The sequence below is a fragment of the Phaseolus vulgaris genome, chromosome 11 (assembly GCF_051622355.1).
Source record: "Phaseolus vulgaris cultivar YP4 chromosome 11, ASM5162235v1, whole genome shotgun sequence".
In the NCBI taxonomy this organism is placed as follows: domain Eukaryota; kingdom Viridiplantae; phylum Streptophyta; class Magnoliopsida; order Fabales; family Fabaceae; genus Phaseolus; species Phaseolus vulgaris.
Window position 1 is genome coordinate 50,172,010 of NC_143508.1, and position 254,080 is coordinate 50,426,089.

A 254,080-nucleotide genomic window follows, 5' to 3' on the forward strand; every position below is an offset into this window, starting at 1 on the left:
GGAAGCATAAAATAGAACTTAAAATCCAACTATTAGAAGACTCAATTTTAACCTACTATAATAAAGTACAATAAGGGTATAAAGAAAGTGAAGAGTATGAAATTTTTTAGACACTTTTACGAGTTAGGAAAAAAATTCACTATATGCACAACCACTTTTACCTAACTATAAGTACTAGACTCTAATGTAGGTATGGTCCAAGAGTTTAATTGTATAGTTGCTATTTTAAAAGTTTTTCTTAACTTATAAATTGAACCTGCACTCAACACATTTTTAAAATTTAAAAAATATCCTTTATTTCGGATATGAAAATCCAGAACTAAAAATAATACATTCCGAAAAAGTAGATCCGAATTTTTTTGTTCTGATATAAAAATCCAGAAAAAAAAATCAAAAATCCATTTCATATAAAATCATCCGTAATACAAAAAATAATACATTAAAGACATTTTCATCTTTTCCATTAGAATTGGGTGGTGTAGGAAGTAATTGCCTAAGTGAGAAACCTTTGAACTACAGTAACATAGTTGTGGCACACAGATTGTTCCATTGATAACCTAATCAAAGATTTCATAACTCTAATCAGAAAATTAAAATTCAAAAGACTTTAACACAACAGCTAGAGAATCTAGTACTTCAAATTGTACCTGCATTATATATATATATATATATATATATATATATATTATATTAATTTGCATGTTCCATTAGTCTCAGTTAGTTCTCTTTTGTTCTTTTATTTATTGACAATATATATGCTGATCACGTGTTGTCTCATTCAAGAATGTCTATTTCATAATTTGGGACCATATATATGAACTATAATTGAGGCCTTTTTATTCTGTGGCTAAAAGCTGTTTTAAAATATGAACATTAAGGCAAAACATAGGAAAAAAAATATAGGGAAATTATTTAAATATATTATTCTCCAACTATTTTATCACTTCTAAAAGACATACAATTACTTAACTTAAATAAGTTTTTGATTTTCAATAAACTTCAAGACTTCTTTTATTTTTTAATAAAAAAAAATTCTGACTTATATAAATTTTTTATTTCTATTTTGATATCATTATTTATTGTTATTTTTCAAAATGAACTGATAATTTATTATTTAGTGGGTGTCAAAAGTATTTTTTTTATTAAAAACTAAAAATAAATTACGTGATTTATTTATTAGATATAAAAACATATTTAAATCGAATAGAAGTATAGTAAAATTATTTTATGGCTTAAATAAATTTGGAATCCTTATAAAATTTGAGAATAGTATCTTATCTAATAAAAAGTTAATGCTTTGAATATTTATAACTTTTTTTAAAGTTTTTTTAATCTTTCCCTTAATGTGTTGATGTGTCTATTACATTGCTTAATCAATGTTACTAATATATTGGTGTCATGTCATGTTAACATGCTAATTACCAAGTCAAAATGTTAATAAAAAAATAGTTAGACAAAAACCTTGGATATAAAAATGATTGACTACTTAAAAGTATGAAATTTTTCATTGGGTACTCATTTCAAATAACTTTTTTTAAATAATTTTTTTTATATATTAAGCATCACTATATTAAAAAAAATAAAAAAAATGGAAAAATTTATATGTTCAGAAAAATGATACATAATAAACTATATTTATTCATAAAAAATTCTAAAAATAAAATAGATGGTAATATTATACCAATAAAAAAATTCTTTTATAAATCCTCATTTCAAATAATTTTTGTTGCTTAAACTTGTTTATGTCTTCTTTTACTGTATAAACATTGCTGAAACATGTAGGTTACATCATATTTTGACAAATGACAACTTTATATTCCAACTTAGAATTGTGATTAAATAATGAATGGGATGACATCATGAATGAAATACCTTTTCTTATTTTATTGTTATTTTTGCGTGTATGATGGTATGATGATGGATGAAAACAGTGATTGGAAAATAGTAAACTAGGAGTTAAGACAGTGCCACACACCAACCACACACTTGGCATATAATATGATAATTGATTTATAACATGCTGAAACATATGCCACTGTTACTGTTAATATGTTCTAGGTTTCTGTTAATCTGCATAGCATGATCCGGATGGGAAGGAAAACCAGACACAACTTGTCTCAACTTGGGTCACTGTCGATGCCATCTGTTAACTAGGTAGTTCTTTTTTACAATACTAACTGTGTATTTGATAAATTTACTAAGTATATATGAACTCTCATGATTATGGAAAAAATACTAATGTTTAAGATTTTTCTCACCAAATAACAATGAATTTTTGGTTACTATTTTAAACAATCTTATTCTTCATGAATGAATCACTGGTAACTATTTGGTGATTGATGATGATGGTCAAAAACTTGATACACACATTATACTAGAATCATTAGATGGATATATTGGATAAATTTAAAACAAAAGTTTTAAGCCTTGTTTGAAATTTAAAACATTAGCGAATGTTAAATTTGGTTTTGAACCTAAAGAGTTGTAAGTTTAGAACAATGAAGTGAAAAATTAGACTATAAGAATCAACTATAACACTTTTAATTCATAACAATGATTTTTTATGGGTAAAAATTTCTAAAAGGTGTACACATAAATTGAGGTTGAATTATATTTTTAATTACTTAATTCAAGTGATATGTATTTATTAACTTTATCGATACTTAGGATTGTTATTTGACAATGTGATGGTACTAAGAGTCCAATGTCATATGGATTTAACTTTAATTTCATTAAGAATAATTGAGAGAGCATGAAGTTAGACATTATATGGACAGTGGAGTATTTTCGGCGGTTAGGGAAAATACTTAGGGATTGTAATGATTTCTTCATTTCTTTGGTACTTAAATATTTGATTCAATAAAGTTATAACAATATATAAATCTCTCTCTTTATTTGGGGCAATATACAAGATTTAGGATTTAGGATCTAGTCAATAGAGTCAAGATAGTTCTCCCTGCTATCATAAATGAATGCCAATCGACTTTTTTAAAAAGGAAGGGACATCTAGTGTTTTAGTGACCATTGAAGTGGTAGAAGAGTTAAGGAGGCAAAGGAAGAGAAGGGTAATTTTAAAGGTGGATTATGAGAAGACATATGACTTAGTGAGATGAAAATTCTTGTATCATATGATGTATAGAATGAGCTTTACTGATAAGTGGATAGGTTGGGTGAAATGTTGTATGGAATCAACCTCTCTGTCTATACTTGTTAATGGAAGTCCAACTAAGGAGTTTAGACCAAACAGGAGGTTGAGACAAGGAGAACCTATGACACCTTCCTTTTTTTCTTATAGTGGCGGAGGATTTAGTAGGATTAGTAAGACAAACTGTAAAAGCAAAACTATTACAAGAAATGAGAATAAGAAAAGATGAGGTTGAAGTCAATATTCTACAATTTGCAGATGATACCTTAATTATGTGTGAGCCTAGCCAACACAATATCTTTTCTATCAAATCAATTTTTAGGTGTTTTGATTTTGCATCAGGCCTAAATATGAACTTCCACAAATCAAAGATTGGAGTCATATGTGTTCTTAGGAGAATTGGATATTTTCTCTAGTATGCTTAAGTGTAGTAAAATGATCTTACAATTTTTACTTAGGATTCCTTATAGGAGGAAACCCTAAGAATAAACACTTATAGAATCCTATCCTCGATAAAAGTAGGAAAAAACTCACAATTTGGGAAAGAAGATACCTAACTTTGGGAAAGAAGATACTCACAAAATTTCAACAAATTCTTTGAGACTAAATTATCCTTTGACTAAACATCCATTGAAATATGATATAACATCCATTAGGACCTAATATGCATAACTAACTAAGCATCTAATGACCCCAATTCTTTTTATTATTGATGTATGCCAAAACATATAGTATATATCTATTTTTTTTTCCTATTAGATACACTACTAGCAAAAGTACACCATGCCATCTCACAATATTCCTAATGTTGTGGTCAACTTGTACATAGAGATTCTCAAACTAACTACTAAGATCTCATTTTCAATCAAGAATCTCCATTTGGTATAATAAACTAGCGGGTCTTTGATATTTCATTTAATAAACATAATATTATTATTGTTTAAACAATGAATTAATACACAAACACACAAAATTATTATTTGAAAACGAACCTTGCATGAAGTATTTAATAGTTCCAAAGGGGTTTGGTAACAAGAGAAGAGTGAAAAACTCTTTGTGACGATTAGGGAAGATGGTTGCAAGTACTCAAATAGTGGTAATGATGACATTATCCATGGTGACAAATTTGCAAGGACAAGAGTTGCAGTGATTCATTCCACTTTTAAAGGTGTTCTATGTAAACCCTCCAACAGTTATAGGTAAGAAAATTTCTATATCAATTATTATATAATCATTACAAATTTTAAATAATTACAGCCTTACAATCATATTTTTTTTATTAATTAATCATTATATAATTGTGAATTATATTACTTCTAATGGTATCAATCTAACATATTTTATAAGGTCTCATCTTCTAATAACATTTTTTTTTCTACTCTTTAGAGATTCAAATCCTGTTTTACTCGTGTCAATGTATATTATGTTATGTTTACTTATTTAAAATGATAATGTGTGTGGTTTGTGTTGTCCATATAATAAATATTTTTTTTTAAGTTAAATCTTGTGAAGAATTCTGACATTATAAGATACAGGTGGTTAAGGGGATATTCCTCACTGTGATATTTCATAAAATAATGTTTTAATTTTTTAATCTATATTATAAAAAAGTGAGTTTTGAATTTTTGTATGGTAGATCTCTTTATTTTATTTTTGTCACTTTAAAATTAAAAATCAATTTTGATCGTTAGCATATATGGCATTGGTTTATTTACATATGTATTGAATAAAAAGTCAAATGAAAATTTCAAATAACACATATATAATAATATTGTGATATAATGAACATTAAATACTTAAATAAAATCTTAAAATACATAAAAATAAATGTTATTTATCTAGTTTAGAAGGAATAATGAACTAGAAACAATGATTTGAATAAAAAATATTTTTTTTTACAAAAACTAAAACCAAAACACATTTGATAAGAATTTCAATCAATAATTTCATATTTTATAGGGATAAAAGAAAAAAATTACAGGAATAAAAATCATAACTCATTAATATTTTAGTCCCATATATATTTGTATTTCATTTTTTTTTCTTTTTCAATAATATATTTTTGTATGGAGACAAATAATTATTGTTACTTAGAAGAATCAAACAAGTTTCATAATGATGTTTAACATGAAAGTTTTTATAAAAAAAAACTAAAAACACATTTAATCTATAAAAAATACTATAGAGTCGAAATTGATTTTTTTTAAATCATTCATTAATAAGCTCACAAGTTTTTATTTTCTTTTCTTCATCTGTAAACTTAGAGTATATTATATATCTGCATAAAGTAAAACTATATTTTAAATTTTCAGCTATACCAGTAATTTATCAGTTCCTACCATGTAAAACAACAGTAGAATAGACAAAATTCCAACTCATGCATTCTTACACAGACAAAAACACATTATTATTCAGTACTACATATGTGAAAAAACATTGAAAAGCAACAACAATGTTGATAAGACATTAGTTAGCCTTGTAAAGCAATCGAAACAAGAAAAGATGAAAGTGTGATCTGAAGAGGATGATCTTGATTGTCCTCACATGTCCTTAGAAACATGGTGAAGATGGGTTGAGCATGAAAAGAGGAATAGGAAGGAGTGTGTCTGTGAAATGGTGGCGAAGTGGGACCAGTGTGCCAGTTGAAAAGCAGAAGGTGAGGCTGTTTTTCGGGGAGAATGATGTGGTGTTTGAATGAAGAGAAGTGCCGCCATGTTGGTGTTATTTTAAGGTGGTTTGGTGTCTTTGCAGAGTGGCCTAGTACCACAAAAGTGAGAGACACTTTGGTAAAAGAGCATGCATGGATGAATAGTTTATATATCATCACCACAATCATCTTTGGGGACCATACTATACTCTATATATCTCTCACCACCTTTATAACTACCCTTAGTTTTCACTTTTTTTTCTCTCTCTCTCTTCCTAATGAATAATAATATACTTTATCACTATATATCACAATGTCTTTTCTAAGTCATTTTTTAGTATTATTACAACATGACTTCTTGTGATCACCATTACAACCATAAGAATTAATATATTACTAATGAAAACAACCATCATAAAAGTTTATATTTTCTTAAAATTATTTCATTCTATTTATTCATTTTCTACAAGAGAATCTTTAAAAAAAAATTAATTATTAAAAAAGTAATTAATTGATGTATTAACTAAATTAGATTTTATTTTAGAAACTAAAAATTGGTATCTAAATTAGTTTCTATTATTAATAAATAGTTTTTAAATTGATATTTAATTAGTTATCAAGATTTTAGCTACCAACTATTTGACTATCAATTAATTTAAATTTCAATAATTATTTTAGTCTAATATTTAATTTTATCAATATAATAATTAATTATTTTTATCTCTAAAATTAATTTTTATTTTATAATTTTTTAGTAATGCATGGTTAAAAAAAGACTTTAATTTTGTTAGTTTAAATTAAACCGTCATATTTGAAGTAACTAAGCGTATTTAGCAATTATCACGTATTTTTATTAAAGAAAGAAAAAAAATTAACATTCATATACAATTTTTTTTTTTACTTTATAAATTTACAATATTTATTTACAATATCTATTGTTGATAGATAATCGTATCTCTTAATCATATAATCAGAAGTTGATCTTAATTTTTTTTTTGTGTGAAAAGAGATTAATTTCTTAAATGATATTTTGAGAGATTAATTATTAATCTCTCTATGTATATATATAATTTGAATTTATAGAAAAGATGGTATCATGGTTGATAAGCGACAACATTGATTTGGCTACTTTGAAAGTGGTCCCATGTGGAGACCAGTTTGACCTTGACTGTTGTTGAGTCACCCATTTCTAGGGTTTTGAGCTTTCTTCAACATTTTTCTCAACATTCATGGACTTAGATTTTAGGACCACTTTTCCACTCTTTGTCTTTCTACCTTCTTTATTTCTCAATGGACCATTTCCATTTTTTCCTTTCTACGCTATCTGCTTATCAATTCACCATTTCCAACCTCATGTTCTTCTCCTCAAAATTGGTGAAACTATGTCTTTATAATAATAAATCAAATTCAAAAAAATGTGCCATAGTTTTTCCTCCATATGTTTCATTATAGTACACTGTTTTTATCAAAATATTCTTCGTTTTTTAGTTCATACATGGTAATTATTAAAAGTCAAGAATGGTCTCATTCTTTCTTCATTTAAGGATAATTTTGAAAACATTACAATTACAGAAAAAAACTAATATGATTAAGTATATTAATTATTTTTCTTAATATATATATAAGTTAGGTATTGATATCTTGTCTTAGACATAATCCAAAGCAATCTTTTTCTTAAATATTCCAAATCACATCACAATCCATGCATGATGTTGCTCTTGATTATTTTCTTAGGAACCATGATTACTTTTACAAAGTTTGTCATGAAAGTTTTCTAAAAATTAACCATTTCTCTTCCTTGAAGACTAATGCATTTTTCTATTCTCATGATTGTTGAGAGTTAAAAGAATGCATAAAAGGGTGCTTCAGGCAAATTCTAGATATTACGTAAACTTAATTACTTTTATCTTTTCTCCCTTATACTCTTCAACATCTGTCACCAAGCACAAATAAGGCAAAAAGAATGAAATAACATTACATTACTCTACAAAAGCTAATTGTACGTACCAACTTGATTAACAAAAAATAAAACTAAAAAAGGGCTATAATACTCACTAAGATATGTTTATAGAAAATACCAAAAAAAATCGTGAAGTTATTTAAATTTAAATCTTGATCTATTAAAGTTATATTGTACTTTTTCATTTTCTGAAACATGTATTATGATTTTGAATATTTTTTAAAAATTATATTATTTTTATCTAGAAAGGTCTAAACCCGTATACAAGAGAAACAAGAGAAAAACCCCCAATCCACATGATCCCTAACCACACTACCACATACTACGTGATTTAGCCTATAAACCCCAAAATCAACCCCTCAGTTTACATATCAACCTTCAAACATTCAAAAATTTTAAGTATACATAAGTCGAGATACCAACATTCCAATTAATCTATCAAAACTAAAGTTATAATCACCAGAGAAAAATAAGTCAATATGCATATTCCATAATCATCACCCATTGTCCTTCCCCTACATTGCAAATTAAACTAGCTCCTTGACCAAAATCTATAAAGAAAAGTTAGTAATGTCAAACTATCGATCACTTGTAACTGTAAGGTCTTTTGGTGGAAAATTATTATTTTTTTCATAGATTTCAGACAAACTATATGATTCATACATCACTCAGAATATGTAAAATCTATTAAATATTCCTTACATGTAATCCATTACCAAGCATTTAATTGTGTCTTCTTGTAAATCTCTAAGTGGTCTACTCTACCATTCTTAAAAATAATTTTATTTCTTTGTTTTCAAATCTTCCCTATTACAACAACCCACACACCACACTCTATTTCCATATGTTGATAAGTTTGACAATCTAAAGTGGAGAAAGTGTGATTTTGCATAACCGTGATTAACTGAAACCTCACCAATCCATAAATAACACGTATTACATACTAACCAAGCCATCCTATAGGTAAAAAATAAATGATTAGTTGTCTCCTCTTCCTCACAATATATTACACATAAAGTACTCTCCATAACCATCCCTCGCCTAAGAAAATTATCTTTTGTTGCCACTTTATTTTGTAGCACCCTCCAAGATACTACTCGTGGTGAAGGTAAAGCCTCGATCTTCCAAAAAAATTCACACATTGTCCTATGTTCACCACATAACACTTTTCTTAATATTATATATATATATATATATATATATATGGATTTAATAATGTAGGCTGAAGTTTGTTCTTCCTTCCATAACCATTTATCTTCTCTTTTCTTAATCAATCGCTTACCCTCCAACATTGCAACAATTGGGATATTTGATTCATTTCCCAATCAAACAAAATTATCCTCCAATTTAGATTCCAACTCCATACATTATTGCTCAAACTTCCAGCTTGGTTTAACTTAGCGCCTTTGAAAGTTGTTAAGGAAAATAATCTTGGGAACTTAACTTTAAATTCTTCATTATCTACCCACTTGTCTTCCCAAAATCTTATATCTTTCCCATCTCCAATATCCCAAATAATGTTATCTTCAAATGTATTCCCCCACTCCTCTAGCTCCAATTTTTTTTTTTCAAATCCCTCCACCAAAGAGAGGTCTTGTTGTTTTTTATTTGATTCTTTAAATCGTTTCACGCCATTCTAAGAGTCTAGTATTTCTTTCCATAGACCATCTTTTACTCATTTTAGCCACCATTCCCATTTACCTATTAATGCAATGTTAAATAAGTATTACCCGTAACCCACCTTCCTCTTTAGATTCACAGGCCTTTTCCCAAGGTATTCATGTTATTTTCCTTCTACCCGTTTCCCATCCCCACGAAAGTTGTCTTTGAATCTTCTTAATTGTTTTCATCACTGAAACATGCATTTCAAAGAAGCATAAATAGAATAACAGTAGTGATGTAATCACTTTTGTTTCCCCTTTCTTGTCCTTCCATTCGCCTATATATAATTTATAATATGTAAATATGAAATGAAGGGTATTTTGACTGATCCTTTGGACATAAAAGGATGGAAAAATGGATCAAAGAATAACAAGGTACTCATTCATCTTTTTCCTTTGATTTTGATCAACTGCAATATGGGTAATCATTTGATTCTTGATCTCCTTTTGTTCTTGGTGGTCTTGGTGCGTGGTTGATGACAATGTTGGAGGAGAACGAAAGAGAAGGGAAAGTGTTGTGGAAGGATTGATCTATAATGCATGGTTTAGGCAAGGAGTGTGAGTTTCATTGGTCTTTGATATCTTGCGAAGATAAAGGAGAATAATCCAAATTTACATGCTAAGTTTGGTCTATGTTGTTGTTGATGATTTCCATACAGATTTTTGTTTTCTACTTCTTATAAATTGTTTTCTACTAATGAGTAGAAATGAAAGGAGACACCACTCTATTTGTTGAAGAGGAGAAAACTTAGATGAGGAGAAAAGCAGAGGGATATACGGAAGGTGAAAGACAAATAATTAGATGATGACGATCTGAAGAGTTTTAGGAAATAAGAGAATTGATGAATGGACTACATTATCAATTGTCACATCAACAAGTTATTGTGGCATATCATCATTGTCTAAATATTGTTAACACCAATTTAATATAAGAGACTACATTGATTATTTTCTTTAAGAAAATTGGACCAAATTGAGACATTATAGTGAGACTAAATTGAGAATATATAACAAATAAAGGAGCAAAAAGGCTATTAAACCTACAAAATAAGAGAAAAAAATTGGTTTTAATTTTTTTTAACACTTTGTGGGATGCTTCTAGGTCTTAAAGAATTCTCTTCTTGTAAACTATAGTCATTGGATAGACACTAGAGATATATTGTACAAGTCTCCCAAAACTTTTTTTGAAATCCTATATTAAGAGAGAAAAAAAAAACTATGATTGTGGATTCAATATCATTTAACAAATTGATCTCTTAATAAAATAAAATAACATTTTTATCTTGTTGGTGTTAATATTGAATTCTATTATGCATGTGTAATGCAACTTGTTACAATATCTTTCTTTAATGTCTTTTACTTTTACATTTATAACATGTCTTTTGATAGTAATTTAACAAAATTTGTATTTAATTTAAGCAGAAATCCTAACGTGTTTGTTGAACCTGTGAAAATATAGAAAAGAGAAATAACACATCATCTTAAGGAGGATAACTCAAAACATAACAAAAGATGTTCTTGTTAAAAAATTACTTTCTTAGTTTCCTTATTTTATATTTCTTGGACTCATAAATATTAAGGCTTGTCATTTTTTTTAGTAAAACTAGGTGCAAATAGTAATTTTAGGGTAGGTTGAATTTGGGCCTATCAAGCCCAAAAGGAAGAGGTGCAAAGAAAGGAGTGCAAGGAAGCAACATGAGGCAATCATCTAAGCACAATAAGAGCTTATGTTATACTTGGTCAGTCTAGGCAAAGACAAAGACAATGTGAGTCTAACATAGAAAGTGTGACACAAGCATGGAGATAATCCTATCCATTAATCTAGATCTAGAATTTAAATTTGAATTTTATTTTTACATCTTTCTTATTTCTTTGTACATTCATTGACCAAACTTAGCCTTGAGTGCCTATATATAGTCATTCCCTCTCTTTGTAAATTTGTTTGAAGATGTATGATAATTGGAGAGTTTATGTGATGTGATTCCACTAGCCATATAGAGAAAGGTTCTTGACCTTCTTAGGAATCACCTTGAGTTGGACAATATAGAGGCACTTTTCTTAGAGTTGGATCATTTGTTCTAAGACAAGAACTCACCAAAAACTAGTACCTAATCCCAAACTCATTTGGATGAACCAATTTTAGTCAAATTGAACCAAAAAAGAGGAGAAACTAAAAGGAACCAAACAGAATTGAAATTAAAAGGCAAGAACAGAACATAGGTGCTGGAAAAACAGAAAAACAGAACCAAAAAACTCAAGAACACAAGACAACATGAACAATTGAAAGAGAAGAAAGGAAGGAGAAGAGAGTGCTCATGAAGATGGAAGAATGTTGGATGATCTTGCCACTAGAAGTGTGGAATGCTCCTAGATGAGAGTGATGCCGCCACTTGAGGACTCCAATGATCCATCAAGATAAGACTAGAGAAGAAGGCTCCAAAAGCTCTCCAAAGTTCACTCAAAATTTGAGTAGAGTTTTCTTAGATTAATTCCAATCTGAATTTTACAAAGGAAGCACCTCTATTTATAGCCTAAGGTGCTGAAAAATAGGTGGGAAATTTCAAATAAACTCATTTGAAATTCCCACAAAAAACAAGTCACATGGGAGGTGTGACCTTTTTCTACTATGACACCTCCCAAAAACTACACCTACACCTATCTACTAATACACCCCCCCTCCTAAAGCTCCTAACTAAAGCCTAAAAGATGCTAAAACAAAAGAGGTTTCTAATATTTCCCTCTAAGCACCTTCAACTAAAGAAATTACAAAAAGAGAAAATAAATGTCCTCTAGCTCCCAAAGCTTTGAACATGCTTATTGTAATCCTTTGAGGTGGACTTTGACCTCCATGGGCGTCCTCCATTTGTGCCTCCACCTCTTCTTGATCTTGTTGATTGGCCTCCATGTCCTCTTGAGCTTGATCTCCATCATACTCCCCGAGTTGGAGAGAATTCGACCACGAATTCTGGAGACCTACAGAAAAGGGAGTTAGATCGCTGATATTAAAAGTATGACTACCTAAGAATGTATCAGGCATATCTAACTTATAAGCATTGTCATTAATCCTCTTGAGGACTTGGAAAGGTCCATCCCCTCGAGGCATTAGTTTGGACTTCCTTTGAGTAGGAAAACGATCCTTCCTCAAGTGAAGCCAAACCCAATCGCCCTCATCAAACAACAATGCTTTTCTCCTTTTATTGGCAAGTTCAGCATACTTGCCAACCTTCTTCTCAATTCTCTTCTTGATGTCTTTATGCAAAGTTTTCACAAAAGAAGCCTTTTCATCCCCATCTTTGCACAAGACATCTCCAAGAAGGGGAATAGGAAGAAGATCAAGAGGTGTTAGGGGATTAAACCCATAGACCACCTCAAAAGGAGAATGGGAGGTGGTAGAATTTACTACTCGGTTATATGCAAACTCAACATGGGGTAGTAAATTCTCCCACACTCTAGGATTCCCCGAAATAAAGCATCTCAATAGTTGTCCCAAAGTTCTATTCACCACCTCGGTTTGACCATCAATTTGTGGGTGACAAGTGGTAGAAAATAAAAGCTTAGTTCCAAGCTTGCCCCACAAGGTCTTCCAAAAGTGACTCAAGAACTTAGGATCTCTATCAGACACTATAGACCTAGGAATCCCATGCAAGCGAACCACTTCTTGAAAGAAGAGGTTTGCAGTGTGGCATGCATCATCCACTTTGTGGCAAGGAATAAAGTGAGCCATCTTTGAAAAACGATCCACTACCACAAAAATGGAGTCCTTTCCCTTTGATGTCTTGGGTAAGCCTAAGATGAAATCCATAGATATATCTACCCAAGGCATTGAAGGGATAGGAAGAGGAGTATAAAGACCATGGGGATGCATTTTAGACTTAGCTTTGCGGCAAGCTATGCATTTATCACACAAACTATGAACATGTTTATGCATATGTGGCCAAAAGAAATGTTCATGCAACACATCCAAAGTTTTAGCAACCCCAAAATGTCCCATTAAACCCCCCTCATGAGCTTCTCTAACAAGAGATAATCTAATAGAGCTTTGGGGAACACAAAGACGTTTTCCTTTAAAAAGAAAGCCATCTTGAATAAAAAAGTCTTTGTGTCCTCCTTTAAGACACTCTTGATAGATGGGAGAAAAATCAAGGTCATCATGATAAAGTTCCTTAATGTGATCAAAACCAAGATATTGAGAGGTTAAAAGATTTAGCAAGGTGTATCTTCTAGAAAGAGCATCCGCCACAATATTTATTTTGCCTTGCTTGTGTTTGATCACATAAGGAAATTGCTCAATGAATTCCACCCACTTAGCATGCCTCTTGTTAAGTTTGTTTTGGCTTTTCAAATATTTAAGAGATTCATGATCACTATGTATCACAAACTCTTTGGGAAAAAGATAGTGTTGCCAAGTAAACAAAGCCCTAACAAGTGCATATAATTCCTTATCATAGGTGGAATAGTTGAGATGACTTCCCTTCAATTTCTCACTAAAATAGGCTATGGGGTGGCCCTCTTGAAGGAGAACAGCCCCAATACCTATACTTGAAGCATCACACTCAATCTCAAATGTCTTAGTGAAATTAGGAAGGGCCAAGATGGGAGCATTAGTCAATTTTTCTTTCAAAGTATCAAAAGCATTTTGTTGTGCTTCTCCCCAATGAAAGACCACATCCTTTTTCACTATGTCATTGAGTGGTGCGGCAATGGTACCAAAGTTTGGGACAAATCTTCTATAGAAAGAAGCTAGTCCATGAAAACTTCGGACCTCATTCAAAGATTTCGGTGTAGGCCAATTTTGAATGGCCACCACCTTTGTTTTGTCCACATGGACCCCTTTACAACTCACAACAAACCCTAGGAATTCTATATGATCAAGAGCAAACATACATTTAGCAAGGTTAGCATACAAATGTTCCTTCCTAAGGGTTTCTAAAACTTGCCTAACATGCAACCTATGGTCATTCAAAGATAAGCTATAAATGAGAATGTCATCAAAGTAAACCACAACAAACTTACCAATGAAAGGTCTAAGAACATGATGCATGAGGCGCATGAAGGTACTTGGTGCATTAGTTAAACCAAAAGGCATAACTAACCACTCATATAAACCAAAGTTGGTCTTAAAAGCCGTCTTCCATTCATCACCCGGTTTGATACGGATTTGATTGTAGCCGCTTTTAAGATCAATCTTTGAAAAGATTTTTGAACCATGTAATTCATCCAACAAATCATCTAGTCTAGGTATGGGATGCCTATACTTAATAGTTATGTTATTGATGGCCCTACAATCCGAACACATTCGCCATGTGCCATCCTTTTTTGGCACTAAGATGATAGGCATAGCACAAGGGCTCATGCTATCTTGCACCCACCCTTTCTCAATCAAAGCCTCAACTTGTTGGCGAATTTCCTTGGTTTCCCTTGGATTGGTCCTATATGCTGGACGATTTGGTAAAGAAGAGCCCGGTATCAAATTAATTTGGTGCTCAATCCCTCTCAAAGGTGGAAATCCATTTGGAGGATCTTGAAACACATCTTTGAACTCTTCTACCAAATTTTCCAAGCAATGAGAACTATCAACAAGTGATTCTACTCTAAGAGTTCTAGGGATGGCTAAAAAAAGAGGATGATGAGCCACTATTTCCCTTTCAATTTCACGCCTAGACACAAGGAGTGTAGGCTTAGAACTCTTATCTTTTTTATCTTTTTCACTCTCCCTCTTTTTCTTCATGATAACTTGGTCCTCATGGACTTCTCTTGGAGAGAGAGATTTTAAAGTAACCTTGTGACCATGGAATTCAAAAGATAGTTTGTTGGTAAAGCCATCATGTAAAACTTTTCTATCAAATTGCCAAGACCTTCCCAAAAGAACATGAGTGGCTTCCATGGGCACAACATCACATAATACCTCATCTTTGTATTTTCCAATGGAGAAATGGATGAGGACTTGTTTATTAACAATTATTTCTCCTACTTCACTAAGCCATTGTAATTTGTAGGGCTTTGTATGAGAGATAGTAGGCAATCCAAGCTTATCTACTACTCTTGTACTAGCCACATTTGCACAACTACCTCCATCCACTATCAAGGAACAAATGTTGTTTTGAATAAGACATCTTGTATGGAAAATATTTTCCCTTTGACTTTCATCAAAAGGTTGTGAAACTTGTCCAAGAAGTCTTCTCACAACTAACAAGTCCCCTTCAAGTGGACATTCACTCTCTTCCTCACTAGATGCATGAGAATGCAATGAATGCTTAGGAGAATCCGAATCATGCTCACTAACTACAATGCCCTCATGCATGTACATACTTCGTTTCGAAGGACAATTTGCAGCAATATGACCATAACCCATACATTTAAAGCATTTAGTGTTAGATGTTCTAGTGGGAGACTTAGGTCTAGAAGTAGATGGCTTAGATTCCTTGGGTTTGAAAGAAGAATCTTTGGAAGGATGTTTAGAAAAAGAAGTTTTGTTTCTCCAAGACTTGGAGTAGTATCCATCATTGGAAGCATTTTTAAAAGAGTTTTTCTTAGCAAGTTGGGCTTCCACCTTCATTGCAAGATGAACTAAAGAACCCAATGATGAACACTCTTGTAACTCAACAATGTCTTGAATATCCTTCCTAAGACCACTCACAAACCTAGCAACCATGGCTTCTTCACTTTCTTCTAATTCAATTTTAAGCACAAGCGTCTCAAGCTCCTTATAATATTCATCCACATTTAGCGTGCCTTGTTGAAACCGTTGGAGTCTCAACATGAGGTCTTTCCTAAAATGTGGGGGCACAAACCTAGCGCGCATGTGATCCTTTAAAGAGTTCCAAGAGTCCACGGGAGGACCCTTGTGATAGATAATGTCCTTTACAATTCCATGCCACCATTTCATGGCATAATCACTAAACTCTAGGGTGGCTAGCTTGAGCTTATGCTCATCTTGGATCTCATGGATCTCAAAAATTTGTTCACACTTAGCCTCCCAATCTAAATATACATTTGGATCACTAGAACCATTAAAACAAGGTAACTTGACCGAAGGAAGCTTGGACTTTGCATCATGATAGAAGCCATTGCCGTAGTGAATTCTTTCCCCTTGGTGATGATGTCTTTGTCCATGGACTTGGGGTGGAGGTCTCCTTCTCCTATGCTCATCTTCACGGCCAACATCATTTGAAGAAGCTCTTGAAGATGGTCTATGAGAATGATGTCCATCATGGATAGAAGGAGATGGTCTAGATTGTTGGACCTCCATCTTTTGCATTTTCTCCTCCAACCGTCTAATTGTTCTTTGAGCTTCTTGTAATTCACCAAGAATGGAAGCTTTGGAAGGAGAATTCTGCTTGTAGGATGCATCACTTGAAAATCCAGCCATTTGTAATTAAAAAACAGCAAACACACAAAACAGCAAACAAGTTAAAAATTAGCAAAAACAGTGAGCTTTTGGCAATGAAACTGCCGAAGTGAACTAAGGCTGAAAAAGATATCACTCTCAAAGAAATAATGGTCTTGCACCAATCTGATCTTGAGGCCTTGGAATCCTCAAATGAAATATGTCAAAGCAAGCACACCAATCTTAAGAGCAATCCACCACAAAACCAAAGAAACAATAAAGACAAACAAGAAAAGGTATAAGCAAGGAAAGGTAATTGCAAAAGGAAAACTATATGTAAGACAAACTCAAAGAGTAAGAATGAAAGACAATCAAGAAAATAAAGAACTCAATGAGAAAAGTAGGCACACAAAAGAATACCTAAGGAAAAGCACTAGAGTAGATGAAGAAAACAAAAATTTAGCTACTGGAAAATTTTTTAAATGCAAACTGTGCGTGATATTCTCTGATTTAACTGGAACGTTGTAGAGCGAACTGGATTATCAAATTTATACCACAGAAACTTCAAGATGTTAACTCAAAAATGGCACTAGAATCAATTAAAAACAGTAAGCCAATTGAGAGAAATGTGATTCCACTAGCCATATAGAGAAAGGTTCTTGACCTTCTTAGGAATCACCTTGAGTTGGACAATATAGAGGCACTTTTCTTAGAGTTGGATCATTTGTTCTAAGACAAGAACTCACCAAAAACTAGTACCTAATCCCAAACTCATTTGGATGAACCAATTTTAGTCAAATTGAACCAAAAAAGAGGAGAAACTAAAAGGAACCAAACAGAATTGAAATTAAAAGGCAAGAACAGAACATAGGTGCTGGAAAAACAGAAAAACAGAACCAAAAAACTCAAGAACACAAGACAACATGAACAATTGAAAGAGAAGAAAGGAAGGAGAAGAGAGTGCTCATGAAGATGGAAGAATGTTGGATGATCTTGCCACTAGAAGTGTGGAATGCTCCTAGATGAGAGTGATGCCGCCACTTGAGGACTCCAATGATCCATCAAGATAAGACTAGAGAAGAAGGCTCCAAAAGCTCTCCAAAGTTCACTCAAAATTTGAGTAGAGTTTTCTTAGATTAATTCCAATCTGAATTTTACAAAGGAAGCACCTCTATTTATAGCCTAAGGTGCTGAAAAATAGGTGGGAAATTTCAAATAAACTCATTTGAAATTCCCACAAAAAACAAGTCACATGGGAGGTGTGACCTTTTTCTACTATGACACCTCCCAAAAACTACACCTACACCTATCTACTAATACACCCCCCCTCCTAAAGCTCCTAACTAAAGCCTAAAAGATGCTAAAACAAAAGAGGTTTCTAATGTTTTCCTCTAAGCACCTTCAACTAAAGAAATTACAAAAAGAGAAAATAAATGTCCTCTAGCTCCCAAAGCTTTGAACATGCTTCTTGTAATCCTTTGAGGTGGACTTTGACCTCCATGGGCGTCCTCCATTTGTGCCTCCACCTCTTCTTGATCTTGTTGATTGGCCTCCATGTCCTCTTGAGCTTGATCTCCATCATTATGTAAATGCTCTTGTGAGAGTGATCACTATTCTAGAGTCTTATCTTGGTTCTTAGGAGTCAAGTGGTAATCTATTCTATGATGCTCATCCTGGGGAGGAACATGAAGTTTTCTCGAGTGACACATCACTTCTTCTCATCTCCTAAGTCTTTTATCCACTTTCTCTTTACTTGTAGTTCTTGTTATTATTTTACTTTGCTTGTTTAGTTCAATCTTCTTATGACAATTCCATTCCTAGTGTTGTTATGTTGTTTGTCCATGTTTCATTTCCTAACAATAAGAAGATTAAACTCTTAGTTGATTTATGTTTCACATTTAAACATTTGTAATCATCTTTATTCTAACAATGTGATTGACTTGTAGTAATGTTGAATGTGATTGACTTGTAATAGTGTCGAGATGGGTAACATCCTAAAAAATGAGTAAAGTCAAACACATAATAAATAGTGTTCATTTGTGAAGATAGTTGTTGATTGAAAAGACAAGTACACGTTACAAACATTACATATAATCTAAAATATTCTAATATTGTTAGATAATTAATTTATAAACAAGAATAAAAATATGTGTTTTTTATTTTTATTTTACAAAAATATTTAGAAATTAACTCTTTATAAACTAATTGTTATAACTTTTTTACTAGTTTGGTTAGAGAGAAAACATTATGTTAATCTTTTTGTTAGTTAAATTTTTAGGTGGGGAGAGAAATGAAAAAAAAGAAAAATCTCACCTTCCCTAATTTTGCCTTCCTTCTTGTATTAAGAGACTTACAAGGAAAAGAAGGTGAATATTATTTGATTTAAGTAGTTTGACTAAAACATCTTTATTATTACTTTGAAATAAAAAATTATCCTAATTTTGTTTTAGGTATATTAATTGTTTCTTCTTTTTCTTCATTTTTCCTTTCGCGCAATCCATGTCTGTTGTTGCCAACCTACTAGAACTTTAATCAAGAAGTTACCCTAACTTTTGCCCTCTTTCTCTTCAGCATTGTCAATGTCTAAATATTCTCTATCGATTTGCTTTTGTAGTAAGGTAAGTTTTTATACTTAACTACATCGTATCTTCCATTATTGTGCATCTATTTTATAGTTGTATATTGGTATTCTTAGGTAGAAGGTGTTTGTAATTATTATGTTCATACAAAGTTGTCTCTCTTTTTCTCTTGTGTAATAAACATGTATAGGATTATTTTCCCTTTCTTTCTTGTATTTACTTATTAAAATTCCTTCATAGACGAAGACATAAAAGAAGAAGAAGTATCCTCTCTTTTGAAAAATGAATGTTCTGTATTTGTTTATATTGTTCTTACTTTCATTGTATTCCTTTTTACTTATACTATTAATCTTTATTGTTTTTGTAATGTCATTCTGTTTTTTTTTATGAATAAGTTTATAGATGTTTAACTTTGAGTATATGAGCATTAACATTTTTTTTAAAGATGTTTATGGGATTTTTGAAAAAGTATAAAAACATAAGGAAAACATTGAAATACATTGTCAAGTATTGCAATAATACAAAGAACTTATTCTAGAATTTCTAAGAAAAGTATTTGAATACTTGAGAGATATTCAAATACTCTATTTATAGTATTCAAACATTTAAATAAATATTTAACTTTGTGTTCACATAAACATTAAAAATAACTATCAATTAAGTTGATTGAAGACTATATGCAACTCTCAAAGTAGTAGACGGTCAACCCATATAAATATTTTTCACTCTTCTAAATATTCATCCGTCTTTAATTCTTTAGTTAACAATTGAGGTAATCATTGTAGGTAATTGAATTGCTCAAGATTGTATTCAATTGGATTGAATTTTTGTATAAGTCAATACTTTTTTTTTTATGTTTTAGTTATATATTATACCAAACTTATTTGAGTTTATAATTCTATAGCATTATGTTGCATTTAGGAGGGACATAAACAATCCTTGGCCAAACCTTGGTTACCTTTTGACCAAACTAGACTAGTTTTGGTGAAACCTTTGAAAATTGGTGGACCATCACTATTTATTATTGAAATTGGACATAATCATGCATTACTTGAAAACTATATGTAGAAGGGGTTTCTCATAGCATCATCTTTAGGATTTGAGTTTGTTAAGAATGTTTCTGAATTTTCTTTTGAAAGAATTTTTCAATCAAGCTCAAGCTCATGAAATAAGCTTGTGATAAAAGCTTTTCAAATACTCAAGTAATGTCATCGACCCATTTTATTTTATTCCAAATTCCTTCTTCCCCTTGCATCCCTTTTATAATTATCTATTGAACCAAACAACCATATATATGCACAAATATCTAATTCATCTAAAATTCAGTCAAAATGATATGTAAAGAAATCCATAAAATGAATATGGAATATTTGAATCTTCATGATCAAGAATAAAGAACAAACTAGTAATGAAAGATTTCTCTCCTTAGATTGTGTTATATTAATCAATTGGTGGGATTCAACTAATTATCATAAAAGTTAAGGTTTCTATGAATGGAAACTCAAGCTCACCTCTAATCCATAAAATGTTCAACAATACAATTAATAGAATTTAATATCTAAAAAAGTTAATAATTGAAAAAATAACAAAAAATATTCTTCAAATATATCTTGATGTATCCTCTATAACAATTATTTTTTTATATATAGATATTAACTATAAAATAGAACCATAAGAAAAAAAATAAAAAAAAGTAATTTTCTTATAATCAATCTTAGAATAACTTTATCCTTCTCATTTCTTTCTTATAAATCTGATAGGATAATTATTAATTGCTGTATTTGTCATAATGAAACATGAATGATGATGATTTTCTGAAAACTTAATATGAAAAAAAACTTGCAATTTTGTATTTCTAATGTGATACAAAATCCATGGAAATGGGTAAAAGGCATTCCTTAGCACAAGGCAGAAGGTACCTTTTGGTGTCACATTCATAGGAAACATGGCACAACCAACTATTGTGATTTTATTTGCAGGCACACACGTGGGGTTGGTTACTTTCTCTCTCCATGGACTAAGATCACACAAGAAAAGTAACTTCTTTTCTATCTACCCTTAACGTTCAAACTAGTACAAAGGACGAGGTTCAAACTTCGAAGACAATTCTCAGCATTGAAGCTAAAAAAAATGCTTTTTTTCGTTGGCTCTTGAAAAGAACCTCTTTTGGGTTTTCCAATGGAGTAAAACAATGAACAAACTGACGAATCATAGCCTTTGCCACACACCTCAAAAAATAATAATATATCTGAATGAAGGGGCACATGAGATTCTATTCCATTCTCCCTTTTGACTGTTTCCCTTTTATCTCTTTTCTATTTATTGTTTCTGAATTTTTCATTCCAATTTCTTGAGTAGGGAGAGGACCCTACTCCCTATTTTCACCTATTCCTATTTCTTTGTCCCCTCTTCTATCCTTTTGGAAACCATCAAATGTTTGTTTGGTATATATGTCAAGTTTTAGGCTTCTTTGGAAGAGAAACTTAGGACCCTTTTGTTGCAGACAACAGTAAGAGTTCTCAGTTCTACAAGGATTATTCAGGTTCCTTTTTTTTTCTCTTTCTTTTCCCAGTTCATATTCCTTCTCTGGGAATACCCTGTAGGACAATTGATGCTTGAAGGGCATTGCACTAGAAGTTGACTTTTGTAAGAAACACATTTGGAATTTATACCCCTTTTCATGGGGTGGCAATGTTTTCTTTAAATGGCTGAGATTTTCTTCTTTAGTGAATGCCATTTTTGTGTGACACTGTTCTGATTTGTTGGATTTGGGTTCATGGTTAAGAATTGATACTTGTTGCATTCTTTTGCACTTGTTAACATTTCTGGGCATCTGTGAATTCATTCTCTTCCAATTTGGGTCATACCCCATGTGTTTCAATAATCTGAGCATGCCAGTTTTGGTTGGTGTGAATGCTTTGAGATGCCTATTTTCTTGTAAATGGTTTCCGGGAAATAATCATGCAAATGGGTGTTGATTAATTTCTTGTGATCTTATTCTCTGAGTGCACTAATTTACGTGTCTTCACTGGGAATTTAGATGGACAACGAATTTGAGGATAGACAAGAAGAAACAGTTTCAGATATCATACCAAGCAATCAGCAGAGGAAAAAGCAGGTTTCTTTCTTTCTTTCTTTCTTTCTTTCTTTCTCTGTTTCTTTTCTTGAAAATATTGTTTAGTTTGTCTTCAGTTTAATTGCAAACATTTTTTTTCTGTTGCGTTTGTTTTGTCTATTATTCACTGCCATGAAGATATTCAATGGATGACACTCTGGAATCTCTGGAGTCATGTGACTGACTATGTATTGGTTATGCAGTGTTTATGTTTATTTCAATAACTTGATTAAATGTTTACTCTTTCTTCTTTTGGCAACAATTGATTCTGTGAATGTGATTTTTCAGTCGTTTCTGTGGAAAGTTTTGGCCATGAGAGAGAGAAACGGAAGGACAATGGAGAGAGGTTCAAATTATTCCCTTGGTGAGTTCTTTTCAAATTCACTCTGTTTTAACTGATAGAGGTTGGCAGCATTACACAACATTCTGGTCATGTATACGAAGATGTGAAAAACATAGAATAATGTTTTTGAATTATGGGTGATTTGACATAGACATTGTTAATTTTTTTTGGTTATGTTGGAGATATCAATCAGCATTTCAATATGCTGTCTTCCCTGAAAAGGTGGAATCACTACTATCCCATTAAAGAGAATATTTATTGGAATCACTACTTTTGTGTTGAAGAGAATATATATTACTTCTTTATTTCCCTTTGACTTAACCTTTGCTTCTTCCATCTTTTGTATAAGCACAATGTTTATAAAATCCCATCTTAGTTGTAAAGATTAGGAGATGAGCTGGCCTAACTGATAACTGAAAGTTCAGAGTGGTAAGGGGGAACATCCTAAGTGTTTTTTAATGTAAAATCACAAGAATGTGTTCATACTTGTGTTTCATATGGCGAAATGAATGAAGCAAGTTGAATGGATTCATTTTTTTTTTCACTATTTCATCTTGGCACAAAATATTCTCTTACTGTTGAGAGATAATAAGTGGTTATTGAGAAAGGCATATATTCCTTTCTTGCTTAGTAATATGTTCCAATGTATTACAGTGGTTGTGAGAACTTATCTTTCCATGACAAGGATATTATCCATAATATCTTTATCTTAACTTTTACTGTATGTACATTCCCTACTAGAAGATGATGTTAAGAGCAATCTTCACATGTTTCAGAAACACCATTCTAGAGGTTCATCTTGGCATGATCACTTAGATCAATCTCTAATTTTCCTTGCAGATGCACTTTCTGATCCATCCATTGAAAATCGAGGCTCAGAACCTTCTATGTCTTCTACCGAAGCAGTTCAAAATCTCAGGTAGATTTATATGAAGAATTGATTTTTTTTTTCTTGTATAAAAATGGTACAAAATATTTGGTGACAGATTAATGATCGTAGTTATTTGCATATCAGAGTTTTTGCAGCAACATGGAATGTGGGAGGGCAATGCCCCACTATGAACCTTGATCTGAGTGAATTTCTTCAGGTTCGAAATGACCCAGATATGTATGTTTTGGGGTATGCTCTCTCCCTCTCTCATACTTCTGATTTTAATCAATGAATAAGATTTTAGTCAACAAATTGCCCCTTGTTTCAAGGGAGTTAACCAACTACCCTTTTTTCTTCACTTTGTCAAAAAGAAGGTCATTTATCACTTTAGATTTGAAGTTTTGACCTTTCAGACTTGTCATGAAATGAATTTATTTGCACCGTTTGCCATATGCCAACATAGTTTGGTGCATGTGGTGTTGTCTGCTTGAGCAATAAAAATGCTTTGAATATTGGGAAGCGCTTTGTTAGGCAGAAAAGTAGTCTAATCGGAGATTTCTGCTTTACAAGTTTGCTGAACTAAAAAGGGGAAAAAAGTGTTGTTTAGATTGTATAAACTAATCTCTTCAAAAGAATCTAAAAGCTTGTATTAATAATGTGAACATTTTTCAAAAGTGGTTTTATATTAGCATAAAGAAAGTGATTCGTTTAAGAAAGCAAGTCTTAAACAAACTCACTCTAATTCACAATATTATATATCTTCAATTTTTCAGCTTTCAGGAGATTGTCCCTTTAAATGCTGGAAATGTGCTGGTATTAGAGGATAATGAGCCTGCTGCAAAATGGCTCGCTTTAATCAATCAATCACTCAATGGTCCTTCAGATTTGGCTCCCAACGGACTAAAACAGACTGCATCTTTTGGTGGACCATTGTTCTTCCAAAAGCCTTCTTTGAAGAAGATTAAGAAAACTTTCAAAAAATTAAATGGAAAGAGGCTAAAAAGTTGTAACTGTGTTCTTGAAATGGAAAGGAAGGCTGCAAAGGATTTCTGTTTTCGCTGTCAAGAATCAAACTTCAATTCAGATGATTCTTCCACCGAAGAAGAGGATGATAATTTCCCAATTCCTGTTTCCTTGGCTACTACTCAGATGAAATACAGCCTTGTTACATGCAAGCAAATGGTTGGAATTTTTGTTAGTGTCTGGATGAAGAGGGAACTTGTTCAGTATGTAGGCCATCTCAGAATATGTTGCACTAGCCGCGGGATCATGGGTTGCCTTGGAAACAAGGTAGTCTTAAGAAGCTTTATTCTGTTTCATTCAACTAAAGTTCATACAAAGTGTAAATAGAAAACAATTTCTGAACACAAAGTTGTAGTTACTATCTACATTACCATGCTTGTTTCTGTGGCTGCAGGGGTGTATATCAGTGAGCATGTCTTTTTATCAGACAAGTTTTTGCTTTATCTGTAGTCATTTGGCATCTGGAGAGAAAGAGGGTGACGAGCTTCGCAGGAATCTTGATGTCATAGAGATTCTGAAGAACACTCAGTTTCCAAGGATTTGCAAGACACCAAATAGTAGGATGCCTGATAGAATCTTAGATCATGAGTGAGCATCTTTTGAAACTAATTACCAAGAGTTTTAATGCAAAAAAAATTAAGTGCTTAATGACATTGAGTAATTTCCATATCATTGGTTCCAAACAAATTCTGATTATGTGGGAAATGTTTTCTCCAGCCGAATCATATGGTTTGGGGACTTGAATTACAGAATTTCTTTGAGCCATGATGATGCAAAAAGGCTTGTGGAAAAGAGGGATTGGCCTTCTCTTTTTAACAAGGATCAGGTAGTTTCTTTTTTCTAAGAATGTTGTGCTGATTTGACTATCATACATATATATGTTGCCATTTTGTTGTTTGAAAAGTTCATTCATGTATAGTGCTTACCTCATTTAGGTGATGAGTTTTTATGGTTTTCATTTATATGAACCATGAAATGGAAGATATTCATATTGATATACTCATAATCTTCTGAAAATTTAAGTGGGGTTCCATTTGGGTGCATCTCTTTTTCTTGGTGACTTCTAGTTACATTTCTGATTATGATGCATTGTACAATCTTTTCTTTTCACAGCTTAAAATGGAAAGGGAAGCAGGTCGTGTATTCAAGGGGTGGAAAGAGGGGAAAATCTACTTTGCACCTACATACAAATATGCCTTTAACTCAGACACTTACTATGTTGAAGGTGTAATAAAAGTTTCAAAGCACAAAAGGAGAACCCCAGCTTGGTATGTATCAGTTTGAAGAAATCAAGATATTTTCTTCTAATAAATATTAAACTTGGTCCTTCAACAATGTTACTTCCATCTAATTCCAATTTGTCTTTGAAATTGTCAACTAGCTAACAACCTCACCCTACCAAAATTGTTATAACTTGCTCATAAGTTCACTTCTATGATTTTATATATGATATTACGAATTTTGTAAAAAAAAAGTTATCAGCAAATAATAAAATGAATAAATGGAAATATTTAAGGGATACTTCAAACTTTTTTACAAAAACTCCTTTACTTAGCCCCTCAGATAAAGGACTATTACATGAGGGTCTCCCAAACCAGAATCCATAACATCATGGACCTTCTCACAACCTCTATCAAAAACTATACCTTGTACTAGTTTCTGACGAATTTTACAAATGATTACCTATTAGGATTATAGCCTGTATAGAGATGATTTAACATTCTTGTTTTCATTCAAACAAAGTTCACTTCTTGAAAACCTGTCTGTTTAAGAAACTGAGAGTGTTTAACTAATGACACTGTCAACCAATCAAACATCACTGTCTGTATGACTTTTCGAGCTAGTATTATGAAAGTCAATGAACTTGTTATACATAATGAGTATCATCATTTGGGATCCAAATCATGGATTCACTCTCTTTCTTTCAAATCTGAACAATGGAGAATGTTGCAGGTGCGACAGAATCTTGTGGCATGGAAGGGGAATCCATCAACTTTCGTACGTCCGCAAGGAATTTAAGTTCTCAGACCATCGACCTGTTTGTTCAACATTTAATGTAGAAGTTGAGGTTATGTTCAGGGGACAGAAGAAGAAAGTTTCAACTTATAACTTTCAGAACATTGATGATGATCTTGTATCCACAAGAAGTTCATATTATTCTTGAAAATTCGTAAGTCACCAGCCAAATTTTATTATGATATCATAACAAAACAAGAATGACTCTTGACACTGATGCATGGTGTTGCAAGAGAAAGAATCTGACCACTGTAAAGTGCATTTTTGCAGTTTAGAGAGTAAAATTGCTCTTAGAAATTCAGTTTCCGAACATTGTAGTGGCATAGCATTGGATCATTATTCATAAACTAAGACAAATGTACATTAATTATTAATTTAAGAGTTTGTTTTTCATACACAATCATCCATTCAGATACTATGTTATATATGATTTTTAAAGCAGTTCTTATAATATTCAACAAATGAATGATGTGATGTTATTGGATGACAGTGTAAAAACTGTTAATACATATTTTTTTTTTATCTAAAAATACTCTTAAATCAGCTTCTAATTTCATCTGTTCATAGATTTTGTAGTCTTGTGCAAATCAATGCAAGTATATAAGAACAAGCTAGTGAGAATATTGAAGTGTTCCTTTACTGTGTAAACAGGTACATTGGTGCACTAACAGCAATGATTGCAAAAGTGAACAATAAATATCAAAATTTTGCTTGCAGTTGACAGTGATGAAAAGTTTGAAGGTTTTGGAATGCATCAAGAAACTTGTTGCATCCAGAAAGAAGCTATGAAAATGTAATAAAAATGTTCTTTAGAATTAACTTCTTTTTTTTCTATGAAAAAGGAAAAACAAGTTCCTAGTAGTATGTACTAAGAACTAGGCATTTGGTAGATTAAGGGAGCCATCATCATGTAAAATTGAAGAGCAGGTTATATGAAATGAGTATAATATATATATATATATATATATATATATATATATATATATATATATATATATATATATAAGTTGTAGTGCATTTAATGCTAACAAAGAGTATATTAATCAAAGTATTTTTTCCTGGACATAAATATTGTACTAATTATCCAAATATTCAACAAAATATTATGGAATGCTTTATTAGATTATATTTATTCAAATGCTTGAAGATAGATTATTTAATATTCATAACCACTAAGTTTCAAAGGATTGTGATTAGATGTGGATGTTTGATCTTGAGTTTTAATGTTGTAATCTTTATGTTTATGCTTTTATAAATGATTCTATGGTAATTTAAAATGCTTTTTTAGGTTGTTGGAAAAGCAAGACTAACTTTTTAATCAATTGAAATCAAGTTTTAATTAGTTAATTTCACACAAGACCATTTGAACTTTTTCAAAGATTTGCATTTAATTAATTAAAATTACTTGAAGATATTTTATTTAGTGATTTTAATTAATTAAAAACGTGAAGTAATCCACTAAAATTCTCTTCTTACTTGCTAGAAACATTTTAATGGATTAAATTTAGTTTTAATGTACTAGTACTATCAAATTTATATAATCTACTAAAATGACACCACTTTTTCAAACAATGAAGAACAAGTCAATCTTTGTCTTATAGCTTAAATTCATACATCAAACAAACAATGTATGCTTGAAAACCAAATAGTCTTTTTGGAATCTAAATAGTGTTTGTTCAAAACATGAGTAAAAATAAATTTATCAAACATATGGTAATAATAATAAATTTATAAAATAAGAAATGAATTATCTATTCTAGATGGATCTACTATTAATTAATTACGAGATGGTATTTTGTATTTATTTATCTTAGTCGTGATTGTAATGTATGATCTTGTGTACATTTTTTGTTTTTACAAAAACATGGATTAGAATCCATTAAAATTGGTTCAATCTATATTGATTGAATGCTTGATTTTGATTTAAAAAATTTAATTCGTTATTTTTTGTACTTTAATAATGCATTAGTATCACTTTAGTTAACTTTGTAATGATTTTAATAGATAAAAGTTAAATTAATCTATTAAAATGTTAACACACTCACCAAGTTATGCACTTTACTATAATCAACAGAGAGCCTATACGAATCATATAGTTTTTTAAAATATAACTACACATACACAAATATTCATAATATGATAAAAAAAATCTGAATTTTATTTCAGATGTTGCTCCTACACTTATTTATATATATATATATTTCGGTACATAGTATAGTCGTAGATCTCAATATAAACAACACGTACAAAAGTAAGATGTTGAAATTAATTTTCAACGTAAGAAAAATGTATATAAAATGATGTATTTTGATTAACAATCCACAATAATTCAATTTCAATAAAATATCAACATATAAAAATCATACATCTCAATCCAAGAGACTAACATTTAATTCAATCCAAGACTTAGATAAACAAGCAAATTCAAGAATAATGGATCAAGGTAAGTTTATTACAACACGAGTCATACATCTACAATCTCAAGTTCAAAGTATCCAAACATAACCAAAGTCCAGTATAAGTTTAATCAAGTTGAGGGGATCAACTAACCTCACAAAGATTGATGACAAATCCAAAAGAAAAGAAAGAAAATAAATAATCTTATGAGTAAACAAAAACTTACTCTATTTGAAAATATGATCGGTTGAAAATAATCCTTAACTCCTTAGATATTGCGATGTGTAATCAAATTATGAAAGAGATGAGGTTTGGAGGAAAGAAATTAGAGAGAAGGCATTGGGGAAATTTTTTTTAGAAAGAGAGAAGAAGAAAACTTGAGAAAGGGGTGGGGCTTTACATCTTATTTGGAATGAGAAGTACTTTAATAAATTAAATTCAGTTTTAATTAATCAACTATATATGAGTTTTCTTAGAATATTTTCGTTGAATAAACTTAAGAAAGTTTCAAAATATATCAAAGACATAAGAAGAGCTCCATAAATCTGAAGAAAAAAATCTTTCTTTGTTTATTTACAAGTTCAAAAGCATGAATATCATTGACTAAAGGATCATTTTGAATATCACATTTGATTTTTTTTTTGCCATTTATCTTTTGAAGATTTTTTTTCCATGTGATTCCTTTTTATTCCTTTCTTTGCATGTGTAAGTATTTGGCCAAGTGGTAATGTGGTTATGGTGAAAAGGGATTCACAAAAAGTTATAAAAAATATCTTGAAGTTCAAGATCTTAGTACTAATGCAAAATAGTAGTTTAACGACGGTTAAAAAGATCATATAAAGACTTTGGAAATTGTCATTATTCCGGTGTTGTTGTAAATCAGCTGTTAATAACGAAGATTCTAGGACCGTCGTTATAAAATCACATTAACGATGATTCTAGAACTGTCTTTATTCTGCCTAACAGACAATACAAAAATTTTAAAAAAAATATTTTTAAAGACGGTTCCAAGCTAGAACCGTCATTATAAATGCTTTATAAAGATGGTTCCCAGGTGGAACCGTGGTTATAAATGTATTTTTTTTTAAAAATGTTTTATTATTATATATGTACTCTAATTCTGCATAAAATATCAAATTTGCAGAATAAGAATGCAATATGAAAGTTTACATACAATACATTAGTACATATAACCTTCTATAAAAAGTTCTATAAATCTATGAATTTTTTTATGTCATTCTAATAATTTATTTATCCTAAAGTGTTATACATGATTACCTTAAGGTGTATCCAAGTGAGTTTCTTTGCATTTGCACTTCCCCTCCCACTCAACATGTTATATCCAGAATAAATACTAAAATAATAAGAATTTAATGTTAGAACACATAACATTATGTAATGTATGAGTAATAATTTGTGAATGTAATATAATCATAATGGTTTGATAAATATCTAATATATATTAGGAAACATGATGCAAAATTTTAGAATTTTTTGACAAGTGAAAGTATGAGAACTAAAACCTTATAATACTTGAAAAAAATCCTAAATAATACTTAAAAATAAAAAAAATAATAGTAAACGGTGGATTTTTGAAATTTTGCTCAACCCTAATCCCCTTTGGGATTGGCCACGTGATTTGTTATCTCGTTTCGAGCACCTTTCATTTTTTATGCGTCTCCATCTCACTTCTCTGTCAAAAGTTATGTCCGTTTCAAATTTTTTCATGCTAATTTTTGCCAACTCCAAATCTATCACTTTTCTCTTCAATGTCATGACTCCTCCATCAAATATACACTACATCAAGTTCCCCCACAAACCCTAAACTATTAACTAATCAACACATACATACATGCAAATATTAATATTTATAAAATTAATTAAAATAATCTAAAACCCTAAACCCTAAAAATACTAACCCTCTAGGGTGCAGCCAAGTCATCCAAATCCGCAGAAGGTGTTGCCGACGTCCGGTGTTGTCGGCATGAAGGGTTGGCAGTGAAGGATGTTTGCACGCACAAAGGAGAGGTTGGGGCGCGAAGGGGGGAGGTTCGAAGGCGTGGAGCTACGGTGGCTGCGATGATGAGGTGGCTGTGTCTAACGGTGAGTAAGGAGGGAGACGTCTTGCAGTGATGGCGATGCAAGGTGGAGAAGAAGAAGTGAGGGCACGAAGGAGTAGAGTGAAGAAATGAGGCTACGACGCGAAGCCTTTCATGGAGAAGAAGAAATGAGCATGGGGCTGGAGAAGAAGAGTGAGTATGAGAGCGCGCGCTGGCAAATTTTTCGTTTTTAATCACCTTTATAACGACGCTTAAGTGGGTAACCGTTGTTGTTTTTCCCAAAAATTATTTATAACGTCGATTAGGTGGGTAAATCGTCGTTATTTCTCCCTCTTTCCATTATTAACAACCGTCCGTCGTTATGAAGAACCGAATATTAAAATTATATAAATCGCGCTTTTTGCTAAGACGGGTTCCTATCAACTGTTATTATTTGTAGTCATGGTTAAACGTTTTCACTGCCAGCGGTGAAAGGAAGGCTCGTTTGTGTGTGAAACTGTTTGATTTTTTCCTAGGTGAATACTCATCCGTTTGACCTGAAAGTTGTCGCGTTTTGTCCCAAATTCAGTAGAGATTCTTACGTGGAATTTAAAAAAAAAACTATTTCAGGAGAATTTTTCATAAATTTTGTGCAATAGACACAATGACGAATGTCTAGTAAAAGTTTCAGAAAAAGATACCCAAGGAGTAAGGCGTAGTAAGTCACAAACCGAGAGTGAACAAAACTGGTTTTCTAAAAACAAAATGTCCTTGGTATTCTTCCCCATATCTTCTTTTTGTGATTTGTTTATGGATGTACCTCCTTACCTAGGTGCAAATAACATATGAAAGTGTTTGTGTGAATTTTTTCAACGCAGAACGGACCCTGGATAAAATTGCAGAAAGTAGGCCGAAATTTCACAAGTTTTGGTAAATGATAGCGTTGGTTTGCACAAAATTTATAAAAAATTCTCCCGAAATAATTTTTTCCTCAAATTCCACGTAAGAATCTCGACTGAATTTGGCAAAAAAAGAGACAAATTTAAGGTCAAACAGATGAGTATTCACGTAGGTAAAAAATCAAACAGTTTCACACACAAATGAGTCTTCCTTTCACCGCTGGCAGTGATGAATAAAAAAATTATTGCAAATCTAGTGGGACGAATTTGGGGCTCAAATCTCTGCCAAATGACGAATGTCTGGTAAAAGTTTCAGACCAAGATACCCAAGGAGTAAGGCGTAGTAAGTCCCACACGGAGAGTGAACAAAATTGGTTTTTCGAAAAAAAACATCCTAACTTTTCTTCCCCGTATCTTCTTTTTGTGATTTGTTTATGGACGCGCCTCCTTACCTGGGTGCAAACAACATATGAAAGTGCTTGTGTGAATTTTTTCAACGCACTACAGACCCAAAATATAATTGTAGAAAATAGGGCAAAATTTCACAAGTTTTTATCGAGGATAGTCTTAGTTTGCATAAAATTTATGAAAAATTCTCCCAAAATATTTTATTCCTGAAATTCCATGTAAGAATCTCGATTGAATTTGGGACAAAACACGTATTCACCTAGGAAAAAAATCAAACAGTTTCACACACAAACGAGCCTTCCTTTCACTACTGGCAGTGATGAATAAAAAATTTATTGCAAATCTTGTGGGACAAATTTGGGGCTCAAATCTCTGCTAAAACTCAATAGAAACAATGTCATATGTCTGGTAAAAAATTCAGACCAAGATACACAATCAGTAAGGCATAGTAAGTCCCAGATCGAGAGTGAACAAAACTGGTTTTCCGAAAGCAAAACATCCTGGCTTTTCTTCCCTGTATCTTCTTTTTCTGATTTGTTTATGGACATGCCTCCTTACCCGATTGCAAAAAAACATATGAAAGTGCTTGTGTGAATCATTTCAATGTCCTACGGACGAAGGATAAAATTGTACAAAGAAGAGTGAAATTTCACGAGTTTTGGTAGAGGATAGCCTTAGTTTGCCTAAAATTTAAGAAAAATTCTCCCAAAATAATTTTTTCCTAAAATTCCACGTAAGAATCTCAACGGAATTTGGGACAAAATGCGACAAAATTCAAGTCAAACGGATGAGTATTCACCTAGGAGAAAATCAAACAGTTTTACACACAATCGAGTCTTCCTTTCACCACTAGCAATGCTGCATAAAAAAATTATTGCAAATCTTGTGGAATGAATTTGGGGCTCAAATCTCTGTCAAAACTCAATAGATACAATGACCAATGTTTGGTAAATGTTTCAGACCAAGATACCCAAGGAGTAAGGCGCATTCAGGCCCAGACCGAGAGTGAACAAAACTTGTTTTCTGAAAACAAAACGTCCTGGATTTTCTTCCCCGTATCGTCTTTTTGTTGTTTGTTTATAGATGTGCCATCTTTCTTGGGTTCAAACAATATATGATAGTGCTTGTGTGAATTTTTTCAACGCACTACGAACCCAGGATAAAATAGGAGAAAGTAGAGAGAAATTTCACAACTTTTTTGCACAAAATTTATGAAAAATTCTCCCGAAATAGTCTTTTCCTGAAATTCCACGTAAGAATCTCGACTGAATTTGGGACAAAACGCGACAAATTTGAGGTCAAACGGAGGAGTACTCACCTAGGAAAAAAATCAAGCAGTTTCACACACAAACGAGCCTTTCTTTACCGCTGGCAGTGATGAATACAAAATTTATTGCAAATCATGTGGGAAGAATTTCTGGCTCAAATCTCTGCCAAAACTCAATAGAAACAATGACGAATGTCTGGAAAAAGTTTTAGACAAAGATACCCAATCAAGAAGGCATAGTAAGTCCAAGATCGAGAGTGAAAAAAGCTGGATTTCCGAAAGCAAAACATCCTTGCTTTTCTTCCCCGTATCTTCTTTTTCTGATTTGTTTATGGATGTGCCTCCTTACCCGAATGCAAAAAAACATATGAAAGTGTTTGTGTGAATCTTTTCAATGTCCTACGGACGAACGATAAAATTGTACAAAGTAGGGTGAAATTTCACGAGTTTTGGTAGAGGATAGCCTTAGTTTGCCCAAAATTTATGAAAAATTCTCCCAAAATAGTTTTTTCCTAAAATTCTACGTTAGAATCTCAACGGAATTTGGGACAAAATGCGACAAAATTCAGGTCAAACGGATGAGTATTCACCTAGGAAAATATCAAACAGTTTCACACACAAACGAGTCTTCCGTTCACCACTGACAATGCTGCATAAAATATTTATTGAAAATCTTGTGGGATGAATTTTGGGCTCAAGTCTATGCCAAAACTCAATAGATACAAGGACCAATGTTTGGTAAATGTTTCAGACCAAGATACCCAAGGAGTAAGGCGTAGTCAGTCCCAGTCCAGGGTGAACAAAACTGGCTTTCCGAAAACAAAACGTCCTGGATTTTCTTCCCCGTATCGTCTTTTTGTTGTTTGTTTATAGACGTGCCTTCTTTATTGGGTTCAAACAATATATGATAGTGCTTGTGTGAATTTTTTCAACACACTACGAACCCAGGATAAAATTGGAGAAACTAGAAAGCAAATTCACAGGTTTTTTTTAAAGGATAGCCTTGGTTTGCACAAAATTTATGAAAAATTCTCCCAAAATATTTTTTTTCCTGAAATTCCCCGTAGGAATCTCGACTGAATTTGTGACAAAACGCGACAAATTTGAGGTCAAACAAATGAGTATTCACCTAGGGAAAAAAATCAAACAGTTTCACACACAAACGAGCCTTTCTTTCACCACTGGCAGTGATGAATAAAATTTTTATTGCAAATCATGTGGGAAGAATTTGGGACTCAAATCTCAGCCAAAACTCAATAGAAACAAGACGATTGTCTGGTAAAAGTTTCAGACCAAGATACCCAATCACTAAGGCATAGTAAGTCCCAGACCGAGAGTGAACAAAACTGGTTTTCCGAAAGCAAAACGTCCTGGCTTTTCTTCCCAATATCTTCTTTTTCTGATTTGTTTATGGACGTGCCTTCTTTCTTGGGTTCAAACAATATATGGTAGTGTTTGTGTGAATTTTTTCTACGCACTACGAACCCAGGATGAAATTAGAGAAAGTAGAGAGAAATTTCACAAGTTTTTTTTGTAGAAACTGGTTTTCTGAAACAAAACGTCCAGACTTTTCTTCCCCGTATCTTCTTTTTGTAATTTGTTTATGGACGTGCTTCCTTACCTGGGTGCAAACACCATATGAAAGTACTTGTGTGAATTTTTTCAGCGCAATACGGACCCAGAATAAAATTGCAGAAAGTAGGGAGAAATTTCACAAGTTTTGGTAGAGATAGCCTTGTTTTGCACAAATTTTCTGAAAAATTGTCCCGAAATATTTTTTTCCTGAAATTCCACGTAAGAATCTCCACTAAATTTGGGACAAAACACAAAAATTTCAGGTCAAATAGATGAGTATTCACCCACGAAAAAAATCAAACAGTTTCGCACACAAACGAACCTTCCTTTCAGCCCTGGCAGTGATGAATAAAAAACTTATTGCCAATCTTGTGGGACGAATCTGTTAGAATATATGGCCTTAAACGAGAGGGGGTGGGTGAATTGTTTAAGAGGGATTTTCGCAAACTTTGATGGTATAATGAAAATCAATGCTGAATTACAGAGAAAGAAATCAAAGAAACAAAGAACCAAAACTGTTTCAAGATGATATCAGAAAAACAATCGGTTGTTTCTTCGAAACAATCAGTTGTTTTTATCAGCAGTTTATAAAAACAACTTAAAAACAAAATTTAAAGAGTTAAGAGTAAGAGATAAGCACGCAAGCAATTTATACTGGTTCACTCTTACACCAAGAGCTACATCCAGTCCCCATAAACCACTGGGTATTCCACTATGCAATCAAAACCAGATTACAAACACCACACACCAAAGTAGTGACCTTGAACCCCTCAAGAAACACACTACCTTTGGCAAACCACACCAAGAATGTTGATCTTGAACCCCTCAAGAACACACAACACTCCTTGGCAACACAACTACAGAAATACAAATACAGTAATAAAGGAAGAAGGGAATAAAATACACCTGGGTATTACAAAGCTTAAAGTTCAGAATTACAACCCAATCCTATTCCACACACTTAAGAATGATTCAAAGCTCTTTCAAATCTTGGAAAATATGTTTTGATAAACTCTTTATGTTTCTTCAAGATTAAGAGCGTAAAACCACCTTTATATAGACCAACCAAGTAGTCAAAAGCATTTAATAAAGGAGCCAAGTTAGTTAGGATCATTTAAAACATATTAAAACCGCTTAACAAAATTCTGTTAAGGTTTGCAGGAAAACAATCGGTTGTTTTGTCGAAACAATCGATTGTTTTGGTTTGACAGCAAAGTCAACCAAGTTTTTCAAAAACAACTAAGGTAAAACAACCTGTTGAATTTTTGACAGCTTTTTAGAAAACACATCTTTTCAAAAGGTTAAAGATTCAAATGAACTTGGATCAACTTAAGGAGTGAATTAACAAGTTTCAAACAACTAGACAACACACACACCCAACAGCAAGGTCTTCAAGCTTTCCTCTTGGATTTGGAGACATCAAAACATTTTGTTCAACAAAATCTGGGGCACAAATCTCAGCCAAAACTCAACAGACACAGTGACGAACGTCTGGTAAAAATTTCAGAGCAAAATACCAAAGGAGTAAGGTGTGGTAAGTCAAAGACCGAGAGTGAACAAAACTGGTTTTCCGAAAACAAAACGTCCAGGCTTTTCTTCCCCGTATCTTCTTTTTGTGATTGGTAGAGGATAGCCTTGGTTTGCAGAAATTTTTTGAAAAATTGTCCCGAAATACTTTTTTCCTGAAAATCCACGTAATAATATCCACTGCATTTGGGACAAAACACGACAAATTTCAGGTCAAACGGATGACTATTCACCCACGAAAAAAATCAAACAGTTTCGCACACAAACGAACCTTCCTTTCAGCCTTGACAGTGATGAATAAAAAATTTATTGCCAATCTTAAGGAACGAATCTGGGGCTCAAATCTTAGCACAAAGTCAACAGACACAGTGACGAACGTCTGGTAAAAATTTCAGACCAAAATACCCAAGGAGTAAGGCGTGGAAAGTCCCAGACCAAGAGTGAACAAAACTGGTTTTCCGAAAACAAAACGTCCTGGCTTTTCTTCATCGTATCTTGTTTTTGTGATTTTTTTATGGACGTGCCTTCTTACCCGGGTGCAAACAACATATGAAAGTACTTGTGTGAATTTTTTCAGCGCAATATGGACCCGAAATAAAATTGCAGAAAGTAGGGAGAAATTTCACAAGTTTTGGTAGAGGATAGCCTTGGTTTGCACAAAATTTCTGAAAAATTTTCACGAAATTTTTTTTTTTCTGAAAATCTACTTAAGAATCTCCACTGAATTTGGGACAAAACGCGACAAATTTCAGGTAAAACGAATGAGTATTCACCCACGAATCAAATCAAACAGTTTCGCACACAAACGAACCTTCCTTTCAGCCCTGACATTGATGAATAAAAAATTTATTGCCAATCTTGTGGGACGAATCTGGGGCTCAAAACTCAGCCAAAACTCAACAGAGACAGTGACGAACGTCTGGTAAAAATTTCAGACCAAAATACCCAAGGAGTAAGGCGAGGTAAGTCCCACACCGAGAGTGAACAAAATGTGTTTTCCGAAAACAAATCGTCTTGGTTTTTCTTCCCCGTATCTTATTTTTGTGATTTATTTATGGATGTGGCTCCTTACTTGGCTTCAAACAACATATGAAAGAACTTGTGTTAATTTTTTCAATGCAATACGGACTCAGATTAAAATTGTAAAAAGTAGGGCGAAATTTCACAAGTTTTGGTAGAGGATAGCCTTGGTTTGCACAAAATTTCTGAAAAATTGTACCGAAATAGTTTTTTCTTAGAAATCCACATAAGAATCTCCACTGAATTTGGGACTAAACGCGACAAAATTCTGGTCAAACGGATGAGTATTCACTCACGATTAAAATCAAACAGTTCCGCACACAAACGAACCTTTCTTTCAGCCCTGGCAGTGATGAATAAAAAACTTATTGCCAATCTTGTGGGACGAATCTGGGGCTCAAATCTCAGCCAAAACTCAACAGACACAGTGACCTACGTTTGGTAAAAATTTCAGACCAAAATACCCCAGGAGTAAAGCGTGGTAAGTCCCAGACCGAGAGTCAACAAAACTCGTTTGCCGAAAACAAAACGTCCTGAATTTTCTTCCCCGTATCTTCTTTTTGTGGTTTGTTTATGGAAGTGCCTCCTGACCTGGGTCCAAACAACATATAACTGTACTTGTGTGAATTTTTTCAGCGCAATACGGACCAAGAATAAAATTGCAGAAGGTAGGGCGAAATTTCACAAGTTTTGGTAGAGGATAGCCTTGGTGTAAACAAAATTTCTGAAAAAATGTTTCGCAATAGTTTTTTCTTGAAAATCGACGTAAGAATCTCCACTAAATTTGGGACAAAACGAGAGAAACTTCAGGTCAAACAGATGAGTATTCACTCACGAAAAAAATTAAACAGTTTCGCACAGAAACGAACCTTCCTTTCAGCCCTGGCAGTGATGAATAAAAAATCTATTGCCAATGTTGTGGGACGAATCTGGGGCTCAAATCTTAGCCAAAACTCAACAGACATAGTGACGAACGTCTGGTAAAAATTTCATACCAAAATACCCAAGGAGTAAGACGTGGTAGGTCCCAGACCGAGAGTGAACAAAACAGGTTTTTCGAAAACAAAACGTCCAGGTTTTTCTTCCCCGTATCTTCTTTTTGTGATTTGTTTATGGACGTGCCCCCTTACCTAGGTGCAAAAAACATATAAAAGTACTTGAGTGAATTTTTTCAGCGCAATACGGACTCAGAATAAAATTGTAGAAAGTAGGGCGAAATTTCACTAGTTTTGGTAGAGGATAGCCTTAGTATGCACAAAATTTCTGAAAAGTTGTCCCGAAATAGTTTATTCCTGAATATCCACGTAAGAATCTCCACTGAATTTGGGACTAAACGCGACAAATATCAGGTCAAACAGATGAGTATTCACCCACGAAAAAAATCAAACAGTTTCGCACACAAACGAACCTTCCTTTCAGCCCTGGCAGTGATAAATAAAATGTTTATTGACAATCTTGTGGGACGAATCTGGGGCTCAAATCTCAGCCAAAACTAAACAGACACAGTGACGAATGAATGGTAAAAATTTCAGACCAAAATACCCAAGGAGTAAGGCGTGGTACGTCCCAGACCGAGAGTGAACAAAACTGGTTTTCTGAAAACAAAACGTCGTAGCTTTTCTTCCCCGTATCTTCTTTTTGTGATTTGTTTATGGACGTGCCTCCTTACCTGGGTGCAAACAACATATGAAAGTACTTGTGTGAATTTTTTCAGCGCAATACGGACAATGAACAAAATTGCAGAATGTAGGGAAAAATTTCACAAGTTTTGGTAGAGGATAGATTGCACAAAATTTATAAAAAATTGTCCCGAATATTTTTTTCCTAAAAATCCACGAAGGAATCTCCAGTGAATTTGGGACAAAACGCGACAAATTTCAAGTCAAGAAGATGAGTATTCACCCATGAAAAAAATCAAACAGTTTCGCACACAAACAACCTTCCGTTCAGCCCTGGCAGTGATGAATAAAAAATTTATTGCCAATCTTGTGGGACGAATTTGGGCCAGAAATCTCATCCAAAACACAACAGACACAGTGACGAACGTATGGTAACAATTTCATACCAAAATACCCATGGAGTAAGGCGCGGTAAGTCCCAAACCAAGACCGAACAAAACTTGTTTTCCGAAAACAAAACGTCTTGGCTTTTCTTCCCCGTATCTTCTTTTTGTGATTTCTTTATGGACGTGCCTCGTTACCTGGGTGCAAACAACATATGAAAGTACTTGTGTGAATTTTTTCAGAATAATACGGACCCGGAATAAAATTGCAGAAAGTAGGGCGAAATTTCACAAGTTTTGGTAGAGGATAGCCTTGGTTTGCACAAAATTTCTGAAAAATTGTGCCGAAATAGTTTTTTTTCCTGAAAATCCACGTAAGAATCTCCACTGAATTTCGGACAAAACGCGACAAATTTCAGGTCAAACAGATGAGTATTCACCCACGAAAAAAAACAAACAGTTTCGCTCACAAACAAACCTTCCTTTCATCCCTTACAGTGATGAATAAAAAATTTATTGCCAATTTTTTGGGACGAATCTGGTGCTCAAATCTCAGCCAAAACTCAACAAACACAGTGAAGAACATAAGGTAAAAATTTCAGACCAAAATACCAAAGGAGTAAGGCGTGGTAAGTCCAAGACCAAGAGTGAACAAAACTGGTTTTCCGAAAACAAACGTCCTGGCTTTTCCTCCCCGTATCTTCTTTTTGTGATTTGTTTATGGACATGCCGCCTTACCTGGGTGCAAACAACATATGAAAGTACTTGTCTAAATTTCTTCAGCATAGTACGGACCCAGAATAAAATTGCAGAAAGTAGGGCGAAATTTCACAAGTTTTGGTAGAGGATAGGTTTGGTTTGCACAAAATTTCTGAAAAATTATCCCGAAATAGTTTTTTCCTGAAAATCCACGTAAGAATCTCCACTGAATTTGGGACAAAACGTGACAAATTTTAGGTCAAACAAATGCGTATTCTCCCATGAAAAATATCAAACAGTTTCGCACACAAACGAACCTTCCGTTCAGCTCTGGCAGTGATGAATAAAAAATTTATTGACAATGTTGTGGGACATCTGAGCTCAAATTTAAGCCAAAACAAAACAGGCACAGTGATGAACGTATGATAAAAATTTCAGATCAAAATACCCACGGAGTAAGGCGTGGTAAGTCCCAGACTGAGAGTGAACGAAACTTGTTTTCCGAAACAAAAACGTCCAGGCTTTTATTCCCCGTATCTTCATTTTGTGATTTGTTTATGGACGTGCCTGCTTACCTGGGTGCAAACAACATATGAAAGTACTTGTGTGAATTTTTTAAGCGCAATATGGACCCGGTATAAAATTGCAGAAAGTAGGGCGAAATTTCACAAGTTCTGGTAGAGGATGCCTTGGTTTGCCCAAAATTCTTAAAAATTGTCCCGAAAAAGTTTTTTCCTCAAAATTCACGTAAGAATCTCCACCGAATTTGGGACCAAACGCGATAAATTTTAGGTCAAACAGATGAGTATTCACCCACGAAAAAATTCAAACAGTTTCGCACACAAACGAACTTTCCATTCAGCCCTGGCAGGGATGAATAAAAGATTTATTGCCAATCTAGTGGGACGAATCTGGGGCTCAAATCTCAGCCAAAACTCAACAGACACAGTGACGAACGTATGGTAAAAATTTCATACCAAAATACCCAAGGAGTAAGGCGTGGTAAGTCCCAGACCGAGACTGAACAAAACTGGTTTTCCGAAAACAAAACGTCCTGGCTTTTCTTCTCTGTATCTTCTTTTTTTTATTTCTTTATGGACGTGCTGCTTAGCTGGGTGCAAACAACATATGAAAGTACTTGTGTGAATTTCTTCAGCATAATACGGACCCAGAATAAAATAGCAGAAAGTAGGCCGAAATTTCACAAGTTTTGGTAGAGGATAGGCTTGGTTTGCACAAAATTTCTGAAAAATTGTCCCGAAATATTTTTTCCTGCAATTTCACGTAAGAATCTCCACTGAGTTTGGGACAAAATGCAACAAATTTCAGGTCAAACAGATGAGTATTCACCCACGAAAAAAATCAAACAGTTTCGCACACAAACGAACCTTCCATTCAGCCCTGGCAGTGATGAATAAAAAATTTATTGCCAATCTGGTGGGTCAAATCTGGGGCTCAAATTTCAGCCAAAACTCAATAGACACAGTGATGAACGTATGGTAAAAATTTCAGACCAAAATACCCATGGACTAAGGTGTGGTAAGTCCAAGACAGAGAGTGAACAAAACTGGTTTTCCGAAAATAAAACGTCTTGGCTTCTCTTCCCCGTATCTTCTTTTTGTGATTTGTTTATGGACGTGCCTCCTTACCTAGGTGAAAACAACATATGAAAGTACTTGTGTGAATTTTTCAGCGCAATACGGGCTTGGAATAAAATTGCAGAAAGTAGGGCGAAATTTCACAAGTTTTGGTTGAGGATAGCCTTGGTTTGCACAAAATTTATGAAAAATTCTCCCGAAATAGTTTTTTCCTGAAAATCCACGTAAGAATCTCCACTGAATTTGGGACAAAACGCGACAAATTTCAGGTCAAACAGATGAGTATTCACCCACGAAAAAAATCAAACAGTTTCACACACAAACGAACCTTCCTTTCAGCCCTGGCAGTGATGAATAAAAAATTTATTGCAAATCTTGTGGGACGAATCAAGGACTCAAATCTCAGCCAAAACTGAACAGACACTGTCATGAACGTATGGTAAAAATTTCAAACCAAAATACCAAAGGAGTAAGGCGTGGTAAGTCCCAGACCGAGAGTGAACAAAACTGGTTTTCCGAAAACAAAACGTCCTGGCTTTTCTTCCCTGTATCTTCTTTTTGTGATTTTTTTATGGACGTGCTTCCTTACCAGGGTGCAAAAAACATATGAAAGTACTTGTGTGAATTTTTTCAGCGCAATACGGACCCTGATTAAAATTGCAGAGAGTAAGGCGAAATTTCACAAGTTGTGGTAGAGGATAGCCTTGGTTTCCAAATAATTTCTGAAAAATAGTCCCGAAATATTTTTTTTTCCTTAAAATCCACGTATGAATCTCCACTTAATTTGGGACAAAATGCAACAAATTTCAGGTCAAACAGATGAGTATTCACCAACGAAAAAATAAAACAGTTTCGCACACAAACGCACCTTCCTTTCAGCCATGACAGTGATGAATAAAAAATATATTACCAATCTTGTGGGACGAATCTGGGGCACAAATCTCAGCCAAAACTCAACAGACACAGTGACGAACATATGGTAAACATTTCAAACCAAAATACCCAAGGAGTACGGCGTGGTAAGTCCTAGACCGAGAGTGAACATAATTGCTTTTCCGAAAACTAAACGTATTGGCTTTTTTCCCCGTATCTTCTTTTTGTGATTTGTTTATAGACGTGCCTCCTTACCTAGGTGCAAACAACATATGAAAGTACTTGTGTGAATTTTTTCAGCGCAATACGGACCCGGAATAAAATTGCAAAAAGTATGGCGAAATTTCACAAGTTTTGGTAGAGGATATTTTTGGTTTGCACAAAATTTCTGAAATATTGTCCCGAAATAGTTTTTTTCCTACAAATCCACGTGAGAATCTCCACTGAATTCGGGACAAAATGCTACAAAAATCAGTTCAAACAGATGAGTATTCACTCACGAAAAAAATCAAACAGTTTCGCTCATAAACGAACTTTCCTTTCAGCCCTGGCAGTGATAAATAAAAAATTTATTGCCAATCTTATGGGTCGAATCTGGGGCTCAAATCTCAGCCAAAACTCAACAGACACAGTGACGAATGTATGGTAAAAATTTCAGACCAAAATACACAAGGACTATTGCTTGGTAAGTCCGAGACCGAGAGTGAACAAAAGGTGTTTTTCGAAAACAAAACGTCTTGGCTTTTCTTCCCCGTATCTTCCTTTTGTGATTTGTTTATGGACGTGCCTCTTTACCTGGGTGCAAACAACATATGAAAGTACTTGTGTGACTTTTTTAGCACAATACGAACCTGGAATAAAATTGTAGAATGTAGGGTTAAGTTTAACAAGTTTTGGTAGATGATAGCCTTGGTTTGCAAAAAATTTCTGAAAAATTGTCTAGAAATAGTTTTTTCCTGCAATAAGAATCTCCATTGTATTTGGGAAAAAAAGCAACAAATTTCAGGTCAAACATATGAGTATTCACACACGAAAAAAATCAAACAGTTTCGCACACAAACGAACCTTCCTTTCAGCCCTGACAGTGATGAATAAAAATTTTATTGCCAATCTTGTGGGACGAATATGGGGCTAAAATATATGCCAAAACTCAACAGACACAGTGACGAACGTATGGTAAAAATTTCAGACCAAAATACCCAAGGACTAAGGCGTGGTAAGCCCCTGACCGAGAGTGAACAAAACTGGTTTTTCAAAAACAAAACATCCTGGCTTTTCTTCCCCGTATCTTCCTTTTGTGATTTGTTTATGGACATGTCTCCTTACCTGGGTGCAAACAACATATGAAAGTACATGTGTGAATTTTTTCAGCGCAATACGGACCCGGAATAAAATTGCAGAAAGTAGGGCGAAATTTCACATGTTTTGGTATCGCCTTGGTTTGAACAAAATTTCTGAAAAATTGCCCCGAAATAGTTTTTTCCTGAAAATCTACGTAAGAATCTGCAATGAATTTGGGACAAAACGCGAAAAATTTCAGGTCTAACAGATGAGTATTCACCAACGAAAAAAATCAAACAGTTTCGCACACAAATTAACCTTCCATTAAACCCTAGCAGTGATGAATAAAAAATTTATTGCCAATCTTGTGGGACAAATCTGGAGCTCAAATCTCAGCTAAAACTCAACAGACACAGTGACGAACGTATGGTTAAAATTTTAGACCAAAATACCCAAGGAGTAAAGCGTGGTAAGTCCCAGACCGAGAGTGAACAAAACTGGTTTTCCGAAAACAAAACGTCCTGGCTTTTCTTCCCCGTACCTTCTTTTTGTGATTTGTTTATGGACGTGCCTCCTTACCTGGGTGCAAACAACATATGAAAGTATTTGTGTGAAGTTTTTCAGCGCAATACAGACCCGGAATAAAATTCCAGAAAGTGTGGCGAAATTTCACAAGTTTTGGTAGAGGATATAGCCTTGGTTTGCACAAAATTTCTGAAAAATTGTCCCGAAATAGTTTTTTCCTGAAAATCCACGTAAGAATCTCCACTGAATTTGGGACAAAATGCGATTAATTTCAGGTCAAACAGATGACTATTCACCCACGAAAAAAATCAAACAGTTTTGCACACAAACGAACCTTCCTTTCAGCCTTGGCAACGATGAATAAAAAATTTATTGTCAATCTTGTGGGACGATTCTGGGGCTCAAATCTCAGGCAAAACTTAACATATACAGTGACGAACGTATGGTAAAAATTTCATACCAAAATACCCAAGGAGTAAGGCGTGGTAAGTCACAGACCGAGAGTGAACAAAACTGGTTTTTCGAAAACAAAACGTCCTGACTTTTCTTCCCCGTACCTTCTTTTTGTGATTTGTTTATGGACGTGCCTCCTTACATGGGTGCAAAGAACATATGAAAGGACTTGTGTGAATTTTTTCAAAGCAATACGGACCCGGAATAAAATTGCACAATGTATGGCTAAATTTCACAAGTTTGGTAGAGGATGATAGCCTTGGTTTGCACAAAATTTTTTTAAATTTTTCTCGAAATAGTTTTTTCCTAAAAATCCACGTAAGAATCTCCACTGAATTTGGGACAAAACGCGACAAATTTCAGGTTAAACAGATGAGTATTCACCCACGAAAAAAATGAAACAGTTTCGCACACAAACGAACCTACCTTTCAGTCGTGGCAGTGATGAATAAAAAATTTATTGTCAATCTTGTAGGATGAATCTGGGGCTCAAATTTCAGCCAAAACTCAACAGACACAGTGACGAACGTATGGTAAAATTTTCAAACAAAATACCCAAGGAGTAAGGTGTGGTAAGTCCCGGACCGAGAGTGAACAAAACTGGTTTTCCGAAAACAAAACGTCCTGACTTTTAATCCCGTACCTTCTTTTTGTGATTTGTTTATGGACGTGCCTCCTTACCTGGGTGCAAAAAACATATGAAAGTAATTGTGTGAATTTTTTCAGCGCAATACGGACCCGGAATAAAATTGCAGAAAGTAGAGCGAAATTTCACAAATTTTGGTAGAGGATATCCTTGGTTTGCACAAAATTTATGAAAAATTATACCGAAATAGTTTTTTCCCTGAAATTCCACCTAAGAATCTCAACTTAATTTAGTACAAAACGCGACAAATTTCAGGGCAAACAGATGAGTATTCACCGACGAAAAAAATCAAACAGTTTTGCACACAAACGAACCTTCCTTTCAGCCCTGGCAGTGATGAATAAAAAGTTTATTATCAATCTTGTGGGACGAATTTGGGGCTCAAATCTCAGCTAAAACTCAACAGATACAGTGACGAACATATGGTAAAAATTACAGACCAAAATACCCAAGGAGTACGGCGTGGTATGTCCCAGACCGATAGTGAACAAAACTGGTTTTCCGAAAACAAAACGTCCTGACTTTTAATCCCGTACCTTCTTTTTGTGATTTGTTTATGGACGTGCCTCCTTACCCTGGTGCAAAAAACATATGAAAGTAATTGTGTGAATTTTTTCAGCGCAATACGGACCCGAAATAAAATTGCAGAAAGTAGGGCGAAATTTCACAAGTTTTGGTAGAGGATAGTCTTGGTTTGCACAAAATTTCTGAAAAATTGTGCCGAAATAGTTTTTCCCTAAAAATCCAAGTAAGAATCTCCAATGAATTTCGGACAAAATGCGACAAATTTCAGGTCAAACAGATGAGTATTCACTCACGAAAAAAATCAAACAGTTTCACACACAAACGAACCTTCCTTTCAGCCCTGACAGTGATGAATAAAAAATTTACTGCCAATCTTGTGGGACGAATCTGGGGCTCAAATCCCAGCTAAAACTTAACAGACAAAGTGACGAACGTATGGTAAAAATTTCATATTAAAATACCCAAGGAGTAAGGCGTGGTAAGTCACAGACCGAGAGTGAACAAAACTAGTTTTCCGAAAACAAAACGTCCTGACTTTTCTTCCCCGTACCTTGTTTTTGTGATTTTTTTATAGATGTGCCTCCTTACATGGGTGCAAACAACATATGAAAGGACTTGTGTGATTTTTTCAGCGTAATACGGACCCAGAATAAAATTGCAGAATTTATGGCGAAATTTCACAAGTTTATAAGAGGATGTTAGCCTTGGTTTGCACAAAATTTATTAAAAATTGTCCCGAAATAGTTTTTCCCTAAAAATCTACGTAAGAATCTCCACTGAATTTGGAACAAAACGCGACAAATTTCAGTTCAAACAGATGAGTATTCACCCACGAAAAAAATCAAACAGTTTCTGACACAAATGAACCTTCCTTTCAGCCTTGGTAGTGATGAATAAAAAATTTATTTTCCATCTGGTGGGACGAATCTAAGGCTTAAATCTCAGCCAAAACTCAACAGACACAGTGAGGAACGTATGGTAAAAATTTCAGAGCAAAATACCCAAGGAGTAAGGCGTGGTAAGTCCTAGACCGAGAGTGAACAAAATTGGTTTTCCGAAAACAAAACGTCCTGACTTTTCTTCCCCGTACCTTCTTTTTGTGATTTGTTTATGGACGTGCCTCCTTACATGGGTGCAAACAACATATGAAAGTACTTGTGTGTATTTTTTCAGCGCAATACGGATCCGAAATTTCACAAGTTTTGGTAGAGAATAGCCTTGGTTTGCACAAAATTTAAGAAAAATTCTCCCAAAATTGTTTTTTCTGAAATTCCACCTAAGAATCTCAACTTAATTTCGGACAAAACGCGATAAACTTGATGTCAAACAGATGAGTATTCACCTAGGAAAAAAATAAAACAGTTTCACACACAAACGAGCCTTCCTGCCACTGCTGGCAATGATGAATTAAAATTTTATTGCAAATCTTGTAGGAAGAATTTGGGGCTCAAACTCTACCAAAACTCAATAGATACAATAACTAATCTCTGGTACATGTTTCAAACCTAGATACCCAAGGAGTAAGGCTTAGTAAGTCCCAGACCGAGAGTGAACAAAACTAGTTTTCCGGAAACAAAACGTTTTGGATTTTCTTCACCGTATCGTCTCTTTGTCGTTTGTTTATAGACGTGCCTTCTTTCTTGGGTTCAAACATAATATGATAGTGCTTATGTGAATTTTTTCAATGCACTACGAACCCAGGATAAAATTGGAGAAAGTTGAGAGATATTTCACAAGTTTTTTGGAGAGGATAGCCTTGGTTTGCACAAAATTTATGAAAAATTATCCCGAAATTGTTTTTTCTGAAATTCTACGTAAGAATCTTGACTGAATTTGGGACAAAACGCGACAAATTTGAGGTCAAACGGATATGTATTCACCTAGGAAAAAAATCAAACAGTTTCAGGAACAAACGAGTTTTTCTTTCACTGCTGGCAATGATGAATTAAAAATTTATTGCAAATCTTGTGAGATGAATTTGGGGCTCAAATCTCTCCCAAAACTCAATAGATACAATGACCAATGTTTGGTAAATTTTTCAGACCGAGATACCCAAGGAGTAAGGCGTAGTCAGTCCCAGACCGAGAGTGAACAAAACTGGTGTTCCGAAAACAAAACGTTCTGGATTTTCTTCCCCGTATCGTCTTTTTGTCGTTTGTTTATAGACGTGCCTTCTTTCTTGGGTTCAAACAATATATGATAGTGCTTTTGTGAATTTTTTCAACGCACTATGAACCCAGGATAAAATTGGAGAAAGTAGAGAGAAATTTCATAAGTTTTTTTGTAGAGGATAGCCTTGGTTTGCACAAAATTTATGAAAAATTATCCCGAAATAGTTTTTTCCTGAAATTGCACGTAACAATCTTGACTGAATTTGGGACAAAACGCGACAAATTTGAGGTCAAACAGATGAGTATTCACCTAGGGAAAAAATCAAACACTTTCACACACAAACGAGCCTTCCTTTCATTGTTGGCATTGATGAATTAAAAATTTATTGCAAATCTTGTGGGATGAATTTGGGGATCAAATCTCTGCCAAAACTCAATAGATACAATGACCAATGTATGGTAAATTTTTCAGACCAAGATACCCAAGGAGTAAGGTGTAGTCAGTCCCAGACCGAGAGTGAACAAAACTGGTTTTCCGAAAACAAAACGTCCTGGATTTTCTTCCCCGTATCGTCTTTTTGTCATTTTTTTATAGACGTGCTTTTTTTCTTGGGTGCAAAAAATATATGAAAGTGTTTGTGTGAATCTTTTCAACGCAATACAGACCCAGAATAAAATTGCAAAAAGTAGGACGAAATTTCATGAGTTTTGGTAGAGGATAGCCTTGATTTGCAAAAAATTTATTAAAAATTCTCCCGACATAGTTTTTTCCTGAAATTCCACATAAGAGTCTCGACTGAATATGGGACCAAATGTGACAAATTTCAGGTCAAACAGAAGAGTATTTACCTAGGTTAAAAATCAAACAATCTCACACACAAACGAGCCTTTCTTTAGCCGCTAACAGTGATAAATAAAAAATTTATGCAAATCTTGTGGGACGAAGTTGGGGCTCAAATCTGTGTCAAAACTCAATAGACACAATGACGAATGTCTTGTAAAAGCTTTAGACCAAGATACCCAAGGAGTAAGGCGTAGTAATTTCCAGACCGAGAGTGGACAAAACGTCCTGACTTTTCTTCCCCATATATTCTTTTTGTAATTTGTTTATGGATGTGCCTCCTTACCCGGGTGCAAAAAACATATGATGGTGCATGTGTGAAATTTTCTAACGCAATACGGACCCAGAATAAAATTGCAAAAAGTAGGGCAAAATTTTACTAGTTTTTGTAAAGGATAACCTTGGTTTGCACAAAATTTATAAAAAATTATGCCAAAATAGTTTTTTCCTAAAATTCCACGTAAGAATCTCGACTGAATTTGGGACTAAACGCGACAAATTTAAGGTCAAACGGATGAGTATTCACCTAGGAAAAAAATCAGACAGTTTCACACACAAACGAGCCTTCCTTTAACCATTGGTAGTGGTGCATAAAAAAATTATTGCAAATCTTCTGGGATGAATTTGGGGCTCAAATCTTTGCCAAAACTCAATAGATACAATGACCAATGTTTGGTAAAACTTTCAGACCAAGATACCCAAGGAGTAAGGCGCAGTAAGTCCCAAACCAAGAGTGAACAAAATTGGTTTTCCGAAAACAAAACGTCCTGGATTTTCTTCACCGTATCGTCTTTTTGTCGTTTGTTTATAGACGTGCCTTTTTTCTTGGGTGCAAAAAATATATGAAAGTGCTTGTGTGAATTTTTTCAACGCACTACGGACCCAAGATAAAGTTGCAAAAAGTAGGGAGAAATTTCACATATTTTTTTGTAGAGGAAAGCCTTGGTTTGCACAAAATTTATGAAAAATTCTCCCGAAATAGTTTTTTTCTGAAATTACACGTACGAATCTTGACTGAATTTGGGACAAAACTCGACAAATTTCAGGTCAAACGGATGAGTATTCACCTAGGAAAAAAATCAAACAGTTTCACACACAAACGAGCCTTCCTTTCACTACTGGCAGTGATGAATAAAACATTTATTGTAAATCTTGTGGGAAGAATTTGGGGCTCAAATGTCTGCCAAAACTTAATAGATACAATGACCAATGTCTGGTAAAAGTTTCAGACCAAGATACCCAAAGAGTAAGGCGTAGTAAGTCCCAGACCGAGAGTGAACAAAAATGGTTTTCCAAAAATAAAATGTCCTGGATTTTGTTCCCCGTATCAACTTTTTGTGATTTGTTTATGGATGTGCCTCCTTACCTGGATGCAAAGAACAAATGAAAGTTCTTGTGTGAATCTTTTCAACGCAATACAGACCCAGGATAAAATTGCAAAAGGTAGGGCAAAATTTCACAAGTTTTGGTAGAGGATAACCCTTGTTTGCAAAAAATATATGAAAAATTCTCCCAAAATAGTTTTTTCCTGAAATTCCATGTAAGAATTTAGACTGAATATGGGACAAAACGCGACAAATTTCATGTCAAACAGAAGAGTATTTACCTAGGAAAAAAATCAAACAGTTTCACACACAAATGAGTCTTTATTTCACCGCTGGCAGTGATGAATAAAAAATTTATGTCAAATCTTGTGGGACGAATTTGTGGCTCAAATCTCTGTCAAAACTCAATAGACACAATGACGAATGTCTGGTAAAAGCTTTAGACCAAGATACCGAAGGAGTAAGGCGTAGTAAGTTCCAAACTGAGAGTGAACAAAACGTTCTGTCTTTTCTTCCCCGTTTATTCTTTTTGTGATTTTTTTATGGACGTGCCTCCATACCCTAGTGCAAACAATATATGAAAGTTTTTGTGTTTATTTTTTCAACGCACTACGGACCCAGGATAAAATTGCAAAAAGTAGGGAGATATTTCACATGTTTTTTTTGTAGAGGATAGCCTTGGTTTGCACAAAATTTATGAAAAATTCTCCCGAAATAGTTTTTTCCTGAAATTTCACGTAAGAATATCGACTGAATTTGGGACAAAACGTGACAAATTTTAGGTCAAACGGATAAGTATTCACCTAGGAAAAAAAATCAAACAGTTTAACACACAAACGAACCTTCCTTTCACCGCTTGCAGTGATGAATAAAAATTTATTGCAAATCTTGTGGGAAGAATTTGGGGCTCAAATCTCTTCCAAAACTCATTATATACAATGACCAATGTCTGGAAAAAGTTTTAGACCAAGATACCCAAGGAGTAAGGCGTAGTAAGTCCCAGACCGAGAGTGAACAAAACTGGTTTTTCGAAAACAAAACGTCCTAAGTTTTCTTCCCCGTATCTTCTTTTTGTGATTTTTTTTTTGGACGTGCCTCCTTACCTGGGTGCAAACAACATATGAAAGTGCTTGTGTGAATTTTTTTAACGGAATACTGACCCAGGATAAAAGTGTAGAAAGTAGGGCGAAATTTCACAAGTTTTGATAGAGGATAGTCTTGGTTTGCACAAAATTTATGAAAAATTCTCCCAAAATAGTTTTTTCCTTAAATTCCACGTAAAAATCTCAACTGAAACAGATGAATATTCACCTTGGAAAAATATGAAACAGTTTCACACACAAACGAACTTTTCTTCACCGCTGGCAATGATGAATAAAATTTTTATTGCAAATCTTGTAGGACAAATTTGGGGCTCAAATCTCTGCCAAAACTCAATAGACACAATGAAGAATGTCTAGTAAAAGCTTCAGACCAAGATACCCAAGGTGTAAGGCGTAGTAAGTCCCAAACTGAAAGTGAAAAAAATTGGTTTTCCAAAAACAAAACGTCCTGCCTTTTATTCCCCGTATCTTCTTTTTGTGATTTGTTTATGGACGTGCCTCCTTACCTGGGTGCAAACAACATATGAAAGTGCTTGTGTGACTTTTTTTCAACACAATACGGACCCAGGATAAAATTGGAGAAAGTAAGCCGAAGTTTCAGAAGTTTTGGTAGAGGATAGCCTTGGTGTGCAAAAACCTTGATTGCTAATTAGACTCCAATTTAGAAACCATTTAACAATAATAGAAACTAATTTAGAATCCAAAAATTTTGTAGTCTCTAAAATGGTTTCTAATTTAGTCACTATAGTAATTTATTATTTTTTTAAAAAAAATTGGTTTGTACATCATGATTTTCTTGTAGTGATAATTTAACATTTTGTGTTGTATAACTTTTATTTAATATGTTTAATGTAAGTAGTAGTAGTAATAATAATATTAGTGTTGTACTTTATATACCCTTTATTATTTTGCATATTAAAATTTGTGTTTGCACATGAGATTAAACAAGACTTCTTTTCTTCATTTTCAAAACTCAAAATAATATGGCTTACTTTTTTATAATTTATACAATTACTTTTCACTTCATTTTTTACTAGTTTATAAATATTTGTTATGATATAAAATCAAAATAGTAACTTGAAAAGTTTCTCATGATTAGGGCAGAAAACTCCAAGGAAGACCAAGAGTGGTTTAACCATGTTCTTCTAGAGACAACTTTTAGGACTGCATAGAAAGTGTAGTATTTTCTGATGAGTTCATTTCACGAGGCACAATTTTATAAGGTTTTCACTCAGTCTTTTTAAACCAAAGCCATTTGCTTCACCTTGGTTTGAGCAACATTGATCAGTTCTGAAACAGTAGAATCCAAAGCTGCCAACCCACCAACTGTAAATAAAGCACGTTCGACATCACGTGACATGCACCCCACAAAGATAAAATCAACGTTCAACCTAATCTCATGCTGATTTAGCTTTGGGACTTGTAAGCTAAATTAGTCAAAGATTTGTCACATGACACCCCTCACCCTTTCCCATTTTCAAACTTCTTATATAAAGAATGAGGGTTAATATATCTTCACAATCATCCATCATATTATAATTGAAAAAAAATTAATTATTTTGAATTTCATGGTTTAGTTAAAAGTTTGATTTTTAATCATTTCTACAATTTTTAGATTTTTTATTTAGTTTTATTGGTGTCTTAATCTCTTAGTTTGTATCTATTCGATTAAATATAAGTGATTTATTTAAATTGGTTAGACTTTTTTTGACTTTGCGTGGGAGGTTTGTTTTAGTTAACTGTTTGAGATACTAGTGATTTTCAATCTTTAAAGAATTGATTTCTAGTGATTGTTGTAGTAAGAAGTTAATGATAATTTTTAGAAACCAAAATAATTAGTTGCAATAGTAACTAAATTAGAGACCATTTTAGAAACTAAAAAAAATGGTTTCTAAATTAGTTTATATTATTGTTAAATAGTTTCTAAATTAGTATCTAATTAGCAACTGAGGTTTTAACTACCAATTATCTAGTTTCTAAATTTGTTAGCAAAAATTTTGGTTGCTAATTAGATACCTATTTACAAACTATTTAACAATAATATAAACTAATTTAGAAACCAAAAGTTTTTTTAGTTTCTAAAATGGTCTCTAATTTAGTTATTGTTACAATTAATTATTTTGATCTCTAAAAATTGGTTTTTATTTCATGATTTTCGTGTAGTGATAGATTAGATCAATTATTATTTATTTTTTATTACTGATAAAAAATATTTAAAAAAATAATAACAAGAGTCATCTTGAAATTGTATATATTAACTTAAATGTATGGTTATGAAAATAACATTTTCCTTAATCAATATAACAAGAATATTGCATACAAGTAATCAAAACTTTGTTTTATATATATACAGTCATGTCCACATCTTATCATTGCAAGAAGCATATAGGGCAAGTGAAAGACATCCTCCAAGTCAGAGAAGACCATGAATTCCTTATGCAGTGCAATGATTGCTGCTATCTTTGCCATCACATTCATCCTTTCATATGGGGTTATCATGTCCCAAGCTAGGGTTCTCCCTTCTTCATCCTTTCCTTCAAAACTGTCACAAACTTCCCATTCTCTTTCACATTCACATTTTCAAAGATTGGAGCAAAAATCAACTCAGAAGAAGCCTGTGGTAGCCGCTAGCCTTAGAAGAATACCAACTACTAAACCAAATCCAACTGTGCCTGAGGTAGCTGCTAACCTTAGAAGGATACCACCCAGCAGACCAAATCCTACACAGAACAAGTAACATTCCCCTTTTTCCTCACAAGTAGTGTATGTTCATTGTGGTTTTTCAGAGGTATTTCAACCTTCTGTGGTTTCGTAATGCCTAGAAATTTGATATACAAAGGGTGCATGTGTAGCAGGTTAAAGCCTAGGATAAGAGGATAAGCAGAGGAACTGATGGCATGGATTGAAGCTATATATGAAGATTCAAAGCAGTGAGATGAACTCTGATGGTCTAGTTTTTGTTTTTCACTTTCTTTTTAGTGTTTTAATGTTTCCCAGATTCAAATTCTTAGGTTTATCAGAGAGAGAGAGTGGTATAGTTCATATCATGAATTCAGATTTTTCTTTGTTTTTATCTGGTTTAGATTGTAGAGAATATAGCAGCTTATGAATGTAAAGGAGAAAAATAACAGCAATCAAATTATTGGCACCACTAGATTCAAAACTGTTTCATTTCTTTTGGTTTTCAAAGTTTTTAGAAAAGAGATTAGTTTGCATTAGCAGTTGTAAACTTGTAAGTAGCTATAATATTTTGAATTTGATTCTTCTATTTTTCCTTCAAACTTGTTAGATAAATAATATTTTCTATATATGGTTTTGATGATCCTAGTGCAGCTGTTTAGTAGTAATTGTTTATAATTTTCTATTGTCTAGTAGGATCAATCTGCCATATTAAAATTTAAAACCTTAGAAGATAAGCACATGGGACTGACATATGCTACAAATTTCTTTAATTAATTAATGATCATAAATTAAATTTACTTATTTAACTCTTATACTTAATAAATAAATTTTAAATTTACTCATATGCTACATATTTTACTTATTTAAACCCTTTATATATATATTTATACATATAAGTTTTTTTTATGAATTTAGATGGAAGAGATTAAAAAGTATATATATATACAAAAAAAAATATTGAAATTAATATACATGAATAAAATATATTATTTTAACAAGAACTATAGGAAAAAAATCATAATTATAAAGATTAAATAAATAATTAAAGCTTAAATTTGGATATGTCACTCACTTACATGATATATATATATATATATATATATATATATATATAAGCCTTACATTAAAATAAAAAAATATATTTTTAATAAATATTATATATTATCATTTAAGTTATTATATAATGTTAGGTTTATTGAAAATAAGTTTTAGAAATTTATTTTTCTTCAATGAAATTATTTTTTTTATCAATATATATAATAATATTTAGAACATCAAAACGCTTTTATTAATTATTATAATTTATTATATTAAATTTCTCGATCCAATATTTTTAAAATATATTATGATATAATATATCCCCTATTTCTTGCTTGTTAGACTCATTTTCTCTACTTTTTTTTGTAATTTTTATAATTAGTATGTTCTTATTCTTTTCTGTCTATGTTAATTTATGTTTAGAGTTTATGATTTATTTCCTTATGGAAGGGCTTAAAGTAATAAAGGTGTTGAAATTAACTTGACGATATTATTTTAGTACATAGTAATCCTTTAATTAATTTTATACTTAAAAATAGAAATCAACATCATATCAAAAGGTTACTTTAATGTTTTCAAATATATCATTACTTATACAATGTTGGTGTTAGTACGTAATATTTTCATTACTTAGTCAAAGAAGTTCTTCAAACTATTTTTAAAATGTTGTTTAAGATATTTTATATTATAAGTTTTTGAATTTATTAATCATATTATTTTCAAAACAAAATTCTGCAATTGTAGGATTATAATTGTTTATGAATAATATATAATTAAAAGTACAAAAAAATAATAAATTATATTAGATGCCCGAGAGATTAAAGAAATAAAAATAACAAAAACTATAAAATAGAGAAAAACCAAATTTTTGGAATATAAAAGATCAAACACAACAATAAATTTGTTCAAAAGTCTCAAGTTTTGGACCCAATAGTTAAAATGTGTATAAAGTATAATAGAGAATTTGGTTGTTGTAGTGTTTTTTTGAGAGAAAAACATAATAAATAGTTTTCTTTTATAAACAGAAAATATTATAAAAAAAATATCAATAAAAAATTAATTAAATAAAATTAAATAGAGTCTTTTTGAGGAATACTCCAACTCCTAAGAAAATATTATAAATTAAAATTTGCTCAAACCCTTTGGTTTTAACCTCTTTTACATGTTCATAAGCATATGATTAACTAAACAAATATGGGTCAATTCTTAATGAAAAACCTCTTAAAAGAGAACTTTGTCTATGTATAATAGGCTTTCATCTAGTTTATTCTTAGAATTCTTTATTAATAGGTATAGTCTACTTATGTATCGTTTTTGTTAACATGAGTTTTTGTCTAATCCTCCAATTTTTGTATTTTCTTTTTTTTTCTTTTTTTCCTATGATGACAAATGATTGTTGTTACTTGAGGTATCAAGTAAGATAATTATGCCTAACATCAAAGTTTTATATAAAAAAAAAGTCATTGTAAGGCATATGTAAAGTATTATCTACAAACATTAGGACACTTCAAAACAGTTAAAAACAGGAATATTAATCATGTAATAGGGCACATCACCAAACAGGGTGTAACATATTATACTTCCACAACCAACTGCAAGAAAACTAAGCCTTTTTGTTGAGCCAGATGATGATGGGCAATGCTTAGAACACAGACCCCACTAATCCCATATATGCAAGCTATTCTTATTTTCATCAACACAATCATTTAGTACCAAATAAGAATGCAAGTGTACTAGGTTGATCAATAAAAGAGTGTAGATAGCATAGTTTCAGATAATCTGCAGCATCAGAGGAAATATAAGAAACTACTACCAACAGCTTCTGATAATAGCATATTATAAAAAACCAGATTGTAGCAAGCCAAAAAAACCAAACCAGCAAACACAGCATAGATCAGGGGCATGTAAAAAATTATCCACTGTCATTACTAGACTTCAATACCAACACTACGCAAAATAAATTTTGATGCATATAATTGGCCATATCACCAAACAGAGTGTAAAATTAAACTCATACAAACAGCTGCATAATTTACATATTCTTTTGTTGAACCAAATGATGATTGCAAGGCTTAAGGCTCAGATCCCACTAGTCCAATATATGCAAAATGTTTTGTGTGTATTTCTCTGGTTTTGGATGACTATGTTCTACTCCCTATTCTGCACCAAGATTGCAAGATTCTTATTGGTCAGTTCTTATTGCAAGATTTTCTCATTAGAGTTCTCTACCCTGTGTTTTGACATGTAAGAACTGATCTTAATGATGTAAGAACTAAAAAAAGACAAATAAATCATTTACATGTAGATATAAAAGAGAACCACTTTTCCTTAAAACTTGAACTGCATACAACTATTTTAGAAGGAACCAACAAGGGTAGTAACTTGTCTTTACATTACAACTTATGATACCTCTTTATTTTGACAAATGAAAAGTCCCAATAACACTTGTGCCACACAATTCAAAGCCACATAGCACTTTCAAGAATGCATTTTAAATGATAAACCTGACCCACTTAACTTTTCTTCAATGATTTTGGACAATTTTTCCACCATAGAAGGGGAAAAATGATTTACCCAATCCCCTATTTCTGCTTTTCTGAAAAACAGCTTATTCTCAAACCTTTTGATTTCAAAATTTATTGTTCCAGATTTGTTGACTTCCAGATCCTTCATCCCTTCAAAGCTACACAGCTTGGCTATGCTTTCAATCACTCCATCACTTTCTTCCTCTTGAGTGAAAGAACAACCCAAAAAGTCTGCAACTTTTTTCACGTGAAAATCGACATCTTCCTTAAGATCCTCGTACTTCAAGAACAGAACAGTGTTTGGTCTGGCCACACTTTCCTTCCAGTAACCCAACATGTGACTCCACCATGGACCAAACTCAATTACCCCATTGCAGAACATTTCAAAAGCTTCCTCCTTTGTCAATGTAGATAAAGACTCCACCTTAATTTTGTTGAAGAAAGCCCATGCAGAAACAAAAGTGTCAAAAGGGTTCCTACAAATGTAGATTATTCTACAATTGAGCTCTATGATTGACTTGGGTAATGAAGGAAATGGAATGTGAGTGCCAAAAACTCTTGGTTCAGCCATGTTGGATAATTGAAGAATCTGGTCATGGATATTGCCACGAAATGTGTAAAGGGGAGGCACAAGTTGATGGGGATTGGAAGTGAGTAATGGATGATTCTCTGTGGAGGAAAATTTTGTGTGGTTGACAATGGCAAAAGTAAGGGCTTTCAACCATGTAGTGCCAGATTTTGGAAAGCTTGCAACAAGAACATCACTTTGTTTTGCATGAAAGTGCTTTTGAAAAATATTTCTCTCTCTAATGAGAGATGATGGACACCAAAATTGTTCAAAGAGATAGACATGGGAAAATGACCAACCCCTCTCTTTAGGGAGAGAGGATATGAGCTCGTCTTCTTCATTTTCTTGTTGCCCTCCCATTGAAGCCATTGGAGTAGATAGAAGGTGATGATTTCTAATTGATACTACTTGAAATTGTGTGGATTTGAGTCACTTGGTGATAGTTTTTATAGCACCAACTAGTGGTTAAACTTGAAGAAAAAATAATTGAATATATGTGGGGAATGAGCACAGTTACTCTTTAGACTATAGATTTTTTTTATTTTTTATTTTTATGCAGAAAATATAAAAAAGATTTGAAATAGAAAATAAAAAAGCGGTTGATCAAATTCTTCCACCATTAAATTCTTCACGTCCTCTAAAAGATTAATCTTTTCTCGATTCTCCAACAGAGCTAAACCAGATTGAACATGCACCGATCTGATTCAACAGAAACTCACCAGTAAAATATGCGTCTACTAGTTTAATCAATACCCACTTTGTTTAGACCAAAAATGTTTTATTCTTACATGTATTTATATATATGGAAAATATGTATTTATATATATGGAAAATGTTATGTGGTGCATATTTATTAAAGAAAAAAAATGTAATTTTTTTTACCTTGATAAAATATTTATAAAAAATTATATTTTTATTTTTATAATATATAAATATATATAACAAAATAAATAATTAATATTTTGAAATGGTAATCAAATAAGAACAAAATTCTTTCAATGCCACCTTAAGAAAACAGTAAAATAATGAATATAATTTATAAATTAAATTAAATTTAATGTGTGTGTATGTATATCATTGAATTATACAATACATATTAATTTAAAGTTTAATGATTTAACATTAATTTTTTTTCAAAAATATTAATGTCATTTAATGAGATTTAATACATTGAATTAACTTCCTTTGTTTCAGTAGCTCTTTTATAGAAAATACTTAATTCTTCTATATTTTTAATGTAAATTAAAATAAGTTATTTATTTATTATATCCTTTAAGTTTTATTTATTAAAAAAATTTATAATAAATAATAAAAATAAAAATATAATTGAAAAGAAATTATATTATCTTAAAATTCAAAAATTAGTATATAAAAATAAACAAATTCTTCTTAAGAAAGTGATTCTTATATAAGAAAAGAGAAAACCCATTTAGTTTTTTTACAGTTAAATTATTGAATTATTCCTATTTATTTGTTATTTATAAAGTTTAAGATCACATTAATTTTTTTTATCAATTATATATTTATGTGCTTTTCAATATTGAAATATCTTTCATATATATATATATATATATATATTGTGGGGAATAAAGAAGGAATAAAATATTTATTGCTATTTTATAAAAATTAAGAAAAATTATTATTCTCTTTATTGACTGTTTCAACAAATTCACATTTTTAATAAAATTAATCGAAAACAATGAATTTATAAGTAATTTATATTATTATTTAAAATATGTGCCTTTGTAATTATAAAGTAGTTGAGTTAAACTGTGATTTCTTTGAGAATTGACGCATATCAGATTAAGAAAAAAAATATGTTATTAATTTCAAGTGTTTAATAATTTTTTTAAAACATATAAATTAATTAAATATATTTTAGAAAAAAATTAATACATCATTCAACTACAAGAGAGTCTTATAATTAAAAAGTGAACTTTTTTTTAAAAAAAATACTAATAAATAAGTAAAGAAGAAGTATGTTTCAAGATTACTAAAAAAACAACCATAAAAAGAGATGTGAAAAACAAGTAAATAATGAATTGATATATTAGTTGTTATCCAACAATGATCATGTTATTATTATTATTATTGAAAATTTGTCAAATTATTTTAATGACATTGAATGAGATTTGATACATTATTTTAAAATTTAAGAGTTTCACATTAATTGTTAATTATGGTGAACCATCTAATTTCAATAATTGTTATCGAAATATGGTCAATTATTCAATATCATTTAATGAAATTTGATATATCAACTACAAACTATTTATATGATGATTTTAATTCTTATCATAAAATATTTTATTACCAAGTTTATCTTCCTTTTCTAGTATTTATTTTATCTACACACTATAAAAAATATTAAATAATTAAATATTATTTTACATACAAAATAATTATTAATATGTAAAGTAGTTTTTATTATTAATAAAAAATTATAAACTTTATAATTAGTATCTAACTAGCTACTAAAATTTTAGCTACCAACTATTTTATATTCTAAAATTAGTAGCTAAAAAATTGGTATCTAATTATATACAAATTAACAAATTAAATGTCAATTTAGAAACTATTTTTAAATTTTTATTAATTATAAAAGTAAATTTAAATACCAATAATATTTTAGTATCTAAAATAATGTATTGAGAAGAACTTTAAGAATAAGAAATTATAACAACTTAAAACAAATTTGAAAGATTAAAATAAATCTAAAGTAAACCTTATATAATACCAATTTACGGTCTTGGCTCACATCTAAGTTTCTCTCAGTTTGTTTTTCTTTCTCTAATTGGTGTCTGGATCATCTGGTATCACTACAAGAAAACATGAAATAGAAACAAAAAAATAATTAGTTGTTATAATAACTAAATTATATATCATTTTAAAAACTTAAAAAAAATGGTTTCTAAATTAGTTTCTATTATTGTTAAATAATTTCTAAATTAGTATCTAATTAGTTACCAAGGTTTTAACTACCAATTATTTAGTTTCTAAATTTAGTAGCAAAAACTTTGGTTGCTAATTAGATACCAATTTAGAAACCATTTAACAATAATAGATACTAATTTAGAAATCAAAAGTTTTTTAGTCTCTAAAATGGTCTCTAATTTAGTCACTATTGTAATTAATTATTTTTTGTCTCTAAAAATTGGTTTCTATTTCATGATTTTCTTGTAGTGTATGTCTTTACTCGCTTTAGTTTGGAGTTGAAGTTCGTTTTTTTAAGGATTAGTGTTTTTAATAGCTGTTTGAAATGTATTATGTGATTGAATCACCTTGAAGTGATTCATTTGTATATAATTTTTATTGTTTATAAAAAAAATTCATCAACATATATACCATTTAAATAATGTGTAAAATGGCAAGAATGGAATTACAAAACAAAAATCAACTGCATTATACTATTGAACTAAACAATTTCATAAGCAACCATGAAACTGAAAGTTGGAAAACATAGTATAATCAACATTTTGGTGAGTTACTTAATTATTATTATGCATGTGTGTGCTACATGCACATGGGTTTACACGCTAAGCTTCTTCCCACTTTACAACTTAACCATGAAAAAATAGATTTAGCATATGGTTTATAGTTGGCATACGCGTTGTGTGAATTGGAATTTGTGCTATACAAAGTAATACTATGATTACAAATAGTTACGTTAAACCTCTGACATTTGGAATATATGCAAAGTCAAATATTTGTATGAACCTTCTTTCTAATTCACACCTTTGGAACATTATAGTATTATATATTGGTCACTGTTCCATATTATAGATTTCAAGTTCTGAATTACTCTATGTTATTAATGGCGATCACTTATGTAATCTATATAATATATAAGAAACACAAATGGAAACTTTTTACGTAAAATCTGTTGAAAATTTTGAAAAATCAAAAAATCAAAACTTTACAAAAAAAGGTATTTTAGCACCTATAGCTATGTGGCAAAACCAAAACATGTGTTACCATTCTGCTTCTCAAAAACATCATAATCCGTGTTTTGCAAAATCTATGCTATTAATTTCTCAAATTTTTCTCCTCCTCAGAAATTCTATATTAGTGTTCTTCTTCTACACTTTTGTCAAATTTTTATGTAACAAATCTTTTTTGACATGACTTTGTTATTAGTGATTGTGTCACATTTCTTAAATGTTTATTTGTTTCTCACAAATCATGTACTTCTTCTGAAGTTTTTAATGGTTTGTTAAATTCATGCTAAAAATCCTATGTATAATCTTTCTCGATCTTAGTAAAGTCACAATATTATATTAACAGTAAAATCATGTAAAATTTGAATTTTAAATAGTAAATAGGGATTCTTTTCTACTATTAGAGGTTGCTTAAGGTTTCAACTACAATTTCAGTATGATTTTTTTTTATGATTTTACATTTATGATTAAATTTTTTTAGAAAGATTACACTATTCATATCAAGATTTACAATTTCCTTGCTAAAGCTTATTAGACATTAGACACAGTTAGCTAATTAATTATTTCTTTAACAATATATGTTTCGTGATAGATTCTACGATTAATATTTTTGTGATGAACTTTTTTTTTATGATTTTCTTTTATCATAAATGAATGAATTATATAAAGAGAACACTTTAGAGGTGTCCGAACCCTTATACAAAATCCAACTTTAAACAAATAGAGCAAACAAATTACAAATAATATTTATTTGTTTTCATAACAAGCACTCAAACTAAATCATATATGACTCTGCTCATCCTTATTTTGTTCCATAGAAATTTTTGTAGAACCACCTACCCCATTCCTATACAATTAGAAATTAGTTAAGTATGATGCCCTCTAGAATCTATGAATGCTATTATTCTTCCAAAACCTGCAAATACTCCACTTGATAGAGAGCTGAAAACAACTTCTATTTTAGTTGTATTAACATCCTTGTCATATAGTTTGTGAGATTATTGCATTCTCTTTATCATTCAGTCTCAGAATCACCACCATTGCAATCAGGGTTCGACTAAGAAGAATATCGACCACCTGGGGCATTCGTCCCTTCTGCATAACCCTTGATGTTGTAAGTCCATGGCTCATTCAAAGTTATCCACTTCTTCACTCTATCTCCAAGTTCCTTGCAACATAGTTCTGCATAGTCCTTTTGACAATCGCTCATTGATATTCAATTCTTTCTTGGTTTATTATACCACTTCGTTTTCCACTCAAAAGTATTCTTATCCAAGGTATGAAAAATCTATAACCATCCACATTCATATCCTCCATAATCTGAACATCTTCATTTCACTTCATGTTCTCATCCTTTCGATCCTTCACAACCTGCACATATGAATACCTTTCCTAGCCTTTAGCTAAGGTAGTGTCACATTGTTACGACTAAAAGAACACATCATAGATAACATCACACATAACAGATGCATCACTAGCGTTTGTTCATCCCAGAACAACCTTATATAATACTCCCATCCTAGTCTTAATCAATGACTTTAAATCATTTTTTACACTTAAGACAACATACACATTTTCCCCTTATATATGTTCTTAGTTGTCCCTACCCCCACAAAATTAAACCCACCCAACTGCATCCTACTCTATTACTCACCCCTGCACCCATTCTTTTTTAAGAACAATTTTGATGCACAAATTTGGGTTGATAATCAAATCTGAGAGGGAACAGATAAAGGAGCTCTTGTTGTATTATGATTAATTATCATTTCAAAATAAAACTTCTTTAGTTGTGACAACTTTTTTACAAAACCTCCAAACTAGGTAGACCACATGTTAAATGCTTGCATAATCATGTTGGAACAAAAACCTTTTTTCTTTCTATATATAACGAGTTTGAATATGTTAACAATCACTAGATTATAACTAAAAAAATAATATTTTATTTGTAAACTTATATCTTTCACTCTACAATTGTCAAAGTAACATTTTTATAACTCTAATACTACCTAACAACAAAGATTCATGCAATAGAGTGAAGAGAAAGGAACCACACAGCAAAGAGATTTGCCCTATATTCAGAATAATTAAATTAAGTTGAAGAAAGAGTGGCAACAGTAAAAGGTAAAAGATTATATTCTTAAAAAGCATATTAAAACAAGTTGAGAAAGAGTTTACAAGTGATAATAATTAATGTTAACAATTACTAATAACATGCCTTCCACAAGATAAATTATAGAATAAGAAAGGAAAAGTCAAAGAATTTTTAAATTTTACTTTTCGTAATTTAAAAATAAGATAAGAAGTTGACATCGCAACATAACATTATTTTCATGGGAGTCTTTTTATCTTTATACATTTTTTTAATGCATATACTTCTCTGGTAACCTTTTATAATTAGTTTCCTAAGCAATTTGATAATATGTAGAAAGGTGATTGTCAGAAACTGTGTACAACAAGATTATATTATATATACAAGTTGTGATAGTCTGAAGCAGATGCTAAGATTCAAACAATATTTCGATTTGGATTCCATCACTACAATTTAGCACAAAGTAGGTCAAAAGTCAGCTAAATTTTATAATTTCCCAATAAACATTATTTTAAGGGTAAAAACTATTTGTTTTTATTTTTGTCTATTTTACAAAAGAAGTATTGCTAATAATATATAAAAATGAAATTATCCTAAAAAAAGTTGGAAACGTGAAGAACTAGGTTAAAAGGAATAAAATTTTGAAGGCAAAACGAACACTACAAGAAAAATCATAAAATAGAAACCAATTTTTAGTGACCAAAATAATTAGTTGCAATAGTAACTAAATTAGAGACCATTTTGGAAACTAAAACAAAAATTGGTTTCTAAATTAGTTTATATTATTTTCTATTATTGTTAAATAGTTTCTAAATTGGTCTCTAATTAACAACCAAGGTTTTAGAGACTAAATTTAGAAACTAAATAATTGGTAGATAAAACATTGGTTGTTAATTAGATACCAATTTAGAAACTATTTAACAATAATAGAAAATAATATAAACTAATTTAGAAACCAATTTTTGTTTTAGTTTCTAAAATGGTCTCCAATTTAGTTACTATTGTATCTAATTATTTTGGTTTCTAAAAATTTGTTTCTATTTGATGATTTTCTTGTAGTGAAATAAAAATAAATGTATAAATATATGTGATTAATATAAGTAATAATGAACATGATTTTGGAATTGTAAAATTTGAAAAATTAAATATTCGAAGAGTAATAATAATAATAATAATATTGGAATTGGAAATAAGTTTCCAGCAAAAGTCAGAAAAAAAAATATTAGAAAGGTAATTAATGATGTTGAAATTGTAAATTTTGAAAATATGAAAAATTAAATATTTGAATAATAATAATAATAATAATAATAATAATAATAATAATAATAATAATAATATTGGAATTGAAAATAAGTGTACAAGTCAGAAAAAAAAAGATATGAATTAAAAAGGTAATTAATGATCTTGAAATTGTAAATTTTGAAAATATGAAAGAATAAATAATAATAATAAATATTAAAAATAATAATAATAAAATGAAAGGTAATAATACACAAAGACAATTACCTCTAAAACCTTTTCAAACTTGAATCAAAAGCACAAAATTGGATACCTGTAGATGAAAAGATTGCAAAAAGTATGAGATCAACAGAAGAAAACGAAAGCGAAATATTTGCATAAACAAAGAAAAAAAACCAAAAGCAGAACAAAACCAAAAGCGAAGAAAACCATAGAAAACCTAATTTTTCCAGCAAATGCAGAAGAAGATGAATAGATTGTCATTCACATAGCAGTTGAAAACCAAACCCAGCGAGCAAAAAAGAAAACCAAAAGCCAAAAAACCCATAGAAACCATAAAATCCTTTTTTTTCCAGCAAATGCAGAAGAAGAAGATGGTTCACATAGCAGTCGAAAACGAAACACAATACCGAGCAAAAAAGAACACAAAAAATGAAGAAAACCTATTTTTTCCAGCAAATGCAGAAGAAGAAGATGAATAGGTTGTGGCTCATTGATAGTTGTCGTTTTGTTGTCAAATTAATATGATTATAGCGTAAAATTGTCTAACACTAAAGAGATGATAGTATAATTGTGGTTAGATGACCCCAAGTCGTCTCCCAACGAATCTAATAGTAAAATCAATAAATCAGTGTTTAGAAGCTATCTGCAAACAATAAAAGTTAACAATAACAATAATAATAAAAAGGGGTTAAGATAGTTATGCAGAAAATATAAAAGAGATTTGAAACAAAAAAATAAAAAGCGGTTGATCTCAAGTTCTTCCACCATTGAATTCTTCACAGGTTCTCTAAAGATTAATCTTTTCTCAATCCTCCAACAGAGTTAAACCAGATCGAACATGCGCCAATCTAATTAAACTGAAACTCACCAGTAAAACATGCGTCTACTGGTTTAATCAATACCCACTTTGTTCCATGCGTATACTCCATGGGAATGCTTACCTCCTCTCCCTTAAATCATGCGCCCAAGAAATTAATTAGAACAATGTGAACTAACTAAGAAACCAAAGTTTAAGATAAGGAAGACTCTCAATCATGCGTTCAAGTACAACCTCTCAATCATGCGTTCAAGTACAACCTCTCACAAAAACTAGTTTTCCAGGAGATTAGACTATTAAAATAATTGTTATAGAGAATTAAAAATTGAAACTTTTATTGAAAAAAACCTCATAACTTAATGGGGAATTACAAAAGAATCAACCAAAAAGGTTTAGCCTTCCATACGGAGGCAAAACAAAAGAATTACTAAGAATAAATAAACTAAGAAAACTCTATGAAGCTCTCCCTTTTCTCCTTGATGCTTGTGCCCTTTTATAGACTTTTCTGCTCTCCAAGGATCTTGGGAAAATATTGCAGTTTAGATTTTGTAAACCGTTTCCACTTTCCATAATTCTTTTTATTTTGCAGAATTTGCTTCCAATTTTGTTTTTGGGATCTTGTAGCTTTTATTTTCTCTTTCTTCTCCTCAGAATTTGTTTTCTGTTTTGATTCAAAGAAGCAACTTGGACTTTTGCATATTTAGCCCATTCACAAAGGTAAATGCTTCCTCCGGATAATTTACTCTAAAAACACAAAATTAACAATAATAATAGTTAAGGCCCAAATAAACCCAATTATAAGAATATTAATTAAAACAATAAATTTATTTATTATTATAGTCCAATAATCTATGAATAAGGCTGGTGAATATGAATAAATATATGTTCATCACTCATATAGCAGTTGAAAACGAAACCCATCGAGAAAAAAAGAAAACCAAAAACGAAGAAAAACATAGAAACCATAAAACCCTAATTTTTCCAGCAAATGCAGAAGAAAAAGATTAATACATTGCGATTCAAATAGAAATTGAAAACGACACCCAGAACCAAAAAAAAAAAACGAAATGCGGTTCACATAGCAGTTGAAAACAAAACCCAAAGCGAAGAAAACCATAAAAAGTGGAAAAACACACATCTTTAACAAATATCCATTAAAAACGTATAAAACAACAAAAAACCAATAATGAAAATAACCATGTGGACAAAAGAAGGAGAATATTTCACCTTGGTGCTTGAACATACAATGGATTCAAGTTCGTCAAACATGAATATGAAGGAAAACCTATTCCACTACCGATTGCTGCACAGAATAAAGAAAGCCCAAGTGAATGAGAGAAAATCGTAGAGCAAATGAATGAGAAGAAGAAGAAATCCAACAAAATGAATGAGAGAAACCAAAAGACAATGAAATAAAAGAAAGAGAAACACGGAGGTCGAGAAAATAAAAGAGAGAGAAACGTTGAATGAAAGTAAATGAGAGAGAGAGAAATGTGAGTGTTGGTTTTTAAAATGAAAGTTTGGTAACACCTATAAGTTCTAGAGCGTGTCACTTATTACTTCCATAATCAATTTGAGATTACTATTTTGAGATAAAATTTAAAATTTGTTCATTTTGATTTTTTTTTTAAGTTATCCTGAGAGTTCTTCTATTCGTATTATATATTGATTTGATACGCTGTTACCTCTTTCATATCTTCTAGTTGTAAAAATGGTTTTACTTTGCACATGCTTTTTCTTTAAAGAATCTCAAAAGAGTGGTTTGACCTCACTTACTATAACTTGTATACAACTATGACAATTCAAAGTCACGCACTAGTGTGAATACAAATTACTTATCATAATCTATTCCAAATACCAATCATCAATATCCTCCATGCCATGCATATAAGTACTCCCTTAGAATTTGACTCAAAGCCACGTTCCCACCGTCTACAATGCATTATTTTTCGCCCTTTTTGCATGCTCAAACCGACACCCCCACCCTCTCATTCTCTTCCCTAATTATTATTTCTCACACCCCTTTATGCTTCCTAGTAACTTCATCTCCATCACCCTATAAATCCCCATTCTTCCAACACCATAACACACCATCCAATTAACACATCACATCCTCAAACAACCAAAACCTTAACCCTTCAACATGTCATCCTCACCAATGTCCTTTCTCTTCCTCTTTTTTCTCTCCCTCTTTCTTCCATTACTCTTAGCTCAAACTCCATCACCATCTCCAATACATACCCCTTCTCCACAACAATCTCCAACACATGCTCCTTCTCCATCACCATCTCTAGCTCATCATGCTCCTTCTCCTTCTCCATCACCATCTCTATCTCATGCTCCTTCTCCTTCTCCTTCTCCTTCTCCATCACCGTCTCCAACTCATGCTCCTCCTCCCCCTCTTGCACCTACTTCACCCTCTTCAGCATGCAAGGCCACACTATATCCAAAACTATGCCGTTCCATTCTCTCATCCATTCAATCCTCACCTTCTGATCCTTACAAATTTGGCAAATTCTCAGTCAAACAAAGCCTAAAACAAGCCAAAAGACTGGCCAAAGCCTTCACTGATTTCCTCAAAAAGAAGAAATCTTCTTCTCTGAGCAGTGCAGAGATTGCAGCCCTAGAAGACTGCAGTGAGCTGAGCCAGCTGAGTGTTGGGTACTTGGAGTCAGTTTCAGAAGAGCTGAAATCTGCAGACCCCTCCAACACAGAGTTGGTTGATAAGATTGAGACATATCTCAGTGCTGTGGCCACTAACCAGTACACTTGCTATGATGAGTTGGTGGTGATCAAGAGCAACATTGTCAATGCTCTTGCTGTGCCTCTCAACAATGTCACACAACTCTACAGTGTGTCACTTGGGTTGGTCGCGCAGGCTCTGAAGAAGAATCTCAAGAAGCATAAGACCCGCAAACATGGTCTTCCCACCCAGAATTTCAAGGTCAGACAGCCATTGAAAAAGCTCATTAAGGTAACTATTCTTTACCTTGGACTTTTTTTATCAACAAACAAAGAATAATCAAATTAAAAGATAACATTTTAGATTATCTCAACCTATGAGATGAAATTTATGAAAGAATTAAAATGACATGCATCATTCTATCATAAAATACGTTATTATCACTTACATAACATACCCACTAGCTTTCTGAAAACACATAAAAACATAATTTTACTTATTATTATAAAGGAGATTTTAAGTCTAACTCAACCTCATAAAATCCTTTAATCTTTAGTACATGTGAGATCTCTAACACACTCTCTCATGCCGAAAATGACGGCCCGTACATGCGATAACATATTATGGATGGTTCGATAACGGTTGATAGCGAATGACCTGATAAGTCCAACAAACATTCACTAAGATATATAGACTCGAAAATGACTCTAATATCATATTAAGAAGTGAATTTCAAACCTAACTCAATCTCATAAGCCATTTTTTGAGGTTGAATTAGACTTGAAATTTTTATTTTTATTTTTTGAAATTTACTTCTTAATATTAGTTTTTTTTTTGGTTTCTATGCTTCTCTCATTTTTCAATTATTCAGAAAGGTATTTTATTTTTGTCTCAAACTTAATTTTTTAATAATTTATTTTAACTAAGAATTAGTCTTTCAACTTTTAAACAACATGTGAAATAAATATTTTTATATTTAGATGTAATATTCAGTAACATTTTCGTGGTAAAAAAAATAGAAAAAAAATACTAAACTTTTAATTTTTTTGAAATTTAAACACTAGTTTTTCCAATCTATAGACACCAAAATTAAATTTAACGAAAAAATCAAAGACTAAAACCACTTTCTTTTTCTTTTTAATTTTACTTATAGTCTAGGATGGTTGTGTCTACAATTTACATTTGTACGATGCAGTTTGATAAATAATTTAATTAAACACTTACTTTATAAAAAGATTATCATATGAGAATGTGTTTATAAAATTAATTGTGAAATAGTTTTAAAAAAAAAATCACAACAAATTAAAATAGAGCTCTTTCAGTCACCTCCCATTTGAATTTGGATAATTTACATAAAATTCTACCCATAATTTTCTTATATATATAAATATATATATATATATAATATTTTCTCATGCACATAGATTTTAATAAAACAACATTCCTTGTGCCCTCATGGCTGTGTCGAAATCTAGTCACACAATAAATTAGAACTTGTGAGTCTCGTCCTCTAAGTATAGGTTTGATTCTACTATTTCAACATCATATTTTTACAACATTTTTAGAACAAGAGTAAATATAAAAGATGAAGACTATGATGGAAAATAATAATGAGAAAAAATATTATAAAATTAATTCGTTCACGTTATTAATTACGGTATCTAGTTTATAGATATCTTTTGAAAAGTCAACAGATCCAAGGATTGGTTAGTTCAGGTCAACCTAGGTTGGTTTTAAAGTTTAAACTATGAGTAGTAACCTGGTGATTTTGCCACGTGGGTTCTTTGCATGTTTTACGAATAAACAACAAAACCATGCACGTGCAACTCGCAAGCATCTTCTCATGCACCACATGCTATTTTATATACATTTGTAGTTTTTTTTTATCGGTAACAAAAAAATAAATAAATAAGAACCACTTCAGGGTGGTTTAACCCTTATGCACGATATCCGACTATCAATTCCTGCCTAAAACCTTTCAAACTAACTAAAACTTACCTTGTCCTTGCTACATCTAACACAATCAAGTGATTAACCTCATACACAACATAGGTTCTAAACACCAATCTGAAAAGGAAAATGAAGTTGACCTGAAATTTAAAGAGATCCAAGAACAAACCTTTATTTGCACCAAAGAAAATACTTCAGACGCATTCGTCACTCTTCTTTTGAAAAAAATGTTATTCCTATGATGTCATATCTCGCTAACCACCCCGACCCAGATTGTGGTCCATACACTATTAACCGTCTCTAAAGCAAGACTCATCGTAAAATGATCAAAGTTATTCTTCGGCTCAAAGTGTGACACGACCAGAACCCCAAGCCATCTATAGCAAAAACACCAGACTTGCCAAGCAAAGCTGCAATCGAAGAACCACCCCTATTTTATATACCTTTATAGTAGTAATGTAGTATGGAAGTCATTGGTTGTCTCTTATTGGTGAAAAGTGTTTGATCTAATTGAAGTCAGTTTCTTTAGCTTTGATATATATGATTTTAAATCTCTCAAATTATTATTGAAATAAGTCTTTCTATTGTAAAATTATACTTTGGGCAGCTTCTTCACACAAAGTATAGTTGCGCAGCATCATCCAATTGCAGCACTAGAAGTGAAAGGATTCTTAAAGAAACTGAGAGCAAAGGGATCCTACTTAAAGAGTTTGTGATTGTGAGCCTTAGTGGCACAGACAACTTCACCTCCATTGGAGAAGCTATTGCTGCTGCACCAGACAATTTAAGGCCAGAAGATGGCTATTTCCTTATCTATGCAAAAGAAGGATCCTATGAGGAATATGTCACTGTTCCCTTTCAAAAGAAGAATATCTTGCTTATTGGCGATGGTATCAACAAGACTTGCATCACAGGAAACCATAGTGTGGTAGATGGTTGGACCACTTTCAATTCTTCAACCTTTGGTAAGTAAATTAATATTTTGGAACCTCAATATAGTGCTAAAAGGTCATAGAGAACACATTTTTAGTAGTTCAATGATAGAGGAACAAAGTTATGTCATACATACCTTCACATAAATAGAAATCATAGGCTGAGAAATTTTTGATGAACTATTCATAAGACTGATATATTTTCTTAAACCAGGTTTTATTATATGAGATTTATTGTGTACATGTTTTTCAATCCTCTATTATTTACTATGGATTATACATATTAATCATACAGTAAAGATTAAAAATGGTATGTATACAAAGTAGGAGAGAGTATAAAAATAATAAAGTAAAGTTTTAAGTAATAATTCATTAAACCTTAATAAAATAACTCAAGGAGCTAATTTTACCTATATGTTAGTGACTTTTTTTTATCTTTTCAAATTAATGATCATGATCAGTACTTCTTCTGCAATGAGTTTGATGAGATGCAACGTTTTATATGATCAATGCAGCGGTCTCTGGAGAAAGATTCGTTGCTGTGGATGTTACATTCAGAAACACTGCTGGCCCTGAGAAGCACCAAGCAGTGGCTCTGAGGAACAATGCAGACCTCTCTACATTCTACCATTGCAGTTTTGAAGGGTATCAAGACACTCTCTATGTCCACTCTCTCAGGCAGTTCTATAGGGAATGTGACATTTATGGCACTGTGGATTTCATTTTTGGAAATGCTGCAGTGGTGTTCCAGAGCTGTAACATCTATGCCAGAAAACCATTGCCAAACCAGAAGAATGCTGTCACAGCACAAGGCAGAACTGACCCCAATCAAAGCACTGGAATTTCAATACAGAATTGCAGGATTGATGCTGCACCTGACTTGGCTGCAGACTTGAAATCAACTAAGAATTACTTGGGAAGGCCATGGAAATTGTACTCAAGAACAGTATACATGCAGTCATACATTGGAGAACTAATTCAATCTGTTGGATGGTTAGAGTGGAATGGCACAGATGGATTAGACACCCTCTTTTATGGTGAGTTCAATAACTTTGGACCTGGTTCTGATACAAGCAAGAGGGTACAATGGAATGGTTACAATATACTGAGCCCTACACAAGCTTGGAACTTTACTGTGTATAATTTTACCTTGGGGAATACATGGCTTCCAGATACAGATATACCCTACTCTGAAGGACTTTAGATTAGGTAACTGAATTCAATTGTATGGAGTAAGAAACAATAAATTTCATTCACTATTGGTTAAGTAGAATGTGATGTAACTGGATCATCATTTTTTATGTGTTGAAAGAGCTTACAAAAGGGATGAGGGTCATGTGCTGAATGTTTGGATCAAATTCAAAAAAAAAATTATCTTGGGATAGAGTTACCATTGTTTATTATTCAGAGGAATTTGAATTTTTGGTTAATTTGAATTTGTCATATTAGATTAGTTAATAATCTGACATGAATACCATTAACATGGAACAGCACAGTGATAGACCCTTTTGCCTCATTTTATTTTCATATGAAGCTTCAAGTCAAAGTTGTTTTCTCCAACTCAATCAAATATCATATATATATATATATATATATATATATATATATATATATATATATATATATATATATATATATATATATATATATATATATATATGTTTGCATCTGTATACAGCCATTTCAATGCCTGAGTAGTTGCAAGAATGTTGAAGAAAAAGAGGCTTAATACAAAGAAAAATAGATTGATGCAAACATAGTATCAAATGAGTACTCATAAGAGGTGTAATGCCTCTAGTAGGTTCCAAGAACTTCAAAAGAAGCCTCAAATTAGATTAATCTGTATATAGAATCAAATTAATAATAAAAAGCAAAAAAAAAGGGAAATTTGAAAATATTACAGACAGATTTTGCATCATACATTGCATTATGTGTATCAAAGTGATCACATAGAAGATTTAAAGGTGGCACCAGAAGCTGGAATCCATTTCTCCCCTGAAATAAAAGATTTGACAGTAAACTTGCTGGCTTGTTTAAGTGTAATGGTTTTCAAACCCTTCCACTGCACCCTATTTTTTGTTGAAGCTCCAGGTCCAACATTCTGAAATTCTGCATAAAATATGGTATCTGGTGCTGAGTTCCCTACCCATGGTAACCATCCATTTGGGTTAATCAAACTCCCCAATGTGGATTGCATAAACACTGTGGTTGAGTAGTTCTTCCAGGGTCTTCCAAGGTATGTCTGCACAGAACTTAAGTCCCCAAAGGGTGAAATGCTGCAATTTTGAATTGAAATTCCTGTGTTCATGTTGGGGTCAGTTTTTCCCTGTGCTGTTATGGTGTTCTGCTGACCCTTCATAGGCACCTTTGGCAAAATGTTGCAGTTTTGGAGCACAACTGCTGAATTACCAAAAATGAAATCAACAGTGCCATAAATGTTGCATTCCCTGTAGAATTGGCGATTTGAATGAGCATAGAGACTGTCCTGAAATGCATCAATTTGACACCTATAGAAAACTGCTTGATCAGCACTGGTCATCAGTGCCACTGCCTGGTGCTTCTGTGGACCAGCTGTGTTACGAAATCCCATGTCCCTAGCAATGAAATTCTTCCCAAACACAGCTAAATTGCACCAAAGAAAAGAAATAAACCATGTTACCACATACAAAAGTGTTTAAAATCAGTATACACTACAATCAGAAGTCTTAGATTTACCTCTCTTCCCCAAAAAATGTAAAAGTTTTGTTATCTTTAAATTTCATTCACTTTTAAACAGTGTCTACTTAATAAAAAGTGTTACATACCAAATGTTGCTGATGAAAATGTTGGGGTGCCATCCACAAAGTTAAGGCTTCCAGAAACAATGGTGGTGTTCATACCATCACCAATGATCATGACATTCCATTTGGTCTTCTCCACCCTCACATTTTCATCGTAAATCCCCTTCTTCACATAGATCACAGTCCTCTTGTCACTCTTTTCAGGGACATGTTCGAGTGCAGCAGTGATTGTTTTATATTTTCCGCTGCCATCTTTTGCTACAACAATATTGGCTTTCTTCTTCAAATTATCAGCTTCAAGCATCTTACGATCTTTAGAATGAAGCCACTTTGGTTCTTCATCTTGGTGTGACGAAGTACTCAACAAGCGCCTTAGTTTCAAAGAGCTTGCAGCCTTGTCAAGCCATGTCACGATGGCAAGACTGTTACTGGTAAACTCTGTTGAGTTTTTCAGATTGTTGTATACACTGCTCTTCAATGATTCTTCTGCCTCTCCAATGCCATCAATGCAAGTTTGATGGTAAGTGCCTGTTTCAGCAGTAGCACACGGATAAGCAATGATCTTCAAATATTCAGTAATACTTTTTCTTTAGAAGTTTTGGTGAATTAATTTAGGAGGGAAGAATAAATGTATATCGATCCTATTATCCTTTTGATGCTCAAATTCCAATAACAATATAAGAAAGAAAATGAGAAGCATCAAGCATTGGTCTGATGGAGTTCTTATAAAATGATAAAAACTTGAAAGCCATCAAAGGTATAGGACATTTTTACATAAAAATGAGAATAGTAAATTTAGATCATTCAATAATATTTAGATGGTTACTATTTAGTATAATATAACTATGCAAAAAAAACCTATACAACAGTTTTCTCAAAGAAATTAAACAGGCAAAGGGGGTTAAATATAGTTAATCACATAAAAAAAATTTCTATTAACAATTATATCCTATTATCCTTTTTGATGCTCAAATTTCAATAACAATTATATAGTATATGAAATGTTTTTATTTCTAGTTAATGTTAGATCTTTAAGATACTCCTCTCACGCTAAGACCTGTCAACTCATGCATGTGATTATATAATGGATAATTCGATAACGATTGGATAATGGGTGACCTAAATCCAACAAACTCTCGCTAAAATATATTTTATATGACTCTAATATCATATTAAGATAAAAAAAAAATAAGATAAATCCCTTATATATATCGAATACATAAAGAAAATGTAGATTAAATACATTACATAAATAAAAATATTTAACAATATCTAATAAGAAACAACAGTTTTTATAAAATGATAAAAACTTGAATAGGACATGTCCATGGGCATTTTTACATAAAATGAGAATAGTGAATTTAGATAATTATGGTTAAGATTTATTATAATATATCTATGTTAAAAACCTATACGACTTTTAAGAGATTCATTGCTTAATTTTTCTAATTAAACATGCAAAAAAAACAACAATTTTCTCAAAGAAATTAAACAGGAAAAAGGGGTTAAATACAAGAGTTAATCACATACAAACAAACAAACAAAAAAACAAATTTCTAGAGAATCAAAATAGAAGTTATATAGTCATGACTGAAGATGACATGCAAATTTAAACAAGCATATACCAAAGCTTATATACCTGCAGCACTCAACCAAGTTCTGAGATCCTCCAACACATCAACCAAGGAAAACTTCCCCCCAGAAGCCAACGAGCTATTCAAATGATCAACCGCAAGGCCCAGAAGATCCTTGCAGTTCTTAAAATCTTCCATGGTCTTTTCATCAACATTCAAGCCACTGAACCCTCCCTTCTCAGAGAAGTACTCAAGAGCCTTAGAAGCCTCACCTAAGGCCACTTTAATAGACAACAGGAACAAGTCCTGAGGTTGAAGCTGACCCGAGTGTGCAACAGAACCAAGGCTGCTGTAGCAGGAATTCTTGTAGAGTGTCACATCACAAACAGCCTTCACTGAGCTGGAAACAGAAGGAGCATCATTCGAGTTGCTGTTCTTGTTGTTATGAGCAACTGTTCCAAACACTGCAGCACACACGACTCCAATGAGGACTACTGTGGACAAGGCTATGATGGTGATTCTCTTTCTGCTTTTGCTGCGAACTTCGAGCATGGCGTGCTCTGATTCATCAACTTTGCCGTAAGATTTGAAGGAAGACATGGTTAATGCTATAGCTAGTTTGTGCTGATAATAGTAACTGGTTTGTGAAAGTGTATATATATATATATACATACATGAGTTGAAGTTTCTTGTAAATTGTATTAATATATATGTATTTTTTGGAGTATATGACTCGTGCAATATATATGTAATATATATATGCATGAGTTGAAGTTAGGTTGAGCTTAACGCGGTTTACGTGCAAGGCACTAACCTCATTGTTGCATGTTGAAGATGAAGTTGAATGGAGTGGCTGCCATGTTACACAAAATATATGTTAATGTTATCATAGAAAAAGGTATTTTTTGGTCAAACTTTATTTGGATCTTTATATTTTTAAGTCGTTGACTTTAGTTCTCTAATTTTTAAAAGTAAATGGATTTAGTTTCTCTTGTCATTGTGTGATGGTTAAAATCTGCAGCTAAAGTGTGACGAAAATAGTTTATATATACTACGGAATTATATCCTGAAATTATAGTTATAGGTTAATTTAGTCTTCGTTTTCAGAAACTAACGATTAAATTATTTATGAATTAAAATTGGTATCACCAGTTAATTTAATTTTTATTTAATTCTTGTTATTAGTTAATTTAATTTTTAATAAAATGTTTTTTATACAATATCACACACACAAAATTCAACGAGAATAAATAATAAAGTATACCAAAGTAGATGATTTATAAAAAATAATTTATATTCCCGGTACTAATTAATGTCACTAATTAGATTACTTTTTGTCTACATGAAAATTAAACACAGATTCTTCATTGCATAAATTGTCCTCCTATAGCACTACAAGAAAATAATAATAAAATATAAACCAATTTCTAGAAACCAAAATAATTAGTTGCAATAGTAACTAAAATAGAGACCATTTTAGAAACTAAAAAGAAATTTGGTTTCTAAATTAGTTTCTATTATTTTCTATTATTGTTAAATAGTTTCTGAATTGGTATCTAATTAGCAACCAAGGTTTTAGAGACTAAATTTAGAAACTAAATAATTGGTATGTAAAACCTTAGTTGCTAATTAGATACCAATTTAGAAACTATTTAACAATAATAGAAAATAATAGAAACTAATTTAGAAACCAATTTTTTTTTTAGTTTCTAAAATGGTCTCTATTTTAGTTTTTATTGTAACTAATTATTTTTGTCTTTAAAAATTGGTTTCTATTTCATGATTTTCTTGTAGTGTAGATATATAGATAAATAACGTATAGTGTCTAAATTATCATATTAAAAATCTAATATAATTGACCATTAATGTAATATTGTTCACTTAATTAGGGATTATGGGTATTAGTAATGGATGACCACAAAATTATGTATGACGGTGACGTAATTATGTTTTCTTAATTAGTATGTCTTGTAAATGTAAAATTTAATGATGATGATGAATTCGGGTGTTTCTTTATAAGCTAGAACATGAACCTGTTTTGTAAGCTTAAACATTTTTTTTTTCACTTTCAATAATGGCTTGGGCAGAATCTTCATACGAAGGAAATCTTTTATTTGCAATATGGAATTTCTATAATCTTAAGACACTTTGGTGCAGCTGAAGCGGAGGTGACGTCCTCTGATTAAGACAGAGAGTCCTAAATGGAAGAAGACATTTGCAACTAGTGAACCTTTGTCTTTTTTGGATGCTAAACCTCTCTTATGGAAGTGTTCTTTGCTGTTCAACCATGCTTTTTTAGAATGTTTTTTTTTATGTACATGAAGTTGAAGCTAATGTTCTGAAATTTTTTTAAATATTTTAGAATAGGTAAAGGAAGGGATGAAATTTTTTGGGTAGAGACTTCTAGCCTATTCTTTTTGTCTTATAAGGTTTGGCATCTCTCAAAATACTCATTTTTATTTAATTTATTTTTGTTGATAAAATAAATATACATTGAAGAATTTTTAAAAAATAACTCATTTTTATAAAAAAAATAATTTTTATAAGAACCATGGAGAAACCCATTTGTTTGTATTAGTTTCAAAGTAAAAACAAGAACAAGTAAAAAAAAATGAAAGTGCAAAGGAACTAAGGAAAGAGTAAGAACACATTACTTTTAATCCAAGAAATAAAGAATAAGTGTAAGGAGATTCACCACTTGAGAATTTTTTTTTAAGATAAGAACCAAAACAAGAGTACAGAACTCTCAAAAAATCAAAGAACAGTCGAGAATTCCAAGCCACTCATTCATACTCTATCAGAGTCCAATTTTCTAGCAGAAGAAAGTCAAAAGGGAAGTTATGCCTCTTCTCCTTTCAATCGAGCAACTGCATTTTTTCGTCGTAGGCCTTTTACAAGGTGTATTTCCTTTAAAGTAAGAGAATTTAGGGGATTCTCGTCAGATGGAACAAGGCGCTTCGAACCAATCATCAAGGAGTGTATGTATACAAACAAAGGAGACTCCTTTATATAGAGAGATTTCATCCTAAGGAGCGTAATGGATGAGAAAAAGGAACTAACTCACGTAATTAAGTTAGGAAAATGTTAATCCCTTGAAAATAGGGATTGTACATGAGTAGTTCTTTGAATGTAATGGTTACATGTGAAAAGTGATGATGACTTGAGGGAAAAGCACATGGGTGACGCCTGAAGAGTTCTAATAGACATAAGAAGACTCTTCAAAGCTTGAAGGATCAAGTGGAAGAGTCAAATTAACTATAAAAGTTAAATGAGATAGTTTAGAAGCTCCAGAGACACCTCTAACTTTCTAAAATTTTATTCATGGTTCCCTAGTGATACAAACCAACTCGACAAACAGATGACTAAGGACACCACAAACTCTTCACAACTGGGTCAGTCATCTCAACATGCAAGACAAGACTCCACCAAATCTCAGAAGAGCCTCAGCAGAGGGAGAATCGAACATGAACTAGAATATCAGTCGTTCTTCCTTCTAGTCTTCTTACAAGACAAGTTAAGTAAATAAGTTGGGCTCACTTTGAGTTTCAATTGGAAAAATAAGCTAGAAAAGGGTGTACTTAGTAAATTGGGTCTGTGCCGAAGCCCACCTTAACCTAACTTCTAGAAACTCACCCATGTGCTCACCTTTGACCTAGATTCTAGAAGACTCCCCCATGTGCTCACATTTGACCTAGTTTCTAGAAGCTTGTAGTCATTTACACCCCTACCCTTCCTCTTTTCCTCTCCAAGGCACTCATATCTATAAATAGAGTATCTCCCCTCTTGTAAATCAGACATTGTTTTTTTAATAGAAAAGAAACTTTGTTAGAGTGTTTAGTGAGTCGAGTATCTTATTATCTTGGATCTTATCTTGAGTGCTCTACACTCGAAGTGACGACTCTACACCAATCATCTTGGAGTATCCCGTCCTCCAAGTAGCGTGACTCCTTACTCCATTTTTCCATAAGTTTTCTTCGTATTTTCACCTTTTCCTTTCCTTCTTTGCGCCACTCTTCTTCCATTTTTTATGTTCTTCATTTTCTTCATTTACAATTTGGTTCATCTATTGTAATTGCTTCCTTTTTTTTTTGTTCTTAATTCAGCACCTCATCATCATCACACCTTATATTGTGTTTTTCACTTTGCCCTCTATAAGTGAACATTCACACTTACTTAACCATTTTGGTTAAATTCGTGTCCAGTGTGAATTTTCTTTGGGCTTCTCACTATATTCTGCTTAAAACAAAAACTCATAAACAAAGTGCAACCCATAAAATGTGCAATCTTAAAATCAACTCACATCACCTAAGGTGTTAACCATCAAGTTCTATATCCTCTCAAATTCCTCTAAAAAAAGTACTCATGAACAATTTTTCTAATCTCATCCTCGAAAGCTTTGAGCCTTCCTCCAATTATTCATCTTTGAAATCTTCATAGAATCCTTATGGAATTTTCTTCTTTATTTCTTTTTTTCATGTTTTTTGTATTTATTTTTATTTTCTTTCTTCAACAAGCTCTTTTCTCATCCTTATTATCGAAGTAGTGTTTTAAACTAATGAGTACAAGATCCATAGTATAAATTTTTTTTTGTAAACTCTTGTATTCCGAATTGCTCATCCCAAAATTTGAATATTTTTGGTGAGAGAATTTTCTTTTTATTTTTTATTAGAACATTTAGGTTCCTTATCTTAATTTTCAATTCAAAGTAACAAACCTTCCCTTACTCACAATCTCTCTCAATTATTATGTCAAGTAGATTGAAGTTTCTTCATTCTCTAATCTCTTTCAAAAACAATCTTTGGATGAAAATTCTTAAAATGATTCTACACAAAGTTAATATTTCATCATTTGGAATCCAAAGTTAGATCAGACATTTTCATAATAGATTTGGACTTTCGTAACAATTTTGAAATTTTTTGGTGACTATTAACGTTAACATTCTTGCATTAGTAAAAACATCCCATGTGATTATCATTTAATTCTCACTCATACCTAATCCGCTTATCAACATCTCATTCAAAAACGTTATCGTTTTTTATAAGATTAACTCAAATAAACCATTTTAATAAAAATTAGAGACAAAATTAAGGCATGCAATAACTTTTTCCTAGAAAAACGAAACAATAACATGGTACATAACTTAATAAAAAAAAACAGTTGTTCCAAAAGAGTTAAATTTGTGAGAGCAGTAACACTGTTATGTTTTTAATTATTTGGCCAATTATTCTGAACCACAAGCTAAAAAATCTGAATACATTGATGTCGTATGCAATCATAAAAGGATGACTTTGGGTGCAGAACTTGTCTGCCATTGATGACATTTGTCCAAAAGCTTATAATTTCTTCAACCTGCATGTTACTACAGTAACAAAGTTCTGTGCTCACTGCATGTACAATTATCTTCACTGGTCAACAAATTTATAATTTCTTCAACTTATATTGCTATAAAAGGTATCTCCCAGAAACCAAATTCTCATCCAATACTTCCAATTATGAGCACATTCTAGCCAGCTATACTTATCAGAACTTTTGCAAATTTTGTAGGGTTTTCCCTCTTGAATCTTTTGAGTGGCAATGGAAGGGCAACAAGCAAATGAAGAAGACAAATTCATTCTCTCTCTTCCCAGAGAGAGGGGTTGGGGAATCCCTGATCTTTATCTATTCCAAGAATTTTGGTGCCCTTCAATTCTCATAAAAGAGGTAAACCTTTTTCAAAAGGACTTTGAAGCAAAAGATAGTGATATTATTGTTGCTAGTTTTCCAAAATCAGGAACAACTTGGTTGAAAGCCCTAACTTTTGCCATTGTTAATCGCCAATGCTTCTCCTCCTTTGAGAACCATCCATTGCTTAGTTCCAATCCTCATGAACTTGTGCCTGCTGTTGAATTCATATATCGTGGTGATGTTCAATTCCCAACGATTGAACCAAGACTTTTTGGAACTCACACTCCTTTCCCTTCCTTGTCCAAATCAATCATGGAGTCTAATTGTAAGATCATTTATATTTCTAGGAACCCTTTTGACACTTTTGTTTCAGCAATGTCTTTCTTTGGTAAAATTAAGCTAGAGCCTTTATCCACATTAAAAATGGAGGATGCTTTTGAAATGTATTGCAATGGGATAATTGAGTTTGGTCCATGGTGGAGTCACATGCTAGGTTATTGGAAGGAGAGCATAGCCAAACCAAATAGGGTTTTGTTTTTAAAGTATGAAGATCTTAAAGAGGATGCTAATTTTCAGGTGAAAAAAATTGCAGAGTTTTTGGGTTTTCCTTTCACTCAAGAGGAAGAAAACAACAATGTGATCGAAAGCATAGTCAAGCTATGTAGTTTTGAGAAGATGAAGAACTTGGAAGTGAATAAATCTGGAATAATATACCAATTTCTTGAGAAAAAGTACTTTTTTAGGAAAGCTGAAACGAGAGATTGGGAAAATTATTTTTCTCCTTCTATGAGAGAAAAACTATCTAAAATTATCAAAGAAAAATTAGATGGATCAGGTCTTTCATTTATGATTTAAAATAATGTATTGTTTTTAAAATTCCTAAGTAAATAAGTGGCTACACAAAAAATAGTATGTGGTGTATTGCGGTACATAAATGTTATTGTTACTTTTTCTTTGTTCTTGAAATAAAGAGGTTTCATATGTTCTGAAATCGTGTGACTAACATTGTTGTTATCTTACATGTGAATGAAAAAAAGTGTGCTAAATTAAGTAAAGACTTTTATCCTTCATGTGTCTTTGTTGATTTAAATTTATTTATGAGTTGTTTACTTTCATGTTTCAAATCTTCATTCATTCATTCAGTACTTTTAATTGAGTTTTTATTAAAAATTATTTTTTATTATTGGACAAAGATAAAAAAAAATAAAAAGAAAAGAAAAATAAAAATCTAAATATAATATTGGGAGACTACGAAACAAGTTGTACAACGACAAAATAATGGTTATATCAAATGTAAGCAAGTTAGTTGTAAGTTTTTTATTCTCCACAACCCTTACGCACAACTTCAACCCATATGTTTTTCGCAGCCTTCCAACATTGTATTTAAGTTTTTATTTTGATTTTCTCTTCGTTCGTGTTTATCCTCATCCAACATGTTTTTCCTTTCACTTCCTTTTCAATCTTATCCAAACAAATTTAAACTTGTTTTGAACCAAAAATTCATCTGGTATTGGATGTTTTGACACTCATTTTTATATGGTCTTCACTACCTTCATGCACAACTTCAACTCCATGCTTATTCAGTTGTTCAACCACATTGTGTTTCGTCTCAAAACTGTATTTAAATTTTCATTTTTCTTTCATTTTTATTTTTGTTTACCCTCATCTAAGTCACTTATATATGTTAACAGCAACCATATTGTTTAATATTAATTAACACAAAATAACATGTCGAGACATGTAAGCATGTGACAAGACAAGATAACAATCATGTACTCAATTAACACAAAACTTAAATACTTAAATGGCATGTATCGAAACATATAGGAATTTTTAGTATTAATAGACGAAAAAAATTTAATAGGACCCTAATTAAGCCTTTTAATTATTTTCATTGATAGGCACATCATAAATTATCTCAAATAAATGTCACGCTACCCTATACACAAATCATTAGATAAAAATTAATTTTAGAGACTAAAATAATTAATTACTATTTGACTAAATTAAAGACCATTTTATAAATTAAAAAAAAATATTGGTATTTAATGTAGTTTCTATTATTAATAAAAGTTTATAAAATAGTTTCTAAATTAGTATCTAACCATTAGTTACCAAACTTTGGTAGTTAATTTAGATAGCAATTTAACATTTTATAAAATTTTATTAATAATATAAATCACTTTAGATACAAATGATTTTTTTAGTCTATAATTTAGTCAATATAGTGACTAATTATTTTTTGTCTCTATATTTACTTGTTATTTAATGATTTTCTTGTAGTACCAAGAGTAATTTGTAATTAAATAATATTTTATACGGTTAAAATACTACTTTAAAACGAGTTGCTAAATAAATAACATCTAACTTTAACTATACATAAAGTAGTTATTAGTGCACAAAAATATTATTTTACACTAAAAAAATAAATTAATAATACGACATTTATCAAAACATTTCAATACTTCAATTTTGTTAAAAAAGTTAAATTTTATAGCTTTTATGTGCAAGGCAACACTTATAAGTTTTGCCTTAGGACAATACTTACATATGTTGCCTAAAAGTAAAAAATACAACATTTTCATAAGTGTGTGGCTTAGAGACAACTATAGACCATTTTTAAAAAAAAATTATAGATGATTAAGTCACAGTTTTGATATATTGTCTTTAAAAATAAATTTATTAATGTATCTTAATAAGCATTATAAGCCATGTGTAATAAACTGTGAATTCTTTAAGTTACAATTTTCAAAGTTTGCCCATAATTTTTCAATACACAACCCGCATAAAAGTGTGGAAAAGTGTGGGCTAAAAAAGTATAAGTTAAAATTAATATGCACACCCACAATTTAGTTTCACTCCAATCAGATCATCATGTAGAAATATATTTTATGTACATCAATTTTTGCATGCATAAAATTGAAATAATAGTTCACCAGTTAGTAATCAGTTTTGTACCAAAACAACACATAAACCTCTATATAAAAACAAATTAAATCAAAAAATTAGTTATTTGGTAATTTTTATGTATGATACAAAGAAAAGTTGCATTTGAAATTACCTAGATAACTGTAATTACCTAGATAATTGTCTATACAAAACTATAGGGATATAATTGGTCTGTAAAAACCAAATTTACTCAAGCAACGTTCTAATATTAAATTGATTATGGAAGTTAAGTTTATTTCTGCATAATATTGAGAACTTTGGTACATGATATTAGGAAATATAGAACACATAAATTAAAAAGTTGAACACAATGTCGTTACCTTACAACAAAAAGGGAAAAATTCTTGCAAGAAATTGAAAGTAAAAGACTACTATTTGGGGAGAGTAGATTTTGTGGGCAAATATTTAGGGTCTCTTATAATGAACACGTATCATTAATACTTTAAAAACATCTCCAGAGATTATTCAGTATAAAATTATTTTATTCCAATAATTCTATCTTAATTATTGTTATCATCCAATTTTGTCGGATATTTAAATTTTTGTTACTAATAAAAAAGATAATAAAAAATAAAAAAAATATATATCTTCAATTTTGTTTTCTTGAAAAATCATAAAAAATTCAGAAAGATTATTTAGTGTTGAAAAAGAAAAAAAAGGAAAGAAAGAATAAAATTCCCCTGCTCTTTTTGCACCGCTCTGTTTTTCTCGACACACCCCTCCTGGTCGAGCAGTTTCTTACTGGCGACAACCCCTTTTTTATCTTCCCGCACCCCTTATACCCAGAAGTTTTTTACTCTTCACACACACTTGTTTATCCTCGCGCATCCATAGTCCATCTCGCTCATTACTCTTCACACACCCTTGTTTATCTTCACGCACCTCCTAGCCCATTTCACTCATTATTCTTCATACCTTCCTTTCTTTCTTTTTTCTTCTTTCTCTCACCCCTCTTTCTCTCACCCACTCCCTCTCTTTTCTCCCATTATCTTTCCCCCTTTTCTCATGGCAACAACTATCATATTCTCCCTCCTTTCATTCACATCCTTATTTATACCCATCACCCACACTCCACAAAAACACAAATTCTCTACACTCTCACCTTCATTTTCCCTCACATTCTTCTTTTTTTATTCACTCATCATCACCCCACTCTCCAATTAACACACACTCCTTTTATTTTTTCCAACACGGATCACCACAACACCCCACTCCTCCACTCCTGCACCGCCTACCACCACCCCAGTTGTTGATGCATAGTCACCGCCACTGGAAACGTCAACAACCACCCAACATACCACCGTACACCACACACTCACCCAGCCACTGCGCTCCATCGTTTGCATTTCCTGTTAGCATTAAACTCAAAGTTGTCATCAGTTTTATTTTAAAATTTGAATAGTCAATAATTATTAGCTTTAATTCTAGTTTTGAATGTCATTTATACTATGATTTTAAATGTAATTTATAGTATAATTAAATTTTATGAGAGATAATGTAGAATTTGAGAAATGTATTGTGAGACTATTTAGAGATATTGTATTCTCATTTGAAAAGTAGCAGTGAAATAAAAGTTATATTCTTTGTTCACAAATTGGTATCAGAGTTATGGTCAGCATAACCAATCATTTGTCTCTGTCTCGACTAACAACAATGGCCAATTATGACAATTGGAGCATCCAAATGAAAGCCTTTCTGGGATCCCAAGATTTTTGCGAGGTGGATCAAGAAGGTTTTGAAGAACCAAAAAAATATCACTAGTTACTCAACGACCCAAAAACAAAGTGTTGAAAGAGACACGATCGAAGGATAAGGCAGCTTTGTACATGTTGTATCAAGTTGTTGATGAGGCAATTTTTGACAAGATTGTTGGTGCCTCCACTTCAAAGGAAGCATAGGACATCTTGGAAAAGTTGTTCAAGGGTGTAGTCTAATTTAAACAAATGCGTCTTCAAACTCTACCTACAAGGTGAGTTGGAGGCAATGAAGATGAAGGATTCAGAAGATATATGTAGTTACATCACTCGTGTGCAAACAATAGTCAATCAACTAAAACGCAATGGAGAAACTCTCACTGATACAAGGGTTGTGGAGAAAATTCTTCAATCATTGACCGATGACTTTGAAAATGTTGTATGTGCAATTGAGGAGTCAAGAAACTAGGGAAAGATGACCATTTATGATCTCACGGGTTCTCTTGAAGCACATGAACAACGAAAGTAAAAAAAAGAAACAAAAATTCTTGGAGGAAGAGGTGATGTACGTGCAACATAACCAAGGAAGAGGGCATGGACGCGGAGGTCGCGGTTTTGATCACAACGGAGGTCGTGGACATGGAAACAACAATGAAGCTAGGGGACAGATGAACTAGCAAAATTGGCATGGACGAGGTCATGATCGAGGTGGTCATTCAAATTGTCCTAACATTGAATGTTACAATTGAGGCAAATATGGAAATTATGCAAAGGAGTGTTATGCTGAGAAGAAAGTGGAAGAAAATACAAATTTAGTGGAGGAAGATGAGACAAAAGAGGAAGGAATTCTCATGATGGCCAATGAATGCGTCATTCTAGATAGTGACATGCTATGGTATCTAGACACTGGAATTAGTAGTCATATGTGTGAGCACAAACATCTCTTTCTTGATATACAAGAGATAGAAGAGGAACATGTGTCTTTTGGAGACTCAACAAAGGTTCCCATCAAAGGCCGTGGAAAAATATGTTTTTCTCAAAAGGATGGAAAACAAGGTACTATGGAGGACATTTATTATGTACCTGACTTGAAGAGTAATATTCTTAGTATGGGACAATTATTCGAGAAAGGTTATTCGATTTTCATGAAAGACCGATTTTTTTACTTGAAGGACAAAAATGGACGAGTGCTTGCAAACATGGAGATGGCGAAGAACCAGATGTTCAAACTCAACTTAAAGAGTACATTACCAAAGAAGTCCCTTGTGATGAAAAAATTGAGCTTGAAGGTTTAACAGAAAAATCAAGTAACTTGGAAGAATTGTGCAATTTCTTGACTAATTAAAAGCATAATCTTCTAAATGAAAGGAGTGTTCGGTATCTCAATTGTAGAGTGTTGAAGCAAAAATTGGTAACCAGGAGAGAAGGTTTACAAAATTGGAAGAAAAATGAAACACTTGACAATATCAATCCTTAATATGAAGCTTGGGAGGCTGATATCTATTGTTTCGTATCAATCTTATTGTATTTTATTAATCCAGCCACGCAACAATATATTCCTTAGGATGACTCATATAAGACATCAAATACATGGATAAACCCTAATAATAAGTTTGAATATAACACTCAACCTAGTGCAATGTTGATGAAGTCCACCTCTCAAGGAAACACTAATACATCATGGATACCAAATTCTATAGCAAGTTTCCATGTTATTGGTGAATCTTAGAACATAAAGCAACTTCAACATTTTGATGGTCTTGACCAGATTTTCATAGGCAACAATGGAAGTTTGAGTATTTGTGGTGTTAATGTCTTTTCGGTTGTCTCATCTTATGTTTCACATGTCATTCTAAACCTAAACAATTTGTTACATGTTCCTTATATCACCAAAAATCTATTAAGTGTTAATTAATTTGTCAAAGATGATTTTGTTTTCTTTGAGTTTCATCTACACACACTACAAGAAAATCATGAAATAGAAACCAATTTTGGAGACAAAAAATAATTAATTGCTATAATGACTAAATTAGAGACCATTTTAGAGACTAAAAAAAATTTGGTTTCTAAATTAGTTTCTATTATTGTTAAATAGTTTCTAAATTGGTATTTAATTAGCTACAAACCAAGGTTTTAACTACCAATTATTTAGATTCTAAAAAATATATCATCAATCAAAGTTAATTCATTAATTAAAATAATACCAAATATAAATAATAAAGAATCACACTATATTATAAATATATATATATAGACTCATTTAAAACATACTATTAAAAACATTCAAAATATAAATACTCTCACTTTAATAATATAATAATAAATATTATAATTTAAATTTTATATTAAAAACTAAATTAATGTTTTGTCTTTTAGTGATCACAAATAAATGTATTTGTCGTTTTCAGTGGTGTCTAAGAATATTTATTTTTATCAACAAAGAATAAATGAATTAAAAGGGATGCTTTAGAAATATCTCAATCCTTACACAAAGTTTATTTAAAGTTCATTTAGGAGTATTTCAACCCTTATACAATGTTGATCCTTAAATCAGAAAGCAAGTAAGCTAAAGAAGGTTGTAGAAGCTATAGAAAAGGACCAGCTGATGGCACAAACCTCAAACCTTAAGCTCTCTACCTTGCCCATACAAGCAGCAAAACTCCAGCATCAAACCTGCAGGATCATTCAGCTTATGCGTCTGAAGTTGGAAAGAACAATTTCCTTTGTGCTTACTATGGATGGCAATAATATAGATGTCTACGAAGGTCTCTAAGAATATATATATGTCTAAGAAGGTGGAAAGCATCAGAAGGTGTCTAAGAATATATAGATGAGAATAAAAAAAATTATTAAACCTAAAAAAAGACTATATGTTCTCACCGGAGAACACTGTTCAATCAATGCCGAAATGATCACTACCACTTCATCTCAAATTGAATATCAAGTGTTTGACAAAAGAACGATGTGGCAAAAAGTACAAATACAATTCAAAGTCAATTATTCATTGCATCAACAGTTCAAAGACAATTTCTCTATTATTAACATTGAACGCACTCCCTTACATCATATAGGACTTTGTTCCATGCACCTAACATCTATAAATACACAACTCAATCTCAATTACCACAATCAAAGTGAAGGAGAACAAAAGGGCAACTACACAAAAATCAATTCCAAAGGAAGAACACAACTAAGTTTTACACAAAAATGGGTGAAAGTAATGATCTCATCCCTCTTCTTACACCTTACAAAATGGGCAACTTCAATATTTCCCACAGGTACTTTCTCTTGCTTGTTTACTTTTCTTCTCATTTTATCTATTTATCAAACATGCAAATAAACATTTAACTTAGTTAAACTTCAATTCATTAGCTAAATAAGCCATTTTAAGATGAACTGTGTTCTTATATACATATTTGTCTGTGTCAATCATTAGGTTCTTTAATTTTCATTTCTTTTAATTCACTTATGCTTCTTTTATGTATTTTCAGAATCGTTTTGGCACCATTATTTAGAGCAAGATCTTACAATAATGTTCCTCAGCCCCATGCTGTTCTCTATTACTCTCAAAGAGCTACCAAGGGAGGACTTCTCATTGCTGAAGCTAACAGTATTTCACCCACTTCTAAATAGTACGTCATTTGAAATTTAATTAACTATACGTATCAAATTTAATCTCTCACATTACATATATTCACATTACATATATGTATATACTCACATATATTGCAATATACCTTGATAATTAACAATTGATTGCTTAAAAATATGACTTTTTTAGCGTTTATCTGACTTATATGTGTGTTTAAATTTTGACTGTTTATGATAGGTCTGATATTCAACATATATCTTTATTATTTTCATTTGTATAAAAACTTCATCTAATTTGATGATACTTGTTATGTCTATATAGTCACCCAAACGCACCTAGCATATGGTCAAGAGAGCAAATCGAAGGATGGAAACCCGTTGTGGATGCTGTTCATGCCAAAGGTGGAATATTCTTCTGTCAGCTTTTTCATGTTGGAAGGGCTTCAGAGCAAGGTATATAACTAACCTCATCACACTTTTCAGTACAATATATATGCTTTAAATTACAGTTTCTTAGTCAATTTTATAGAATGTAATCGATCAGATTTTCATTAATTTTCCATACAGATTATGATCCAAATGGGGAAGCTCCAATTTCATCAACCAACAAACCATTAAAGTCTGGTAATGGCATGGAACCAAGGTCGTTACAGACAGATGAAATTCCTTCTATAATCAATGACTTCAGAATTGCTGCAAGGAATGCTATGGAAGCAGGTATATAAATGAGTTATATGAATTCATACTCTATATATAAATATCACATCAATTTTCAATTTCTAACCACAATTACTGGTATAGGGTTTGATGGAGTTGAGATTCATGGAGCACATGGTTTTCTGATAGATCAGTTTTTGAAAGATCAAGTTAACGACAGAAGAGACAAGTATGGTGGATCATTGGAGAATCGTTGTCGCTTTGCATTAGAAGTTGTTGAAGCTGTTGTTGAAGAAATAGGAGCAGATAGAGTTGGAATAAGACTATCACCTTTTTCAGATTACAATGAATGTAGTGATTCCAACCCTCTAGCATTGGGTCTCTACATGGCCCAATCTCTCAACAAACATGGTGTGCTCTACTTGCACATGATTGAGCCAAGATGGAACATTTCTGGGGAGACTATGGAAAGCCCTTACACTCTTGCACCAATGAAGAAGGCCTTTAATGGCACTTTCATTGTTGCAGGGGGCTATGACAGAATAGATGGGAACAAAGCTGTGGCTGAGAACAACACAGATCTTGTTGCCTATGGCCGTTTGTTTTTGGCTAATCCAGATTTGCCTAGAAGATTTGAGGTTGATGCACCACTCAACAAGTACAATAGGGACACCTTTTACACTCATGATCCAGTTGTTGGTTACACTGACTACCCTTTTCTTGAAGCCACTGCTTGAGGATCACATGAAATTTAAGTTAGGGTTTATTTTATATTCTTTAATATTTGATGTTTCAAATTTGTTTAATCTGTATTTTCATTTTTTGAACCTATAATATAATGCAACAGAAACAGTATAATATTTTACATGTAATAACATCAACTTTATTGATGTGATGCTTTGATATTGAAAAAGGAAAAAGTAATTTAAAAAACATTAAATGTGTTTCATAAGAAGAGGACTGCAACAACAATAACAAAAATACTCTTTCTAAGGTCTGCTCAAAACGGCTCAAAAAAAAATTATCAAGAGAAATAATTATGAGCAATTCCATTAAAGTTATGGAATGGACTTAGAATTAAACTCTCAAACAAACTTAGAATAAAAGAGTTCTCTAATTTTTTTTCTTATTTGTCAATACGTGAGTTTTTAAAAAAAAAAGTATATCTCTTATTTATCAAAGTTACTTTTAGAGTACAAGAGAGTTGATCCAATGTGTAAAAGAAAAAAGGTTTTGGATGTCCATATTTAAGAAGAGGGTTGGATCAAATAGGTTTAAATTATTAATGAAATAGTGATTAGTTCATATCTTAACTTTGAAATAGTTAAAATAATTAATAAAGTACATCACAAATTCATGCTTGCGATGCTTCTAATTTTATTGCTCAATACATTCATTCTTTTGTTAGATAGGATGAGAATGGTTTTCGGATCAAGGTGCTTGATGAAGTTGAATTTAATAGAGTTGTTTTCAATCTAAATCCTGATCGTGCCCATGAACCAGATGGCTTTGTGGGAGCTTTTTTTTCATGGTTGTTGGAATATTATTAGTAGTGAGGTGTGTGCTGCTCTTAAGCATTTTTTTCTCTCTTTCTGGGATGAATAATGCTAATTTGATTGCTTTGATTCCTAAGTTTCTCAGGATAGAGGATATTAAAGATTTCAGACCTATTATTGATGTAGCAAATTTCAAGTTTCAAGTTAAAGATTATTTCCAAAATTCTTAGTGACACAATTGCAAAAGGTTTGCAGTAGAATTGTTTATCATAACCAAAATGGCTTTATTAAGGGAGGAATATAAAAGATTGCATATGCATGATCTCTTAAGCTATTAACTTGATATCTAAAAGACTCAAGGGAGGTAAAGGGAGGTAAAGGGAGGTAAAGTAGCTTTTAAAATTGATGTTACTAAAGCTTTTGATACTTTGAATTGCAATTTTTTGTTACAGGTTCTACTACAACTTCTTTTTTACCCTAAATTTATCAAATGGATACATTGTATACTAGAGTCAGTTTTTCCTTCCAATCAGGATAAACGGTAGTTCATTTGTTATTTCTCTTGTAGTTGTGGGTTTAGGCAAGGGGATTCCTTATCTCCTTTTCTCTTTTTTTCTTGCAGAGAAGGTTTTTTGTAAAGATCTTTCATAGTTAATTCTTGATCAACAAATTCTCCCTATGGCGTGTCCTAAAAGAAGTATTTTCCATTCTCATATGCTAACGACATAACTGTCTTCTGCAGGGCCAACAAAAAATCTTTAACTACTCTTATGGACTTTCTTCATGTATATGGTGTTTTCTCTGGTAAGTGGATTAATAGTTCTAAAAGTTTGTTTTTTACTGTGCAGGACACTCCTTCTTTTTATGATCGCATTAAAAACATCTTAGGCAGCAATAGGGGTTCCATTCCTTTTAACTATCTTGGTCTTCCTATTTTTTTGAGTGCTCCTAAGACCTGTTACTTTCAACTTTTGGCTGATAAAAGTAAGTTAGCTTCTTGGAAAGGTAAAATCTTAAGCATGATGGGGAGGCTTCAGCTTGTTAATTCCATCCCTATCTGGTATTATGGCTTATAGCTTTCAAATCTATAGATGACCTCATTCTCCTTTAAAACATGTTAATAAATGGGTCAAAAAAAGTTATTTGGACGAGGAATGTTAATAAAAAAAAGGTCTAGTCCTAAGGAGTGTAGAGGTTTGCAGGTTCTCAATTTGTAGGTTGAAAATAAGGCATGCCTTCTTCAACAAGCTTGGGAGTTTGCTTACATCATGCCTTGGGCCAGATTTATGAAGTCTAAATATGTTAAATTTTCAACTTTTCATTCTTTCTTTATTTGTCAAGGGATAAAAGGCTATAATTATGACATTGTGCTTGAAAATACTTCTAGATTTGGGAAGGGTGATAGGATTAACTTTTGGATTGATTTGTGGTGTTCTCAAAGGTGTATTTCTTTTTTTTTTTGCTCGGGTTTTGTATGAGAAACACTAGTACAGAAAATGGAATCTACGACCCCGTATAAAGACAGTTCATAAAGAACAGTAGTAATAAAAGAGGTGATGGTAACTTTGTAATTTTTTTCCCATTTTTAACGACGGTTCTCACCTGAACCATCGTTATATGTACATTCATGTGCAAATAACAACGGTTCCCTCCTGAACCGTCGTTATAAAGTTGCCTGAACTTATTCGTTCGCATGGGCTCTTCCTTGACACTCTCACTCTGACTCTTAACTTACTTCATCTCCTCTCACTCCACTTCATCTTCTTCCATTCTCCCAAGCGTCGCCCCTGCGCCTCCCTCTACCACCCTTGCAAACTCAAATGGTCTCTCCTGCGCACTAAACCTCGTCACTCTCTCTCCGCGAGCACCGCACACTCTCCATCAACGCGTTCTCCATTAATGCACCAACACCGCGCGCTCCAACCTTTACGGTGTGCCGCCTCCGGCCTACCCTCTCAAGCTCTCTTCCCGTGCCCCAAGCTCTCTTCCTTGCCTCTCTCTCCCTCTCCACCACAGTCAACGCCTATCTCCTTCGTGCCCCAACCCTCCGCACCTCCAGCCACTCCATACCTTCTCCACGTGGTGCGTATCTGTCCGTGTGCACAACCCTTCACACCGACAACACCTCCGGCGCCAACCCTTCACACTGGCTGCATTTCCACACGCTACCAGGACGTCCAGCACCCTAAACCCTAAGCCTCCTTCTTACCTCACCACCACATACGGACTCGGCTGCACACGCACATAAAAGGTTAGTATTTTTAATTAATTTTATAATAAATAAATATTTGCATGTATATGTTGATTAGTTAGTAGTTTAGGGTTTGTAGGAACTTCATTTAGTGGATATTTGATGGAGAAGAGTGATAGATTTAGGGTTTAGGATTTCATGCCAAAAATTAGCACGAAAAAACTTCAAACAATCATAACTTTTGACAAAGAAGTCGGATGGAGATGCTTAAAAATGAAAGTAGCTCGAAACGAGGTAATAAATCACGTGGCCAATTCCTGAAGGGGATTAGGGTCCACCAAAATTCCAAAAATCCACCATTTACTATTATTTTTTTATTTTTAAGTATTATTTAGGTATTTTTCAAGTATTTTAAGGTTTTAGTTCTCATACTTTCACTTGTCAGAAAATTATGAAATTTTGCATCATGTTTCCTACTGTAAATTAGAGATTTATCAAACCATTGTGATTATATTACATTCACAAATTTATTACTCATACATTACATAATGTTATATGCTCTAACATGAAATCTTATTATTTCAATGCTTATAATATGCTGAGTGGGAGGGAAAGTGCAAATGCAAAAAAAACCCACTTGGATGCACCTTAAGGTATTTAAAGTTTATTTGTTCACTCATTTTGATGTGTCCAATTCACTTATTTTAACTTGGCAATGCAATAAGCAATTTGGATGTCAACTATGTTCAGCTGAAATTTAGAGGTTGGGATTAGGTAATACCTATATACAAAAACACTTGTACAGATGAATTATTAGAATGACATAGAACTTTTTTATATATTTGTAGAACTTTTTGTAGAATGTTATATGTACTAATTTATTGTATGTAGACTTTCATATTTAAATTATGATATTACATGCATTATTGTTATGAAAATTTAATATTTTATGCAAGATTAAAGTGAGTATATAATAAAAAACCATTTAAAAAAAATACATTTATAACGATGGTTTCAGTGGGAAGCATCTTTAAAAGCCTGCCAGAAGCACTTATAATGATGGTTTCCAAATTGGAATCGTCGTTATAAGTGTTTTTTTTTTCATTTTTTGTGTCGTTAATGTGTATAAATAGATGATTTATAACAACACCCGTAGTAACAACGGTTTTAGGACCGTCTTTATATGACCTTTTTAACTATCGTTAAAGGGCTTTTATGTAGTAGTGAAAAGAATAAAGCTCTCTACTATAGTTGCAAGTGGTTGGATTGGCAGTGAATGGATTATATCTTGTGATCTTTGGTTACATCCTGAGCTTATATCTTTGAATAATCTGATTGTATATGGTTTATCTGATGTTCTTAATGTAGTTTGGAAGACAGTGGGCTTTTGTTCCAAATAACTGCCAGGAATTTCTTTGTTTCTAACTCTCCTTATGATTGGGATAAATTAGTTTGTTTCGTTTCTTTACCCCCCTCAGAGTCTCTTGTTTTTTGGAAAATTCTTGATATACACCTCCCTAAATATTGAGGCTCATAAAAAGGGTGTTGATTTATGCGTTATGTGTTCTTTGTGTAGGGTGAAAGAGGAAAGTATTGATCATTTAATTTTTTAATTGTTCTATTATAGAGTATTGGCTTGATAATGTTTTTCCATACATAATTAACATTTAGGCATGAACTTGGTTGCTTTCCTTAAGTCCTCTAATATTCCTATTATTCAGCATCTTAGACCTATCGTTATTACGTTCACTTTATGGATGATTTGGCGCATGAGAAATCATGTAAGTGCATCAATATGGATTATCCTCTCCACATGATTAAGGATCACATTTGTATCTCTTTCAAGTTGTCTAAGAAGAATATGTCTAATAATATTCATGATTTCTCTACTTCTTTGATGTTTGTACTAGATCCGGGAAAGTTATGACTCTTATTCAAGTCTTATGGCAGTTTCCGGAGGTGTGGTGGATCAAAGTTAACATGGATGGTGCTACTTGTGGGAGTCCTAGTTTAATTGCTTGTGGAGGCATTTTTAGAGGTAGTCTTGGTGAGTACATTTATGGATTATCTACCTTTTTGGGGATTCATACTTCCGTATATGTTGAAATTATAGGTGTCATTGTTGCTATTGAGCATTCGTGTATTATTTCTTTTCATTTATTACATCTTACATTTTTAGGCAAATGATTGGTGAATTTCAAGGTGTCAGCGTAGATGAGATTCGAATATTCATAGTAATGTCTAACATGTAGTTTTTTATATAAAAAATAATAATTATTGTCTGGAGAAAGGATTACCATAAAGAGAAAGTGTTTTTCAATAACCAGAGTCATACGTCAATCCAAGATAATAGAAAGTTGAAATGGTTATGGTCTAACCTGTATGTACAACAATGTCAATCTCACATAATTGTTCTTTTAATAAACTATTTCACAACATATTGGCAATACTACAATATGGAGATTGAAAAAATGTTATAGAAATAAGCTACCATCGTCCAACTAGAATTGTCAATAAAAAACTTGTATACGACACAATACAAATACAAAATGATGTTGATGCCTAACAAATGATTAATCATTGGAAAAGTACTCAACTTCTTAACCGAAGTGTGCAACGTAAAGATTTCATTTCTCTCTATTTTTCTTATATATATTTATAATTAAATATTATTACACAATATTTATTATTATACTTTATAATTACTCATTATTTATTTACATCATCTTCCATTTTAATTACAATTTATTTCTCATTTTAAATTTTAATATTATAATTTATACACTTTATTTTTTTTAAACACAATGATACACTTATTCACTTTATTTATAATTTTTTAAACCATTCAATTATTTTTTTTTATAAAATATTCCAGCAATATTATTTAAATTTTGCTATTACGTTTTTATATCTTTTTTTTAAAAAAATACCATCATTTTATAATTTATTATAATTTATTATAATTTTATTTATTATAATTTTTCAACCAAATTGAATTTTATTATAAAAATATATCTACAAATTTATTACAATTTATTTTTCACAATTCAATTTTATTATAATTAAAAATAAAATAAAAAACAATTTTTCATTTATTTTTTTCGTAATACCTATAAAATATTTTATTTCATTCTCTTGATATAAATATTATCCTTTATAAATTTTAATATTTTTATTTTTAATTGTCAAATTTTATAATTCCTTCTATTTCAATTTTATAAATATTTAAATTTATTAACAAAATTTAATAATTTAACCTTACATAATTTAATAATCATTTAAAATTCACTCTCCCCATTTTCAAAAAAGGTGATCTTACGTTGATTTGCCACTCCCATCACCGTACTCCAACGTTGAACACCCCTTCAAAGTTTTTAATAATTTAAATTTTTTAATGGAGTAGTGGACAAAAATGCCCTTAGACACATTGCCACGTCATAGTCGTATGTTGTGTGGTGGCGCATTGGGTTGTGAAGAAAGTACTTTCCAATTGAAAGAGAACGTGAGCCCTTGCGTCATATCGTGGGACAGTTATAAATTTTAATAATAATATATTGATTATCTTTTTTTTAATATTTTTTTATATTATTTAATTACAAATTTATTTTTTATTATTATATTATATCTAAATTAATTATATCAAAAAATGAACGCCTCAAAGAAAAATTCTTTAGTAACATTTAATATTAACATTGAACGCACTCCCTTACATCATATCATTGGACTTTGATCCATGCACCTAACATCTATAAATACACAACTCAATCTGAATTAACACAATCAAAGTGAAGGAGAACAAAAGGGCAACTACACAAAAATCAATTTCAAAGGAAGAAGACAACTAAGTTTTACACAAAAATGGGTGAAAGTAATGATCTCATTCCTCTTCTTACACCTCACAAAATGGGCAACTTCAATATTTCCCACAGGTACTTTCTCTTGCTTCTTTACTTTTTCTTCTCATTTTATCTATCTGTCAAACATGCAAATAACATTTAACTTAGTTAAACATCAATTCATTAGCTAATAAGCCATTTTAAGATGAACTGTGTTCTTATATACACATGTGTCTGTGTCAATCAATAGGTTCTTTAATTTTCATTTCTCTTAATTCACTTGAGATAAAATTGAAGGGTTTTTGTTCTGTCATGCACCTACTTTCGTGGTCTAAAGTTTATATAATTATGCTTCTTTTTTGCATTTTCAGAATCGTTTTGGCACCATTATTTAGAGCAAGATCTTACAATAATGTTCCTCAACCCCATGCTATCCTCTATTACTCCCAAAGAGCTACCAAGGGAGGTCTTCTCATTGCTGAAGCTACTAGTATTTCACCCTCTTCTAAATAGTAAGTTATTTGCATTTTAATTAACTACCTATCCCTATCATATTTAACCTCTCACACCATATATCTCTCATATTCAACATATATTTATTATATAGCCACTCAACCGCACCTAGTATATGGTCAAGAGAGCAAATCCAAGCATGGAAACCCGTCGTGGATGCTGTTCATGCCAAAGGTGGAATATTCTTCTGTCAGCTTGTTCATGTTGGAAGGGCTTCAGAGCAAGGTATGTAACTAACCTCATCACACTTTTCAGTACAATGTCTACTTTAAATTACAGTTTCTTAGTCAATTTTATAGAATGTAATCGATCAGATTTTCATTTATTTTCCATACAGATGATGACCCAAATGGGGAACCTCTGATTTCATCAACCAACAAACCATTAAAATCTGGTAATGGCATGGAACCAAGGTCGTTACAGACAGATGAAATTCCTTCTATAATCAATGACTTCAGAATTGCGGCAAGGAATGCTATGGAAGCAGGTATATAAATGAGTTATATGAATTCATACTCTATATATAAATATCACATCAATTTTCAATTTCTAACCACAATTACTGGTATAGGGTTTGATGGAGTTGAGATTCATGGAGCACATGGTTTTCTGATAGAACAGTTTTTGAAAGACCAAGTTAACGACAGAAGAGACAAGTATGGTGGATCATTGGAGAATCGTTGTCGCTTTGCATTAGAAGTTGTTGAAGCTGTTGTTGAAGAAATAGGAGCAGATAGAGTTGGAATGAGACTATCACCTTTTTCAGATTACAATGAATGTAGTGATTCCAACCCTCTGGCATTGGGTCTCTACATGGCCCAATCTCTCAACAAACATGGTATTCTCTACTTGCACATGGTTGAGCCAAGATGGAACGTTGCTGGGGAGAATATGGAAAGCCCTTACACTCTTGCACCAATGAAGAAGACCTTTAATGGCACCTTCATTGTTGCAGGGGGCTATGACAGAAAAGATGGGAACAAAGCTGTGGCTGAGAACAACACAGATCTTGTTGCTTATGGTCGTTTGTTTTTGGCTAATCCAGATTTGCCTAGGAGATTTGAGGTTGATGCACCACTCAACAAGTACAATAGGGACACCTTTTACACTCATGATCCAGTTGTTGGTTACACTGACTACCCTTTTCTTGAAGCCACTGCTTGAGGATCGCATGAATTTTAAGTTAGGGTTTGTTTTATATTCTTGAAGATTTGATGTTTCAAAATTGTTTAATTTGCTTTTTTGAACCAATAATATAATGTAACCGATATAGCATAATATTTTGAATAACAAAATGTGGTTGTCTCATTTGTTAGTTTAGGGTTAACATCTCCTATATTTTTAATAATTGGTGTAGTGTAAAATATTTATGAAGGGTAAAATATCATTTTAAATATTATGGGATGTATTTAAAAATTATGGAGGTGCAAGACAAAAAACGCCCATATGATTATGAGGATGGTACACGGGGTTCTTCCGATCATTATTGTTAGATGAACTCGTATTTTAAGACTCTTTCTTCCTACACCTTCATACCTCCTTGTGTCACCTTATACTAAATCTGAAAATATCGTTTTATTCCTTTTTTGTCACCCCGTTGAATTTGAAATAATAAGCTTATGGATTACATATATTTTGAATTATATAATCCAGAAGTCAATCTCATATTTAAAAAAGACTTCCAGATTATATAATCCGAAAACTAATCACTCATCTTAAAAAAGACTTCTGGATTACATAATCAATAAGCTAATCTTATGTATAGAAAAGACTTCTCGATTATGTAATTCCGAAGCTAATCACAAAAGGCTTCTAGATTACATAATGCAGAAGCTAATTTTGGATCTAGAAAATGACTTCCAGATTATGTAATCTAGAATATTAAAAAGAGTATTTTTGGAATACAAAAAATTTATGGGGGTGGCGCAAAAAGGTACGGAGGTGCGTGAAGAAGCAGCTGTGTTTTAAACGGGTTAGATAAATTAGGCCTACAAAATAAGTAGATTTTTGTTTCAAGTTTCTATTTGGTTTACAAAGTTTTCTAATAAGATAAAGGATTTTGCTTCCTGCATTTCCGTAATTACTAATTGCACCCTCATAATTTTATAAAATAGTCATTCTCTTTTATGGTTTATTTCATTCAATCAGACATAACTCAATCTAGAACATCTTTTTCGAATTCGTAATGTAGAAAAATATGGATTAACAATCTGGAAAAGTGTCCTGGAATATCTATTTTGGAAACTTTCTAGAACAAGCCTTTTGGAACATTTGTATCCTAGACTTTTCCTTAACACCCAATCCGAAACATGTTTGAGATTAGGCAAACCATAAAAGTGTTTTGAAATGACCAATCCAAAAATATTACAAAATCATACACCTCTCATTTTCTTCGAATTGTTTAATTTCAAAATGTCATAGATGAAGTAATCTAGGAAATTTCTGAATTATAAAATTCAAAATATTTAAAGAAACAAAATTACTTGTAATGATGGTTTAGTAGTTTGGAAGGGAAGACTAAAAGGAAGAAGAGAGAAGAAGTAGAATGGAGATAATGAAATATTAGACTTGGATATTAAATTTTAGACTTTTTTGTAGTAATCATAGAAATGTAAGAAGAAAAACCTAAAATAAAAAGACTAGTTGGCGACTCCATCAAACCTTTTACAGAAAGAAACATATATATTTTATAAAATTACATTACTTTTTCTCTTTTATTCTGTTAGACCAAAATTTATATAAAAAAACAAAACATACCCACATTAAAATTGTTTAAATATTAAAATTATCAATATTTAAAAAGTTTGTCCCAACATTTAGAAATATTTGAATTATTATTTAATATAGTTTGTATTTTTATTTTAGCATTAAAAAAATAAATAAAAATTATGTTAATCGAATGAGAGATTAGCTCTAGATAAAATCCATTACTGGAAACTGAAGGGGTTCTGCTTATTCATGAGTGAGGGTGTCAAGCTGAAATTGAAGGTGCTAAAATTTCCTAAATTACATTAAATAATGAATAATTAAGTACTTAATCATATAAGTTTCGTATAAATGGTCGTTTTCTGACAAAATGAAGGTAAAAAAAAACTACAAATTTATATTCTCACTTTCCCTGTCTCAGAATGTGACAAACTGTTTGAAAAGGTGTAAAATAGAAGACTTAACATATTCCCTAACAAGCACTGAATTTGTTAGTATAGAGACCTATTTGAAAATTCTCAAGTGATATAACCTTGTCTTTAATAACCTAACAACAATCTAGTGGGAAAAAATAGCATGTTCATAGCCTTCTAGTATAGTTATATTTACAGTATCTGCACAATTGCATACAAAACCAGTAAAATCAGGAGGAAAACCTTTTTGGAGTCTCTTTCCCTTTTTTCTTCCCCTCTTCTACTCTCTCCTCAATCCAAACAAGTAAGTTGTTCATCAGTACATACCCTTCTCTCCTCAAGTGCAAGTCTCTTGTGTAGCAGTTCTTGGTGACTAATAAATTCCATAAACAAGTCCCTCATATCACTAGCTCTCTTGAATTCTTGAGTTCCTGAGTGCAGAACCTTCAAATTGTTGCTTGTTTCACCCTTTCCTTCTTGTGGTAAACTCTGCGAAGATAAAATCTTTAAGACAACAAGTGATGCAGCATGTGGAGAATCTTCCATACATTCCCTCATGTTAAGGATTGAATTCAACATCTTGAATATGAAAATATATATTTATAGGTAACATGATATTGAATGACATTATATACCCTACAAATCTTATTAGTACAAACCCTAATACTCTTTTAAAAAGTGGATATATATTTAACTTAATTTTACAAAACACAATTTTTTAAGATGAAATTTGCTGCTAGTATAATATAGTTACATTTATAATTAATGTAGAATCTCTAACAAATATGATCCCATTATTCCTCACTATAGACGTTTTCTCTATTGAACTAGGTGACCTACTAGTTTATCATAAATTTAAAGTATTCCTGGTGTCCAAATTTGACGGAAATCATATGGTCTTGAACAATTTCCATGCTCATGACTACTAATCCTGGAAATGTTCGCAAAAGAGGAGTCAAGAAATTTGTGTAGGAAAGATACCGTTGATATAAGCCCCAATGTTCCTATTGATGATTTAATTTTTTCCAGCCCCACTAGCTTTTCAAGTATCACCCATGGCCTGGAAAAAGATAGTGAAGAGATTAATTCTAAATTAGTAAAAATAAATATAAAATATTAACATATTCAGATTTTTGTAGGCATTGTAGTTAAATTATTAAAATAATTACTTCAAAAAGAATTAACAAGTCCTGTTTCATCATTAAGTCGATTGACACAGACGTTTACTTTTCACAATTGAACCAACAATGAAAGTAATTGTTTATAACTGCAGACATCATATTTAAGAAGTGTACATGCAGAATACCTGCCAGTTGAAGACGTTATGATGCAGTTGGGATCATTCAAAAAGCTACACATCTTTTGGAACTCTTTTTCAGAATCCAATATAATGGCTCCCCTGGTATGTACCTCCGATGACAAATTTGGAAAAATTAAGACTCTAGCTGATACTGAAGTATGCCTATGCAAGAACTGTGTAACTGTAGATGGACATAATTCTCTACCGATATTTGCAATCAATATCATACACACATTTTTTGTTCCTTCAAGAACCCAATCTTTCATGTCATCACAGCTGACTATAAACCAAATTAAAGAAATCAGAAACTAAAAGGAAATCTGAGGAAAAATTAAAAGATATATATTATAGAACATCATCCTAAAATATATAAGAACAACCACACTAAATAAAAGTCAAGCCTGATGCATGTTATATATGGGTGCAAAGCATATAGGCTAATGAAGAAGCCTCCAACTTTATACATACGAACATGTATAATGGTAGAGAAAAATTGAAACATAAGAATGTTGAATAAGCATTTAACAGTGTCAAACAAGGTCTCCCAAGGATTTGAATCATTTGACCATAAAATTTAAAGCGGGATCGTAAGATCCCAAACTATTATAAGAAGTATATAAAGAAAGAGGTACAGAAAATTAACATAAAATTCACAAGAAATACTTTAACCTGTCAGAAAAAACAAACATGACTTACATTTTAAGCAGGAAGGGATAGATAAACATGAATTTAGGAATGGCATATTGTTCACAATTCATGACCGTAGCAATGATAGATCACTGCAGAGGTAACGTGAGCAGAGGTAAAAAACTAAACAATGTTCCATTTGTATACAGAAATTCACCAGCTTGAGAATTGTTGCAAAGACTTTGGCAAAGACTTAAGATTATGCAAAAGTAAAGAGCAAAGCAAATTTCAATCAAAGAAACTGAACAAAATATAAGTGAAGAATATCAAATACACAAACAACCTAAATGAATAAAAACACAAGTTGTCAAGAATAGATAGATCCTATTTTTCATTTTAAACCCAATAACCATCATTCCACTTAAATTGTGTACAGTCTAACCATCAAATCAATAGGCCAAGGGCTCATTTTTTAATCATATTATGAGTTGTAGTTCTAACAATTTTACAATGACAATGTGACAATGTCAAATTTACTTGAACACAGTCTTACAAGTAACCAGTCATGTAAACTTTGACTCAATTTTACACGCCTAGTAAATAAAATCATATGATCCTAAATGTTGACCTGTAATTTTGACAGCTTAAGACTTAGCACTGACAGAACTAGATGGACAATCATAAGAAGAGATCCAAAAAAATATCTGAAAACATGAAATGGATTTTGCAGCAAAACCCAGTGAGTCAAACCTTAGTTCTACTGTTAAACTCTACTGTCACACAGAAACAAACCTTCGGGTGAAAATACTTTGGCAACAGACGGCTTAGCATCTTGTTTTTCCTGTCAAGTAATATATTGTCACTCAAGTAAGATATCATGTCTCGCAATGAAAATACATTCAACAAATTAGTTGAAAGTACTCATGGTTACATAATAAAAAACATATAGTATTTGCCTCTTCTATTCGCTCAAAATAACCAATTCCACAAGTATTGCCTAAGCTTCTGTTCCATTCTGGGACAATTTCCATGCTAGAACATCCCTTTGATGCTGAAACAGAACGAGAGGAAAACAAATCTATTTTCCCCTTTGCCATCTCCAGAAACGAAACCAATACAGGATCTAGCTCTCCTTCAGGTTGAACTATGCAGATATCCTCAATTGTTGTAACAGTCAAATTTCCTGCATTTGGTCCTTGTAACCAAAAGAGTATGAAGTTGCACAAGCATGATTCCTCTTCTGCTGTCAAAGAATGCTCTCTTCGTTGCACCTATGAAGGATACAGAGGAAACAATTTAATTTAATCAAGAATGTAAAAGTTGATTGCGTTATTCTCCCAGAACTAAGTAAGAGACCATCAGCTTTCTATTTCATTGAATATAGTATCTAGTATCTAGGACTCACTTAATGTGCATTTCAACTTGCAGCTCTTAAGAAACTTACATAACCTTCTCATAAACGTGGAAAAAATCATACATTACTGTATCAATGTGGTCCTCGAACCCGTAATCTTCATAACAATTTAGCCTCGGACTCTGTCTTAATTTACAACAACTTTGGTTTCTAAATTTGATTAATTTCTCATGAAATTGAAAATTTTGGAAGCGTTTTTATATTCATGCGTCAAGAACAAAATTATATATTTACTCAAATAATGAAAATATTCATTAAATATGGCCATAGATCCACGTCAGTGAGCGCAACCTAAATTTTAGTCCATAATAAATGCTTGTTGATAGCATTTCTCAAAAATAAAATTGGTTCAAATTTGCTATAAAATTTAATGTAAATATTTTCAACTCAAATCAAAGGCTATTGTTATCCCATCTAATCAAACTGAGATTTTGAAACAAAATCAATTCTACCTTTGGATGAATATTCAAATTTCCTTGCAAATTTCATAACGTTAAAAGAATGAATATTCAGATTTCAATAAAAAGATATACCAATGTCAAATTCCTATTTCAGTTCAATGAAAAACATATAACAGTTTCACACCACCATTTCCAATTCGCATGAAAGCAGCCACAATGCCCGCACCACAATCACAATTTAGAACCATGACCATCCCCAATGCTACACAATCATAATTACGAAATAAAATCTTCAAATTTGACTCCATAATTTAAAAATAATCCTATTCTGATCTTATTCCACATCAAAAAAATGACCACACAACTTAAAACTAAAAGTAAAATATTTTAAATTAGAACAAAAAATAAAAAGACTAATAATCTAGTCTTAAAATCAAGTTAATTTAATCCTTCAGGGAAATTTATTCATGATAACCACATTATCACCATCACACATGACATTCCTCAATCATATTAAGTGTCACTTCTCTCAACAAATGAGCTTAAAAGGGCTTTAAGAGACTTATCTCTTTAAAAAAGCAAAACCAAATTTCAAAATAATGGATCGATCATTATTATATCATTGATAGAAAAGCTATTATTACTTTTTAGATTATTTTAGTTTAGTAAGCAAATGCTGAAGCTGCTTCTTCAATAAATGGTTTTAAAAAAAACAATTACTTAGAAAACATTTATTTTAAATTTAAAGAAACTGAAGCTTATATTATTTAAACAAAATAGCCAGCTCCATCCCCTAAAAGCGCTTATACCATATAATATATAACCTTAAACCAAACAGAGCCTAAAGTTCAAAAGATGTAAAACACAAATAGGAGTGGCGAGTGGAGACTAACCCCGTCCACGACGGCGTCGTAGAAGCGAAGGTCATCGTCGCCGAAGCGCTGACACGCGCAGACCATCGTTCCTTTCGCGAGTAAACCGCACTCGCTGTCTTGAAGCTGTTTGGAGAAGGGTCTGAAGCGACTCTCGAAATCATTGAGGTGCTCACATTCCCCAAACTGGGAGGCTTCAAACGCGTGATCGCACTCGTCGGGGAAGTCCACGCACCACACTCTCAGCGTCTCTCCCTCCAACGAAACGCGCGCCGTGTACCACGCGCCGTCTCTGTAGCCTCTGTACTCCATCGTGTAACCGTTTTCGTTCGCCATCAACGCTCTCTGTCGCCTTCGAAGAATCTAGAACGTCGTTTTCTCTGCCATCAGCTTTGGAACTTCATGCTATTTTTGTAGACGTAATAATATTTTTTATATATAACTACCTAATTATAATATTACATTTCTTAATTTAAATATCTGTATCATTATAATAGTTTTTTTATATATATAAAATTAAAGTTTTTGAATATATTTACTCTTTTTTTGAACAGATTAAGGAACTGATTTCTGAATTTTTTTTTATTACTAAACTCATACTTAAATTTAACCTAATTTAATTCAATCCATACCCACTTAAATCAAGTCATGAGGGATATTAAGTTATTTAATAAAAAAAATTGTTTAATTAGATTATATCCAAAATTAGATTAAGAGTCTTTTTTATTTTATAATTAATTTATTTAAGACACGTTTAGTGTGATGAAAACAAAATAAGGTTGAAGGTTAATTTGGTTGTAGAACTGAAAAAAGAGAAGTAATAATTCATGTTCTTTAATACTAAGAACAAAATATTAACAATGTAAATTAACATTAATGAACAATAAGAAATTTGAAGAACTACTTTATTTTTTATTTTTTTTCTGATATGAAGAATGTAATATCAGAAAATGTATAATGATTCTCATTCTTTTTCAAACAGAATAACATCATGGTCAAAACATCATGGTCAAGGTATTCATCCAAAGGGAACAAGGTTGTATGGGTCAAATGCAGAGGTTTTTCACCAATGGGGAAATCATGTTTCCAGAAAATATTAAGTAGGGTGAGAGATTATTGAAGAATAATTTTTAATAATTTTTTAATGAAATGAAATCTTTTAGATTGCGTAACAAAATAATTGTGATTAAAACGAGTACAAAAATAGATATGTATATATTTATTTATTTTTATAATCGGCACCTCAACAATATATATAATTGTTAAGATAATATGTGAAATAAAAATTTAATGGCATTAATTAACTACGTTTAGAGTTTAAGATTTAGTTATCCCATTAAATAAAATTCTCATTTAAAGAATTATGAAAGAAAATATCATAGAATTGGAGCCACTAACTTTTCCAAAAAAAGTAAAAGAGAATAAATGTATAAGATGAAACGAATTTAATCTTTAAAAACAAAAACAAAATGATGTAGTATTTGAAATTATAAAATGTCTCACAATCATATGACTTTGGTAAGACGATTTAATCATTAAAACATAATTTTAAAAATACAACTAACATTAAGTTTTCAGATCAATGATCAATTTATATTTACTCATTCAGCTATTGAATAATTATTTTTATTGTTAATTTGTCGGTCGTAAATAAGGTTTATCTTCCTTGAGTAGTTGATGCATCATTAAAAAATTTTCAACCGAAACTCTTATTAGGAAAGAACGGTTGCATGAGAAAATAGTGCATAACTTTATTGATTTCAACGGTAATAAAATTTGAGGTGAGTGACATTTCACGTGTTCGAAACAATTTGACCTGATAACCATTCTAGGTGGTATGTCCCCAACTACATGGTCTGGGATCCAGAAGGGACTGAAGAAACTGGAATGTTGGACTATGCATCCATGGCTACTTCAATGACCCACACTTCTTGCCTCTCTCCAAACCAAGGAACTCCCCTAGATAGTGTTGCTACCTTCGAAAATGACGTCTCCTAGGCCACCTCATTTATCTCACCAACACTCGTCCCGACATTACTTTTGCGGTTCACAATCTCAGACAGTCCACCCCCACCACCTCTCATCAACAAGCAACCTCCCGCATCCTTTGTTGCCTCAAAGGCACTTTTGGTGATGGTCTCTTCTTTCCACACCAAAACACTCTTACACTTTGTGGATTCAACGACTCTGACTGGCCACCTGTCCCACCATCAAAAAATCGATTATTGGTTATTCAATTTTCATAGGCAGCTCCCTTATTTCATGGAAATCGAAGAAGCAACAAACCATATCTTGCAGTTCCTCTGAAGCAAAGTATCGAGCAATGGCTACTACTAAGTGTGAGCTGTAATGGATTTCTAAACTTCTCCGCAATCTTCACTTCCCAACCACCCAACCTGCAAATTTATACTGTGACAACCAATCTGCTATTCAGATTGTCTCAAACCAAGTTTTTCATGAACGTACAAACATATTGAAATTGACTGTCACTTGGTTCGTGAAAAGCTCAGTACAAGTTTTCTGAAACTCCTACCTATCACCTCTACCATGCAAGTTGCTGATATTTTTACCAAGCCTCTCATTTCTTCACAGTTTTGCATTTTGAAATCCAATTTGGGAATAAAAAATATCTACATCCCAGTTTGAGGGAGTGTTAAAATATTTTATTTATGTCTTTTCTGTTTTAAGTAGATTGGACCTACCTTATTGCATAAGCCCATTAGTTTTTTTCGCCACTTTAGGCAACACCTTTTCTTATATATTCACATTCTGTAATTAGTAAATTTTCACTTTTTCTTTGCCTCAATAGTGCTTGATTATGGCTCATATGTTTCTTTTCCATTCCCGTTTCATTGAATTTCAAGGTGAATTCACATCAAGAACGAAAATCATCTTCACCTTAAGTGTAAAAATATAAATATATATATATATATATATAATTTTTATTTTTATTTTTTTGAGGAAAACATTTTGGATTGAAATAAAAACAAATTATGGTACATGGGTTCGTTCAAATCTAAATAAAAGAATCACTTAATCATTTAAATTATAGACTAATGAAAATCACTAATGCTTGTTTTCTTAACAAAAACAATTGAATGACTCCTTATTCCTAAACGCTTTCTTACATCTGATAAAGGGGTAAAATGTGTTGTCAAAGTCACTTTCAAAGAACATACATGTCTTTTTCACCTTTTCACTCTCTCTTATTCTTTTTTTCTTCAATGCCTTTTCCTTTTTTCCAATTGGTGTCATCCATTTGAATCTAATCATCAATAGTCCCAATCAGTGATGACAAACCTGTTGCACCTAGCTACTTACCATCACTTGCTACCCCAATAATAGACAACAATAGCTCACTGTGATGCCATGTGCCTTGTGAAAAATTGATTGGTATCACTGTAATTGATCTGTGTGCGGTTTCTTTTTCTCAACAAAGAATGGTTTGAACATCATTAGTAATCCAACTACTTCAACTATGTTCAAGACTAAGAACACCATATGTGTGCCTGCAATTAAATGTACACTGGTATGTAAGCTCATAGTTAAACAACAAGCAAAAGGGTCAATGCTAAAATGACTTTATGTTGTTGAATGTGAAAAGAAAAATTCTTGACATAAATTTTTAGACAAAGGGTTCCTATCTGTCATATATAAAATGAAAACCAGCACGGATAAACCAGTTCAGCATCATACCTGGGAGGAATGAAGAATCCATCCGCTTTTGGCACCAAGCTAATCTGCATTCACCATCACCATGTAAGAAAATTGGAGATAGATGGTATGTGGTTGAATACTAACGGTGTTGAAGATCACATATCGACTAGAGATAAAAATATTTCATAATATACAAGTGGATGCAATCCTCTTCTTATAACCTGATTTTATAAGATTGAGTTAGACTTAAACCTCGTTTTTGAGGTGAAGTTCAGGCACTATAATGAACTAGATTAACATGCATGTGTTACAACATGTATCATTTGAAATATTATTCCCTTGTAGACATCGACATTTCATTCACATTTTTTGAACTAGCAGATAAGACGAATAAAAGCTGAAGAAATCAGAGGAACACTCACACTGAACCACCTGCTGCAGGGCCAATAGCTTTGAATAGAGACATGCCTGTCATAGCAATGCCATTAGCAGCCCCTCTTTGGTGTTGTTCCTGTTTTCCAAATTAACATGTTAAATGTGCCACAGTTCCATCAATAACTAGTTTCAACCATTGTATAGATTCAAAAGTTAACAAAAATTATTGAAATTTTTTACCACTACTCGGTTTTGTTGAAGGAACAAACCAGTCACGATGGTGATCTAAATCCCATAAAAAGAGTACAATCAGTCAAATATGTAACTTACAGAAACTTTTCTGAAACAAAATAACTAATCTCCCAAGGTCCAGTATGTATATTTCAGCTTTAAAACCTAAAATCACTAATAAACGATTAAACAAATGAAGAGGTGCACTTACAGACAGAATATTCTTCAGAATTGAAGCAGTACTTAACACTATGTGTAGTGCTAAGCCTGACAACAATGCAATGAAGGGGTAGCTTTGCAAAAGAGGAATGGATAACATCTGCATAAGGAACCAAAGTAACAGGACATATTTCAAATAGAAGGAAAATGATGAAATGAAACAATTGCTACAATTACATTGAAACTCACCGATGAAATGCGAGCAATACCAATAGCTCCACTAGCTTTTTCCACACAAGGGAACAAGGTAAGTTGGTAAATTATAAGTGCAAGACCTAAACATTAGAAAAATCAGTAAAGATACAAATTATCTGCTAGGCAGTAGAAATATAAAATACTAAATGTTATACAAAATTAGCATAAAGATTCCAATTGTTCATGTTTCCTCTTTCATTAAGATGAAAGAACCTGAAGTGTTATTGTTGGAGACCAGACATCTCACACATTGACTAGTGATAAGAACATTTCATAATATATAAGTGGGTGTATGAAAAGTTAAGAAGGAAATATGTTTTGCATTACTACAATAAGCATTTATTGTTGGTTCCAGAGATGCACCTGATATTGAAAGAATGTTACCAACATCATTAGTTGTGAAGTTCAAACCCCCTAGCTTTGGAGGACTCACTGCCCATAACGAGAAAATCTAGAGAAAGTAATGAATGCATGTTCTTCAGTTAAAAACAAATGGATAAAGAGCACAGCATATATAAAAGGAGAAGCATTACATTTTAACCACATTAGGTATCATACCTCTTGATAAGCGATATCATGAAGTGAGAAGACACAATAAGCAATGATAGATGACATTAAGGGCCAATTCATGAGAAGATTTTCATTCCTTTTTATTATCTTTTTATTGCCTACGCCACCACTTCCATTTTCTAAAGCTTCAGCATACTCTATGGATTCATTGCTACAATTGTGGTTGTGAAGTGTTTCCTGCACGTATTCAAATAATTATGTTATTGTTGTATTGTAGGTCAACTAGACAATATAAACCGTGGAGAAGGAGCACATCTGAGCTGAGAAAATCATACTAAAATGATTTTTCATTATAAAATGTCATCATAAAAGTTTTTAGAGTATCATCAACAAAATATAAAGGAGATAAATGAAAATTGCAGTCAATGAACAGATTTGTTAGACTGTAAGATACATACTGGAATCCAGATGCAGCCAATTGCTACTACAAATGCAAATACTGATATTATGAGGTTGGGCAAGAAGTATGGAAACCTGCAGAATGATTTATGTTTGGAAAATGAAAATCAGCACATCATTAAGATTTTATTTGGATGAAGTTCTTCATGAGTACATACAAGAAGATAAAATAAGAAAGAAAAACATAATAAGTAAGCAAAATCAGATTATCCTTAATCTAATTTGTAAAAGTTTTTTTTGTACTAGTTTCTATAAAATGATTCAGGCATAAACTAATTTTAGCTTAAGAAGTTTATTCCCTTTTTCCTTATTTTCTTTCTTTGTAAGTGTTTGTGGAGAAGTTTATCTAAATAGGTTCAAATGATAGAGTAATGAAAAGAAAAAGTCTAAAGGGAAACTGAATATGAAAGTCCACTTACTTATCCCAAAAGGAATCCTTTGGAAAAATATTTGGGTACTTCTCTACTGGCTACAATTAAATACAGAATTTCAGCAGTTAACCTTCTCAGAAAACCAGAACACTTTCAATTCAAAACATTTCATCTTATGAACATAAATTCAAGGCTTTATGCAAGATTCATCTTATCTAGATGGCTAAGAATATGGATAGTACCTGAGCCAAATAGCCTCCCAATGATGGGCCAATTATTAAACCAATCCCCCAAGCTGAGCTTAACTACAAGCAAATAATCACAACATGACTTGTTGGTGTGGAAATGCAGATCTAAGAATGAACAGAGTACAAGAGTTGGTGATGCTTACAGTTGACAGTCCTAGAGCTTGGTGTTCTTCTCTAAAAAGTTCAGCTGCATAGGCCTGTTAAATAAAGGAGTTAGACAGGAAGATGCAGAAATGGAAGTTTGAAAGAGATTGAAGAAGTTATATCCAAGACATGCATTCGAAATTTGTATCCAAGTACTGGTGAATAAAACAAGAAAGTGTTGAATAGTAGGAGTTAAAGATATGATACCCTCAGTGGTCCTAGAAAACCATTGAAACTCCCCAGAAGAAATCTCGTAACAATAGCCATCCAAAAACTTGTGCTAAGGCCAAATAGTGTGTTGAAAATGACACTGAAATCAAGCAAGCATTGATAATTATGGGAATCTTCAGAGCTAAGCATGCAGTTTATTGACATGTATACTTACACTGCAATGATCCCTGCAAGTATAATGGGTTTTCGACCAATGCGATCAGCTAAAGCTCCCCACAACAAAGATGTCAAACATCTGCCAAGCATGAATACAGAACCTACCACATTTTTATCATGCAGACATCACTAATATAACTTACAAGAACTGTTAATGACATAAAAAACTGGAATAATAAAATTTAGTCTTACCCACATAACCAGCATAAGAACTAATATCAGCTTCTGTTTTCGCAATATTAAAATCCCTTACCTGAAAATTAATGTTGCATCATTGAGGGGGAGATTGAAGTTAAATGCTAAATTGTCTTAATTGAAGTTAAACATTGATCAAAGATTTGATTTCTTGGGTATGTAAGGAATAACAAAGCAGAAGAAAAAACAATAATAAGCAATTAAAACTTGAATTTGGCACATCTAATTGGTAGCAACTATCAGTCTTACAACAAAATTCTATGGTTGACAGGGAACAGGAATGAAGGGTACTAGGTGTACTGAAGAAAATCCTTTTGAATAATGACTCATAATGGTTTTTAAATTATAGATTGAAGGGGGTGTACACTTTTCTTCATTCTTTAATTGTAATCATAAATACATAATCAAAAACTGAAATTGAACTTGAAGCACTCAAAGTAAATAAACATGTACTGAGACAACTTCCAACAATGTCACCAAATCAGAGAGTAAAATGGTTACAGTACCCATTTTGATGGTTAAACTCACCATGAAATAGATGAATGGAAACAGAGATGATATTGGCAGTGCTGCACAAGTCAAAATAAAATGGCATCAGATGAGATAAAAGTAGTTTCAATTCAACTGATTGAGAATGATAAAAAACATGGCATCTAGTAAAGCACAACCAAACACTGATTTTCCATTCAAAGTATTAAAATTGAAAATCCATTAAGACAATTTAGCATTCAACTTCAATTCTCCCTCACTACTCATGGGATTAGAGGGCCTTATCTTGAGCTACTTAAGTAACATGAAATTTGTGTATCAACTTCAGTCAAGTCACCATTTTTTGTGTGTTCAATTTCTCTTTGCTAATTAGTTTTGTATGTTGCAGTTCAGGAATCAAGAAACTAGAGTTTCCAACACTCCAAAAGTTTCAACAAGACAAAACTAGAACAACCAACTCATGCAGAAGTTAAAAAACTGTGAGTAGAGTGAATATCTTACCAGCACACAACGCCAACATCCACATGATAAAAAGCTTTGTAACAGGCACACCCTGTCCCTCACTCAGCTCTTTGGCTTTATCCACTTTGCAACCGGGGCAGTTCTCATAGTACTTCTTCCTCTCCAACAATGGCTGTTCAACATTCTCCTCTTCCATGTTTCTGAGATGACCCTCTTTCTTAAACTACTTCACTGCACCATTCAAACACAAAAAGGTGATGAATGAACAAAAAAAAAAGAAAAAAAGATATGAAGGTGTGTTGTTTTGAAGCACAAAATGGAAAGAAAACAAAAGATTTGAGGAAACAAACGTACACACAAGCAGAGAAACTCTGCAAGTTGTGGTCCTTTCTAGCTTTGAGAAGTAAAAAATGAACGTGAGTAACACAAGGTTTTCTGTGATCTCACTCAGCTATATGAAGGCACATCACAAACTCACAATAATAGGAGTAACGTGAAACCGAGTGCATCACTGCACACCTCACAAAACTGAAAATTCACCATTTTAATAAAAAAATTAAATATTTTGTTTTTAATATTTTTTACAGATAGATACCATTGATAATTGCATGACCCAATTTCTTGACTCATCACCTTTTCGAATTTTAGATCATCTTTCTGAAATTTTATTTTTGGAAAATAAAAAAATTATTTGGAGTTTTCTTTCTTGGAATATACTTTTTAATTCTGGATTCTCAATTTTAGATCCAAAGAATTATTTTAAAATTTCAAAAGTTGGTTGGGTAAGTTAAAAAAAATTGTGTCCAAGAATCACTTGTCTCGAATGAGTAAAGGATAAATGTATAAGACGATTAGAAAGAGACAGATAAAATTTATTCGAGAAAAGAGTTTCAGGAACATGAAATAAAAATCAAATATAGTTTTTTAAGAAAAAAAACTTTGTTTTAAATGTATTGGAAATAGAATTTCTGTTTAAAAGTTTTTTTTCTATAATGTTTTTAAAATATCTGAAGAATATTTTAAATTATTTTAGAATACTTTTATTAAATTCTTTTAAAGAGATTATCTTTTTAGAAAATTCTAAAAATATAGCATATATATAATTTTTCTTCCTAATTCTAGTTTGTTGATTTCTCTGAACTTTCTAAGAAAGTTTCTTGAACATATTAATTCATCTTCATGATCTTTCTAAAAGCAATTCTGACAGATCGTACTAGAAAACGTGTAAAGGAACCCTCTATTTCAAAAAGAGAAAAGTTTGTATTTTATTCATTTTATATTTATTAAATTATTTTAATATAACACTTTTATTTTTCCATCTAATTTTTTTTTCTATTTAACATCATTTTAACAGTAAAAAAATTAATAATTTTAATTTTTAATACATTAAAAAAATAAATATTTTTAATGTTTAAAATTATTATGAAGTGAACTTTAAGCTTAAGTCAATCCCATAAAACCAGCTCATAAGTTTAAGGTTTGCACCCACTTATATACTATGAAAGGCTCTAATCTCTAGTCGATGTGGGATCTCCAACAAAAATAGTTATTAATAAATAAAGAAATGAGTTTTAATACATTTAAAACTAAAATTATTAATTTTTTTAAATGATGTTAAATAAAAAAATAAAATAAAAAATGTTAAATAAGAAAAAAAATATATATATGGAGAAATAAAAATTTAAATAGTATTATACGATAAATTGAGAACAATTATTGTGTCATTTTAATATAATTTTTTTTCTATAAAGAGTAATTTATACTGTAAAATATTATTATATCTGTGCATGTTTCAGAAAGCACAAAAGTCCATACCCACATGGGGTTTAATTAAGTGAATTGAATTATAAATATTTTCTTAGAAATGTATGATATGTATGACAAATAAATAATTTTATCATGCTCATTTTTTCTTAAGATATATTCTAAATAAATAATTTACAGTGCCGTAATCAAACTAGTAAGGACTATTTCCTTCTTATCGGATTGAATCAGTTAAGAGTGTAGTTTAAGATTCAGTATTATTAATAACAGCCACAAATTTTTTTAAGTGAGAATTTCTTGTTCAAATGAAAAACAATCAAATTTATTTGGTCTTTGGATTTCAGGATGAAATTTGAAGAATTATTGAATAGTTATAAACTTATACTTTAAGGTAATTAATGTGAGGTCCAAGTTTTTTGTTATTAAATTTTATGCAATTATTGATAATATTGTTGAGAAACTTGCTAATTTGAAATTCATTCCTACAAAACAATTTTATTGATATAATAAATTTTCATCTAATTTTTTTTATAATTTTTTTATTAATAGGTATAAACTATTTAATTATCGCTTTTCTTATATCTTTTATATATGAATTTTGGTCTAAACTATTTATTTGATTGTATTTTTAATTTTTTTAATAATAATTTTTTTATGTGGTAATATATGATCGTTGATATTTAAACTATCAATTTAACTAAGATGTAAGTTTCATAGAATTGTCTAGCATAAATTTTTATAAAAAGAAAGTAAGAATTAATACTCATTATTTAATCAAATGTGTTCATAAAATATATGACATTTGAAGATGTAGTACGGTGAGTTATACTAGACCAGATTCAATAAGATTTTAAATTTTACATATGTACCGGTCGGTACCGTACGATCGAAGGGTCTTCATTAAACAACTTAATTGAATAAAGAACATGGTTGCACAAGAAACGAGCAGTTACAACTTCCGTTAAATAAGTCAAGCACGTTTTCTAGAGCACTTCCTAAATTTCAGGAAAACACCAAGCACGACCCAGAGACAACTAAGCATGTCTCTAGCCGTCAGTTGCTTGGCCCACAGGACCAAGGCCCAGGTCAGCCTACTGAAGGGACTTCTGAAAGAGGAAAAATGTACGTTTTCATTCAATTAGAGAATTATCGCTAAGCACCATCGTTGACTTGAGCATCGGAGTGCAATCGTAGGTACCCCCACCAACCAGCCGAAGCACGCGAGGAGGAAGAGAGATCTGAAGAACAGAGCAATCAAGGACGAAGAAGGATCGTGTATTGACGTGGATTAACATCACTTAGCCTCCAATATCCACTCAGGTACAACATATAACCTTGATCTCATAGATTAAAATATTAAGTGATGAGAAGTCGGTGGAAAAAATACTAGAAACGTGTTCCGAGACGATACTATGATATATCATGTTGAAGTAGGGTTGAGAGTAGTTTTATGTTGTAAGACTTTTAAATATAATTTCCTGTCTTAAAAAATAAAAATAAAAATATTGCATTTTGACAATTTTTAATAATGATTAAAGTGTGTTAAAGTACACACTAGAAAGATACTTCATAGTTTTAAAATACTTTTTTTAATTATTTACTTTTATTAAATATTTTTAGTATTTATTTTAGGACTTGTCTCGAGATATATACAAGTTGATGTGTAGTTAAAATTTAAATTATATTTTTAATTCATACACACAAACTAAATGTTTATTATTAAAGGTGGAATAGGTAAGTGAAAGTTTGAAAATCACGAAGGATCCTTGGATTCATGAATGTGATATTTTATCCTCGTTCTCACAAAATAAGCAAAACATCACATCTAAGAGATTGAAATAAAATTGATTACTCCTTCTCTGTTTTTTATAAAAAAAATAAAAAGCTTCAATAATTGATTGAACAATATTCAATCAATAATATTTATTTCTCACTTCTTAAAAGCTAAAACATTTATTTCTTTGTAAAATATTCGATTTTGTATATACCAATTTTGTTAATACGTTTTTCTTCGTTGAAAACAATTAAAAACAGTTAATTTTATTAATTAACTTGACTCCAATCATGTTTTTAAGAAAAACACCATGAAAAATTCAATACCAATAAAGCATAAACAAATTTATATAAAACACTCTCATGACAACATTATCAATTCAAAATCTTTAACATGATAAATTTATTTATTTTATATAGCGGAATTGTAATTCACATTTGAATCCCTAAACTAATTTATATGACCTTATATTTTTCTTTTGGGATGTTTTGATAAAGTCTTAACATTCTTAAGTAAGCTTAACTAAACTTTAGAAATACAAAAATGTGATTAGAGTACTAGGTTTCCTACATTAGGTGTCCACTTTAAAATTTAGAATTTAAAGTATAATTTTTAATAATTTTTAAAATTAAAAAAATAATAACTAGGACATGTTATATACTTTTTGTTGTGATGATCGTAAACATTTATGTTTGATAAGATCTTGTTTTTTTTTTATTGTTGTATATACTAAGTGAGTATTTGATTATATGGTATAATGTTTTTAGAATGCGAAACTTGCCTGTAAGGAAAAAAAAATAAGGATTTCTTTTACTACAAGAAAATAGTTAAATAAAAATTAATTTTATACTTCAAAATAATTAATTACTTTTTTTTGACTAAATTAGAGATTATTTTATAATTAAAAAAAAAATTATTGGTGCTAAAGTAATTTCTATGATTAATAAAAATTTATAAAATAGTTTCTAAATTGGTATATAACAATTAGCTATTAAGGTTTTAGCTATTTACTATTTTATATTCTAAATTAGTCTATATTAGTCTTTTAGAGATAAATTTATAATTTAAAATATTAGTAGCCAAAAACTTGGTAGCTAATTTAGATATCAATTTAGAAACCATTTTATAAATTTGTATTAATAATAGAAATCACTTTAGACACAAATAAATTTTTTTAGTTTGTAAGATAATATCTAATTTAACCAAAATAATGACTAATTATTTTTTGTTTCTAAATTTAATTATTATTTAATGATTGTTTGTAGTGTTAATCGAAGGATTTCTAGTCTAAGCATTTTCGCTCAGGCAAAAGTTCTTTCGTTCAAGCGAGAGGTTCTTGATCAAGTAATATATTGGCGATGCTTATGAGACCTAGGGCAACAAGCTTTTTGTTCAACCAAATGTACTAACCGTGCTCATGTACCCAAGGTCACAAACTTTTCACTCAATTGAATAAATTTTGCTCATAGGAAAGTTCTAGTGGTGCAAATTATGACTAAAGAAAATTATCTCACTCAAGCAAAATTAGCAACAAAAATTTGCTCTAACGATGAAATTTTAACTTTAGTAACAATTTTTTTTGCTTAAGCGGTCATTTCTTTCTCAAGTGAAAATCAATCAAATTTGTTAAGTTTTTTGAACTTCTATCTCAGTGAAATTGAAAGTATTAGTAGGTAGTTATACAATTGTACTTTGAGGTAACTAATGTGAGGTCGAGTAGAAACAGGAGTTAGTGCCCATAATCTAGTCAAACATGTTGATGAGATGTATTAAACCTGAGGAGGTACAACTGTATTTAGTGTGGTGAGCTATATTAGAACAGATTCAATGAGATCTCAACTTCCACTAGTAGCCCTAATCACACAGACTAAGGTGTCAAGTGGTGATGAGTTGATGAGAAATACTAGAGACAAGCCCTAAGGCTACAGTGAGGTAGAACAGATTGAGGTAGGTTCAATTGTAGTCCTACATTGTGAGTAGGGTGATTAGGTTGCTACTATAATCAGGAGTACTTGTAGAGTAGCTGATAACAATGTGACCCACAAGTATTAGTCTCTAAGTTTGAGTATACTAATTATGACTTTCAAAAGCTATCTTGATTTCATTATGCATAATGTGATATATCTGATGAGCATGATGAACACTACAATAAATTTTAGATTTACCAAAATAAAATTACTAATAAATAAATATTCATCGATAATTTGATTTTACTAATGGATATGCACAATAAAAATTTGTTGGTAATATCTATGGTAATTTTACATTAATCAGTATACGTCAATAATATTTGTTGATAACTCTTTATAATAATTAAAATAATAACAATTATAATAAGAATAATAGTAATAAGAAGACAAAAACAATTATAATAACAATAATAGTAATAAGAAGAAGAATAAATAATAATATTGATCATAAAAAAAATTATAATAATTATAATTACAATAAACTTGCATCTATTGGTTTGGATGGTAACTATATGGAAGACGGATTCCTCCCTGATATTATTATTAATAACATTATTATTAATATTATTAGTTATTATTATTAACATTATTATTAACATTATTATTATTGTTAATAATAGTTATTTTATTACTATAACTATTCTTAAGATTATTAATATTAATTATTAAGAATATTTAACATTACTAATAACATTATAATTAATATTATTAATAATAATATTATTAATAACATTAATATTATTTTTAATATTATTAAAAAACATTATTATTAATAGTAATATTATTACTATAACTATAACTATTATTATTACTATTAATATTAATATTAATTATTAATAATAATATTATTAACATAACTAATAACATTATAATTAATATTATTAATAAAAATTTTAATAATATTAATAATAATGACAATAAAATTAATATCATCATAAAAATAGTAAAAGTTATAAGATGATCAAAAAGATTTCTTTAGTGGTGGTTACAAGTTTCTATACTTATAAATAAATATTGAATAATAATATTATTAATGGTATGTCGATAAATTTATCAACAAATATATTATCGACAACTTTTTTACTATAATTTTTTCGTCAATTTTTTTTTATTTACTGACAGAATTTTGACACTATCAACAATTTTTTAGTAGATAAAATCAATATTTTTTTGTTGTGATAATAATGTGAATTAATAATAATTACTTAATGATGCTTGTATACTCATTTATGAAGTGAAATTATTATGTTTTGAATTATTACTTATCTCATATTTATCAATTATTTGGATGCTATGATCGTGTTCTGTTATCAAATAGACTATAAAATGAATTAATAAATCTATATCATACACACATGCACACACACCACCCCATTCCCACCTATTCAACATCTCCTTTTACCTAGTTTAATCAATTTTATCTATTTTTATTTGGTTTTCTCATTCTTTGATATTTTTTTGAGGATGAGAAATTTTATAATTTTTTTATTAAATTATTTAATCATTTCATAGACTAATTTATCAAGACTAGTTCAATTTTCATAAAACTTACTTTAATTTGTTCTTTCTTGTTTCTTTTGGATTTTAACCACAAACTTCTATTTTTAGGACGTCGCTAAAGGTTAGATTTAATTTATAACAAATTAATCTTCAATTGATATTTAACAATCTATTATATATTAAGAATAACACTATAGTTTGATCAAATTCATATATTAAGTATTAGTGGGACACATAAAAGAGAAAAACTAAAGCTGATATTATTATCAAAAGCTAAAATATTACATGATATAGAAGAGTATATATAAGGATCTCATACAGTTACAAAGAGCATACTGTTACAGGTTAACACCCCTCTTAAACTCATGGTTGAAGCAGGGACAACCTTGAGTTTATTTCGAATCCGAAGAAAGGTGACTCCTGACACATGTTTAGTGAGCAGATCAACAACTTGATAACGTGGTGAAATATAAAATAGCTGAACTTGTTGAGTTTAAACATTATCTCTAACAAAACAAAAATCTAACTTAAAGTGTTTAAATTTAGAATGCATGATAGAATTAACGCTAAAAATAACAACAAAGCTTAAGAACCATAAATAAACAAAGCTTAAGAACAATAAATATCATTCATTTGGTCAATGATGTTTTATAATAAAAACAAGACAAAAGGATAACAGTTTTTTGAAGAAAGTGAGTAGTTAATAATTAAATGGATGAAATGATCCTTGGGACCATGAATGTGATATTTTTATCTTCGTTCTCATAAAAGAAGTACAACATCACATCTAAGAGATTGAAATAAAGTTGATTACCCCATCTTTGTTTTTTAATAAAAAAAATAGTACATAGCTTCAATAATTTATTGAACAATAAATAATATAGAACATGTTTCTCAATTCTTAAAAAATAAAACACTTATTTCTTTATAAAATATTAGATTTTGTATAAATACGTTTTTCTTAATTGAAAACAATGAAAAATAATTAGTTTTATTAAACTTGACTCCAATGATTTTCTTTTTAAGAAAAACACCATGAAAAATTCAATACCAATAAAGAATAAACAAATTTATATGAAATTATCATGACAACATATTTATTTATTTTATATGTAATTCACATTTGAATTCCTAAAATTAATTTATATGAACTTATATTTTCCTTTTGGAATGTTTTGATAAAGTCCTAAACATTCTTAAGTAAACTTAACTAAACTTTAGATTTACAAAAATGTGATTAGAGAGTGCTAGGTTTGCTATATTTAGATGTCCACTTCAAAATTTTGAACTAAAAGAATTATTTTTAAAATTTTTCGATATTTGATAATTTTAAAAATAAAAAAAATCAAAGTAGTATTATAATGTTCATGTACTAACCATGTAAAATAATTTTATATTAATTTTTAATTACAAACCATCATTGATGTGATTTTTTATTTTTATCATAAATATCAACCAATTAATCAATAAATAATTTTTAATTAGATGATAAATTAAGTAATTTTTTTTCTCTTAAATAAGATATAGTTTTAGTTATACGAGTGAAATAACATTATAAAAAATTATTAAATAATTATGTCGACTAAATTAAATATTATTTTAAAGACTAAAAAATTAATTATATTTAAAGTGATTTTTATTAATAATAAAAAATTATTAAATAATTTTTAAATTGGTATATAAATTAACTACCAAGATTTTAATTATTAGTATTTGAAATTCTAAATTATTTTTTTAAAAAATAATTTAAAATATAAAATAACAAATAATTTAAACTTCGATAATTAACCGTGAGATACTAATTTAGAAACTATTTTATAATTTTTTATTAATAATAAAAATTACTTTAAATATTAATAATTTTTTAATTTATAAAATAGTTTTTAATTTAATCAAATAATAACTAATTATTTTAATCTTTACTACCTAATAATTTAGAGAAAGTGACCGTTCTATTCGTAAATACGAGAGTTAATTGAGTTAAATTATTAATACAAAGTATTAATTATTTGTTAAATAATCAAATTAATTACTTTTAGTGAATTCTCAACCCCTTTTTCTCTATTAATAACAAATTTAAATTAAAAAATTTATCAAACAAACTTTTATAAAGCTGCAACTGTATGACTTTTTTTCCATATTCAAAGAAGTAAAAGTTTAATATTTTTTATAGACTAAATTACCAATTGTTCAATAATTAAAGTCTAAATTATTAATTTATTCTTTAAAAGTGAAAACAAATAAAAAAGTAATTGTTCACACTGGTGGTACTCGTCAGCACACGTTAGTCTCTGATTCACACTCTTAAAAAGAACATTTCTCACGTTCCATAATGTAAAGTAGGTGATGATACTGAAAAACTAAAATATTAATATTTTAATAGTATTTATTTAATTTTTTAATTTAAAATATTATTATATTATCATAACACGTTGTCAAATGAAAGTTACTTTGCAGCATTTCCCTACAATTATCAAAATTTTCTAAATAATTTTCTAAACTTTGTTGAATACCCACTAAAAAAATCATTATATAAAAATCAAAAAATCATTATATAAAAAGGAACTTTAAAGATAAAAAATTAATTATTATATTAAAAAAATTAAATACTATTTTAAAAATTAAAAAATATTGATATTTAAATTACTTTATATTATTAATAAATAATTTTAAATTAATATCTAATTAAATACCAAGATTTTAGATATAATTTTAAAATTTAAATAATTAATTACTAAAACTTAAATAATTAATTAGATACTAAATTTAAATATCAATAATTTTTTAGTTTTTAAAATATGATATAATTTAGTTATTATAAAAATTAATAATTTTTTATTTAAAATTGGTTTTTATTTAATGATTATTAAACTTAAACATTAACAATAATAAGTATTATACTTAAGAAACTTTTATATATTATTATATTTTATAATCTTACATTTGAGTCATTGAATTGTTGCTATTTATTTTAGAATTAAAATATTAAATATTTTAAGTTTCACTTTTCTTTGACCTTACAATTCTGACTACCATAATAAGAGTTTCAAGTTATTTATATTGAATAAAGAAGGAATTGTCGATGATGTTTATTCTTGCATTCCCAACCTACGACAAAGTCTAAGAGTTTTCTCCTCTGGTCGTGTGTATGTTCGTTTCCTCAACCTATGTCTGGTTTTCATTATGTGCTTCAAAACAAACTGGGTTAGACTGATGCATGCATGTGAAATGTGTAGGAAAAAGGGTGGTGGGGTTCTGTCAGAAACATGGAAGAGGAGAATGTTAAACAGCCATTGTTGGAGAAGAAGAAGAAGAAGTACTACGAGAACTGCCCTGGTTGTAAAGTGGATAAAGAGAAAGAGTTGAGTGAGGGACAAGGTGTACCCTTCACAAAGCTTTTCATCGTGTGGATGCTCGTGCTTTGTGCTGGTATGCATTTCACACTCTTTTCATGCATTATAACTTCTGCAAGAGTTGGTTCTGGTTTTTGTGATCATGGTGAAGTTCGGATACGGTCAAAATGGCGCCGTCGGTGTTTCCGATACACCACGGACACGGACACACAGTGGAAGCGTGCTCAACACGGTGTTAGACGTCTTTTATTGGACCGGAAACAACCCTCTTTCTGGATACGTCGGAGGAGGCACGTTTCCCTCCTTGGACACGCCAGAAAAGTTAGAAAAAGAAACGTCGCTCAGTATTTTAAAGACCTCTTCTCTTTCACACTAAATCTCAGATAAAATATGATAAAATCTAAACAAAATCTCAAACAAAATATTAAAATTTCCAAAAAGTAAAAGTTAAACATTATGTTTTTTTTTTGTTTTTTTTCATATAACAAAATATATTACTACATTTTAATTTATATATAGCCGTGTCCCGTGTCCTATAATTTTCTGTTTAACCGTATCTTCTTGTCCGTGTCGTATCCGTGCCCGTATCCGTGTCTGTGCTTCTTATGCCTTGGTGAAGAAGATTAGAGTGTCTATTTAATGAAAATTGGTTTCCTAGATTCTACATGTTGATGAGTTTATGTATATGGAAGGTTATCTACAGATGACTTATTATGAGTATGGTAGTTTCACTGGATTTGAGGAACTTACTGTATATAATCTTCAACTCAATAAAAGTTTTGTGTTTTCTTGTTACTGTATATTCGAACACAACAGTTTTCTTGTTGCAACTTTTGTGGTGTTGTGTTGGAAAATCTCATATTGGTAATCTGTGAAATCGAAGTTCATACACATCCAAACTTCAGTTCATCCTTTTCTTTTCTTGAAGAAAAACAGGAAAAAGGTCAACTATTGGTGAATGATTGAATCGAGATTATTGCTTCATATTTCTGTTGAATGCTCAAATATTTTATGGGATTTTAGATTTCAGTGTTTTGAATGAAAATCAGTGTTTTACTGTTGTCAGTTTTTTGGTTGAATCAGTTGCTTTTTGTTCTATCTGATGTCACTTTCTTGTGTTCTGTACAGCATTGCCAATATCATCTCTCTTTCCATTCCTTTATTTCATGGTGAGTTTAACCATCAAGAGGGCTTTGCTGCAACTTCTCTCAGTACATATATCTATTTCTAGTACTAGAAGTTCAATTTTAAGTTTTTATTTATTTATCATTACAACTGAAAAATGAATTTAAGTATCAAGTCATTGTTTAATCAACATTTTTATAATTAAAAAGATTTATTTAATAACAATTAATTTAAATTATTTAATAACAACTAATTTAGAGAAAAAAAAATAACTATAAGAATAATTAATAACTATAGTAATTTAATTAGACAGTATTTTATAAATTAAAAATTTACCGGTATTTAAAATAGTTTTTATGATTAATAAAGATTTTTAAAATAATTTTCAAGTTGGTATTTAAAATAAAATTGGTATTTAAAATAGTTTCTATTACTAATAAAAATTTATAAAATAGTTTTTAAATTAATATAAAACATTAACTATCAAAATTTTGTTTATAATTTTAAATTAAAGATTAATTTGAAATCTAGAATAATTAGTAGCTCTCTTATTAAATAATGTTGGATGTTAATTTAAAAATTATTTTATAATTTTTTATTAATAATATAAATTACTTTAAATAAAAATATTTTTTTTAACTTATAAAATAGTATAATAACTAATTATTTTTTGTCTTTAAAACTAATTAGTATTGATTATTTTTCTTACAATGTTATATATATAATAGCATAATAATTTAGAAGGAAACAGAAAATAGCATAATGTTCAATCCAAGTCATTCTGAGTAATTAATTAGAAATTTTTCTTCAGTGTTAAACACACAAAAGTCAATTTTTTATTGCTTATGTTCTTCCTCCTGTTTTGTTCTTGGTTATGAATTACTCGAGAAAAAAAATCTTCAATGAATGATTAACTTTATGCTGCTGCATATCCTCAATATTTAACATTTATTTTCAGGTAAGGGATTTTAATATTGCGAAAACAGAAGCTGATATTAGTTCTTATTCTGGTTATGTGGGTAAGATCACTTCTAGTATTTCCATTTTTTGAAGTCTTGAATTGTTGTAAGCTATTTATCTGTGGTGTCTGCATGATACAAAATGTTGCAGGTTCTGCATTTATGCTTGGCAGATGTTTGACATCTTTATTGTGGGGAACTATAGCTGATCGCATTGGTCGAAAACCTGTTATAATTATTGGAATTATTTCAGTGTAAGTATATATGTAAAGGAATTGCATGCTTTCTTTATGTTTTGCTTTCAAGTTTTTCATAATTTTCAATTCTTACTTGATTTCAGCATCATTTTCAACACACTATTTGGCCTTAGCACAAGTTTTTGGATGGCTGTTATCATGAGGTTTCTTCTGGGAAGTTTAAATTGTTTGTTTGGACCAGTGAAGGTATAATATTTTTGACTCCTAAAGTCAGCAATTTCATGTTTCATCCACATGTACTATGTGATATCAATTTTGAATTTGTGCACATTTAACTTGTTAAATCTCATTCAAGTTTCCATTAGAACAGCTATTTTCTTAACTCCTTTATTCAACAGGCCTATACAACTGAACTTTTTCGAGAAGAACACCAAGCTCTTGGACTCTCAACCGTAAGCATCACCAGCTCCTTTAAGTAGTTCTTAGAACTGCATTTCCACACTAGTAATTGAATTTGTGATTTGGGTTTAGGTAAGTGCAGCTTGGGGCATAGGTTTAATAATTGGCCCAGCATTGGGAGGCTATTTGTCTCAGGTACTATCTCTATTCTTTTCCATCTGGAGTATACAATATATATTTTCTTTGTAACAATTGTTTTTGAATTGAAAGACTTCTGGTGTTTTGAGAAGATTATACCAGAAATTCTGTTTTCAGTTCATAGATGCTTGAAATAATCCATCTGCATTTTCTAATACTTTGGGAAAATTTCATTGTAGCCAGTAGAAAAGTACCCTCATATATTTCCAAAGGATAGCTTTTGGGATAAGTAAGTTGTCTTCTGATTCAATTTTCATCTTTGTCTTTCTACCCTTTTATCATTTATTGATGTGCTGATTTTCACTTTCCCAAACATGAATTATTCTGCAGGTTTCCATACTTCTTACCCAACATTGTAATATCAACATTTGCATTTGTAGTAGCAATTGGCTGCATCTGGATTCCGGTATGTATCTCATTGACTGAACTTTTTTTATCCTCTTTATGTATTATGGATTTTATTTTAACATTTAGAATCTTACAATGAAAAACCCTTGTATGTTTTTCTCAGCTTAACTGCACTTTTTCTTTGCTGTTTATGCTGTCTAGTTCCTCTACAGAAGCAATATAATTGTTGAAATACCTGCAGGAAACACTTCACAACCACAATTGTAGCGATGAATACACAGAAGATGCCAAAGCTTTAGAAAATGGAAACAGTGGGGCTGGCATTGAAAATATTCAGAAAAACGAAAACCTCTTCCTTAATTGGCCCTTAATGTCATCCATCATTTCATATTGCATTTTCTCACTTCATGATATTGCTTATCTAGAGGTATGATACTTAATGAGGTTAGAAAATTTCTTTGCATGTCTAACTTGTGTGGATATTTCCTGCTTTCTCCATGCGTTTTTAACTGAAGAACATTGATCCATACTGTTTTCTTTAGGTTTTCTCCTTATGGGCTGTTAGTCCTCAAAGGCTTGGGGGTTTAAACTTTACAACTGATGATGTTGGTAATGTTCTTTCAATATCAGGTGTGTCTCTGGAACAAACAATAGATTCTTATTATTGTTGGACTCAAATCTTATGAATTCACATGAGGCCATAGTTGCTTGCAAGTGTTTTTCTCTTTTTACTGGTCTTGCTGAATTTTACTGACTTGGGTTCTTAAACTTCACATAAGTATAATTTGATATAAAATGTTATAGCCATCTCAAGTATCATATCTTTTTGTGCATATATGTGTTGTTCTATACTTAACATAGATGTAAAAAAACTTACATAGTGTTGATCTGTATATACCTATTGCATGACAAATATTATTCACTGACTTATCAAATGTTCAGGTCTTGCACTTATCATTTACCAACTTACCATATATCCATCTGTGGAAAAAACTAGTGGACCTATTTCGCTTGCCCGCATCTCATCTGTGAGTTTTCATAAGATTGTGGCAATTATTTCATTTCAACATTTCATTTTTTGTTATTTGAAATATACCCTGTTGTCCCATATGCAGATTTTGTCCATACCTCTTTTGCAAAGCTACCCCTTCATAGCATTGTTGTCAGGCTTAGCACTATACATAGTGTTAAGTATTTTTTCAATTCTAAAGAATATTCTGTCTGTAAGTGCACCTCTGTAATCATTTATTGGTGATTTTGAGGACTGAATATGCTAAACCCCGTGTTATCAGTTTCTGTATGCTACAAACTTGACTGATTCTACTTCTTTTATTGGATTTAGATCACCATTATAACCGGTTTGCTCCTTCTACAAAACCGAGCAGTGGTAAATTTTTGATAATTCTTTGTCCTCTGATTCTATAAAATTCTGGAGAGTAGTTATTGATGGAAGTGTAGTGTAGCATATCTAAGATGTTGATTTGGAAAACAGGAACAACACCAAAGAGGTGCAGCTAATGGAGTTGCTTTGACATGCATGTCTCTATTCAGTGCTATTGGCCCTGCTACTGGTGGTACATTGTAAGTTTTTCTATGATTTCTTCCACTTTTGTTGGACTTACCTCTCATTTCAATAAATATGAATGTAGATCTCTACTTGGAATTAACATCTAAAATGATAGTTTCCATGATGATGGTTGAATATTATTCATTAGTTGAAGTTTTTATTTATCTCCAATTTTCTTACATGATGATGGTGAATGCAGATTAACTTGGTCACAAAAGAGGATGGATGCTTCATTCCTCCCAGGTATATTTTATTCTGGTTTTTGTTTAATATATCACAGATGGGAACACTCTTTGCCAAACTTCAAATGTCAAAAGGTCTTCTTTTCACATTCAGAAAGCATAAAATATGTTAAGTTTAATCTGTGTGCTCAGAAGGTCAGATATAACACTTCTATTAGTTTAATAGCGTTGAAGAATAAAGCAAAAGGCAAATGTTTGACCAAATCAAATGTGAATTCTTTATCTAAGCTTTAGCTCTGGTTAAGCAGAAACTATTTTATAGATATTTGATGTGAATATAGTTATTGAGATAATTGGTTCTTTTGTTTGCAGGCACACATATGGTGTTCTTTGTCCTGAACATAATTCAAGCATTTGGATTACTCATGATGTTCAAACCATTCCTTGTTGAAAAAAAGAAAATGCACACAGATCAGTTACACTGATACCAATCAAATTAGCAGAAGGAATTTCTTTTAGCTATTGTTCTCTCTTGAGGGAAGTGATGGTAACTAAGAGCATCAAGTTTGTCATAATTGAGACTAGTTAATTTGATGGCACCTATTCAATGGAAAAAGGCATACAGAAAAACAATTTTTTTATCAAACTTGTGAGTGTATATTATGTTACTCAATGTTATTGCTTGGTAATGTTGTTACAATTATTTCTGGTTTAGGGTAATTGTTTGTAACATTTATTTTAACTACTTTGAGCACAGTTCATAATAATAATATTTTTATATTATATATATATATATTATATATATATAACATAATATAATACAAATGAAATAATTTATAAATAATATTAACTAACAAAAATATTTAATTATATTAAAAATAATTCAAAATACTCTCGCAACCATCACATCACTCATATATCTCAATAAATTTTCTTCACTCATTCACTCTAACATACTCCAATCCAAACACACAATTTTTCTTCACATCCTCACACTTCCAATTCTATATTCAAACACAACATAAAACTCAAAATTGACTCAGAGAGAAGGAGGAAAATAAACTTACTTTAACTAAAATTCGAGTCGGGTAATTTTGTTGTATCTATTACCAGAAGTCTAGTGGTGACCTCCGATTGTTAGTATAATGAAAGAGCAAATATTATTATTATGAAAATCTAAGAGAGAGCAAAAGAGGAAAAAAAATAGTGTCTAGAAGAAATAATAAAACTGAATTATTGATTTTTCTATTCATATTCACTTTTTCAAATTAATAATAAATATTTAAGTGTCATTTTAATTATACCAGTAGAACTCTAAAACAATTTTTTTATCTTTACACTAATAATGTAAACTAATTTTATCTATTTTTTGGTCCTTACACTAGCCATGTAAAATAATTATATATTAATTTTTAATTACAAACCATCATTGACGTGATTTTTTATATTTATTATTACAAAATAGAACAGAGATGAACAAAAGGGAAGAGATGAACAAAAGAGTAAACTGAAGACAAAGGATGTGAGAATGAATATATATTCTTTCTTATTATTCAAATCAAAACAAATTGTCTGAATATATACAAGTAGTACACTCATTATAGGGTTTAACTAAAGAAGAAAATAATCAATATTAAATACTAGAATCATAACACACAAAGATAAAATAAAGGTTATTCATTTCTATAAGGAGAAATAACTGATAATTAGAAAAGACGCGCCCAATTATTCTTTTTTATAAAGAGAAACAACTGATAATTAGAAAAGACTCCCAATTAATATTAGGATCCTTTTGTAACTCTGGTATCCGTATCCTTTAATATCCCGCCACAAGCTGGAGAGCAAATATTGATGAGACCCAACTTGGAACAAATATTCTTAAAAGATTGAGGACTTAAAGCTTTGGTATAAATATCAACTAGTTGCTCTGTGGTGGAAATGGGAAGCAAATGGATGAGACCCTTCTTTAATTTTTCTCTGACCACATGACAATCTATTTCTATATGTTTTGTACGCTCGTGAAATACTGGATTTGCTGCAATGTATCTTGCTGAGTCATTGTCACAGTATAAAAGAGATGGTTGCTCAAAAGGAACTTTGAAATATTGAAGAAGATAAGTTAGCTATTGAATTTCACATGTAACAGTGGTCATTGCCCTGTATTCAACTTCACAAGAACTCTTTGATATTGTTCCTTGCTTCTTTGATTTCCAAGATATGAGAGAATTCCCAAGATACACACTAAAACCAGTCACTGATTGTCTTGAATCACTGCAGGTGCCCCAATCACTATCACAAAAGGCTTTGAGATGAACAGAAGTAGTGGAAGAGAAAAATATACCAAGACTTGGAGCCCCTTTGATATATCTGAGAATTCTAATCGCTGCATTATAGTGAACAATTGTAGGCTTAGCAAGAAATTGAGAAAGTTGTTGCACAGAAAATGTTATGTCAGGTCGGGTATTAGTAAGATACATAAGCCTTCCAATCAATCTTCTGTAGGCTTGAATATCTGTGAAAGGAATACTTCCAGTAGAAGAGAATTTCTCATGATTATCAATAGGAGTGGGTGCAGGTTTGCAGGCTAAAAGACCTGCATCGGTTAATAATTCCAATGCATATTTCCTTTGATTTACCATTATTCCTGTCTTACTTCTTGCTACTTCTAGACCAAGAAAGTATCTTAAATTCCCAAGATCTTTAATCTTGAATGTCTGATTCAAGGCTTGTTTGATTCGAACAATCTCTTCTTTATCATTTCCTTCCAATATTATATCATCCATATATACCAATAATGCTGTAAAAGATCCTTCAGAAGAATTAATGAACAAGGAATGATCATTCATAGATTGAGTATATCCCATAGAAAGCAAAAATGATGACAGTTTGGCAAACCATTCTCTGCTGGCTTGTTTAAGGCCATATAAAGCCTTTTTTAGTTTACAAACTTTTCCTGGTGGAATAGAAGTCAATCCAGGAGGAGCAACCATGTATACATCTTCTTTCAAATCTCCATGTAAAAAAGCATTGTTTATGTCTAATTGTTTCAATTCCCAATTATAAATAGAAGGCTAAAGAAAGAAGCAACCTTATGGTGGTCATCTTTGCTACTGGAGAGAAAGTATGGAGGTAGTCAATGCCTTCTGTTTGTGTATATCCCTTTCCCACTAATCTTGCTTTATACCTTTCAATTGTTCCATCAACCTTATATTTTATTTTGAATACCCATTTGCAACCTATGGCAGCTTTGTTCTGAGGCAGAAGAGCAGTCTCCCAAGTTTGATTTGACTCTAAAGCAGATATCTCACATTGTATAGCTTTTCTCCAACAGTCATGTTTCACAGCTTCAGAATAAGTGTTTGGCTCAACATGTGAAGAAATAGACATAACAAAAGATTTGTAAGAAGGAGATAAATTGCTATAAGACAAAACAGAATTCAAAGGATATTTAACGCTTAAAGATGTACTGGAAACATTAAGATTACAATGATAATCCTTTAAATACTCAGGTGATTTTTTTATTCTTGTGCTCATTCGGACAGATGGATCTGATTCAAAACTTTGTTCTATATCATGATTTTCATTGAGGTTTTAGTCTATATGGGAACAATCTTCTTCTGAAACCTCAATTTGTGACTCACAATTATTATCACTGCTATTTTCAACATTATGACAAGGTGTATTATCACAAGGTGCAAGAATGACTTGTGATGACTGACTTAAGACAAATTGATCTTCAGCAAACAAAATTTGATCATTAACGTCGGGATTGTTAGTTTCATGGCTAGTATCTTGAACCCTTTGGTATGGAAAAACATGTTCATAAAAGACAACATCCCTAGACACAAAAATTTCTCTTGATTGAATATTCAACAAAATATATCCTTTTGTCCCCCGTTGAAAACCAATAAAAACACATTTTGATGCTCTTGGATCAAATTTTCTTCTATTTGTTGACAAGGTGCTAGCATAACATAAAGAACCAAACACCTTTAATCCATTAAAATTTGCATCAGTTTTGAAAGCATTTCATGAGGAGAATAATAGTTTAAAACATGTGTGGGAAGCATGTTTATAATATGCGCAGCATGTATCACAGAATATGACCAATAAATTTTGGGTAAATGAGATTGTATCATAAGAGTTCTTGCTACATCTAATAAATGACCATGTTTCCTTTCAACTATACTATTTTGTTGTGGAGTATTGACACATGATGTTTGATGTATTATTCCTTTACTGACAACAAAATTAGTCATGAAAAATTCAGTTCCATTATCACTTCTTATTATTTTTATTGTTGTCTCAAACTGTGTTTGAACAAAAATAACAAAATTTTCCAAAACCTTAACAACTTCAAATTTTTGTTTCAAAAGAAAAATCCATGTCTACCTCGAATAGTCATCAATTATGGTCAAAAAATATTTATGACCATGAATTGATGGTATTGAGTATGGTCCCCAAACATCTACATGAATCAAATCAAAACATTTTTTGATTTAGATGTACTAATAGGAAAAAAAAGTCTTTTTTGCTTTGCAAAATGACAAACATCACAAACAAAAGATTTGTTATATTTAACAAAAGGAAATTTATTCTTGATAACATCAATACATTTATTTGAAATATGACCTAATCGAAAATTCCAAAGGGTTTCTAGATCACTAGCACTGACATTAACAGTATTGATGGTGTGTGTACATTCAAGGGGTTTAATTTGAAATTTCTGGTAAGATGGGATCCTGAGTATATAAAGTCTATCTTGCGTCTTAGCGATTCCAATCATCTTCATTGTCATTTTGTCATGAATGTGACAACCATTAAAGTCAAAGGTAAGAACACAAGATAGTTTATCAATTAATTTTGCTACGGAAAGAAGATTAAAATTGAAGCAAGGAATGTACAAAACATTGTCTATGACATGATTTTGATTAAGAAAAACACTTCCAGAATAATTGGCAATGACTTGATTTCCATTTGGTAATTTGACATAAATAAGATCAATTTGATGATATGAAGTGAAATAAGTTAAAGATGAACAAATGTGATCAATAACACCACTATCAATAATCCAAGAACTAAAAGAAGAAATAAAATTATTACCTGTTTGATTGGAGGGATTGGAGGGAATAATAGAGACTTGATTAGAAGCATTGCCACTGGATTTGGTCTGTTGTAAAAGAGCTAACAATGTTTGATACTGCTCAGGAGTAAAACCCAATTTGTTGAGACTCCACTTCTGACTTTGAACCTTCATGATTCTTCTCATTATTATTGAAATTTGTATTCTGAAAAACTGCATTACTATGACTTTGATCATGATTCTGATTTTTGAACTTGAAATGAGGTGGAAAGCCATGCTTTTTATAACATGTCTCAATGGTATGCCCTGTCCTTCCACAATGACTACAAATTTTGGAAGTATATCCTCTTCCATTGCTTCCTCTTCCGTATCCAGCACCTCTGCCATAGGTTGTAGCATTGTTTTTGTAACCTCCTTTGCTAGTAGCAATCATTGCCTTGGATTGATCACCAAATATTTGCCTCTCTTGTTGTGTAACAAGAGAGCAAACTTTATTCAAGGATGGCAAAGGGTCCATCAATAAAATTTGAGTTCTCACAGTCGAATAATTATCATTTAGTCCCCTTAGAAATTTGATAATCTGGTCTTGTGTTTTATATTTAGAAACATTCACAAAAGTATTGCATTTAAAGGCACATGAAGAAGCGGATAGCGGGCGAAAAAGATCAAGTTCATCCCAAAGAATTTTTAACTGAGTGAAATAGTTTGTAATAGTCAACTCACCTTGTTTAAAAGAAGAAATCATCTCCTGGATATCAGAAATACGAATCATGTCTCCTTGTGAGAACCTTTCCTTTAAATCATTCCATATGTCAAAGACATTGTCCATACAGATGATGCTCTGCGCGATGGATTGAGAAATAGCCTTGAGAATCCACGAAACAACCAACATATTGGCTCTCTGCCATGTTGGAAACAATGATTTGGTACGATTAGGAGCTTCTATAGTTCCATCAATGAAACCTATTTTGTTCTTTAAAATTAGGCTAATTTGAAACGAACGAGACCAATGATGATAATTTGGTCCCTCAAGAATAATAGGGACAATAAGAAAGGAAGGATTATCTGATGAACTAACATGATAAGGTGAACTAAGATCTTGTGAGGGATCATCAATTTCACCCATGAATAAATGTATCCAGCAGAGCTCTGATGATCATATTACAAAATAGAACAAAAGGGAAGAGATGAACAAAAGAGTAAATTGAAGACAAAGGATGTGAGAATGAATATCTCTTCTTTCTTATTATTCAAATAAAAACACTCATTCTAGGGTTTTACTAAAGAAGGAAATAATCAATATTAAATACTAGAATCATAACACACAAAGATAAAATAAAGGTTATTCCTTTATATAAAGAGAAATAACTGATAATTAGAAAAAACACTCAATTATTGTTTTTTATAAAGAGAAACAACTTATAATTAGAAAAGACTCCCAAATAATATTAGGATCCTTCTGTAACTCTGGTATCCGTATCCTTTAATATTTATTATAAAAATAAATCAATTAATGAATAAATAATTTGTAATTAAATGATAAAGTAAAAAATAATAATTCCTCTTAAATAAGATTTCATTTTAGTTGTACAACAAGTAAGTGACCATTTTATTCGTAAATAAGAGCTAATTGAGTTATATTATTAATACAAAAAATATTTATTATTTGTTAAGTAAGCCAATTAATTATTTTTAGTGATTTCTCAACCCCTTTTTCTCTATAACAAATTTAAAGTTAAAAAATTCATCAAAAAAACTTTTATAAAGCTTCAACAGTATGACTTTTCCATATTCAAGATCTGAATTAAAACCTTAATTTTTGTATAGACCAAATGATCACTTGTTTAATGATTAAAGACTAAATCATTAATTTATCCTATAAAAGTGAAAACAAACATAAAAGCAAATGGACCACTCTATCATTCTCACAAATAATTGTTCATACTGATGGAACTCGTTCTGGTTCACAGTCTGAAAAAAGAACATTCGTCACGTCCCATCATATAAAGTATCAAAATTTTTCTAAATAATTTCATATCAACTTTTCATTCTTCATATCTTCATATGTGGACTTTGTTGAATACCATTAAACCCTAAACAATTAATAATAATAAGTATTTTACTTAAGAAATTATTATTATTATTATATTCTATAATACTAATTTTGAGTTATTAAATGCTCTTATTTATTTTAAAATTAAAATATTAAATATTTTAAGTTTCATTTCTTTGACCTCAGTTACAATTCTTACTACCATAATAATAAGAGTTCCAAGTTATTTATATTGGATAAAGAAGGAATGGTGATGATCATCTTGCATTCCAAAACCTACGACAAAGTCCAAGGCTTTTCTGCTCTGGTCGTGTGTATGTTCGTTTCCTCAACTAACCTATGTCTGGTTTTCATTATGTGCTTCAAATAAAACTGGGTTTGAATGATGCATGCATGTAAAATGTGTAGGAAAAAGGGTGTTGGGGTTCTGTCAGAAACATGAAAGAGGAGAATGTTAATCAGCCATTGTTGGAGAAGAAGAAGAAATACTACGAGAACTGCCCTGGTTGTAAAGTGGATAAAGCCAACGAGTTGAATGAGGGACAAGGTGTACCCTTCACAAAGCTTTTAATCGTGTGGATGCTGGTGCTTTGTGCTGGTAAGCATTTCACACTCTTTTTTTGTGATGATGGATCTTTTTGTGATCATGGATCTATTAGAAACCTATCTCATAATCGTTTAAAAGTTCACTTTTTAAGTTAATATTGTATAGAATCGTTTAAAACTTATCTTAAGTTTATTAGATTTGTTAGTCCATGCATATTACGCAAGAGTTGTCATCATAATACGCATTGGTGAAGCAGATTAGAGTGTCTAATTAATGAAAACGGTTTTCCTGTATTTTACATGTTGAGGAGTTTATGTATATGGAAGGTTATATATAGATGACTTTATAGGTAAGGTAGTGACACTGGATTTGAGGAACTTACTGTATAGAATCTTCAAGTCAATAGAAGTTCTGTGTTTTCTTGTTACTGTATATTCGAAAACAACAGTTTTCTTGTTGGAACTTTTGTGGTGTTGTGTTGGAAAATCTCATATTGGTAGTCTGTGAAATCGAAGTGCAACTCATACACATCCAAACTTCGGTTCATCCTTTTTCTTTTCTTGAAGGAGAACAGTATGATTGAATTGAGATGATTGCTTCATATTTATGTTGAATGCTCAAATATTTTATGGAAGTTTAGATTTCAGTGTTTTGAATGAAAATCAGTGTTTTACTGTTGTCAGTTTTTTGGTTGAATCAGTTGCTTTTTGTCCTATCTGATATCACTTTCTTCTCTTCTGTACAGCATTGCCAATATCATCTCTCTTTCCATTCCTCTATTTCATGGTGAGTTTAACCATCAAGAAGGTTTTGCTGCAACTTCTCTCAGTACATATATAGTTATCTATTTCTAGTACTAGAAGTTAAATTTTAAGTTTTTATTTATTTATCATTACAACTGAAAAATGAATTTAAGTATCAAGTCATTGTTTATAATAATAAAGATAATTTAGAAAGAAATCTGCCAAATATATGAATGAGTTCAACTCTCAAGAACTGCATAATGTTCAATCTAAGTCATTCTGAGTAATTAATAAGAAAATTTTCAGGTAAGGGATTTTAATATTGCGAAAACAGAAGCTGATATTAGTTCTTATGCTGGTTACGTGGGTAAGATTACTTTTAGTATTTCCATTTTTTGAAGTCTTGAATTGTTGTAAGCTATTGATTTGTGATGTGTGCATGATACAAAATGTTGCAGGTTCTGCATTTATGCTTGGCAGATGTTTGACATCTTTATTTTGGGGAACTGTAGCTGATCGCATTGGTCGAAAACCTGTTATAACAATTGGAATTATGTCAGTGTAAGTATATATTTCAAGGAATTGCATGCTTTCTTTAAGATTTGGTTTGAAGTTTCTCATAGTTATCAATGCTTATACTTGATCTCAGCGTCATTTTCAACACACTATTTGGCCTTAGCACAAGTTTTTGGATGGCTGTTATCGTGAGGTTTCTTCTGGGAAGTTTAAATTGTTTGCTTGGACCAGTGAGGGTATCATATTTTTAACTCTAACAGTTAGCAATTTCATGTTTCATCCACAAGTACTATTAGATACCAGTTTTGAATTTGTGCACATTTAATTTGTTCAATCTCATTCAAGTTTTCATCCTGCATTTATTTTCCTAACTCCATTGTTGAACAGGCCTATGCCTCTGAACTTTTTCGAGAAGAACACCAAACTCTTGGACTCTCAACCGTAAGCATCACCAGCTCCTTTAAGTGGTTCTTAGAACTGCATTTGGATACTAGTAATTGAATAATTGAATTTGTGATTTGGGTTTAGGTAAGTGCAGCTTGGGGCATAGGTTTAATAGTTGGCCCAGCATTGGGAGGCTATTTGTCTCAGGTAATATCTCTTTTCCATATCAAGTTAGTATATATTTGTTCATAGTTTCTGTTTTGTTTTTTTATTTTGTTATTATTTTTATTTGTAAATAAACAATTATATTTTATATAAGGGTAATAAATTTTATATTTATCTTTATATCTATAATATAGGATTAGAGTTTAATGCTTTTTCATGAATGTTTACTGGTGTTTTCTATCAATTGTCACCACTACTTCATTGCTACAGCCAATTGAGTCGGTAAGAACATTGTTCGACTCACCTTCTTTCATGTTTGTCCAAAGTGTTTAGTTTGTCTTGTGAGTTGTGTCATTTAGGTAAACAAATTCGTAATTATTGTCTTAATCGTGGCTCACAACGTGTTTTGTTCCCTTTTGTCTTAGGGCACTCTGACATTTTGGAGACCAAGTCGTGTTAAGTTTAATTTAGGGTTTCAGTATTTTGTTACTTTTATTTATGATTATGTACTTGTTATTTTCGATGAAAACTCATTTTGAGTTATTTTCTATATTTCAATATTTTTATAAAGAAATTAATAATCAAATTGGAGTTTTTATTCAAACCACACTCATAATGCTCGAGAGTATCTTTGTCATTCTTTTACCACTTTTATGAAATTTTGGAATTCTTTACCAAACATCTTGTGTTTATACCCCTCAACAAAATGGTGTGGTTGGGTGAAGAATAGGCATCTTCTTGACACTACTCACACTCTTTTAATTCATGGTGATGTTATTCTTAGTGCATTATCTAATTAATTGTATGCCATCTTCGATTTTAGAGAATAAAATTCCTCAATTTATTTTGTTTCCTCATGAACCTCTTCATCCCTTACCACTTAAAGTTTTTGGGTCTACATGTTTTCTTCACAATTTTTGTCCGATCTTGATAATTATTTTCTAGGTCACACCAAATGTGTTTTTTTTAGGGTTCACTAGATCTAAAAAAGGATATAAATGTTTCTCATCCTCTCTTAACTGTTGTTTCATCTCTATTGATGACACATTCACTACGAGTTCTTTTATTTTAAGTCTTTATCTTCTTCACACATGTCTCCATTTGATCAAGTACATATTTCGGTTGTTGTTTATCCTCTTGTTGTGTCTAGTGTACCTAAATATTCACGTAAGACTTTCTATCATCCATCGAAATACTATCTTCTAGTGTCATATCCTCCTCCTCTTCCAGCTCTGATGGTTAAACCTGATCTTCTCAAACTCAAATATTTCTTGGAGATTGAGATAACACAATCCAACAATGATATTGTTATCTCTCAAATGAAGTATGCATTAGATATTTTGGAGGAAATTGAATTAGTGAATTCAAAATCTATTAACACACATATGTATCCTAATGTCAAATTCTTACCTAGTTAGAGGAAACATCCCTTAGACTTTAAGAAGTACAAAAGAGTAGTTGGAAACTTAAACTATTTTACTGTTACTCGTCCTGATATTTCATTTGCAGTTAGTGTTGTGAGTAAATTCCTTTTTCATTAGGATATCAGATGAAAAAGCTTGTTATATAGTCACAATAATCATACTAGAGTTGTATGTTATTCAGATGATGATTGGACAGGAACTCCGTTTCATAGAAGATCCACTCTCAGATAGTGTTTCTATTGGTGATTATAATCTTATTTCTTGAAAGAGTAAGAAATAAAATGTTGTAGCAAGATCTAGTGTTGAAGCATAATATAGAGCTATAATCTCAGCTACTTGTGAATTTGTTTATTTGGCTTAAATATATACTTACAAAATTTACAATTTGGAGAGGTCACTCATATGTGATAATCAATCACTCCTCATATTAGCTCAAATCTTGTCTTTCATGAAAGGACAAAACATATTGAGATTGATGGTCATTTCATTTGAGAAAGTATTGTATCATGTGAGACATCAAGACTACATTTGTTAATTTGAATGATCAGCTAAAAAATATTTTCACTAAATTTTTATTGGCACCTAGAATTGATTATATTTTTGTAACAAGTTTTGTACATATGCACCAACTTGAGATGTTAAATGTAATGGACTTAACTCATAGTTTCTGTTATTCTACTATGTTAGTCTGTTATTATTTTCATCTATAAATAAACAATCATATGTGTGTATTTTTACACAAGGGAAATTAATCCTATGTTTTTTTTCTTTATTTTTAATAGTAACAATTATTTTGAATTGAAAGACTTTATGGTGATTTGAGAAGATTGACACCTGAAATTCTGTATTTGGTTGAGGAACATAGATGCTTGAAACAATTCTTCAGCCATTTTCTAATCTTTGGGAAAATTTTCATTACAGCCAGTAGAAAAGTACCCTCATATATTTCCAAAGGATAGCTTTTGGGATAAGTAAGTTGTCTTCTGATTCAATTTTCATCTTTGTCTTTCTACCCTTCTATCATTTAATGATGTGCTAATTTTCATTTTCCCAAACATGAATTATTGTGCAGGTTTCCATACTTCCTACCCAACTTTGTAATATCAGCACTTGCATTTGTAGTAGCAATTGGCTGCATCTGGATTCCAGTAAATGAAATTTTTTTATCCTCTCTGTGTATTGTGGATTTTAGTCTAACATTTCAATGATGCCATTTTTATCATGAAAAACCCTTAAATGCTAAAATGCCTGCAGGAAACACTTCACAACCACAATTACAGTGATGAATCCATGGAAGATGCCAAAGCTTTAGAAAATGGAAACAATGGGGCTGACAAAGAAAATATCCAAAAAAATGAAAACCTCTTCCTTAATTGGCCCTTAATGTCATCTATCATTGCATATTGCATTTTCTCACTTCATGATATTACTTATCTAGAGGTAAGATACTTAATAATGAGGTTAGAAATTTTCTTTGCATGTCCTTATATATCTTGTTTGGATATTTCCTACTTTTTTTCCATGTATTTTTAACTGAACAACATTCTTCCATACTGTTTTCTTTAGGTTTTCTCCTTATGGGCTGTTTCTCCTCAAAGGTTTGGTGGTTTAAACTTTACAACTGATAATGTTGGTAATGTTCTTTCAATATCAGGTGCATCTCTGGAACATACAATAAGTTCTTATTATTGGTGGACTCAAATTTTATGATTTTACATGAAGCCACATAACAATTGCTTGAGAATGTTTTTCTCTTTTTATTGGTCTTGCTAAATTTTTATTCACTTGGCTTAACAAACTTCACATAAGTATATTTTGATATATATAAAATTTTATAGCCATCTCAAGTATCATATCTTTTTGAGCATATATGATCAAAATTATTTTTATATGAAAAAGTTACGAATTAGATTATATATTGGTTGGTCAAATTTGACTTAATATGATAGCTCATATTTTTATGCCTCTCCTTCCTTTTCTCTCACCCCCTCTCTCTTTATATTATCAACAATAATAAATAAATAAACATGAAATATTTTATGAGTGAATCAACCCTTATTATACAACTTACTAAAAATAGTCAACCAATAAAAAATCATTTAAAGAACTCTAAAGCTTACCAAACTACTCTACCAAAATTCTCATAAACCCTAAACCAACAAGCTAAAACCAAAACTAAATCGGACGTAGGCAACCCAAAGGTCTAAGACAGTAATCTGAATAAGAAAAACAAGCAAATGGGATTTTAGATGATATCCAAAACCAAACCTTCAATTGAACTAAAGAAAAAGTCTTTAAATTATTTGTTAATCAACCTTCAAAGACGACCTTCTTCCTAACGTGCCATATTTAAATTTTTCTTCTTATTATCTCTATAATGGTGTAACTTTAACAACAAGGTTTAATGTTTTTTTTTTATCTTTTTCTTTACAAAGAAGAAAGCATGAAGAAGACAAGTGTGCATGATGATTAGTTTGATACAGTACCACTTGAACCATATAAAATTTATTACTTTCGTTATATACTTAACATACATGTAAAACACCTATTGCATGACAGATATTATTCACTAACTTCTCAAATGTTTAGGTCTTGCACTTATCATTTACCAACTTACCATATATCCATCTGTGGAAAAAGCAAGTGGACCTATTTCGCTTGCTCGCATCTCATCTGTGAGTTTTCATGTGATTGTGCCAATTATTTCATTTCAACATTTCATTTTTTTTGTTATTTGAAATATGGCCTTTTGTCCCATATGCAGATTTTATCCATACCTCTTTTGCAAAGCTACCCCTTCATAACATTGTTCTCAGGCTTAGCACTATACGTAGTGTTAAGTATTCTTTCAATCCTAAAGAATATTTTTTCTGTAAGTTCACCTCTATAATCATTCACTTCATTTAGAAAAGTTTTTGTTTGCTACAAATTTGACTGATTCTACTGTTTTTATTGGATTTAGATCACCATTATAACTGGTTTGCTCCTTCTGCAAAATCGAGCAGTGGTAAATTTTTGGATAATTCTTTGTCCTCTTATAAAAGCTTTTTTTATTATGATGGGGTTATTTTTTATTTTTTTTATCAAAATGCAATATGTTTAAAAAAAATTAAAAATTTAGACAAGTTGTGTCAATTTGGCACGACTTCATATGCATAAATCGTTCTAATTAAACACGACTCTGCCATGCCAAGTTGGTACGACTTCAGTATGACATGACAGAGTCGTATCAAATTGGGACGATTTGTGCATATGAAGTCGTGACAAATTGACACAACTTGCCTAAATTTGTAATTTTTTTTAAACAGACCCCATTTTGGTAAAAAAAAAAATAAATAACCCCATCATGATAAAAATCCCTGATAAAATTTTGGAGGGTTGTTGTTGATGAAATTGTAACATACCTAACATGTTGATTTGGAAAACAGGAACAACACCAAAGAGGTGCAGCTAATGGAATTGTTATGACAGGCATGTCTCTATTCAATGCTATTGGCCCTGTTACAGGTGGTGCAGTGTAAGTTTTCCAATTATTTCTTCCACTTTTGTTTGACTTACCTCTCAGTTAAAAAAAATATTAATGTAGATCTCTACTTTGGGATTAACATTTCAAAAAATTTGATTGTTTTTTTGGATTTTTATAATCAATCAGTTAATATTATAGAAATTTTCATGAAAAGTTTGCAAAAATCTTTAAGTTTCAGTTAACTCCATTCACTACAAGAAAATCATGAAATAGAAAACAATTTTAGAGAGAAAAAATAATCAGTTGATATAGTAACTAAATTAGAGACCATTTTAAGGACTAAAAATTGTTGGTTTCTAAATTAGTTTATATTATTGTTAAATGATTTCTAAATTGGTATCTAATTAACAACTAAGGTTTTTGCTACCAAATTTAGAATTTAAATAATTGGTAGTTGAAACCTTGGTAGCTAATTAGATATCTATTTAGAAACTAATTTAAAAACCAATTTTTATTTAGTTTCTAAAATGATCTTTAATTTAGTTACTATTGCAACTAATTATTTTGGTATCTAAAAATTATTTACTATTTAATAATTTTGTTATATGATTGTATAGCTCATGCATATTAACTTAGTCAATGATTCATTCGGATTAACTTAAAAAAGAAACACATTTGATTTTTTCTTCTTATTTCTCTTTTAAAAGTTTTTATTGAAAAGTTTATCCAAACATACCCCACTCCACTTAGACACTTGAACAGTTGAAAATTAATTCATTAGTAAAGGTTTTTATTCACATACATTCTATCTCCAGTTTTCTTATATGATGATCTATGGTTGAATATTATTTCACTATTAGAGTTTTTTATTCACATACTTTTTATCTACAATTTTCTTATATGATGATGAATGCAGATTAACTTGGTCACAAAAGAGGATGGATGCTTCATTCCTCCCAGGTATATTCTATTCTGGTTTTTGTTTAATATATGACAGATGGGAACACTCTTTGCCTAACTTCAAATGTCAAAAGGTCTTCTTTTCACATTCAGAAAGCATAAAATATGTTAAGTTTAATCCGTTACTTCAAGAAAATCATTGAATAAAATCCAATTTTATAAAAAAAAATAATTAGTTATTATATTGACTAAATTAGATACTATTTAGAGATTAAAAAAATTATTGGTTTCTAAAATAGTTTTTGTTAATGATAAATAGTTTCTAAATATCTAATTAGCTATCAAGATTTTTCTACCAAATTTAGAATCTAAATAACTGGTAGTTAAAACCTTGGTAATCAATTAGATATAAATTTAGAAACTATTAAATTGGTTTTTATTTAATAAACTTTTAGTAGTAAACCCTAAACTCTAAACCCTAAATCCTAAACCCTAAACCTTATACCTTACATTTCTATTAATTTAATGGTGTTGAAGAATAAAGCAAAATGCAAATGTTGGATCAAATCAAATGTGAATTCTTTATCTAAGCTTTAGCTCTGCTTGAGTATAAACTATTTTATAGCTAAACTATATTCAATGTGAATATAGTTATTGAGGTCATTGGTTCTTTAACTAGTTGCATTATATTACAAGGAGCTTACTGATATACATTTATTTGCAGGCACACATATGGTGTTTTTTGTCTTGAACATAGTTGAAGCACTTGGATTACTCATGATGTTCAAACCATTCCTTGTTGAAAAAAAGAAAATGCACACAGATCATTCTTGAGGGAAGTGATGGTAACTAAGTGCATCATGTTTGTAATGGAAAAAGGAATATATAAATGTGTAAAAGTGATGAATAATCTTTAGGATGAGCTTATTCAAACTTGTGAGTGTATATTATGATACTCAATGTTATTATTTATGGTTTTAAAGTAATTGTTTTAAGCTTATTACTATAGTTTGTTTTCTATGCAATTAGTCTAACTATTTTACTTGGATCGATATAACTAACTTGTCTATGTAACTGAGTTCTTCATATACAACTTTTTGTAAATTTCATTATCCTTGTTTTTTTTTTATCTTTTATCTTTACATAACAAAATCAATGTTTTTAATCATGATATTTAGAGCACATGGATTCTTTTTCAAAATTTGGGGTGCGAATAACAAAAATATAAAACACAAAAAGGGGCCTAGAAACCGTGGCCCAAATTTTAGAACAAACTCATGGTGTAAAAGTAAAAATAATATGAAAAAACTGTTTCTTCATACACCTCTATAGGTTCTTCTCTCATCTCCATAAATTTTGTATTTCTAAAAATTACGTAATTCAGAAATCTCTTTTCAAATTCGTAATCAACTTCTGGATTACATAATTCATAAGCATTTTTTCATATGCATGATTAGTTTCAGGATTATATAATTCAGAAGTTTTTTTTTAACTTTTAGATTATGTAATCTGTAAGTTTTTTTTCAATGTTCGAAGTAAATAATAAAAAAATTACTTTATGAAAGTGACAAAAAAGAATAAAAATATATTTTTATATTTTGTATGAAAAACATATGAAATTGGTAAAAATAAAAAAGTACCGTTAATGCAAGTGATAGATGAAGGAATAAAATGAAATATAAAAAGCATGGACACTCCAATTTCAGTTGCATGCAATCTAATGAGCCAAATTCAAGCAAATAACCGTGGGCCCCACTTGCATACAAAAAGGGCATAAAGATAACATCAAAACGTATGCATGATAGAAGAAAAGAAAGAACCCACCTCCACCAACCTCATCTTATGGATAGGAAGATCTCGTTTTTTTAATTTTATTATTATAAAAAAATCATTAAATTGAAATTAATTTTTAATATTAATAATATTTTAGTTTGTAAAATAATATCTAATTTAATTAATATAATAATTAATTAACTTTTGTTTTTCAAGGCTTCGATGTTTTTAAACATTTTCTTAAGATTTGTATTTATAGGATTTTTTAATGAGATTTAAAACTATTCATCATTCGTTCAGGGTAGGCTAATTTGCTCAATGGATTAGCATTCGTCATCATTAAGCAATATTTGGGATTTAAGTCCATTTTTTGGGCTTTTTGGGATTACCAAAGTTAAAGATTTGTCTATGATTCACTTCAAGCCCAACCCAGCTCTGACCTTTCTTAACCATGAAGCAAAATTGGCTTGGCTTAGGCTTCAAGCGAAATTCCTTTGTTCCGAAACTTGGTACAGGTTGGCTCAAGCTCTTTCCGAACGAATTTGAGCATTCTTCATTATTAAGGATGTTATTTCGCTCAACCCTTTGTAATTCACTCAACCTTTTGATCTTTGTATGTCTTTGACTATTTTGGCCTTGATCCCCTCAACGTATGCAGATGCGCTCAGCGTTTTGACTGTTCTTCATGTATTTTTTTCTTTGGACTTAATCCGCTAAGTCATTCTTCATGCATTAGGAAGATTTAATCTTTTTTTCTCCATCTTTGTTTGCTTGGTTTTTAGCCTTTTCCTTTAGATTTCTGCATGTATCCTATTTTCTTCTTTGTCTCTAAGTGCAGCTGGAGTTGAAGAGCTTTTGACATGTTTTTCACAATTTCTACATAAATTGCATGTTTATTGGTCTATGATTTCTACTACAATTTCACCCTTATCAACTCCCCCTACCTTAGCTCTTTGCTTGCCCTTAAGCAAAGCTTTCGCAAATGCAGTCTTGAATCAACAATGGTTAACTTGGGGTTGTCAAAGTTAGTTTGGAATTGAGACATCCATATTTATTGTCACTATATTGACTAAATTAGATAATATTTTAGAAATTAAAAAATTATTGGCATTTAAAGTAATTTCTATTATTAATAAAAAATTATAAATTAGCTATCAAAGTTTTAGCTAATAATATTTTAAACTAGACTCTTATTTATTAATTCAGTTATAATAAGAGACATATTTTTCTCTAGTTTAAAACAAGTTCTTCATTTTGTAAAAAAAAAAGTTTGTAAGTTAGTTTCCGTAGTAATAATTCTTTTATATTGTTAATTGTTAATTACGCATATTTAAAAATTAATTTAGAATATAAAGTAATTAGTAGATAAAATTTTCGTAGTTAATTTGTTAGATACCAATTTAAAAATTACTTTATAAATTTACATAATAATAAAAATTACTTTAGATATCAATAATTTTTTTATTGTATGTGACTTTAGGACTATGTGAAATATTTTTAATCAAAGAAGAAAGAAGAAATATAATGAATAAACATTAATATAAAATTTCATTTAAAATTTTGGTTTTCTAGAAAATGATAAATCAACTAATTTATTAAATAACTATTGTAGATTGTAATTTATATGTCAAATTACTTTAAAATATTTATGTTTATTAATTTTTTTTATCAAAAATATATTTCGGGAGTGTCTCAACCTTTATACCAAAACCACCTACAAATATACATAACAGAAATAGATACATGCTTAAAAGTGTATGCATATTTGACCGATACCTATTTATTTATTTATTTATATTTATTATGTTTGATTTTAAAATCACCTTTATTTTTTTTGGTGGTAATGACTATAATGATCTCGTAAATGAACTATGCAGTGGTGAAAATGAATTGGAAATGGAGAGGAATAAAGAGTACAATTAGGAAAAAAATAAATTTTTATGATTAGAGAATTGTATATTGTAAAGTATTTGTTATATTAAATTTTGCCCTGACGATTAGTACATAGGAATTTTATTTTAGACATGTTTAAATTTAAATAGTTTTAAAGAATATATCTTAGATTACAATTGAGAGGAAGAAGAAATATTAATCCTAAATAAGCAATAAAAAGTGTTGTTTTTGTTAATATTGTAAATGATTTTATGTTTGAGTTTGTGGCATGCAAAAGTAGTTTTTTTTTTATGTTAATCTCGTAAATGCTTTGTTGCAACTTTCTTGCTACTCCGCATTACTTCTTCAATCATCTTTCCTTTTCAAGACCCACATCCGACAGTTAAAGGAAGATCTTAGTCTTTATAAACCTCTGACGAACCGCTAAGATTGTTGATAACACTAGTTGGACATTTATGTTATGGAATACGTATAATTGGATTGAGATGTGTCTGAAAGCTTGCCACCACTTATAAGACGTAATACATGCATGATGTCTGCGACAGACTTGCTACCACATAAGTTAAAAATCCATGTGAGAGAGTACAGTCTACATCGACGACTAATATTGTTAATTATTGGAAATATGTAATAAGATAAAACACACTTTATTATGAAAAGATATAAAAACTAATATTTATGTCCTACTTTTTTTTTTGCCAGATGAAGAGTCATTGTGTTTAGACACAATTAACAAAATTTATCATGAATAACTAAGATATAATATGGTACGATAATTTACAGTAATACGTTGGAAAAAGGCATAAAAACAAGTCCCAATTAAAAAAAACACAATATATTAAAATGGTTGAGACATAATAATGTAATAATGTAATGCTGATGTAAAAGGGGATATATTGCATTGTTTATGTGACAATCGATTTAATACATGTTTGATTACATCATTTTCCACATTTTTTTCACTGATAGATATACTATAGCAATTATTGACAATAATCAAAGTAATAAGTCATTTCTATGTTTTATACTTTTGCTTCTGTTAAGGGTTGTAACAGTCAATATTTGTATGTGTTAATATGTTTTTGAATTGATGTGTAACATATCCTAATTTTTATATTAGAATGTAAGATCTAATGAATATTAAAAGTCTTTTTTTTTTTTTCTAAAAGTGATGTTAATAAAGGACCCTGCAATAATATTCTAGACAAAGAATCATCCTAAAAGAGTTGCTCAATCACCTTTATGCCTTCACTTAAGTTACAAACTTTAGTTACTTAACTTAGCAGACCAACAACCTTGTCAATACTTTATAAAGTATTTTTTCTTTCACATTTTATACAATGTGAGACTTTTACATTACACTATCTAAATGATAAAGTGTACTAACCCTTTTACATAGATAATGTGGTTCTAATACAGTAACATACATTCAACATTTTGCCTAATTGGCTTGTATTATCTATCTGAAACTTTGTAATTGTTTACATTTCGAAGTGAAAATTTTCTTTTAAAATACACTAATTTGATAAAAAAAAATCCCTAAATACATGCATTTGTTATTTTAGCATGGAGTCTAATATCTAAAGGCATATCTTAAAAGCTTGAACTTTGTACTAATATGATACACATGTAGGGTGACAAAATTAACTCTTTTAAGCTTTGTTTTGGATTTTGTGTTTTTTTTTAGTAGGTATGAAAAAATGCTTAATATTCATCTTTTTAATTTATTGATTTAAGAAAAAATGGTGCTATGAGGAAAGAGAAAGGGGTGTGAGAATAGTATTCTCTGAAGAAAACAGTCCACACTTATAATTCAACTGTGTTACAATTTTGTATGATTGAGGTCTTTCAAATTTGTTGTGTCAGTACCTTCAACATCACACACATGGAGCAGATTTCAATGATAAAGACACATGATAAATTATGATTGCTTAATAACTTATGCTAAATTAAACAATTAATGATGTCAAAATTACATAGTTAATTATGATTGTTAGCATAATTAATTGATTATTTGTCTCCAACTATTTGTCGTATAATTATGTATCCCAGTTTGCATTCTTAACTTGATCTTTAAAATATCCAACTTGTAATTGAAATGGTCATTATTTTAATTACAACAAGTTTAGAAATAAAGAAATAATTAAATAAGTAAAACACTGGTAACAAAGTCAGAGTTAATATTACAAAGTAGGTTTAGTTTTACTTGTGAATCCAATTTTAAATATTACAAACTTGTTTAATACAATTTTACATTTTAAATGTGCTAGTCAAAAAATATTTCAACACCATTTTTAAAATATTATTGATTGTATTTACTTTGTTTTTGTTTTGTGATTGTTTTCATTTAAAAATTAAACTAACCTATTCATCATCTTAAAATATAAGTTGGAGTATTTTGATAATTAATAATTATATAATTAATTGTGTGCTGATTGGTTGGCTAATTTAGATTTATTCATATTACTAGTATAATAGACTTCCATTCTAGTTGGTTCTTAGAATTCTTTACGAACAGGTATAGTCTACCTATGTACCGTTTTTGTTAACATATAAGTTTTGGTTTAGTCCCTCCATATTTTTGTATTATTTTTTTTAGTAATACTTTTTTATGTGATGACAGATGATTGTTGCTACTTGTGTTAACTTAGCTGATATGTCAAGTTGGATAATAATGTCTATCATGAAAATTTTTATAAAAAAATAAAAATTAACCTATATTTTTTGGTTAAATATTTTTTCAATTTTAACTTATGACCAATTTGAAAGATTTGAAGGACTTCACATAAGACATACTCTTCAGACAAGTCCATCACCTTACCGCTGACTCATGTTGTAAACGCGTGGCAAACCTCGTAATTGATGTTCTGTTTTGTTTCGTGTACGTTTCTTTGCTCCTCCTCTGTTTCTTCTTATTTTCATTTCCATTTTGTGCTTCAAAGCAAATGTAATCACTTGACATAATTTCTGATCATCTTTTCTGGGTTTGAATGAATGATGCATGCAAAATGGTGTAGGAAAGAAGGGACCTGAGTGAAACAAGTGGTGGGGTTATCACATGAACATGGAAGGAGATAATGTTGAAAAGCCATTGTTGGAGAGGAAGAAGTACTTCGAGAATTGCCCTGGTTGCAAAGTGGACAAAGCCAAAGAGTTGAGTGAGGGACAGGGTGTACCCTTCAAAAATCTATTCATAATATGGATGGTGGTGCTGTGTGCTTGTGAGCATTTCACTCTGTTCTGAGTATCTTCATTTCTATACCAGTTGCTTGTTCTATTTGCTTTTTCCAAACTGTTCTGAGTAAGAATGACATTCTGCTGTTTGGATTTTGAGTAAACTTCTTTGTAACTATTTCATGGAGAAAGAAATAAAAAAAGAAGCAGATCTTCTGCATCTTATAGAAAGCCTTTCTTCAACTCAAGTAACTCATTATTTTCCTCCATTTTCTTTACCTTGTGCAATGCTCCAAACTCATGCTTTATTTGATAGATGTGTGTTAAAATGTAGCCATGCATGTGCTACCTATTTGCTTATTCTTGGTCTCACTGTCCTACAACTGCTACCTGGGGAATTGGTGAAGAAACTTAACAGTATTTTCCCTCTTTTCCTCTCCAGGTCAGAGAAATTTTAATGAGGGGAATATTGATGTGTAGTTATGATGTATGAGTGATTTGAGAAGAATAACCTTTAGTGTAGCTATTTAGTTTTTACAACAGTTAACAGTTAGTTTCACATTGAGATCAGTGGAAGGTTATTGGAATTAATGTCACTTTCTACACTTCAAATTCATCTTGTAAAGCTTTTGGAAATGCATAAAAGAAAATTAGTATAATGCATCAAAAGAAGTGGTTAGGATTTTTCAAAAGAATGTAACCAATCTCCTCTCTTCTCTCTTGCACAGATTTTGGTTATTCTTGGTTTTTATTCCACTCCTTACTACTATCCTAACACTTTCTCTATCTTTCTTTTCTTTTTGTTTCTTTCTGTTTCAGTAATCTCTGTACCTTTTTGATGGACGTTTAACATTTTCCTTTTTTCTGTCTTTCTCAATTAGCTGAAACTGCATCCTTTTCTGATGTCACTTTAATTTTTTCTGTACAGCTATGCCTATTTCGTCTCTTTTTTCATACCTTTATTTCATGGTGAGTTTAACTATCTACTGGGTTTATGTTGCTACCTTTGCATTATTACAAAAGAATTGATCATGATCTATATAGTTTGATTGTGACATAATTATGAAAGAATGAAGATAAGAAATGTTAATTCCAAATCAGTGAAATTTTCATGGTTTTAGGTGTATCTGTGTTCCATATATGCTCACATCTGATATGGGACAGAGTAATGATATTTTAATTTAGAGTGTTATAATCAATTCAAAACTTCATATATTAACTTTTATTAATTAATAGTGACTCGTCATAATAACTTTTATTAATCAGATTTGTTAATTGGATGTTAGCAGAACCAGCCTGATTGTCAGTTTTTCATATATTTCAAAATACTTTCTACTATGATTCCTAATTTATTCCTTGTATTTATTTCATTAATTGTACAATTTTGTATAGCAATAAATCAAGAATTCTTGAAAAGTAAATATAGGCTGTTAGGGTGTTCTATTTGATGAGATTTCAACCCTTTAGAGTGGCCATTAGTTAAATCTGTTATGATTAGTAATGTTCATTCTCAAAATAATACAACATTCCTTTTTCCAGGTAAGGGATTTTAACATTGCAAAAACAGAAGCTGATATTAGTTTTTATGCTGGTTATGTGGGTAAGTTCCATTTTTTTTTAACTCTTCCAACAATTCCTTCAAGATAATTATTAGTGATGCATGTTTGTTAAAAAATGCTGTAGGTTCTGCTTTCATGTTTGGAAGATGTTTGACATCTGTCCTGTGGGGAATTATAGCTGATCGATATGGTCGAAAGCCTGTTATAATGATAGGGATTATTGCAATGTAAGTATATCTGTCAATGAATTGAATGCTTTTTGTAAGTTAAGTTTTTCACCTTATCAAATTGTCAACGATTACTCAATTTCAGTGTCCTTTTCAACACACTATTTGGCCTTAGTACCAGTTTTTGGATGGCAGTTATGATGAGATTTCTTCTGGGATGTTTTAGTGGTTTGCTTGGACCAGTGACGGTATCATATTTTTAACTTCTAATAGTTAGAACTTCCATGTTCATCCCCCAACATGGATACAAATTTTGAATGTGTGTGCAGTTGGATATATAACTTGTTCAAACTTCTATTTACATCTATTTGCCTAACTGCTCTATTTAACAGGCCTATGCTACTGAACTTGTTCGAGAAGAATACCAAGCTCTAGGAGTCTCAAGTGTAAAAGCATCACCAACTCTTTTATACTACTAACCCTTAGAAAACCATTTCCACAACAATAATTCAAAGTGTGATTTATTTTTAGGTTACTGCATCTTGGGGCGCAGGTTTAATCATTGGCCCAGCATTGGGAGGTTATTTGGCTCAGGTTACTATCTATATTCATTGACATCTGGATTTTGTGTATGTTCATAGAATTGATACCTGAAATTCTTGTTTGATTGAGGATTAACAATCCATTTTCCATCTTGAAAAGAAAGTGGCCTTTTACATTAGTACTTTAGTTTAATTTGAGGGTGCATGCAAGGAGATGTGGCTTAAATTTATGTGCTCATCTATGTTCTCTAAACACTTTTGGAAAAATGTCATTGTAGCCAGTGGAGAAGTATCCACATATATTTCCAAAGAATTCCTTCTGGGATAAGTAAGTCGACTTCTCCTGCTTTTAATTTAAGAAAGTGAAGTATTCAATTTTCCTTTGTTTTGTTTTTCTATGATTTTACCCTTTAATGGTGTGCTGATTTTTATTTGCAAAACCACAAATCATTCTGCAGGTTTGCTTACTTCTTCCCCAACTTTATAATATCAGCATTTGCTTTTGTTGTAGCTGTTGGCTGTATTTGGATTCCGGTTAGTATCTTAGATTCTGACTTAACCAGATGTATCTATCTTTTTTATGTTTTGTGACCATATACTTTACAATTTTATGATGACAATTTATAATGCAGAACCATTTCTGTATGATATTTTCAGCTCAGTGTCTTGGTTCTTTATATTGTCTAGTATGTCTCCTAAATCAGTATCACTGTTTAAAATATATGCAGGAAACACTTCACAATCATAAATGTAGCAATGAATCCATAGACAATGTTGAAGCTTTAGAAGTTGGAAACAGAGTGGTTGGTATAGACAAGACAATTCAAAAGAAGGAGAAACTCTTCTTGAACTGGCCCTTAATGTCATCTATCATTATCTTTTGTGTTTTCTCCCTTCATGATGGTGCTTATCATGAGGTATATTCACTGGTACTTAATGAGGCTTAAATGCCCTATGATGCATCTCCTTTTGTTTTTATTTTCCTTCTTTTATCTGTGCATTTTTAAGTGAACAACATTCATTCATCCTGTTTTCTTTAGGTTTTCTCCTTATGGACTGTGAGTCCTCAAAGACTGGGGGGTTTGAACTTTACAACTAACGATGTTGGTAATGTTCTTTCAATATCAGGTACTTCTCTGGAAACAACAGAAAATGACATTATTTTTAGGCATATATCATGTTTCCATATATCCTAAGTTAAAATTAGCTCATGTTCAAGTTCTAAAATAAAGTTCTAGTGAAAATATACAAAAGAGTTCAACAAATCTACAAAAATACAATGGATTTTAAAATCAAACACAATCTTATAAAATCAATTGAAAAATTAAGGCTTATGCTCACTTATATACCATAATTTATCCATATCTATAGTCGATGTAGGATCTCCAAACCATTTGAGCAACACGTATTCACTCGTCTTTCCGTCTTTAGGAACAGTACATCACTGGATCCAAACACAACATTAGTTCTGACATGATAACAATTGCTCTTAGTTGGGTTTCACAACGACAAAGATGCAGAGAAATTTTACATTTAGTGTTGATCATTGTTGTCCTATTGTTATTGATACTATGAACAGTTACTGACTTCTCAAATGTTCAGGTCTTGCAGTTATCATTTACCAACTTACTATCTATCCATATGTGCGAAAAGCTAGTGGACCTATTGGAATTGCCCGCATCTCAGGGGTTAGCTTTCATCAAATTGCTGCAACTATTTCATTTCAACATTTCATATTTTGTTACTTTTAATATGTCATGTTACTTTGGTCCCATATGCAGATACTAACCATTCCACTTCTGCAAAGCTACACCTTCATAGGATACTTATCAGGCTTAGCAATGTTCATACTGATAAGTATTGCTTCAATTCTGAAGAATATTCTGGCTGTAAGGGCACCTAATTTGATTCACTAAACCCCTAGAGACCAGTTTAACTGATTCTGAAGAGTTTCTCTTATGTTACAAACCTTGATTCATTGTACTCTTTCATTGGATTTAGGTGACCATTACAACTTGTCTGTTACTTCTACAAAACCGAGCAGTGGTAAAGTTTCATTGGCCTTAGTTTCTCAGCAATGGTTGAGACTAGTTATATATTGATGATGATAACTTTCATTTGGGAAACAGGAACAATACCAAAGGGGTGCAGCTAATGGCATTTCTATGACAGGCTTGTCTCTTTTCAAAGCTATTGGCCCTGCTGGAGGTGGTGCATTGTGAGTGTTCCTATGATTTCTTCAGCTTTTTGTTTGATTTTCAAGTATTTTCTAATATGACAGAAGATCCTTGTTATGACACTTGCATTTTAATGTTCTGGTATTTTCATATATCACATACTAACTTAGATAACTTAATTCATGTGTGCCTGATACTTCATGCCAAGTTCCTTTATAATATGGTTATTTCACTCCTAACTATTAATTTTATATATTTCTTCATCTTTAAATATAAAATTGTTTTAACTAAATCAGGAAGATTAAGAAAACTAATTAATTTGATTAGACACCGTTGGAGATTCTTCGTCAACTAGAGATAAAACTGATTTATTTTTATATATATGGATGCAAACCTGAATTTATGAGTTGATTTTGTAAGATTGAGTTAGACTTATAAGTTGATTTTGTGAGATTAAGTAAAATGAAAATGATTTCCAATTTTCTTACATGATGATGGTGATGCAGATTAACTTTGTCACAGAAGCGAATGGATGCTTCATTCCTCCCAGGTATGATGTTCAACTAATATATTTGTCTTGTTTTCTGTTTTACATACTTCAAATGGTAATCATTTGCCTAATTTAAATGGCAATAATAGTATTTGTTGGTCCTTCTCCATTTCTAAGATTGAGTTAAGTATAAACATGCTTGAGATATTTTTTTGGTTGGATTAGTGGTTCCACATTGATTGAAAACAAAATTAAATGACATCAATTACATTGACTTATTTTTTTAAGATAAATGACACGAAATTTTAGGGTTTGTTTAGATGAGTTTTTGCATTTAAACTTATTTTATACACAATTTAAAAATATAAAATAATTAAAAAATTATATTACTACAAGGAAATCATGAAATAGAAACCAATTTTTATATACCAAAATAATTATAAATTGGAGACCATTTTAAAAACTAAAAAAAAAAATTGGTTTCTAAATTAGTTTATATTATTGTTAAATAGTTTCTAAATTGATATCTAATTAGCATAGAAACTAAATAATTGGTAGTTAAAACCTTGGTTGCTAATTAGATACCAATTTAAAAATTATTTAACAATAATAAAAACTAATTTAGAAACCAATTTTTTTTTAGTTTTTAAAATGGTATCCAATTTAGTTATTATTGCAACTAATTATTTTGGTATCTAAAAATTGGTTTCTATTTCATGATTTTCTTGTGGAGGCTTCAAGAAATTTTTTTAAGTATAAATTAATTTTAGTTTATGTAAAAACACATTTTAATTTTTCTTCATATTTTTCTATGTTGAATGAAGTTTATGAAAAGATCCATCCAAATATATTCTGATTTTAATAAAATCATAAATTTTAAAATCTAAATAATTGATAGTTAAAATTTTAATAACTAATTAAATATAATTTAAAAATTATTTATAATTTAGATATCAATAATTTATTTAATATCTAATGAATATAACAATTAATTATATTTATTTTAAAAATAATTTTTATTTAATAATTTTTTTAGATATTAAAATGAGTGATTTCTTGGTAGTTTATTTACTTATTGTTGTAAATCTAATTGCAGGCACTCAGATGGTGTTCTTTATCCTGAACACAGTTGTAGCACTTGGAACACTAATGACTTTCAAACCTTTCCTTGTCGAAAAGAGGAAAACACAAACGAATCAGTTAAGCTGATTTCAATCAATTTTGCTAAAGACATTTACTGAATCTGTGAGACATTGTTGTCTATCATAGGTAGCATCAACCTTTTTATCTTGAACACAATGATTATCAAACCTAGATTAACATTGATAATATGGTTATTCTAAAATTTTGGTATTTTATTGCTTAGAAGATTTTTTTAGATCATTTATATTATTTTAATAAATGGGACAATTTTGATAAGAAGATTTGATATATGATAATGATTATTTAATATTTCAAAAAATACTTTGTATGACACTATTATTTTAATGGTCCAAGTTCCTTTATGATATGTCAAATATATATATAGTTTAGGTTTATAATATATAATTTATACAGTGATATAATGTTATTTTTAACCATTAATACAATACAAGAAAATCATGAAATAAAAACTAATTTTAGATATCAAAATTAATTAGTTGTGATAGTAACTAAATTAGAGATCATTTTAGGGATTAACCAAAAAATTGTTTCAAAGGTTATTTTTATTATTATTAAATAGTTTATAAATTGGTCTCTAATTAACTACCAAAGTTTTAACTACCAATTATTTGGATTCTAAATTTGGTAGAAAAACATTGGTAGCTAATTAGATACCAATTTAAAAACCTTTTAATAATAATGGAAACTAATTTAGAAACTTTAAATTTTTTTAATTTTTAAAATGGTCTTTAATTTAGTCACTATAGCAACTAATTAATTTTGATCTATAAAATTGGTTTATATTTTGTGATTTTCTTGTACGGATAGACTTCTAAAGTTAATTCAAATTTAAGTATCAATAACTTTCTAAAATAGAGGTTTAAATAATTAACTTATAATATTTATATTTTTTTTTTAGAATTATATTGTTGTCAATAATATTGCAAAAACTAAATATCCATTTGAAAACTAAAATGAAAAAAAAAATCATTTAGAAGTTATCAAGAGTGATAATTTTAATTTCTTCTGCACATCATAATACATCATCCATGGTGTAGCACCATTGTTAATCTCTTATTAATCATTAATTGTTGGTTGAAAGTGATCCACGTTACTAGTAACAACAATAATTGCCACTGTTTGGTGATTTACGTATTCAAATTGGATTTTGGCAGCAGAATTAGGCTAAGTTCAGCCACCCACACTTGCCTAATACGTTAAAAGATTAAATTATAATGTTTATAAATATATAATTTTTTTTAAAGACTTGATTATTTATTTTTTCATAAAATAGGGAATTTTTGGTTGTGCATATTTAAAAGCAAAGCTTTATTCAATGTTGAAAAAAATTAGAACAAATTGAATCATTTAAAATTAAAATGTCTTCATGGGTGTTTTTTTTATTTAACAAAGAATAAATAAATTAAATTAAAAAAAAAAACACTTTAGAGGTGTTCCAATCTTAATACAAAGTTTTCAGATTTTAATGGGTGTGATTTTCTTGGTTATGCAAATTAGCATTGTGAAATAAAAACTAATTTTATATATCAAAATAATTAGTTATTATATTGACTAAATTAGAAATCATCTTATAAACTAAAAATTATTGGTATTTAAAGTAGTTTCTATTATTAATAAAAAAAATATAAAATAATTTCTAAATTGGTATATAATCATTAGCTACTAAGATTTTATCTACTAATTACTTTATATTCTACATTAGTCTCTATTAGTCTTTTAGAAACTAATTTAAAATCTAAAATATTGGTAGCTAAAACATTAAGTTAGATATAAATTTAACAACTATTTTATAAATTTTTATTAATAATAAAAAATACTTTAGATACTAATAATTTTTTTTTTAAGTACATTTTATTTTAATGAGAGTTATGTTTGTTGTTTTCCTCTTCTCTCCTATTCTTTTTGTCATGTTTTTTCATTGTTTTGTTTGTTTTTCTTTCATTTGGTTTATGAATTCTGTTGTTTTGGGTAATATCCAGCACCTTAGCAACTATTGTAGACATGACATTGAACGAAATAATTGGTGAATTCAAAAATGTGTAGGACTTTGAACCTAAATCAATCAATAAAGATATAATAGGTGCCTACATTATTATTCACCTCCAATCTTTTTATATTGTTCTACATTGTTTTCCATCACCAATCTTTTTATATATAATTTTTTAATATCTTACTTGATACTTGAATTGTTAATTTTAGATTTTTCAAAAATTCATATCTTCATTATTTTTATATGTTAGACGCTTAAGATAGAAAACTTGGATTCGCATTTAATATAATTTGTTTGACCAAGATAATTTTGAAATAGATAATAAACATATTTTTTGAACTAAAAACGTTGTGAATATCTCTTTATTTCACAAAACTTACAAATAAAATATTTTTTTTTCAGATATCATATTACTTTTGATTAAACACAATTTAGTAAGTATATATTCTCTAGAGATTTTGTTTTTCAAAATTAACTATCTTAAAACAAAATTTGCTACATCATACCGTCTAATGACCAAAAATTATAGACGCTTAAAGGGTCTATTAAATATTTCAACAACACTATTTTCATCTAATATACAAGTAAACCGTTTAGTTAATTTTGTTATCATCAAAACATAAAATTATAAACTGATAAAAACATAAATGGATGATAAATCGTCTAGTGTCTCAATATATCAATTAGGGTATCAAGAGAAAGATTATCAAAAACCCTTCAACCATGATTATACTTTTGACCATGATTTAGGTTAGAATATTTGAAATAACTTTTTATATATTTGACTTTTTTTAGATTAAGTTAGTATCAAAATTTAATTAAATTCTAGTTGATTTAACTCAATTTGATTTTCTAATTGAAATCCAAATATATATATATATATTAATTATTGATCCTTAACAAAAAAATCTATCAATTTTACTTTTTATGTGTACTAAAGATTTAAATGAGAGCTAAATTTAATTTTCTTTCTTCCAAAATTAAAAAAAAAAATTACCACTCTAAAAAACAATTATTAGAACTCTAGTGAATATAAATTAATGCCCCCAATGTTTACCTTGTCCCACCACCTACCATGCTTTTGTTATTTTTCTTTTACAATCTCTTTTTTTCATATGTCATCTCTTCGACCTAAACTTGTTTTGCTTAATTAATGAAATATGTGGAAACAGCTATTTGATAACTACACCAATACATGTTGAGATGGACACCATAAATTGACCATTTAAAAAAATTAAAGACAAAACAACAAAACAACAGGTCATATGAGAATTAAAAAATTAATTAAACATATTTTTTCCTCGAAAAAATCCTGGTGTTTTATTATAATAACAAAGAAATAAATAATATTAATATTATTAAAAAGAAGAATGATATTAACAACAAAATTGTTATTCCTATAACAACAAAAATTAATCAGTATTAGTGATAAAATAAAATAACATAGTAATAAAAGAAATTTTTTATTTTAAAATTCAAAATAATCTTATTTCAACTATTTTCTTTTATTTTTCTTCAACTAAATAACTTATATTCTCACTATTTTTTTTCCTTTTCACACTAATTCCTTCTTCCTTCGTTTCTTCCCCACTTCATAAAATATACCATCAACTTTTATTTTCATATTTATTACCACTGTACCAAAATACTACACATTATTTTTGAATGATTGGAAACAACTAAGAAAAAGAAAAAAAATAATAATAATAGAAGAGAAGTCAGATGAGTGTCCTACAAAGTTGTTCCACTTGGTAGGGTAGAAAGGGCGAAATCAAACTTGAAAACCTCTCTACACCTTCTTCTGTCCTTTTGTGAGAAGAAAAGTTAAAAAAAGTCACTTACATAAACCTCACATGTTCAAGAAGAAAAAAAAAACAGCATTTAGGGTTTTTCAAAACAAGCTTTCTTGGCAATATTTGTTTGATGGATCAGAATATAAGTGTGAATTTCTACATAAAATATAAATGAGAAAATTGAGAAAATATATGGATTTTTTTTAAATAAAAGATTAATTTTAAAGTTTCCATGAAAACATATTTTTTTTGTTTATATTACTTTATTGTCGTGCCAAATGAGAATACAAGAAGGGAAAAGTTTTGTTGACACCTATACAGTAAATAACACCATTGAACAACTCTTTATAATAATATTATAATATTTTAAATAAATAAAAATAATTAAAATATTAATTTATCTTTTTGTTAAGTGTATGTGTGTACTAAAGAAGGGTGTCAAGGTATTAGGTCCACATAGAATAAACTTGTCACATCAAGAAACTATATTTATAGAGTTGTCATACATTGACATAATGAATAATAGAAAAAAAAAACTTAATACCCTAAAATATTAATATTTTTATTATTTTTATTTATTCTTTAATATAAAATATTATTATAAAGAATTATGAAGTATATTGTGAAGAAAAGTTTTCCTTTCTTCTTTCTCTCCTTTCTTATTTATATGTAATGGCCAGAGTTTATTTTCTTCTTTTGTCCTCTACCATGTCAAAATAACTTTTCCAGTATTACTTTTTAATTCAACGATTTTACTTTTTAATAATTTTTTTTATTTAATAAAATTAATAATTAAATCATTCCCCTTTTATAAATAACAACTATATAATTATATATATATATATTTAAATTTTTTTAATTAATTATTCATGCAAATAATAAAATTATAAACTATATGTATGTTTTAATGTAACAAAATTATAAATATACATCATATTTATATATAATGGTTATTGATTGTGATTGATGAATAAAAGTTACATATTGTAGTAATTTTATAAGAATACAATACTACTTTTATTAGTAATTATTTTATATTAGTGATTTTATATTTTTCAAATAAATAATCAGTATTTTAATTTTATTTTTTATTTAGTTTTCTTTTGATTTACTTATTATTTTTTTTCACCCAAGCAATAGTTAATAATTTCTGTAAGTAATTGAAAGCTATACAATATTTTGAGATAAACTACAAATTCTTAAATGCATCAGATATTATCAACTTGATCCTTTTTAAAATTACAATTTAGTTCATGAAACATGAAAACATAAATTTATAAAAATATAAATGATCATAAACCATGTAGTGTCTCAAAAGACTAATCTCCATATCATTTATGATATAAAAAAAACTACCCCTCTAAAAAACCCTATTAGAACTCTATTGAATATAAACTAATCCCAAATCTTTACCTTGTCCCACCACCTACAATTACCATGTTTATGTTGTTTTTCTATTACAATTTTGTTTTAATATGTCATCTCTTTCACATAGACTTGTCTTTTGCTTAATTAATGAAATAACTTTTTCCTACAATTTTCATTGTTTACAATATTCATAAAGAACATCTTCTCTAACTTCCTTAGTCAAACTATTCAACAACAAAAATTGCAGCTACTTGTTTCCTGAAATAAACCAAAAAATATTAATATCCCAATCCTAAAAAATCAAACAAAAATACATAACCATAAATGAAAGTGACTTGCATTTCAGTGAGCATCTCCATAATTTTTTTCTTGTATTCTTTGAACTATGAGAAGCAACAAAGTTATTTCATTTTGATCCTTTTTTTTTTATTCAATTTATAATGAATAAAAATATGTGGAAATAACATATTTGATAACTTCACCAACTCATGTTGATATGGACACCATACACGTACACACGTCAACACTTATAAAAACCTAGTAACGACATTCACATTTAAAAAAAAAAATTAAAGACTCGTTTACACCATTTATACTTTTATTTTCTTATCTAGCACTCTTTTATTTTTATTTCTCTATCTAATACCCTTTTATTTTTATTTCCCTATCTAACATCATTTATTTTTTATTTTCCTATCTAGCATCATTTAAAAAATAAATAAATAATAAATTAAAAAAATGATAATTCTAATTTTGAATGCATTAAAAAATAAATATTTTTAATGTTTAAAATAGTTAAAAATATAATTAATGAATAAATAAATGAGTTTTTACAAAATAAAAAAAAAGTAATAAATTTTTAGTTTGAAAATTATTTTTTTTAAGAAAAAATAAAATAAAAAATTAAACTCTACAACAACATAAAAGTTGAATATATAAACATAAATTAATATTTATTTTTATTATTATTGATTATGTAATTATGTTAATTTTAAGTAAAAAATACAGGACATAATTATAAAAAAACTAAGTTGAATAAGAACTGATATGGACATAAGTGAGCAATATGATAAAACAAAAAAATGTTCATATTGTCAAACACCAGGACACACATAAAAAAACATGTCTGAACATTACTGGATTGTGCACTTTTCGTCATTAATTATGTTTCATTTCGCACAAAATATTTAATGTACCATCGAAAAAAATATTAAATGAATGATCATCTTTCATTTATTTTCCTTTTCATGATCAACATATACCTATTTCATATCGCCTTATATCTCTTATATTTATCTTATTTGGATTTTTTTTATATCTTTTATCTTTATCTTATTTTATTTTGCATTTATTTTATAACTTTTATGTTTTTAGTTATTATTTTCTGTCATTCTTTATTTATTTCTGTTTTTTGTTTTTATTTTATTGTTGCTGTTTTTATTTTCTAGACTTATTTATTTTTGCATTTTTCTTCTTCTCATTTTTAAGCATTAATTAATTATAACATTTGCATTAGTTTTTTTTAAGGATTTTGCATTTAAGGTAGATACTTCAATATTATTTGTGTGTCCACTATTAATTAATACTAATTAACTTTGTTTTTTTTTATAATTATGTCATGTATTTTTTACTTGAAATTAACATAATTACATCACCAATAATAATAAAAATAAATACTAATTTATGTTTATAGATTCAACTTTTATGTTGTTGTAGGGTTTAATTTTTTATTTTCTTCATTCTTAAATAAAATAATTTTAAACTAAACATTTTAAATTTATTACTTTTTATTTTTATTTTGTAAAAACTCATTTATTTATTTATTAATTATATTTCTAACTATTTTAAACATTAAAAATATTTATTTTTTAATGCATTTAAAATTAAAATTATAAAAGAAATTAATTTATTATTTATTTATTTATTTATTTTTGAAATGGTACTAGATAGAGAAATAAAAACAAAAGGGTATTAGATAGGGAAATAAAAACAAAATGGTAAAAGTGTAAATGGTGCTAGATAGGAAATTTACCGAAAAGCAAAACAACAAATCATATGGGAATTAATAAATTATTTAAACCTATTTTTTCTCGTAAAAATCCTGGTTTTTTATTATAATAACAGACAAAGAAATAATATTAATATTTTTATAAGAAGAATGATATTAATAACAAAATTGTTATTACTATAACAACAAAAATTAATAAATATTAGTGATAAAATAAAATAACATAGTAGTAAAAGAATATTTTTATTTTTAAATTCAAAATAATCTTATTTCAACTATTTTCTTGAATTTGTCTTCAACTAAATAACTTCTATTCTCACTATTTTTTTTTCCTTTTTACTCTTATTCCCTTTTCCTTCAGTTTTTTCCCACTTTATAAAATATATCATCAACTTTTATTTCTTATATTTCTTACCACTACCAAAATGCAGTACAGGACAACGATATTTTTACATTCTAATTTTTTCCAATTGTAAGATAGAAGTGAGAATAAAAATAAATTCTAATTTTCCTCAATCTTCAGGACATTAAAAAAAGCAGTATCAAAACAAACTTGCTTAGTTTATATTTTATATTTATATTTTTCGAATAAATAATCATTATTTAAATTTTATTTCTCATTCTTTTTCTTTCATTTCCTTATTATTCTTTTTCACCAAACCAATAGTTAATAATTTTTACAAGTAATGAAAGCCAAACAATATTTTGAGATAAATTAAAATTCTTACATGCATAAGATATTATCAACTCAATCCTTTTAAAAAATGTTATGATTTAGTTCCTAGATTTGTAGAAAGTTTCACAATAAGTGTTGTTTCTATCTTTTTTAAAAAAAAAAATCTTTTTATTTTTATTTTAAAGACACTAAACAACATTTTTTTATTAATGCAATAATCTATCTGTATTTTTTAGACAGACTAAATCAAATTTTTCATTTTTACAAAACTAAATTTAGAGCATATATAAGGTATTCACTTACTTGGTCAAACATTTACCATCTTTTGAGAAAGATCAAAGATCAAACAAGTTGAACTAAAAACGTGTTTAAAACCAAAAATTAAACATGTTCTACAAATTTTAATTCGAACCTTACCTAGTCAAATTAGAGCCATAGATTCGATTCACTTCAAACGATGGAATTAATCCTGTTTGACAATTATGTTGTCTTCACTTCCGACATCGTTCTGTTCTTGTTCCTATCTTTTCTCTTTTGATGTAAGACCCCTTTGTTTTGTTATTACTTATTTTCTTTGTTTTAATGCTAAACATGAGGTTAGATACATAGATTCAAAACCTTCATACCCAATAACAACTCTTTCTTACAGAACTTTTCCACCTTCATCATTGCCTTCTTTGCACATTTTTTTCACCGTGACGTGTGCAATGATGCCACTAGTTTTGTTCGTCTACGGCTCTGTAGAGTAATTGTCATGTGCCATCATATAACACGTGAGAGAAAACAGAGTTTGTGTTGTCTTGTTCCTACCTTAGCATTATAGCGAGCACGGGTACTATAGGTTCTCCTTTGGTTGTGTCCGTGTTTACGTTTGTTTCCTCAACCTGTGATTCTCCATTACGTGCTTCAAAACAAAGTGGCCATCTTTTCTGATAATCTTTTCTGGGTTTGAATGGTTGATGCATGTAAAAGGAAAGAGGGACCTGAGTGAAACAAGTTGCAGGGTGCTGTTCAATCACAGACATGGGAGAGGAAAACGTTAAGCAGCCATTGTTGAGGAGGAAGAAGTACTACGAGAACTGCCCCGGTTGCAAAGTGGATGAAGCCAAAGAGTTGAGTGAGGGACAAGGTGTACCCGTTAAAAATCTTGTTATCATTTGGATATTGGTGGTGTCTAATGGTAAACATTTCACTATATTTTGAGCATTTTAACTTCTGGAAAAGTTGGTTGTCCCTGTTTTGTGTTGTTGGTGCGACTTTTGAGGTGTTTGTGAGTGCAATGTTTTGCTAATGCTACTGTTCTAACTTCTAACTCAATGTTTAGATTCCTTAACTTCCTGTTAACTGTGAAAGGGCCTTTCTCATGAGAATGATCTAACTTTTTTCACTGCTCTTATCTTCTTTTGCAACAGATTTGCCTATAGGGGTTGCTAAAAGTTCAAACTTTGGTGCTTATTCAAAACTGAAACTGAATATATAAAGTTGACACGTTACCTTAACAGTTAATCTTAAGCTAAAACTGCAATACAAGTATTTTTCTTGGAGAAAATTGAGAAAAGGACCCCCTTTAATGATGTCTGATTAAGTTGACGTGATTATTTCATCTTTATCTTGAATGTGTGATATTGTGTAGCTTGGCTAAAAAGAGCAGTGCCTTCTGATACCATAATATTTTGAAAAGAAAATCATCATTTGTTTCTTTGTTTTACCAGTTGGCATTATTCTGTTTCTCTCACTCATTTGAAACTGCTTAGTGTACTCTGATGTGACTTTATTTTGTTCTCTGCAGCACTGCCTATATCATCTCTCTTTCCGTTCCTTTATTTCATGGTGAGTTTAGCTATCAATTGAACTCAATTGTGACATTATTCGAGGTTCTATGAATACATTTATTTGAGTGCTTAAGCATCATTTTCAGCTTTTATTTACTTTGTGTTCATAACTTTAAATTGAAGATTTAAAGGGAACCTCTGGTAAATCCTCACAACATCTCCCTGGCATTTCAAAACTGAATCTAAGTATCAACTCACTTAATAATCATCATTTTTAGGCATAATATAAAAAAATGGTTTCACAATATTGGAGTACTACACTGATAAATTGCATGCCAAAGTCAATTTTTAAGTGGTTACTGTTCTCCGTTCTGCTTTGTCATTTTTTATGAAATACTTACAAAACCAAATCTGTGATTAATGTTTAACTTCATGTCATGGATTCGCATAATACACATCACGATTACTCAAAAATGAAACATTTATTTTCAGGTAAGGGATTTTAATATTGCGAAAACAGAAGCTGATATTAGTTATTATGCTGGTTATATCGGTAAGATCACTTCTGTTATTTTCAGTTTTTTTGAGTCTTCAACAATCCTTGTAAGTTACTTATTAGGGAGGCTCTGTATGATAAAAAATGTTGCAGGTTCTTCATTCATGCTTGGAAGATGTTTGACATCTGTATTATGGGGAGTTGTTGCTGATCGCTATGGTAGAAAGCCTGTAATTGTTATAGGGGTTGTTGTAGTGTAAGTATATCTGTCAATGAATTGGTGCTTTCTTTATATTTGTGTACAGCTTCCTATAATTCTCAATGCTTACTTTATTTCAGTGTCATTTTCAACACACTATTTGGCCTTAGCACAAGTTTTTGGATGGCTGTTGTTACGAGATTTCTTCTGGGAAGTTTAAACGGTATGCTTGGACCAGTGAAGGTATCACATTTTAACACCAAATAGTTAGCAGTTTCATATATTCCATGTTCAATCTGGTTCAAACTTTCTTTATACATGTCTGTTTTCCTAACTCCTTTTCTTAACAGGCCTATGCCACTGAAATTTTCCGAGAAGAACACCATTCTCTAGGACTCTCAACTGTTAGCATCATCATCTCTTTTATACTATTAGTTCTTGGAACTACATTTCCACAATAATAATTCAAAGTGTGATTTGCTTTTAGGTCAGTGCAGCTTGGGGCACAGGTTTAATCATTGGCCCAGCATTGGGAGGCTATTTGGCTCAGGTACTTTCTATACTCTTCACTTTTTAATATTGCTATCAGAGTGATTTTAGGAGCCTTAGCATGAGGGAATGTGTCATCTAGAAAAAATGGCCTCATGTATGTTTTTTTTTACATTTTACACTGATAAGTACTCAAGTTTCTGTGTAAGTGTGCACATTTATCACTTGTTTATCTAATACTTTGGGAATATTTTCATTGTAGCCAGTAGAGAAGTACCCACATATATTTCCAAAGGGTTCCTTTTGGGATAAGTAAGTGGAGTTTGGATTCAATTTTCCTCTCTTCTTTGTCTTTTTATCCTTTTAATGATGCTCTGATTTTCATTTACCAAAACATATAAATCATTGTGCAGGTTTCCATACTTCTTGCCCAACCTTGTAATATCAGTATTAGCATTTATAGTGATTATTTGCTGCTTCTGGATTCCGGTATGTTTCTAAGGTTCTTCATTGATTACATATGTTTCTATCTTCTTTATGTTCTGTGGCTTTTTAGTCTTGTAACAATTTTATGATGACTTTTTACAGGAAACACTTCACAACCACAGTTCTAGCGATGAGTCCATAGACGATGCTGAAGCTTTAGAAAATGGAAACAGTGGAGCTGGCACTGACATGACAATCCAAAAGAATGAAAACCTCCTCCTGAATTGGCCCTTAATGTCATCTGTCATAATTTATTGTGTTTTCTCACTTCATGATATTGCTTATCAAGAGGTATCACTCTATGCATTTCATTTGATATATGTTGTTTAGATTTTCCTGATTTTTATTCTTTTTGTGTTTTAAGTGAACAACATCGATTCATCTTGCTTTCTTTAGGTTTTCTCATTATGGGCTGTGAGTCCTCGAAAGCTGGGGGGTTTGAACTTCTCAACAAATAATGTTGGCAATGTTCTTTCAATAACAGGTGCATCTCTGGAACTAACAATTGATGATGCTTATTACTCTTCACCTTCCTAACTTTTCATCAGCAAAGATTGCACACAAATTTTATGCATTTACATGAGGCGTGTAATTTCCTTCTGGGGTTGTTCTTATTTTGTGTGTCTTGTTGAATGAATTTTACTGATTTGGATTGCCAAACTTTGTTCAAATAATGTTTAGTCATGTCTTGTTCATTTCCATAACTTCGTTTTGAGAATGACTTCTTTGAACTGCGGTCATGTTCCGAATGTGGCTTTGTAAATTCACATATGTTATAGACATAACAAATATCAACTCTTTCTGTGCTAAATGTATGGTGAAAATTACTTTGATCTCAAAAGGTTAGTAATTCAACTATTTATTCAGTTGGTCAATCTGAAGTCATATGATAATAGTAAATCTATTCGAAGCTCTATTACTTGCCAAAATTTTCTAGTTACAACACCAAGATGCTATATCTTTTACTGCTTTTACTGCAAAGTTCTTGTATCTTTTTCTTTATAAAAGAGGAAGCATGAAAGATAGGCTAATTTAGTGATAAACAAATAATTAGTCATTATATTGACTAAGTTAGATATTACTTTATAAACTAAAAGATTATTATAATCTAAAGTTGTTCTTATTATTAATACAAATTTATGAAGTAGTCTCTAAATTGGTATCTAACATTAGTTACAAAGTTTTAGTTAACTACTTTAGATTTTAACTTTATAAATTCCTTATTAATAATATAAACTACTTTAAATATAAATGACTATTTTATTTATAAAATAGTATCTAACTTAGTCAATATAATGTTTAATTATTTTTTGTTTCTAAATTAGTTTATATTTAATGATTTTCTTGTACTTGTTCCTTTAGTTCTATACTTTTACAAAATTGTTTGCATTTTGGGTTTGAGAGTGGTAGAAAGATTTTTGGATTTGGTGTTGATCTTTATTGTCCTATTGTACAATTGATAGTTTGTATAATTACTTACTCACTTCTCAAATGTTTTATCAAATGTTCAGGTGCTACACTTATAATTTACCAACTTTCGGTCTATCCATCTATTGAAAGAGCTTGTGGAGCTGTTGGAATTGCCCGCATTACAGGGGTTAGTTTTCATCAAATTGTAGCTATTATTTCGTTTTTAACATTTCAATTTTTTTGTTATCTGAAGTTTTTCCATATGCAGATGTTATCAATACCTCTTTTGCAAAGCTACCCCCTCATAGCATTGTTGTCTGGCGTAGCACTAACCATAGTCATAGTTATTGCTTCAATTCTAAAGAATATTCTGTCTGTAAGTGCACCTCTTTGTTTATTTAATTGTTTATCAGTGATTTTGAGTGTTCAAATTGACTCAGAAAAGTTCTGTATGTTACAAATTTGACTGATTGTACTCTTTTTGTTGGATTTAGACCACCATTATAACTGGTTTGTTCCTCCTACAAAACCGAGCAGTGGTAAACTTTTTGAATTATTGCAATTTTTATTGGTTGAGACTATTTGTTGATGGAACTGTAACATATATGACATATTCATTTGGAAAACAGGAACAACACCAAAGAGGGGCAGCTAATGGCATTTCTATGACTTGCATGTCTCTATTCAAAGCAATTGGCCCTGCCACAGGTGGTGCAGTGTGAGTGTTCCTGTGACATGTTCAGCTTTTATTGCACTTACATGTCAGTTCAAAAAATGTCAAATATACTTGCATGTTAATACACAGGTTTTTCATTTGATCTGTCTATAATAACACAGAAGAGTAATCTAATTCATCTGTTTATGATATGGTTTTTTCATAGTGAACTAGATTGAAAGATATAGGTAGCACATTACCTGTCAATGTATCCCTTGACCCTTGTTGGCATAGAATCATATTTAACAGAAATTACTCCACTCCACTTTGATCCATTAGCAGTTGAAAAGTTTTCATTAGTAGTTCTTAACCACATACTTTCTTACCACAAGTATCATATACTTTAAGAATTCTCTCCTATTCTCTTATATGATGATGATGAATGCAGATTAACTTGGTCACAGAAGAGGATGGATGCTTCATTCCTCCCTGGTATGATACTCACCCAATTTATTTGACTATAATAACAGAAGCTTTTTATCTGTGTGCACATGAGATATTGCATGTTTTTCTATTATCAAAACGCAGAACAAGATATGCTTGAGTAGCAGTATGCATGTGGTGGTATAATTAAGTACTGTCTAGCTAGAGACCATGATGTCAATGTAGTTGTTAAGAGCATTGGTTCTTTTGCTAGGAAGTTACTTACTGATTTACATGTGTTTGAATGCAGGAACCAATATGGTGTTCTTTGTTCTGAACATAATTGAAGCAGTTGGAATAATAATGATGTTCAAACCATTCCTTGCTCAGAAGAAGAAAACACAATCAGATCAGTTACACTGATATAGCATCTCCATGGAATGTTGCTAACTAGATGCATGAACTGTCATATTGAAGTTAAATTAAGGGAACCAATTCAATCTGTAACTTGCCTTAAAATAGTAAGGAGAAAGCTAGCGAAAGGCCAATTAAGCCTTACACCCCATTTTTTTTTCTTCAATTGTTTCAATGTAGTAGTATAATATACTTTTGTGACTAGTATACCCTACAATTATATACTACTTATTTGTTATTATAATACAATATTATTTATGACTACATATTTGTTATTACAATACAATACTCTTTTAATTTCGATGTATTTTCTGATTTAAGGTGTTCTTAGACATTAAGCAAATCAATACATCAGTTAATAACTAACTTTTGTTTTGTTCTAAAACGACCTTACAATTTTCTATGTTTCAATCTTTGCAATTATTTCACATTTAATCAGACAATTATTACATTCTTTCATATCACATGTAACAAGATATGTTCTTTATGAATACATAAAATTCCAAGGGGTTACTTTTCCACCTAATTGGTAGTTTGTGATGCATAGTTAAGCAAAAATGAAAGAATTTAGATTCATGTTTGGTGTGTTTTTTTTTGTTTTGTTTCAACACAGCACTCATCTTAATTTCCCTATTACATCCTTTTTACTTTCTGGTTATTTTTTATAATTGTTCACTTTAATTGATTTCCTATCTCAATATAGTTTTAGAAGAAATGCACCAGTGCAGAATGTTTGGCATGAAGCATAAATATTGAAAGTTAAGTGTGTAATGCATCATGGAAACATCAGGAATATTCAGTTTCAATTTCAATATCATTGAGATTATTTTTTCTGTCAGTAATTCTTTAGTTGTATCAGAAGAATTCATCTTATTATGAAATAAAATGAGAATAGAAAAGACATTTTAATGAGAATAGAAAAGACATTTTGTGAATACTAGAAAATTGGCATATACAATATTTTAACAGTTTCAAACATTTATGCTGTGTTTGGATTTGTGGAGAGGATTTGAGAAAAGAAGAGAAAGTGAATTTATGAGGATTAGAGAAAATATGAAGTTGTTTGGATTAAAGGAAAATAAAGTTGATTTGTGATGATGATTTATTAAAATTTGTGAGTGATGTAATAGTTAAGAATTTAAAAATTATTTTAAATAATGTAAGTTTACAAATTTATCTTTGTTGTTAAAAATTATTTAAATAATAAATTATGATATATTATTTTTAGATTTGAGTTAAGTAAATTTTTCTAATATATAATGTTCATAATTATTTGTATTTTTTAATAAAAAATTAAGAATAAAAAATATTTTGTGTTAAATTAAAATAAATTTATTAAATGTATTAAAATTTATGAGAATAATATTTATTATTATATACATTTCTTATTTTATATAACTATAAAGAATTTATGATATTATAATTGTATTTTATTATTTTTATTATTTCTTATTATATGTTATAATTAATAGTATAATTAAATATTTTTAAAATTATGAAGTAAATTTATATAATAATTAATTTTATATTATATATTATAATAAAATTCATACACAAATATTTTTACCATCTCTCCACTCTCAAACCCACTAAATCAAACACAACAAAAAGTTAATGTTTCCTCCCTTATCATTGGGCATACCTAAAACAACACCCTATTAATCACTTTGTACCATATCTTAAAGGACAAATTAGGATTTTTGTCTTGTACAATTCATCCAATTATGCTATATTTCGTACCATCGAATAAAAGGACAGAAATCTTTTAAAATTGAGCGGTGCAAACTTTATGGTAATTATATCCCACATCAAAAAGAAAAAAAGAAAATGAAAACAAAATTGTTTATAATTTCACTGACAAGATGTAGATTGCTATGCTAAATGAATCTTGCTTGTGGTTCTCACGGGAACATTAAATGTGATGGAACAACACGAAGACTGGACTCTGCACTATAGTTGAGAAAATCTTTTAGATTTGTAAAGAAAATTTTAAATATATTTATATTATTATATAATTAATTATTTATTTATAATTTACTTTTATCACACTTTTTCTACCAATCATTCATCAAACCCTAACATTGCATTTGGGGTTGGAGGGAGAGGAAATATACACCTGCTGATGCTATTGTCTTTGTGATGATAAATGGTTATATGTTGTTTTACTCTTCCATAATTGCATAAAATAATTGAGTTTTATACTTCAACTGCATCAGTCTCACCAACTTCGAGTGCATTGAAAAGACATCATCCTACCTAATAAGATATTCAAACAGGTCATTTCTTAAAAGTGTGGGATGTGTTTGAGGTGGGTTATCAGACTTTTGATTAAGATCAAGTATATAGCATCTGTTCTTATAAATTTAATATATGATATGATATATGAATCATATGATATTAAATTAATATTTTGAATGAGAGGATCAACAACAACAGTAACTTGCTACAGAGGCTTTTGAGCTTCTCACTCAAAACAGTTCAATTTTTTTTAATTTGTAATTATATATTAGAATACAAATGATCTTTGATTTACAATCATCAGTTTTTTATTATTGAGAAGATTTTAAAATAGGTATTTGGCACAAACTGAAACTATGGAAGGATGTTGACCACCTCCTACATAACTAAAAAGTCAACATGAAAGTTCAGTTTCAAATTCTGTAGTAACAGAAAAATTCATCATATTATGAAATGACAATAGAAAAAGACATTTGGTGAATACTAGACAAATTTGAAGTGAATGATAGTAGGCTAAAAATTAGGATATTTTGTCTTTTATTTATACAATTATTCTATATTTCATAAAAAAAGGACAATTCTTTCAAAACTGAGTATAGTATTTTCACTGACAAAATGTCAGATTGTTGAGTTGAGCTTGTGACCAAGTGGGAGCATTAATGTGATGTAACAACATTGAAGCTTGCTGGGTCTATAACTTTGTTGGAAGATGCATTTTTTTATATGTTTTATCATCTCATTAATGAGTAGATGCAGAGAGAAAATTTAATTACTCAGATTTAGGTACCATTAGAGAAAAAAAAAATAGCACTTTTTTCAGAAGACTTAGCCTGATGCCAACAACAATTACAACAACTAACTTCACTGACAAGAGGTCAGATTGCTGAGCTGAGTTACTCCAGCTTGTGACCCAAGTGGGAGCATTGCTGTGATGGAACAACACTGAGGCTTGCTGGGTTTGGGCTTGTTTGCAATATGTTGGCCTGTCCACTCCAAGTTGAGAGTTGGGTCTTGTGACTTTAGTGAAGGCTAAGGTCTCTTGGCTCTTAGAATGGAGGGCACAGCGTGAGGCTGGTTTCACAGAGCAGCGACCACCTCCCACTCCCAACAGTGGGAGGGATCGCAGGCTGCAGCAACCTCAGTCCTTAATGGCCTGGTCAGCCCAGTCTGCTGGACTATCACTTTTTTTTTTCAAAATCTGTTCATTGTACACATGTTGTTGCAAGGAGTCTGAATGATTAGGTGATTCTCGTACTGATAAATTAAATATAACTATGGTTTCTGCACCACATTTAATTTTCTGATTAAAAATGTGTATGACATCTTATACTTAATACTTAATTATTTAAAAAGATAAATATATTTTAAAATTATATAATTTAAAACGTGATTATGATTAGTATAAGCATGTTGAATGCTCTGCCTCTCCTCTCATCCACCAATAAAAATATTAAACTTATTACTGCTAAATTTATTGGTTCTTCTCATTTATAATCTCATTAATTCTCCTCTCATCCACCAATAAACTGCTAAATTTTGTTTCTGCTCACCATTGATTTACTTTGCACAACCATTTTACTGAACTCTGGCCTTAACTACTCTATGCTTGATGTCAATGGAGTGAGAAAAAAATATAGAAAAGAGGGTTGAAAATGAAATTTTATTACATGTTGATTTCAAAGCCTTAGTTTCAAAGTATAGTTTGTGTCTATCAGTATATGCAAAAGAAAACTGCACCAAGATATATTTATCAGTTGTGCACAGAGAACAAATCTTTAATCACCACCCAAACATAGATGTAACCCAATAGCATTACAGAGATATCAAATCTTAAATATAAACTGAAAAGAAATCCTGCATATGATCATCTCCCATGTCCCACATTAGTCAGAACTCTGACAAGTATCTGGAGCTCAGAAAATAAAAACTCTGCACTTTCAATGTTAAAAGCATACCTTTCTCGGCCTTTTGGCTAAGATCAAGTGTAGTATCTGTTCTTATCAGTTTAATATCTGATATGTGGATCATTGGTTCACACGATATTAAATTAATATTTTGAGGGAGAGTGTCCATTACAGTAGCTTGCTATTGGGACTCTTAGGCATCGCTCTTGTTTTGCACTATTGCAAGAGTATGGTGCATCCCACTCTAAACAAGTTTTTAGAATGTTTACGAATGGGTTCTTTTGTTTTACATGTCAATCACCTTTTTTTAGTTGTAAGGTAGTTGATAACATTTGGCAGTTGAGTGATTTTTGGATAGGAAAATCCTTGAGGGTTCTACACTTTTGAAATTATAAGTATGTATAATGTGATAAGGTTAGGAACAGTTTTATTTATAGGAAAATGTGGATGGTAATTGATTAGGGTATTTAGGAGAGGTTTTTGCATTGGTACAGAAACATAGTTGCTTACCCTAAACCTTGTGATATAGGGTACAGTCCAGAGCAAAAATGTTGGTAGCTGAGAATTCTGTCTCCACCAAGAATCTTTGATTCCAGAACATCTTTCTGAATCCGTTTATTTTTTTTCCAACCTCCTCTTTCATTTTTTTTCCAGAACAGATTTTTTTTTTTTTTTGTTATATAGATTCCAACAGTGAACAAGGTTAAATACAGCAAACAGCATTTTAAATTAAGATAAACAGTGATTGCTAAAGTTCACCAACAGAAGATTTAAAATATAGCAAACAACAAATATTAAATATAATAAACAACAGACTTAAAATAGAATTAAAATGCAAAAAAATACTAAATACTACAACAATATTTAAAAAAAAAAATTATTTTTACAAACAAGTATTTTCATACTGCAAATATATTACTGCAACTAGCATCTTTGTAGAACAAAATTAAATTACTGTATATACACTTTCTAGAAAGAAATTACATATAACAGTTCAAAGAATTGGTGCATTATAAAATGATACATATCCAATTATTTTCCTCAAGCATTGTTGAACATAAGCCCCACATTCCTTAGAACTCTGACAATAACTGGAAGGCAGAATATAAAAGCAGAACACTTAGATAGTCATACTCATACCTTTCTCGGCCTTTTGGCTAAGATCAAGTGTAGTATCTGTTCTTATCAGTTTAATATCTGATATGTGAATCATTGATTCACACGATATTAAATTAATTTTTATGGGAGGGGGCCAATTGCAGTAGCTTGCTACTGAGGTCTTCAATCATTGTCTTTGCTTTGCACTACTGCAAAGACCGGTGCATCCCACTAAATCAGTTTAATTTCTTATTAATTTTGTATGGTTCTTATATTGCTTATAAAAGCTAGTGTATCCAACAAGATCAGTTAAAAATTCTATAACTTATGCTTATATTTCTGTATGGCATAATTTCTTCATTGCTTCTGTATAGCCTAATTTCTGCATTATTTCTGTATAGCTTAATATCTGCTTTATTTCTGTATAGCTTAATTTCTGTATAAGCTTATATTTCTGCATTACTTCTGTATAAGCTTATATTTCTGCATTACTTCTGTATAAGCTTATATTTCTGCATTACTTCTGTATAGCTTATACTTCTGTATAGCTTATATTTCTGCATTACTTCTGTATAGATTATATTTCTGCATTGTAGTTAGTTAGTTATTTAACAAGGGTCATGTGATGTGTGTATAATTTATACTTTTGTTTTTTTGGTTAAGTTCATGATGTGTATTATTTATATTTTGCTATGCTGTTTTTTTTTTCAACACAATTCTCTATTACATCCTTGTTTATACGTTTTTTTTTCTAATTGTTCACTTTTATTGTTTTCCTCTATCTTTCCAGACTAAAACAATGTAGGGATGTGATCACTTCCCACAAGATTTCAGGTTACAAAATTTATACAAAACAATTTCAAATAGTTTCTGTAACTTCTGAATGATACTAAGTAAAAGTCCTTTAAGGAACTAATTTGCTCAAAGAATAAGAATCTTAGGTTTTTAAAGAAATGCACCAATTCTATGGAATGTTCAACTGTTTAACTATTGTTTGACATTGTGCATAAATATTGAAAGTTCAATGTGTATGACATATATATCAATGCAGAATGTTTGGCATGATGCATAAATATTGAATATGTTCAGTGTGTATTGTATATAAGGGCGTCAAAATGTCTGACATGGAAAACATTATAAAAGTTTCTATCCGTAATTCTTTAGTTGAGTCAGAAGAATTCATCTTATTATGAAATGAAATGGTAGTAAAGAAGACATTTTGAGAATACCAGAAAGTTACAGAGAATGCTGACATATGCAATATTTTAACAGTTTCAAACATTTAATCACTATGTACCAGATCTTAGGATACAGATTAAGATCTTGTCATCCTCAAAATACATCCAACTATTCTATATTTCATACATATGTAAAAAAGACATTTTCAAATTGAGTGGTTACACTGCAAACTTTATGCTAAATATATCCCACATCAGAAAGAAAATGAAACAAAAGTGTGTTTATAAATTTACTGACAAGGTGTCAGATCGCTGAGCTGGGTTACTCCAGCTTGTGACCCAAGTGGGAGCATCAATGTGATGGAACAACAATGAGGCTTGCTGGGTTGGGCTGTGTTTGCAAATTGCTGGCCTGCCCATTCCAAGTTGAGAACTGAGTTTGTGACCTTGGTGAAGACTAAGGCCTCTTGTCTCTTAGAGTGGAGGGCACAGCGTGAGGCTGGTTTCACAGAGCAGCGATCACCTCCCATTCCCAACAGTGGAAGGATCACATGCTGCTGCATCCATGGTTCAGTATGGCCTAGTGAGTCTATTCTGCTTGGACCATCACTTTTTTTTTTAGCTTTACTTCTTCTGTCAATGTTTAAAAAGTTTGGACCTATAAAGTATGAAGTACTAACTTACATCTAAACTTTCTATTATTTCAAAGTGCCTCTGCATACTTGGAGGCATATCAGCAAAATAATACCTTGAGAATACTTTTATTTTTTCCAAACTCTTTGTCCTTTTCATTCCTTATCCAGTCACGCCGCTTATCACTCCATTGTCTCGGTGTTCCATGAAGGATAAAACGGAGTTGATATCTCCAGTCATGTAGCACATCGGTGTTGTTATGCCTTTTATATTAATTTACTGAAGTTAAGGAGCAAGAACTTGATTAGGATATGTAATAGACTTGCTAAAGATTTTTGTTTGGCCTCAATGGCTACTAAGGTTTGATGATGAGAATGACTACAACCATCAATATATTGGATCATATGACCTTGGCTCTCCATATTGATTCATGGACAGTATGAAATTCTTGTAGACAGCAAAAGGTCCATTGAAAACAGAAGCCTCAATAACCCAAGCGTTGATCAAAGAATCAAATTTGGACACAACAACTTCGGATAGTTTCTGTAAATTTGATAGCCTAGAGTAATTCCTACTTTAAAAACTAAAACCACTACCCTAGAAGCATAACTTTCTATTATTTCAAAGTGCCTCTGCATACTTGGAGGCATATCAGCAAAATAATACCTTGAGAATACTTTTATTTTTTCCAAACTCTTTGTCCTTTTCATTCCTTATCCAGTCACGCCGCTTATCACTCCATTGTCTCGGTGTTCCATGAAGGATAAAACGGAGTTGATATCTCCAGTCATGTAGCACATCGGTGTTGTTATGCCTTTTATATTAATTTACTGAAGTTAAGGAGCAAGAACTTGATTAGGATATGTAATAGACTTGCTAAAGATTTTTGTTTGGCCTCAATGGCTACTAAGGTTTGATGATGAGAATGACTACAACCATCAATATATTGGATCATATGACCTTGGCTCTCCATATTGATTCATGGACAGTATGAAATTCTTGTAGACAGCAAAAGGTCCATTGAAAACAGAAGCCTCAATAACCCAAGCGTTGATCAAAGAATCAAATTTGGACACAACAACTTCGGATAGTTTCTGTAAATTTGATAGCCTAGAGTAATTCCTACTTTAAAAACTAAAACCACTACCCTAGAAGCATAACTTTCTATTATTTCAAAGTGCCTCTGCATACTTGGAGGCATATCAGCAAAATAATACCTTGAGAATACTTTTATTTTTTCCAAACTCTTTGTCCTTTTCATTCCTTATCCAGTCACGCCGCTTATCACTCCATTGTCTCGGTGTTCCATGAAGGATAAAACGGAGTTGATATCTCCAGTCATGTAGCACATCGGTGTTGTTATGCCTTTTATATTAATTTACTGAAGTTAAGGAGCAAGAACTTGATTAGGATATGTAATAGACTTGCTAAAGATTTTTGTTTGGCCTCAATGGCTACTAAGGTTTGATGATGAGAATGACTACAACCATCAATATATTGGATCATATGACCTTGGCTCTCCATATTGATTCATGGACAGTATGAAATTCTTGTAGACAGCAAAAGGTCCATTGAAAACAGAAGCCTCAATAACCCAAGCGTTGATCAAAGAATCAAATTTGGACACAACAACTTCGGATAGTTTCTGTAAATTTGATAGCCTAGAGTAATTCCTACTTTAAAAACTAAAACCACTACCCTAGAAGCATAACTTTATGTTGTTCCATTTTTTAGTTACATATCACATTCTTAGAGTAAAAGTTCAACACCCTGCATTTTTTTTATCATATTTCATCTGTTTTTTAGAATAAAAGTTAACACCCTAAATTTTTTGATTGAGTGTTAAAAATAATTAAATATAAAGTATCAGATAATACAAGCTTTTAATAGTTTCAAACATTTAATCTTTATATCAGATAATAGAGTAAATGAAACAAAAATGTTTTTTATAACTTCACTGTCATGTCCAGATTGCTGAGGTGAGTTACTCCATAGTGGGAGCATTAAAGTGTGGAACAACATTGAGAATTTCTTTTATATATTTTATCATCTCATTAATGAGTAGCTGCAAGAAAATAAGGTTTGTAAACCTTTTGAGTCATTCCAGTTTCATTCTAAAAAATTTAATTACTCAGATTTCGGTACTGTTAAAATAACACTTCTTTCAAAAGACTTAGCCTGATGCCAACAAGTACATGAATAACCCTGACTAACTATACACTTTTCACAGAATCCATTCTTCTCTAGATTTTAAACACAGCATAAGAAATCAACGAAACTGTGGCAGTTGAATGTATACTCTAGCTATATTAACAAACTCTTTATCACTAGTCACCTGAGGCTCTTTGTTTGATTCCAAGTCTTCCATCCTAGGAGGTGTGCCTGTTCTTATGCATGAGGCAGTTCATCCTTATTATAAACATGTGAACTCTGAGAAAACAGGATTGTGGTCATTTTCATTTCTTTCCCTTTTATACTCAACGACATTGTTACAAATAACTAGCATGACTTTTCTTTGTTTGTGAGAAAATATAGAGAAAACAGCTTCAAGTTTGTCATGTTTCTGTCGCTGATTTGTTAACGAAAACTGTCTCCTACAAAATTTGAGGCATTCAAAATCAAACTTAAATATATATGGAAATTAAAAAAAGTATTTTTATCCTCTGACATTGTTGATGCATCTTATTCAACTGACAAAGTTCCACATTTGTCAGGAGTCTGTCAAGAAGATGGAGATCACAGTATAAGAATAGAATACTTACATGATACAAATCATACCTTTCTCGGCCTTTTGGCTAAGATCAAGTGTAGTATCTGTTCTTATCAGTTTAATATCTGATATGTGGATCATTGATTCACACGATATTAAATTAATATTTTGAGGGAAAGAGTCCATTACAATAGCTTGCTATTGGGACTCTTATGCATAACTCTTGTCTTGCACTATTGCAAGAGTCTGGTGCATCCCACTCAAAGAAGTTTAGAATGTTTACATACGTGTACTTTTGTTCTCCACGTGAAGAAGAAAATGTCAATCACCTTTCTTTTTAGTTGTAAGATAGTGGATAACATTTGGCAGTGAGTTGTGGATAGGAAGATCCTCAAGGGCTCTACACTTTTGAAATTATAGGTGTGATAAGGTTAGGAACAGTTTTATTTGGAGGAAAATGTGGATGGTATTGTTTAGGAAATTTGGAATCATAAAATTAAAAAGTATTTCGGAGAGGTTTTTGCATTGGTACAGAACACGTAGTTGCTTACTCTAAACCCTGTGATATAGGGTACAGTCCAGAGCAAAATGTTGGCAGGTGAGAATTCTATGCTCATATACCATCGCTTATATAGGGTTGGACTCAACATATTACAAACTGAGAATATGCAGTTCACTTTGCTGCAGAACTACTCTTCCACTATGGTCACTGTGATTGTTTACTAGCTCATCAGAAGGGCAGGGTGTTTATGATTGTAGTGCTTTTTTATATGGAATTTGGTGGGTTCACTTTGGCAGGTTCATGAAATTCTCCATGACAGCAAGAAAACTTAAAGAGAAAAAAGAGAGAGAAGGAAGGGAAAATGTGAAGAAAAAAAAAAAAACAGAGCACATGTATTATTCTCGTTAAGGCAAAGGCAGGGAAGGGTGTATACATACAGCGAAAACATAAGCAAAAACCAAAAGAAAACAAACTAACATAGCAAGACTAACTAACCATCAAGATGGTCTAAACAATCTGCAAAAAAAGTTAGACGGTCTGGTATAAAACAAGGTCTAGAATGTTTATCAACTTAACGATCTAGTAAGAATAAACGACTTGATGTTTAGATATTCTAAACAAAAAATAGACTAGACGGTCTAACGGAGATCATCTATACAAATACTAGATGCTTTAGCAAAAGAGTGACTACATAAGATTGACAATCTAACATAACAGTGTCTATATCTAAAAGCAACAACCAAAACAAAGTATATCAACTCTTCTCTGTTTTGTCGCTCCCAAAGTATTCTGAAGTATTTTAAAACTGAGTGGCTATATTACACACTTTATGATAATTACATCCCACATCCCAAAGAAAATGATACAAAAGTGTGTTTATAATTTCACTGACAAGTTGTCAGATTGCTGAGCTGGTTTACTCCAGCTTGTTTCCCAAGTGGGAGCATTACTGTGATGATGGCCTGCTCAGCCTAGTCTGCTTGGACTATTACTTTTATTTTTATTTAGGTGTTTGTATAGTTTTTAGTATTTCATCTTTGTCTGATCTTCAATTTCCTAAAACATGTATAGGGGAGAGTGGACCCAGCTAATGCTCATGTGACCTCCAGCTACTTGACCTTCATTCTCCACTACTCAGTGTGTGTTAACAATCTCTCAATTTAAGTCAGTTTTAGTTCTAAATATTCATTAATTCTCTCACCAATAAATTAATTGCATTGTTATTTATATTAACCCTAATAAGTCCATTACTTTGTTCTCTTCACTTCACAATAGGTCTACTACTTTCTTTAATATTAACTAATAACATTTTTAATTATACTTTATTTTAAAGTTTTGACTTTAATTAATACTTTTGACTTTATCAGTTCTAAAAAATATTTTTTACATATATCTTTATTTAATTTTAGGAGAAAAATACATATTTTAAAAGTTAATTTAATTTAGTAAAAAAAATTAAAAAATATTTTTTACATATATCTTTATTCAATTTTAGAAGAAAAATAAATATTTTAAGAGTTAATTTAATTTAGTACATTTAATTAAAAGTAATTCTCTGAAAGACAAACTTCGTAGAGTGATTTTTCCTTCACGAAATGTACTTCAGAATCCAATTTTTGTTTTGAAGACCCATTCTTTCCTTAAAGATTTTATCATGTTTTTTTTTTCGGGAGGACATCAAGAAGCATTTTTATGTGGAGAATGGGTCACGAATTCAACAACTAAAAGTTGAACTAGCGGAGTGCAAGCAACAAGGGACAACAATAGTTATTTACTATGAAAAGATGAAGACCCTTTGGAATGAGTTAGCAAACTACGAACAAATTCCAAAATACACGTGTGGAGAATGCAAGTGCACATTGGATCACGCTTAGAGAAGGGAAGAAGAAAGAGTCCATCAATTCCTGATGAGGTTGGATGATGTGGCTTATGGGATAGTGTGATCCAATATTCTCGCCCATGCCTTCACTCAACAGGGTGCACACAACCTTGGTACAAGAAGAAAGGATGAAAATGATCACCAAAACAAAGGAAGAAAGAGTTGTCGTAATGGGACTCTTTGTGCAAATGAGATATATGAAAAAGGGGCAAATTGAATCGAAACAGCTTTTGTGTTCACATTGTGATAGATCATGACATGATCACAAGGATGCTTTTAAGAAATTTTGTTCAAGTGAAATAAGAATGTTTGATTGTTTCAAGTTGAGCTCAAACCTACAAATGTCCTCTCGCAATTGCTTCCTGCACCATATCACTGCACCCAATCACAGGAGAAAAACCGAAAATACCCTTAAAAAAATGGGGTACATATAAAATTACATTCTGGACCCCCTTTTCCGGAATAAAATAATCTCTTCCAGGAAATGTATTATTTTCAGTTCTGGATTTTTTTTATCCGGAATGGGATTTTAATTTTTTTTCTTCAGATTTTTATATCCGAAACACAAAAATCTCTTATGGATTTATTTTTTCAGAATGTATTATTTTCAATTTCAGATTTTCAATTCCAGAATAAAGGATATTTTCGGAATTTTTGAAATTATGTTGGGTGCAGGTTCAAAAGTGTTGGGTGCAAGGAGCATTTGCCATGTCCTCTCCGTTTTTATTTTCAAATGGGCCTATTTGTATGAAAGCAAAAACTGAGATTTTCTTTTGCTTAATTAATAATAGAAACTAAAATATCAGTAGTATTAATATTGTATATTTGTGTTAATAATATTATAAATTTGAACTTTATTCTAAAAATACATATCAAAATAAACAATTTAAGTACTGTTTCGTCCTAGATTATAAGTCATGTGTTAATTCTAAACAAAAAGTGTGTCGTGTGTTATGTCAGAGCATGTCTCAGGAAATCATTGATAGCCATGAGTTGCAGAGTATTACCTTGGATTACAGAGGAGAGTGCTGAGGCAGTTGCAGAACTGAAACGAACAAATGGACCTGCCATTGCAAAGGAAGCCAAGCAGCAATTTCTGCATCTACTCATTGCAAATGAGTGAAAATAATTGAAAATGAATGAAATATTTGTATACTTACATAATTGATATGAATGAAAATAAATAAATATTATCACAAATCTTTCTCTCCTTTTTTATCATAGTAAAGGGACAATCCTCCTTCACCCATATCACATTAGAGGAACAGCATTGTACGTATCAGTTTCAGTGTTTTAACCATCTTTAGATCCCACATTAGTCAGAACTCTGACAAGTATCTGGAGCTCACAAAATAAGAACTCAACACTTACACTGTTGAAATCATACCTTTCTCGGCCTTTTGGCTAAGATCAAGTGTAGTATCTGTTCTTATCAGTTTAATATCTGATATATGAACCATTGGTTCATACGATATTAAATTTATTTTTTTCTGAGAGAGGGTCAACTGCAGTGGCTTGCTACTGAGGCTCTCAAGCATCGCTCTTGTTTTGCACTACTGCAAGAGAATGGTGCATCTCACTCAAAATAGTTCAATTTTCCTTTTATTGTGATATGAGTGTCTTGTGTTATTTATGTTGCTTTTGATGGATATTACCATCTTCTCTTAAATCTGTTTTATGTGTTATTTATATATTCACAAATTAAATGAGACTTTCAATCAAACTTGTGATTTCTCTTCAACAAAATTTGAGACTTCCACTAAAATCAGTGTTTGATGAACCTTTAAAATAGGTGAATTATACGACAATGTAAGGAAGTTGAATCCTCCCACTGGACTGCACTGTGAGCTCCTTAGGTCCCTAATGGCCTGGTGAGCCTAGTTTGACTAACTACACTTTTTTTTTCAAAATCTGATAATCTTACTTAGAACAGATTTGCGTAACTTTTACCAAAAAAAGAATAAAACTTAATATGAATCTAGCTGATGCTTAGTGGCATTGCCACTATCTATCAGTCCACATATTTCTATGTTTCTTCCTCATTATACACATGTGAAATCTGAGAAAATTGAGTCTTTTTCATCTTTTTTGTAATGTTATTGAACAACAATATGGTCTCAAGAAGCTTCATTGACATTGTTACAAAAGAACTATTTTGTTTAGAACATTTCACAGCTTCAAGCTTGCCATGTTTTTGTTACTTATTTGTTTAAAAAGACTCTCTCCTAGAATTTTGAGGCATTCAAAATAAAACTTCAGAGACTATGAAAAGAAACAACATAGTACACATAATAAGTTCAAGTGAACTATTGGAAGAAGAATATACTCACTTCTCAGTGTCAAATTTGAACATTGATTTAATTCTAAAATTATTTTGCACTCTAGCATTCCTAAAGCATCTAAATCAAGGAACATGTGAGACTGGTTCAAACATTTAACTATTTTATACTAGATTATTAGTGTGAGACTGGTTTCACAACAGTGGAGGGATCACTGCTGCAGAGCATGGTGAGGCTGGTCTGCCATCACCTATTTTTTGTCAAAATCGTTTTGGAATAGTAAAGGTCTTCACAGATCAGAAGAAAAAGTGTTAAATTGATTTAAAAATTGCTGGAGGATGTTTTTTTACATGTTTTATGATCTCATTAATGAGTAGGTGCAGAAAGATTAAGTTGGGCAAACTTTTGGGCCATTGCAATTTCATTCTTAAAAAAATATTTACTCAGATTTAGGTACCGTTAGCAAAGAAAAATTAACACTTTTTTTCAGAAGAGTTTGCCCGATGCCAAGTACATGAATTACCATGACTAACTACTTCTAACTATATTAACAAACTCTTCATCACTAGTAACATGACACTCTTCCTTTGATTGCAAGTCTTCCATCCTATGAGGTGTGCCTATTCTTTTGATTGCAACTCTTCCATCATGTGAGGTGTGCCTGTTCTTATGCATGAGGCTCAATATCTTTCTACAGTCATCCTCACATAAACATGTGAACTATGAGAAAACAGGATTGTGGTCATTTTCCTTTTTTTCCCTTTTATATTAAACATATTATTACAAATAACTAGCATGACTTCTTTTCTTTGTTTATGAGAAAATATTAAACTAACAGGTTCAAGTTTGTCATGTTTCTGTGTCGGATTTCTTGGACCATAGCGGTCTCCTACCAAGACATTCAAAATGAAACTTAAAACTGTATGGAAGTATATAAAATTATTTTTATCCTTATTCAACTGAAAAAGTTCCACATTTGTCAGGACTCTGTCAAGAAGATGAAGCTCATAGTACAAAACCAAAATACCCACCTCAAACAAATCATACCTTTCATTTCCGTATCTCCTTTATGTGATTGTTTTATGGATGTGCCTCCTTAACATATGGAAGTACTTGTGATAACTTTTTTATCACAACCAAATTTCCAAAAAATTCTTCCAAAATAGTTTTTTTTCCTGAAATTCCACGTAGAAAATCTCTACAGAATATGGGAGAATACATGACAAATTTCAGGTCAAACGGACGAGTATTTGTCCACGAAAAAAATCAAAAAGTTTCACACACAAACGAACCTTGGTTCCAGCACCGGCAGTGATCAATAAAAATTTATTGCCAATCTTGTGGGACGAATCTGGGCCTCAAACCTCAGCCAAAACTCAATAGACACAGTGATGGACGTCTGGTAAAAATTTCAGACCAAAACACCCAAGGAGTAACGCGTAGTAAGACCCAGACCGAGAGTGAACAAAACTGGTTTTCCGAAAACAAAACGTCCTGGATTTTCATCCCCGTATCTCCTTTTTGCGATATTTTTATGGACGTGCCTCCTTACCTGGGTGCAAACAACATATGGAAGTACTTGTGTGAACTTTTTCATTGCAATACGGACCCAGAATAAAAATTGCAGAAAGGAGAGGGAAATTTCACATGTTTTGGTAGAGGATAGCCTTGGTTTGCACAAAATTTCCGAAAAACTCTCCCGAAATAGTTTTTTTCCTGAAATTCCACGTAAGAATCTCCACAGAATATCGAAGAAAACGCGACAAATTTCAGGTCAAACGGACGAGTATTCGTCCACGAAAAAAATCAAAAAGTTTCACACACAAACGAACCTTGGTTCCAGCACCGACAGTGATCAATAAAAAATTTATTTCCAATCTTGTGGGACGAATCTGGGCCTCAAATCTCAGCCAAAACTCAATAGACACAGTGATGGACGTCTGGTAAAAATTTCAGACCAAAACACCCAAGGAGTAACGCGTAGTAAGACCCAGACCGAGAGTGAACAAAACTGGTTTTCCGAAAACAAAACGTCCTGGATTTTCTTCCCCGTATCTCCTTTTTGTGATTGTTTTATGGACGTGCCTCCTTACCGAGGTGCAAACAACATATGGAAGTACTTGTGTGAACTTTTTCATTGCAATACGGACCCAGAATAAAAATTGCAAAAAGTAGGACGAAATTTCACAAGTTTTGGTAAAGGATAGCCTTGGTTTGCACAAAATTTCCGAAAAATTCTCCAAAACAGATTTGTCCTGAAATTCCACATAAGAATCTCCACTGAATTTGGGACAAAACGCGACAAATTTCAGGTCAAACGGACGAGTATTCGTCCACGAAAAAAATCAAAAAGTTTCACACACAAACGAACCTTCCTTCCAGCCCTGGCAGTGATCAATAAAAAATTTGTTGCCAATTTTGTGGGACGAATTTGGGCCTCAAATCTCAGCCAAAACTCAGTAGACACAATGACGGACGTCTGGTAAAAATTTCAGACCAAAACACCAATGGAGTAACGTGTAGTAAGTCCCAAACCGAGAGTGAACAAAACTTGTTTTCCGAAAACAAAACGTCCTGGATTTTCTTCCCCGTATCTCTTTTTTGTGATTGTTTTATGGACGTGCCTCCTCACCTGGGTGCAAACAACATATGGAAGTACTTGTGTGAACTTTTTCATCGCAATACGGACCCAGAATAAAAATTGCAAAAAGTAGGGCGAAATTTCACAAGTTTTCGTAGACGATAGCCTTGGTTTGCACAAAATTTCCGAAAAATTCTCCCAAAATAGTTTTTTCCTGAAATTCCACGTAAGAATCTCCACTGAATTTGGGAGAAAACACGACAAATTTCAGGTCAAACGGACGAGTATTCGCCCATGAAAAAAAATCAAACAGTTTCACACACAAAAGAACCTTCCTTCCGGCCCTAGCAGTGATAAAAAAATATTTATTGCCATACTTGTCGGACGAATCTGGGCCTCAAATCTCAACCATAACTCAGTAGACACAGTGACAAACGTCTGGTAAAAATTTCAGACCAAAACACCAATGGAGTAACGTGTAGTAATTCCCAAACCGAGAGTGAACAAAACTTGTTTTCCGAAAACAAAACGTCCTGGATTTTCTTGCCCGTATCTCCTTTTTGTGATTGTTTAATGGACATGCCTCCTTACCTGGGTGCAAACAACATATGGAAGTACTTGTGAAAAATTTTTCATCGTAATACGGACCCAGAATAAAAATTGCAAAAAGTAGGGCGAAATTTCACAAGTTTTGGTAGAGGATAGCCTTGGTTTGCACAAAATTTCTGAAAAATTATCCGAAATATTTTTTTGCTGAAATTTTTAAGACAAAACGCGACAAATTTCAAGTCAAACGGACGAGTATTCGCCCACGAAAAAAATCAAACAGTTTCACACACAAACGAACCTTCCTTTCAACCCTGGCTGTGATCAATAAAAAATTTATTGCCAATCTTCTGGGACGAATCTGGGCCTTAAACCTCAGCCAAAACTCAATAGACACAGTGACGGACGTCTGGTAAATATTTCAGACCGAAACACCCAAGGAGTAACGCGTAGTAAGTCCCAGACCGAGAGTGAACAAAATTGGTTTTCCGAAAACAAAACGCCCTGGATTTTCATCCCCGTATCTCCTTTTTGAGATATTTTTATGGACGTGCCTCCTTACCTGGGTGCAAACAACATATGGAAGTACTTGTGTGAACTTTTTCATCGCAATACGGACCTAGAATAAAAATTGCAGAAAGTAGGGCGAAATTTCACAAGTTTTGGTAGAGGATAGCCTTGGTTTGCACAAAATTTCTGAAAAATTCTCCCGAAATAGTTTTTTGCTAAAATTCGACTTACGAATCTCCACTGAAATTTAAGAAAAAACGCGACAAATTTCAAGTCAAATGGACGAGTATTTACCCACCAAAAAAATCAAACAGTTTCACACACAAATGAACCTTCCTTCCGGCCCTGGCAATGATCAATAAAAAATTTATTGGGAATCTTGTGGGACGAATCTTGGCCTCAAATTTCATCCGAAACTCAATAGCCACAGTGACGGACGTCTGGTAAAAATTTCAGGGCAAAACACCCAAGGATTAACGCGTAGTAAGTCCCAGACCGAAAGTGAACAAAACTGGTTTTCCGAAAAGAAAACGTTCTGGATTTTCTTCCCCGTATCTCCTTTTTGTGATTGTTTATGGACGTGCCTCCTTACCTTGGTGCAAACAACATATCGAAGTACTTATGTGAACATTTTCATCGCAATACGGACCCAGAATAAAAATTGCAGAAAATAGGGCAAAATTTCAAAAGTTTTGGTAGAGGATAGCCTTGGTTTGCACAAAATTTCTGAAAAATTCTACGAAATAGTTTTATCCTGAAATTCCATGTAAGAATCTCCACTCAATTTGGGACAAAACGCGACAAATTTCAGGTCAAACGAACGAGTATTCGCCCATAAAAAAATCAAACAGTTTCACACACAAAAGAACCTTCCTTCCGGCCTTGGCAGTGATCAATAAAAAATTGATTGCCATACTTGTCGGACGAATATGGGCCTCAAATCTCAGCCAAAACTCAATACACAAAGTGACGGACCTCTGGTAAAAATTTCAGACCAAAACACCCAATGAGTAACGCGTAGTAAGTCCTAGACCGAGATTGAATAAAACTGGTTTTCCAAAAATAAAACGTCCTGAATTTTCTTCCCCGTATCTCCTTTTTGTGATTGTTTTAAGGACGTGCCTCCTTACCTGGGTGCAAACAACATATGGAAGTACTTGTGTGAACTTTTTCATCGCAATACGGGCCCAAAATAAAAATTGCAGAAAGCAGGGCGAAATTTCACAAGTTTTGGTAGTCGATAGCCTTGGTTTGCACAAAATTTCCAAAAAATTCTCCCAAAATATTTTTTTCCTAAAATTCCACGTAAGAATCTCCACTGAATTTGGGACAAAACGCGACAAATTTCAGGTCAAACGGACGAGTGTTCGCCCACGAAAAAAATCAAAGAGTTTCACACACAAACGAACCTTCCTTCCGGCCCTGGCAGTGATCAATAAAAAATTTATTGCCAAACTCTTGGGACGAATCTAGGCCTCAAATCCCACCCAAAACTCAATAGACACAGTAATGGACGTCTAGTAAAAATTTCAGACCAAAACACTCACGGAGTAAAGTGTAGTAAGTCCCAGACCGAGAGTGAACAAAACTGGTTTTCCGAAAACAAAACGTCCTGGATTTTCTTCCCCGTATCTCTTTTTTGTGATTTTTTTATGGACTTGCCTCCTCACCTGGGTGCAAACAACATATGGAAGTACTTGTGTGAACTTTTTCATCGCAATACGGACCCAGAATAAAAATTGCAGAAAGTAGGGTGAAATTTCACAAGTTTTGGTAGACGATAGCCTTGGTTTGCACAAAATTTCCGAAAAATTCTCCCGAAATAGTTTTTTCCTGAAATTCCACGTAAGAATCTCCACTGAATTTTGGATAAAACACGACAAATTTCAGGTCAAACGGACGAGTATTCGCCCATGAAAAAAAATCAAACAGTTTCACACACAAAAGAACCTTCCTTCCGACCCTGGCAATGATCAAAAAAAAATTTATTGCCATAATTTTCGGACGAATATGGGTCTCAAATCTCAGCCAAAACTCAATACACAAAGTGACGGACCTCTGGTAAAAATTTTAGACCAAAACACCTAATGAGTAACGCGTAGTAAGTCCCATACCGAAATTGAACAAAACTGGTTTTCCAAAAATGAAACGTCCTGGAATTTCTTCCCCGTATCTCCTTTTTGTGATTGTTTTAAGGACGTGCCTCCTTACCTGGGTGCAAACAACATATGGAAGTACTTGTGTGAACTTTTTCATCGCAATACGGGCCAGAATAAAAATTGCAGAAAGCAGGGCGAAATTTCACAAGTTTTGGTAGTCGATAGCCTTGGTTGGTTTGCACAAAATTTCCAAAAAATTCCCCCGAAATAGTTTTTTCCTGAAATTCCACGTAAGAATCTCCACTGAATTTGGGACAAAACGCGACAAATTTCAGGTGAAACGGACGAGTGTTCGCCTACGAAAGAAATCAAACAGTTTCACACACAAACGAACATTCCTTCCGGCTCTGGCAGTGATCAATAAAAAATTTATTTCCAAACTCTTGGGACGAATTTGGGCCTCAAATCCCAGCCAAAACTCAATAGACACAGTAACGGACGTCTAGTAAAAATTTCAGACCAAAACACCCATTGAGTAACGTGTAGTAAGTCCCAGACCGAGAGTGAACAAAACTGGTTTTACAAAAACAAAACATCTCGGCTTTTCTGCCCCGTATCTTCTTCTTGTGACTTGTTTATCGACGTGCCTCCTTAACAGCATATGAAAGTACTTCTGTGAATTTTTTTCAGCGCAATACGGAGCCAATTTTTTTTTGCAAAAAGTAGGGCGGAATTTCACAAGTTTTATAGAGGATAGCCTTGGTTTGAAAAATATTTCTGAAAAATTCTTCCAAAATAGTTTTTTCCTTAAATTCGATGTAAGAATCTCGACTGAATTTGGGACAAAACGCGACAAATTTCAGGTCAAACGGATGAGTATTCATCTAGGAAAAAAATCAGACAGTTTCACACACAAACTAACCTTCCTTTCTATTAAAAATACCTAAGGAGTAAGGCGTAGTAAGTCCCATACCGAGAGTGCAAAAACTGGTTTTTCGAAAACAAAACGTCCTGGCTTTTCTACCCCGTATCTTCTTTTTGTGATTTGTTTATGTACGTGCCACCTTACTTGGGTGAAAATAGCATATGGAAGTACTTGTGTGAATTTTATCAGCGCAATATGAACTCATAAAAGAATTGTAGAAAGCAAGGCGGGAATTTCACAAGTTTTTGGTAGAGGATAGCCTTGGTTTGCAAAATAATTCTGAAAAATTCTCCCGAAATAGTTCTTTCCTGAAATTCCATGTAAGAATCTCCACTGAATTTGGGAGAAAGCGCAACAAATTTCAGGTCAAACGGACGAGTATTCGCCCATGAAAAAAAATAACAGTTTCACACACAAAAGAACCTTCCTTCCGGCCCTGGCAATGATAAAAAAAAATTTTATTGCCATACTTGTCGGACGAATCTGGGCCTCAAATCTCAACCATAACTTAGTAGACACAGTGACGGACGTCTGGTAAAAATTTCATACCAAAACACAGAAGGAGTAACGTGTAGTAAGTCCCAAACCGAGAGTGAACAAAACTTGTTTTCCGAAAACAAAACGTCCTGGATTTTCTTGCCCGTATCTCCTTTTTGTGATTGTTTTATGGACGTGCCTCCTTACCTTGGTGCAAACAACATATGGAAGTACTTGTATGAATTTTTTCATCACAATACGGACCCAGAATAAAAATTGCAAAAAGTAGGACGAAATTTCACATGTTTTGGTAGAGGATAGCCTTGGTTTGCACAAAATTTCCGAAAAATTCTCCCAAAATATTTTTTTCCTGAAATTCCACGTAAGAATCTCCACTGATTTAACGGCAAAACGCGACAAATTTCAGGTCTAACAGACCAGTATTCGTCCACGAAAAAAATGAAACAGTTTCACACACAAACGAAGCTTCCTTCCGACCCTGGCAGTGGTCAATAAAATATTTATTGCCAATCTTGTGGGACGAATCTAGGCCTCAAATCTCAGCCAAAACTCAATATACACAGTGACGGACGTCTGGTAAAAATTTCAGACCAAAACACCCAAGGAGTGACACGTAGTAAGTCCCAGACCGAGAGTAAACAAAATTGGTTTTCCGAAAACAAATTGTCCTGGATTTTCTTCCCCGTATCTCCTTTTTGTGATTGTTTTATGGACGTGCCTCCTTACCTGGGTGCAAACAACATATGGAAGTACTTGTGTGAACTTTTTTTGCACAATACGGTCCCAGAATAAAAATTGTAGAAAGCAGGACGAAATTTCACAAGTTTTGGTAGAGGATAGCATTGGTTTGCATGAAATTTCCGAAAAATTTTCCCAAAATAGTTTTTTCCTGAAATTCGACGTAAGAATCTCCACTGAATTTTGGACAAAATGTGACAGATTTCAGGTCAAACGGAGGAGTATTCGCCTAAGAAAAAAATTAAACAGTTTCACACACAAACGAACCTTCGTTCCGGTCCTGCCAGTGATCAAATAAAAATTTATTGCCATACTTGTCGGACGAATCTGGGCCTCAAATCTCAACCATAACTCAGTAGACACAGTGACGAATGTCTGGTAAAAATTTCAGACCAAAACACCAATGGAGTAACGTGTAGTAATTCCCAAACCGAGAGTGAACAAAACTTGTTTTCCGAAAACAAAACGTCCTGGATTTTCTTGCCCGTATCTCCTTTTTGTGATTGTTTTATGGACGGTCCTCCTTACCTGTGTGCAAACAACATATGGAAGTACTTGTGTGAACTTTTTCAGTGCAATACGGACCCATAATAAAAATTGCAGAAAATAGGGCGATATTTCACAAGTTTTGGTAGAGGATAGCCTTGGTTTGCACAAAATTTCATAAAAATTCTCCGACAATAGTTTTTTCCTGAAATTCGATGTAAGAATCTAGACTGAATTTGGGACAAAACACTGCAAATTTCAGTTGAAACGGATGAGTATTCACCTAGAAAAAAAATCATACAGTTTCACACACAAAAGAACCTTCCTTTCTGCCCTAGTAGTGATGTGTAAAAAAATTTATTGCAAATCTTGTTAAACGAATCTGGGGCTCAGATCTCATCCAAAATTCAATAGACACAATGACCAATGTTTGATAAAAGCTTCAAACCAAAATACCCAAGGAGAAAGGCGTAGTAAGTCCCAGACCGAGAGTGAACAAAACTGGTTTTACAAAAACAAAACATCTCGGCTTTTCTGCCCCGTATCTTCTTCTTGTGACTTGTTTATCGACGTGCCTCCTTAACAGCATATGAAAGTACTTCTGTGAATTTTTTTCAGCGCAATACGGAGCCAATTTTTTTTTGCAAAAAGTAGGGCGGAATTTCACAAGTTTTATAGAGGATAGCCTTGGTTTGAAAAAAAATTCTGAAAAATTCTTCCAAAATAGTTTTTTACCTTAAATTCGATGTAAGAATCTCGACTGAATTTGGGACAAAACGCGACAAATTTCAGGTCAAACGGATGAGTATTCATCTAGGAAAAAAATCAGACAGTTTCACACACAAACTAACCTTCCTTTCTATTAAAAATACCTAAAGAGTAAGGCGTAGTAAGTCCCATACCGAGAGTGCAAAAACTGGTTTTTCGAAAACAAAACGTCCTGGCTTTTCTACCCCGTATCTTCTTTTTGTGATTTGTTTATGTACGTGCCACCTTACTTGGGTGAAAATAGCATATGGAAGTACTTGTGTGAATTTTATCAGCGCAATATGAACTCATAAAAGAATTGTAGAAAGCAAGGCGGGAATTTCACAAGTTTTTGGTAGAGGATAGCCTTGGTTTGCAAAAAAATTCTGAAAAATTCTCCCGAAATAGTTCTTTCCTAAAACTCCATTTAAGAATCTCGACTAAATTTGGACAAAGCGCAACAAATTTCAGGTCAAATGAATGAGTATTCAACTAGAAAAAAAAAATCAAACAGTTTCATAGAAAAATGAACCTTCCTTTCAGCCCTAGCAATGACGCATAAAAATTTTATTGTGAATCTTGTGGGACGAATCTGGGGTCGAATCTTATCGAAAACTCAATAGACATAGTGACCAATGTCTCGTAAAAATTTCAGACCAAAATACCCAAGCAGTATGGCGTAGTAAGTCCCAGACCGAGAGTGAACAAAACTTGTTTTACAAAAACAAAACGTCCTGGCTTTTTTGCCCCGTATTTTCTTTTTGTGATTTGTTTATCGACGTGCCTCCTTACCTTGGTCAAAACAACATATGAAAGTACTTGTGTGAATTTTTTCATCGCAATACGGACCCAAAAAAAATTGCCAAAAGTAGGGCGAAATTTCACAAGTTTTGTAGACGATAGCCTTGGTTTGAAAAAAATTTCTGAAAAATTCTCGCAAAATAGTTTTTTCCTGAAATTCCATGTAAGAATCTCGACTGAATTTGGGACAAAACATTGCAAATTTCAGGTCAAATGGATCAGTATTCACCTAGGAAAAAATCAGACAGTTTAATACACAAACTAACCTTCCTTTCTGCCCTAACAGTGATGAATAAAAAATTTATTGCGAATCTTGTGGGACGAATCTGGCCTCAGATCTCAGTCAAAACTCAATAGACGCAATGACCAATGTCTAGTAAAAAATTTAGACAAAAATACCCAAGGAGTAAGGCGTAGTAAGTCCCAAGAGTGAAAAAACTGGTTTTCCCAAAACAAAACGTCCTAGCTTTTCTACCTTGTATCTTATTTTTGTGATTTGTTTATGGTTGTGCGTCCTTACCTGGGTGAAAACAGCACCCGTGAATAAAGGTGCACGAGATTCTCTTCTGTTGTTAGCACCGTGAGTAAAGGTGCCCATTGGCAAAATATTTTTTTGTTATATGTTTTCAGTTGAGATTATATTCTCGTAAGCCTCTTCGCCTAGTCAAGCTCGGCTCAAGTCTGAGGAGCTTATGTACTAGACAGGAATGCTCGGGACCTCAATCCAGGTATTTGAGGGAGGTCAACTCAGTGTTTAAGCCCAAGAGGTGGGTCTTGAGCTCGGTCCAAATGTTGGTTAGCCTAGAAAAGATAATTGAGATAAAAGATAAAGAGATATTTTATCTTTTATCATATTATTCTGAAGATGAAAGATATAATTGTTATTTAAATTTGTTATCACATTGTTCTGAAGATGAAAGATATAATTGTTATTTAAATATGTTATCATATTATTCTGAAGATGAAAGATATAATTATTATTGTTTAAATATGTTATCATATTATTCTGAAGATAAGGACATATTTACCTCTTGTGGTAATATGCAAGTTAGTTATATATTAATTAATACATGTTAGTTACATATTAATTAATAGTTGTTGAGAATGAAAGAGGAGGATCCTAGAATAATTGTGCACATGTTAAACAGGATATTTTCCTATTGTTAGCACCTGAAAAATAGGTGATGTCCGTTAACGGTGATTTTTCTGTTATAATGATACATTCATTTGGTACCCTAGATTTTGTTATCAATATATGCAAAAGAAAACTACACCAAGATCCTGCAATGCCCCCAAAACTCTTTCTCCAAACACGCACAACTGTTCTTATTTTTTAGCCCTCTTATCAAATCTGCTATATTTTTGTGTTATGTTGTTTATGTTGTTTTTTTTATGGTTATTACCATCTTTTCTTAAATCTCTTCTTTATGTTATTTATATAATCACAAATTAAATTAGACTTTCAATCAAATTTGTGATTATACACCTGTTCAATCATATTTTAGATTTTCACTAAAATCAGTGTTTGAACCTTTAAAATAGGTGTATTACACGACAATGTAAGGAAGTTGAAACCTCCCACTGGACTGCACTGTGAGCTCCTTAGGTCCCTAATGATCTGGTGAGCCTAGTTTGACTAACTACACCATTTTTTTTTCAAAATCTGATAATCATACTTAGAACAGATTTGCAGAACTTTTACCAAAAAAGAATAAAACTTAATATGAATCTAGCTGGTGTTTGGATACTTTGTCTACATATATATGAAGTTGATAAATGCCACTATCAATTCACTATACTTTGAATGCTTAGTGGCACTGAATTCTATATCTTCTTCGTCTGACTGTAATAGAAGAAGGGATTCATTTTATTGAAAGTCTTCCATTCTATGTGGTGTGCTCTCTTCATTCATCAGGCTCAACATATTTCTATGTTCCTTCCTAATTATACAATGTGAAATCTGAGAAAATTGAATTGTCGTCCTTTTCATCTTTTTGTAATGTTATTGAACAACAATATGGTCTCAAGAAGCTGCATTGACAGTGTTACAAAAATAACTATCATGAATTAAATTTTTGTTTAGAACATTCACAGCTTCAAGCTTGTCATGTTTATGTTATTTGTTTAAAAAGACTCTCTCCTACAATTTTGAGGCATTCAAAATCAAACTTCAGAGACTATGAAAAGAAAGAAACAACATAGTACACATAATAAGTTCAAGTAAACTATTGGAAGAAGAATATACTCACTTCTCAGTGTCAAATTTGAACATTGATTTAATTCTAAAATTATTTTGCACTCTAGCATTCCTGAAGCTTCTAAATCAAGGAACATGTGAACTATTTAACTAATGGGCTCTTTAGCATGTAGCATCAATCCCTTTAAAAACAGTTTAACTATAGTAGTTGATTATTTTGCTTGCACTAGTGCAAAAGTGTGTTGCATTCCCCTTAATATAGTTTAACCATAATAATTTATTACTGACTTGGGAAGGTTACATGTTTTTTCCTTTTTACTACTACTGTGTTGAATTTAGAGCTTAGTTATATTATAAAATTCATCATACTATAAGATACTTTGTAAAACAGAAATATGAAGAAAGAACATACACAAATTTTAACAGGTTCAAACATTTAACTATTTTATACTACATTATTGGTGTGAGACTGATTTCACAACAGTGGAGGGATCACTGCTGCAGAGGCTGGTGAGGCTGGTCTGCCATCACTTTTTTTTTTTGTCAAAATCCTTTTGGAATGGTAAAGGTCTTCACAGATCAGAAGAAAAAGTGTTAAATTGATTTACAAATATCTGGAGGATGTTTTGCCTGATGCCAAGTACATGAATTACCATGACTAACTACTAGCTATGTTAACAAACTCTTCACCACTACATGAGGCTCTTCGTTTGATTTCAAGTCTTCCATCCTATGAGGTGTCTGTTCTTTTGATTGCAAGTCTTCCATCCTGTGAGCTGTGCCTGTTCTTATGCATGAGGCTCAATATCTTTCTACAGTTCATTCTCACATAAACATGTGAACTATGAGAAAACAGGATTGTGGTCATTTTCATTTCTTTCCCTTTTATATTAAACACATTGTTACAAATAACTAGCATGACTTTTTCTTTGTTTATGAGAAAATATTAAACTAACAGGTTCAAGTTTGTTATGTTTCTGTGTCGGATTTGTTGAACCAAAGTTGTCTCCTACCAAGACATTCAAAATGAAACTTAAAACTGTATGGAAGTATATAAAATTATTTTTATCCTTATTCAACTGAAAAAGTTCCACATTTGTCAGGACTCTGTCAAGAAGATGAAGCTCATAGTACAAAACCAAAATACTCACCTCAAACAAATCATACCTTTCTCGGCCTTTTGGCTAAGATCAAGTGTAGTATCTGTTCTTATCAGTTTAATATCTGATATGTGGATCATTGATTCACACGATATTAAATTAATATTTTGAGGGAAAGTGTCCATTACAATAGCTTGCTATTGGGACTCTTAGGCATTGCTCTTGTGTTGCACTATTGCAAGAGCCTGGTGCATCCCACTCCAAACAAGTTTATAATGTTTATATATTGGTTTTTTCGTCTTATATATAGTGTACATTATATGAAGAAAATGTCAATCATCAAGGGTTAATGTGCATTCTTGAAATTATAGGTATGAATAGTGTGGAGAATTCCATGCTCATATACCCCAGCTGATAAAGGGTTGGATATGCAGCAGAACTACTCTTCCACTGTGACCACTGTGTGATCTTGTATTAATCAATTACCTGTAAATTGATTAATATATGTAAATGGGGATCACTTAAGTGATCAATTTAATTTATTATTTATTGTTAATATACTCATTTAAATATGTTTTTCAGTGTATTTATTCTCACAGGCTTTTTTTCACTTATGTACCTATAATTTCTCTGTCAAGGATATCAGATTGCCGAGGTGAGTTACAAGTGGGGACATTATGATGATGGAACACCCCTGTGGCTGCAATTACTTATATTAAACTCAATAAACAATGCGTGTAATAAAATCCAACTTTGTCCAACTTTGTCCTTACTTCAAATGGTAGGGAGAGCGTATCTAGCTAGATCCAAATAGTTTGAAAAAGCCATTCTGTGTGAGTAGTTCATGTTGTTTCATATATTGCCTTGAACATTTCAGATCTCAACTTGCACTATTAGAGCTACCCTCTTGGTGTTAATTCTTTACAAAACAAGACATTTATAATAAAATTAAACTATCATAGTGGATACAAATTACTTGTAGTCATTCACTGTCAGAGAATGGCATGGAACTGTTGGCAGAAAACCAATATTAGTTATGCTCTCTTCCTTCCATTTTTTATTCCTACAAAAACAGTGGTGACTGGAGTTTTATCCCAGCTCATTCATTTTTCTGTCTCACCAATAATCTTACTTTGATTCTAAAACATCTTTCCACAATCGGCTTTACTTTTTTTTCAATCTCCTCTTCCATTTTCCTAATAAGACTAAATTAAATGTTTGAATCTAATAACATGGTATGCAAGATGATCTTGAGATGATTTTACAAGTTCATGGAATTCTCCATGAATGCAAGAAAACTTAAAGAGAAAAAAGAGGGAGAACAAAGGGAAAATGGAAAGAAAACAAAAAACAGAGCACATGTATTGTACATACAGCGAAAACATAAGCAAAAACCAATAGAAAACAAACTAACATAGCATGACTGACTAACCATCAAGATGGTCTAAACAATATGCTAACATGTTAGACGATCTGATATAAAACACGAGGTCTAGACTGTTTATCAACTAAGCGATCTAGTAAGAATAAACAACTTGATGTTTAGATATTCTAAACAAAAAAATAGACTAGACGGTTTAACGAAGATCATCTACACAAATACTAGATGCTTTAGCAAAAGAGTAACTACATAAGACTATACTAGACAATCTAACATAATACTGTCTATACATAAAAGCAACACCCAAAACAAAGTGAGTGGCTATAACATGATGATTACATCCCACATCCCAAAGAAAATGAAAGAACAAATTCTTTATAACTTCACTGACAAGGTGTCAGATCGCTGAGCTGGGTTACTCCAGCTTGTGACCCAAGTGGGAGCATTACTGTGATCGAACAACATCGAGGCTTGCTGGGTTTGCAATATGTTGGCCTGCCCACTCCCAAGTCCAGAGTTGAGTCTGGGGACTTTAGTGAAGGCTAAGGTCTCTTGACTCTTAGAGTGGAGGGCACAGCGTGAGGCTGGTTTCACAGAGCAGCGACCACCTCCCACTCCTGACAGTGGAGGGATTACAGGCTGCAGCAGCCTCAGTCCTTGGACTATCACTTTTATTTTTATCACCATCATACAATTTTCTGATTATAATTAAAGTTTTGCACCAACCTATCACTTTTATTTTTATCACCATCATACAATTTTCTGATTATAATTAAAGTTTTGCACCAACCTCTTTCAATATAATTGAGATTACCCTAATTTTGTTTTGTATATTAATAATGGTTCAATATATGTATGATCTTGTCGTAATATATCTGATATGTCTATTAATTAAATGTGTATCAATATTTAAATATGATGAAATAAAAGATAATTTTTATATTTATTTTACACTATTTATATATATCTAAATAGTTTTAATATATATTAAAAAAAACATGAAAGTGCAGGAAAAAACTCCTCTCAACTTCTATTTCATTAAAATTAGAGTATCATAATAATTTCTTTTTATCCATATCTTATTACACATGTCTATAAAAATAATATTAAAATCATTTATCAAAAACTATGCTAATTTTGCCATCCTTTAATTTCCATAACTATTGAAATTGTTCAAAACCATTTTGAAGTAAATGACAAGCAACTACATGCAGGAGAATAAAAAACCTTCTCTAAGACAGATTTTGATAGTGTCTTAAAAAGTAAGTTTAAACCAAACTTAATCCAACAATACTAATTTGTAAATATAAGTGGAATTTGGTCTCTCAATAGTCAATCATGAGTCATGATATCAGATCTATACAATTAGCATAGAAAAGATGCATAGCAGAGTCTAACAAATTAGTTTCTAGAAACACAAATATGATATACAGATCTAGCCTTCAATAAACATCACCATTAACTGTATTATGGTTACAAAAGCCTTGATGTATTACGATTACAAAAGCCATCAAGGGTAAAAAAAATATGAATGTTAATAATATTTTCTAGGGCTCACCACCATCCCTACAACAATAATTATACAAGTGGCTCTCTAAAAGTTTTTCCCTTAATATCAGGAATAGGGTAAGATGATCAGAAGTCACTTGACTAATACAAGTCAAAGCCAAGATGCGGGCCATGCTTAAAGAATAACATGGTTAACTATTATATATACCCTTGACAAAGGTATTTGGAAGCAAGCTTCTGCTAAGTAGGAACTTCCAAGCTGTATCTATTTCTTCACATTGAATTCCATCATCTGTTTATCAAATAAAACAGATAAGATTAAAGATAAAAGAAGAAGATAGGATAATGAAAGTATCGGCATTTGCTTAGATGAGAACAAACATGTGGTATAGCACATTACATAAATGTTGGATTTGCTTCATAAATCAAAAATGAAAATCTTACATGGAGACAAATGAGGAAACTTACACGGGAGGTTGCACTAGTATGACTAATGCAAACAAGCATAACAGCAGAAGAAAAAAAAGGATTACTGCAAAAGCATTTCTTGATTAGGTGGAATTAGCTACATGAACTAAAAAGGCCTTTGTGCTCCGATTAATACCAAAAGACTCACATAGGCACCATAGATATAAGTCTCTCAAGTGTTTCTCTAAGTTTTTATTGGTCTTCCTCAAATCTATTTAGTGGACTATCACCTTTGATCCTTATACAATATAATGTCCATCTCACCTCATAAGTCGATTTTGTTGGACTAAGTCATAAGTTCAAATTCTAAAATAATATTGAAAATAACATGTTAGTTCTAGAAATAGTGAGTTGAATAGAGTTTAAAAATGATTTTGAAGATTTTCGCATAACAATAACCAGTAGACAGTCTGGTACCAGTAGACAGTCTGGGTATCGTCCAGTAGCACCCTAACTTTTTTTAACAGGACGACACTAGACAACGGTGACAGCAGCGGATGTTGTCGAAGACAACGAAGAAGTCAGAGTGGAATCATACCCAATCTATACCAACTTGAACAAATAAAATGGATAAAGGACCATGTATTCAACCTACAATGTTGTGAGTTTTATTGATGTATATATATAGGATACAAAAAGAAGCAAGGCACTTGCCTAAAACCCTAACCCTAAAGCTGGATACACACGAAGGATATATTAATAAAATAACATTACATTTCTACAAGATCATCTTTGAACCTGTTCGTAGTGTAATGTTTATTGGTCTTATTCTCATATGGCTAAACCATATTAGGAAAAAATTCAATCATCTTTCATCATAGGTGTTATTGAGTATTTTGTCTTTACACATTCATTCCTAGGCTTATCTTTTCATTGCACTTCCACTCATTCATCGCAATGTTCTCATATTTACAACACTTTGCAATGTTCTTGCTTAAACTTTACCTCCCAACATTTAGTACTGCAAAGCATTGTTAATCTAATGGTTGTGGTAAGGTTTTCCTATGAGATAGGTACCTTTCAATTACAAATAACATCCAAGGCATAATCCCAAGTACCAAAACAGTGACTTGTCGTAGTATGATCTCCAATTTTCACTTCCATGTCAAAGCTGACACCTCTTTTTGAACTTACATTTCATATACTTTGTTTTAATTCTATTCATTTTAAAACCATATGATTCCAAAGCACTCACAACTCAAGTCTAACATGAACTAATTTCTGAAGACTTCTACAAAGCTTTTCTTGGTAAACAATCCTAGGCCTTTCTTGGTTAATAAAGAACATATGCAGATACTTTTGTTTCATCCAATAACTTGCCAAAAGATATATTGCTTTCAAGGCTAACCTCCTTGCCACAAAACTAAATCGGTTCTTTGAAATGTAACTCGTTTGTCTTAACCTATCAATCGTTACTCTTTTCCATAATTCCATAGTATATGCATTAAAATTTAAATCCCTTTAAAACTAACACAATTATGTATTTTGACCCTGTTATTATAAATAGAAATCAAAATGTTTATCCTTGGTTGTCATTTTCTTAAACTTCATCTTTTCTTTGAACAACTTCACAAGCCTAGTTATACCATTCTAATTCCTCACCTAGAAATTTCCAAATTTCAATAGATATTTTGTTTGCTCAAACTGCTTTACCATTTTCACATCCTCTTTGATTCTTCTTTTGCCAACAACTTCAAATTGTACAACGTATAATATATAATAGTGGTCATCTACGTCATTGTATTGCATAAAGTATTCTGAATACCTTAAATCTTGTATGTCCTTCATAAAATAACTTGTGAAAATAACTCTTCCATCGTATGTGAATATCTCATTCAGAAGCTAAGACTTTACCTTCTTTGCTCCAAATGCATTACACTTGATTTGAGTCTCGTGTTTTTCTTTTTCTGCTCAAAGGCAAGCCTATATACACCCACGTTTTTGGTGCTTAAGATTGGTATAATCATTCAAAAGTTTCACATACTTAAGCCAAACCTATATGCATGAGACTTTTTTTCCATAAGGTCCAAAGCCTCTTGATTCGCCAAATGCATCATCAGCTACCTTCTGAATCCATCATTTTTTTCTAGTTCCACAAACCATTAGCACTTCCTTATGCATTCCAAATCTCTTTAAAAATATTAATCTAAAGAAGTCGTTTACTTCACTCCTTCAATTGGCATCATCTAAATCCTTAGGCTTCTGTTGTGGCAATCACTCATTACCCTCGTCACATCAAGAATCCCTTGCTTATTTTTCACTGCACTTAAAGTCGTAAAGCAGCAGAACTTTCTTCCCCACAGTAGTATAGCCACATAGCAAAATAAGTGTTAGCAAACTTCTTAAAGTCATAGTTTGCTTGACCCTCCTTAGGCAACTCCCAAACCAGAAATCCCCACACATGAAAAGATAAGGAAAATAAAAACAAAACCTAAATAACTTAATTTTACGTTACACAATGGAATGACCAAAATAGGTCCACAAGCAGAACATCTAAGAAATATTTAGAATAAGAGAAATCTAACTTGATTGACAAGCCTGACAAGGAAGACTCAGTGTAAGAAAAGAGTGTCATCATCAATCAGTATAGGGAAAATGGGAGAAATTAAAATAAAAAGCTAAACTTAAGGCATTTCATTTCACTTAACTGCTTTTTGTTTCCTCTGCACTTCTATCTCCCAAACAAAGCTCATTATTTCTGTCAAATAGCACTTGGCAGTAAGCAATCCAAAATGCTATATGCTATATGCTATATGCCTTAGCTGTAACTTATAAAAGTTAAATTCATATACTCTTAATACAGCAGACTTAATATATATCACTTGCCTTAGCTATAAGAGTTAAATTTATACAAACTGTTAATATAAAACTTTTTTACAAAAGCATCGTGACAATGACTTTTTTATCTTAATAAGATGGATTTTCCAGTTTAATAAAATTTGGTAACAAGTCCAAAAGTCTTTTCTTTTTCTTTCTTATGTCAACTCTAGTTGTGATTCTGGTCACAACAAGCATCCTATCAAATTTTACCATTTTACTTCATCACCCTATTCATTAAAATGATGTAGGCAAAAGATAAATTCTTACAGGATGCCTGTAAAAATATTATACTCAAAGTGTATATAAAATAAACTTGTCTAATTATAAAATTTGATAAAAACATGATGTATATAGACACTTAAAAGAATGAGATCATTATTAAACAAACTAAAATATTTGTTTGTTACCAAGCATAGATATAACTAACCAAGGCTTTTGGGAACCAACCTCTTTTAGCCATGAATACATTTTCCAACACCATGCCGGTGCATGAGCAACTGCGACAAAACATCAACCAAAAGAACCACGGCATTTTGATGATCCACACAGGCATTTCTTTATCCCTTGGGGTGCACTACTACCATCACCATGACCAGAACAACCATAATCATACGTTAACTCTGTCATTGAAGGAATGTGTCCAAGGGCAAAAAATACAATGTGAAGAAAGTATTGATTATTTTCTGCATACAAGACTGGCTGCCAGAAAACATTTGGGGAGCAACTATGATTCATGTATCTAGCCACATTTCCAAAATTTTTAGAACTGATAGTTAGAGGAGACGGTATAGTATAATCCTCAGTAGAGACATTTGAGCTTATTTCCTCCAATAAGCTAGGCTCATAATTCCATTTGAATGGATTGTAAATACGACTTGTATCAAAAACATAATCATCATTAATACCCCCTTTCTTATATACCTTGGCTCTATCAATTACTTCTCCTGCATACTCGCAAATAAAAGTACCAGCACGAATAGGATCAAATGATCGAAGTCCCCACCCTCTATTTTCGGTTTTGAAAACTTCCATTTGGTGCTTCAAACCTGCCTGCGATACTCGATTCTTGCAGTTAGGAAAGCACTTACACATTGGGCCACACTCATGAACCAATGGTTTACGACTCACTAGAACACCATTTGCAATATATGGAAAGTCACCTTCATTTCTTTGGATGCAAGAGCAGCTCAAATCACCAGGGACACATGTTTTGTTACAGTTGCAGCCATATGAAGATTGCACTAAACTGAATGGTTTTGAATCTCTGAGAGAGTTGGAATAGGTGAAAAAAGAAGGCCCCTTCTCGTTATCAACATCATTGACAAGTGATACAGGAATACTCTCAACTCCTGTGGAGAGGTCAGCTAGAATAAGGCCGGTCCTTGAAGATGAGCCTGTCTTCCACTTCTGAACTGATTTCCAAATAGCAAAAGCACTAGATTGACCAGGCAATCTAACAAACTTGTACTTGAATACACCACCACCAGACTTCCCTTTTTCTATCCAAGAATCTTGGATTTTATACAGACCATCATAGACATAGACTTTTGCATTTTTATTCCCAGCATCTCTCAAGCCCCGGATGACTCTTACTTCATTCTTTCGGTATGAACTTCTATCTAAAGCAAGATTACCCCTATGAAGCTTCTGATCAACCACATGCTTGTCTTTCTTGTTGAAGTTCTCACCCTGACCAGTATAAATCAAAACATCTTCATCCTCTGCATCATTATCATACACTCCTGAAGAGACAATGCTTAAAGCCACCGGTTCTTCCTGAAGCTCATCCTTGACATTCATGTAGTCAATTCCACTCATTGACTGGCCATGTAAACCCACATGACACATTTCCATCCGCAAAAAGAAAATATCCCCAGTCTCAACCCCAGGCACTGCTCCTACTCTCCTCCTCATGTTCGTGCGAAACGCTTTGCTTGTCATCACATTGCTTGCTCTTAAATCCGGGCGCTTGGCTCCCAATATTGTGTTCAACTCCTTGGACTCTTCAAGTTGGCAGAGCCTTCTCCGAAGAGAATCAAAAGTCATGAGCACAAGATTAACCACTTCCCGATCACCATCATCCCTTTGGGCTATGCTAATACCACCAACCAAAGAACTGGAACCAGAATCCTGAGTTTTTGTACGCCTTTTTTGGGATGATTTGCAGTTCTTCATAGGCTGCAGAGGACGCTTTGGGCTATCATCGACACTCTTGCCATTGACATCCTCCATAGGTGAAGAAGTGTCTCCATTGACTCCAGCAGGGGTTTCTTCTGCACCATCTTGTGGCTTCCTGTAGGACCTTATTGGAGTTGGCATATGAGTTGGTGATGGCTGAGACTCTTGGGGTCCCTCAAACAGAACAAATGGAGGAAACCCAGATGGGTACCGACCAGAGGTAGAAAGTTGAAGAGATTTTGGCAACACAGGTGCCAAACTACGCAGGGGTTTAACCTCTACAATCCTAGTTCTATCAACCAAACCAGAACCAGGAACTGAGTTTTGGCCCAACCCTTCTTCCATTACACACACTTTGACACAAAGAACACAAAATAAAGATTCACAAGCTGAAAAAAAAGTCTACTACACTATTTTTCCTTTCTAACCTTCAACTCTTAACATAGTTTTCCCTTTACAAATCAAACAATTGACCCACATGAAAAATCTAACCTTTTAGAGTAGAGGGTCCTGAAACCCTGAAGCTGAAGATGATGGGTAGGAAATGGTTAACTCAAGAACCCACCACAAAGTACGAGGATTCAAAAAGAGAAACTTCGAGAAGAAAGTAATAAAATACAATAAAAAGATGGGTGTGAAAAACTTTTTCATTTAAGTTGATATTCCAAAAATTATTTACGACGTATCCTCTTAATAAATGAACTAAGTAATAGTTGTTAAATATGTATGTTAATTATAGAGGAGATTTCTAAAATTTTAAATTATACATTTAAAATGTAGGAAAAAAAATATGTAATTGTTATAATTCTCTTTTAACATTTCTTAAAATCTTAAATACTCGACATTAGAATTGTTATGTTAGAGTGTAGGGATGGAAGAAGGAGACAAAGGCAAAAATAGGGAAGAATTAACTAGAAAAAAATTAAAATTTTACTCTCTCTAAGTCTTTCTTATTACATAGAGAAGTCTTATAGAGACTTAGAATTATTGTGATTCAATTGTAGGACAATTGTTTCTCTACTATTTAATAAAAAGGTATAACAAAAAGATTTTTCTCATATATGATATTTAATGCTTTTAGATGTAATATGAAAAATTGTGGACTTTGATGTTTTTCTTATGGGTTTTGAAGATATGGACCTTATATCAATTGTCTTCTCTTAGGGAACAACCTTGTTCTCAAGGTTTGTGGTTATTAGGTAGGTTGAGTTATTTTGGAGTGAAACTGATGAAATAGATTATTGGGCTTCAAGGTATATGGATTGGGTTGTGGGAAGTGTTGGTGGGGTTTCAATTGGGGTGTGAGTTGGGCTGAGTAAATTGGCCCCGTTTGACTAAATTGTGGAGGAAGGTTGATTTGAGAATTAACATAATTTGATAGGTTTTACTTGGATTAGAAATTAAATTGACAATTATGGTGATAACTTGGTGAGGATCGTTATTGGAAACGAACTTAACCAAGTGATTAAGTGTGAAGGTTCTCTTCAAATAGGAAAAAGAAAAAATACATACACTCTAATTGATGATGAATTACAAAAATGACAAAAAACAACAAGTAAAGAAAATGAATAAAATGAATTGAACAAGATAAGATAGCAAGAATGAAGACACTTAGATGGATGAAGAGGATTCGATGAAGTTGGAAGCAAGGAGGTAGTCACGCCACTTGGAGGAGGGATCCAAGATAAGTGAAGAGGAATTGTCACTTAAAGTCATCCAAGATAAGACTCAGAGGAAATTTTAGAACACTCAGAAATTTACTTAAGTAGAGTTTTTTTACTCAAAATTTAATGTGATTTACACGAGGAGGTGGCCACCTATTTATATTGATAGGTGACATGTGATTAAGGCATGAATGGAAATTTGAAATTCAAAATAAGCTAGCTTAACAACTAAAAATGTGCCACTAATTGTGGACCTAGAAGGGTCACATTTTACACATTTAAGCATGTGCTTGATGTAAAAAATGTGACTATGTGGGTTGCACATGTGATGCATTCTAGAAGCTAGGTTTTCACACTTCTATGGGCCATGAACAAGCCCAATTTATGCTATTTAACACCTCCTCTTTAAGAAGATTAAAAGAAAGAATAGCTAGTAGCCTAGCCCATGCTCTGGTGTTCTGCTCCTTATGATTTTTTTAGGAATGGTAGGCCTTGTGATCTGGCATGAGATGTTTAACCTAGCCTTTTGAGCCGTTGTGTTCCATGTAAACTTTGGTAATCTTAGTAAATTCGTGAGTGGAGAGGCAAGAGTGGCATATCCATGAATGATTTTTTTGTAGAATCTCGTGATACCCAAAAATGTTGGTAAAGTGGTGATGGATGTTGGTTTGGGCTAAGGTAGAATGGCATGTATTTTTTCTAGGTCTGGAATGACAGTGCCTTCCTAAATAAGATGACCCAAATAAGAAACTTGGGTAGTTGTGAAAACACATTTTGACTCCTTAACAAAGAGTTTGTGGATTTCTAACAATTGGAGAATGAAAGTTAGGTCCTGGATGTGTTTGGACATACACTGGCTATAGATGATATCACAAAAAATGCTAGGAAAAAATGGCGTAGATGTGGTCTTTGAATATCATTCACGGTTGCTTGAAAAGGTAGAGGGCGCATTCGTAATGCCCATCAAAAGTTCTAAAAGTTGTTTTGTGGAAATCCTTAGGGTCTATTCTTATCTGATGGTACCCTGAGCAAAGATCTAGCTTAGTGAACACTTTAACAACATTTAATTCATCCAATAACACATTAATTGTGGGAATATGGAAGCAATCTTTCATTGTGATAACGTTTAGTGCTCTATAGTCCATGCAAAACCGCCAAGTGTCATTTTTTTATTAGGATGACAGGAGATGAGAAGGGACAGTTGTTGGGGCAGATGATGCCTTCTTCTAGCATTTCCTGAATGAGAGATGTCTTAGTTTCTTTATGAGCATGTGGATAATGGTATGGCTTGATATTGACTAGGGAGGATTAGGGAAGGAAAGGAATGTGATGATTATAAGGTCAATGAGGGGGTAGGTTGTGAGGATGGGAAAAATTGTGTAATATGTTTGTAAAAGTTTGGTAATATCCTGATGTTGGGTAGGGTTGGAAGGATGAATATTGGAAGGGTTTTGTTGGAAGGTAAAAAGATTAATAGAAGCTACAATTTTGTTACATAAGAGGTGGTAAATATGGTTAGGTGAAGCATAGTTGTGGACAACCATTATGGTAGAAAAATTAGTTTGTAAAGGGCCTAAAGAGGTAGAAGGCAACGTAGAAATCATGATGTTGTATAGAAACCAATTGTTGGTAGCTAAAACATTGATAGCTAATTAGATACTAATTTGGAAATTAATGTATAATTTTTTTTAATAATATAAACTATTTTAGATACCAATAATTTTTTTATCTCTAAAATGGTATCTAATTTAGTCAATATAGTAATTAATTATTTTTTATTTCTAAAATTTGTTTATATTTAATGATTTTCCTTTAGTGAAAATTATTTTTATTTTTTTAAAGTGGATCAAAATGGTTCACATAGAACCAAGTTGAGACAAAAAATAATAGCATGCATAGAATGCAAGACTAGTCAATACAAATTTATTAGATATTTCAAAAAAATGTAAAGGTGCGGGAAGAAAAATATAGGGGTGCAAAAAGAAACACCTCTGTCTCAATTATTAAAAGTAAAGTTGATCTTGATGGGTATGTAAAAGTGCTTACTTTCCAATATTAGCGTGAAAAGCGATCATCAAATTCTCCGTGATTTTCAGTAGTGGTAGTACACTTACAAATGTAATTTTATTTTTTATTTTTATTTTGTAATGTATATTAAGAGCTGTGATTTTTTTTGTTTGAGAAAAGTTTAATTTTCACACTGTGAACAGTAAAATACATATATTTAATACTGTTTATAATAATATTTTAAATTAAAAAATAAAATAAAATATTAGTTTATTAAAATGTGAAGTCTATGCTTTTACGGTTCACGGTGTTAATATATTACCACCCTTATTTTTTCTAATATATTATTCTCACTTTTCAATAATATTCAATAATTTATCTTCAGTTTGTACTTTTTTTTAAAAGTATATATAATTTTCTTAAACACTTCATTATAAAATGTTAAAAAAAGAAATTGTAAATTTCTAAGTAAATTATTACATAGTTTAAAGGAATAGTTAAAAAAATTCACTAGACTGTCTACCAACACAAATGGTAAAAACGATAACAAAGAATCCACAAGAATAATTGGATGGTTAAACAAGATAATGTAAAAGAAAACACAGAAAATTTAAATTTAACGTGATTCAATCGAAATGTTAATTAATTTCAATCTACCTTCATAAAAAAAAATCACTATCACAGATATTACAACTCAAAAATTTCTTAGTGAACTTGCAACTCTCAATTGATTACTATAAGTCATACAATGTTTTATATATATAGGAAATAATTGTTAAATCTAATTGTAAATCATGTACAATGTTTCATCAGTTCAACTTGAAAAGGACTGTTTCTTCCTGCACTTCCGTATCTTCTTCTCTCATCTCCATAAATTTTTCGTATTTCTAAAAACATTCCTCTGTAATATTTTGGATTACATAATTCGAAAGTATTTTTTTAAATTCATAATTAACTTCCAAATTACATAATTCGAAAGCCTTTATTAAAATGCATGATTAGTTTCCGGATTACATAATCTGAAAGTCTTTTTAACTTTAATCCAGAAGTTTTTTTCAAATCTTTTATCATAATACCTGTCACTTGTTAAAATAATTTTACTCTCATCCACGCTGCACATACAAACATTAGTGTATTTTAGTAAAATTAGTCAATCTAAAATTTAAAAAAGATAAAATAAATTACAGTGATTTTACCCCAATCCCATTTTTTGATACATGTTTTCTTTTATACAATTATTAACATGCAACTTGGGAGATTAATTCCAGGATGATTATTTCTGTGTGCTTTTATTCTTTAGAAATCGGAAGAAATGCTAATTGCCAAGTGTTTGTTCTGACACAAGAAATAGCAAGACAAAATAACAAAGTTTCCATTATTGTAGGTTCATTATAATGCAACAACAGGTAAACAAAAATCACAAGTTAATAATATTAATATCTCAGAGAAATTTATACTTTTTGTATGGAGCTCATTTCTGTATACAATATAAAGTTAGGCAAAAGAATACCACAATCATGTAGTTACATTTTCTGTGACCTGTTCAAATAGCTCTATGTGTGTGAAAAACTATTCAACTTTGACTGCAAACACTGTATGAACATAATGGTGACCATCAAGCCATGTTAGAGATCCAAAATTGTATCCACCATTGGCCTCCTTGCCATAGAAGGAGATTTTGTAGGTAATTCTTTGAACACCCTCAGAAAACACAAGTTTATTGGGGATGACCTTCACAACCAACCCCTCAGGTGATCTCACTTTTGCAGTGTATGTGGCATTAAGGGATCCAACATTGGTAACTGTTCTTGTAATCACTTTTGGTTTTTGTTGCCTTTTAAGTGTGCTTATAGATACTGATGGATAATTGATGTTGGAGACAAGGTCTTCAGAGGAGTTCTTGGGGCAATTAAAGTTGGTCTTAGACATTGACCTTACCTTGTTCTGTGAATAGCCAAAATAACAAAGGAATCTGAGATAGTCTTCCATGGTTGTTTCAAAAACTAGGCCAGGGTGAAGAGCTCTGAGTGGATTAATTTCCCCAACTCCAATTTCATGTGGGTCAGCAATGTAGTTTGAGCTGTTAGTAAGAGGCTTCCTCAAGTTGTTGTAATTTGTAGCTGAACAATGGAATAGGAACAAACAGCAACAAAGATGAACAAGTGTTCTGTTCAAGTGCCAAAGCTTTTGAAAAGAAGAAATATACAAAGGAACAAATTTTTCAATTGTGCTCACAAAGATGAATAAGCCTAGAAGAGGGTGTTTGGTGTAGTACCTGTTGTCATCAATGCTGATTTGACCATTGAAGGAGTCCAATTTTGGTGTACTGATTTAATGAATGCTGCTGCACCTGTCACATGAGGGCAAGCCATAGATGTACCAGATTTTATGCCAAACAAGGATGGTTTTTTCCCAATTGGAACACTTCCTGGCTCAGTGCTTTTAGGAATCATAGCAGCCAAAATGCCAATTCCTGGAGCCATGATATCAGGCTGGACAAGAAATTTGCCAATAATGTAAAAGAAACAGTGAATGCATTTTTCTCAAGATTCTTATGTGATTCAATTTCAAGGATAAAATGAAAAGTGCATGAAACAACACAGGGAAGAAAAATACCTTGAGAATGTTTTCTGTAAGGCTTGAAGGACCTCTGGATGAGAAAGATGCAACAATTGGTGAAGGCTTATATCTAGCAACTTCTGCTGTTGGAAGAATTGTTGCAGTTGGGTTCCTGTAATGGAGCCATGATTATTTTTCATCATTTACATTTATGAACATAAATATGTGTGTCTTAAATTACTATTTGTTCTTCATTGAAAGCTGTTTAGACAAACCACCTCACTACATGCATTATACATTTTCTATCATCACTTTATTGCTTCTATTCCCTCTTGTTTGTATATAGTGTCAGATTTCATCTTAAACCAATTGGCATTAAATAAAAGGGTCCAATAGATATATAAGCTGCATCCCAAAATTGAAACAGGCTATATGAGACTTCCCAACACATACAACATGGGAAAAGTTACCTTAAATCACTAATCAACAAATGTTAAGGCTGATGATGCTTACTTGGTAGAGTTTATGTATTGTAGGATCTGATGCCCTTCAAGATTGCCAACCTCAGTGAAGGGAAACACACCTGCATCAAAGGGAACATCTTTGTTGTCCTCATCAATGAGTATCAACCCTAAGGCTCTTCCATCTTGTACCACTAGCTTCTTGATTCTCCTTGAGACAGTTGGATCATCATTAGCACAAACAACAATGTTGCCAGCAATTTTGCTGTAATCTAGTGATCCAGGATAACAGTTCCTGCATTTCAAGAACAATTAACATAACTTCTAAGGTGGGATCTTTAAACCCTAACATCTGAATTTAACTGCTATTAGTGATACTATTCTACTATATAACATATGTGCAGTATCAATGTTTGTTGCTTTAGTAAAGGTCATTGCCTGCTGGTATAATGTACTAGTAATGTACATGAATAGTAACATCAGTGTTAAATTTCTATGCATCTCATTTGAGTGTACTAATGCAATTTTTACAATCTCTTGACGATAAAAAAATGACCATGGAAATTAGAAGATATGAAATGATAACTCTTAGCTATTTTAGGCTTAAAAGGATGAAAAATAACTTCATAAATCACAATTAGGTACCTAGCTTCCGATGCAGGGGCAAATTTGGCAGCTACTTGCTCTGCAAAGACAAGGCTATGCATCTTTGAATGAGTAAGATTTGAGAAGTTAATGCCTGAACCCTGAAAACACAGAGGGGGTGAAAATAAGAAATCATTCTTGGTAATAAATCTTCTTCTTTTTGCTTGGAAGAAGAGATCAAGAAACCTACTTGGAAGTATTTTCCATTTCCAAGGACAATAGTTGATTGGAAGTTCCTGTCAATATTAGAAGCTGCAATGGTAAATATCCATGGAGCAGAATTCACAACTGTGAAAGGATCAGGGCCATCATTGCCAGCTGAGCACACCACCATGACCCCCATTTGTTCTGCATGAAATGCTCCAATGGCTATAGGATCACTCAAAAAGTCTGCTTGAAATAGTGAGCTGAGTCCAATGGAGATTGAGATTACATCTACTCCATCGTTTACAGCATCATCAATAGCCTTTAAAATGGTGGCACCAGAGCATCCTTCTTCTGAGCATGTTCTATAAGCAGCAATCCTAGCAGAAGGTGAACCACCTCTTGCTGTGCCTGGTGCTAAACCATAATAACTGGCATTGTTGACATAAACACCTGCTGCTATTGATGCAGTGTGAGTCCCATGTCCAACAGAATCTCTTGGGGAATCTTTTGTTGCTTCTATATGAGTCTGGTTGCTACCTGGTGCAGCTTGAATATTGTAGTATCTTGCACCAATCAATTTTCTGCAGTTTTATTAAGTGTAACATATGATCATCAATTAGCAATTTTGTCAGTGCTAGACTATGATTACTAAAGACCTTATAAATAGATATGAGCATTTCTTTATGAAAAACATTTGTAAGAGAATGAATGATACCTATTGCAATTGGATTTCTTGAAATCATGACTCTCCATGCAAACTCCTTTCCATCTTGCAGGGATCTCCCCTATACCCTCATCTCTGAAACTTGGAGACTCTGGCCATATCCCTGAAGCAGAACAGACAAAGGCATAAAATGGTTGAATTTTATTTTCTTTTATCAGAAAAGAATAAAAAAAATTAAATTAAACACTTATGGTGTCCAACTTTATACAAACACTTTAATGATATTTCAACTCTTATACAGAAAATGACCAAGACAATACCTAACTTACGGTTGTCAAAGTCAACCTGCTCAACATCTGAACTTTATACAAACACTTCAAGAATGTTTCAACCTTGTGACCAAGAATCTACTTAATACCTAATTTACAGTGGTCAAGATCAACCTGTTCAACACCTGAACTACAGACATCCTTCGAACTTTACAGTGGTCAAGATCAACCTGTTCAACACCTGAACTACAGACATCCTTCGAACTCTACATACCCATACCACCAAATGGTTGAATAATAGTCAAACATAATTGTCCATAATATGTAACATGCAAACTCTACACTAAGGTCCTTGTAGTTCATGGATCAGTAATGAATTTAGTTTTTGAAGGGTTTTCTATTTTAGGAGAGGAAAGTTGTTCATTGAGAGTAACACATGAAATCCAGATGCTGATTGCATTTTTAAGTTATGAATTGTTCAACATGATTATACTCTAATTTAGAACAATAATTGTACATGCATTTTCACTTGTTCATTAACCAATTACTGTTGATCCACCTTGTCTTTTGTACACTACACTAAAATTTTGTCACATATCCCAGTGTGAACATAATATATGCACACCTGATGTTGAAGAAGATCTATCCATTTTAGAATACTGTTGTTTGTATTTTTTTTATCTCTTCCTTCCCTTCAATAACTTGCTACAACACCCCCCGGTTTACATTTCTAACAATGAGAAATCAGATTTCATAACTAGTCACACACTTTGCAATCAATTAAACTAAAGTCCTTATTAATAGTTTACAAGATAAAAAAGCAAAATGGATATAGAGATTGATTTTATTGTACTATGGACATAAAAGTTTTATATTGAAAATGACAATGAAAGTAAAAGTTAAAATTGTTTATACTATTAATGTATATTATTTTTGTATGCAGCACAGACACTCACATAATCTCTATAATATAGGATATAGAGACACTATATATTATATTATATTATTATATTATTATGTAAATAAGTAGATTGAGTTTTTTCTTTATGACATAAAGATGTTTTCCATGACTGATTTAAAAATATTTATTTTTTTATGATCATAATAAAATTTTATATCATAATTTTGAGCTTTTAGAATATCACTCTATTTTTTTTAAAAAAATTGTGTTGTAATCATAATAAAATTGTTAGATATAAAAAAATATCTTTAAATTGGACATTTCACTGTATCCAACACCCAACTCGTACACATTATTTAAGAGACTATTTTCACAAAAAGTCATTTAATACTTTTGTAATTAAAATTTAAACAAGAATCTCTTGTTAAATCAAAGTGACAGTAAACCCTCATAAGATTAAGTTGAGAATATTAAGAAGTGCCAGCTTATTGCATCTCTGTGCTGTTTCAACTTTACACTTTCATGCCTGTGGCTCTGAACTTAAAGGAACACCAAGAAGGGTCCCACAATTAAGCAATAGAAGCTAGGACAAATTTTTAGTGAAGTTCCCTAGACAAAAACCAAAAAAAGTGTGAGAAATTTCCCTTTAATGTTTTTTATGCTATTGTGGGGAATTTGGTCAGTTCTTTTATAAAGGCCCTCTCCTCTGGCTTCTTTTCAAAAGGGTTTCAATGCCAAAGCCAGGGTATGAAGCAACCGAAAAAAAGTGGTTTCTTTCACACTTCACACTCTAGCTTGATCATTCAATTGGGGAAGAAAAGGGTTTCTGGGGAGTGGTGCCACTAATGTAAAGTTCTGTGTGCCTCAGGTTTTAACAATTTCTGTTGGTTGTTATGCAGCAGGAAATTGAATGCAGTATCTTGAAAAGTTTTCAAAATGAACATTGTTTAACTTTTAACTTCTAAACCTCATGGTTTTTTCTACACTAAACTTCTAGAAGTTTGTTTGCATAATGCAATCTATGGTGTTAGATAAACAAAGGTTAGCTTTATGTGTTGTGTAAGGATGTTTTCAAGTCTCTTTAGCATTCTTTAAAATAGTTCCTAAATGTTTCATTTATAGTTTAATCTTTGATTAGCAATAATCACAATAACAGTAATTACACTACCAAAAACAAAATTAACTTACAGTAGATTAAAAAGATCCATGACACAGAAAAGAACAAAAAAATATAAGAAAGAAGTTGGTTTTTTTTGTTAGGGTTGAAAAATAAAGGAAGAGTAATCAGAGAAAAAGCTAATTACATCTCTAATTACCATTTTCATTTTCTAAAAGTTAAAAAAAGTGAACATTAAACCTAATTCAACCTTATAAAACCAATTTATAAAGTGAAGTTTGCATCACTTAAGGATAAAATATCTTAATATTTAGTTGATAAAATATCTTAATATTTAGTTGATGTGTGATCTTCAACACACTTCTCTCATGTCGAGGCTACCAACTCGTACGTGAAAATATATGTTAGAGATGATACGGTAACCGTCCGATAGCGGATGGCACGACAGTGTCCAACAAACTCTTATTAGAATAAGTTTTAAATGATTCTGATATCATATTAGAAAATAGACTTTAAACCAATTTTATAAGATTGATTTAGTCCAAAATTCCACTTCTTAACTCTAATTTTTCCTTGAGCATTAAAGAACCAATCTCACATCCTATACATAAAATACAGAAACATATACTTAAAATACAGAAACACACTTCTTACAGGATCTCCATAGGATACACTATACCAAGAAAAGCCATTGAAGGTCTCAGTTGTTATAAATTGAGCTAGGTAGAAACTGAGAAGTTATTGTGCTTGCTTTTCTCTCTTAAAATATATATACATATATATACATATATATATATATATATGTATATGGGGTATTAATCATAACAGCTAGTTGTGGGGCACAATGATTTGCCATTTCCACACAATAGATGTTGATGCTGCAACTGTCAATAGGGTTCAACCACAAGACTAGACTGGTGAATGGCCTAAAAAGTTGCATTGAGTAGTGACAAAGCAGTTTCACATGAGAGGACCATTTGTTTTGGGTCCATCTCATGCTTCAACTATGGTATGATATTCAACACTCTAATGTCACATTTGGGTTTTTCACTGGATATTTTTCATAAAATTGTTTCTTCCAGCATTTCCTGATTTTCTTGATTATTTCACAACATATTTATGAAAAGATAACTTTAAATCAAAACATATTTTCTTGATTATTTATTGAGTATTTTGTGAGTTTCATAGAAAACAAATGAGGTTGGGGTGACTTTATCAGACAAAACAAACAAGGCATTAACATTGAAAGTAAGGCTTGTCTGAAGGCACAGTTCACTTTCACTGTGACCAATCTCTTTCATTATAAACTTTTGGGAAAGACTGTGGTTAGGTAATGGTCCTTTGTAAATGTAATATCTAATCTTAAACTTCAAATTAATTTATTCACCAAAAAAACTTTAAATTGATATCAATGAAGCTTTTAGGATCATCATTGACTTTAACTATAGGAAACAAGTTCTTGTGGTTTTCTTTCTAATGATTAATAACCTAAGATTATATTATTTTTTATGTTTTCAGAAGGGTTAATAAACAAAGAAGGTGAATTGATTGAATAAAGATCTAATGAAGTTTCATTTTTTAAAACAAAATTTTAGTCTGTAAATATATTTATAAAGTAATTATTTTCTCACATTTTGTCTTTTTTGGATGAGGGACTATAAATTGATAATAACACTATAAATTGCATGTGAAGATTAGGTGAGTTTTTCTTCTAAATTGATTTATTTATTTGAGTAAGTACAATAAAGTGGTGCAAGAAAATGAGTGTTGTCAAGTAATGCCACATAATGAGCCAAATCTAGTTGGAATGCACTTAAATTAACCTTTGAGGATAATAAAGAAAGTAATAAAACATAACCTTATCTATGCTAGAAATCCCTTTACTACAAAAGTTCCATTTACTTTTGTTTTTCTTTTAACTAAGACAATGTGTAGTTAATTTTTTTATTAATGGTAGTAGGAAAAATATTTAATATAAAAAAAAGTTTTGCAGATTTGTTGGTCTAAAAGTAATTCTCAAATTAACCTATATTAAAAGACTTCTAAATTCTCTTCAATGCTATAGTAAATTTTCATCCTAAAGTTTGTTCTTTCTTTAACAAAGTGCCATAGTAATTAATATTGGTAATATAATTTTTGAAAAAAGTTAAATAAGTTCCTTAATTGTAAAATTTTAATTATAGTTACATTAATGCAATTGGATATTGAGGATCTACAAACTTGTATGATTCATCTACAGTTTAACCGAATGAATTTAATTTTCAATTGAAATTGAATTTTTTTTACTATCCAATTAAATGGATGAAAAATGTTTCAAATAGATTAATTGAATTACTCCCAGAACTCGGGTTCTCGACCCAAACACATAAGCATAGTAAGTTCAGTTAGATAAAGTTATACTCAACTCGACTTGGGATAGGTATGGACTCAATGGTATGTTACGAGGTCGGTCCAGATGTTTGATAATTTATACGAAAAAGATAATTAGAGTAAAAATAATAGAAGGAATGGCTTAATTAATTAAAGCATATATCTTTTAAAAATAAATAAAAGTTGTTAAGAATGATGTGGCATAGCACCCGAAAATAAAGGTGTACGGAATGTTCTAGTGTTGAAATTATATTCTAGCTGTTGAAATTATATTCCAGTTGTTGAAATTATACTTTTATTGTTGAAACAATATTCTGGTAGATGAAAGTTGTTGAATGAATGTTTATAGGAGGGGTTTAAGACCTCGGATAAAGGTAAGTGATTTTGAACCCTATATTGATACAAAATTATATGACTGACGTGATCGTGATCAACATGTGGAGCCCCCTTCATCCCAAAGCGTCCCTAACTCGATTCAACACCCAAGCAAAGATACTTTAGATAGGAACTCTCTTGAATCCAACCGGCATCAGCCGGCTAGAACATAACTAAATCTACATTTAATATTTATAATTAAATACTAATAATATATTTTCTACAAGACAACATTATTATTATATGAAATCTATTACAAATCACAAATTTAAGTGGACATTCAATATTATGTTCAATTATTTTTTTTTTCTATATTTTTTAATTTTATAAATTATTACATTTCACAAATTAATTTTTATCTTAATTTTTAAATGATATAAAATTATTGGACACACCAAAACAGGAATTTAAAAATAAATTTTACCAAAAATAAAATAGAATTTGAATTAGGATATTCACATTTGAAAATGGCAAAGCAAGAACAGAAAGCAGAATATTAGGTGAATTGAAAAAACAATTACCTGTGTCTATGACAGCAATAATGGTGTCAGATGAAGAGTGTTGGATTAGGGTTTTGGAAAGCTTCATTCCCAAATCTGATTCCAAGAAATCCCAAGATCGTGTTGTGTGCAACTCAAGCACTGGATCGGGGAACACTGACACCACACCATCGCCACCTGTTTCTTGTTCAATTTTTAATATATTTTAAAATATCAAAATCAATATATTTTTAAAATATAGTATAAAAAATCCTCTAAAAAAATATAAATTCTAACACAACCTTGTCATTAAATTCCTCCATAATTATTATGTCTTTGAAATTTAAGAATGAAAAATTAAAAATTATTATCATTTTGATAGTATTATGTTGTAATGAATATATGTGCAATCACATTATGAAGATTTATCTGTAGAATGTCCATGTTTAATAGATTCTAATTTTTAAGACTGGTCCATAAAATAAATAAGGATTTATTTGCAAACTGTAAAAAAAATTTCGAAAATAATTTATATATATACAATTTACATATTTTAAGTATTTTATAAAGTAATTCTAGATTTAACTAAATTCAAAATAAAATATTTTAAATTAAAGTATAAATACTAAATTATATAATAAGATATGAAATAATTCAGAAATAAGATTATTAATTTTTTTATTTAATATGTTCAATCCAATTATGTTTGAATTGGATCTCTCTATTATTTAGTGATACATGTATATTGAATAAATGTGAACATTTTTGGAAAAACTAGTTTAAAAAGTTATTATATTATTAAATTTATTTTATAATTAGTAGTTTACATTTTTATTTATATGGTAAGTTAACTTATTAGTAATACTTTAAACATGTTTTATTATAATTATTATGGTCAATCTAATTCAACGTTTTTCCCTCTATGGGTTAGGAAGATTTTCAACTAAAAAAATGATTTTCTAACTTAACTCATAGCTTAGTTACTAGTGTATAATATACTTAATAGAATTAAAGTGGAAGTTGGTTGTACAGAGAAAATTATTTATAAAATAGTTTAATAGAAGATTAAAATTATCAATATTAATTAAAATAACAAATTTTTTATTCAAAATTTTTTATTTACCCACTAATATTATTGAATTCCTATATCAAATTATTTATCAATAAAAGTGATAGAACTACTATAGATTCAGAAATATAAAATATATTTATCTTGATTTTGTAAAATGTCATGGAAAAACAATTGTGTATGAAACATCGTCTATAAATAGAGCAATTGATTGCCAAAATCCATTGCTCTCAAAGCCTCCTAATTTTTTACTATACAAAAGATTTAAAAAATTAAGAATTTAGTTTTAATAAAGTGCAAAATTTTCACTGTAAGTTAATAAAATATTGCTTTTTTCTAGAATAATTATGATAACTTTAATAGTTTTTAATTATATAATATTTCACAATTAAATGAAAGTACAAAAAAAAAATCTTATCTACTATTAGTCCATTTTAATTAAATCCTTTTTGTTAAAATCTTGAAAAGAAATTAAAATCTAGATTTAAAATTCTTATTAGTTTCAAGACATTGATAGTGTGGAGTCAACCATATTTTCAAAGGTGCGTTTATAAAGATATAAGAAAATAAAATATTAATCAGAACTTTGTATTATAATTATTTTTAATATTACAAATTCGATAAAAAAAATTACAAAATTCCCACTTCTAATAAAGTAATGCTAATTAAAAAATGTGTGGCTGCATTATATAATGAAAATTATCAAAAAGAACATTAATTATATCAAAATTAAATCAGTGTAGAATTTCACAATATCAATTATTAATATAAATTATATGTCTACGTGGAAATTGAAAGTACAAAGCCAAAGATTCATCGACAAGTACATTTTTTTATGTACATGAAATATTGAATTACAAAAAAAAAAATTATAAAATATTTACAAAAACATAGGAAAGAGTGCCACATGTCCCACAAGGCAACTCACTTAAGTTCAGATCTCTATTTTGGAACCATTAATTTAATGTTCTTTACTTTTACATTATTTTTTTAATTAATTTTAGTTACCAAATATAGTTATTATCCATCTGTTTTTTATTTTATTATTATTATTATTATTATTAAAATGTATTTTACATCATTGTGAGTGTAGTTAAGGTTGGTGAACAAAATTATTAGTTCACAGTAACAATCATAGACAAAAGGACACCAAAATTCATTTCCAACCACACAATAAGTGCTATATTGATTTTGCTTTAAGCAAGAAAACCATATTGTAAAATTAATGATTTTTTTTCTAGTGATTAACCCCAAATAATAATCACCATAAAAAAGAGGTAAATTGACAACTAAACATTAGAAAAGTCAAAGAATCAAGTTAAGAATTTTGCAGCAGACAAAAGGGAAAAGGAGCTAGAAGACAAGAACATACCAGACAGTGCAGAAGCTTCACTCTCTGTAAGCATGGCAGAGAATCCACTGAAGGCATGACTGAAATGGTGGATTAGAGCTATCCTCTCACTTTCTTCACTGAGAAAATGGAAGAGAAATCCATTCAATAAGTTCAATTGATTTTGATTTTGATTTCTCTTGTGATCATGGTTATATATATATATATATAGATTGAAGTGAGGTAAAGTAGATGATGAACCTTGGAATAACTGATGAAAGTAGTTGCAGATGATCTGATTCTGGTATTTGGCCTTGTACCCTTTTGCTGTTTGGTGATGAATTTCCCATATAAACAACATAAGGCTGCAGAGAACAAGAGAAGCTTTGGTGAATCTGGCATACAAAAACTGAACATGACAAGCTAGAGGGGAAATGTGTGTAAACCTTTGGAGTTTGATCTGAAATTGCTGTGGTGCTGATGAGAAGAGAAGCTAAGAAGAGGAAATTGAGGAATTGCAGAAGCCACTCCATTGAAGAGAATGAGAAGAATTGGTGTTAATGAGGAGAGTTGTCCATGCAATCATCCATTTATAGGGTAGGTGTGATTAATTTGCTTGATTAAAGGAAGCTTCAAGCAAGGAGCATGTGAGAGAATCTTTGTTAATTCTTTTGCTCCACTTATATGAACAGCAACTGTATAATATTACTATATAATATACTTTCTTCATTCTCTCTGCTTTTAACAAGTTCTTCTAACAGCTACTAGGATATATAAGTTTACTTATTGTTGCTTCTCCAAGACAAAAAATTTCAGGAAATTCATCTAATTCTCTCTTCTATTTTTGTTTTTCCATTTGCTATGCACTATTTTTAATGAGTCTGCTAAAATTAGGTGATTCAGTGTGACTGAAGGATACTTGATCAGCAGAGTTTACCAATTATGATCACACCAGTGTAAATGCAATTGACTATGATGCACATATCTGTCCCTTTTAATAACCCATTTCAACAACAACAAAAACAAATACTAAAAAGTGAGAAAATTTTTATTTTAGCCAATTTCAATAGTTGTTTTGTTGTTGTAACTTGGTTAATCTAAATACTCAGTGTGAAGAATTCCACTTTCCAATGCATAATGTTGAACCAAGTTGAAAAAAGTGATCAGATTGAAATCCAAACACACCCACTTGATCATATCAGAAAAATGTCTTTCCTTACATATAGAAGAAACCAGATTAGAAAATTTTGCAGCATTCACTTGAAGAAATGCTTTTGTGGGTTTTCAATTTTTTTGATCTGTTGTGTACTTAGTTGTTTGCACACATGAATGTAGAAGTTAAACATTGCCAACTTTTGATGTTGAAGTTATGTGCTCAACCACCAAATTCTTGTTGAAAATAAAGGAAAAGAGAGATTCCAGTTATCTGTATAGATGCTCTCACACTTTAAAGAAATGGTATATGTGAATGAAATAAAGCATATCATATGCTTGAGATGCAAGTAAATTTGTCTCTTTATGGTGAAAAAGAGGAAGAATTGTTATATATATATATATATATCTTGAAGCTTTTCTTTGTGTTGGCATCTTCCTTGTTAGAGGTTTTCTCTCATTGCCCAACCTATGTGACTGCATAATGCAGCTTTGGTAATGCATAAAGCACTGACAGTAAAAACTACTCCTAAGATGCTCAATTGAGATTGATTTAGATAAAGTTTTTGGTTCAATACTTCAAAAAAAAACTAAGATTTTTAGAGTGTGGAATAAGAATTACACTTAGCATCATAATTTATAGCATATTTTGTAAATTCTGTTAAAAAATAATCATTTTTTTTCTTTTCTTTTCTTTTCTTCAGAAAACTTTCACTTATTTTCTTTGAATACTAAAAATAAAACAATATGAACAATCTACCCAAAGCTTGTTTAATCTTATAATTGATAACATTGCATGAGACAATTCTAAAGTAAGAATATAAATGTGTCTAACAAAACTTATATCAAAAAATAAAATAAGATAGAAAATATTAAAAAAAAACTGTACCCAAACTAATAATTCATTAGTTATTTTATAGTTTTTATAACCATTTTATCTTCAAAATATATCTAGATTTATTAATGGAATATATATAAACTTTTATATTTAGGGTTTAATTATTAAATTATGTGAGGCTTTTCACGTATCTAAATATTTATATTATTCTTTTAAATTATTTTTAGCTTATATATATATTAATTTTATTTTTGTGAAAATGCTTATAATTTTATTTAAATATTAATCAAGACTTCATGCATTTTCTTACAAAAAGTAATTTAGGTGGAGCAAGATAAAGATTAATGTTAAATATAGCAGCATGGAGTGTATTAAACCTATCTTCATCCAATAAAGTAATCTTTTAACAGTTAAATTTATAAAATTGTTGTATCCGTCTTTTTTAATTACTTCTTAAAAATATTTCCAGGAGAATAAATAACTTTTTTGCTTAAGTAATATTATTTTTCATACAAATTAAAAAACAAATTTTAAAAACACAAAGAACTGACCTAATTATCTAACAAAACTAACTAGTTTATAAATTAATTTTAATTCATGAAAAAGTTTTTTTATTTTTTCTTCTATAAATATGTTAAAGTTTTATTTAAGCATGGGCTATATTAAAATTGTTGTATATTCAAGTATATGAGAATCCAAATTCTATATTATATGGTATTGTTTCATTCAATCCCAAGCTTATGCGTGCTAGTTTATGTTTGTATGGCAATTTTTTTAATGATTAAATAAAATAAAATTGATTCTCAACTATCGAATGTGATTGGGAATTGGGATATGCACCCAAATTAATGTAAGCAAAAGATTTTACGTTAAAATGTGTGCAAAATATAAGAAAAATATATATTCTATAAGAAAAATATGTCCTTAGTCACCCAATATTACTCATGTAAGACACTTTACTTCATTTGTTTGACTTAGGAACCCATTTGGTATTAATATAGGTAAGAAAGAAATTTATAGTATTATTAAATTACTAAAAATATAGATCAAATTGTTTTTTTCTTCCCAATCAAAAAATTGTTGATGCTAATGACAATAGACTTGATTTATTAAAACAAAATCTCACATTTGAGAGGCATGAATGAAAAAAATGTAGAGAAAATTTTAAGTAAAGGTTAAATTGTCCTAAAAAATTAGTCCTTTACAAAACCAATTTATACTTATACAAATAACATACTTGTCACTACAATAGTTTTCTTTCTTCTCATTACTCCTTCTTCTAATTACCCAATGTAACATGTCCCTTTTTAGTTTTTTTTTAAATAAAATGAGCAAAATGGTGATTTAAATATTTTTAGTGCACTTTAAATAGATTTGTATCAATAGATTCTTTTTCTTACTAATATGTTATAATTTTAAATAATTTTATTGACATTCCTCTCATCAATGAAAGGGTTCGTGTATTCATTTTTATTGATATAAGGGTACTAGATTGTCAAACTGAAAATCTCTCGTATAAGTTGGCTTAATATAAGTTAAGATAAAAGTTAAAAAATTAAATTTTGTAACTTGATTTAACTCATGGATTATGGATTGGTAGGTTGACTTTTTTTTAAGTATGTTTTGTTCTCCTCATTTATTTACATCTTTATGGTAATATAATGAATGTATATTGATTATATCTAATAGGAAGTGATATTTTAAAGATAGTAGTTGAAAATCAAAGTGCCAACCAATATAATAGGACAAATAAATTAAGCATTTACACATTATTGAACATTCTAGTCAATGTGTCAACCTACACATTAAAAGTAGTAAATAATTGTATTGAAGAAAAAAAACAATATCACAAATATTACAACTCGACCAACATTTCAATCTTGTTTAACCCATGGATTAGATGATTCAGTTAGAGTTTGGCCGACATTTGAAAAAAAGGTAAAAATATGTTTTTCATTCCCAAATTGTGATAAAGAATTATATTTCATACCAGAAGTATAGACCTATTATTTCCTTATAATGTTATCCGAAAGTATAGAACTATTATATCCCTATAATTTATAAAGTTATGTAAACGATATAGAGGAGAATAATCTTGCTTCTCTAAAAGAATAAAGAAACAATAAACCAACTAAATTTGAAGAACTAATTGACCTCGCATCAACTACAGATATGTTCCATCACTTTGGGGAATCAGAAATTCTCCAGATATGTTCCATCACTACAGAAACATCCTTTTTAGTTGATGTAGCAAAACAAATCAAACTAAGCAAGTGACTTATAAACCAAATCAAATAAACATAACATTAAGGAATACAAACAAGTCTTTTTTAAGAAAACTAAGTCATGATACAGAATCCAACAAATGAAGACTTGAGTTTACATGAGTCACAAATGTTTTCCTACAAATTTAAATGGCTCTTATCATATTTTTTACAAAGCCTTAACATCTTTTCTAAGCAAAATTTATTCAATTATAAAACTCTTATAATCTTTTCTAGTCAAAGCATATTTAGTACTCTAATGCATCTTAATAAAGGTTTTTTTTTAAGATTAAAAACAAATTATGATTAAAATTTAATAGATTACATTTAGTTAACCTTTTTTATCTATTTTTTATTCCACAAAATCAAGTACTTCAAATAAATTCATATCTTCTTTTTATAATTTTACTATAAAGATATTGATATTTTAATTAATCCTTTCAAAAATAGTTTATCTTAAAACAACTTTTCACTTGACATATTTAAACATATAACTTCTACATGACAATAACTGATTATATATGTACTCATTATTATTCCAACCTCTAAAAAAATAAGAATAATCTATAGTAAAATATTAAAATAATCTCTTGGAACACATGTATAATCATTGGGCTATATTCTGATACAATATATAACAAATTTCTGAGAAACTTTTTTACCAAACATCTCCAACTGAATGAGCTGGCACATGATTCCTGTATTAACAGTTACAAAACTTCCAACCACATATGGCAACAAGGAAGAAAAATATAATATAATATATATGCCATAGAGAGTACCCTCGTGCCTCATCATGCAGGAAGCTCACTCTTGTCATCAACGAAACCAAAATCCCCAAAAAGACCCTGCATAATGGAAGAAAACCAGACCAGACAATAAATTCTTATCCACTGCTTGTCCCTCTAAACTTCCATAATACATCAAGAAATAGGAGAAATGCAATAAATTTACTCTTACTCATCACATCATATTATATTTTCATATTAGCTCCCAAAGAAAAAAAAAAAGAAAAAATAAACTTTTTCCACATCCATAGCTTGTCATTTCATCATCATATTCTAAAATAGCCAGAAGATGCTAAGCTACAAATAACTAGGCCTCCAAATTCAATCCACTTAAAATGTTACAAAAAATAGCCACTTGTATATTTAATTTGTAGATTGATTGAATCGATTTATTTTCTCATACTAATTAAGAAACCTATACCAATTTGGTACGTATGACCGAACAAAAAATGATCAAGATCATACCATGCCATCATTGATTGCATAAGCCACACAGTAGTGCTCCTGAAAATCAATAGTACAGAAAGAAAATTCAGATAGTAGTGGAAGAAATAAAAGAGAAACTCTTGACTTTTGATAACAAAGCATGTTTTGACTGTGGGTCATGTCACCAATTGCTTGCATTAAACCGGGCTAGTGATCACATCATACATTTCACTTTAGGGAATTTCTTCATGCTCCCCCATACTTCCTTCTACCAGTGCCACAACATACAAAATTATCAAAGTGTCTATGTCATAACATCCCAACAATTCGAAACTATATTCCAAACTTTGCAATCTGGAAATGTTCTGGATTGTCTGATCTGATCCATAATATAGATTTGGAAAATTCATTCCATATTACTAGATCCGTAAACCCTTACTAAGACAATAATTACAAACTTTCTAAAACATCAGAATGTATTTCCAAATAGACTGTTACGGAACATGCAATCTGGAAGGTCTTTGACGTGTTTCGAAAGGAGTGGGGTCTTTTATTTAGGTAATGGACAAAGGTATTTTACTAAAGGCACACTACAGCTATGGGGTGCCAGAAGAAACTAAAGGGGTGGAGAAAGACACTATGGACAAGGGTTTTCTACTCTGAATTTATTCAATCAATTCCTAGATAGAAGACACGAGGACAACCGCAACTCACACCCCCACCTCAAAAGAGAGCAAATCAACTCTGGTCTAGTCCTGTCCTTCAGAGCCCCAGCAAAATTTATAACAGTTTTATAGCACCTAACAACAGGAATAAAAAAAATGGAGTCACCTGCATCATGTACCACTCTTCAAATTCATCAAACAACTCCAGCCGTTCAATCCTAACAGTAAAGAATAAAAAAATTAGTTTATTTTGACATAATTTACAAAAACAACAGGTTAACAATCAGGAAAAAACTGCCTTTTTGTATGAAGACATATACTTTAGTACATAATAGAAATCAAATGGCTCAATCGTAAGATATTGGTGGAACATTATAGGGGTTAAAATCTTAATGGGAATAAAAGGCCAGACAAAGGACCTCCGTAATAAAGCCAGGAAATGAAAGTAAGAAGAAAAAGCAACTACTGCAGTCCAGATGCCTACTCAAGCAAAGCTAATGGAGGACCACCACCGTTTCCCCCTCATGAAATTTGGTTGCCATCTTCTATTATGTTTGTACACCATGACTTTCACATTAATAGACCAAGATGAAATACTCTATTTGTTCATGTACGTAAAGATGATGTTTTCCAAGTGTATAACTCTATTATTTCATTGTTTTTATTTGCAACGATTTCCAATTTTTAAGAGTGTTTAATATATATCATTACTAAATCAGTGTGAGATTTGTCAAAGAAAAGCTATTTGTTTGAATCCAATAATGATTTTGAATTCTCCCCACCTCAATGTTCTCATTTGTATTCCCACCAACCATACTGATTTGTTTGATTGTCAATCAAAGCAGTAATGGAAAAGAAAAATATTACAAATGGAAATAGCCAAATAACAGCACAATACCAAAGTAAATTTAGAATATACAGGAAATATCTCACAACATCAGTATTGTATTAGAATATTTGAGCATCTTAGATTACCTTTTAGAAGTCATTTCCATATTTCATTATTTCCACATTTATTTACTTATTTGATTTAATTAAGATTGGAAGTCATTCCGTATTATATTTCCATATTTATTTCCTTCTTTGATTTTATTAAGATTGGAAGTCTATAATTACTTTAAGTGTGAATGTATTGTATTTTGCATCACATTATAAATGACAACTGAGCCCAACAGTGTCATGCATTGCATGTAACTGACTTACCAAGCGATCAGGTTTGTTGTTGTTTGTTGTCTCTATTCTCTCTTTTCCTTCTCACTCTAAATCCATATAATTTCAATGTGATATGCAATACATTCACCAACACTAGAATAGAATATACTTCCATTGTGGGATTGCTGGCAAACACTGCAATGCCAACATTACTACTGGCACTACTTATTTGAAGCTAAGAGACATGATGGAAGGGTCCAATACAAATTGATAGGAACCTAGGGAGAACCACACCACAACAAAAGCTAGTTGTTGTAATTGGAAATTCTAAATTGATAGGAACCACACCACACACTAGAATCCCATACTTGGCAATTGGATCCTATATTTAAGAGCAGTGTCAGAAACACTCTCTCTTATAGGCTAAAATTTATTGGACTACAAAATCAGGAGGGTTATTAAATAAGTTGTGGGATCCACCAAACTATGCAATTTCCAATAAATTTCAACCAAGAAAGTGTTCAAAAGAATGTGTTAGAGAGTGTATTACTAGGCTCCTAGTATTTCTTTATATTTAATGCTTACTGAATAAAATAGATAAATACATATAAGCACACACCTGAAAAATCCATTCAGTATTGGACCAGAAATGACAAGAGGACCATGTATCGAGTATCAACTATTAGTTAGTTAATTGCCTCTAGGAACAAAACACAGCAAATACAGCTTTTGTAAATCTAATAATACACAGGCTCCCGGGTTCTATTCAACAGAGTACCTGCGTCTCTCTTGAGCATCAATAAAATCATTGTAAACTCTCTGCATGTCCCATGCAACAGATTTCTGATGCCCACACAAAAACAAACAGAAAGAATGTTAATATGTTAATGGTAGAGAATAAATACACATTAAGACTACATCATGTTTTAGAAGAAACAAACACCAAAGATATATTTTCTTGCAAAAGTTACAAATATACCTGCCATCCCTGGTCCAGAAATAATTTTTCCTTCGCATGTAAAGTTGGTGTATCGTAAATACCCAACAGAGCACAACCTCGAGACTGATGCAAAACAGAAAAGACAAATTATATTATAGTTTTATACACATTTTATTTGATAACTACAGTTTCATACACATCAAAGATACTTTTAATTAATAATTATAGTTTAATACACATCAAAGATACTTTTAATTAATAATTATACTTTTAATTCGAAACATGACTTCTTTAGTCGTGTTTTAAAATACAATTTACCCATGCTGGCAACTTATTTCAAATCTACCTATACTGTGCAATTTATTGCAAATCTATCCATTTCAGGGTAAAAAATAGAACCAAAATTGAAAAAAAAAAGGTACTCCAGCTTGCTACCACTAATTGCACCCTTATAACTACAAAAGCAACATAACTGCAATTAGAGGGGGAAAAGTGCAAAGTACATTTGTAGTGCTAGATAGAGAAAAGAATTCCACTTTTGGGAGGAGACATATCAAGGTAGACTAAAATTAATCAATTTTAACCTGAAATACATAGTATATCCATACCTCCAAATTTCTTATCATCTGCTGCCCAAAAGCATCATCAGGGAGGATCTGTTAAGAACGTACCATACACGCAAAAAAGATCCTACTTCATTCCCATGAAAGTATCAGTCGTAATAGAATATGAAATTATGAAGGCTGTTACCTGCTCATAAAGAAAAAATATTGCAGTAGAAAACGTTTGAGAAGCCCAACCAACAATTCTACGACTAGAATCTGGATCCAAGTAGATCAGAACACATTCTGAAATTATAAAAGTTGGCAGACTGATAACAATAACAGAATGAATCAATTTATCATTCCTTGGTCATGAAAAATGTGAGTATTAACTGAAATTACAACTAAACTACACACATACACACAAAAATGCAAATTAGGTAAAAAAAACAACAAATTACTAAATTAGTATCAAATCCCTCAGCATAAAAAGTAACACCTACATTTATATCACAAGTTTAGCACAAAACTATAAAAAGAAAGTGAAAATTAAGAATTTTTATGGATGAACTTGGTTCCTCTCTGGTTCTTTTCCGTTTTCTCAAATAGATAATCATTGTGAAGGGACACAGCATTGATTTCCAATTATAAAACTCAGAAGCATTATCTTCAAAGTCATTGTCAATTTTAAAACTTGTAGATCATATATACTCTTCGTGTTTATATTAACAAACTTTCATTGATATCAATGGCAAAGGCATTTAGAAATGTCACAAATTTGTATGATTAAATACAATATTTCTCTCCAACTATAAAATTCCGAAGCATTGTTTTTCATAAAAATAACAAGAGACAAAATTCATTAAAGAAAAACAAAGTAACAGGACATTTTGTCAGCACAACACACTTCATAACCTTTTTTATTTAAACTTTTCAGATTCCAAAAACCTTTTTATTATTTCCAAAGAAGGGGCTAATACCTTCAAACAAATTATAAATTATATTGTAAAGTAATAGAATTTCCCAACTGTGACAGAGAGGCAAAGACAGAGCTGACTCCCAATACATACCTTGGATCCATAGCAGCAACAGATATAATATCATTTAATTGTTGTACATCACGCAAATCTGCAGGGACTAGTTTATATTGAGCACTGATCACTTCTCCTTTCTCTGGCAGAAAATGAGAGATGCACGCATCAGATCTAATTAGAAGTAATCATGAATTTTATCTTTCAGTATTGATGTTACCAAAAATCATAATGAAAAAACTATGTTGATTATACCCTCAAACTCTGAGACAGTTTTTCGATGTTTGTACTTTGTAGTTCTAAGATTAAGCTTGGGGACCAAATCAAAGTTCCTCAACCTTCTGAATTAGAACTTTTGGTTCATCCATGAATATTTTCTATTGCAATTTTAATATAGAGATTTGAAGGGCCATAGAAATGTCTAGGGTTTGAAAACTTTAAAGGGTGTGAATTTTATAACTCTTAATTTATATTGACACTTCAGCACCATGCGCTACCACAAAAGAAAAGGACATCACCACAATAAGAGAATACAAATTATCGGAGATGTTCCTTCCATATAAAGTATCATATTCAGCATTGCTTACCTCTTGATATGGTTGCTGTTTCACCAAGTTTATTCCTCAATTGACTGCAAGTCTCGATAAGAGCTGCCTTTTTACTAGTTACCTAGATTACAAATACAATGGTGACAGTTAAAAACTTACAATTTAAAAAATATATAAATCATTCTCTCTTCATTTTACAATTAGATATGAATTTAGTCAAAACAGACAGTATCTATGCATGAGTTTCTAGACAAAATACATGTGAACAATCCCACTCAGAACCCAAATCAACTAGAAATATATGTTGCATAGAAACTAAAAATTTGAAAGATATTCAAGTTTCTACCTCCTTAAAATCCACTTCTACATACAAATCTGGTGCTTTCCCCTCGTCCTGCCATGAAACAATTTTTAAGTTATGACATGACTGTACATTAGCAGAAAACTAGTTTAGTGAAGCTAAGCAAACAGGTTGCCAGGAAAAAATGGAAATAATGATAATGAGTAACAAACTACAACATTTCACAATTTCCATCCACAACCTGAGTCACATGGAGGCTACTGTAAAACAGCTTAAGCATCCAATGAAGTTGCATACAAATAAATTTTTGCATCTTGGATGTGCATGGGTGAAAGAAGAAAGGATTCTTCTTCTTCACTACCACACAACAATAACTCTACACAAGTTATTAAAATAATAGGAAACACAGAAACTTTAAGATGCTTATACAACAGATTAAATTAGGTACAAATAAAGTATTTTTTGCACACATATTACTATATAAAAAATATACACTAAAAACTAGGTGAAGCATGAGCTCATTTTACAATATGTACAGCACTTCAGCAACCTTGCCCAAAACTAGCATGAAACAGATGGAAAAGAATAAGAGATGGACATGGAGAATTCACAAGGCATGGATAGACTATAGAATATTGCTTACATATTCTTGTATTAGAATATTCGACCACTCATTAATTCAAATTCAAATTATACTGAAAAGACAAGTCCAAAGGCCTTGAAATTTATTAAAAGGTAATTAGTGATTTAACTAGTCATTCAACCATATTCATACTTTTCCGCATTCATCGTCTATTTTATTTTTCTCAAAATACACTGGTCTAACTAACCTACACAGTTCTGAAAGGAAAATACATTCCACACAAAAGAACAAAAAAAATATTCAGCCAAAACAAATCTGTGGCATGAGAACTCAAGATTAAGAATAACTCATGCTCACAACGTCTATGTCTTGTGTAAGTAAAGTACAAGGTAATTATTATAAGCACTTGGGGAACCCACCATTAAAAGCTAGCAAGTTAGCGCAAGAGCACCAACAATAATGAAATCTAAAGTGCCTTCACGTCCTTTAAAACACAAAGTAAAAAAAAAAATCTCTAATATTTAAATGCAAAAGCATTGGATCAATATTAGTTCAATCCAAACCATCACTTAACCCACAAGGCACCAAAAGGACAGCTAACCTATAGTTTAAAAGTCAGAACCTGATTAATTTTTAAGTACAACATACACAGTACAAATCACAAGGAAAGCCAGGCACCTGCAACTGAAAATACATTGTGTCAAAGCCTGCTCCAAGTGATAATATCTGCTTCTTTATTGGGGCCTCTCCATCTGCCTTCTTCTCAACATCAAGAAACTGATAGAGAAGTTTCCTAATAGCAGCCCAACGAGCAAAGTAACCTTCATACTCAAACAATTCAAATGCATCAATAAACTAACAACTTGAAGGATGGGTACTTAAACAAGTAAATTACTTAAAGAAGCTAAATCCTACCCCGATTAATAATTGGAGATCTCCTCACAGGCCTTCTCACAAATAAATGAACATAATCATCTTTCATGTAGCCCTTTTTTACACATGACCTACAGCAGTTTGTAGAGAGCAAATAGTCACTATATAAGAATAATAACAACTATAATTCATTAGAACTCAGACGAAAACTGAGTACAAGATGAAAATTTATGACTAAAAAAGGGTGAGAATAATACCAACATAATCGGAATCAATGTTACATGGATTTTGATAAGGTTTGTGATGTGGGACAGGACTTTTTCCAGTACGCAGAAAGGATAGGTAGATCTAATCATATTGCTATTATGGATCAAAGTCCATGTAAAATTTAGACCCATTTTCAATTTTGAAACCCATAGCACATATATTTTCAATTGGTTTTCTATAATATTTTTAAAAAAATAGATGACTGACTTCTTACACACGAAGTTTCAAACTCTACACAGTTTCTTCTCCGGTCTACAATATTTGTAAAACAATAAATAGATGACACTGTAACCATAATATTATATCATTTAAAATTAAACCAAGCTGTTATCAATAACAATTCAGATGGTCTGACATAATAGCATTTGAAAATAAAATAAACAGAGAAAATATGTGTTTCATTGTGTTTGTTTCATTATATAAAATTTCACACTCACTCCGATAAAAGTAATTTATCCTTCCAGTGTTTCCTCAAAACCATGTCATGAATAAATAACATTCACTTTACATGCAATACATTGTTATATTTCATCAAAAACCCAAAGCAGTTTCCCCGACCATAGAGAATTCCAATACTGGGACAAGATTTTCCTTCATTAGTGCTTATGCTATAGGGACCCTGTAACTTAACCTCCTGCAATATTCATTTTCACAGGTAAAAAATGCAACTTTTCCATTGCATCATCCCTTGACAAGCCATCTTTAAGAGAAAGCTCCATAGAAACTAAGGTGTATCAGTATACATTAAAAATTTAGAACTAGTAAATGACCTAAAAAGACAAAGTCATCAATTACGAGAATGAAGCAATTCCCATACACTAAACAAAAATAAATAAATATCTCATTTTCTTTAGAAAGCTACTTAAGAGGGCTTGCAGAATCATACTTAGGACAGTGTCTTAAAAAAGGGGGGTATATAACTTATAACCACTATCTAACTATTGCCTATGTTGCATGTCAACAAACATTGCAGCTTCTAGACAAACCTAGGCCCTGTTGGGATAATTCACCATGAGCGCAAGCCAACAAACACTGCAGCTTCTAGATATAGGCTCTGTTTGGATAAATTATACATAAGCACATGTAGGAGAAGAAAATAAGACAGCAGAATGTAATAAGTTTCCCCAACCCCAATAAGCTACATCAACCTGTACACTTAACTTCTGTTAAAGTTCTCTCGCCAACTTCTCCAAAAAATTGAGTTGCAGAAGTTCATTTTAGCTTGTAAGGGAAAGTTTATCCAAACATTACCCTATTCCTAATCTACTAAAATGGGGAAGCAAAAAAAAAAGGTATTGAAATAAAAAAAAAAAAAAAAAACACATGAAACAACAACTCAAGAATGTTATTCCCTAATCCCTATCATGGTGAAGAATGAAAATCCCAAATAGCTAATCAGTAAACTAAAAAGGCAAAAAAAAACATCATAGTTGATTTCGAAACAGCAACAATTGCATGATAAGAAAAATAAGTCCAATGTGTAATTATTAATTGAGGAGGTGCCCTTACAATTTACTGGCGGATGCGTCGTCGTTGGTGGCTTGCACCGCCGCATTGTTGCGTGAATCGGCCACGGCGTCTGTCATCGTTTTCTGACAAGGCGAAATCTCTGGTTAGGTTATGCCTGAAAATGAGAAAACAGAAAGTGATATCTGGATAGAAAAATAAATAAATAAATATTGATGATGGCTTAATAAAACAAAATCTGATGAAAATTCTTAATTATTATTATTATTATTATTTATCCTTAATTAAAAACCTATTATTTTCCCTTAAAACAAGTTTTTTTAAAAGTGATTTAAATAACGTTTTGATAAATAAAATAAATCGACTTATATAGTATTCTTAAGATAAAAACAAAACAAAAATATATTTAAATATATGTCATTATCCGTATTTTAAAAAAATTGTAAATTTTAACCATTTCTCTGTTTTTTTTTTATCTAATTTTAACCATTTCTCTATTTTTCATATTGTTTTTATATTTCCAATCAAACATCTTTATTTTGTTATTTATTTTCATTCAACCTGTTTACATCTCTTATATCAAACAAAAACAGGTGTTAATAATTATTAAACAAAAATAAGCTTTTGTTCCTAATAAGTTTTAAATTTACATTTTGCTGCTCATCATGAAAAGTTATCGTTATGGTTTCTATAAAAAAAATATTTATATTTTTCGATTTATTTTATTTCGTACTTGATTGTCATTAACTACTAAGTATGAATTATATACTATTTTTTTAAACAAGTTTTTGGTTCTTAACATTTTTGGGAATTTTATTTTTTATTCTCAATTTTTGTTCTCATTTTTTATCTTCATCAAATTTCTAATTATGTTTATTATTTTTCATTTACTTCTTAAAGTATTTGTGTTTTTTATATAAATAAATGTATGTGTATTTGTAAGAGACTAAGATAGTACGTCTTACAGACTCTGAACAATTGATTACTTTCCTTTAGTTGCGTTTTCCTTCCTCTTCTTCTTACATTTTGATTTCGATCAAGAGAACACTTACAAAATATTCTCTGACATTCGAGTGAGTATTCGATATTTGGATGTTATTAATGTTAGTCTACTGCTTGGAACCGGGTCGAATGATCCTAGAATCTTCGATATTGAATACCGACCGACTTGTATAGTATGAAATAATCGAAAAGTAATAATTAAATTTAAAATGTGTGAATCTTTAATTTAAATAATTAAGTGTTTAAAGTATGAATGATTTGTAGAAGTGAATGTATATTTAATTAAGTGATAAGAGTAATACTCATGGGGAGTTTAGATATTAACTACAATTAGGTTTTAGTTATGTTGAGCTTTTGTTTTTGTTAAAAAATAAATAAAAATAAAGAGCTGTTGGGTATCAGAAAGTTTAGTATTTGGGTTTTGAGTTTGACTGTTGAAATGTTTTGTAATTAGGATTTTCATGTTTAAAGTGATCTAGAAGTTCATTTTATCTTCTTAATTCATCATCTCCTTCAAATTATATTTTTCTTAATTGATGATTTTAGGTTAATACGTGCATGTAATTTTTGGAAAACAAATGTGTTAGTTAATGATTTTTTTGTGTTAATTGTAAATTGAGTATAAAAGGAAATATTTGTATGTTATGAATTGAATAAGATGGTAGGTTGTTAAATGTATAGATATATATTACTTTAACTTTGTGAAATTAATGAGTTGTGATTTTTATTTAAAGTCTTTAAGTGACAAGATGATGGAATCAATCTAGTTTAAATTAGCTTCAAAATTTAATAAAGATGATATAATAAAGTATGAGATTGAACAACTTGTTATTTTGGTTATGTTGTTAGTTTTTCTATTCCTAATTCTATATATCTCACTCAAGCAAAGTTTATCTCTTTTAAGGAGGATATGGACTCGATAACATGATTTCAACTCAAAAGTTCTTCTCTCAAGCGACCAAATATTGTTTAAGTGAGGAGTCTCTCAGTCAACTGTTCACTAATTATTTCACCAAGGAGATCATTATATATGATTTCTATTATACTAGAGAATGTAGCTTAGGCAAGGGGTTCTTACTAATGTGATATTCCTTTTTATTGAATGATCATAAAATGTTATGTCAAATAACTATAGTACTTATTTAACTTACATTATTTATATTGGTTATTGAATTATTTTGACATGAGATGAATAAATGTTTAGTGAGAATGTAATGAAAATGATTTATATGTTTAGGTGTAGTTGAGATTTTCAATTTCCTTCCATTTTTTATAAAGCTCAATCCACACACATTTACATAAAGGTCTTCTCAAAATAACTATTTCCTATTAGTTTGTTTACTTTAACATTATTAAAAATATAACATACTTTAATTGTTGTTCTTTTAGTTGATTCAAACTCTAACTAGTTTAGTTACATAAATTAGGATAGAGTATATACATATTTTTTTTATTAAAAAAAACACCAAATTGCTCACTAAAGAAAGGTTATGTCTTACGATAGATATAAGCTGGATTTACTCCTTTAGGTTGCTCTCAAACATGAACAATGTTTTTTCTCACAACTATAAAAAAATAATGATAACTTATGATTTTATGCTTGTTTTATTGCAAGACTTTCATCAATCTTTCTTCATGAATATCTTCTATATATAAAACTTGAGAAGAAAATAGTCATTACAAGTCTTTTGTAGATGTTATGAGGATCTTCAAAAAACTTCTTCTTCTTATTGGGTCTGCCCATGTTCAAGTTTGGAGAAGCATTAAATGCATGACATGAATTTTTAAATGTGATTCTCTTATCTGAGCAACATAAGAAAGCCACCAAGGCTAAACATGGCTAGGTCAAAGTGTTTTTTCAAAGTTGGACAAAAATCATGGCACCGTACAAGACAAATAGTCTTTTCAAAGTTTGGATGGTTGATGGTGTGAAGTAACTTTAACATATCTTCCAAAAGATATTTGATGTAGACATATGCTCTTGAGATCTTCTCGTTTAACATAAGATGAAGACTTTCTCTGTAAACACAAAATAAACATAGAGAATATTCCGTGAAGAATGTTAGTTTAAAAATTATGTTCATATCGTTTAATTAAGGCTTTCTTTTATCAAATGAAACAAATAGGACACATGTGTTGTTTGTGTTCGATAATAAATGAAACACTTGTGTTTGTCGTGATCTAATATTAATAAAGTCTTGTATTTGTTGGACGAAGTATTTCCATGATTTGAACTTAACTGTTAAAAACTTAATCAAAACAATTCGAGTTCTATTGAATTTTAATTTAACAATAACACATTAAATCATACCTTGAATCCAATTCAAAAGTTGAGCAACCACCAAAAATATTTAACATATTCCTGAAATTTCATACAAATATCACATATAGAACAAATATGACTATCAGTTTTATGCAAATTAACATCCAAAGACAATCTATTAAAAATTAACTTCCAAATCACCAAAAACCTAGTCAAAGGAATAAAAGTCTTCTAGATTTTGCTCAACCATGAATTAACTGTTGAACCAAGTGGTGTTCAATGTTTTGAAGAATCCAAATCCTTTTAAGGATGTTGAAGCCTCTGCTTTGCTTGGTGTTGTTGTGCTGGTTTAAGCTTTGTTCTGGGGTAGTTTAATATTGTAATCCACCCTTAGATTAAATCTCAAGCAATTAGCATCTCAATCTTTATCAAAGTAAAATGTTTTTCAAACTAAGTTAAAACAACCGATTGTTTTGTCGAAACAACCGATTGTTTACACTTAGGTGTTTTGAGAAAGTTTGAAAACTGTTTTTGAATGGTGAAATCTGTTAAGTAACAAAACAACCGATTGATTTGAGGAAACAATCGATTTTTTATTTTGAAACCATAACAGAAAAACTGTTTTCTTTGACTGAGCTTTAAATGCTTTAACTGAATACGCTCCAGTCATTAAATGCTTTGACCAATCTATTTTAAATGCAATTAAGAGTTTGTTAAGATTTGATAACAAACTATATCCTTGAATATATTCTGAAAAACTGTTTTTAAGGATTAAGAATCTTGAGACAAAGTTTTTAACTAAGAGTTTTTCAAAGAGTTCTGAGATTGCTTAAGAGTTTAGAGATTGATCAAGGTGCTGGAATAGGATTCTACTTGTATTGATTTCAGATATTCATCTGTAACAAGTGTAATCTTTGTAAACTGCTGAACAATTTTGTTTGTGTGTTTTGCTGAGATTGGTTGTGTGTTCTTGAGGTGTTCAAGATCAACAATCTTAGTGTTGGCTAAGGAGAGTGTGTTTCTTGAGGTTTTCAAGGTCATTCTCTTGGTAGTTGTGTAAGTGATCAAGGTGTGATTACTTAGTGGATTTCCTCAGGGTTCTGAGAAGACTAGATGTAGCTCTGGGTTTGGAGTGAACTAGTATAAACAACTGTGTACATTTTCTCTATCCCTATCTCTTTAAATTCTGTTTTGTCTTTTTGAGACTGGTATAAACAACCGATTGTTTCGCTAAAACAACCGATTGTTTTTCCAGCTTTGTGTTTTTGCTGTTTGTTTTGGAAAAACTGAATCCTTAATCAAGGTTTTCAAAGAATTTCCATTCTAAGTTTAAAAGTTTTCAAAAATCCTCCTTAAACAATTTACTCCCCTCTCATTTAAGGCCATATATTCTAACATTAACTTCTACTCTCGTGCAAAAATTGTTTAGCAATTTATTAAGAAATAATGCCATTAATATAATTAGTCCAAACTAATTCATCTTTACTATTCTTTATAGCATAATCCTTTAAAGAAGTTTGTTACCAAGGCAAACACGTGTTGACATAATAATAAAAGGAATCAATCTCCATCCCAAATATTAATCACCTTAACAGAGAGTTGGATAGACACATTAATCGATATTTATAACAAACTGACCAAAGATGTATTACAACACCAAACATCATTTCATAAATTAATAGTCTTACTATTTATCAACACCGAACGAACCTTATCCTTAACCATTTTAATCAAAGGTTTTATGCTAGATAGAATTGTAGAAGAAGTATGTCTCACTCGCATAGTATTGAATTTAGTAATAAGCCTTTATCTCATCAAAACAACCCAATTTTAGGAACTAAAAAGAAAATCTCAAAGTTAACCTAATGGATGAGGTCCAATTCTCTTATCTTAAACTAATCACTCTAATACCACTTTAAAATGTAAGCCTACAGTTTTCTAATTAATCGTGGCTAACTGATGGAAACCAAGTAGAGGATGCTCAAGCCCAAGCCCAACAAATTACTAAGAGCATGGCAAGAGCTTTGGGACAAGAGTATCAAAAGATGGCTCTTCTTATTTCTTTTATAGAGTAGGGGTGTGGATGTAATAAATAGGTATGTAAGTAGTAAGGGATACTAGGGGGAGTGTAGATAGGAGTTAGGAGGTGCCAAACTAGGAAGGAAAGTCACACTTCCTTCATGCACTAGTTGGCGCCAAATTTGAGTGTCATTTGGGGCACATTTGGCTTTGCATTTCAGCACCTTATAGGCTATAAATAAAGATGTTGCCCTTGTACAAATCAGATTTGGAATTTAGAAGTAGAGAGACTATACTCAAATTTAGAGAGAAATTGTGAGTCTTGTGTCTTCTTCTTCCTTTGCCTTATCTTGTGTGCCAATGGTGAGCTTCAAGTGGCGGCATTCTATCACTTATCTTGGAACAAGGCTCCAAGTGGCGTGACTACATTTTCCAAGTCTCAATTCAGCAAGCTTCACTCCATAAGTGTTCTTTATCTCATTCCTTTCAATTCCATTCGGTAGCTTCTTAGTTCTTAGTGTTTCCTTTCATTTCCACCGTTTAAATTTGTGTTTTCCAGCTTTGTGTTCATTTTTTGTTCGGTGCAGTAGCTTTACCTTTCATTTCTGTTCGGCTCTTAATTGTTGTTCTTCCTTCGTTGTTGTTTGGTTCCATTTGACAATATATGGACTTCCATATGAGCTTTGGTTTGGTGCAAAGTCTTGGTGAGTTCTTGAATTAGAACATTGATCCAATTCTAAGTAAAGTGCCATTTCATGACCAACTCAAGTTGCTCCTAAGAATGTCAAAGAATCATGTATTCTTGTTATTGCATTCACATCATGTGGTATCTAGAGTCTAGGCTTGTTTTTGCTTAAATTTTGAGTTGTATTGCACTTTACTTTCAAGAGCTCTTTAATTCAAGTTGTTTACCATTCTGTTTTAGGATTTATTTTGAGTTTCCTTGCTGTTTTTCTTTTGTTACACCAAGTGTTTGTGAAAAGGATTATGGCACTCATTGTTCATATGAGTATGGCTGCTCTTTTGGAATGGCACTCTCCTTCCTAGAGCTTACCTTAAGCTTTCTTTCACTTGTTGTTATATCTTGTGATATGTTTTTTAATTTTGTAATCATGTCAAGTTTTGTCTTAGTCATGTTATTCCATAATTGTCATTACTTCTTGTAGTACTTTTATTGCTTTGATTGTTTCTTGCTTCGGTTTACTCTCTGTTTTTTGAGTTTATTGCTTGATCCTTTGTGCATTTTCATTTTTAGATTTGAGTTCATGCTTGTATTTGCATTCTATATAAGTTCCTTTACACAAATTCCATTATGTCTTTGCTAGTTCATCATACTGTTTTTCATTCCTAAATAGGATACTCTGTTTTCAATTTACTGCAATTAATTGGCTCACTGGAAATTTCTGAAAATTTGGATTTACATTCTTCAAAGTGTTACAAAAGCATAGAAAAAAGAATTACTCAAAAATTCCAAGTACAGACAAAATGATAAATAAAATACGGAAAGTGTATAATACTGCCGAAAAGAATACGGTAATTGGGCAGCAATTTTGAAAAATTTATTTCTCTCAATTGGCTTACTGTTTTTACCTCATTCCAGTGCCATTATTGAGTTAAGACATTGAAGTTTCTGTGGTTAATTTTTCACATTCCAGTTCGCTTTCAATCATTCCAGTTAAATCTGTAAACATAGCACAGTTTGCATTTAAATTTTTTTTTTCCAGTAGCTGTTTTCTGTTTTATTCAATCTACTCTAACACTTTTCTTTAGGACTCTTTTGGTGTGCCTTCTTTATTCATTGAGTTCCTTATTTTCTTGCTTGTCTTTCATTCATTTTCTTTTCCAGTTTGTCATACATTGCTTTCTGTTTTTTTGGTTTAGCTTTTCTTGTTTATACCTTTTCTTGCTTGTCTTTTTGTTCTTCTAAAAGTTTTGTGGAGACTTGTTCTTAAGTAAGTTGGTTTGCTGTGACATTGTTTCATTTGAAGCTCCTCCATTCCACAAGAAAGGTTTGGTTGAGGACAGAATACTTTCTTGGAGTGGCTTGAGTACTTTCTTGGGCATTTTTCCAACAACCTACATCTCACTTTATTTGTCTAACAAGTTTCTTTCACTGTTTGTTTCTGTTTTTTGTATTTTTGATCATCGCTCATTTTTCTAGTGGAGAATCCTCCAAACCTTGCTCACCTCAAAAGGCAGCTCTTTTTGAAGACTTAAAGAATGCCAAGCAATCAAATGCTCACTATCTTGATGTGATAAGACAAATGGAGGCAAGGCTCCAAAGTTTGGAGTTAAGACGTGAAGAAATCCATCAAAACCGGGAGAGAAGACCTCATCCTCCTCTTCGGCATTCTTCAAGGCATTCCCATTCTTCTCATGGTTATTATGAAGACAATGCACGGCCAAGGCATCATCACCATGAAGAGAGGCGCCAACATGTGGCTGGCCCTTGTTCTCCTAATGTAAAACTTCCTAGTTTTAGTGGTGAAAGTGATCCCAATGTATACTTAGGATGGGAGGCTAAGGTTGATCAAATTTTTTATGTAAATGGGGTTAGAGATGAGCATAGGGTTAGATTAGCTTCTTTTGAATTTTTGGACTATGTCATGCAATGGTGGCATCAATATCTCATGGACATTGACCTACACAAGAGACCGTTCGTGGTCTCTTGGAACGATTTGAAAGCATGTTTACACGCTAGATTCGTACCCCCACACTTTAGGAAAGACCTAATGTTGAAACTCCAACGGTTTCATCAAGGCACGCTAAGTATGGATGATTACTTTAACCAACTAGACACGCTTTTAATTCGAATTAATATGGATGAGAGTGAGGAAGCTAAGATAGCTAGGTTTGTGAGTGGCCTTCGAAGGGACATTCAAGACGTGGTAGAGTTACAAGAATATTCTTCTTTGGAAAATGTGGTTCACCTTGCTAGTAAAATTGAAAGTCAACTTGCTAGGAAAAATGCTTTCAAAAATTTGTCTAAGGATAACTACTACCACTCTTCTTGGAAAAATAAAAATAACTCTTTTTCAAATATCCCTTCTGAGGACTCTACTTTCAAACCTAGAGAGTCTAAGCCTTCCACTTCCAATTCTAGGCCTAAATCACCACCTAAATCGTCTAGTAAGAAGTGTTTTAAATGCTTAAGCTATGGACATATTGCCCTTCTAAACGAGCTATGTATATGCATGATGGGGTAGATGGTAGTGAGCATGAGTCCGAATCTTCTAGACATTCCTCACCTTCTAGATCCCCAAGTGAGAGTGAAAGCCCACATGAGGGTGACCTATTAGTAATAAAACGCATGCTTGGACAAGTTTTAAAACCTTTTGATGAAACTCAAAGAGAAAATATTTTTCATTCAAGGTGTCTTATTGATGATAGGGTATGCTCTTTAATTGTGGATGGGGGGAGTTGTGCTAATGTGGCAAGCACAAGAGTGGTAGACAAACTTGGATTGCCTACCATCTCTCATGCCAAGCCCTACAAGTTACAATGGTTGAGTGAGGTGGGTGAGTTAGTGGTGAACAAGCAAGTCCTCATTACATTTTCCATTGGCAAATATAAAGATGAGGTCTTGTGTGATGTTGTTCCAATGGAAGCTACTCATATACTTTTAGGTAGGCCATGGCAATTTGATAGAAAAGTTTTTCATGATGGCTTTACCAACAAAATTTCTTTTAACTTCCATGGGCACAAAGTCATTCTTAAGTCTCTCTCTCCAAAGGAAGTGCATGAGGACCAAGTCAAAATGAGAGAAAAGAGAGAGAAAGAAAATGATAAACAAAATTCCAAGAGAAGCCTTCTCATATCTACCCAACAAGTTAAAAAGGTAATAGTTACTCACAAGCCTATTTTTTTAGCTATTCCTAGTCCTATTGAATGTGAGTCGGCTAAGGATAGTCCCACATGTTTGGACCATTTGGTAAATGAATATGAAGATGTGTTTCAAGATCCTCCTAAAGGCTTACCACCTCTAAGAGGGATTGAACACCAAATAGACTTCATGCCCGGGGTTTCTTTACCAAATCGCCCTGCATATAGGACCAATCCCCAAGAGACCAAAGAAATTCAAAAACAAGTTGAGGATTTATTAGCTAAGGGGTGGGTACAAGATAACATGAGTCCATGTGCTATGCCTGTCATACTTGTCCCAAAAAAGGATGGGACATGGAGGATGTGTACGGATTGTTGCGCTATAAATAACATTACCATCAAATATAGGCATCCCATTCCTAGGTTAGATGACTTGTTGGATGAATTACATGGGTCTAAAATATTTTCCAAAATTGATCTTAAGAGTGGTTACAATCAAATTCGAATTAAACATGGTGATGAATGGAAAACCGCTTTTAAGACCAAATTTGGTTTATATGAGTGGTTGGTCATGCCTTTTGGCTTGACTAATGCTCTTAGTACCTTCATGCGACTCATGCATCATGTATTAAGAGCATTCATTGGCAAGTTTGTTGTGGTTTACTTTGATGATATTCTTATATATAGCTTGTCTTTAGAAGATCATGAGTCACATGTTAGACAAGTATTAGAAACCCTTAGGAAGGAGAAATTGTATGCTAATCATGCTAAATGTTTCTTTGCATTAGATCATATAGACTTCCTAGGGTTTGTGGTAAGTCATAAAGGGGTGCATGTAGATCAAACAAAAGTTGCAGCAATTCAACATTGGCCTACACCCACCAATGTCAATGAAGTACGAAGTTTTCATGGACTTGCTAGTTTTTATAGGCGGTTTGTGAAAGACTTTAGTACAATTGCCGCACCTTTAAATGCCATAGTAAAGAAGGATGTGGTTTTTAAGTGGGGACAAGAGCAAGAAAACGCTTTTCAAACTTAGAAGGATAAATTAACTAAAGCCCCCATTTTAGCCCTTCCTAACTTTGCTAAGACATTTGAAATAGAGTGTGATGCCTCTAATATAGGCATTGGGGCCGTTCTCCTTCAAGAAGGACACCCCATAGCTTATTTTAGTGAGAAACTCAAAGGGAGTCATCTCAATTACTCCACTTATGATAAAGAACTTTATGCTCTTGTTAGAGCTTTGCAAAATTGGCAACATTATCTTTTTCCAAAGGAATTTGTGATCCACAGTGATCATGAGTCCCTTAAATATTTGAAAAGCCAAAGCAAGCTTAATAAGAGACATGCTAAGTGGGTGGAGTTTATTGAGCAATTTCCTTATGTGATCAAACATAAACAAGGTAAAATTAATGTGGTTTCCGATGCTCTTTCAAGACGATATACCTTGTTAAATGTTTTGAATGTTCAATATTTAGGATTTGATCACATAAAGGAACTTTATCATGATGACTTAGATTTCTCTCTAATCTATCAAGAGTGTTCCAAGGGAGGTCATAAAGACTTTTTCTTACATAATGGTTTTCTTTTCAAAGGAAAAAGACTTTGTGTTCCCCAAGGATCCATAAGACAATCTCTTGTTAGAGAGGCTCATGAGGGTGGGCTTATGGGACATTTTGGGGTAGCTAAGACTTTAGAAACATTGCATGAACATTTCTTTTGGCCTCACATGCGCAAATCCGTACATACCTTCTGTGATAAATGTATAGCATGTAGGAAGGCTAAATCTAAGGTCCAACCCCATGGTTTATATACTCCTCTTCCTATCCCTACAATGCCTTGGGTTGATATTTCTATGGATTTTATCTTAGGACTGCCCAAGACATCGAAGGGTAAGGATTCCATCTTTGTGGTAGTGGACCGTTTTTCTAAAATGGCTCATTTTATTCCATGCCACAAAGTGGATGATGCATGCCATATTGCAAATCTCTTCTTCAAGGAAGTTGTTCGTTTACATGGACTTCCTAGAAGTATAGTATCCGATAGGGATTCTAAGTTCTTAAGTCACTTTTGGAGGACCTTATGGGGGAAACTAGGCACAAAACTTCTGTTTTCTACTCCGTGCCACCCTAAAACTGATGGTTAAACTGAAGTGGTTAATAGAACTTTGGGTCAATTATTGCGATGCTTTATTTCCGGGAACCCAAGGGCTTGGGAGGATTTACTACCTCATGTTGATTTTGCTTATAATAGGGTAGTAAATTCCACCACTAACCATTCTCCTTTTGAGGTTGTTTATGGGTTTAATCCCCTCACACCTCTAGATCTTCTTCCCATTCATGTACTTGATAAGGTTCTATGCAATGACGGTTTTGAAAAGGCTTCTTTTATTAAGGATTTACATAACCGCATCAAGTTACAAATTGAGAAGAAAGTTGGTAAGTATGCTGACACTGCCAACCAAAGGAGAAAGGCATTAATCTTTGAGCCCGACGATTGGGTTTGGCTTCATTTGAGAAAGGATAGATTTCCTTCTCTAAGGAAGTCCAAACTTATGCCTCGTGGTGATGGCCCTTTCCAAGTCATCAAGAGGATTAATGATAATGCCTATGAGTTAGATATGCCTACTACTTATCTTGGAAGTAATTCTTTCAATATTACTGATCTCACTCCTTTTGCTGCAGGTTTCCCAAATTCGTGGACGAATTCTCTCCAACCCGGGGAGTATGATGGAAACCAAGTAGAGGATGCTCAAGCCCAAGCCCAACGAATTACTAGGAGCATGGCAAGAGCTTTGGGACAAGAGTATCAAAAGATGGCTCTTCTTATTTCTTTTATAGAGTAGGGGTGCGGATGTAATAAATAGGTATGTAAGTAGTAAGGGATACTAGGGGGAGTGTAGATAGGAGTTAGGAGGTGCCAAACTAGGAAATAAAGTCACACTTCCTTCATGCACTAGTTGGCGTCGAATTTGAGTGTCATTTGGGGCACATTTGGCTTTGCATTTCAGCACCTTATAGGCTATAAATAAAGGTGATGCCATTGTACAAATCAGATTTGGAATTTAGAAGTAGAGAGACTATACTCAAATTTAGAGAGAAATTGTGAGTCTTGTGTCTTCTTCTTCCTTTGCCTTATCTTGTGTGCCAATGGTGAGCTTCAAGTGGCGGCATTCTATCACTTATCTTGGAACAAGGCTCCAAGTGGCGTGACTACATTTTCCAAGTCTCAATTCAGCAAGCTTCACTCCATAAGTGTTCTTTATCTCATTCCTTTCAATTCCATTCGGTAGCTTCTTAGTTCTTAGTGTTTCCTTTCATTTCCACCGTTTAAATTTATGTTTTCCAGCTTTGTGTTCATTTTCTGTTCGGTGCAGTAGCTTTACCTTTCATTTCTGTTCGGCTCTTAATTGTTGTTCTTCCTTCGTTGTTGTTTGATTCCATTTGACAATATATGGACTTCCATATGAGCTTTGGTTTGGTGCAAAGTCTTTGTGAGTTCTTGAATTAGAACATTGATCCAATTCTAAGTAAAGTGTCATTTCATGACCAACTCAAGTTGCTCCTAAGAATGTCAAAGAATCATGTATTCTTGTTATTGCATTCACATCACTAACCACTCTTGAAGCATAATCTCCAGTTCAAACAAAATTTCAATTCATCCCTTAATTTCCTTTATAAGAGCAATCAACCATTGAAAAGTTCTAAAAGAAAACCTAAAAATTCCACCAATGATAGAATTAAACAAATGAATTTGGCCTATCATACTTCACATTTTACCTTTCCAATTTTAAAGATTCATCTTGATTTTCCCCATGGTAGGCTTCAAAAACTTTCCTTTAGGAATACCGTTAAAAATATAAAGTTCTATCTAAGCAAAAAGGTATATATTCAAAGAGAAAAAAACATGTTTAACCAAAAGAAAGAAACCTTAGATGTTCTATAAAAGTAACTTTTGTCTCGATTATTCCATTAATTGAGGTAGCCCTATAAAAATTCAACAACTTAGTAATACTTTTTACGAATTCTTACTACCTTATAAAAAAAACATAACGTTATCTATATAGAAAACATGTGAGGGAAGACATATGTCATATATCTTACCGTCACAAAATATAAAATGACAGACCAATTTAACCTGTTGCAATATCTATCATTTAATATAGTGTATAAAATGATATTTTAAATTTTTAAATAATGTTAATTTTAATTTTAATTAAAAAACACCTTTAATATAAGTAATATTAATTTTAATTTTAATTAAAGAGTACCTCTAATGTAAATAGTAGAGCATTTAGATGTTGTTACTATTGAACCAAGTGGTGTTCATGTTTTGAAGAATCCAAATCCTTTAAAGGATGTTGAAGCCTCTGCTATGCTTGATGTTGCTGTGCTGGTTTAAGCTTTGTTCTGTGGTAGTTTATATGTTATAATCCACCCTTTGATTAAATCTAGAGCATTAGCATTCTCAATCTTTGTGAAAGTAAAATGTTTTCAAACTAAGTTAAAACAACTGATTGTTTTTTCGAAACAACCGATTGTTTATACTTAGGTGTTTTGAGAAAAAGATTGAAAACTGTTTTGAATGGTTGAACTGTTAAAGTACCAAAACAACCGATTGTTTGTTTTGGGACCATAACAAAAAAACTGTTTTCTGTTTTGACTGAGCTTTAAATGTTTTAACTGCTTACACTCCACTCATTAAATGCTTTGACCAATCTTTTAATGCAATTTAAGAGTTTGTTAAGATTTGATAACAAACTACATCTTTGAATAAATTCAGAAAAACAGATTTGACAATTAAGAATCTTTGACAAAGTTTTTCCAAAGAGTTTTTCAAAGTGCTGAGATTGCTAAGAGTTTGTGATTGATCAAAGTGTTGGAATAGGATTCTGCTTGTATTGATTTCAGATTATCTTCTGTAAACAAGTGCAATCCTTGTACTGTGTTGAACAATTCGTTTCTGTGTTTGCTGAGATTGGCTGTGTGTTCTTGAGGTGTTCAAGATTAACAATCTTAGTGTTGGCCAAGGAGAGTGTTTCTTGAGGTGTTCAAGGTCATTCTCTTGGTTGTGGTGTAAGTGATCAAGTGGTGATTGCTTAGTGGATTTCCTCAGGGTTTCTGAGAAGACTGGATGTAGCTCTGGTTTGGAGTGAACCAGTATAAACAACTGTGTACAATCTCTCTATCTCTAATTATTTAAAATTCAATTAATTTGTTGTTTGCTGGTATAAACAACCGATTGTTTCTACGAAACAACCGATTGTTTTTCTGGTACTACAGCTTTTGCTTGCTGTTTTGGCTAACTGAATTGCTGAATCAATTGGTTCCTGAGATAAATTCATTATAGTTTTGAAAAGTTTGCGAAAATCCTCTTTAAACAATTCACCCCCCCTCTAATTTAAAGCCATCTTTTCTAACAGTTACCACTCACTATTTTCACCAAAAAAGGTGAGTTTTAAAAGAAAAAAAATTAACCAAAAATATTATTTTCATCTATGAAATCACTAAGCACATTCACCTTTGTGAGTTGACTGTTTCTTGTTGAACCTCTATAGCTTCTCCTAGTACCTCCCACATATAAGACAAAATATCATTTTGTCTATTTTGTCCTTAAAAAATACGTTTTGAATTTTACAATTTTCGGAGGTGCAAGAAGAAACAACCTACTGAGTTTATTTATGGGTTGATCCTCCCTGCACCAGATCATTTCAAACCTGCACCTCACAATTATATGAAAATTTTGTTTTGCCCTTAATGATTTAAAACCTAGATTCATTAAGGCACACACACCATTGAGTCATTGTGCGACGAGTTCTTTTGGCAGTTCCGACGAGGGGTTCGCTCATTGTGCCATTGGTCTCCAATGCCGCCATCTTAGATCCTTGCAGGATCTCCTCTGCTGCTCACTCATCATCTTTCACCTTCTACTATGTTTTCTCCTATGTATTCTATTTTTGTCTTCTTCCAAAAACACTCAATTCCAGATATGAAAGTTCATAATTCATATGCCACTTTTTGGATATGACCATATGGAAGCTTAACTGGACAAATAAAATGACCTTCTGGATGCACACAGAACCAACTGATTCAGATTGAGGTTTCAAAATTTGAAGTACACAATAACCACTTTTGGATTGCTTCATCTGTAAGCAAACATGAACGACTTTCAAATCCTGAAATCTATAATATAACAAAGATAACAAGGACACTTTCGAATTTTAAATTTTATGTTGG

At 31.4% G+C, this 254,080-nt stretch overlaps 17 protein-coding genes, 1 long non-coding RNA gene, 7 other non-coding genes and 1 pseudogene across 37 annotated transcripts; 18 read left to right on the forward strand and 8 right to left on the reverse strand.

The window, feature by feature from the left end:
• The first annotated feature begins 21,593 nt into the window (after positions 1–21,593).
• LOC137829607 (DNAse I-like superfamily protein) lies at positions 21,594–27,409 on the forward strand. Of its 3 annotated transcripts, none has more exons than XM_068636455.2 (11): positions 21,594–21,861; positions 22,360–22,437; positions 22,723–22,798; positions 23,618–23,696; positions 23,793–23,897; positions 24,422–24,938; positions 25,066–25,259; positions 25,389–25,497; positions 25,785–25,939; positions 26,625–26,841; positions 27,339–27,409. In XM_068636455.2, the coding sequence occupies exons 2-10, from the start codon at positions 22,360–22,362 to the stop codon at positions 26,833–26,835; spliced, it is 1,524 nt and encodes a 507-aa protein (XP_068492556.2). In that variant the 5' UTR covers positions 21,594–21,861; the 3' UTR covers positions 26,836–26,841; positions 27,339–27,409. The 3 variants fall into 3 exon arrangements, with proteins under 3 accessions (XP_068492556.2, XP_090153793.1, XP_068492572.2); XM_090297667.1 differs by lacking the exon at positions 21,594–21,861 and adding an exon at positions 22,060–22,222; XM_068636471.2 differs by lacking the exons at positions 21,594–21,861; positions 22,360–22,437 and adding an exon at positions 22,525–22,622.
• Positions 27,410–54,166: 26,757 nt separating this feature from the next.
• Positions 54,167–55,064, forward strand: LOC137822590 (uncharacterized). Its single transcript, XR_011082944.2, has 2 exons — positions 54,167–54,534; positions 54,657–55,064. It is a non-coding gene; the product is annotated as an uncharacterized LOC137822590 (long non-coding RNA).
• Positions 55,065–57,885: 2,821 nt separating this feature from the next.
• On the reverse strand, positions 57,886–59,011 carry LOC137825105 (cytosolic sulfotransferase 15). Its single transcript, XM_068630783.2, has one exon. It carries the CDS (start codon positions 58,981–58,983, stop codon positions 58,000–58,002), a length of 984 nt encoding a protein of 327 aa, XP_068486884.2. The 5' UTR covers positions 58,984–59,011; the 3' UTR covers positions 57,886–57,999.
• A 9,827-nt stretch (positions 59,012–68,838) lies between these two features.
• LOC137832619 (Plant invertase/pectin methylesterase inhibitor superfamily) lies at positions 68,839–73,998 on the forward strand. Its single transcript, XM_068640883.2, has 3 exons — positions 68,839–69,893; positions 72,160–72,517; positions 73,000–73,998. Exons 1-3 carry the CDS (start codon positions 69,063–69,065, stop codon positions 73,686–73,688), a joined length of 1,878 nt encoding a protein of 625 aa, XP_068496984.2. The 5' UTR covers positions 68,839–69,062; the 3' UTR covers positions 73,689–73,998.
• Positions 73,999–74,341: 343 nt separating this feature from the next.
• LOC137810254 (putative pectinesterase/pectinesterase inhibitor 24) lies at positions 74,342–77,477 on the reverse strand. Its single transcript, XM_068611432.2, has 3 exons — positions 76,904–77,477; positions 75,289–75,792; positions 74,342–75,106 (listed from the first exon to the last, which is right to left on the reverse strand). Exons 1-3 carry the CDS (start codon positions 77,436–77,438, stop codon positions 74,430–74,432), a joined length of 1,716 nt encoding a protein of 571 aa, XP_068467533.2. The 5' UTR covers positions 77,439–77,477; the 3' UTR covers positions 74,342–74,429.
• Positions 77,478–82,170: 4,693 nt separating this feature from the next.
• LOC137833250 (cytosolic sulfotransferase 15) lies at positions 82,171–83,493 on the forward strand. The gene has a single exon (XM_068641611.2). It carries the CDS (start codon positions 82,413–82,415, stop codon positions 83,355–83,357), a length of 945 nt encoding a protein of 314 aa, XP_068497712.2. The 5' UTR covers positions 82,171–82,412; the 3' UTR covers positions 83,358–83,493.
• A 6,779-nt stretch (positions 83,494–90,272) lies between these two features.
• On the forward strand, positions 90,273–92,199 carry LOC137810154 (putative 12-oxophytodienoate reductase 11). The gene is made up of 5 exons (XM_068611305.2): positions 90,273–90,423; positions 90,637–90,777; positions 91,059–91,189; positions 91,304–91,453; positions 91,538–92,199. The coding sequence occupies exons 1-5, from the start codon at positions 90,353–90,355 to the stop codon at positions 92,128–92,130; spliced, it is 1,086 nt and encodes a 361-aa protein (XP_068467406.2). The 5' UTR covers positions 90,273–90,352; the 3' UTR covers positions 92,131–92,199.
• Positions 92,200–98,854: 6,655 nt separating this feature from the next.
• LOC137830854 (putative 12-oxophytodienoate reductase 11) lies at positions 98,855–100,737 on the forward strand. Its single transcript, XM_068638289.2, has 5 exons — positions 98,855–99,009; positions 99,288–99,428; positions 99,524–99,654; positions 99,767–99,916; positions 100,001–100,737. The coding sequence occupies exons 1-5, from the start codon at positions 98,939–98,941 to the stop codon at positions 100,591–100,593; spliced, it is 1,086 nt and encodes a 361-aa protein (XP_068494390.2). The 5' UTR covers positions 98,855–98,938; the 3' UTR covers positions 100,594–100,737.
• Positions 100,738–102,699: 1,962 nt separating this feature from the next.
• LOC137832150 (uncharacterized) lies at positions 102,700–107,570 on the reverse strand. 2 transcript variants are annotated; one of them, XM_068640175.2, is made up of 6 exons: positions 107,184–107,570; positions 105,432–105,746; positions 105,268–105,316; positions 103,855–104,128; positions 103,530–103,608; positions 102,700–103,037 (listed from the first exon to the last, which is right to left on the reverse strand). In XM_068640175.2, the coding sequence occupies exons 1-6, from the start codon at positions 107,496–107,498 to the stop codon at positions 102,840–102,842; spliced, it is 1,230 nt and encodes a 409-aa protein (XP_068496276.2). In that variant the 5' UTR covers positions 107,499–107,570; the 3' UTR covers positions 102,700–102,839. The 2 variants fall into 2 exon arrangements, with proteins under 2 accessions (XP_068496276.2, XP_068496285.2); XM_068640184.2 differs by lacking the exon at positions 103,530–103,608 and having other exon boundaries at positions 102,844–103,037.
• Positions 107,571–110,171: 2,601 nt separating this feature from the next.
• Positions 110,172–115,650, reverse strand: LOC137828094 (protein ZINC INDUCED FACILITATOR-LIKE 1). The gene is made up of 18 exons (XM_068634520.2): positions 115,459–115,650; positions 115,144–115,335; positions 114,682–114,722; positions 114,151–114,211; positions 113,957–114,059; positions 113,779–113,881; positions 113,571–113,624; positions 113,422–113,484; positions 113,228–113,277; positions 112,808–112,883; positions 112,398–112,586; positions 112,203–112,290; positions 111,834–111,919; positions 111,637–111,744; positions 111,435–111,479; positions 111,242–111,330; positions 110,859–110,902; positions 110,172–110,671 (listed from the first exon to the last, which is right to left on the reverse strand). Exons 2-18 carry the CDS (start codon positions 115,298–115,300, stop codon positions 110,559–110,561), a joined length of 1,470 nt encoding a protein of 489 aa, XP_068490621.1. The 5' UTR covers positions 115,301–115,335; positions 115,459–115,650; the 3' UTR covers positions 110,172–110,558.
• A 9,539-nt stretch (positions 115,651–125,189) lies between these two features.
• Positions 125,190–131,154, forward strand: LOC137830739 (protein ZINC INDUCED FACILITATOR-LIKE 1). Of its 3 annotated transcripts, none has more exons than XM_090297628.1 (18): positions 125,190–125,262; positions 125,349–125,541; positions 126,594–126,634; positions 127,549–127,609; positions 127,701–127,803; positions 127,890–127,992; positions 128,145–128,198; positions 128,278–128,340; positions 128,523–128,572; positions 128,674–128,749; positions 128,933–129,118; positions 129,234–129,321; positions 129,634–129,719; positions 129,807–129,914; positions 130,034–130,078; positions 130,184–130,272; positions 130,458–130,501; positions 130,813–131,154. In XM_090297628.1, the coding sequence occupies exons 2-18, from the start codon at positions 125,379–125,381 to the stop codon at positions 130,923–130,925; spliced, it is 1,473 nt and encodes a 490-aa protein (XP_090153754.1). In that variant the 5' UTR covers positions 125,190–125,262; positions 125,349–125,378; the 3' UTR covers positions 130,926–131,154. The 3 variants fall into 3 exon arrangements, with proteins under 3 accessions (XP_090153754.1, XP_068494352.1, XP_090153755.1); XM_068638251.2 differs by having other exon boundaries at positions 125,200–125,258; XM_090297629.1 differs by lacking the exons at positions 125,190–125,262; positions 125,349–125,541; positions 126,594–126,634; ... (2 more) ...; positions 127,890–127,992; positions 128,145–128,198 and having other exon boundaries at positions 128,527–128,572.
• Positions 131,155–131,375: 221 nt separating this feature from the next.
• Positions 131,376–136,649, reverse strand: LOC137809450 (uncharacterized). Its single transcript, XM_068610560.2, has 3 exons — positions 135,738–136,649; positions 135,544–135,624; positions 131,376–131,444 (listed from the first exon to the last, which is right to left on the reverse strand). The coding sequence occupies exons 1-3, from the start codon at positions 136,647–136,649 to the stop codon at positions 131,376–131,378; spliced, it is 1,062 nt and encodes a 353-aa protein (XP_068466661.2).
• Positions 136,650–137,976: 1,327 nt separating this feature from the next.
• LOC137809458 (protein ZINC INDUCED FACILITATOR-LIKE 1) lies at positions 137,977–146,555 on the forward strand. The gene is made up of 17 exons (XM_068610569.2): positions 137,977–138,174; positions 138,869–138,909; positions 139,173–139,233; positions 139,325–139,427; positions 139,516–139,618; positions 139,770–139,823; positions 139,911–139,973; positions 142,277–142,326; positions 142,428–142,503; positions 142,610–142,795; positions 142,922–143,009; positions 143,945–144,030; positions 144,120–144,227; positions 144,318–144,362; positions 144,784–144,872; positions 145,738–145,781; positions 146,446–146,555. Exons 1-17 carry the CDS (start codon positions 138,015–138,017, stop codon positions 146,553–146,555), a joined length of 1,467 nt encoding a protein of 488 aa, XP_068466670.1. The 5' UTR covers positions 137,977–138,014.
• Positions 146,556–152,201: 5,646 nt separating this feature from the next.
• Positions 152,202–158,916, forward strand: LOC137828103 (protein ZINC INDUCED FACILITATOR-LIKE 1). Its single transcript, XM_068634532.2, has 18 exons — positions 152,202–152,268; positions 152,405–152,608; positions 153,490–153,530; positions 154,101–154,161; positions 154,245–154,347; positions 154,433–154,535; positions 154,680–154,733; positions 154,819–154,881; positions 155,108–155,157; positions 155,288–155,363; positions 155,558–155,746; positions 155,870–155,957; positions 156,432–156,517; positions 156,611–156,718; positions 156,831–156,875; positions 156,959–157,047; positions 157,513–157,556; positions 158,593–158,916. Exons 2-18 carry the CDS (start codon positions 152,446–152,448, stop codon positions 158,703–158,705), a joined length of 1,476 nt encoding a protein of 491 aa, XP_068490633.1. The 5' UTR covers positions 152,202–152,268; positions 152,405–152,445; the 3' UTR covers positions 158,706–158,916.
• Positions 158,917–167,062: 8,146 nt separating this feature from the next.
• On the forward strand, positions 167,063–173,143 carry LOC137828108 (protein ZINC INDUCED FACILITATOR-LIKE 1). 2 transcript variants are annotated; one of them, XM_068634556.2, is made up of 18 exons: positions 167,196–167,327; positions 167,468–167,675; positions 168,285–168,325; positions 168,760–168,820; positions 168,917–169,019; positions 169,103–169,205; positions 169,313–169,366; positions 169,450–169,512; positions 169,714–169,763; positions 169,865–169,940; positions 170,040–170,228; positions 170,334–170,421; positions 171,449–171,534; positions 171,616–171,723; positions 171,842–171,886; positions 171,977–172,065; positions 172,451–172,494; positions 172,736–173,143. In XM_068634556.2, exons 2-18 carry the CDS (start codon positions 167,519–167,521, stop codon positions 172,846–172,848), a joined length of 1,470 nt encoding a protein of 489 aa, XP_068490657.1. In that variant the 5' UTR covers positions 167,196–167,327; positions 167,468–167,518; the 3' UTR covers positions 172,849–173,143. The 2 variants fall into 2 exon arrangements, with proteins under 2 accessions (XP_068490648.1, XP_068490657.1); XM_068634547.2 differs by having other exon boundaries at positions 167,063–167,675.
• Positions 173,144–175,959: 2,816 nt separating this feature from the next.
• LOC150023350 (signal recognition particle RNA) lies at positions 175,960–176,263 on the forward strand. Its single transcript, XR_016518017.1, has one exon.
• A 765-nt stretch (positions 176,264–177,028) lies between these two features.
• On the forward strand, positions 177,029–177,224 carry LOC137811929 (U2 spliceosomal RNA). The gene has a single exon (XR_011081198.1). It is a non-coding gene; the product is annotated as a U2 spliceosomal RNA (small nuclear RNA).
• An 893-nt stretch (positions 177,225–178,117) lies between these two features.
• Positions 178,118–178,311, forward strand: LOC137811908 (U2 spliceosomal RNA). Its single transcript, XR_011081194.1, has one exon. It is a non-coding gene; the product is annotated as a U2 spliceosomal RNA (small nuclear RNA).
• Positions 178,312–179,568: 1,257 nt separating this feature from the next.
• Positions 179,569–179,871, forward strand: LOC150023351 (signal recognition particle RNA). Its single transcript, XR_016518006.1, has one exon.
• Positions 179,872–182,664: 2,793 nt separating this feature from the next.
• Positions 182,665–182,860, forward strand: LOC137811699 (U2 spliceosomal RNA). Its single transcript, XR_011081122.1, has one exon. It is a non-coding gene; the product is annotated as a U2 spliceosomal RNA (small nuclear RNA).
• Positions 182,861–186,364: 3,504 nt separating this feature from the next.
• LOC137811876 (U2 spliceosomal RNA) lies at positions 186,365–186,561 on the forward strand. Its single transcript, XR_011081188.2, has one exon. It is a non-coding gene; the product is annotated as a U2 spliceosomal RNA (small nuclear RNA).
• Positions 186,562–200,551: 13,990 nt separating this feature from the next.
• LOC137811882 (U2 spliceosomal RNA) lies at positions 200,552–200,747 on the forward strand. Its single transcript, XR_011081190.1, has one exon. It is a non-coding gene; the product is annotated as a U2 spliceosomal RNA (small nuclear RNA).
• Positions 200,748–202,273: 1,526 nt separating this feature from the next.
• On the forward strand, positions 202,274–202,542 carry LOC150023352 (signal recognition particle RNA; annotated as a pseudogene).
• A 750-nt stretch (positions 202,543–203,292) lies between these two features.
• Positions 203,293–209,536, reverse strand: LOC137828130 (histone-lysine N-methyltransferase, H3 lysine-9 specific SUVH1). Of its 2 annotated transcripts, XM_090297537.1 has the most exons (3): positions 207,114–209,442; positions 206,495–206,544; positions 203,293–203,670 (listed from the first exon to the last, which is right to left on the reverse strand). In XM_090297537.1, the coding sequence occupies exon 1, from the start codon at positions 209,187–209,189 to the stop codon at positions 207,177–207,179; it is 2,013 nt and encodes a 670-aa protein (XP_090153663.1). In that variant the 5' UTR covers positions 209,190–209,442; the 3' UTR covers positions 203,293–203,670; positions 206,495–206,544; positions 207,114–207,176. The 2 variants fall into 2 exon arrangements, with proteins under 2 accessions (XP_090153663.1, XP_068490684.2); XM_068634583.2 differs by lacking the exon at positions 206,495–206,544 and having other exon boundaries at positions 207,114–209,536.
• Positions 209,537–213,922: 4,386 nt separating this feature from the next.
• LOC137817912 (CO(2)-response secreted protease) lies at positions 213,923–225,869 on the reverse strand. Of its 4 annotated transcripts, none has more exons than XM_068621149.2 (11): positions 225,348–225,869; positions 225,163–225,266; positions 224,944–225,041; positions 222,545–222,700; positions 217,043–217,154; positions 216,371–216,908; positions 216,181–216,281; positions 215,588–215,830; positions 215,132–215,246; positions 214,791–215,007; positions 213,923–214,635 (listed from the first exon to the last, which is right to left on the reverse strand). In XM_068621149.2, exons 1-11 carry the CDS (start codon positions 225,432–225,434, stop codon positions 214,085–214,087), a joined length of 2,322 nt encoding a protein of 773 aa, XP_068477250.1. In that variant the 5' UTR covers positions 225,435–225,869; the 3' UTR covers positions 213,923–214,084. The 4 variants fall into 4 exon arrangements, with proteins under 4 accessions (XP_068477250.1, XP_068477246.1, XP_068477243.1 ...); XM_068621145.2 differs by having other exon boundaries at positions 222,545–222,706; positions 225,348–225,567; XM_068621142.2 differs by having other exon boundaries at positions 225,163–225,567.
• A 3,863-nt stretch (positions 225,870–229,732) lies between these two features.
• Positions 229,733–238,929, reverse strand: LOC137817927 (leucine carboxyl methyltransferase 1 homolog). Of its 3 annotated transcripts, XM_068621154.2 has the most exons (13): positions 238,781–238,929; positions 237,047–237,135; positions 236,810–236,952; positions 235,594–235,641; positions 235,287–235,368; positions 234,739–234,841; positions 233,877–233,997; positions 233,735–233,782; positions 233,166–233,249; positions 232,965–233,029; positions 231,201–231,252; positions 230,409–230,447; positions 229,733–230,003 (listed from the first exon to the last, which is right to left on the reverse strand). In XM_068621154.2, exons 1-13 carry the CDS (start codon positions 238,855–238,857, stop codon positions 229,950–229,952), a joined length of 1,005 nt encoding a protein of 334 aa, XP_068477255.1. In that variant the 5' UTR covers positions 238,858–238,929; the 3' UTR covers positions 229,733–229,949. The 3 variants fall into 3 exon arrangements, 1 of the variants encoding a protein (XP_068477255.1); XR_016517261.1 differs by lacking the exon at positions 233,877–233,997; XR_016517262.1 differs by lacking the exon at positions 233,877–233,997 and having other exon boundaries at positions 233,735–233,876.
• Positions 238,930–254,080: the final 15,151 nt, after the last annotated feature.

Coding starts and splice junctions, on each gene's coding strand:
- LOC137833250 (XM_068641611.2), top strand. CDS start 82,413: ATGGAAGGGCAACAAGCAAATGAAGAAGACAAATTCATTCTCTCTCTT.
- LOC137828103 (XM_068634532.2), top strand. CDS start 152,446: ATGAACATGGAAGGAGATAATGTTGAAAAGCCATTGTTGGAGAGGAAG. Junction 154,162..154,244: donor TTTTTATGCTGGTTATGTGG/GTAAGTTCCATT, acceptor AAAATGCTGTAG/GTTCTGCTTTCATGTTTGGA. Junction 155,958..156,431: donor TAATGTTCTTTCAATATCAG/GTACTTCTCTGG, acceptor TCAAATGTTCAG/GTCTTGCAGTTATCATTTAC.
- LOC137810154 (XM_068611305.2), top strand. CDS start 90,353: ATGGGTGAAAGTAATGATCTCATCCCTCTTCTTACACCTTACAAAATG. Junction 90,424..90,636: donor AACTTCAATATTTCCCACAG/GTACTTTCTCTT, acceptor ATGTATTTTCAG/AATCGTTTTGGCACCATTAT. Junction 91,190..91,303: donor TGGAAGGGCTTCAGAGCAAG/GTATATAACTAA, acceptor TTTTCCATACAG/ATTATGATCCAAATGGGGAA.
- LOC137832150 (XM_068640175.2), bottom strand. CDS start 107,498: ATGGCGAACGAAAACGGTTACACGATGGAGTACAGAGGCTACAGAGAC. Junction 105,747..107,183: donor ACGACGCCGTCGTGGACGGG/GTTAGTCTCCAC, acceptor TATCCTTCATAG/GTGCAACGAAGAGAGCATTC. Junction 105,317..105,431: donor ATTTTGAGCGAATAGAAGAG/GCAAATACTATA, acceptor ATTACTTGACAG/GAAAAACAAGATGCTAAGCC.
- LOC137810254 (XM_068611432.2), bottom strand. CDS start 77,438: ATGTCTTCCTTCAAATCTTACGGCAAAGTTGATGAATCAGAGCACGCC. Junction 75,793..76,903: donor AACTTGGTTGAGTGCTGCAG/GTATATAAGCTT, acceptor CTGCTGAAACAG/GCACTTACCATCAAACTTGC. Junction 75,107..75,288: donor ATTTTCATCAGCAACATTTG/GTATGTAACACT, acceptor GGTGCAATTTAG/CTGTGTTTGGGAAGAATTTC.
- LOC137830854 (XM_068638289.2), top strand. CDS start 98,939: ATGGGTGAAAGTAATGATCTCATTCCTCTTCTTACACCTCACAAAATG. Junction 99,429..99,523: donor ATTTCACCCTCTTCTAAATA/GTAAGTTATTTG, acceptor TTTATTATATAG/CCACTCAACCGCACCTAGTA. Junction 99,917..100,000: donor AAGGAATGCTATGGAAGCAG/GTATATAAATGA, acceptor TTACTGGTATAG/GGTTTGATGGAGTTGAGATT.
- LOC137828130 (XM_068634583.2), bottom strand. CDS start 209,189: ATGGAAGAAGGGTTGGGCCAAAACTCAGTTCCTGGTTCTGGTTTGGTT.
- LOC137830739 (XM_090297628.1), top strand. CDS start 125,379: ATGGAAGAGGAGAATGTTAAACAGCCATTGTTGGAGAAGAAGAAGAAG. Junction 127,804..127,889: donor ATTATTGGAATTATTTCAGT/GTAAGTATATAT, acceptor ACTTGATTTCAG/CATCATTTTCAACACACTAT. Junction 130,273..130,457: donor CCTGCTACTGGTGGTACATT/GTAAGTTTTTCT, acceptor TGGTGAATGCAG/ATTAACTTGGTCACAAAAGA.
- LOC137817927 (XM_068621154.2), bottom strand. CDS start 238,857: ATGACAGACGCCGTGGCCGATTCACGCAACAATGCGGCGGTGCAAGCC. Junction 236,953..237,046: donor ATCTCCAATTATTAATCGGG/GTAGGATTTAGC, acceptor TTGAGTATGAAG/GTTACTTTGCTCGTTGGGCT. Junction 235,369..235,593: donor TAGAAGTGGATTTTAAGGAG/GTAGAAACTTGA, acceptor TTTGTAATCTAG/GTAACTAGTAAAAAGGCAGC.
- LOC137809458 (XM_068610569.2), top strand. CDS start 138,015: ATGAAAGAGGAGAATGTTAATCAGCCATTGTTGGAGAAGAAGAAGAAA. Junction 138,175..138,868: donor GATGCTGGTGCTTTGTGCTG/GTAAGCATTTCA, acceptor TCTTCTGTACAG/CATTGCCAATATCATCTCTC. Junction 139,824..139,910: donor AAACTCTTGGACTCTCAACC/GTAAGCATCACC, acceptor ATTTGGGTTTAG/GTAAGTGCAGCTTGGGGCAT.
- LOC137829607 (XM_090297667.1), top strand. CDS start 22,190: ATGTGTTTCAATAATCTGAGCATGCCAGTTTTG. Junction 23,898..24,421: donor CCAGATATGTATGTTTTGGG/GTATGCTCTCTC, acceptor TCAATTTTTCAG/CTTTCAGGAGATTGTCCCTT. Junction 25,940..26,624: donor AAAAGGAGAACCCCAGCTTG/GTATGTATCAGT, acceptor AGAATGTTGCAG/GTGCGACAGAATCTTGTGGC.
- LOC137828094 (XM_068634520.2), bottom strand. CDS start 115,300: ATGGAAGAGGAGAATGTTGAACAGCCATTGTTGGAGAGGAAGAAGTAC. Junction 114,723..115,143: donor GATGTTGGCGTTGTGTGCTG/GTAAGATATTCA, acceptor TGACTTGTGCAG/CACTGCCAATATCATCTCTG. Junction 111,480..111,636: donor TTCTGAAGAATATTCTGTCT/GTAAGTGCACCT, acceptor TATGGGATTTAG/ATCACCATCGTGACTGGTTT.
- LOC137832619 (XM_068640883.2), top strand. CDS start 69,063: ATGTCATCCTCACCAATGTCCTTTCTCTTCCTCTTTTTTCTCTCCCTC. Junction 69,894..72,159: donor CATTGAAAAAGCTCATTAAG/GTAACTATTCTT, acceptor TACTTTGGGCAG/CTTCTTCACACAAAGTATAG. Junction 72,518..72,999: donor TTTCAATTCTTCAACCTTTG/GTAAGTAAATTA, acceptor TGATCAATGCAG/CGGTCTCTGGAGAAAGATTC.
- LOC137828108 (XM_068634547.2), top strand. CDS start 167,519: ATGGGAGAGGAAAACGTTAAGCAGCCATTGTTGAGGAGGAAGAAGTAC. Junction 169,020..169,102: donor GTTATAGGGGTTGTTGTAGT/GTAAGTATATCT, acceptor ACTTTATTTCAG/TGTCATTTTCAACACACTAT. Junction 169,764..169,864: donor AAGGGTTCCTTTTGGGATAA/GTAAGTGGAGTT, acceptor ATCATTGTGCAG/GTTTCCATACTTCTTGCCCA.
- LOC137825105 (XM_068630783.2), bottom strand. CDS start 58,983: ATGGCTTCAATGGGAGGGCAACAAGAAAATGAAGAAGACGAGCTCATA.
- LOC137809450 (XM_068610560.2), bottom strand. CDS start 136,649: ATGGGTGAAATTGATGATCCCTCACAAGATCTTAGTTCACCTTATCAT. Junction 135,625..135,737: donor ATCAAAGTCATAGTAATGCA/GTTTTTCAGAAT, acceptor AAACATTGTTAG/CTCTTTTACAACAGACCAAA. Junction 131,445..135,543: donor CAATCCCTCCAATCAAACAG/GTAATAATTTTA, acceptor GTTTGAATATAG/AATTGGAAGTGTGAGGATGT.
- LOC137817912 (XM_068621139.2), bottom strand. CDS start 225,434: ATGGAGTGGCTTCTGCAATTCCTCAATTTCCTCTTCTTAGCTTCTCTT. Junction 225,042..225,162: donor CTTTCATCAGTTATTCCAAG/GTTCATCATCTA, acceptor CCATTTTCTCAG/TGAAGAAAGTGAGAGGATAG. Junction 222,707..224,943: donor TGAAGCTTCTGCACTGTCTG/GTATGTTCTTGT, acceptor AAATTGAACAAG/AAACAGGTGGCGATGGTGTG.